A 288,358-nucleotide genomic window follows, 5' to 3' on the forward strand; every position below is an offset into this window, starting at 1 on the left:
TTTATTTGGACAAAGAAGAATCTTTAGTAGCGGGTATAGAAAGGCAAGACACATAAGTGAATCAGCCAAGTACAACATTAGGAAATCTTTAAAGATTTAAAAATATTAGGAAATCTCTAAAGTAAAGAACTTTAAAGAAGGACATTCATTTGAATTGGTTTAGAAAACAATTTTAAAATATTGTCTTCTATCCAAGATCTAGTATTCAGACAAAAATGGAGAGTGGTTGGAATCCGTTATAAAAAGAAAAGTAAAAAGAACATGATGAGCATGTCCAATATTGGCAGTTTGTTAATGCACTAAAAGGGACAGTAAATGTTATTGTATGAAGTGCTTACTTTGTCGTAGTAGAACTTTGTCCTAGGTCAGTTGATAATATGAGTCTTTTAAACATATCTCCAGCTGTAACTCACAGTCATGGTGTTTAAACAGAAGAGAATGGTCTTAAGTCACTTTCTTTAGTATCAAATAACTGTTTTAAAAATGAAAGCCATAGTATAGGAATGTAATCCTAACATCAGTAGTGTTAACAGCTCATTACTATTAGCAAGTTATTGGGTGTTTGCTTATATAGCAAAACTTAGAAAAGAGTCTAGTATGAAATGGGAAAAAAATCCTTACATTTTATTAAGCAATGCACTTCAGTTAACTTCAGTTGCATGTGGAAATTCAAGTCAAGCTGCCAACATGATTCCTAGGGGCATATACTTTAGTAAGATACGTAAAAGATTGGTAATTAGTGTACCAAATAAATTATGCTTTAAAGATTGCCAGATCTCCATTAGTACCAATTACGTACGCTGAAACATTCTATAGGTCTATTTTATCCCTTGAAATGTAGTTATTACTCATAAATGTAGCAACATTTTAAAGCAGGTATTAGCCTTATCTTTCCAACATTGATATTTCAGAGAGGTTAACTCTTAAAGTGTTATTGATGCCACTCATTTTTATAAACATTTCTTTATTTCAAAGACAAATTTCAGCCTAGTCCCTGTCTAGATGGTCACCATTTTCAAATTAGTAGAGAATCCGAAATCATAAGGTTTACTGCACCACATGATGGAATTAAAATACTATTTATTAATAAGTGAAGGTAAAATGAACCTACCTCCAACCTTCTTTGAATATGCTAGGTCCAATTTGGAATTTTAACAATGCTGTCCATACCATATATGAGCCCAATGAGTCTAAACGTCAGTAACTTGAGTCCATGCTTGGCAATAGCCTGAGGCTGGTTTATAAAACAGAGCCCCTGGTGGACTCCATTTACAATTTCCATGAACTCCTTAAAGCCACAGCAGGTTGTTGGCTTAAGGCTACTAATGGGCTCTGCCATGCAGTTTCTGTCATCAATAAATTAGTACATTCCTTTTAAAACATATTGGGTAAGCTTATTTAAACTCCTCACAATAGCATCTTAGCTCATTCATCATGTCACTGGCACCAGCATTATGCCCTTAGGGGACCCCCTTTGACAGAACCCACTTAATCCATGGGGCAGTCAGGGAATATTGTCATTGATGACAGTATAGCATCACAATGAGCGAAATGCCTCCCTGTCCTTCCATCAAAGTCAAGAGAGGCTTATGTACTCCTGGGCCTTTGTATTTCCTTTCTTTCTATCCAATTTGAAATTATTTAAACAGCGTTATCTGTGTTGACTGTCTAGAGTGACATTAGCAGTAGTGATGTTGTCATTTTCTCTGGAGAAGAGTGCTTCAGATTATTTTGGGCCATTTTAATTTTCACCCTCTTGTCCCTCTTTCTCTCCTCATCACTACATAAATGAGGATGGTGTGGTAGTCAATTTGGTAATAAAATTTGCCTCCTTGAGAAACCAGTAAGAGGTAATATTAAGAATTTTTGTGTAAGGCAAAGGTCTGCTATTGTATTTCCCCTCAACCTCTGGACTTATATTACCGAGCCAAGATGTGAAAGGTAAATTCCATACTCCTTCCCTTAAGGTCAATGAAGTATGACAACTTTGTGGTCAGTTGCTAAAATGTCTTGGCCAGGTGTTGGGTACAAAATCTTTTATTAGGACCTGGGGGTAGTGGACAAGAACGACATCTCAAAACTAAGTAGTATTCACCTTTGTATTGTATGGTGGATGAGGCGGGCCTTCCAGTAGTCTCTCCTAAAAGAAGAAATGAGTTTGGCTCAAGGACGATAGGTCTGAGTCAGGGAATAGTATCCTGAGCACAGCTCTATGTTTGTCACTCAGAACGTTCTTCTGTCTGAGTCTTGGGAGGAGATGAAGCAACAATGAATAACCTAGTTAAAATAAAAAGGACTATTACTCTAAAATTTTCCTTGGTGTCTGGTTATACACTGCTGTTGGGGTGATTGTTATAAAGCACCCCAAAAGTTAGTGGCAGATATCACTAATAATCATTTCATTATGACTCACAGTTTCTGAGTGTAACAAATGTGGGAAGGACATGACTAGTGGTCTATAATGATTGCAGTAAGATAGTGGTTGGAGCTGGGAAGGGGTGCTGAAGCAGCTGTTGGCTGGCAAGATTTCTCTCTGCTTCTGTCAATCCATGTAGTCTTAGGTTCTCTCCATGTGGTCTTTCTGTGTGGGCTAGTTTGGGTTCCTCATAGCATGGTGGCTTCAGTGACATTGGACTTTAAGTGGTGACTGAAGGTTTCAAATGAGGGTATTCCAGCAGACAAGGTGGAAGAGGTACTATCTTTTATGATTTATCCTTGGAGGGCACATAGTATCACTTCTGCCATGTTCTACTGGTTACAAACAAGTCGTAAGCTACTCAGATTCAAGAGTAGAGGATTTTGATGCTAGGGCATGATGAGGGAGGTGGACATGAAAGACTATAAGGGCGTATAGGAAACATTTTTACTGTCTTCTTTGGAAAATACAATCTGCTCTGAGAGTGAACAGTGCCAGCCACTTTGGAGCCAGTGGCATCAGCAAACACAGAAGCTGGGTGGGGTCTGTGTAAGGACATCAACATCCTTAACAGGACAATACTGCCTCAAGGAGGTGTCACTTTCCACAGTCCTCCACCAATGCTGCTGTCTAGGCTTTTTGCAGCTCCATTTTTGTAGAAGAGGAAACTAAAATTCAGACAGGGTAAGCAACTAGCCTTGATTCAAAAACTCAGGAAATGGTTGAGCTGGAATTCCAACTCAGATTACTATGATTACAAAGACCAGGAGTTTTCTCTATAGCATAAAGCCTAATTAAACAACTAAAAGTCTACTACAAAATATAATTGAAAAACTAACTTTTGCTGATAGACCAATCATCACTCTGTTAATTGAACAACTTTACTTTGGGATACAGAATGGGAAATGGCATATTGTTCATATACCAGCTTCATTAAATGTACTCTGATAGAGCTTCCTTCTCTACTCCTTGATGGCAGACCCCATTCATTCCCATCACTTTTAGGCATGAAAACATCCCATCTAGTCTTAACCAAACTTCAATTTAACATCCAGTTCAGATTCTTCTTCTTTCCTGACTCAGGCCATGCCTTGGGAAGAAGGCATGACCAGTTTTAGTCCTTGTTCTTTCACTTTCTCTCCAATCAGGTACCTCTAGTTCCTATGGGGTAGGGGCAGAAGGTTGGGAATAGAGGAAAGGGGCTTGAGTTTTTTTACTTAACTGGAGTTGTTTGCAGTTCTCCCTTGGTGTAATTTGTGGCAGACTTCTAATGCTGGGTCTCTCATTGGGTACATATGTGATTTCTTCCAGGGGCTGCTTAGGGTAGTATTCTCTGGCTGATTTTTGTTGTCTCTCCTGTTTCCCACCCCAAGTCCTGCATGAGGCAGCCTATGGCTCAGCTTCTTATTACTGGGGTTCATTTGCACAGCAGGCAGACTATTTCTTCCAGTGAGACTGAACAATCTAGGTGACTTCTGTGGTAATCATTCAGCCACCGGGAAATTCAAGCATCCTTTCTGTGTCAGATGGTGGGGGCTGCAGATTGACCCACCTCTGCCTTTTCCAAATGCCCTGACACTTGGGTTAACTTCAGCCAGACACCTGCCTTCAGGGTTATCCAGGCAAAAAAACAGACACTAGTCTTTGTATCGTGTATTATTCCAAACCCTCAGGGAAAATGTCAGGCTTCTAAGAACTTTCTTACCACAATTTGTTCCATTCAGAGGGTAGATGCCTGAGTGATTCCACAGGAGAGATGCAAGTATACCCTTCCTCTAGGCATTCTCCTCACTCTTTCTGAGTGGAAATTTTGGCTTTGGTCCAGGAGAGTTACTCCCTTAGGGGAAGTGTAAAACTATGGCATTCTTCCCCAGGGATCAAAGTTCATCACCTAATTCCTGAAAAACTCTTAGAATTTGAGGTTTTTAAAAATAGACTGTATATCAGTGAAGAGATGCATGTTGCAAGACAGGTTCTACTGTTCTAGAGTGAACCCTTTATGGAGTCTAGGAATTCTTGGGGACTTTACACCTATTATTTCATCTTTCAGATTTAGCCTCATTCAACATTCTCTTATAGAAGTATAAAAGAAAAAGAAAAATTCTACCACTTTAAAAAGTTCAATGGAAAAGATAACATAAAGGAAAAATGACACCCAAAATTGAATGCTAGAAAAAAAAAAAGCATTAAAATATTCAAATAAAATATAACCATTCCCTGTGTGTCTTAGTTTGCCAGGCTACTATGACAAATACCATACATTGGTTGACCTAAACAACAAGAATTTATTGGCTCATAATTTGGAGGCTAGAATCAAGATGTCAACAAGGCCACACTTTCTACCAGCATTGGCAGTGTTCTGGTGATGGCTGTCCTCCATCACATTGCAATATCTCTCCTCTCTGGTTTCTTCTGGCTTCTGCTCCTGACTGATTATGTCCAAATTTACTCTCTTTATAAGAACTCCAGTCATATGGAGTAAGATCCACTCTGGTTCAATTTGACCTCTCTTTAACTAGTCATAACATCTTTGAAAGTCTGTTTACAAATGGTTTTATACCCATAAGAATGTGGAGTAAGAATTGCACATTTCTTTTGCTAGGTATACAATTCAATCCCCAACACTGGGGGGTGGGGGAATGATAAAGAACCAGAATCTAGAGTAATAACATAAAAATTGGTTTGAATTGACCCAATTTTTTAAATCTGATATTTAAAGCTGGATTTCTTACAGATTATGGTTGAGTAAGGGTAGGGAGAGCTGGCCTCAGTAGGAGGGTCAATCAGAAGCACAGTGCCTTAGTTGATGTCAAGGTCTCTGGCTTCACTTTTGAAACCTTGTGTAGAGAAGAGACAAAGCAAGAGTGCAGTAACCATGGGAATTGCTGCTGTCCCAGCACTGATCTGGGACTTCCCCAATATTAAACTTGCCCTTAAATCTCTAAGATAGCACAGACCCATGTTGGGATGCTTTTCCCTCTTCCTGCTCTATACTTCCTATTTGATCTTCATAGATCTTCTTAGACAAACTTACAGTATGTCTTGGAAAGGCCCAGGAAATAATTGACTCCGACTGACCAATAACTAAGTGCTACTTCTCATGAGAGACAACTTTTCAGATGGGGATGGGAATAGAGGAATGTGAAAGAGGAAGCTATATGAAAGGTGTGGGGGGAAAGAGAGAAGAGTAGTGCAAAAGGCATTGAGTCATGAAGAAACTTGTCAATTGTAAGACCTAAGTGAAAACTAGTGTAGCTAGATCCAAGAATTCTAGTTTGCTAAGCTTCTGAAAGCAGATAAAATGCATTGACTTTATCTATGAATATTTATTACCTTACACACATACAGTTTCAATGCTGAGAAAATTGTCCAAATCAAGGCATCATTAGGCAATGCTTTTGTCCAAAAGACCAACTGCTGGTGATTCTGGACTTCCTTCTGTCACTTGGCAGAGCACATGGTATTGTCTGTTGGTCTCTCCCTTCTCTTCTGGGTTTCGATGCTTTCAGCTTTTTCTATATTTTTCTCTCTCTTTGATTGAATCTCATTCTCTGATAAAGGACTCCAGTAAGAGGATTAAGAGCTACCCTGTATGAGGTGGGTCACATCTTAAGATCCTTCTCACCAGAAGATCCTACTTACAATGGGTTCACACCCACAGGAATGGATTAACTTTAAGAACATACTTTTCTGGGGTGCATACAGCTATAAACCATCACACCAGATAAGTGTAGGGCAAAGGGGCATCAGGTGGGGTTGTGGAGACAGGCAGGACCAGCTCATGTTTTGTAGAACACTGTAGGGAGTTTAGAAATAACTCCAAGTGCAATGAGAAGCCATTGAAGTGATTTAAATAGAATACAGATGTAAGATGACTTACATTCTAGGAAGATGCATGAATAAAGAATAGATTACAAGGGGAAGAGACTGTTTTCTCAGGTGATATGGGATGCGTTGGACCACAGTGGTTTTAATGGAGCTGAGAAATGGGAGGATTCCAGATATCTTTTGCAGGTAGAATTGATAGGATTTGTGGTATCGAGGATTAATCTGACATGTCTGGCTTGGTTGAATAGTAGTGCCATTTAGCACAACAGAGACAGATTTGAGAAGGAGAAATCAGAACTTCAGTTGGGAGACATGAACGTTTGAGATGTTTCTGAGGCATTCAGATGGATACATCAGATAGTTGGGTAGTTCTGAAGCTTGGAGGAGAGGTCTGGGTGGAGATAAAAAGTTGGAATTCATCAACATTGAGAGGGTATTTTAAAACCATCATATTGTATAAGATCACATAAGGAATGATTGTAAGGAGAGAGGAGGTCTGGGGACTTAGTGCTAGGATACTCCAACATTTAGAGCTTAAGTCGCAAGAGAGGTCAGTGAAAGAGATATAGGCAGAAAATCAGGAGAACACATATCATAACAGCCAAGAGAGGTATTTGAAGGGGAAAGAATCATGAGCTATTTAGAACCTGATATTTGGGTTCACATTGAGGAAACTGATCCTTCATCCCTCCTGCTGTTAACACTTCCCAGGAAAGCAAGGCCTAAAATGAAAGAAAAGTATCTCTAACAGCAAAGTTTTAGGTTGGTTGAAGAGAGATTTTTCTTTACTGCATCTCTCAAGACTGCTAAGGCAGCTGCTACTCAAACTGCCTGTGCTGTCCAGAGATATATTTGTACTTTAGAGGTCAGCATAAGAAAGGTTCTAATTGAACTAAATTTATATCTTGCATTTGACGTAATTTTTAGAGGATTTTTTCTAATGAAGATATGGGTCCCTTCGCACATATCACCCACATAAGTGATTTATCAGCGTGTTGTTTTCTCCATACTCCAAATCCGCTTAATGCTTGATTCAGGAACTGCTAATCTTCTGGATTTTCATGAGTTTATGTTTGTGAGTTATTATAACCTCTCGCTGGGGATAAAAGATGGAGGGATATGGTTGTTAAACTCTCTCCTTTATTGCAAAGCCAATATTTAAAAGAAAAAAAACGAAGAACACTTTGTTTTTCCAGGCCACCCACAGTTTGAGGATGGAGTTGAACATAGAAAAGTCACATTCCTCCTGATGGGATTTCTGGAGTGAACATTTGGAGGTTAACATGGAGGCTACTGGTCTGCCCTTAAAGGGCCCTTGCTGTCCCCATGAGTTCCCACCACATCTATCCCTCATCCAGATAATTCAATCATAGCTACTGGTGTCTATAGCTCTCAACTCCTTGAGTTTTGTGTTTCATGAAGGGTTGTGGGTTAGAATTTATCATTTCTACATATTTCTAAATGGGCTAAAAGTGTCCCTGTTCTAAAACAAGAAAATCAACTAGAACAAGGGTGGATAGAGAGTGAGCAAGAAGGACAGGGAAGTGGAATCATAACCTAGGTAATCAGATTTCCCTGTCCTGAATTGTTCTGATAAATGTGTAAGTAGGATAGTTACAATTTTTTCCAATCAGAGAAAAATAAGGTGAGATGTATTAGGACAGGCTGAATTTCTTGGATTGGCTACATAAAACATTAGTACATCTCATTGAACTCATTCAGCAATTTCATTTTAATTAATTTACTCAAACTTCATTATTAAGAGAGTGAATTAAAAGCAAAAATGCAAATGAGGGAATCTTTCTAGTTTTCAGGTGACCACATGTGCTGGTCTGAATCTGTGGTGGACCTCAGAAAAGCCATGCCCTCTGATCCTCATTCAATATTGCTGGGTAGGAGCATTTTGATTGTTTCCATGAAGATGTGACCCACCCAATTGTGGGTGGTAACTTTTGATTAGATGATTTCCATGGAGGTGTGTCTCCACCCACTAAAGGTGGAGTTGCTTGCTGGAATCCTTTAAAAGAAGAAACATTTTGGAGAGAGACCCCTTTTGGTAGAGCCATATGAAAGCCAGCAGACGCCACCATGTTTGCCATGTGCCCTTCTAGCTGAAAGAGAAACATTGAACATTGTCGTCCTTCTTGAACCAAGGTATCTTTCCCTGGATACCTTAAATTGGACATTTCTATAGACTTGTTTTAATTGGGACATTTTCTCGGCCTTAGAACTGTAAACTAGCAACTTATTAAATTCCCCTTGTTAAAAGCCATTATGTTTCTGGTATATTGCATTCCAGCAGCTAGCAGACTAGAACAGATTTTGGTACCAGAGAGTGGGGTGCTGCTGTTGTGGTGTGCAAATACCAAACATGTTGGAATGGCTTTTTAAATGGATAAGGGGAAGATTCTGGAAGAGTTGTGAGAAGCGTGATAGAGAAGGCCTAGAATGTTTTGAAGAGACTGTTGGTAGAAATGTAGAGTCTGAAGATACCTCTGATGAGGCCTTAGACAGAAATGAGGCACGTGTTTTTGCGAACTGGAAGGAAGACGATCCTTGTTTTAAAATGGCAGATAATCTGGCAAAGTTGACTAATGGCTTTGGCTGGAAGGCAGAGTTTAAAAGCCATGAACTTGGATATTTAGCAGAAGAGATCTCCAAATTAAATGTCGAAAGGGCAGCCTGGTTTCTCCTCACAGCTTATAGTGAAATGTGACAGGAAAGAGATAAGCTGAAAAGTGAACTCTGGGTACAAAGAAACCAGAAATTGATGTCCTGGAAAATTCTGGGCTTCCAGGAAGGGAGACCCCAGAGAATAGTGCCCTGTGTGAGGATTTAACCAAATGTGAAACCAGTCAGCCATTTCAGAGAAAGTCAGGATTGGACATGGAGTTATCCCGGAAGGATTTGTGGAAACTCCTTATGTCTGATGGGCATGATCTGAGGCTACTCATAGAAAGCCAACTAGAGTGCTGTGGGACCTGTATAAACAGACCCGCTGCCAGTCTGGACTGGGGGGTTCAGAGAAGGGACACATTGGAGGAAAAATAACTTCAGAGGCAAAACCATGGAGGCTGAGGTCTGAAGTCAAGAAGCCTTGGGCCAGGAGAGTGGACCCACCCAAGCCCGTGATTCGGAGAGAGGTAGGCCTCTGTGTAGGCCCTTGGAAAGGGCGGGACTGCTGCTTTCAGAAGCCCCGAGGATAAATGACTCTCAGACTTTGAAATCTAATGGATTTTGCCCTGTGGGTTTTCAAAACTGTATGGGTCCTGTAACCTGTGTCCCTTCCTCCCTGTGGAAATGTGTATATGTATCCTATGAATGTTCCTCCTTTGTATGTTGACAACAAATAACTTGTATGAGTTTTCAAAGGTCCAGAGCAAATGGAGAGAATTTTGCCTTAGGACAGACCATGCCTGTAATTGACTTGATGAGATTTTATGCTGTCATTAAATCCCCCTTGTTGAAAGCCATTCTGTTTCTGGTATATTGCATTCCAGCAGCTAGCAAACTAGAACACCACAATATGTCCTTTCTGATACCATACAGTTGGTAAGGGTGAACTCAGGTAAATAACTAACATCTCATGACATATATCACTGAGATGAGGGAGAATGTCTCTGTAGTGTTAAGATATGAAGACATAGCAACTCTCTCTCTTTCTACTCCCCTTTCTCTCTCTGTCCCTCATTTCAGCAATCCTAGAAAAACCAATCAAGTCAATCCTCCTTTTTCAAGATTTTTATCCAGATCATTGCTATTGTTATGACAATATCATGTTGCAAAGCTTTGACTGTAACTACCTTTCTGGGTTTTCCAAGCAATTTTGAAAGATCCTATGCCGTCACTCCTGACTGAGATAGTCTCAGTCTGTCTTACTATGGTCTGCTTCCCTAGAGGGCTACTCTCATCTCTTCCCGTTTATTTAGAGTCCTCCTAGTTTGTTTCAAAAGGGCCATTTTCTGAATTTATCCTTGAATTTTGGACGCTTGACGTAGGCCTGTGTGGCCTTGCATGGATTGCGGGTGATGTTGCTTTAGTGTGGCTTCTATTTGATGTTCTGTTCACTCCAATAAGTTAAGATGGTTTCAGGACCCACAGAAAAATTCTGAGATGCATCCAATCTCATCTTGGGGATGCAATCTGATATTATGTCCTCTGACAGTGATTGATATCATCCATATTATATCTGGGATGAGCAGAGCCCAGATAGGAGTACTCACCTGCATTTTGTGGGAAGAATCTTCATCCCATTCACTTGGGGAACAGAGGATTAGACCAGATGCCCTCAAATACTGATCAGCAGAATTTTTTTTTCCACCAGATAGTCTTTTTTAAAATTATTTTTTTAAAGAGTTTTTATTGTGGTAACATACATGCAACAAAAATTTCTGCTTTAACCACTTATATGTGTACAATTCAGTGATGTCAACTACATTCACAATATTGTGCCACTATTGACACCATCCATTACCAAAACCTTCTCATCACCCTAAAGGAAACTCTGCACCTGTAAACAATAACCCACCAGCTCCTCATTCCCTCCTGTTATGCTCCACACATCAGCCCCTGTCCTTTTGAAATTTTAATAATAAAAGATGGCTGTTTTTAATGCAATTTTATTGAGATATTTTCACATACCATATAATCATCCAAAGTGTGCACTCATTGCTCACAGTATCATCATATAGTTGTGCATCACCACAATCAATTTTTGAATATTTTCATTACTCCAAAAAATAAGAATAAGAATAAAAATAAAAACCAAAAAGACACCCAGAACATCCTATACCCCTTATCCACCCCCTATTATTTATTTATTTATTGTCTTTATTTTCTTATTCATCTGTCCATACACTGAATAAAGGGAGTATTAGTCAGAAGGTTTTCACAACCACATGGTCATGTAAAAGTTATTTATAGTCATCTTCAAAAATCAAGGCTACTGGATTACAGTTCAACAGTTTCAGGTATTTGAAATCTCTCAGCTACTGAAACTTTATTTTGTTTCATTTCTCTTCCCCCTTTTGATCAAGAAGGCTTTCTCAACCCCACAATGCCAGATCCCGGCTCATCCCTGTCATATTCCATGTTGCCAGGGAGATTTGTACCTCTGGGAGTAATGTCTTACTTAGCCGGGAGGGCAGTGAGTTCACCTGCCGAGTTGGCTTAGAGAGAGAGGCCACATCTGAGTAACAAAACAGTTCTCTGTGGGATAACTCTTAGGCATAATTATAAGTAGGCTTAGCTTCTCCTTTGCAGGATTAAGTTTCATAAAGGCAAGCAGCTTTGTCTATTAAACTGGTAGTCCCCAATGCTTGTGAGAATATCAGAAATCCCCCAGGTGGGGATGTTTAATATTTCCCCATTTTCCCCTAGTAACTCAAGAGTACTTTGCAATTTTTTTTTTTTTTAATTTTCTGCCCAGATTACTCTGGGATGCAAGATGGTCATTTTTATTTTGAGCCCTTACTTGCCAAACACACACACAAACACACACGCGTACACACACACAGTTGGCATCATTTGATGGTCCTCAAGGCTTCCATACCATATTTTACTTGTCTATGCAATCGAGACATCTGGGAACTAACTGCCAAAGGAAAGCCTCCATGAATTTTCCCAAACTTTGTCCTTTTTTCTGAAATGCATATGGGTAATATCTGTGTTGTAAGTTATGCATCTGCATTAGTAAGTAACTTCTTAAACATTTTATACCTCAGTAAATGATTATATTGCAGAATATGTAATATACATCCTCTGAAATGCCATTTTGCTTATTTTAAAAATGGAGGAGGAGTGTCAGAACTTTTTCTTTTCAAGCAGCCCAAGTGAGCTGACTAAGCTATGCTTAAATAATGCAATTGGTCTGTCTGAACCATCATAAATCAAACTTTCTGACTAACAATACAGTGGATGAGGTTGTGAGCAGTCGTCCATGAAGATTTTCTTATAATATCTAGCTCTTTGAAAGCAGTAACTAGTAAAAACAGAGCAGAGGAACATGTGCACTAACTTAGGCAATGATGCAAGGTCATTTAAACATCTAAAGGCCTCAGAAAGGGTCTCCTTGGCAACTGAAATCTTGCTAATCCTGGAGAGGGGAGAGGAAGCCAGCCCTCTGATATTTGCAAAAAAGTGCATGGCCCTTTAAATTTTGTTGGTATTTTTTGGTACTACCAGGATATAAATATATAGTTACTTAGGGACTTAAAACTACCATGCCTAACTGACCATAGTAGATCTGATTTAAATGTTGTCTTTGTTTGCCAGGGTTGCTAGGAGACAAGTATCACAGACTGGTTGCCTTAAGCCTTAAGCAATAGCAATTCAGCAATTTATTGTCTCACGGCTTTGGAGAATAGAAGCCAAAAATCAAGGTATTGGTAGGCTTTGGTTTCTCTGAGGTCTGTAGTGTTCAGGTCCTGGTTTAATCTCTGCCTCCAGCACATGGTAACCTGTCTCCTTTGGTCTCTTCCTGTGGCTTCTACTACTTGGTTGTCTGTGTCTCTGTCCAGGTTTCCTCTCCTTATAAGGACTACAGTCCTATTGGATTAAGACCCACCTTTACTCAACATGACTTCATCTCAATAAGATCTTCAAAGATCTCATTTAGATCTGGAAATGGCTACAGATGAGTTTCCATCCATAATACTGGGGGTTTAAGTCTTGAACATGTACTTGTGAAGAACATGATTCAATCTACCACAAATATTAAGTCAGTTCAGGATATTAAATTTGTTTTCTTAAAAATAAATAATCGTTCTTGAACATTCTCCATTTCATATTTCTTAATCCAAAGAATATCTTCAGGGCTAATAATACTACAAACACTGCCCAGGGAGTGGGGCCGTAGGTGAGTAATCTCAGGTGAAGAGGAACAGGGACCTGAATGAGTTGGTGTTTTCTAGAGGAACAGGACCAACAGGATGTACACACACACACACACACACACACACACATTAAGAGTTTTATTACGAGGACTTGGCTTACATGATTGTGGAGTCTGGCAAGTTCAAATTCATAGGGCAGGCTGAAGGCTTGAAATTCCCAAGAGTGTGATATTGAATCCCTGAGTTTGAATTCCTTTGACTGGAAAGTCAGAAAGGAAGGTGTAATCATGAGGCAGAATTCCTTCTGACCTCTGGAACCCTTGGTTCTTGCTGTGAAGGTCTTTAACTGATTAGATGAGGCCTACCCACATTTTGTAGAGTAATCTTTACTTAAGGTCAATTGACTATAGAAGCTAATCCCATCTGCAGAAATACCTCCACAGTGTTTGACCTAACAACTGGATACCATACACTTGCCAAGTTGAGTCATAAGTTCTAAACCACAGAACTTAACTGGTTCCCAAATGGACCTGGCCCAATTTGGACACATCAACAAGCTCACAGATCATGGCAATGAATGTGGATATTAAAAGTTCATGGTTCATGAATGTGAGTCATTGCTTCAAACGGATCAGACATTGCCATAACCAATAGTCCCTTTAAGTACTCAAGGGGTTGTTTTTAAGTGCAAGGCCAATATGATTTTTTTTTTTTTTGAGTTGACTGTGGTTAAAAAAGTCCTCATTAGACAGAAGACTACTGACAAAGCAACAACTTTCCTTGGAACATCATTCCCTTCTGCTCCTGTCCTTGGCAGGCCCAAAGTCTAAGATTCCAGCTCTCTTGGATTTGCATAGGGCCATTATTGGCTTGAGCGTGTGTGTCTTGCTGTCTCTTGCTGGGCCTACTGTTGACTCTGAAGTTCTTTCTTCCAGTTTCACCCAGCTCGCATGAATAGGCTGATGAATATGCTACCACCTGTTAAAATCAGTCTAATCACCTTTATTGTGTTCCAGCTCATACTTTTTGTACAGTGCAAATTGAAAAAGAAAAAAAGAATGACTTCTGTATCTCAAAGTTTGATAAACTAGGTAGGGAAGTTGGTAGTGTTCCCATTTAATAGATTGGGAAACCAAGACAAGTTTAGATGATCTGTTTAGGGTCTGGACAATGGCTATAGTACACTTTTCCAAACCAATAATGGGACCTCATGGTCTTAAAGAAAACTGATGTCTCTAAATTGATTGTTTATTATTGCAAAACTCAGTGAATATTTAGAAATTAAATTTAAACTAGTCATTTGTTTTATGAAATACCTATGTTATAGATTACATCATATCTTTCACAAAGACATGATCAAATCCTAAGTCCCCATCCTGTGGATGTGAACTCATATATAAATAGACCTTTGAAGATGTTATTAGTTACAGTGTGCTCAAAATGAATGAGGGTGGGCCTTTATCCACTATGCCTTTATAAGCAAAGGAAATTTGGACAAAGGAGTAGGAGACAGAAAGGATAAGATGGTAATGAGATGGAGGCAGAGGTTGAGTTAGGGATTGCCAGCCACCACCAGAATGTTACAGACTTCAGAGAAAACCTGATTCTGCCAACACCCTGATTTTGGACTTCTAATTCTCCAAACCGTGTGACAATAAATTCCTGTTGTTTAAGCCAAGCAGTCTGTGGTATTTATTATAGCAGCTTTGGAAAACCAAGACAGCTTTAACAAAATAGTATTGGGAACAAAGCTCAAGACATCTGACTTTTAGTCCAGTATTCTTTCTGCCCATCCTATACTATGCAAAGCTTAGGAATTTGCAAAATGCAAAATTTTTTCCGTTATTCTACAGCTTGAGTTTGGAATGAATGAGAACGACAGCGATCACTGTGGGAATCTTGGAATCAAAATGTTCCGTGAGAGGCAACAGTCCTCAAACATATCATTAAAAGAATCTTTCTTTCTGAAAAGATAGCATATTGAACCTTAGGAGTTTCTGTTTTTTCCTCCGTTCGCTTAGAAAGTTTGGTTTTTGAAACTGGCAGAATGAAGAGTTTGTATCCATCACTTTTCTTTCTCCTACTCCATTTGTTTATAAGATTTGTACAATAGCTGTTTGTTTTTGCAGCTTCCTACTGGCCACCTCTCTTCCAAACATGGATTGTCAATTGCACATATGTCAAGTTATTGAGTCTACTAACTCTTTAGCAGAGTTTTTTTTTTCTTTCACTTTTGCACTTTTATTTTCTCTGGGTTTTGTTTGTTTGTTCTTTGCATGGGCAGGCACCAGGAATTGAACCCAGGTCTCTGGCATGGCAGGCAAGAATTCTGCCATTGAGCACTATTGCACCACATCTCTGGGGAGACAGAGAGAAATAAACAAAAATTTTTTTTTACAGCATTTGTACTCAGCAAGCATCTGGGAAAACCAAAAATCTCTATCTGGTTTTATTTTTATTTTTATTTTTTTTTCGCATGGGCAGGCACCGGATATTGAATCGGGTCTCCAGCATGGCAGGCAAGAACTCTGTTTGCTGAGCCACCAAGGCCCACCCTCTGGAGTGTTTTTGATAAGCTTAATTCTTCTCCCAGATCTGTTCTGCTTATCCTTTGTTTCACTCCTTTTAGAAACTCTGCCATACAAAAGTTATCTTTAAAGTTGCTCATGACATTGAATCTCCAAACTTTGCTGATATATGGTGAAAACTTCCGTTTTTTTTTCTCCAGAAGGCAAGTGTGACCTGATTGCTCAGCTTGCCAAGAGGCCTTTGGAAATGGATGTGGGAGAAATGTCATTCAGTTTAACTAATCTTCCTGCATTCCAATATAGGCTCCTTTTCACATGGAAAATGCCATAACACCGCATAAGACCAACAAAAAGTATAGTTATGACAGCAAATTTGCAAAGCTGTCTGCAGAAATCTCTCAGTTTAGACTCTTCCCATTTTCTTTCTTCACCCCTCGCAGCAGCTGAAATATCTTGGGAATGGCTTTTAGGTTTTATTTGAAATAATTTTGTGGTTGTACATTAAAGGCCCACAATTTCTAACATTCACTTGTGCTGAGTGAAGAATTGCCATTTTGATTTAATCATGGATGGCTTCCTTCTTTGAAAATTAAGGGGACCATTCTTTCTAAATTCCTACCCTACTGGAATTGATAAGGCCAGCTTATGTCTGCAGTAAATCTGTCAGGCCCTGTCTAACTAAGTAAACTGGGCAAAATGCCATCAGTACCACCTTTCACCAGAGACAAGCTTGAGGATGTGGAAGGAACAGACAGAGAAGGGAATCTGGGAAAACCAAAAATCTCTGTCTGGTTTAAAGTCCTCATCACACACTCAAGGGAAAGTAGCATTTGCTGAGAGTACAAATGCTGTAAAAAAAATATTTTGTATATTTCTCTCTGCCTTTATGAGAAGATTCAGAACAAGTTTCCAGTTACTTTCCTTTAAATTTGGCTCTCTGTCCACAATGTCTGAGGGACTGAGTGTCTGACTGTGCATTGGGCTATCAATGGAAATGACACTACTGGAAAGAGTCAACACTGGGAAGCCCTTGTCAAAATAGGTGGAAGGTATGACATTGAAGTTCTGAGAAAGGCAAGATAGGGTGTTCACTCTAAGGCATTCTTCAAAAGGGTAACTTGTTGGGGAGCAAGGTCTGAAACAAAGTTAGAGCCCATTGGGCTTGCTACTCAATTATTTACCAAGACTAGATGGAAATATCACATAACCTCTCTAGTGTTGAATTATTGTAAGGGAAAGATTCATGAGCTCAATAACTATAGAGTTGTCATAAAATGAAAGCTGTTCTGTGAATGGCCTGTTGATGTCTAGTTGGCTATAGCATTTGAAATAATTAGACAGTTCTTCCTGAACAAAGATCTTTTTTCCTCCACCTACGAGCCTTTGAATGAGATGACTTCCCATGATCATTATCAATATCAATATCAATAGGATCTAACATCTATTAAGCATATGATTTGCCTCCAAAACTATACAGTGCTCTTAGAGAATTTGATTCTTGCCCTCAAGAAAGTTTTAAACTAGTTGGGAAGGCTAAAGATAGATGCATCAAAATCTGGCAGCTTGTGGAACTCACAAAAAAATAATGATACATTAGGAATTCAAAAGAATGACAGGTGATTGGCTATACATATATATATTTGTGAAAGAGATGGAACTGAATTATTATTTGAAGTCTGATCTTCATAGAGAGAAGGGGACAAGTGGGGTAAGCAAAGGCAGGATGGTGTGCCTATTCCAGGGGCTACTGGGAGAGCAGTTGGTGGGAGCCTGGGGTTTATATTATGTGATGTTATACTGGGCCGAGATTGTGGAAATTAGTTCTTAAATAACACAGCCCTTCTCAGTCTTTGTGGAGCAGCTTGAGCAGTTATGAAGAGCTAAAGTATGAACATCCTGCCCAAACACTGACCTATAAAGGCCTTCACCAGTGGAATAAATTGGTGAAATGGAAATTGGTCCCACTTCTGCCAATGTGGACAAAACCCTGGAGTGGAAATACTAGAAACATTTCTGGCTAACTCCTTGCTGAGTGTTTTTGGCCATATATACGTAGTTGCAATCATCTGAAAAGTCACCCATTCTGTGGAAACTGAATGACATATGGCATAAAGTGGTTTACTGGGAACTAAGACGGTTTTATGATTTAAATTTTAATTGCATTATTATACTTAAAAACTTCTCTAATTTGCAAAAGATGACTGAAAAAGAACAAAATTATAGAAAATAGAAAAAGTCATTAGATTTTTTTAGAATGTTGACTTTTTCTTAATGATTCAAAGGGAACGAATAAGTAGATTTTTTTCTGCATGTAAACTTTGTGAATATAGAATATACTTATTTCTGATCTCTCCCTAATAAATGCAGAACAGATATTTGAAGAGTAGTGATTTTAAGATGGCCTCCTTTATTGGCCTCCCTGAGGTGTCCACATGTCAGTTTGCTTTGGGACAACAGAAGACCTGTTAGAGATGCTTTATGACCACCACTGAGGATATAATGGGGATGAAGAACTCTTTTTTAAAGGAAGATGTTTGATTTTTGTGGTGAAGAAAGAAAGAAGGGGATACAATGGACTTGCATCCTAGCCTGGTAACCAGACATGCTAGAAGCCACTTCTGATGAAGCCTGAGGCTAAGTCCAGATTTGAGATGGTGGAGGGAGAGATTTGGATGATGGGAAAGGAAGTAAAAGAGGTAAAGACGCCAAGGGCCAGCCTCAGCTTTCTGGCACTCCATGACAGGAAAGGACTAGAACTTTCGCTGGGAGGAAAAACTCAATTTGTCCACATGTTACACATGTAAGATATTTTGGGAACCCAAGCTTCATGACTCCTTGAGTCTATGCATGACCACTCCCAGACAGGAAGCTCAAATCGGTGGTTTGAGATCATGGCTCTGCTTATTGGGTGTATGAGCTTCAGTGAATTAGTTCATCTTTCTAATCCTGTTTCCTCATCTGTACCCAGACCATGTAGTTTCTTTGAGGATCAAACATATGACTGTGAAGTACTTAATTTAATGCTGGTGTGAAGTAAACATTCAATAAACAAAATCAAACTCAAATTCCCTTGTGGTTAAATGACTTGTCCAGAGTCACACAGACGTTTAATGTCAGAGCCAGTTCTAAAATTCGGCTCTAAATCTAAATCTAAAATCTAAAATCAGATTTTCTGATTTTTAATTTAGTATCATTTCCACTGCAGTTATACCTAGCTAGAATGGCTGGACATTGTGTGAAACACTGTGCTTTGTTTTGGCTGAAACCTATGCTTCTTGGGAGCACCTTGCCAGATTTTTATCATAACAATGGATTATTGTCATATATTTAGCCAAGAGGACCTGTACTGTTAAGATGAGATCATACTGAGAGCCATCTGAGTACTAAAAAGAATAACTAATAGGAATATTTCGAGGCAATTTGTCATCTTAATATACCTAATATGCCAGGGGATTGTATGATTAAAGAAATCATTGACATACCAGTTAGAAATCTAACAAAGTATCTGCTCTTTCTTTAACCTGTGGAAGAGTCTGGGGAATTCAACGTGAAGAAACTGTCCACAGGCAATGTGTGTGCTGTTATGGATAAACAGCCTCCAAGAAGTGCCAGAGTAATCCAGGCGTGACAGGAAGGAATTGGGTTGGATAAATTTGGGTTTGGTAGAGTTTGCCAAGTATCAGAGAAAGTAGAACATTGTGGGGTGGGGAGAGTGGGGTGAGCTCTCTCCTGAGTGCTTAGCAGCCAGAGAACAGGCTCTTCATGCTGGGAAAGCTTTAAGTTTCCAGATGACTGGTTTGTCTGATGTTCTAAAATGGTATTTCTGCTAAGACCCTAAATAAGGGCAGATGACACTAATGGGATGGCTCCAGGCAGTGTCTCTGAAAGTCAATTAAAACCAACTTTCTATGACTCCTGGGATGGGATGTGGGCGGTAGGGTATGAGGGATCACTAAGTGTGACTGGAGTGGAGGCAGTCCAGGCAAATATAACCCAAATCTTTCTTGTCCCAGATTCTGTTTATCACTGTTCCTCAGTTGGGGGTACCGCAGTGTTTCAGGTGGTCTTGGCTTGTGCTCTTTCTTGTAGCACCCTCCCCTGCCACCCCTCTTTCCCCTACATTGTTCTCTGTGGCTCTGAAATTCATTTTTACATTCTACTTTTTTAAGCCAGATGAACTCTGCCCTTTATCTTTATCTCTGGGTGGGTGGAAGCGGTGATGCATGCTGCCTGAACTCTGAACTCTCAAGGGGTTACAACTATTCCTTAGTAGTGCTGAGGAGTGAGGTGGCAGGGGAACATAACATACCCACCTTCTCCCCAGAAGCAAAGTCAGCAGTCTCTGACTGGGGTTCCCGTTTTGCTACTAGGGCACTCTAGTGGATTGCACAGTGATTATAAGTTGAGTTGGATCTCTGGACTCACAGCACTGAAGTATGGAACAAAGGGATATAGTAGGGGCAGAAGACTTAAACATGAGCATATGCAGGTTACTAAGGTGTTAGAAGGAGATTCTAAAGTAAAGGTTGAAGATATATAGATGGGCAAATATGCAATGCAATTCTGTAGTTTAATATTTATGGACTGTGACTATTTTTAAAATGAGAAATTTTAAATAATGAAAGCACAAAAGAAACAGATGGGTACTTGAGTGCAAGTCTATAATGTATATAAGACGTGGATTTATTTCAGTGGTTTACTCATTTGAATTTGAAGAAAAAATATGGAAATGGATGAAGATACACTATTGTCCTGCTCAATGCAACGTCTGCCGCAGCAATATCTTGGAAGAGGTTTCATCAGACCTTTCCTTTCTGACAGTTAAATTCTAATATCAGAAGCAAGTCCTGAACTCTTTGGGGCTGGAATCATGCTATAATAATCTGAATGGTGTCTAGGAAGAATGGCAATAGTTTTAATAGCAAAGATAGTGTATTTCAATTCATTATGGATACATAAAGTTGAATTTATTATTTATTTATTTAGTGCTTTTTTTGGAGTTGTATAGGTGCTTATTTATCAATTATTGTGTGGTTTTCCCAGCCACCTAGAATTATCAAGCCAATCCAAATTCCTTTGTCACAAACACAAGAAGAGGCACATTTGCACAGTTTCTAGTGTTGACTGAGGAACAAAGTATGATGGTTCCCCCATATGTTAAGTATTCCCCCAAAATTTTGAGCATTTTATGTGCTTTGACTGTCTGGTGCTGTCATGGCATGAGAGAGAAGGAAAGAATTTCAGAAGGGATAACCCATATGTGTGAAGGTACAGCAAAGAACCACTAGGATCAGAATGAACATAAGGGGTGAGGCGTGGGGGACAGGGTAGAGACTAGCATGACGACACTGTCAGAATAGGAAGTATGTGGCTTAGCTAGAATGGATCCTTCAACGTTAAGTAGAATGGTCTAAAGCAAAATCCATAAGAAATATGGAGGCATTAAGGCACAGATGTCACCACGCACAGTATAGTAGAAAGACCATTCAGAGTAAGAGGAGTTTCTCTTGGGTCTACTTAGACCAGGCCAGGCAGCTAACTTGCTATGTGACTGTAGAAAGGTCACCTCCCCACTTTGGGCTTTTTCTCTTATGTATAAAGTGAAAGGAGTGGCTGAATAAGCTCTATACTTCCTTCCAGATCAAAAATCAAGTTATGAAGGGCTTAAAATAAGCTCACTACCCCAAAATTGTGAAAGGTTATCTTTTTTCCAAAACTTCCTGTTCACTTTCTCATTCAAAGAGAATACTTTTCTTTCAAGGTGAGGAGTGGGTTGCAAAGATGTGAATTCATTGTAGCTTTGTATAAAATAATTTGGACTCTGGCTGCTTTTCCGCAAAGCCCCTACAACATTCAATGTTAAGTGTCTACCTTCCATCAGGAGAGCTGAGGTTTCTCCTCCAGAGAAAATAAAGGTCCGGAAGGAGATGTTTATACACTGAGAATGGTAGGCGAGTATTTGAAGAAAGTCTTTGAAAAAGAAGACTGAACTAAACTAATTTAAAAATTGGTCCTAGAGATAAAGAACAGACATATCTTTCCAAAGATCTGCAAGGAATGCATTGATAAAATAAGAACATGGTGCCACAAAAAAAGAGCAGATAATAAAAAAAGAACTCTTTGAAATTAAAAATGTTATTTACAAATGAAAATGTAATAGAAAGGCTGGGCAATGAAGTAAAGAAGTACCCCTGAAAGGAGAACAACATAAGAAGAAACTTAAAAACAAGCAATTTTTGGATTCTAATATCTGACTAATAGAAAATATAGAGAATGAACAGGAAATGGTGGGAGAATAACTATTAAAGAAACATAAGAAAGTTTCCCAAAGTTAAAGGACACAAGTCTCTAGACTAATGGGCCCAGCAAATGCCCAGAAAAATAAATGAAAAAAAACTTAGACAAAGATATATCATAATTAAATTTTAGAACATCTAGAACAAAAAGAAGATCCTAAGAATTCTAGGGGGTGAAGAATGGGGGATGGGGTAGATGACATACGAGGAAATGAGAGTTAAACTGTCATCAGTTGCTAAAATACATTGGAACAGTGCTTTGCTAGTTCTACAAAGGAATGATTTTCAACCTAGAGCAGTGACAAATTATCAATCAAATAAACAGTGAAGCTATTTTTATGTATTTATAACCTCAGTTAATTTATTTCTGATGTACCCCTTTTTAGAAACTACTTGAGGATATATCTGAAGAAAATAAGGTAATAAGTCATTAAAAAAGACACTGGTTCTAGGAAATACCCTAACCCAGCAAAGCACTGAAGAAAAATCTCTGATGACAGTTGAGCAGTATACTAGAGAGCAAACAACGGATATTGGGAAATGAAGTAGTAGGCCAAAATTCCCAGGAAAGGAGAATCTGAGCAAGGGGAAAGAGGAGAAGAGATTCATGAGATTATCTGAAGGCTTGATTGTATAGAAACGTTCAGAATGTGTAGATGATAGAATGAGAGATAAAAGCAAAGGTAATTTGGAAACTCTAGGAAAGATAATAAGCTATAAGAAAATGGAGAATGGAATCATAATATGCTAACCACCTTTGTAGCAAATTTCACTTTAATATAATAATGTAAATACTGATTCTCTTAGTTAAAACCATGACTTAATTATTAATAGGAGAAAGAGAGGAAGGGGTATTGGAAAGCTAAATATTTCATTAGAACTGGAAAGCACTATAAAACATATACAAACGATAAATCAAGAAGTAGTGTTTTAAGAATACTATTTAGAAATGTGGTAGTAGATATTGATTGGGCAGAGGAGGTACCTTTTATGCTTGGTTCTTAGCACTAGATATTTTTAATCATGTGCATGCTTTGCATTGGTTAAAGCTTTTTAAAAAGCTATATTGCTTTTTAAATTGGTCTTTAGGGTAATTTTGTCGTGGTTGTTCACCACAAGACTTTTAGTTGTAAGAAAAGTTCAGATTTGCAGCACAATACGAAATGAAAAACCACTGAAGCCATCGTGAGAAAAATGTGCTACTTTGACAAAACTCTTCCTCTCCGCTGATGGTGAGGCCTGGACAGCACTGAGTCTGCAGCTTCTGTGTTGTGAGGCAGAAATAACTTGGATCTTCCTGACAAGAACCTAGAGTGGATGGAGAGAACGAGCGATGAAGTATTTGTAGGGTTAAGCAGAGTCAAGGTATTCCTGTCTCAGGCTTACACTCAAAGCAAAGCCACTTGACTCTAGTCCTTCATTTAGCAGTATCTCCTTCTCAATTGAAGACAAACTTTAACCCATATGCTGTTTCAGATGACAACATTCCTATTCTCTATTGCCTTTATTCTCTTATTTATAGGGAGACAGCTAAGACAACAGCCTGTGGATTCAGATTCCTGAATTCAGCTCCCCGCTGTTCCATGTCCTGGGCTGGGTGGCCTTGGGCAATTTGCTTAACCTCACTGAGCTTTAGTTTCTGCATCTGTAAAATGGGGATACTAGATACTAATAGTACTTACCTCTCTCTCACGGTGATTCAAGGAGATAATGCATTAGCACATTTCCTGGTATATAGAAAGTCTTCTATCAATGTTAGCGATTATTATTTGTTAGCATTGTTACTCTTAAAGTTTTAACAAATCCTTATTATATACAACACACTGTGTACATATGGATGACACGCACAATTAGAATACATGGTCCCTGTCCTCAAGGAGCTTCCAACCCATCTGGGGATATAATATTGCACATGAAACAATAAAAGAGCAATTATCAATGCTAAGGGTATGGCATTAATTCATTCAATTATCCACTTAACAAATCTGGATTTAGGCTTTTTGTTTATAAGACACTGCACTAGGTGTTAAGAACCAGGGAGCAAGTGAGCAAGGAAAGCTGGAGGTTTAGCTCAAGGGTTTGCCTTGAGAAAGCAGTGGGAGCTAGAACAGCATGGCCTGGGGTGGAGAGGCTCATGGCAGTGTTGGGTCATGTGGCTGATGATACTTACAAATAAGATTTATCCTTATTAGACCAAAGAGCGATGGTTCCAATGGGGCTCATCTAAATCCCAGAATTAAGAGAAAACAAATGCATTTTGGGGGCCAGTGCTAAATTTCTCTGTGCAATATTCAATTTCTCACCAGAGAATATTTCAGGCATTTACTTTAGATAATCATACCTCTCGAGTCTCTCTGCATGGATCTCACTACAAGGATGATTCCTTCTATAAAGTTTACATTTTTCAATCTTCCCTAAACATCTGGTACTGGGCCTGTACTCCAGGATCCTGCTGCATGTGACAAATAAGCTCCCTTTCAGTTTACAAGCCCTCTGGCTTTATATTTGTATAAATAAATTTGCAAAGTCTATCAATACTTATAAGCAGAGGAGTTTCTCATCTTGTACATACTTAGAGGCTTGAATGCTTGGGCAGGCAGTTATTTTTCTCAGTCGTTGGATCCTGAGTCATATCTGTGGGATGTGCCATCAGGAAAGCATATTTGACATTTTGCCAACAAAAGAAATGGTCCAGGAATAGATGGGTCTAGTGAGTAGTGAGATGTGTTCTCATGAGTGGCATGTGGAATTTGGTCTCATAATTTATTTATCACTATGATCAGTAAGATTTTTGACCGGGGCCATAGTATATCAGCCATACCCAAGGACGCTGCTAGAAGCTTAGAGTTAAGCAAAAAATAAAGAGAAAAAAGGAGTAGAGGGAAGATAGAGAAGAAATATTAGGTAATAAGAAAACCAAGGGAAGGCACATTTTAAGTGGCAAAAGAATGCCACAAGGCTTGCAAATGATCAAGTTAGAAGGAATTTGAATGCATACTATACTGTGATAAATCTCCTGGATTTAGGATTAGAAAACATGACTTCAGGTCTGAGTCTTACAGCTCAGCAATTGTGTGAAGAAATATATAATTTTATTTTTTTAAAAACTGAATGTAATTTAGTTTTCTAGCCTTCAGGTTTCCTCTGAAGGCTGGAAACATAATCTTAGTCAATTCAAAGTAAATTCGGCTACTCCCAGCTTATTTTCCTCTTTTACTAATTTTAAGTCTAATTCAAAGCATGCCTCTTTTCCCCAATGCTCACTTTCTCCCAGAGGGTTAAGGACCAAAGAGCATCTGGTATATTCCATTGTTGGTGGGAGGACTATCTGCTCTGTCCTACATCTCCAGGTTGATGCTTGTCTCATCTGTTTCTTGTCCTTTGGCCCCTGCCCATGCTGCATTCTGCCGTGCCTCACCCCTTCCCCACCCCCAGTCTCCCATCTCAATCTCAATCTTTTTTGAGGGTTTTCAACCACTTCTAAGACTCTCCTAGGTACATGGGAAACTCACAAGCTTTCAGACCCTGTCCCAAATGACTTTGGAGTCATGAGACATTGTTGGGGAGGATACATCTGACCCTTTATGCATAAACATATCACACCAATGCTTCGTTGATTATTTACTGAGGTTGGGCCACATTGCTAGAGGGAGGAGGGCAGTGGGGGGAGACTTCCTCATAAAGCCTGCTACATTCTCTGCTTTGCTTCTGCTCTGGGAGCTCCCTAAATTCCTCTGGAATTCCTAATGTCTTCTCCTGGGTTTTAGCCTGGAGGCTGGCTGTATTGAGGATCCCCTTTCAAGTTCCCATCAACGTTTTAACCCTTTGCCCACCAGATGATCAAACTTTTATCTTATTTTGAGTTGGAAAATTGTTTTTATATCATCATATAGTCTTTTTTTAAGGTCTTTAAAATAACATTTATTTTTTAAAAAACGTTTAATAGTACAAATATAGAAAACTGAAAACTCAAGAAGCAAAGAGCACAAGGGTCATCCAGACTCACAAGCAGTTTCCAGTATGACATATCCTTCCAGGTCCTTTATGTGTATACACACAACTGAGCACACTGTTTTATGTGGTTGAGATCACACAGAATTTATCATGCTTTCTCTATTCAAAGTCCCAAAGTTTGGTGATAACCAAGAATACATGACACCTACTCTATCAGGGGAAAAATGTATTTCTGCCTTTATTAGGAACAAACATTTCATAAAAGACAAAAATGGCAACAGGCCTCTATCGCTGGATAACGGCAGAGTTACAAATATTGCATTCCCTTAACGCTCAATTTAAAATTGAGAGTACAAAAAGTATAATGCATCTAAGAGAATTCATTGTCAGATTTATATCAAAATAACAGCAAGGTATGTTTACATTGAGTTATTGTTAAACATTGTCCTACGGTAAAGCCAAGGGATGTGCACACACCATGGTTACATCGAAATGGAAAGATGGACTCATCTGCATACATCCCCTCCCCCTGCATTTTCTTCTGCCTCTCTGTAGCCAACCTAATGAATAAATCTTGATGCATATTGCTCAGGGGTGGTTTAACAATTTCAATTCAAATATGCTTCTATTCTATTAACAAAAAGATATTTATAATTTCATTAATTCACTGGCTCTACTTTTTATCATACATTGTCACTTCAAGATATTCAAAAAGCTTAGATGTTGTGAAACAAAGAATCTTATCCACAATAACACAGGTATTTTTAAAAAATTGCACACAGAAATAAGATTATAATCTAAAACTGTCTTCTAGGTATAGTGATACTAGCAAAGAGCCTTTCCTTTTGCCCTTTCTCTTTGTCCTCTTCCACCATTTCAGTGACTAAGTACAGAAGTATATCTAGCTCCAAAAGATGGATTAGCAAAGGTCGCTCCCAGAAGTCCTTCCTATAAACTAACGGAAGGGCATGTTTACAGGAATTATCATTTTACCTTCATTGTTAATTTATTTTATCAATTAAGACTTATCATTTTGTCATGACCCATATTTTCAAACTTCAACTTCTGTGTGAGACCAAGGGAAGAGATGTTTATTTGGTGCAAAATTTATATTTGGGTAGCACATTATCTAACTGGTATAATCAGTTTACTTGAACACCAAAATTACATGGAATCTTGAATAGGGAGTGAGATCTTGTTGGTTTGTACAGGTTGTAGTGGTGTCCTGAAATATCCCAGAGTAATTTGTACAGAGAATAAAATAGTGCTTGCAAGGTCCCCATAGGGGGCTGGGGAGAAAGGAAGAAATATTAAGCTTGGAATTCCTGATATTCTTGCAGGCAGTGGAGGCAACCAATTTAATAGGCTGAGCCCTCAATGTTGGGGCTCACCCAAGTTTATTCCTGCAAAGGAGAGACTGAGCCTACTTATAATTATGAGAGTCATCCCCAGAGAACCTCTTTTGTTGCTCAGATGTGGCCTCTCTCTCTAAGCCAACTCAGCAGATAAACCCACTGCCCTCTCCCCTACATGGCACATGAATCTCAGGGGTGAAAATCTCCCTGGCAACTTGGGACGGGATTCCTGGGGATGAGCTGGGACCCAGCATCACTGGATTGAGAAAGACTTCTTGACCAAAAGGTGGAAGAAAGAAATGAGACAAGGTAAAGTTTCTGTGGCTGAGAGATTTCAAAGGGAGTTGAGAGGAATATACTGGAGGTTATTCTTATACATTATATAGATATCCCTTTTTGTTTATGGTCTATTGGAGTAGTTAGAGGGAAGTACCTGAAACTGTTGAACTGTGTTCCAGAAGCCTTGATTCTTGAAGACAACTGTATAACTATATAGCTTTTACAGTGTGACTGTGTGATTGTGAAAACCTTGTGTCTGTTGCTCCTTTTATCCAGGGTATGGACAGATAAGTGAAAACATAAGATAAAAAATAAATAAATAATGGGGGGGATAAAGGGTAAAAAATTGGGTAGATTGAAATCTGGTGGTCAATGGGGGGGGTAAGGGGTATGGGATTTATGAGTTTTTTCTTTTTATTTCTTTCTCTGGAGTGATGCAAATGTTTTAAAAATGATCGTGGTGATGAATACAAAACTATGTGATAATATTGTGAGCCACTGATTTTATAATATGATTGGATTCTGTATTAGCTAGGGTTCTCTAGAGAAACAGAATCAGCAGGAGATATCTGCAAATATAAAATTTATAAAAGTATCTCACGTATATACAACTATGTGATGAAAAAAGAATGTTCATATTGTATGTTGATTGATTTTATTAATGAAAATTAAAAAAAAAAGTATCTCACATAACTATGGGGATGTAGAGTCCAAGTCTGTAGGGCAGGCTGCAAGCTGGCAGCTCCAATGAAGGTCCTCAACGAACTCTCCGGAGAGGTTGTCTGGCTGAAGCAGGAAGAGTGATTGTTACTTCTGAGTCCTCCTTAAAAGCCTTCCGGTGATTAGATTAAACATCACTCTTTGCAGAAGACACTCCCCTTAGCTGCTGTGGATGCCACCAACATGGTCATAATTTAGTCCATGAAATGTCCTCATAGCAACAGACAGGCCAACGCTTGCCTGACCAGACAACCGGGCGCCAACATCTGGCCAAGTTGACACATGAACCTGACCATGACAGACTATATATGTAAATATTTCTCAATAAAAATATTAAAAAGACTTGTCCTTTAATACACAGCAATAACTAAAATGCCTGTGTAGAACAATGGCGTTTGTCTAACGACTCATGTGCAAAGAACCCTTCCTCTGCACTTCCTTCCCTATTCCCACTGCCACCTCCTCAGCATGCTGCTCCAAGATGTAAAGTTTAACAATGCCATTCCTGTGTATTAACAGAGAAAATAATTAAAGTATTGTTTTACTCTCTTTACTTTTTTTTTTTTTCCATGGGTAGACACTGGGAATTGAACCCTGGCTTCTGGCACGGTAGGCAAGAATTCTGCCCCTGAGCCACTACACTCTTTGCTTTCAACATAGGTTGTATACATCTAAGCATCTAGAAAGACTGGATGTTTCAAATAAAGATTTAAATTTGTCCATGATACACACAGTGGCACTGAATAAACCATACACCTGTAACAAAGGATATACTCTGAAAGAGTCTTCTAAGTAGGAACATTCTGGCCTAGAACTCTTCCTCTTCTCACCTCTGTCAAACCAGTGGTCATATCTGCAATGCTTATAGGGTACTTTAACAATCTTGCTTCCACAAGTAAAATTCTGTCATTTTAATAGTTTTGCGTCTACAAGTCAAATTCTGTCATTTTCAGAACAAAGTCTTTCCTAAAATTTTAACACAAAATGTATAGACTGTTTTAGTTTGCTAATTCCACTTCTGTCATACACTGGCAACTTTTTTAACATCTAGAAAGATTAAATGATAAAAAATTAGGACTCATTTGTCCTACCATATACACAATAAAGTAAAGCAAAATGCACAGAACATATAGGATGATGATTTATCTTGCCCAACTATAGACTTACTGGCATAGAGCCGTTGGCACTTCCTTCTCCCTCCTTCATGAAACAGCACAAACAGAATGGGTACTGCTCTGGAGGTGATTTGACCATTCCATTTACAAAGGATATTTCAAATGAATTTTTAACAAAATAGTATCTGCAGAATGTGTTCTTTTACTACCCCTACTTTTCACATACTTTGTGTATTTCCAGAAATCTACAAAAGCTAGATGTTTCAAACAAGGACTTAAATTTGTCCACTATATATACAGTAGTGCTGGATAAACTACACCCATGTAACAATGGTTTTATTTGAAAGTGTATTCTAAATGGAAGCATGCTGGTCTAGATCCCTTCACTTCTCCTAATTCCTTCTCCCCACCACAAACCCAGCGGATGAGTTACAGGCACATGTGTTACTTAGATGTAGCTTTACAAGTTCATTTCCAAATTCATGTTCAGAAGATGGCCTTTCTATGAATTTTAACACAAAGTGTACCAAAAGTATAGCTTACTGACTCTACTTTTGTCATACATTGGCAACCTCTTTAATATCTAGAGACTAGATACAGGATTAGGACTCATTTGTCCAGTATGTACACAATATATACAGTACAGCAAAATTAAATGATTTCACATTCCATACAGGAAATAATGGTCAGAAATTTTCTAACATACACTAGCAAAACAGGAGGAGTACAATGTTCTGACAATTCCATTCCCTAAGACAATATTTTCCATCAGTGTTTAAAAGCTATTTGCAGTGTTATCCTACTATCTCTACTTTTAAACACATCAAACACTTCTAAACATTTAGGAAAACTAGATATTTCAAATAAGAACTTTCCTGTTCATGGTATACACAGTATTGCTAAACAACAACAACAAAAACAAAACCCCCCGCATACCCATAACAATCGTTATAATCTGAGGTATCTCCTAAACATATCATCTTGGCCTCCAACCATTCCCTCCTCAGTTCCCTTCCAGTTCAGTGGGTAAGTACATGCGAGTGCAATGTAATGCTTAGAGGTGGTTGAATACATTCATACCCAAAAGTCATTTACAGAAGACAAGCTTTCCAATGAATTTCAACACAAAGTATACAAAACACGCTAGTTTTACCAAATCTACTTTGTCATACACTGGCAACCTCTTCAACATCTACAGACTAAATGTTGCAAAATTAGGACTCATTTGTCCATTATATACACTACATATATAGCCAAACAAGATGCACACAATGTACAGAAAAAGTTTCTGAACACACTACCATATTGTCTTTTGTAATTGCTTTCCTCCCACTTCCTCCAAACCACTGAACGAATATATGGACAGTAGTATGCTACTCATAGAAATGGTTTAACAATCCCATTTCTAAAAGATACTATTTCTTATGAATTTGAGCAAAAAGATATTTACAAAGTAATATTTTACAACTTCTATTTTTAACATTCATCAGGCACTTCTAAATATCTAAACAAATTAGATGTTTCAAATTCAGACTTGGGTTATCCACTATATACAGGGCTGTCTTGAATAAACTGCACATATGTAACAATGGTTAATCGGAAAGTGACTTCTAAACATGAACATTTTGGTCTAGACCCCTTCTCTTTTATCCCTATCCCACCAACCTGGAAGCTATAATGCTCAAAATTTCAGAAAACAATATTTCTTAGGATTTTAACACAAAATGTACAAAATGTATTAGTTTATTACGTTAATTTGCTAGCTGCTATAAGGCGATATACCAAAACTAGAATGGCTTTTAATAAGGGGAATTTAATAATTTACAAGTTTACAGTTCTAAGCCTATGGAAATATCCAAAGTAAGGCATCCAGGGACCTTAATTCAAGAAAGATTGATGCATCTGGAACACTTCTGTCAGCTGGAAAGACATGCTGGTCCCTTGCTTCTGAGCTCCACTGCTTTCAGCTTCTGTTCCTGTGGGGGTTCCTCACTTTGCTTCTTTGGAACTGGCTTTCATCTCTTGTCTTACCTTGGATCTCTCCAAGTTCTGGCTTGCTTAACATCTCATGGCAACATATATTGGGCTCCAAGCATCTCCACACATCTCTGTCTTTGTTCTCCATGGGTTGGCATCTGAAGCTTGTCATTTCTGTCATTTCTCCAAAATGTTTCCTCTTTTAAAGGATTCCAGTAAACGAATCAAGACCTACCTGGAATGGGTGGAGTCACATCTCCTTCTAATCAAAGGTTCACACCCACAATTGGGCATGTCACATCTCCAAGGAGATAATCTAATCGAGCTTCCAATTTACACTGCTGAATAGGGATTAAGAGAAGAGGCTGCTCCCACAAGATTGGATCAGGATTAAAACATGGCTTTTCTAGGGTACATAATACTTTCAAACAGGCACATCTACTAACTCTACTTTTGTCATACAATGGCAACCTTTTTAATATCTAGAAGATTAGATTCAATTTAGGACATGTTTGCCCATTATATACACTATATATGCAGCAATGTAAAACAGGGACAATAGCTAACCTTGCCTTTTTGTAAACAGCATGGAGCCTGTTATAATTTGGGTCTATGTGTCAATTTTCATGTGTCAATTTGCCCAGGTAATGGTGCTCAGTTGTGTGGTCAAGTGAGCACTGGCCTAACTGCTACTGCAAGGACATTTTGTGGCTGGTTAATAAATCAGAAGGCTGGTTTATTAAATCCTCAGCATGTTGATTGCATCCATGGCTGGTTACGTCTGCAGTCAGCCATAAATCATAGAGCAAAGAAAAAAATATGACGAGAGTGTGGTGAAAAGCAGATGGAGGCCTGCATTCTCTGGCCCCTCTGGACTATATTCCATGTGAATTTTTTATAAAATACCTGTGTTTATTGCAGATGTTTCTTTATTTCATAACATCTAAGCTTCTTAGATATCTTAAAGTAACAATGTATGATAAAAAGTAGAGCTAGTGATTAAAAAATTTATAAATATGATTTATGGCATAAGTTCAATGCTTTGGATCTCCTAGGCTTTTCATTTTGTAAAGCTCAAAAAAGCTAATATCTTTTAAGAAGCCTGACTTGCTGTAGGAAGCCTCAAATTTCAAGACTATAATCCTTTGAGAGCGAATAAGGAAAAAAAAAACAATTAGAAACTCAGTTGACTTCTGTTCTCAGCTTTATTTAAGTACTCCTTTCCCCAAACCCTGGGTAGCAAATTCTATGACTTGTCTGGTAGTTGTGGGAAAACAAGCAATTTTCATGGAAAAATAAATCCTCCTGGTTATTTTGCCACATTCCTCCTTGCTAAACCTTTGCACTATTGCAAAGAACCTTTATTTCCTCCTAGGTGTTTCCCAGTTAAGAAGATGAGAGCCATTTTTCCTGTTCTCAAGATTTCCCTCTCCCTGAAATATTCTCCTAGGCAGGCCAGGCTTTGGCTCTTATGCCATGTTACTGCGTGAAGTTCAAACCTTCCTGTTAGTCACCAGCCTATGACCTAGCTTGTATGAGGCAGCAGTATTGTAGAAGCAAGAATTCTCAAATTTAGTGCATACGAAAGACCCTAACCTGTATGTGAAGAATTCAGATTCCTATCTGAGCCCCTCTATTATATTACAATCAATCTGGGATAGGTTCCAGGAATCCATAGTTGTTCAAATACTCCAGGTGATTCTGATCTTTGAGAAATACTAGTACATGAGGTGATGATTGGCCAAACCAAACACCTTCTTTTTTAAGGAGTTTGAATAGAAGGCACACAGAGGGCCATAGACAGCAGAGAATCTCAGAAGCTGAGAACTAGAATCAGATGGTAGCAAACAGAACATATAAAGTGGGACATTCAGACAAGAAGTAGAAGAGGAAAAACAAATTGGTAGATAGATGATAGAATTGACTTTTTGGGAGTGTTCTAGAGATGCTCGTGAGTTATCAGAACTGCTATGGAATTACTAGAGCCCCTCTGATAACCCGGTTCTTCACTATTAAACACTTACACTCCTTAATTTCCCTATCCTTTTAGTAACTCCCTTAATTAAGATAACCTGAGCATGTCTCTATTCTTTGCCAACAAGTAGCATCTAGCACAAAAATGGAATGAATCGTCTCCATAATGTGAACTGTTTCAATTAGGAATGGTTTTGGCTGTCAGTAACAGAATATTCAACTTTTAATAGTTAAATGAGTAGAGATATATTTAGTTCACATAAAAACAAGTCCAGAGAAAGTTGATTGCTGATATTAGTTCACTGACATGATGATATCCGGCCAAATTCTTTGAGAGTTTCCTAAGCTCTTCTTCATTCATTTTTTTTTTTTTTTTTTTAATCTCATGATCACAAGATGACTGCTCCAGGCTCCATATTCATATTCTAGGCAAGAAGGAATAAAGTACAAAAGAGTAGCCACACCTTCTTCATTATATGAAAAAGTAAATGCATTCCTGGAGGCTTCTCTCAGCAAACTTCTTGAGTCATGCGGTTACTCCATTGATAGACCAACAATTGAGCAAGGTGTCATGACATGCTGGAGCCAGGCTGGACTGGCTCATGACAGCCAATGGTAAATGGAAAATTTTCAGGAATTTTGTAAGGCATTGTTAAATACGTTGTTAAAAAAATTAAATTATAACTTAAAACTTAAAATAATTATCATACTTATAATGATTATAGTACTTACATTACACATATATTGTAATTATACATATAAATGTATTGAAAAAGAAACAGTTAAAACTCATCACTTTTATTTTGCTGTATTTTACTACTATCTATGCTGTTAAAGTAATTTACACTGTTGTTTCTTGTATGGTGGAAATCTTTATGGTGTGAGTATTTTATCCTGGAAATTGGCAAACAATACAAACCAGGGCTTGATTTATCATTTTATTGAGTTTTTAGATTTGAGTAAGGGATGAAGAATGCTAATAATGCAGATTTAACTCAAATATATGTCATGTCTATAGCTGTTACATTGTGAATAGTCCAAAAAGTTGACATAATATACCAGTAATTATAATGCTAATTATAAAATTAGCATCTAATTCAGCAAAGAAGTTGCTCACATCACAGATGAATGAGTGTTAAATTTCAACATATTTTTTTTTATTAATTAAAAAAAAATTAACTAACACAACATTTAGAAATCATTCCATTCTACATATGCAATCAGTAATTCTTAATATCATCACATAGATGTATGATCATCATTTCTTAGTACATTTGCATTGATTTAGAAAAAGAAATAGCAAGACAACAGAAAAAGAAATAAAATGATAATATAGAGAAAAAATAAAAATAAAGAATACAAAAATATATATAAAAAACAAACAAAAAAACCTATAGCTCAGATGCAGCTTCATTCAGTGTTTTAACATAATTACATTACAATTAGGTAGTATTGTGCTGTCCATTTTTGAGTTTTTGTATCTAGTCCTGTTGTACAGTCTGTATCCCTTCAGCTCCAATTACCCATTATCTTACCCTGTTTCTAACTCCTGATGGTCTCTGTTACCAATGACATATTCCAAGTTTATTCTCAAATGTCGGTTCACATCAGTGTGACCATACAGTATTTGTCCTTTAGTTTTTGGCTAGTCTCACTCAGCATAATGTTCTCTAGGTCCATCCATGTTATTACATGCTTCATAAGTTTATTCTATCTTAAAGCTGCATAATATTCCATCGTATGTATATACCACAGTTTGTTTAGCCACTTGTCTGTTGATGGACATTTTGGCTGTTTCCATCTCTTTGCAATTGTAAATAATGCTGCTATAAACATTGGTGTGCAAATGTCCATTTGTGTCTTTGCCCTTAAGTCCTTTGAGTAGATACCTAGCAATGGTATTGCTGGGTTGTATGGCAGTTCTATATTCAGTTTTTTTGAGGAACCGCCAAACTGCCTTCCACAGTGGTTGCACCATTTGACATTCCCACCAACAGTGGATAAGTGTGCCTCTTTCTCCGCATACTCTCCAGCACTTGTCATTTTCTGTTTTGTTGATAATGGCCATTCTGGTGGGTGTGAGATGATATCTCATTGTGGTTTTGATTTGCATTTCTCTAATGCAAATCAAGGGACATTGAGCATCTCTTCATGTGCCTTTTGGCCATTTGTATTTCCTCTTCTGAGAAGTATCTGTTCAAGTCTTTTTCCCATTTTGTAATTGGGTTGGCTGTCTTTTTGTTGTTGAGTTGAACAATCTCTTTATAAATTCTGGATACTAGACCTTTATCTGATATGTTGTTTCCAAATATTGTCTCCCATTGTGTAGGGTGTCTTTCTACTTTCTTGATGAAGTTCTTTGATGCACAAAAGTGTTTAATTTTGAGGAGCTCCCATTTCTTTCTTTCTTTCTTCAGTGCTCTTGCTTTAGGTTTAAGGTCCATAAAACCACCTCCAATTGTAAGTTTCATAAAATATCTCCCTACATTTTCCTCTAACTGTTTTATGGTCTTAGACTTAATGTTTAGATCTTTGATCCATTTTGAGTTAGCTTTTGTTAGGGTGTGAGATACGGGTCCTCTTTCATTCTTTTGCATATGGATATCCAGTTCTCTAGGCACCATTTATTGAAGAGACTGTTCTGTCCCAAGTAACAGAACAGTTACTTTGTTTGATAAGGCAGTTGACTGCCTTATCAAAGATCAAATGTCCATAGATGAGAGGGTCTATATCTGAGCACTCTATTCGATTCCATTGATCGATATATCTATCTTTATGCCAATACCATGCTGTTTTGACCACTGTGGCTTCATAATATGCCTTAAAGTCAGGCAGCTTGAGACCTCCAGCTTCATTTTTTTTCCTCAAGATACTTTTAGCAATTCAGGGCACCGTGCCTTTCCAGATAAATTTGCTTATTGGTTTTTCTATTTCCGAAAAATAAGTTGTTGGAATTTTGATTGGTATTGCATTGAATCTGTAAATCAATTTAGGTAGGATTGACATCTTAACTATATTTAGTCTTCCAATCCATGAACACGGTATGCCCTTTCATCTATTTAGGTCTTCTGTGATTTCTTTTAACAGTTTTTTGTAGTTTTCTTTGTATAGGTCTTTTGTCTCTTTAGTTAAATTTATTCCTAAGTACTTTATTCTTTTAGTTGCAATTGTAAATGGAATTTCTTTCTTGATTTCCCCCTCAGCTTGCTCATTGCTAGTGTATAGAAACGCTACAGATTTTTGAATGTTGATCTTGTAACCTGCTACTTTGCTGAACACATTTATTAGCTCTAGTAGTTTTGTGGTGGATTTTTCTGTGTTTTCGACGTATAGTATCATATCGTCTGCAAACAGTGATAGTTTTACTTCTTCCTTTCCAATTTTGATGTCTTGTATTTCTTTTTCTTGTCTAATTGCTCTGGCTAGAACCTCCAACACGATTTTGAATAATAGTGGTGATAATGAACATCCTTGTCTTGTTCCTGATCTTAGGGGGAAAGTTTTCAATTTTTGAGGATGGTATTAGCTGTGGGTTTTTCATATATTCCCTCTATCATTTTAAGGAAGTTCCCTTGTATTCCTATCCCTTGAAGTGTTTTCAACAGGAAAGGATGTTGAATCTTGTCAAATGCCTTCTCTGCATCAATTGAGATGATATGTGATTTTTCTGCTTTGATTTGTTGATATGGTGTATTACATTAATTGATTTTCTTATGTTGAACCATCCTTGCATACCTGGGATGAATCCTACATGGTCATGATGTATAATTCTTTTAATGTGTTGCTGGATTCGATCTGCTAGAATTTTGTTGAGGATTTTTGCATCTATATTCATTAGAGAGATTGGTCTGTTCAACATATTTTTCACTTTCATCTTGTGCATTGACACAAATGAAACTAGCAATAAATATCCATAATTATCAGATCTATGCTTGTTCTTCAATGGCAACCATAAGCTGATTCTGATGATAAGAATTTGGCAAAAATCAAAGAGAGCCATCTGTGAGGATCAATTGGTCATATGAATTTACAAGAAAGAGTACTGTACATTTTATTATTTTCTTTGTAAATCATGTGCTACATGGCCTTTATATTAGTAAAACTTCAGAGAGATGGTTGTTAAGCATATATCAATGCAACACTGGTCAAAGGCAAATAATTGGTCATATCTGGTTTAGATCAATCATGATTTATTTTGTAGCGCTGAGATAGGAGACTACCTTCTCGAAGATCAAAGCATTTCCCCTGTAATTTGAATAGACTGAGGCTCTTTTCTATAAGGGAAGGAGGTAGAAAGAGTAGATCTGGATATTGTTTGTTAGAATCATAAAATTTGACCAAATATGTCGTGTTTTATGTCTTCATCTCAGATTTTACTACTTGTACTCTGCTTTCTGTAATGAGAAATATGAACTTGAGAAATACAATCAGGGAGGGAACTGTCACATAGTGTGAAATGAATAATATACCCGATATCAGAAGAAAATAGGCAACGCCACTGAACAACCAGGATACCTTATGTAAGCAATGCAAGCTTTTGGAGATCAGCTTTTTCATCTGTAAAAGGAAATGTTTGCAATTGTCCCTCCCTGTTCCAAAATTGTGGGCTCATGAGGGTAGGAATACAAAAAGAGACTAATTCCTGTCCTGTCCTTGCAATGGTGTAATTATGAAATGAAGGAACATGTGAAAAATTCTGTAAATAGCGGATAAGTAAACTGGATGGATTATATTTATTTGTATTCTGTGTGTATAACCAAAGGATTGTCAATGAATCTGTTGATTGTTTTGGTTTGTTCAAGCAGCCAAAAGCCAGATTTTCTCTGTAGTGTATTTAAAAAGAGGCGACTGGAATAGAGAAATGACCACTGTATCAGTCCCCTAGAGCTGCTTTAAAAAAGATACTCCAGAATAGATGCCTTAAAATGACAGAAATTTATTCTCTTACAGTTCTAGAGGCCTGATATCCAAATTCAAGGTGTTGATAGGGCCATGCACCTCCGGCTCTAGAGAAGACTCTCTCCTTATCTCTTCCAGCCTCTGGTGGTCTCTGGCAATCCCTGATGTATCTTGGCTTGTGGCAGGCTAATTCCAGTCTCGGCCCTGTCTTCACTGACTTCTTTCCTGTTTGTCTCTGTTTGTATCTCTTCTCTTTCTATAAGGGCACCAGTCATATTGAATTAACGGCCCACCCTATTCCAGGGTGACCTCTTAACTAATTACATCTGCAACGACCCTACTTTCAAATTAGATCACATTTTGAGGCACTGGGGGTTAGGACTTCAACATATGTCTTTGGGGGACACAGTTCAACAAATAACAACCTTTTACTTGGAAATCAGAAAACTGAGAAACAAGACTGGGAAAGATTCTTGCTCAATGCATGACCTGGAGCCAATCTTCCATTTTTAAAAATTTAGCCTCATTGATTAAAGTGCCATTGCTCTAGATATTGAATGAAATCATATATGTGAAAGTGCTTTAGTAACAGCAACTACTGTGCAGATATAAGACACTATCATTATTTCTATTAAATGTATCCTCTGGAGACCCAGAGTAGTCAGATCTGTGAGAGAAGGAACAACATTTCTTCTGAGTTAAGTATCTGAAGTATGTTTTTTGAAATGGAGTATCCCAGCAAGGGTTCTGCAGTGTCTTTGTTGAGTGACTTCATAGCCACACATGGATGATAAATCTAGCAAATTATTTCACAAGTAATTATTCTTGTATAATTAAAAATGATTTGTAATCCTTAGAATAGGGCATATGGATCTGAAAATCAATACCACAAAATTCTGGTAAAGTATTCAAATAATGTTTGAACAGAATAGAAATTCCTTATTTCTAGGACGAGGGTTTCCTGAAACAGAAGAAGAAATAAGTGGGCTTGAATGAGGTTCCAGTTGATTATGAGAGGGTTGGACAGATCACCCGTCTGCTCCTCCCCCAAATCCAGAGCAGTAGAATGATTTGCCTACTTTTTTAAACTTGGATTTTGTGTGATTCCCAGATCATTTATTTAAATCGACATCCAGATGCCATCTGAGGTGAACATCTGTGTGTTAGAGGTGAGGTGTAAACAGGACGAATGAAAAAAACTGCCCAGGTGGTTCTATTATATGACAAGTTTAGACAACCACCATTGCTGCCCTAGTTCTCAATCTCAAATGCACGTTGGAATTACCTGGAGGGCTTTTTAAACATTGGAGGCCCATATATGGGAGGACCCTGGCATCACATTTGTAAAGCCACACAGTTGAATCCAGCGTGCCCCCAGGATTGAGTGCTGTTCCACATGGGCTATCCATCACTGTACAACACAGATGATAGGCTAAGTTTGGGTCAAGTGCTCACTCCTGTATCCTGGAAAGCTGGGGTGGCCAGAAACAGCACAGGGGGAGGAGCAGTTTCCCAAAGAAAGGGACGCTAAGAAGACAACCAAATTATGTTAACTATACTCACCCACCAGCATCTATTTACACACACTCATCTTCCCATACATAAATATCCCCTCCTAAAATATCATACAAGATAAACTCCAAGTCCAGATAAAAGGGGATTGTGTGTAATCAGCACTTATAGTTGCTCCCCAGGCTCCAGAATCCAAATCAATATGAAGTAGACTGATTAGCCAGAAACTAAAGGACAAATACTATATGGTCTCACTGATATGAACTGACATCAGTGAATAAACTTGGAATATTTCCTTGGTAACAGAGACCATCAGGAGATAGAAATAGGGTGAGATATTGGGTAATTGGAGCTGAAGGGATACAGACTGTGCAACAGGACTGGATACAAAAACTCAGAAATGGACAGCACAATACTACCTAACTGTAATGTAATTATGTTAAAACACTGAATGAAGCTGCATGTGAGAATGATAGAGGGAGGAGGGCTGGGGACATAAATGAAATCAGAAAGAAAGATAGATGGTAAAGATCGAGATGGTATAATCTAGGAATGCCTAGAGTATATAATAATAGTGAAATGTACAATGTACAAATTTTAAAAATGTTTTTGCATGAGGAAGAATAAAGAAATGTCATTATTGCAGGGTGCTGAAAATAGATGATAATTAATACTTAAAAATGTCACCTTATGTGTGAGACTAAAGCAAAAAATGTTTATTTGTTACAAAATTTATATTTTGACTAGAGCATTTCCTAATATAACTCATGCAGATAGTTTGATTGAATGTCATAAGTACTTGGAATCTCAGGTAGGACATGAGATTTTGTTGATTTGTCCAGAGTGATACCCTGATGAATCCCAGAGTGATTTGATCAGTGACTGGAAAAGTATTCGCAAGCCCCCTTCGGGGAATGGTGAGAGTGGGGAGAAATTCAACTTCCCCAAGTTGAATTCTTGATATTCTCACAAGCAGTGTGGACAACCAAAGCTATAGGCTTAGCCCCCAGTCTTGGGGTTTGTTCATATGAAACTTAACCCCACAAAGGATAGGTCAAGTCTACTTAAAATTTAGGCCTAAGAGTCACCCCCAAGAGAGCCTCTTTTGTTGCTCAGATGTGGCCCCTCTCTCCAGCCAACATGATGAGCAGTCTCACCACCCTCCCCCTCTCTGTGTGGGACATGACTCCCAGGGGTGTGGACCTTCCTGGCAACATGGGACAGAGATCCTGGAATGAGCTGAGACTCAGCATCAAGGGATTGAGAAAAACCCTAGAATGAGCTGAGAATTAACATCAAGGGATTGAGAGAACCTTCTCCACCAAAGGGGGAAGAGTGAAATGAGACAAAGTGTCAATGGCTGAGAGATTCCAAACAGTGTTGAGAGGTTATCCTGGAGGTTATTCTTATGCATTAAGTAGATATCACCTTGTTGTTCAAGATGTAGTGGAGAGGCTGGAGGGAATTGCCTGAAAATGTAGTGCTGTGTTCCAGTAGCCATATTTCTTGATGATGATTGAACAATGATACAGCTTTCACAATGAGACTCTGTGAATGTGAAAACCTTATGTCTGATGCTCCTTTTAGCTACTATATCAACAGAAGAGTAGAACATATGGAATAAAAATAAATAATAGGGGGAACAAATGTTAAAATGAATTTAGTTTGAAATGCTAGTGGTAAATGAAAGTGAGGGGTAAGGGGTATGGTATGTATAATCTTTTTTTTTTCTCTGTTATCATTTTATTTCTTTTTCTGTTGTCTTTTTATTTTTTTTCTAAATCGAAGCAAATGTTCTAAGAAATGATGAATATGCAACTATGTGATGATATTAAGAATTACTGATTATATATGTAGAATGGAATGATATCTTAATGTTTTGTTTCTTAATTTTTTTAATTAATAAAAAAAGTTTAAAAAAATGGCAGCATTAAAAAAAAAATGAAGTAGACTGATAAAATGCTATAGCTTCCTAAATGGAAGGTCCCTGCAACACCTTTCCCCAACAATATCAGAGGGAATCTATTTCCAGGGGGCAGAACTGGAGGTGTCCAGATTAGGACCAACACCCTTCACTGCCAGGGTGAACAGTCTTTATTTTCCCTACCTGGCAGAGCGTAGTAAGTGTTATGGGCCACTGTATCTTATTTTCCATTCCCCCTTTTCCAAGTGCAAATTTTCATTGTGGTTACCATGTTTTCCCTCCACTACTCTATCTTGGGTATACCAGTAAGCTGAACTTGCCAGTCTATGCGGTATCACACTCAGAGCTGACCGAGGAATTAAGATGTCTTGATTTAGGTACCCTAGAAAAACATCTTCTTAATCTTAATCCATTCCTGTAGGTGTGAACCCATCGTGAAAAAGACCTTTTGAAGATGTTATTTTTAGTTAAGATATTGCAACTGAATCCGGATTGTCTTAGTCCTATCACACAGGCCCTCTAAAGAAGGCCGAGAGAGGAAGCCCTGGGGAACAGGCAGAAGCCAGAAGTCAATGGAACCCGGAAGAGAAAGACATTGCCACCATGTGCATGAACAGAAAACTCAAGGAATCCCAAGATTGCTGGCCAGCCAGAAGATACTGAACCCAGAGGAAGTAAGTCTTCTAGTCTCTGAAACTGTGAGCCAATAAATTCCTGCTGTTAAGCCAACCCATTATTTGGTATTTGTTTTAGCAGCTAGGAAACTAATACGGGAATGCACAGCGCTGGCCTTTGGAGGAGCATTTTGTTTGTGGCCATGATCTTGAGTTGTTTTTTCTTATGGAGAGGAGGTAAGTACATATTTTCTTATTGTAATAGGAATATGGACATTCTTAAAAATTTATCTGTAACCATAGGTTAGGTTATGGGGTTCTATTTTGTCTAGATGTAATTTTTAGATGATTAAATAGAATAGAGGAGAGATGTGTTCTCCTCTGATTCTGCCTTTGAAAAGTGAGGAGTCCTTAGGCTAGTCAACAATCCCTTCAATATCTGAATTTCCCCCATGGTAATTTGGGAGGTTGAATTAGATGATCCCTAAGGATACTCCCATAAATAGAATCAATAGAAATTCCATTTGGTTTCTACCATCAATCTCTTGAAAGAAAGGTTTCTTGCTATTACCTCCCTAATGATGCCATTATGAGCTTATGGGTGCATCAAAATTTATAGTGAAAAGTTGATAAATTGCTATTGGAATGTGAACGAAATGACTGAAAATCAAAAACTAATTTAGGGAAGGTTATTTGCTTTTAGAATCAGTGTTCCTCAATCTGTCCTCAGAAATATTTCATTTAAATTCTACTTGGAAAATCATGTTGTATGGTAATAAGTGCAGTTTAAGACAGGCTATTGGTTCTCCAGGGTGGAAGCCAAATCCATGTGGGAGTCCGAGTGTGATTGATGTCTCTTCCTGCCCTGGGTTTAGGGCAGGGAGAAAGGTGGAGGAGGGAGAGAGATGGAGAAGCAAATGCCTAAGTAAGATGAAAAGGAATTTCAGAAAAATCATCTTCCTTCTTCCTCAGGATTTAAATGTTTTCTTTTTTTTTTTTTCCCTTTGTGTTTCAGATCTTTAAATATACAATTAATTTAACAAATATTAATTGCTTCTTGTGTGTTAGATACTCTTAAACGTGCTGGATTAGAAAAAAGTTCCTACTCTCATGGAGATCATATTTTGGTGGGGTTTACCAACGAAACAATTATTCTATGAGTAAGCCAAACAATTAATAGTAGGGTTTTTTTTTTTAAATGAAGATGTCAGTCCTTGTTTCTTATCTTTTGCTAGCCCACCCTGCCTCTCTTCCTTCCTTCCTTTCTTCCTTCCCTTTTTTCTCTCTTTTCTTCTCTCATAAATTGGCTTTAAACCTATAAATTGATCTCTGGGAATTAATCTTCCTTTTAATCTATAAAGGAAGTCTAAAAATGCATCGCCTAGCTTTTTGTCCCTCCCCCCAACAAATAGGTGGAAATTTTATATCCCCTCAGAAACTTTTACAGGCGCTCACTCCTGACTTCAGTGACACAGATTCTCTGTCCTGGGAGGGGCAGCAGCGTGTCATCTGGAGGAGAAGGAAGAAGCAGGGGAGAAGTGCACAACTCCATCTGGAGAATTATTGCTGATCTTCTGGCTCCAAGCCACTCCCATGCAATACTCATTTCCGGGAAGATCCTTAGGGAGCTGCTTCTTGAAGATATGCCCCTTGTTTTGTTGTGTTGAGGCTTTAAGGGAAACACACAAAAGTAGTAGTTAAACGCAAGCCAAAGAAGATGGACCCTGCAGAGTAAGAGCAATAGGGCTCTGCTTCCATGAGACCAGTTTATTTTGTAATTGACAAACATGTAGAGACTCTTGCTGCATTTATTTTTTCCGGGACACAAGAATTTAAACCTCACTCCATGCGTTGATTTATTCATTCATTAGCAGCTTTTCTACCATGTTGTACTATTTCAAACTCTCATGTTGTTTATAGCTATTACAGCACCAAATACCTACATTTGAACTGAATATTTATCTCCTTCCTTTCTCACATTCTTCTTTAAATTCCTATAAGCAAGATTTCTTACTTTTCTTAGTAGCACCTCAGAGAAACTCTTGACTATAGCAGTTAACATTAGAGTATTTATCCTTCTTGTCAAAGCCTTCAAATTCCTCTAACACTTTATTACTTTTCTCTTACTCTGAGACTGTTCTTTGCTATTTTGGTAATGAGACAGAGCTAAAATTGTCATTTCTCATGCTCTCTTAAAGCAGATATCTGAGAAGATGGAATTTATATTTGTTCCAACAAAAATTAATAATCATTACATGCTTAAATGGAAAAATAAAGCAGCAATTAATTTTGACTGTACTCAAGAAATGCTTTTCCAGCCTTTCCCCATCAGGTGGGAAACTGGCTGCATTCTAATACTGTGAGATGATTAAATAGGTCAGGCACTATATGAAATCAACCCGAAGCTTTGACACTGCTCCTGTCTCATTTTCCCAATCATTATCCACAGCCCTTAGGTCTAACTGCATTAGTGTTGCAAGCTGGGATTAGTTTTAAAAGGGATAAAGAACAAAGGAAGGGTGGCGCAATGGTGGCTCAGTGGCAGAGTTCTCACCTGCCATGCTGGAGACCTGGGTTCGATTCCCAGTGCCTGCCCATGCCAAAAAAAAAAAATAGTAGGAAACCTGCTCAGTGAAGATAAAGATCCACACGCTGGTTCTGGACAGGAGGAGGGAGAGGTGTTCTCAGGAACATTTCCTTGGGAAAAGCCCTTTGGGATGCCAGAATAGAAGACTTCAGAGATGATCTCCTTGAAGACCCCCAGCTGCACATGTCGAACGTATGTAACATGAAAATTGCCACGCGGAGGTGTAGTGACAGAGATGAGGTCCAAACTCAGACCCTTAACTCAGTGTCCAGTGCTCCTTCAGATGTGTGTATACTGCCTATGACTCACTGGCTTCCCACAACAGACCCACCTCCAAATATCCCACCCCTCTGGTAGACGATATCTCAACCCTGAAATCCTGTGTTGCAGTTACAATGTTTGAGAATGCGACACAGATGATATTGGCGATGAGTGGTGGCAGTGGTGTTGGTAGTGGGGCTCATAAGAAGGCTAGCATGCTGTTCCCAAGAGGCTTCCCAAGAGAGCGTTTACTGTGGTGAGTTCACTACATTCAAGCCCTTGTCTCTTGCAGATTATACACATGGAGTATTGGTCTCTGCCCCCAAAAAGAGATTCAGGTTAACTAAGCTTCCTGGGTGAATGTGTAAATTTATAACGAGAAATAGAATTGGACAGTACAGGGGTCCACAAAGTATGCCCACTGCCTGTTTTCATAAATAAAGTTTTATTGGAACACAATTATGACTTTTGATTTGTGTATGTTTTTGACTGCTTTCATGCTACAGTGGTAAAGTTGAACAGCTGTGGCAGAAATTGTATGGGTCCTCAAACCTCAATACTATCTGGCTCTCTTCAGAAAAAGTTTAGCCATAAGGCCAATTTGTAAATTTTAATGATAAATACAACTGCCTAGTGAATGAAGTTGCCCACATTGTGTAATTCTGCTCTATCTATAAGCCAAAAGTTTCCCTCCATGAGGAGTGTCACAGTCACAGTTAAGCACACAAAAACAATAAAAAGAAAATTTTCTTTATCTTGTATCTCAAAGGACTTATTGTGTTTTCAAGTCATACCTTCCCCAACAATGATTCTGTGTCTTTTGACCCCCAGTTTTTCTCATCTAACATTCTGAGACCCTCTCGATCCCCTTCTCCTAAATATCCTCTACCGCCAGCCCCTGGAGCTGTTACTCTTTTCTTCCTTCCTTTCGCTCTCAAATTTTTATTATGTGCATTTACTTACTTTCTCTTACTTAGTCCTTTGATTTCTTCTCCATTCTCTGACCACTCTTTAATTCTGGATTGCTAAAGGATTGGAACTGACCTCGTGGGATTATCTCAGCTCAGCATTGAGAGGGAAAACTCTATGATAAATGCAGGATTCTCACTGCTGGGCTGGGTTTGGTGATGGTGGTGATAAGGAGCGTTTGACTACTCCAATATTAATCATTTTTGTCTTGTCACAAATGTATTCTCCTCAATCAAACTGCTGGAAGAAACCAAATGTTATTCAGAAAGTTGCCTGATAAAAATGAATAATGCAAGATGGTTAAATTAGACAGCAACACACCTGCATCAAGGACTTTTGTGGCTAAACCTCCAGCCAGGGTAGCTTCATTCTTGGGTTGTTTGGGGCATGTTGCCAAATTCTGGCTTAGTGGATTTTGCTCTTCTCTTCTTTGGGCTGATCATCTCTTCTGTTCATTGGCTTCTTGATATCAGCTCTAAATAAACTTCTTGCACCCACATCTTCATCTCAGGGTGTGTTTTTAGGGGAACAAACTAAGACAAATTTCCATTTCAAACTTATTTCTGCAATGTGAGGGAAAAAGCATCTACAGTTACACAGCTATTTTAACTTGACTTTACAGTTCCAAGAAACTCTTGTCTAAGAAGATGAAGTTGCAAATCACTTTATTATTTGTTTCAAGAACTTCCTGAAAATCATTTATCTGAACAATTGTTCACACACCTAATCCTTATTAGAGTAAATACACACCTCTCAGAATGATAATCGGCTAACAAAGTGACTTTACTCTTCAAGGGCCCTTAGCAACAACCCTAAACTCTCCTGCTGAGAATTTTGTCTAATCCAAATCATCCCCCTTCACTGCACATTGAAGTACCCACCTTAAACCAAACCTCATAAATATTCCACTTTTGCCCACCCCTCTCTGAGATGTGTTAATTCTCTGTCATAGTAGTGCTCTTCTTTACTGCAGTATCAGTCAACTTAGATTTATCTTATTATTGGATTATTTTGGTGGTATTTTCAGGGAGCTAGCATTTGGCAAGTGTTCTAGTTTGCAAGCATCCAGAATGCAATATGCCAGAAATGAAATGGCCTTAAAATGGGGAATTTATTAAGTTGCAAGTTTACAGTTCTAGGCTGTGAAAATGTCCAAATTAAAGCAAGTCTATAGACATGTCCAAATTAAGACACCAACAAGAAGTTACCTTCACTCAAGAAAGGCCAATAAAGTTCAGGATTTCTCTCTCAACTGGAAAGGCACATGATGAACATCGCAACATTTGCTAGCTTTCTCTCCAGGCTCCTTGTTTCATGAAGCTCCCCCAGGGGCATTTTCCTTCTTCATTTCCAAAGGTCTCTGCGTGGCTCTCTTGGTTCTCGTTACCCTCTTTTGCGCTCTCCAAAAATGCTTCCTCTTTTAAAGGATTCCAGTAAACTAATCAAACCCACTTTGAATGGGTGGAGTCACAACTCCATGGAAGCCATTTAATCAAAAGTTACCACCCACAATTGGATGGGTACATCTCCTTGGGAACAATCAAAAAGCTCCCAGTCAGCAATACTGAATAAGGATTAAAGGACAAGGCTCTTCTGGGGCCCACTACAGATTCAAACTGACACAAGTTTTCCCTTCCATTGTTCCTCCCTATCTCCTCTCTAGGTCTCTTCTTTTTTTGCATGGGCAGGCACTGGGAAACAAACACAGGTCTCCAGCATGGCAGGTGGGAGCTCTACCTGCTGAGCCACCGTGGCTCACCCTATAGGTCTCTTCTTAGTTGGGTTGAGGCAAATTAAAAACCCATAACCCTGCTGGGGGGAGAGCAGTGCCCACTCTAGAGCATATGGTTTCCTGTCGACAAGAAATGGCTAGTAGAAGAGCAGAGCTGCTCCTGGGACCAAGCAAATGGAGGCATTGTTATTTGAGCTCAAAGAAAAATATCCCCTTTGGGTCTATGAAAGTCAAGGGTACCTTGATTTTTCTTGTCAACTGATCACATCCTGTAATTCCTGCTTCTGCCATGGCTCTCAGTGTGTAGATGATGATCTATAGATCTATCCAGGGGACCAGGTGAAGGGGCATCAGGACTGCAGTCCTGCCTGTGCTCCAGTAACTGCCATGCCCTCCGCTGTGGGGATGGCCTCACCTAGAGGAAGGAGCCATTTTCTTATTTACTCATAATAGCTGGCTGACTAGGAGCAGTCCTGGTTCTTTCTTTACAAAATTATTTATCTCCTCACTTATTTTTATTGCTTCAGTTTTATTTGCAAAGGAAACTTTCTAACTGGCCCAATCAATTGCATAACTTATTCATTCCTTCTACTACTGTTTCCAGGTTTTGGTGTGAAGTGTGTCCTAATATTTGCCTAAAGCTGGAATTATTTGCTTAGGATAGATTTCTAAAGGGGGAAATTATCAGTTCAAAGTCCCTGAACATTTAAAAAAATTCTTGCTGTATTTTATCAAATAATTTCTTAAAATGTTGGACCAATTTAACTCTTATCAGTAACATTCTCTCTCTTACCACACATTGCTAGAATTGAATAACACTTTTTTTAAAAAAGTATTTTTTTTTTAAGTTTTATTTACTTGTGAAGGTCACATACTCGCTAGGCATTTTTATTTATATTTTTGAAGATCGGCTTTTTATGCAATTTGTCTACTTGTCTATTGGAGTCATGATTTTCCTTATTGATTGAAACTTAGGGATACATACTACTTTTCGTATTTCTTACAGATATTTTTCCATATTATTGTTTGCTTTTAATTTGGTTTGTGGTTTTTCTTTGTGTATAGAACTTTGAAATATCTATGTGTCAAGATGTAGTGTCTTTCTTTGAGCTTAGAAAGAGCTTAAAGAAAAATATTGATCTATGTATTCTTTCAGTCTTTATGGTTTTAAAATTTTAACATATTACTATTTTTGAGAGGCCCATGTAAGGAAAGAATGTTTGATTGGTTCTGGTCAGCACAGAGCTCTAACCAATGAGATGACATCCAAGAATCGTGGCTGTCAAGGGCAGCATTCTTGACTGATGGAGAATAGTACATGCCTGTTCTTAGCAACTGAGGGTCTGGGTGGGTGTGGGGAAATGCCATGGGTCACATAATGCAGCTGGGAAATATTTGTTTCATTTGACAATTGGCTCCAAACCAGATACGTCTGCTATTTGAGAAAAGAATGATCTTAAAAAAATCCCATATAAACAATGCCAGAAAATTTTTCTCTGAGGAAGAACTCTGAAATTTCTGAGCTGATTATTTCTCATTCCATACTGGTTGCTATAGCAATGAGTATCTTGTTGTGCTAAGGCTAATAGAAGCAGCCCAAGTGATCTGTTTGAAAAAATGTTCATCTTATTTTCAATTAAGTTTTCTTTTTGTCTCATAGAATTAAATATTTTCAACTGCATTATTTCCTAGAAAATAATGCCAAAGCCTATATAATATTTGCCTGTTCAAACAGGGAATGCCCACAATCTTTAGCCCAGACTTATGCCAGATTATGAAGTTCATTTATTATAATGTCCTTCTTACCGCCTCAGACCCCCCTAGCATCTCCACACCCTCATTGTTATGGAATATTTTAATGAAAATCTTGAATCTCACAGAGTTCCTAATTTTTTCTTCTTAAGAGTATAAGTGAGTGTTAATAAATTTGTCACCATTATTCCTAAGCAATACATGTCAGGGTCACCATGCTCTTTTTCGGCAACATATTTGCTTGTTTGCATGGAGAAAGGATGAATAATTTATGCAAATCCCCCAGTTTGAGGTATTTTGTGCAGGGACACCTGCTGGCCTTATACTCTCCTTAATCTCTGTAGATGGAGGCTTGTCCTTTTATTTAAGGCAAGGCTGCTCAATTTGTGCAGGGAGGGGCATACTTATTTAAAGTGCAGGGATGCTGAGACATTGATTCCACAGCCTTCGGGGCACCTGAACCACTTGCCTTCTGGTACTTGCCTCTCATTATTTTCCACAGTGAGTAGAACAAATACTATCTATGTGTGCCATGATTTGAAAAATTTGTAAATAATTGGTTTACAGAATAACTTGGCTCTTTTTATTCTGGGTAGATCTAATGGGAAGAGTCTCTAGGAAGTCTGTGGCTAAATTAAAGTTTCTACATTTGATCAGAGGTGAAAGCAATGAGGATAATGTCTAAATATCTTTGGACATTGCAGTTAATCAAAAATAAAAGAGGGCATAACTCCTTTGATTAGTTTGTTCCTTTATATCCTGAAGTATCCATCTCATGAGTTTAAAAGTCCTAGTGAAGTTTGTGAGAGAAGGGATGACTATTAATTTGGGCCACATTTCTACTTGTTTTTGTAGGTAACATGAACTATGAATCTACTCTCTGCAAGCTATTTTTCCCAGTGCTAAGGATATAAAGGTGAGGAACACATTTTCATTGTCTCAGGTAATTTATAGTCTTGTGGAAAGATAGACTTGAAAATATGGCATTAAAGCTTATCACCAATTATAAAGGAGGTACATTTTAGGAGGAAGAATGCCCTAAATATCAACAAACAGTAAATGTGAGGGAAGATTGCTTAGAATATATGATTTTTGAGTTAAAGACTAAATAGAAGGGGAGGGTGGGGCAATATGACAGGAGTTGCTAGGGAAAGAGGCTTATTGGTATCCACAGAATGGGTCATATTATCCACTTAATTATTAAAACCTCCCTCTGCTGAAGTTACCTTCTGGTGCACATTCACATCGGACACAAATATATTCATGTTTTTAGCACACTCAGAAATGTCTATCCACATACCTCTTCCCCAGACCTCTTTGTCACCAATTTTCCAATCATGCTTTATCAAAGTCTCTGATCTTCCAGCCAAATCATTAGCAACAGCCCATAAGTCAGTATACAAACACACCTCTGGCCAGTTCTCCTTCCAAGCAAAATGAACAACTAGGTGCATTGCTTGAAGTTCTGGCCATTGGGAGGATTTTCCCTCACCGCTGTCTTTCAGGGACATCCTAGAAATGGGTTGTAGTACTATGGCTGTCCACTTTTGGGTGGTACCTGCATATTGTGGAGAACCATCTGTAAACCAGACCCGAGTTTTCTCTTCCTCAGTCAATTCACTGTAAGGAACTCCCCAAGAGGCCATAGCTCTGGTCTGGGAAAGAAATGGTAATGTGGCAGGAGTGTAGGCCATGGGCATTTGGGTCTCTTCCTCATGTTACTTACTTGTGCCTTCAGGACCTGCTCTGGCCCTATCTCATATATACCGTTTACATTTTATGATAGTGTGCTGCTGTGCACACCCAATTTTATGGCTTGGTGGGTCAGACAACACTTAACTCATGATAGGCAACTCAGGTCTCACAGTAACTTGGTGGCCTATGGTTAAGCATTCAGTCTCTACTAAGGCCCAATAGCAGGCCAAAAGCTGTTTCTTAAAAGGAGAGTAGTTATCTGCAGCAGATGGTAAGGCTTTGCTCCAAAATCCTAAGGATCTGTGTTGTGATTCTCCTCTAGGGGCCTGCCAAAGGCTCCAGATGCAAATAGCATCTCTCTTTGCCACTGACATTTCCAGCACCATTGGATCTGATGAATCATATGGTTCAAGTGGCAGAGAGGCTTGTACAGCAGCCTGGATCTGTGGCAGAGCCTCCTCTTGTCCAGGTCCCCACACGAAATTAGCTGCTTTTCTGGTCACTCAATAAATGGTTTGGAGGAGCACACCCAAATGAGGAATATGTTGTCACTAAAATCCAAAGAGACCAACTATGCATTGTGCCTCTATTTTTGCTGTAGGAACAGCCAGACACAGCAACTTATCCTTCACCTCAGAAGAGATATATTGACATGCTCTACACCACTGAACACTAGAAATTTCACTGAGGTGGAAGACCCCTGTATTTTTGTTATATTTATCTCCCATTCTCTGACATGCAAATGCCTTACCAATAAGTCTAGTGTAGTTGCTACTTCTTGCTTACTAGGTCCAATCAACATATCATCAATATAATGGATCAGTGTGATGTCTTGTGGGTGGGAGAAATGATCAAGGTCCCTGCGGACAAGATTATGACATAGGGCTGGAGAGTTGATACGCCCCTGAAGTAGACAGTGAAAGTATATTGCTGACCTTACCAACTGAAAGCAAACTGTTTCTGGTGGTTCTTGCTAACAGCTATTGAGAAAAAAGTGTTTGCCAGATCAATAGCTGCATACCAGGTACCAGGGATGTATTGATTTGGTCAAGCAATGATACCACATCTGAAACAGCAGCTGCAATTGAGGTTACCATCTGGTTGAGCTTACCATAATCCACTGTCATCCTCCAAGATCCATCTGCTTTCTGCACAGGCCAAATAGGAGAGTTGAATGGGGATGTGGTGGGAGTCATCACCCCTGCATCCTTCAAGTCCTTAAGAGTGGCAGTTATCACTGCAGGCTCTCCAGGAATCCAGTATTGCCTCTGATTTACTATTTTGCTGAGTAGGGGAAGTTCTAGTGGTTTCCACTTGGCCTTTCCTACCATAATAGCCCTCACTCCACAAGTTAGAGAGCCAATGTGGGGATTCTGCCAGTTGCTCTTTATGTCTATTCCAATTATGCATTCTGGAACTGGGAAAATTACTACAGAATGGGTCCGGGGGCCCACTGGACCCACGGTGTGATGGATCTGAGTTAAAATTCCATTGATCACCTGGCCTCCATAAGCCCCCACTCTCACTGGTGGATCACAGTGACATTTTGGATCCCCTGGAATTAATGTCAGTTCTGAACTAGTGTCTAATAATCCCCCAAATATCTGATCATTTCCTTTTCCCCAGTGCAGAGTTACCCTGGTAAAAGGCTGTTGGTTTCCTTGGGGAAGGCTTGGAGGAAGATTAACAGTATAAATTTGTGGCTGTGTAACAGGGTGCTACCCCAAAGGGACCTGGCCTCCCCCTGATTCAAGGGGCTCTGGGTCTGTAAACTGTCTCAAGTCTGGAAATTGATTAAGGGACTGTGATTCAGGTTAGACTTCTGTTCACTTGACCTATAACTGTTTTGCTTATACAGTTCAAACAAGAATTTAGTAGACTGTCCATCTATTGTATTTCTAGGTGCACCATGATCTACTGGCCAATGCCAGAAGTCTCTACAGGTCAGATTATTTTGACTCCTGATTTGAATCTGCTGTTCATTATGACAGCCTTATCCACCTTGTCTTTGGCAATTTAATGCTGCCACCTGGTTTCTGCCAACTTGGGATCAACCCCATTGTGTTTAAGGATTCTAGCTCAGTGACAGCAGTTCCAGTCTGACCGACAGAGAAAGGCAACTACAGACCTCCTCAGGGATGGCGGCATTAGTCTTACAAATTTATTTCTCACAGTTCTGGTAAATGGTACATCCTCCAGACATTTCTGGGGTGTATAAGCAGGCTTTTCATGATAAATCCACTCTAACATTCCAATCTCTCTAAGTCATTGAACCCCTCATCTACAGTATACCAGGGCAATTCTTGATTTCAACCTCAGGTAATGTCAGCTACCTTTTGATGCATGTTTCAGCCAACCATCCAAATAAACAGTTAACACATTTTCTAACCCCTTGAGCTGTAACATTGAAAGCAGACTCTCTGCTTACTGGGCCCATATCAATAAATTCAGCCTGATCCAGCTTTATATTCCTTTCACCATTATCCCACACCCTTAAAATCCATTGTTACACATATTCCCCTGATTTCTGTCTATATAGATTGGAAAACTCATGCAGTTCTTTTGCAGTATAACGTACCTCCTCATCGGTGACTCTTTGTACCTCACCTTTTGGGCCCTGTTGGGACTAGTCTAGTTATAGGTCTGGAAGAACTGAGGGGTGGTGGGGGTGGGTCATGAAAAGAATTAGAAGTATCTTCCAAGCCATTTGTTTCAGGGCGTTCATTTGCGGTTTCATCTGATGAAGCATGATTAATCACTCTAGGGTTAATCCCTTCAGGTGGAGGTTGGGTGGCCAACTCCTCAGGGCAAGCTGGAGATGGGGTGGCTATGTCTTCAGGGTAGACTATTACAAAGTTATCTAGTAAAGACTTAGCATGATGTAGGGTTTCAGCCTCTGCACTGACATCATTATCAATCCATATGTTGCCATCCCATTTTTCAGGGTCCTTTCCAATCAATGCCCTCACTTTGATGGCAGACACCATGCATGATTGAGATTTCAGTTTATGTTTTAAAGTTGCTATTCTAACAATAAGATTCTGAGTCTGATTTTCAGAGATCTCAAATCTGTGGCTATAGGAAATAAGATTTTCCTTCAGAACACTCATAGAAACATTTATATCTGTCATGAGGCACATAAGTTTTTCACTTGAAGCCTTCAGCTCATCCCTTTCCCTCATTAATGTGTACAGCATATCTAACAACAACCAGCCAACATCTCTATACCTCTTATTTCCATAAAACTCTGTAAAGGTGTCAAAAACATTATCCTCCAGAGCTTGGCTTTGTACAAGCAAAACATTAGAAGAATCAAATGGTGATATTTTGACTATTTCTTTTTCCATCTCAACCAATGGATTGGCAGTGTCATTCTGATTATGGGAAACAGAGTCCTTAGTGCCTTTGAGTCCAGTCAGAGTAGAAAACTAATTGTAAAGACCCATTTTTAAGATTCTGTTTCTTGAGAACCACTCGTGGTACCAAGCTGTATTAGTTAGGGTTCTCTAGACAAACAGAATCAGTAGAAGATATCTGTAGATATAAAATGTATAAAAGTGTCTCACATAACCATGGGAATGTACAGTCCAAGGTCCGCAGGGCAGGCCACAAGCTGGTAACTCTGATGAAGGTCCTCAGTGAACTTTCAGGAGAAGTTGGCTGGGCAACCATGGGGATGTAAGGGTCCAAGGCCTGTAGGGCAGGGTGCAAGCTGGCGACTCCAATGAGGTCACTCAACAAACTCTCAGGAGAGGCTGGCAGAACAACCATGGAAATGGAAGAGTCCAAAATCCATAGGGCAGGCTGTGAAACTGGCGACTCTGATGAAAGTCTGGATGAATTCCACAGGAGAGGCTTACCAGCTGAAGCAGGAAGAGGGACTGTCTCCTCTGAATCTTCCTTAAAAGCCTTCCGGTGTTCACTTCCCAGACCATGTACCCTCCCAAAAAAAAGGCCATCCAGTGATTAGATTAAGCATCACTCGTTGCAGAATACACTTCCCTTACCTGATTACAAACACAATCAGCTGTGGATGCAGCTGACATATCATGATTTAAGTCCATGAAATGTTGTCATAGCAACAGACAGGGCAGCGCCTGCCTGGCTAGATGACTGGGCACCACCACGTGGCCAAGTTGACACATGAATCTGACCATGACAAGGGGGACAAAAGGAAGAGGAATGGAATTTGTGGTGTTGTTCCTGTCGTATCTCCTTTTTATTTTATTTCACTTGGAAATTTTTTATTCCTAATTTTTTCCTTCTTCTTTCTTTGTTGAAGAAATGGAAATGTTCTCATGGAGATTGTGGTGGTGAATGCATAACTATGTGATTATACTGGGAACCATTGATTATTTATTTAGGATGGATAGTATTAGTATCGTGTTTGAATAAAATTGTTAAAAAAAATAAACAGAAATAAACAAGTGCTAGAGAAAATGTGGAGCAAGAGAGACACCTATTCGCTGTTCATAAAAAAGTAGAATGTTGCAGCTTCTCCAGAGGGTGGTGTGGTGGTTCCACCAGAGGCTAAGTATAGAGTTGCCATATGATCCTGCTACCCCGTTATTAGGTATATACTTGGACGAACCAAAAGCAGGGACAGGAATAGACATTGCACACTGGTGTTTATGGCAACATTATTCATGATTTGCAATGGATGGAGATGATCTAAGGTCCACCGGCTAAAGAACAGAAGGGTGGACTGTGGTGTATGCATACAACGGAAGGAATATAGCATACTATGGAAGGCATACAAAGGAATAAAGTTGGGAGGCATGCAACTAGGTAGATGAAACTTGAGGACAGTATGTTGAGAGCAATAAGCCAGAAATGGAAAGACAAATATCATAAGGCCTCACTAATATGGACTAATTATAATGTGCGAACTCTCAGAAATGAATTTGACAGCATAGGTTATCAAGGGAAGGCTTATTGTAAGTTTCTTGGATTGTAAGCTCTTGCAGAAGTCACATCTATTCCTGAGTTGTAATGGTTATTTCTGAATTCTGATATGCTGAGCTGTTTGTGTGTACCCTGGTCATCCCCTGGTCCTTCAGGTGTCTGTGTGACACCTGAGAGTCAGAGCTAGAGCTCTGCAGCTATGAAAGTCAGCATTACCCAATACAGTAACTGTTAAAAAAGCTGAAAAGGAGATCAGACTCCAATTAGAGATATGAATGAAGCTGATCTACTTAGGACTAAGGAAAATGAGACTAAAGGGTAAGGATGATATTGACTTTATTTTTATTTTTTGCCTTTTTAATTATCATTATTATTTTAATATTTTTTTGTTGCAAAAAATAACATATATGCAAAAAAGCAATGAATTTCAAAGCACACTGCAACAATTAGTTACAGAACAGATTCCAGAGTTTGGTAGGGGTAACAGTTCCACAATTTTAGTTTTTTCCTTCTGGCTGCTCCAAGACACTAGAAACTAAAAGAAATATCAATATAATGATTCAGCAGTCATACTCATTTGTTAAATTTTATCTTCTCTGTTACAACTCCACCTACTCCTTTGATCTTTCTCCCAATCTCTAGAAGTATTTATTTGGGTTATGCTCATTCTAATTTTTCATGTTGGAAAGGGCTGCCAATAATTTGGGATATAGGGGAATGGAATTAGTTGATGTTCTGGAGAGGCTGTTCCCTCTGGGTTTCAGGACTTATCTGGCCTAGGAACCCATCTGGAGGTTGTAGATTTCTGGAAAGTAATCACAGTGCATGGAACATTTGTCAAACTTCAGATAAAGCCCTAGGTGTTCTTTAGTGTTGGCAGGAATGGTTTTGATTGGGGTTTGGCAAACTATGATAAATAGCATTATCTAGCTGAAGCTTACATAAGAGTAGCCTCCAGAGTAGCCTCCTGACTTGATTTGAACTCTCTCAGCCACTGATAACTTATTTGCTACAATTCTTTTCCCCCTTTTGATCAGGAAGGCATTGCATTAACTGTGTTTTAAAACTTCAACTTGTGTGTGAGACCAAAGGAAGAGATGTTTATTTGGCGTAAAATTCATATTTTCTTTAGCACACTATCTAACTTAAGATGTATGATCAGTTATTCAAACACCATAATTACATGGAACCTTGAATAGGAAGTGAAATCTTGTTGGTTTGTGCATGTTAGTGTATGCCCTGATACATCTCGGGGTAATTTGGGCAGAGAATAAAAAAGTATTTGCAAAGTCCCCTTGAGGGACTGGAGAAAAAAGAAATATTAAACTTCCCCACCTGGGGAACGCCTAATATTCTCACAAGCTTTGAGGACTACCAATTTAAAAGGCCAAGCCCTCGATCTTGGGGTTCACCCTTATGAAAATTTTCCTGCAAAGGAGAAGCCAAATCTACTTATGATTATGCCTAGGAGTCACCCCAAGAGACCTTCTTTAATTTTTCAGATGTGGTGTCTCTCTCTAAGCCACCTCTGCAGGTGAACTCACTGACCTCTCCCTCATGTGGGGCATGACTCCCAGGAGCGTAAATCTCCCTGGCAATGTGGAACATGACTTCTGGGGATGAGCCTGGACCTGGTATTGTGAGATCAAGAAAGCTTTCTTGATCAAAAGGGGAAAGAGAAATGAAACAAGTTTCAGTAGCTGAGTGATTTCAAATAGAGAGTTGAAAGGTCATTCTGAAGGTTATTCTTATGCATTATATAGGTATTCCCTTTTAGTTTTTAGTGTATTAGTATAGTTAGAAGGAAATACCTGAAACTGTTGAACTGTAATCCAGTAGCCTTGATTCTTGAAGATGACTGTATAACTATATAGCTTTTACAGTGTGACCATATGAGTATGAAATCCTTGTGACTGACACTCCCTTTATCCAGTGCATAGAAAGATGAGTAAGAAAATAAAGATAATAAGTAAATAAATAATGGGGGTGGGGATGAGGGCTATAGGATGCTTTGGGTATTCTTTTTTATTTTTATTCTTTTTCTTTCTGTAGTAATGAACATGTTCAAAAATTGATTGTGGTGATGAATACATAAGTATATGATGATAATGTGAACTATTGATTGTACATTTTGGATGATTATATGATATATGAATATATCTTAATAAAATTGCAAACAAAAAAAAGTAGTAAATAGGAGTTGCACTCATGGAAAAGGAGGACATTCCTGGAAGAGGAAATAATAGGTATGTGAGCGTGGAGGCTTGGAGAGCATGGACAAGTTTGGAGACCTGTAAATCAACTGGCATAGCTGGAGCAGAGGATGTGCATAAGGAGTTAGCAAAAGAAGAAGATTGAGAGGTAGGCATTGGCAAGAGTATGAAAAACCTTCTTTATGATGGTATAGAGTTCGATTTTATATTTACCTAAGGTGATAAAGAGCTCTTGATTATTTTTAGGTAGAGTTCTAGCATAACATAACTTGCATTTTAGAACAGTCACTCTGGTGGCTGAAATATAGAGAGGAGTCAACAGATAGGAGACTATGAGGTAGGATTGATAAGATGCTGAAAAATAGGCCATAAGGAATTGGATGAGGAAGAAAAGGAATTTCTGGATACCTTCAAGGCTTCTGTAACTATGAAGGAAAACAGATTGAGAAAGATGTTGATTTATTTGTCATTTTTTTTCCTAATTTTCTTCTTTTCTAATATATGCATTTTAAGCTAAAAAATTTCCCCTAGGGATTGCCTTAGTTGCATCCTACAAATTTTGATATGCTGTGTTTTCATGATCATTCAGTTATAAAATATTTTATAGTTTCCTTTGTGATTTATTTGTGCATCCATGGGTTGTTTAGATATATGTTGTTTAATTTAAAAATATTTGGTATTTTTTTAGTTATCTTTTTGTCCTTGATTTATGGTTTCATTCTATTTTGATTAGAGAACATACTCTATATGATTTTATTCCTTTAAAATTTACTGAGACTTGCTTTAGGGTCCAACATATGTTCTATTTTGATGACTGTTCCATGTGCATTTGGAAAACAATACATGTTCTAGAGTTGTTAGGTGAAATCTTCTATTTATGTTTATTTGACTAAGATTGGTTGGTGTTATTCTTATTCTACATCCTTATGGTTATATACCTATACATCTCATTCTGTATCGTTATTGCTTTTTTTTTTTTTTTTGGCCTCCTTGTTCGACCAATTACATAAAGAGAGGTGTGTTAGATCTCCAGCTATGATTATGGGTTTATGTATTTCTACTTTTAGTTCTGTTAGTTTTGTTTCATGTATCTTGAAGTTTTGCTATTATGTGCATATACATTTAGGATTGTTATGGTAAGTTAATCTTTTATCATTATGTAAGGGGAAGAAGATGTTGAATTTGGAATGAAATATTCAAATGAAGATGTCATATTTGCAAGCAAAATAAGGTTTAGTTTGAGCCTTAGGAAGAGGTGCTAAGCTAGAAATCAAGATGCTCAAGCCATTTGCATTATAATTGAAACTGCCTACGTTAGATGATCTGGATTTTCCCTTCCCCCAAGCATTTGATAAAAAAATGGCTGTCCTAAATTTCATTACTTAATATCCTTGCTACTTGAGTAATTGGATAACATAATTTGTACTGCATTATTAATGGTTTGCTTGTCAGAGTTAATTACTACACAAAATGCATAATGGTGGAAATTTCAGGTTGCATGATCCAAGAAAGGTATTTTGAGGCAAGAAAGCTATTAAATGCCTCTCAGATTACACAAGGTAATTGACTGTTCCTTTTCCTTATAGTTATCTATTTTCCATAATTTTAACTTTATTCAAGAATGCTGAGATCTATATATAGCAGACAGCATATTTTGCGAAATGTGAAATGGCTCGTGGATACTCGAAATAACTTCTCTGCCCAACTTTCCGATACAGTTAATCAATACTAACATTGCCTCATTGGCTACCCTTATAAATTGCCTTTGGTCCTCCATTCACCAGTCAATAGCTTCTTTTTCATGCAGTCCCACAAAAGGCGGTTCCATACGGAAACCTGAATTAAATTAGCCTATACAAAGGTTATCTGTATCCTCAGGGTTCTGACAACCCACACCCCATAAAATGACAAGTATAAGAAAACTTAAACAATTGCATCCCACTGCAAGAAAGCCCCTATACCAGCAGACAACTCCGAGATCAACCACCTTCATTTTAAAAAAAAATTTTACTGTGATAACACACTTACAACATAAAATTTCTCATTTAACCACTTTCATGTGTACAATTCAGTAGTATTAATTACATTCACAAAGTTACACTAGCATCACTAATACCTATTACCAAAATTTTTCATCACCCCTAATGGACATTCTATACCCATTAAGCAATAACTACCCATTCTCCTCCCCCATTGCCACTAGTAACCCGCATTCTACTTTCTTTCACTAGGAATTTGCATATTGTAGGTATGTCATATAAGTGTAATTGTACAATATTTGTCCTTTTGTATCTGGCTTATTTCATGCAACATAGTATCTTCAAGTTTCATCCATGTCATAGTGTATATCAGAAACTTCATTCCTTCTTATGGCTTAACAATATTATATTGTATATACTACATGTTGTTTATCCATTTATCTGTTCATGGACACTTGGATTGCTTCCACCTTCTGGCTATTGTGAATAGTGCTGCTATGATCAACCACCTTCTTTTGAACATTATGTTACAACAACACCAACAAAATAGAATGCACACTGTGCCCCTACACAGTTCACTACTAGTAGAAACTGGTAAAGAAATTAATTTGTCAAGCAGAGAACCCCATTTTTTTCTAGGGAACTAGTGTAAGATGTTTTGAGAAGTAATGATGAGTAACAAAGTTTTCAAGGTTGAGCTGGTCCTTTGGTGCTGCAACAAATTTTACGACCAAGTGAAGAACAGGTAATGCCAGACTTAATGAACTACCTAGCAGTGCAAACCAAGCACACATTGTGTTTGGCAAGAAATGAGAGATGGCTGAGTTTGTTTCATGTCTGGTTTTGTCTTTTTTTAAGTCCCTTGACTATATTCATCAGCGTTATTCTATATTGGTTTATAACATGGCATTTCCTGGCATTTCTATTCTATTTCTTCATGTCCTAGAAAGCCTCTCAGATTCCCCTCCCCAAGTGGCATTTGCTCTCAACATCCCTGGTTTCCAAAACTAGATTGCCACCACTTGGTGGAATGAATAATTCCAGAGCAAATATTGCTGCTTATGACATGTTTTCAGAGCTCATTAATTACCAGAGTGCTATTTTACATTATCTATCATTGCAAATTGATTCTGGTTTATAACTAGCCATTTTAGTAAGACCCTCCCAAACTTTATTTTTTCTTTAGTTGCTTGTGCTTTAGGTATAAAGTTTAGGAAGCTACCTCCTATTACTAGGTCTTGCAGATGTTTCCCTACATTTTCTTCCAGAAGCTTTATGGTGCTAGTTCTTATATTTAGGTGTTTGATCCACTTTGAGTTAATTTTTGTTTAGGGTATAAGATAGGGGTCCTCTTTCATTCTTTTGGCTATTGATATCCAATTCTTCCTTGCCCAATTATCGAAAAGACTATTTTGTCCCAGTTCAGAGGACTTGGGGGCCTTGTCAAAAATCATTTGACAATAGATTTTGTGGTCCATTTCTGCACTCTTGATTCAATTCTATTGGTCAATGCTACTATCTTTGTGCCAGTACCATGCTGTTTTGACCACTGTGGCTTTATAATAGGTTTTAAAGTCAGGGAGTGTTAATCCTCCTACTTCATTCTTCTTTTTTAGGATGTTTTTAGCTATTTGGGGTCTCTTTCCCTTCCAGATGAATTTGGTAATTAGCTTTTCCAAATCTTCAAAGTAGGTTGTTGGAATTTTCATTGGTACTGTGTTGAATCTGTAGATCAATTTGGGGAGAATTGACATCTTAACTATATTTAACCTTCCTATCCATGAGCAGGGAATGCCTTTCCACCTATTTAGAGCTCCTTTCATTTCTTTTAGCAATGTTATGCAGTTTTCTGTGTACAAGTCCTTTACGTCCCTAGTTAAGTTCATTCCTAAGTACTTGATTCCTTTAGTTGCTATTTTGAATGGATTTTTTTCTTCAACTGACTCCTCAGCTAGGTCATTGCTTATATATAGAAATGTTACTGATTTTTGCCCATTAATTTTATATCCCTGATACCTTGAGGAATTTGTTTATTAGTTCAAGTAACTTTGCTGTAGATTTCTTAGGATCTTCCAAGCATAGTATCATATCATCTGCAAATAATGAGAGTTTTACTTCTTCCTTTCCAGTTTGGATGCCTTTTATTTCTTTGTCCTGTGTGATTGCTTTAGTTAGAACTTCTAGCACAATGTTGAATAATAGTGGTGACAGTGGGCATCCTTGTCTTGTACCTGATCTTAGGGGGAAGGCTTTCAGTCTCTCTCTCCATTGAGTGTGATGCTGGATATCAGTTTTTGATATATTCCCTTTATCATATTGAGGTAGTTACCTTTGATTCCTATCTTTTGGATTATTTTTATCAAAAAAAAGGATGCTGAATTTAGTCGAATGCTTTTTCAGCATCAATCGAGATGATCATGTGATTTTTTTCCTTTTGATTTGTTAATCTTCTGTATTACATTAATTGATTTTCTTGTGTTGAACCATCCTTGCATTCCTGGTATAAACCCCATTTGGCCATGGTGTATAAGTCTTTTAATGTGTTGTTGGATTCAATTTGCTAACATTTTATTGAGAATTTTTGCATCTATGTTCATTAGGGAGATTGGCCTGTAGTTTTCCTTTCTTGTAGTATCTTTACCTGGTTTTGGTATTAAAATGATATTAGCTTCACAAAATGAGTTAGGTAAGTTCCTTTTTCCTCAATGTCTTGGAAGAGTTTGAGCAGGATTGGTGTTAGTTCTTTTTGGAATGTTTGTTATAATTCCCCTGTGAAGCCATCTGGTCCTGGGCTTTTCTTTGTGGGAAGATTTTTGATGACTGATTGAATCTCTTTACTTGTGATTGGTTTGTTGAGATCTTCTATTTCTTCCTGAGTCAGTGTAGCTTGTTTGTGCGTCTCCAGGAATTTGTCCATTTCATCTAAGTTGTCTAGTTTGTTGGCATATAGATGTTATTAGTATCCTCTTATGATTTCTTTTATTTCTTCAGGGTGTGTGGTGACACACGCCTTCTCATTTTTTATTTTGTTTATTTGCATCCTCTCTCTTTTTTTTCTTTGTCAGTCTTCTAGTGGCCTATCAATTTTATTGATTTTCTCAAATAACCAACTTTGGTTTTATTGATTCTGTCTATTCTTCTTTTGTTCTCCCATTCATTTATCTCTGTTTTAGTCTTTGTTATTTCTCTTCTTTTATATGTTTTGGGGTTAGTTTGCTGTTCTTTCTCAAGTTCCTCCAGGTATGCTGTTAAATCCTTGATTTTTGCTCTTTCTTGTTTTTTAATATAGGTAGTTAGGGCAATAAATTTCCCTCTCAGCACAGACTTTGCCACGTCCCATAAGTTCTGATAAATTGTATTCTCATTTTCATTCATCTCCAGATAGCTACTAATTTCTCTAACAATTTCTTCTTTGACCCACTTGTTGTTTAAGACTGTGCTATTTAATCTCCATATATTTGTGAATGTTCTCATTCTTTGGTGGTTATTGAGATCCAGCTTCCTCCCACTGTAATCAGAGAAAGCATTTTGAATAATTTCAATGCTTTTAAACTTATAAAAGCCTGTTTTGTGCTCCAGCATATGATCTATCCTGAATGTAAATCTTTTTGCTTTGGGGTGCAATGACTGATAAATGTCTATTAGGTCTAATTCATTTATCAAGTTTTTTAACTTCTCTATTTCCTTGTTGATTTTCTGTCTGGTTGTTCTATCTATAGAGGAGGGTGGTGTATTGAAGTCTCCTACTATTATTGTTGAAACATCTATTGTTCCTTCAGTTTTTGCCAATGTCTGTCTCATGTACTTTGGAGTTCCTTGACTGGGAGTATAAACATTTATGATGATTAAATCTTCTTGGTAAATTGACCCTTTAATTAGTATATAGTGTCCTTCTTTGTCTCTTATGATGTCTTTACATTTAAAGTCTATTTTGTCTGATATTATTATAGTCATTCCTGCTTTCTTCTGATAGCAACTTACATGGGGAATCTTTTCCCATCATTTCAGTTTCAATCTATTTGTATTCTTGTGTCTAAAATGAGTCTCTTGTAAGCAGCATATAGTTGGGTTATGTTTCTTAATCCATTCTGCCAATCTGTATCTTTTAATTGGTAAGTTTAGTCCATTAACATTCAAAGTTATTACTGAAAAGGCATTTCTTGAATCCACCATCTTATCTTTTTAAATTTTATTTGTCAGATCTATATATCTTTTTTTCCTCTTTCTCTGTGTATTCTTTAAATTACTGCTAGTTGTACTCTTCAATTCTTTACCCTCCTCCAGACCTCCCTCTCCTGTATTTTTTTTTTTTCAGCCAGCAGAACTTCTTTTAGTGTTTCTTGTAGGACTGGTCTCTTTTTGACAAATTCTCTCAGGACTTTCTTATCTGTGGAAACTTTAATCTATCCCTCAGTTTTGAAGGACAGTTTGGCTGAGTACAGAATCCTTGGCTGGAAATCTTTCTCTTTCAGGATCTTGAATGTATCATACCACTGCCTTCTCCTCTCCAGGGTGCTAGCTGAGTAGTCTGAACTCAGTCTTATTTGGTTTCCCTTGTATGTAGTAGATTGTTTTTCTCTTGCCACTTTCAGGATTTTCTGCTTCTCTTCAACATTTGACAGATAGATTAGTATGTGTTCTGGGAAAGGCCTATTTGGATGTATTCTGTTTGGAGTTCGTTGGGCTTCTTTGACTTATATATTTATGTCCTCTATGAGGTTTGGGAAGTTTCCTCCTATTTTATCCTCAACTCTCTTCCTAGCCCTTTACTCCTCCCTTCTCCTTCTGGGACACCAGTGATTCTTATATTTGTGTGCTTTGTTTTTTCTATCATTTTCCTGAGATCCAATTCAATTTTTTCCATCTTTTTTGCTATTTGCTGTTTTGAGTCTTTGAAGTCAGTTATCCTGCCCTCTATATCACTTATTCTTTCTTCTGTCTTTTCAAATCTGGTGTTGTGTGCCTGTAGCACATTCTTTATTTGGTCAACAGAATCTTTAATCTCTGTTGAGATAAATAAATCTTTATTTTTTCAAATTCCTCTTTATACTCTTCTACTGTCTTTTTGCTCTCCTTTACATCATTTGCTATCCCACTTATTTTATTTAGTAGAGTTGTATGAACATCTTTGATTAGTTGTTCCAACGTCTGTGTCTCCTCTGGTGTTTTAATGTAGTAATTAGGCAGGGCTATATCTGTTTGCATTGTGATATGCTTAATGATCTTCTGCTGTCTTTGTGGCATGTAAATATCTTGACTGATTTGCTTTGGGAGTTGATTTCTTTCAGGAATATAAGGCCTCCAACCTCACCTATACTTGCCCTGAAACAAATCACTGCAATGAGTGACCCACCCCATACCCTGCTCTCTGCTGTACAACCATCCCACAAACACAAGAGCAAGGTCCACAGCTTCTGTGGATGTGTCTTTGTCTCTCAGCCTCTCTGGGGCTTCTCTGAGCTCTCTGGCTTCTCTTAATTTCATTTCTGTGTCCTTTATCCTCTTATAAAGGACTCCAGTAGAGGATCAAGACCCACCTTGACTGGGGTGGGTCACATCTCAATTGAAGTAACTTAATCAAAGGGTCTCACCTATAATAGGTCTATACTCACAGGAATGGATTAAAAGAACATGGCCTTTTCTGGGGTACCAAGGGCTTAAAACTGCTATAGGCAATGACTATTAATATTTTAAAAAATGCAAATGCTCTTTAATCCAATTCCTTTAGAAATAGAAGTAATAGTATGTAGAGGCTATAGTTATCCACCTAATATTCATTGTGTGCTTTTTGCTTACTAACGGAACCTGAGATATGTGCACACTTGATGGACTACATTTCACAGACTCCCTTATTTATAATGGTAGTTCATGAGATGCCAGCTGGCAGGACTATAGAAAAATACCTACATATTTAACATACCCTGTTGAAATGTTGAACTTCAAGAACAGAGGGAAAAAAATCCTTCACATAGGTGCGAATAATGTAAGAAAAAATAATTTTGAATGATTAATAAAACAAAGTATTGACTTTCTAAAAAACAGATCTCTGGCAGGCTTAAGCAAAAAAAAAAAAAAAAAAAAGAAAAAATATACAACATTAGAAGTGAGAAATGGTGTCTAACAGACATAAAGATAAGCTATTAAAATTTCAAAATGATCACTATATAGGTTTTGTTAATAATTTGAAAATCTAAAGTAAATGGATAATATTTCAAGAAAACATAAAAATTTACTTGAAAAAGAAGTAGAAAACATGAATAGAAAGTTAAATATATGTATAAGAAATTGAAACAGTTATTAAACAATGATTTCCTGAAAAAATTTTCAGGTAAGTTGTAGCTAAGTAAAATAAAATGGCTGGGATTGGGCATTGCTGGAAGGGAACCCCTTTCTGAGAAGAGTTTTTCTGGAAGACACAAAACCTTCAGGGGTTTCCTGAGAAAATGGAACACACCTACAGAACTGCAGATAAACAACATCTGGCAATAAACTGGTTTCGGTCTGGTAGAGGCAGTTTGGACAAACGTAGCATAATAATCAATGTACCTCTGCTCCCCACATTGTAAGAGACACCACCCAGCACCGCCCCATGTAAAAAGAAAACTTAACATCAGCAAATTGGAACATTTCCTCAGTTGCTTCCAAGCTCACCCCATATAATCTTTCCCTTTCCATTTCCTTGGTGGAACTTCCCTGTATTTTCTGAATGGGATGCTGCCCAGATTAGGAAGCACTCAATGAAGCTGTGAGATTCTATATTTAATGTTGTGGACCAAATATCAAGAAACTGGTTATTTAATTGTCTAAATTTAAGATAAAGTTCTATATAATCCTGAAACCAAACCCAGGTAAGCTAGCATTGGAAAACAAAGACAAAAGTAGAAAAATACATAGAGTATTGTAACTCATCACTCTAAGCCAAAAAATCCAAATAAAATAGTAGTTCATCAAATGATAGTGGTTTTATTATCAAAATATGACACCATAACCAAGGCGATTTAATTTCATGAATGAATGATTCAACATTAAAAAAATCTATTAGAGTCATTAAATTATTACTGAAAGAGAAAAGTCATGTAATTATCTAAACAGCTACTAAAAGGCTTATGTAGCCCCACATCCATCAGTTACTAGGTGCTGATTTGCCTCTAGAAATCTATGAAATCTTGGATGAGGCAGTTTTCTTCAGAGGAGTCAATCTTCGGGAGACCTGACACCCCAGGGCTGGTGTTGGCGGCTCTCCCAACAGTGGGGAGAAGAATAAGGGGGATCCTGAAGGGGGAGCAGCCAGTGCATCATAGCGCAACACCACATCTGTTACATTCCTGGTGAATAAAGGGCCAAAAGTAGTGCCTGGAGCCTGGGTGACATAATGAAGGAACTCAAGGTCAAAACTAATTTTCTTTCCAGCTTTTGGATGACCAATTTTTCCTTTGGAGTATGTACTGGGGGTTTTTGGTTGAAAGAGACTCCAGCCAACTTAGGCTAAAGGAAATTTTTGGAAGGATATTGTGATGATATGAGATGAGTTGGAAATGGGCAGGAATGGAGTAGCTTGGGAGGCAGGGATAGAACTGCAGAAATCCAGGGCACCCCCCACCAGACACTGTGGTCTCCTGGTATTTTCCTCTTTTTTTGTCAGAGTGCTAATAATTGTTCCAGGACAGAGCGTCCAGTCAGTCTAGCTGGGATCTAGCTAAGGAGAGGGTGATTTCACTGAACGAGTGCTGGGGAAGGGGACATGTGTCAACAGAAGTCGTGTACAGTTCATGACTCCATCACAACCTTGTACCCTTATCCTAGTAAAAGGTGAATATAGAGGAGAAACCTTGGCAGAAATTTTCAGCCCATCCAGATCTTTGTTTAGATAAATAAGCAATTGTGATCATGATGTCATTTAGTTGACAAGTTTATTTTGCAAACACTCCTACAATTCAATCCTGTGTGTTATTTTGGAAGAGTGTCTCTCTATATTCTCAAATGCTAGAGTGGGCAGTTATGGGGCCGTTGGAGATGATTTCCATTACTCACATCCCCCTCTCCCTATATCCAAAGCCCCCATCCCTGTGGAAAGTCTTGTCCACACTCAGTCCTCTGTTCTGTGAATGGAATGGTATTTCCTCTCATGCATGTTTTAGTTTTCAGTTTCCTATGACTAAAAGGAAGTATTTCTTGTTAAAGAGATTTCAGAATCAGGAACTGTTTGTGCACAGGTTTTGGAGTTGAAGGTGCTGCTTCTTAATCCCCTTTGCCAAGTGACCTATATCCCATTCCTCCAGTCAAGTTCTTTCAGGTTTAGCAACTGCCCATCCTTTCTAGATAAAGTGTTTTTTAAAAGCATGTAGTTATGCACACACAGCTCCTCCCCCAGCCCTCCTTTGCCCCCACTACACACATACACACACACACACACACACACACACACACACACACGAGACCAATTCAGTGGCATTACTGCTGACCCAGTTTCACACTCTCAGCCTGCATTAGGTTTTGAATTCCCTATAGCCATAGGGTCGGGAGGAGCCAAGGAATAACAATATGCGACAATATTTTTTGCTGGCGTCTAGGCATTTAATTACCTTAATTATTTTATTCTGGAGATTGCTTTCACTTCCTTTACCTAGGGTTTTCTTGCTGGATGAATTTGTTGTCTGTTCTTTGACATTCAGTTCAGCTTTATCTGGACCTCTAGCTTAGGTTTAACAGAGGAGAATTTTTCAGTTCTTGTTTTCTTGTTTCTTGCCCTGCTTGTATGGTACCTTCCTCCCCCCCCTCCACAATACTTTTAGGTATTATATACCCCAGCCGGATTTTCCCAGACCAAACTAGCCTCCTATCAGGAGGAAAGAGTCACCTGCATCGGTTTTCCCTGAGGGTGAGACCCAGCAGGTTGAAAGACCTTCCTGTGAAGCTCTGGACACTGTTTTTCCTATCCTGCCCAGTATGTGGTGTTTGTCTGCCTGCGGGTCCCACCAGCATAAGATGATGTGGCACCTTTAACTTTGGCAGACTCTCCCTGCTGGGGATGTGGTGGAGACAGAGGAGAGGTTATAGGCTGGTTTTAATGGCTTCACATTACCAAGCCCTGGTGTCTGAATTCCTTGAGGGGGGGGATTCCACCTGAGTTAGCTTCACCCCTCCCCTAGGGAAGGCACAGGCTCCAAACAAGCTCTCAAACAACCTTATTTCTGCCTATGTCTGAGGCAGTTGCAGCCTGAGAAGTCCTGCCGCTGAATCCAAAGGTAGGGTAGTCAAGCCTTTGTGGAAGAAACACAGCCACAAAAACCTCTGTTTCCTTTTTATTTTCTTCTTCCGTCAGCCCTGCCCCCTCGGCTCCAGGGCAAAAATCAGTGACCTCCGCTTTGACTAGGTTCACCTGAGCTGGGGGCCTATTTTTAGTAGTCAGAACTTGTTAATTAATTCCACAATTAGCATTGAGTTGGGCTCAGCCCCTGCTGCTGGTAAATTCCCTTTCCTTTCCCCTCTGGGAAGCAGCCTGTGGGGGAGGGGCACCGGCCGCCACGGCTTGGGGAACTCACGGTTCTGGGGGGGCTCACAGCCGGTCCAGCTGGTCCAGACTGGGGTACGCTGTGTTGTCCGGTCACTGACATGGCCTCAGGAGCTGTTCTGTACTGTTTCTGGTTATTTAGTAATTTTTCTGGAGGATGAACTAAAATGTGCACATTATTAAGTTGCCATCTTGACCCAGAAGTCTTTATATGTGACAATATTTTCTCAGTCTTTCTCTCACTGCATTTGGTAAACAAGTTTGTTTACTTGTCTTCACAGGGAATTTCATCAATTTGAGGAAAAGCGGTTATGACCCCAAGTAAGAGAGTGAGGGTGAGGGTCCTTGAAGCATGTGGGAGAACTGGTAAAGGAGGAGGTGGACTAAGCATTATAAAACCAGGATGGAGAAATGACACACCAGAAATTGGGTCTAGAGGCGACTGTAGAGATAACTTACGATAGCTCCCCTTCCCTGCTCCCCCACCTCCCCACCCTACAGATTTACAGAGAAGAATTGCTAAGGCCTGAACGGTGTAAGAAATTTGGCCAAAAGCCCTGGGAGGAAGATGACATCATGCCTCCTGAACCTGGTATTTTACCAAAGCAGCTGAGGTGCCCTTGGAGCAGGAAGTCCACGGGACAGGCAGATAACAGGAATTTCAGCTGTACACAAAAGATGCCTGTAGCAGCTACTCTGAGGAAGACGAAGTTTCCCTAAAAAGATTCCTTTTTTAATTCCCTTTGCTAAATTTTCATGTCCAACTCCAGAGAAATGATTGTCTCAAGAGAATTAATTCTGGCCAAGGCCAGGTATTGTTTCTAGAATGGCAGGGACATGGGAGGAAATGGGAGTGAGATCCCCAGGTCAACCCTTACAAGGATTAGTCCATGTGAAATGGGGCCACTGGAGAGCTGGTGTATTTTGTTGATTTCTTTATTTATAAGCCATTTCTCTGATCATCTCCACTGGAGATATAAACGGATAATCTCCTGGACCAAAATATGCCAAATACACTTACAAGCTACGGAAGTGCATTGTGCAAATATAGCTCCAAGATAAGTTTTCCAACTTGCCCTACTCACTGGGTTGATAGAAATTCCCAAACCACTGCTGCTGGGCCCGTGTAAGGTCACCGCACCCTTCTGTGTCCACAATAGTTATCACTGATCACAGAATTCTCCTATGTTGTGCCCGGACTGGAACTAGTGATTTTTCTCAGCAGGAAGTGACTAGTAAACAAGCAGGATTGGCATACCAGATGTAGCCACTTAGCGTTTATCTACATGGACTTCTGTTAGAGGCCCTGGGCACAACGTGCTTTGCTGCTTGAGATAATGTCTCACTCCACTCTTCTGTTTCTTCTTTCTTGGAACCTCGATATCTATATTGGGTTTTGTTGCCTAACTTTGATCCTTCCTTTACTGCCTTTATCCTGTAATCTTCTTTTTCCTGACTTCTGCACATAATCTGATCTTAACTTTATTTATTGGTTTAGTTTAGTGTCTCAGATTCCAATTAAGCATGCCTGATCTTTTAGGGTAATTCTAACTGACAGGCCATTAAGGACCAATATAGGATTGTGGGGAAAATTTAGGGTTTTATTCATATAAAAGGGAAACTTGACTGCATAATTTGTGGTAGTGGGGGACTGCATTTGCGCTCTCCCGTTTTAAAAAAAAAAGAAAAAAGAAAAAGAAAAAAAGTATATTGTAGGCATGGCTTTCTGGAACTTGTTGTTTAAACGAAAAAATGCAATGTATGTTGAAATGTAAGTGGTGTGGTGAGGGAAGGTTGGTTACATCAAGTGTCCCCAGCATTTTCCTGGGTGTTTTACATGTTATTTCAGAGTGGACGGTAAGTGGTAATTGCTTAATTATAGCAACTCTTTGAGACCAACAACTAAAATATAGGTTTGACTTAGATTCATTTTGGATACTATTTGGATATTTTGGCTTGGATCTAATTTAATAGTTTTTATGCATATCCTATCTCCTTTTTTTTTTAATGGATTCATTAAGAAAAGAAACTAGTTTATTTCATAGGTCAGTAAAAAACGTATTTGGAATCAGTTCATTTGGGGGTTCTACAATTTCAAGTGATCTGTTATGGTGTTTGACTCACAGTCTTTTTCCAATCTCTCTCCTGGGCTCTTATCCGCATAACTGTGGGGTCAGAATGCAATTATGCCTCAATGGCAAAATGGAGAACTAGTCAAGCCTTTGGATGTCCCCTTAGCACAGGAGGATTTCTACAGAATGTTAAATATCATAGGTTCTTGAAAAAATTCCATATGCTGGATTTAGGAATGGAATGTTACTTGCAGTCTAATATTTTAAAAGGCAACATATTAATTTTATTGGAAAAGTGTCTAAGCAAATGACAAAGTCATTTTAAAGAATATTTTGGCATCAATCAGGCATATAGGCAATTGATATGAATGTAGGAGTCTTGCACAAACAGGGTAATATCAGTATTTTAAGGCATTAGGCAACCTCAGAGTCCCCGGGATATCACTTCTTTTATAGACTGTCTTATCAAGTTGTGGAAATTTTTCCTTCATATAGATCTGTCCTGATCATTGCTGCTAGCCATTCTTTTCATTTCTACTTCTGTGACACGAACCCCGGTCTCTTCATTTTGCATCTGGAATGACATCATAGTCAAATCACTGAATTACCATCCACGCTTCTTCCTTCTCTTTCTATCTACCAACAAGTTGCCTAATTAATCTTTCTAAAATGCTGCCTTGACCATGTCCTTCCCAAGTTTAAAAGCCTTGACAAGTTCACATTTTCAATATGTCCGCCCTTTGAACCCTTGCCCATCTGAGCTCACCTCCATTTCCGTACACATCTCCTATCAATCTACTACAGGAACTTAGTTTGGCTTGCTCAAGAAACTGTGCCATCTATGTACATTCTTACACTTAAATTTATTTTGAAGGCTCCCTTTTCATAAACTTCAGTCATCCTTTAAAAACTACTTCTAGGACTACCTTTTCCTTGAAGCCTTTCTTTCCCTCAGCTGAGAGAAATTGCTTCCTCCCTGAACTCTTGGCATTTGTCTCCTGCAGTGCTCATTTGAAGTCCTACCTTCAGATACACAGATAGATATATAGATAAGAACACATGGTATAGACTAGATGTGGTTGCTGTCATATATGCCTATAAATCTATAATCCATGATTTTATTCACAAGGTAGTGTTATGATCAAAAGAACAAAGTCTATGCATTGATAGAAATTGTATGTAACTCAAGTGCTTTACCTGTACTTTCTCTACCAGATAGACATAACTCACAGGTTTCGGTAACCTGTGGTCCCCCTTTCCCTCTTTTATCCTCTGCCCTCCCATGCTGAGCTGCTCCTATACTTTTCTGCTTAAATTTGTCTCCCATCGGTACTGCCAAAAAAAAAAAACAAAAAACAAAAACTGTTGCAGTCCTTTATCCTCTCATCTCTTGTTTTCCTTCTTATCTCTTCCTTTCCTTTAGATTCTTCATCACAAAAGCCCCAGAATCAGCCTTACAAGATAGAGATTTTTTGGGAAGGTGAGGAAAGACAGACAGCCAAAGTGAGCCAGACCAAAATTCAAAAGGCAAAGGATGGCTTACTTGGAGCACTTGTATATCAGTAATTTTTATCCAAGTATTCTCTATCTGTGCGTTTTATACAAACACACATATGCACACATGTTTTATGCATAAAAAACACAGGATGGGACTGTCATACGCACATCTGTAGCTTCTATAGAGTTTATAAAATTGATAAATACTCCGGTTTTGATTGAACATTGATAGATTTAGGAAGACATAATCTATCCATGCTGTGTAAAAATCTGCATAATTATGTCATATTATGATGGGCTTTACTGTATCATATTTTTGAATCTGAGAAGGACTGTAATCATTTTATGATTGAAAATGGAAAGATTTTGCATTGTCTAGATTCATAATTGTAATTTTTAAAACAGTGATGGCTTGGGTTATTAAGGTTTACTGAATAGATATACTGCTTTCTTAGACATTATCATATGCAACCTTAAATCACACAGGGGCCATGCAAAATCCTAAATCTCATACAGAGAGATTGATTTTACTCATTCTCATTAGTTTATAATTATATTCGAATGGTTTATTTTTTCCCTTATTATTTCTTCAGTTCCAAGTGTTGAATAAAAGCAGGTTTACAAAAGATCCCAATAATAGGTCTGGGGATTAGAATGTGTGCTAAAAACTTGCTGAATGCTGAATGGGCCTTTGTCTACATCACTGTACAGGCTAAGGTGGGACTGTTTTTCTTAAGCAAGGAGACCACCTGCCTACAATCTCTTATTCACTCCACCGTCATTATTGAACCTTTAGAGAGTATAAAAGATGCAAAAGTCTCTTTTATTTCCTTGAAAGTTATCTTTCAAAGAAAACTTTTCTGTATAAAAAGATGCCCTAAATCCTTTGTAACGTCTCCAAGCTAGGCAGTGCCCTCTAAAACTGCACGATGTCTGACAAAGGCAGAATGGACAACAACAATGCAGATAATGCCTGCTCTCTGTTGAGCAGTCAATTCTTTTTCTCCTCGCTGTTTCTGAAGAATAAAAACATTAATTTATAAAATGGCAAGCAGGATGTGCCATTTAGATGAGGGGCTGTCTTGAAAAACTGCCAGGCTGGTTATCTGTCCAATGATGTTTGTGAATCAGGCTGAGGCTCAGATTTATATTAGAATTAAAGGGAAAAAATTCTATTAAAAAAAGGATGCAAATAGATAAAAATCATGAAGAGTCACTCACTGTCATAATTAAAGAAAGGCAGGTTAAAATGGATGGCTTTTTACCTATCAGACTGGAAGAGGTTAGTAACATTGCTGAAGTATTTTGAGAGAGCGAGGAAGCAAGCACTGTCAAAATGTTGGTGAGTGTGAACTGATCACCTTTTCATAGGGCAAATACCTATTAAAAATGAAATGTTTATGCCCTTTAACCCAACATTCCCACTTTTAGGAAATTATTCCATGGAAGTACTTACATAGATGCACACACTGGTGAAAAGTAACTCAGATATTCCTCTTTAGGGACTTGATTTAATAAACTAGGTTACGTCCATCCTGTGGAATATTATGCAGCTATTAAAATTATCTATATGTATATACAGATATGAAAGATTTCCACCATCTATCTTAAATGGAAAAAGAAGGTGCAGACTCCTCTATACAACATGACAATTTATTATTCTATATAATAATTTTTGTGGAGGAACAAAGAAAGAAAGAGAAGGAATGATAGGTTTGCCTGGACTTAGGGGAAATTATTGAGGGACAATATCAATCACTAAAAACTACATGTTTACCTCTAGAGGGGAAAAGGAGGTGATAGGAGGAGGAGGATGGAATTTAGAGAGGTTGATCACTTTCTAGGTAATATTTGTCTATAAAATTTTAACCCATAACTCTCCTGTATTATTTATACCTGAAAAAATAGCCATTTAAAAATATTTTTCCTAAGAACTTACAAGCTATTTTCTTGGTATAGAGCAGAGGGTATTCAGATCTGCACCAGAGCCCTTTACACAATGTCAAGCACTGATTTCCCTCCAACCTATCTGGAATATTTTCCTACCTTAAACAAGTCTGTACCCAATACCCTTCTTCAATCAAACAGCCCTCGTACACCTAGCTACCTGAAGGGCTGGGAAAGAGGTGGTTGTGTGTCCAGGCCTTGTCTCCTTCCTTTCTGCCAACTTTGCTCACGTTACATTTGCCATAGTTGGGTCCTTCTAGCTCATTCCTAAGTTCTGTCTCCTGAGAATCTGATTTTTAGCAGTGTGCTATATTATTCCTGACAATGAAGCAGTTTGGTTAAGCATGGGAGTTTATTAGAAATGGATTTTATCATCCCGTAGCATATATGTGGTTAAGGGTCAGCAGTGCACACACACACACACACACACACACACACTCAACCCTGCTCTGAGTTTCTGAAAAACTGAGAGGTTTTCAGATTCTGCAGAGCTGAGGGCTCTGGGGAGAGGCAATAAAGGCCCGGTTATTCCTCTCTTCAACACACTTGCACCCCCAACCACAGAAAGCTCTGTTTGCTGGTCAGAGTGGATTCTTACTCAGCTTACAGATATGAAATTAGGTTTTATTGAAATATTTACACAGTTCATTGTTCATTACATGAAGGAATATACTAGAGCTGGCATTCTGTACATATTTACATACATTTTAAAGCCACGATTGTTGAGTGTTTGATCACCCACTCCTCTATTATCTAACCAATTCTATTGGCAAATACTCTTTTTACCACCTTCTCTTTTCTCTTAGCAGGCACGGCAAAATCGTTCCTGGCTCTGTTTAGCCTTGGTCCATGTTTAATCGAGGAGAAGTTTGCTGGCTCCTGGCTCCCTGTTTTCATCTGCAGGCATATTCTAAAGTGTGAGGGAATGAATATTTGTTCTGTACTGGGCGCTTCTGTCATCCTTCTCTTTGATACCAGAGTAGCACCTTAAAGTTTACAAAACACTTTCAGTTATAAATATGAAAAAATGCTGAGTGGGCAGGGAAAACACGTCTATCCTCCTTTTAAAGATAGGAAGGCTGAAGTTCAGGGACGGTCAGTGGTTTGCCCAAGATTACATAGAAAAGAAAGTGGCCAAAAGGTAGGACTGATACCTAAGTTTTCTGACTTCAAATCCATGGTCTTCTGTCCCATCACCGTCACTGCCAGTCACCCCTTTGTGAGAGGATGTGGCGGTCCCTGGACCTGGGTTATTTGATCTGCTCCCCACCCCCCAATATTTCTCGGCCAGGCTGCTGAAGTGTTATCAGTTTACTCAACAAGCCTCAACAGCCCCAGGAAAATGGTGAATTCAAGAGTTTTGGAACTCCTTCGAGAACCCGCCCACTCCACCAATGACTTCAAAAAAACCTGGAAACCCATTCTCCAGTGAGTTCAGGTGAAAATGCCAGGTGACTCCATATTAGGTCAGGGCCACAGGCAGCACATGACACCATCTGCTCCCGGGAGCCCGGCTGGGCTGGGACTGCTCTGGGGCTGACGTGTGTGGAGCAGATTTCATTACACGGGAAGCCCTGGATCTTGGTGGCTTCAGTTAATCTCTGAAGACGCTACTGTTCTGCTATCATAGCATCCCCTTTCGCCTGGTGCTATTTTACTGGGGAGGTGAGTTCCACAAACCAAAGGAATACTGCCAGGATGACCAGAAGCCTCTGGGATTTGCAGACTCCCTGGCCTGGAGGACCTGGAGGTCCCCAGGGCCACCCTCTCCCTGCCAGCTCCTGCCCCCCTCCCACGGCTAAACTGACAATCAGCATCTGTAGATTGGCCAGTGTGTAAAAAAAAGACTCGTTAGCCCTCACTCTAAAGAACTGAGATCGATGTTGGAGGCACTTTGACGAGGTTTTGGGCAGAGGGTCTTCAAGAGGCCTGTTGGATGCTGTTAGGAGGGCCTGACTGGAAGAGGATCCAGGCATGGAAAATGGAGATTGTGGTTCCCAGCCATCTGGACACCTTTCTAATATTTTCCTTCTCTCTCCTCCTACCCTCCCGATTTCCCTTCAGCTGCCATTCCAGCGACTTCTCCCAGACATACCTCTCCAAATCTGTAAGTAATCAAAGAAACTAAAAGCGAGGACTGCTATTTGCCAACATAGGAGATGAATGCGTGAGACAGTTTTTTCTTTGTATTTTGTTAAAATAATTCTCCATTTAGACTGAAATGATTTTAAGATTATTTTCCTTAAAAAGAGAATACTTTTCCCCCTGGAACCAAAAGACACGAGTCCTTCTGTGTTCTATGCTGCCTTGAATTCACATAATGGTGATCTTCAGTGAATAACAGGTGAGTGTCCGGGCCAGGGGACTCTCCCACAGGAGGAGCCGAGGACTTCCCATGTGGCTGAGTTTGAGTGGTGTATAAAGACCTTACACAAAAATATTCTTGCTAACTGCTTGGTGACTGAAAATTTCCCCAGAAGACATTTGTTCATTGGTTGAAAGGCCCTAGGTAAAATGTAAATGCCCCTGAGAGGGGGGCTAACATGTTACTATGATGATTATCCTGCTGCTATTACCTGCTTATCTTTTCAGTCCACTTTCTTTGCTGAGGCCAAAAAAGCCCTGTGGGAATGGGTCAAGGCTGGGCTAATTCTGGTTGGATGAAGAAGGCAGAGGAAAGTCTAGGGACTGGGCAATGCTGGGACAGGGGCAGGGGAGGGGCACCCAAGCAGAGCATGGAAGGGGTGCTGGGGTATCTGCTTTCTTTCTGATTTTGCTTGGTCCAACTTGGCTTGCAGTTTGTTTGGATGGTCGGATATAATGTCATGGAATTCCTAATCCAGTTTATATAGACATATCCTGCAGATACATGGGATGCTTCTTGTAGGAAGAGAGTTACTGATGTGGGTCTGATTCCAATCAGGGTGACTATACAGAAGGGAAGGCTTCCTCTCCCCATCTGTGACCTCAGGGCCCAGTGCCCTGGATTATGGTGTTTTGCTTCTTACTGAAACTAGCGGGCATTTTATGAGAGGAGACTGAGAAGAGAAAATCATCTCGTTTCCCCTCCAGTGGTTGTTGGGTCACCAATCGTAGGCCATTGCATCTTGTTTTGATATTTCAGTGATCACCTCATTCTCCCTTATTCTCTTTGAAAATGGATCCAGCTACATGGCTGAAAACATTCCATGTCCTTAATGTCTTATGAACAAAATTACTTAAATGCTCGAGTTGAACAATAGTTAGGATTTAAATCCAAGCAAATTTAAATCAGCTCTATTAAGTCAGCACAGCACTGACTTACCGAACCAGGTCATTCCTAACACATAAAACGGGAAGAAAACCAAGATGCCTCGCACGCTTTAAAAAAACCCATCACAGTTTGCAAATAACCCTATACAGTCTTTTGTTGAGATTGTTCACAAAAGTGGGCAGGTGGACATTAGCTAGATGACCGAGGTTTCAGTCTGCAAGAATGACTGGGCTCTGGAATTCCGGTGGAACTGCAGTGCACTTTCTGAGCCATTTCTAGAGATTGAAGAGCTATGGAGTCTATAATCCCGGCTCATTGACTGATTGGGACAAAAGCTTCGCCATTTTCTTTTCAGCTCACACTGTACCTGGGGGAAATGAAGAGGGCACGATCAAAGCAATGCTGAAGTGGGGAAAAGCAGAGAAGTATGTACTTAAAAATGTGGACTCAAGGTGCCTCCCAGAAAAAAGCACCACCACTGAATAAACCATTGGTTTTCCCTTCTGACCTGTTTGTGGGGCTAGTTGTGGTGTTGACACCTCTCTGCAGTCCTACCAGGAGGATAGAAATAAAGATACACTTGGAAAAGAGAGGCTAATAGGAATGGGGACTGGAAAGATTTGAGTTGAGGAGCAAAGAGAAGTGTGCTAAGGCTCTATAATAAAAAACTTTGGGTTCTTCACTTAAAGAGATCTTCAATGTCATATGAGTTATATCCCAAGAATCTGAGATAGTTAATTTATATTTTCAGAGAAGATTTTCCATAGAAGCTGGAGGAGTATGGTAATGCTTTGGACAAAAGGACATGGTTCCAGTTATTTTTTTATTAGGGGGCAAATATATTTGCCATAATGAGGACTGTTTCACATGAGTCAGAATGAAGGAGGACAGGGAGGTGTAGGAGTTGCTCCTACAATATTGAGAAAGGAGAAGAACAGCACGAGGAATAGCAGATTGGGTCGGCTTTACCAAAGAGCTGCAAGTAGATGTGATATATTGAAGAAAGGAAAAGGTAAAAGAATGGAGGCTGGGGAGGAAGCAGGGCAGGGGGAGTGTAAAAGCCAGCACTAGGAGAAAAATACACTCAGGTTCACTTGCTGTTAATGACAGCACAGTAGCTGAGGTGGGATGGGTATCTGGGAGGTAGGGGGGCATCTGGGTGTGTGAACGTCAGGGTGTCCATCCTTAGCCCATACTCATAGCCCCCATCCAATGCTCAGAACAGGACTGCACACTTCCCTGGGCCCATGTTCAGGGAACTTCAGGCTGACCTCTCCTCTATTATTGAGGAATATGGGAACAAAGAAGGTGGCAGCAGTGGCCCAAGCATTAGGAGAGGTGATTATTAAATAGCACCCAGCTGGTGATTTTCCTGGGCTTGAAATTTCCTGTTTCTACACTTCTTGATGTTGGGCTGGGAATTTGGCCTTTGAGATTCTGCTGAAAGAGGCAAAGGAAAGATGACTTTGATAAAAGCATTTCATATTGTTGGAAATGGAGAGATAACTGATTACTACATAGAAGTGCATAAAAGGGAAGAGTTAAAATTTTGGAATTGCTATCTTGGAAAAGGTGACCAAAACTGGGACAAGCTGATGGCTGTATGGACAATGAATGAAATTTCACAACATTCAGAGTATAGAATTTAGAGCAGGAGTACAAAACTTTACCTTGAAGAACTCTATTTCCTAAAAGTCCTTGAGCATTATGAATCTGAGGAGAAGCATTTACCACCAGTGATTTCTCACCCCTTTCTGTCTTCCCATGCTCAGTCCACACTGCATCCCAAATGTCTACAAATCACAAGTCATAGTACAAGGAGCAAGACAACAAAGGGCTTGTTTTCAGTTATCTGGTTGGGTAACTTTCTTGAAAAGAATTTGCAGAAAGAATGGGCAATTGATATTGCCATTTCTCTCCACAGCAGTATGGAGAGAAAAGAGATTAAAGCTTTGAAAATGGATACTGGAGGTGAGGGCAAGAAGTTGGACGAAGATGGCTGAAAGAAAAGTGACTTTTTTCTTCAAAACATCTTATGGCTGAAGATAGCCATAAGATTCCCAGTCAGTGAAGTTAGGAGACAGTAATTTTTATGCTCAGGAGTATGACCTGATAGAAGACTTGGGCTCTCTCATACCAATGATGCCAGCTTATAGGGGTAGGCATTTTAGTAAGTATCTCACCAACTGAAATAATTGTACTTAGTTCTTGAGGAATGACAAGGACTTACTTCACTGTTCAGAAAGCAGTAGAGAACTGCTACAACCAGGCCCTGTGAAAAAGAAAGAGTCATCAGAGAACAAAGCCAAACTGGGGTAACAGAAACACGGGACCGCCATTTTGCAAGTGTACCTGAAATGATCCGATGCACAATTCAAATAGTATTTGATACTTAGAGGAGATGCCGATAGGAAATACAGCAAACACCATATAGTGTACTCCAAACAATGGGATAAGCAGCAGTGTTGACTTGGCAAGTCTCCTACACCAAAAGAGAAAGGAAACTGAGCTGAGTGAATAATGGCAGATTCTATATGTGAATTATTGCTATCATTTGTTTTGAAAATCTACTTAATTGTCTGTCCATCATCTACCAACCTCCCAATCCATCATCTATATTCTGAACATATGAGAGCAGGTTGCACACATCATATCCTTGAACACATAATACTTCCATGTATATTTTCTTATGAACAAGGATATTTATCTACGCAAAAAGTTTAAGCAGAGTTAACAAAGATTGCATTTAATTGTCTTTATCTCTTTAGTTTCTCTCTCTTTTTATAAATTGTGGAAACTTATAGACAACATAAATCTTTCCATTCCACCCCTGCCCAAGCATATTATTCAGTGTGATAAATCACATTCACAGTGTTGCAGTACCCTTACCACCATCCATTACTGGAATCTTCCCTTCCCTCTAAGCAGAAACTACATTTGCATTTTGCATTCATTCCCTACTGCCCCTGGCCCCCACCCTCATTTATAACCTGTACTCTCTGTCTCTATGAGTGTGCATATTCTCTGCTATTTCCTACAGGGCTTAAATTTAACATCCAAAATCTATAACAATCTTGTTTGCTTTGATACCAGCTAATCTTCAATAGCATAAATAAACTATATTCCTACAACCCTCTGTCCCTAACTTAATGTTTTTCTTGTCACAAATTATATATTTATACATTATGTGTCCTTCTTGCCGCCATGATTTTCAATGAGCAATCACCACTTTATCTTATTAAGACTCCCTTGTTGCTTTTCTCTTGTGGTTTTCAGAATTCTCTTTATCTTCGGCATTTGACAATTTGATTATAACATGGCACAGGGTGAATCTATTTGGGTGTATATTATTTGGAGTTTGTTGAGCATCTTGGATATGTATATTTATGTCTTTCATTAAATTTGGGAATTTTTCAGCCATTATTTCTTTTAATATTCTCTCTGCTCCTTTATCTTTTTGCCTTCTTGAATTCTCACAACAGGTATACTGGCACTTTTGATGGTATCCCACAGGCTCTGTTCACTTTTCTTCATTCTTTCTTCTTCCTCCTCCTCAGACTGCATGATTTCAACGGTCTTATCTTCAAGTTCATAGATTTGTCTGCCCAGCTCCAATCTGCTGTTGAACTCCTCCAGGGAGTTTTAAATTTCTGTTACTGTCATCTTCAACTCTATTTGATTCCTTTTCATAATTTCCATCTCTCTATTGATATTCTCTTTGTGTTCATCTATTGTTTTTCTGATTTCTTTTAGTTCTTTGTCCATGTTTTCCTTTGGATCTTTGAGCATATTTAAGACCATTTTTAAAAATCTTTTTCTGGAATGTCCAAAGTCTGGTCCTCCTCATTGATAGTGTCTCATATTTAATCTTCTCTTTTGTCTGGGCCATCAGTTCCTATTTCCTTATATGCTTTGTAATCTTTTATTGAAACCTGGACATTCTGATATTCTAACATGTTAGTGCTGGTATTTAGCCTCTGTGACACCTATTCCTGAAGTTTATATCCAGCTAGTGTTATGATAGAACTTTCCTTGAATGCTAGTAATTAAACAACCAAAATGACCTCCCCCCAAAAAAAGAAAAAAAGGAAAAAGACTTTCCTAGTGTTTGCAGAGCACCCGTGGGTGTGCTCTTCTTCGGAGTTTATTCATACAAAGAGTTTAGAGAATAGCTCCAAGCAAAAGTGCAGGTGCATTCCTGATCCTTTCTGTGCATGCCTCTTGTCTTGGGCATGTGTGTGGTCCTAGGAATCCCCGTTTAAATGGTCACACATGTCCCCTTATCCCCATACACCTGGTCTCAGCTGTACCGCTCATGTTACAGCCAGCAGTCCCTTGCTCCAGGCAATAAGACTTACCTCTCTACCGTATTCCACAGGACAGCTAACTTCTACATGCAGGGCAAGTTCTAAGTCCCTCAGGCCATGACCAGACAGACTGGGCCAAACATATATGCTCCCAGTATGCACACAAGGGTTACTCTGTTCTCTCTGGAACAAAGACCTGGGGTCTGCACCAGGAGCATGGAACAGCTCGGTGCTGAGCCAGTGAGGTGTGCCGGGAGGGTCATATTTTCTTGATATGGTGCACAGTTCCTGCAATCTTTTAACTGTTTTTTTTTTTGGCGCTCTGAGAAAGATGTTTCTGCCAGTTCTTACTAATTGTTCAAAGCTTTTATGGAGAGATGGAACTTTGAAGTTTCTTGCGCCACTATTTTTTCCCCCTCTCCATTATGGTTAGAATGTACAAATGTGATGATATAAATGATTTTCCCTTATAAAGTGGTAAAAGTCTTACAAGAAACCTTGGAGAGTACATTAAGGCTTGCATTGTTATTACTGGGCCTTACTGTTCCACTTGTAATTGGTTTTATTAATCAGGATTATCACCACCATTTAAAGGTCAGTGGCAAATTTTAGTTTCAGATCAAAAGAGCAGGTTCACAGCACAGGTGAAATCTCAGTAAAACAAACATTATAAAGAAGTGAGTGTTCTTTAAAGCTGCGCTATTTATAGATCCTGGCAGATAAGCCATGAGAACACTCCTTTGTTGATCTAGTTAGAATGAGTTCTCAGAATAAGGTACACTGTTCGGGATGTAATTTCTCTGTCCATCAAAGAGTTATGTGTCCTCCCAAACAAAAATGTAGAATTTCTGCTCATTGCATTGTATGCTGGAAGAAAAAATAGCTGAATTTTAACTTCACCATCAATGCAATTATCATCCTTCTTTTATTCTCCCTTACCCCCTCTACATCAAGCCAAAACACCTCAATTTTTATGACCTCCATTGTTCCACCAACATAACCTAAGCCAGTGGCTCTCAAATGTTAGCATGTATCAGAATCACCTGAAGTGCTTGTAAAATCACATACTGCTAGGCCTGACCTATAGGGTTTTTGACTTGAGTAGTCCTGGGAATGGCCTTGGAATCTGCATTTCTACCAAGTTTGAGGAGCTGAGCTGCTGCTGTGAACCGGGGACAATGCTTTGGGAACCCCTGGTCTAGGTCAATGGTTCTCAAACTTTGCTGCACATAAGAATCATCTGAAGAGCTTTGAAAAATCCATCATATCCAGCCTGCTCCTCATTCCAATTAAATCAGAGCTCTGGCAGTGGAACCTGAGTGTCAGTATGTTTAAAAGCGTCTTGGTTTCTTCTTTGATCCCAACGTGTGGCTAAATGTGAGCCCACATGTGAGGGTCATTATCCAATCCATGCTCCACAACCACGGTCTGCTGCCCAGGGGCCCTGGGAACACTGGGAAGCTTGTGCAGGGTACAGTCAGAGGGACCACCTCGGGGCTTCTGAGTGTGAACCTGCTATTTAGCATGATCCCAGGTGAGGGTGCACACATCGGGAAGGTTTGAGAAGCGCTGTCCTTGCCGCAGAAAGAAAAATCCTGTCTTAATCTACACAATCACATGGTCCGGGAAAAAAAAAATGTGAGTTTAGGCCCCATTTTCGCTCCATCCCTCCCACCTTATTTTGTTAGTTGTTTCCCTCATCACCTTAAAGGAAAAATACAATCATTTCTTTTATTTTTGAGGCACCTGTCTCAAATCTAGCACTCACAGCCAGAACTGTGAGTTCTAGAAATGTGTTCATTTCTCCCAGATTCTCTCATGAGAAAGCATAGGCTGTCCCGTGGAGTTTATAATGGGGAGAATTTCCCCTGAAATTAATCATCTACACAGACCTCAGGACGCTTGACCCGTTCTCCAGCCCGATGAGAGCACAAAGCCTGCAGTCGGCCTTCACCAAGGGAGACTTTGTCACTGACAAACTGCACGGTTGCCCATTTGCAAGCCTGCACCTCTAACTTTATAAGGCCCCACGGTCCTTGTTGTAGTTGCCACCTCTGTTCAGTGTCAGCCTGGTGAATGAGAGATGGGATTCTGTAGGGAGCTATGCCCTTTCGTTAAATGTTAGAGAACCTGCTTCAACTTCCATCATTAATACTCTGCCATTACACGAGATCTCTAGAAAAGAGATCTTAATAAGGATGATTCCTCTTGAACCCCATCCACGGAGGCTTTGTTACTTCTGTCACAAGGTAGTTACATATAAAAGGCATAACCCAGAGGGCAGCAGTATGGAGAGATGCTCTGCCTGTTTGTTATCCTGAATTAAGAATAGATTCTATTATATTATCCCTACTTAATTTTGTTTCCAAAATAAAAACATCCATCTTTAAGACTTACTTATACTAACACATCTAAGAAAAGGTCTGTAGAGAAGCTAAACAAGATTTATAGAAAATCAAAAGTTCAATTTGGAGGCAACCAAGACCTTCTCCGCTCTGTCCTTACAGCTGCAAAGGCCCGGGGCAAGCCCCAGGAACTGGCCTGGCTTCTCACGCTCAACCTGCTCCACGGTAAAGACAAGTGCTGCATTATCATTTCTGGGTTGGACACGCAGCCCGATCTTTAGGTCTTGCTTTTTGTACAGCTTTTAATGGTGGGCTGGGCAGAGTAACCAGTTCTTCTGATTTGATACACTGCAGTGGAACAATCAGATTTATCTGTTCACCAAACTCTTTCATGATGTTTACTGGTACCAGGCACCATTGTCTTTCAACTTTTGATTCAATTTCCCTACTGACAATTATTTTTATTATTCCCATTTGACAGCTGAAGAAACTGAGGCATAAAGAAGTTAAATCACTTATCCCAGGCTACTACCTGATATGTAAACCTGAGCATCTGAGCTCCACAAACCACACTCTTGACCACTGTGTTATGCTGCTTGTCTAAAACCACCTGTCCAAACCATGCTCTGCATTTTCCATAGGAGGGCAGGAAAGGAAGCAAGTGAGTCAGACCCTGTGCTGGACCTTCCAACCTACGTTCACACTAAATCCTCAATGTAGTGCTGAAAAGCTGCATCAATCCTATTCTCCAAATAAGGAAGCAAAAGCACAGGGAAGTCAAGTAACTTACCCGAGGTCACACAGCTTGTAGCATGGCTATGATTCTAACCCTGGTCTGTTCAACTCCAAGGATCATCTTGGGCTGGACTGTTTAGTTTAGTCAACAATAAACTATTTTATATTTTATATAAATTTTATACTTGAGTTGTGGATTTCAGGGTTTTTTTAATAAATTATTTACAAAAAATTACAGAATCTTTAAATTTCTTTATCACTGATTAGCTGGATGATCTTCAGTAATTTATTTAACCATTTGTGCTTCTCTTTTCTCATCTATTGAGCAGAGACGATAATAACCATCTTCATTTAATCAATCAGTCAATAAACATTAGTTGCAAATCTGGTATTAGGTGTTGGTTGTTAAAAGGTATGCAAGAAAGACACACAGCCATGACCATATGGTCTCAAGGGGAGGACAGAATTAAACTTGAAATGAAAATAATGTGTAGCCAAGGAGAAAACGACAGATTATACAATAGAAAAGTGGGCAAAACACTTAAATAAGCATTTTCACTAAAGAAGAGATCCAAATGGCCAGTCAATAAAAGAGAAGGTGTTTAATAATAATGAAATAAATGCTGTATGACTTTGCACAAGATACTTTTTTTCCCTCTGAACTTCAGATACATGTAGATCATATATAAAATTAGCCATGAGTATACTCCTGTGACTAAGTGAGAAAAAAGTGGGCCATTTACTGGTTGCCTACTTATCAGTACCATTAGCTCCTTGTCCTCCCCATCACCCCCCAATAACCCTGTAACTCTGAATATCGTTCCTGGCAAACAAAAGCTGGCATTCTTTTTACTCTTCATATATCCATTTAGTTCTTCCTTAAAATCAGGTGCTTTCCATATCTAGGCCATTCAAAGGCTGGTGAGGGGGCCTTCAGTGGCATAGTTTTAGTATTACAGCTGGTTTCTATACATATACTCACTTATACTGTGACTGATCATTGCCGCCGACATCTGGTGACGTTAACTTCTGCAGTAAAATTCTTATAATACTAATGAAAAGGACAAAATTGACCTGCACAAAAAGAGACAATAAAATTAAGCATGATTTTCTGCTGCAAAGTCCAAAGAAACCTGCCAGGTGGGTAGATATGGCAGGGATTTTCTCCCGGCCCACCCCAACATGTTCTGGTTTCTGTCCCATCTGACCGAGTGTGTCTTCTCCTGGCCTTGGGGTAGCTCCAGGCACCACCCATCACACAACGGCCTGAGCATTGCCAAGCACTTGGCCTGCTCTGTTAAGTCAGAGCTGGACATCATTCTCTTGGCTGAAGTCACATATTTTATGACTCAGGTTGTAGCAGCACAAATAAGTTAATTTTGAAATGTGGAATGTGTACACGTGGAAATCCAATTTAGACCTTACATGAAGCATACTTGGTCAACTTGATTTTCACCCCCCTTGCTAGGAGAACACACATTCTCCTCCTCTTTGCTTAGTGGGCTTCTGCTCCCTCCACTCCCCCCTTCTTCAATGAAGATGTAACCAAGGTGAACTGAATTTATATAGGGAATGCGTGCCAACTGTCTGGGCAGCAGTCAAGCTTCTGTGAGGTTCTTCTCTCAGGAGACTGAGTGGAACAGGGTCATTTATCTTTAATAAAGAATAATGGGCTCATTCTCTGCCCAAGTGTACAACTCAATGGATAATTCACGCTTCAATGCAGAAATTACTTACTATAATAGAAATTAAAATGGGTATTCGTATAACCCACCAGGGAACACTGTGTTCATTTGTATCCCAGCAACTATTGAAAGAGAGAGAAGAAAATCACATTACCACTGATTTTATCTAGCAAATGTAGTCGATGACTATAAGTATGCTGTTTGTGGATTTACCAATTACACTTGCTTGCAAAACAAAACGTGTTCTCACCTACCACTGCATGTGCCATCTCATTTGGTTTTGTTGTATTCTTTCTGACCTGCCTAATTATTTGACCCTAAAAGCACAATTATATTGCATTTAGAGATCTTGAAATGATTAGTCCCTAGGGAGTGATTTTGTTTAGTTTTATTCTTGTCAACATGATAGTCTGCTAATGGAGAGCTTGAAATCAAAGTGTAGCCCCAGAAGCCAGGGAGAAGGAGCAAGTTAAGTTTCATGATACAACATGCCTTCACTTAGCTACTGATAGAGCCTAAGTTCATTCTGGCTTCAGGTGCCCTTATAAACAAATGGAACTCTTTTCTCAAAATAAAGTTTCCCCCTCATCTCATAAATAGTTTGTATCTGTAACTCAAATGAAGGTTAAGAAACCCATTTTTAGAATAACTGAGACAGGTACATGTAGGAATGTTTGGTATAGCAATATAATTTCATTTTTTGATTTTCAGCTTTAAGGGTTGTCTCCAATTTGAAGCCATGGTAGATTGTCAAAAACTACAATTATTCCGCTCCCTGTAGCCACACACCTTTGCAATGTGACTCTGCAGCTCCTCCCATCAGGAGGTGGAGTCTGTCCTCTCAGTCCCTGAATTTTAGCTGGTTTAAGGATGTGCTTTGGCAATAGAATGTTTGAGAAAGTGTCTAGACCCAAGAGGTCTTTCACACTTTCAATTACTTTCTCGAACTCCCTCAGGTACCCTGTGAAACAAGCCCAGGATAGCCTGCTGGAGAACGGGAGGCCATGTGGAGCACAGAGAAGCCTTCCTAGTTGGAGCTGTCTTAGATCAGCCAGCAGCCAAGTGACCTTGCAGCTGACCAGAAGTGCGTGGGTGAGCCCGGTTGAGACCAAAAAATCCATCCATGTATGTCAGCCCAAATTGCCAATCTACAGAATTGCATGCTAAATAAATTGTGATTATTTTAAGCCAATGGTGGTTTGTTACTCAACAATAGAAAACTGACTCCTAAGACTCCTTCATGAAGCTTGGGCCATGACACAAGATTCATTCTGGCAACTGTATGTGGTTGTGTTTGGGAATAAAGACAGAACTCATTGTATACAAAGACCAGAAGACTTCTGAACCCTGCTCTTACAGAAGTCTATGCTTAAGATGTAATCATTGAGAACAACTCTCTCAAGGCATTGCCACACATACCCAAGCTGGCCATTTTAATCTGAGATTCCACTGCTCACTTCTGGAACACTCTGATCCAAGTGAACACATCCATTTGCTTTCAATTTTCTTCTGTGAACAAAGCTCCTTCTACTTAAGATGCTGCCTTCCTGTCTCTGCCTGGCCCATCCAATCATACCCACTCATCAAGACTTAGAACCTTTCTGATCTCATAGGAATTTTCCTCCAAATATCAAACCCCAAATGACAATCCCCCATGAATTTTAATGTTTTTTCATCTTATTTATTGATCATTGAAATGCTGTGTGTGTAACTCTTCTATTGGCTTGAACTCTTCTTGTCTTTCCAACTAGATAATAAGCTTTTATTTTCCAAAGGACTTACTATTGCCAGGTACTTAATCAATATTGCTAATTTTATTTTATAGGGAAAGGTATGGGCATGGCACTTACCCTGTGTCTTCTAGAGAGAGCCTCGTCATCGTCCATGCAACTATGCACAGAGTGGGGATGCCTGCAGAAAGACCCCTTGTCATACACAGACCCTGGGCTAAACGGGAATGGGTCCAATCAACTTGGGCACAAATATGTACCTTTATTAACCAGAATTATCAAGAGAAATGGCTTTCTGATTAAAAGACTAAGTGCAAACTCTTGTTTAAAGACTTCATAAATATATACCAGTGTACATTCATGCCTTATTAAGCCATGAAGATAAATTAAATATGTGTTTGAGAGTTGAGAATATTAATAGGGCCTAAAGAGCATCATTCCATATACGGTTATCATTGAAGACCAAGTGGTAAAATGTGTAGAAGAGAAGAAAGAATGTCTTTATTGACTTTGTGACACCCTGAAGAAGCTGTTTTGTTATGTTTGCCTCTTCACTTCTGATGTGGAATGTCCCACAACCTTATAACCCTTCCTAATTCTGGTTAATAAAAAGTTCCTATTTATTAGTATATTATCAAAGTTTCACTATGGAATAGTTCTTTGTTCCTTTACTTCCTTTGGCCCCTTCTTTCTGATTTTCCTTCCATCAGTATATGCTGGACTGAGGAAGAGGGAAGAGGCATGACTTGCTTTGTTACTTATCAGTAGCTCAGCACCCAGTTGGAGTTTGGGGTAAAAGAGGCCCAGAACCGGAGTTTAAAACAGTTTTAAATCAGGTTCCTGGTTACTAGAAATATGAAAGGATTGGCTCTAGGAAGAACCTCAGGTCCTCTTCTTAACATGACTCTAAAATGCACCCTACATTGGCAATAAAGTAGTTTTCTGATCTGGAAAAGTCTGCATTAATTCAGAATTGTAGGATGGGAATTAGGAATCTGGAAGGTTTGCATGGCGATGGTAGGATGGAAGGGAGGGTGAAGAGGGAAGCCAGCACATCAGGGTTACGAGGCAGGAGGGCTTGGAGCATTAACACGAGTGTGTATGGGGCAGAGTGGGGGTGGGAGGCTCTAACATCTCAGCCTCAGGAAAAGGGGAGAGAGGCATGCACTTGTAGTCCTTACCCCATCCGATCAGAAGGTAGACCATGAAGTATCTGTTTGGGGAGAATATCGCCACAAGGAGGGTGTGGAGATACAGTCCTTCTACTAAAAGCCAATAAAAGTTTGCCATGATACAGTACTGGAAGAACACCAAACTCAACTTGCAGCCAACCTGGAATATTACAAACAGAACAAGAGAATGTGGTCACATTAGGATAAAAATAGTTTATGGCAGATGCAGCTGCTCCAGTACATAACACACTCTCATGTTTGTATAAGGAATAAAGGACAAATCAGGGTACTGTGTCTAGGGAAGGGAAGTGAGACAGTGGTGAGGGCGTTTTCCAAAAAAAAAAAAAAAATGTGTGTTATGTTAGAGTGAGGCCCTTTGTATATACACGATGCCCCAGAAGACTGTTTACATGAGTACTTTGAACTTACTGTAACATAAACATAGGGGGAAAGGCAAATGGAAATAACCATCCCTAAGAATAGTCAACTCATAACTTTCAGAGTGAACTGTTGGAAGGTTTTACTAAACCTCTAGCTTTTTAGCACGCTTGCCTGACCTCTTTTCTCGCCTTCTCTACCTCATATCCATTTTCTTGCTTCTTCACCCTCTCTGCTCCTCTTCAATTTTTCTTTGTATCTTCCACCATCCAAGCATGAATGCATTAATACAAATGGAAGAGAGTTCTTGCCCATTAGTGAAAAAGATATTTCACTTATCTTAGCATCTGGGTAGATTTCAAATGGTTGGAGAGGAGGCATTGTGCACCCAGAGAGACATGGTGCCTCGGACAACAAACCATTGTTCGACATCCAGCTGTGCTTGGTTGTGACCAGGTACAACCACGGGACCCAACAAGTATGCTGCTCCTTCTAGGGGAGGGGATGTGTTGAGAAAAGGGGTGGACTATATCAGCCCATGTTCCTTCTTAGCAGCTCAGTAAGAAAAGTTTTTGGAAGGGAAAAACTATGGACCAAACTAGGTTTCCAGACTTTTTCTTTAAAATATTTTACAAATTTGTAAGTGCCCCCAATTGTAAATTTTGTGAGGCTAAGAAAGGTGGTTTCAATTTTGGGAAACTCTTAATGAGGGATGAAAAAACAAAGCAAGAACAAGAGAAATATGGCCAATAAAATATTTTTCCTCCAGGATTTTTGAAAGGGTTTTCATTGGAGCAAAGTGATAAATTAAATAAAATAAATATACTTTAATCCCTCAGACCTTTAAATAACTAAACATACCAGGCATTTCAATTTCCTGAGCAAACATAAAATTGCTGTGTTAGTCACTAAGCTTATACAAAGTATGCTTAAAAGGAATAGCACTTTTATTTAAGTTCTTCTTATTTCTATATCTGAGCAACCCTCAAATAATATTTATTTGTGTCTATGTATAAGTATAGCCACTCCCACATATACCACATATATGTACACACATACATATATAGGCACACATGTATGTGTATGGGGTGGATATACTTATAAGAAACTCATGGCAGGCATTTCAACTTGACCTTTAGGATGGTGATGAGATTTACCTTCACAGCCTATTTAATCCATAACCTGCCTCTTCATGGCACTGCCATGCTCCCTTATCTCATTTTTTCTTTTTCCTAAGTAGAGGAAGGTACAAAATAATTTATCTTTCTTAAGTACAGTATAACATTTTTAATAGTTACTATTTATTGTCTGTCTTCATTGCCAGAATATAAGCCAAGGCCCTGGAACAGTGCCTGGCACATGAAAAGCCCTCTCTAAGTGTTTGCTGAATGGATACTCAAATCCTAGCAAATTCTAATGCTGGAGTACTGGTACAACACATCTTAACTGGAGAGACACATACGTTAACCCAACTGTGGAAGCAGGAAAACGAAAACTTACAAATTTGTGACTTATAACCACGTATTGAATAAGAAAGTGAAATACATCAAATTTTAGAACTTTTGGAGCAGATGAGATTCTGGAGAGGATGGCAACCTAATCTGAATATATCTTGCTTTCTCTCCAGTCTCAATAAAAGAGACCCCTATGTTAAAAATACAAGTGTAAGTAAATTAAAGATGAATTAAAGACATAAATGAAAAAAAATAAAAAATAAAAATCTCTTAATTAAGACAAAAAATCCAAAACCAAAAGAGGAGCTGAAGAAGCTAAAAGAAGGCAATGTTTGATTATATAAACATTAAACACCTTTATGTGGCAAAAGATACTTTCAGATAATTAACAAATGATGGATTTGGAAACATGCTTATAATACAAAAGACAAATGGTTAATTTCTCTAATAGATAGACATTCCATTAAAAACAGAAAAAGATAACACAATTTTAAAAAGGGCCAAAAGAACTTGTGGAAAGATGATCATTCTGACCAGCAACCAAGGAAATGAATGCTAGGTGTCGAAGAAGCAGCACTCTGCACCCACCAGACAGACAGAACTTCAAAAGCAATTTTAAGTATTTTTGGCACTGATATAGAAAAAAGTATGCCTCCATATTACTGGTACAACTATCAATTGTTATAGTAATATTATCATTTCAATTTAAAAATCTCTTTATATTGTTTGATACAATAATTTTACACCTGAGTTCTATCCAGCAGAAATAAGAACCTTAATGATGTTTATTGTAGTACTGTTTGTGGTGGAAAAAATATAAAATAAAGGTTATACTGGCGGGTGGGTAAATATACTATGCTACATCTAGAAGACAGAATATTATGCAATAGGTAAAAGAGGAAACAGAGATGGACCAGGTGACATGGAGTGACTTCTATGATGCGCCATTCAATGAGAAAAAAGATGCACAAGAAGTGTGTTTAGCATGATCCCATTTTCTTGGTAAAATGGTGATGAATCATCCTTGTATTATTTCCATTGATTCATTCACTGAGCACATTCATTCCATGCGGGGACAGGAGACATGGAGGAGGACAAATCCTATGACTCCATCTTCTACAGAAGTGGCATCAAACCTTGTTCCACAAGGGCAAGAGCACACAGGAGTGGCCACAGGTGGGTGAGATGGGGAGGAAGGGGTGGGGTGGACAGGGGTCCTTCAGAGCCCCCCGCCACCCCAGGCAGGTGGCTGCGTTGGTATGATGATATGGGTGAATAAAACTGCCCAAGGTCAGTCACCATTAACCAGCAGATCCCTCATTGGAACTCGGGGATCGTTCCATTACCCTGCCCTGTCACTCACACTTGTCCTTTAAGGAGTACTGAGAGAGAAAGCAAGAGCTGTCTTTAGTTATGGGACACCTGCTAAAAGTTACAATTCCAGGTGGTCATCTAGTTATATATTTTCTCTAGACTAAAATATGACTTTCTGTAAGAGTTAGAGTAAAAAGAAAACAAAACAAAACCAGTCCTGAAAAAGAAGGGCATCCCAAACATATGTCAGGGAGCAGGTGACGAAATCTCCATTTTCAGGGAGCTGTGTCTGTGGATCATAAACGGAACTCAGCAGCTGTACTCAGAAGGCCTCAAAAAGAGTCTTGACTTTGTTGCTTGTTTTGGCTTTGTAATCTTTACACAAGACACTCAGCTTCTTTGAAGCTCAGTTCCTCATGAGCAGAATGGGAAAAATAACACCCACCTCCAGGGTGGTTCCGAGGATAAAATTAGATAACACACTTGAAAATGCCTGGTAAACTTCAGGCACTGCAGAGATGTGAGGCAGTTTCATTAGTGCATTTAGAAGATTTAAGGGAGCTGCAGCTTTTGATTAAGAGGAAGGAAACACAGGATATTTTATTTAAAATGTATGAAAATACTGCAAGCCAAATGACAGTGGGATGGGGGATGGCATGGAAAGCTGAGTGTGGGGAGAGGCTGTGGCTGGTGGGATCAGTCTCAGTGGAAGTAGGAATTCCGGGTCTGGCCAGGAACCTCAGCACCTGTATGCATTACTGACTCCTGTGTGCATTACTGACCCCTGGTTTGATGTCCCGGGGACCGTCACTATGCACTGTGGCCGATTTGCACCTATATGACAATAATCCATTTGTTGGGTTTTCATATGTGCTTTGTATCCAATGCTACTTTGAGCTCCTTGAGAACAGGGACATGCCACTCCTTTGGAATCCCCCAGCACGTATGCAAAGCCCACTGCCAGCAGACCCTTTTAAGGATCTGAGTCATTAATACAGCATAGAACTGGGTCTGAAAAGGGGTAGTGTGTGTGAGCTTGACTGAGCCTCTCACTGATGGGCCAGGGCCCCTCTAAATGGGAGCTGCTGCTATGCTGCCTGCACAGATTCCCAGGCCCGGCCTCCAGACTGAATCTTTGGCTTGGATCCTTTCCTCCACAAACCTGAGGCAGCTTGTATTGGCCAAGTCAGCATTTTGCTTTTAATCAGGTACCTCTCTGTTTCAAGTTTTGGCCTGGATGGAGAATGCTAGGCTGCTAGGCACATGCGTCTCAATCCCCCACCCCACACAGGCTCTCCCAAGAGTACAGGGAGCACTTTTAGTAAGCTTTAGGCTGGGACTTTTGAAAATTTCCATAGGCCCTACATGAAATCTGTTCTGGTCTATGGTGAGAATAAACTGCTTGTTTACTTCTCGTGAGGTAGCCTATACATAACCTATTCCACTCCAAAATATCCATCTTGAACACTTTCCCACTGCATCTGAAAAACACAAACAAAACAAGTACACACACCCAAAAAACCAAAACCAAAATATGCCTCATACTGCCCAATAACCAAGTGTCAAGACATAGTCGTTTGCAAGACTGCCCTTTCTATTGGCCAGACCCAGTTCTAGGTACATTTATCTCTTCTGCTGGGAACCCCGGAATTACTGACAATGCTATAGAGAATCCCCTGGAGCCCACTCAGGGCAGCCCCAGGCCCCATGCAAAGCACTGTGGCTGGAGCAAACACACTGCCCAGAAGAAACAGCCTCCCAACCCGGCCATTTGGGAAGAGCGGACAGCCAGATTTAGTTGTTCCATCAGCCTGTCAGTCAGCAGGGCATATTTGGCAGGAGTGTGGCGTCTTCAACTTGAAAGGAATAGACCTTTTCATATTCTTAGATCCTGCTAAAAACTTGAGAAAAAGGCTCATGCTACCTATTTTGGGAGAGCTGTCCCATATGCTCTGCTTTGGGAAATGCTGGTTTGGATAAATCCAGCTGGGAGCAAAAGGGTTCAAAAACGCAATCCAGCACCTTTCCAAAATTTAGTTCTTACAATTCGACCAGGAAATGCAACACTCAAAGCCCACTCTTCTGAGCACATGGACATTTAACATTTGAATGTGCTCACAAACCTTTGAGTTTGAATCCTGACTTGTCTCTTTCAAGCTGTGTGACTTTGGGCTTGGCTTATCTCAGCCCCAGTTTCCTCGTCTGTAAAATGGGTTAATTGCTATTCTGAAGGTAGCTGAGGATTAACCAATACTGTCCAACTAAACACCTGTCACCGAGAAGCTACGAAGGGGGGAGAGGTCAGTGATTCCCAATTTAGGCACTGGGTTGGGTTGTTCTGTGTCTTAACTTGTCAGGGCTTCTATGACAAATTCCATATAATGGGTTGGCTTAAACAAAACACATTTGGTGTTTTGAAGGCGAGAAGTCCAAAATCAAGGTGTTGGCAAGGCTATGCTTTTTCCCTGAAGTCTGCAGCATCAGCGTTCCTTAAGTGCATCTCTGTCTCCCACCACATGGTTCTCTCTTTCTTCTTGTGGCTGTTCTTGTAGCTTCCACCAACTTCCAGCTTCCTCCTTTGGCCTTCTTGGAGTGTCAGATCCCTTCCGCTTATAAAGGGCTCCAGTACTATGGATTGAGGTTCACCCCAATTCAATTCAGCCACACCTAAAGAGAAGATCCTACACCCAAATGAGTCTATACCTTAACTGATAATACATCTTCAAAGGGTTCTATTTATAAATGGGTTCACACACACAGGCACACAGAATAAGACGAAGACAATGGCTTTTGCTGGGGTCCGTGATTCAATCTAGCACACTGTGGCTTAGCAGAATCACATGAAGCATTTGCTCAAACACTTGCTCTACTCCTTGGAGGTTCTAGTCACTCATTTCCCTTGGTTCCTCTGAGTGAGGAGTGGGCCAGATCCTTTGGGCCTACGGTGCAAGAGAAAGTTGGGTGCTGATGCTCTAAGGCAAACAGTATTCGTGGGTCTCTCAAGGCTCAATATTCCCTAGGCAACTCTTTGTTCCTTTGATAAACAGCTAAGGAAAGAGGAATCATTAGAACAAAACTTTGAGACCCATTCAGAGAAGAAAGCCCCAAATAGAAAAGTTACCTAGGTAGAGGAGAATATGATTTGTTTCCTTGCTTTTTTCTTTCATACTTACACTTGTCTGCTTATATGGGGAGACTCATCTTAGATCAGGCGTATTGGTGGTTCTGATCTCTGCTTGGGTAGTGGTGATTTGCCAGGAGAAGTGTTTTGGTTTAAATTCTATTATTATGATAGGCTCATTTTATTAACTTGATCTACATGCATCATGAGCCAGATCATCCCCAGAAATACATTTACCAGTAGCCATGGCACAGTCTGCCTATGAAACGGCTGATTTTCTATAGAATTATAAAAGGTCTTTGCTATCTTAAAACTAAATTAATTCAAATCTGTTCAGTCCACAGCAAGAGTGCCAGCAGATGAATCATCCTTTTGGAACTGGAGAGGAGAGTCCAGCATTCCAGGCTTCTTATAGAAGATAAATTATAGCCAATCTCAATAGCTAACATCTCAAAGAGTGATGTACCAGCAGCTCAAATGCTTCCCAAAGACCCCAAGGATACTGTAGCATTATGTTGTAGGGCATAAAAGTTTAGTGGAATGATTTGCATATAGGAGGTGCTCAATAAATATTTGTTGTATTAAATTCAATTAATTAGCCATCACAAATATATCTAAGAGTGAAGACCAGCATGTGTAGTGCGAAATAGAACCTATATTGCATTTGTAGAAACCAAATCATTAAGATTATTTGTTCTTTTACCAAAAAGTTGGATCCAAGCACATTAATAGGCATTCACAACTGGGTTCATTATAGGTTACTGCCTGTTATCACCTATACCATGCAATTTTTTTACTGCACAAATTGATTTCTTTAGTGAAATTTCAGTGTAATTTGGATCAAAGACATTTACTACCCAGAATCTAGATTTAGATGGAAAATAATGGTGCTGTGTGTGTTCAGCTCTGTCAGGATTTTCCAAACCTGGAGCTGCTGCTGATTGCTCCTTGCGGTCCCCTCAGCCAGGGTCCAGCTTTACTGCCAGCTTTACACAGACAGAAGGCTGACTGTGGGTCTGCGCTCACTTCCAGCCCCTGAGTAGCAGCCTTGGACTCCATGAGACCCGTGGGACGTGGCATCTCACCCTCTCTGCCTCAGTACTGGGTCTGGCCTCCCAGCCTCTACTGCTTCCTGAATATTTTTCTCACTGTCTTAACCAGGACTTCCAGGGCCCCCAGTGCACCAGTGCTGAGACATAATCATGAGCAGTGGGAATGAAGACGAAGCTGCACAGAGGGTGTGGGTGGTGACCGGTGGGTGCTGGAGTTCCCAAAGGATACCCCATCTCTCAAGGGGTTTGTGAGGAAGCGCAGGTTCATCAGGAATGCCTGCAGGGCTAGGAGCCTGACTGCGGGGCCAGCCTTACCCAGGAGGACAGCTGGTCAGGGCAGTGCAGCGTGCCAGAGCTGGAGTAGAGGATATCATCCTTGACCAACACCGAGATGGCCCTCAGGATGAAAGACAGGAAGAGATTCAGGTGGATGTAGTTTCGGGTGCAGTGCAGTTTCCTGTGAAAAGAGAGGGCAGGAGGGTAGGAGCGGGGGAAGGACATTAAAATAATGATTTAGTGGTCATTTTAATATCCGCCTATGTAGTCTTTAACTTAAGGTGTTTTCTTTCTGGGAGTTAATAATTTAACAATTCCTTTATCATTGTATATTCGTTTCCAGTTTTGTATAGTGACAAATAGATTTGTACATAAATGTTTCCCCTTATTTCTGGCTATTTCCTTAGATTGGATTCTTAGGAACAGAATTTCAGCATTAAAGTCTAAGGCAAAACATACTAACAGTCAAGAACCTGAAGCTCTTTTATATGAGGGACATGTGTCCCTCATGAGAGATGTGAGGACTGAGCCAGTTTTGCAGCACATTGATTGAAGACTGGAGCTCCTGGGGTTTTTTATTCACTACTCATGGCTCCCACCTCACCATCAGTATCAGGTATTCAGGTTGCTGTGCTTTGTGCTTTTGAATTCTTCAAAAATGGACATTTTGCTTCTTCCCTTCCCTTTCTCCCCACCTTTGTTTTTAGTCCTTGGTTTTTTTTTGTTGTTGTTGTTTTGTCTCCTGGAGCTTCCTTCATTCTCTCCAAACTTCCCCTTGAGATAGAGATCAAAACAGCTTCATCCTTTCTCTCAGCTAATTAACTAATACCAGGCTCTCAGAGGCTTTGACTTTAATGAAATGTTTAACTTCTTCTATTAGGTGGGAAAAAGTTAACTTTCATAAATTGATTTTCTCCAGTCATCCACTAAACAATGCCCTGATTCTTGAATCACACAGGAGAAACTTACACCAAGTCTGCTGTGATCCACCTCCTGAGAAATTCTGTCTGAGGGCTGGGGACCTTCCTTTTAGGCCAGGAGAAAGAACTTCTCCTTCTATTGCAGGGGATTTTTTTTTCCTTTGCTTTACTGGTTTTTGCCAAGGATGCTCTCCCAGTAAAACTCTATCTCTTGGAACTCTATCCTCCTGAAAGATCCATGTTAAATGTCACTATGAACCTGTCTTTGAACTTAACTTTATGTGATATCTTGCTTCTCTAAGAACTGCTCAGAACGTTTTGTTTAAATCTTTCTTATCACCCTTAAATTCTGCTTTGGAGAATACTTTATTGGATATTTAATTTAACTTCGAGGACAGAGACTGCGCCTAATTTATGTTTGTATTCCTTTTACCCACTCCTCCATGCCTTTTTCAGTGACCTAAACAGAGTAGATGCTTATTATACAAATTTGCTGAAATTCTTCTCAGGAATAAAAAAGGTTTTGGTGATTTTCACATGCTTTTTATATCTTAGAGTTAATACTTGCACATAATAAGTATTCCATAAATGTCTTGATGTGAACTGCTCTGATAGCTATAATCCCAACATGCCTAAATATAATAACTTTATTTGTTTGGAGTCATTAGAAAAGGACCTGTGCCACACAAATGCACTGCTAAGATCATGACACATTAACCCTTTAAGGTGAAATGAAGTTAAAAATTTTGAAGAATATTAAAAACATATATACTAGAGGTTTTCCACTTGTAGCGATGGAGAGCTTAGCCATTTAGTTCTCTCTAAGGGGTCAAACATGATTTATAAAAGGCTTTGGAGAGCAGCCAAAATAACTAGAACTTCATGGGACAAGATCCTGGAGGAAAGGAAATACACTTAGATGAGCTTTATATTCACCCCCTACCCTCTTTTGTCTTCTCAGAGTATTTGCTAATCCATGTCTCAGGGTTTAGAGGCTGTTTAGAAAGCAGAAGCCTAGAGCTTAAAAGACTTGCAAAAGGCTGAGAGAGTAAAAATGAGAGCTAAGGACTTTCAAGATAACAGATGTGAAGAGCAACAATTTTGGAGAAAAGAACACAGACAAGGGAGTCCAAAATTCAGCAGGCAATTACCTTCTGCGACATTTTGATCCCTAAGGTGTACATGTGCTGGGTGAGGGACTGAGAAATGAAGCAAAGAGCAGTGGCTAAGAAGGTAAAATATGCTAGGCAGAAACTTTTAGCCACCTCATGGTATCAGGGTGTTAAAAATAGGAATTTAGGGCCTGCCAAAGTAGAGGGGCTCCCAAGCTTTCATTTGAGACCCCTGAAAAATGATGACCTAGGTTCAAATAGTAAATCAGAAATATACCAGCTTTCACAAAGCCTGAAATACAGCCTCAAATTAATGCAATCCCTGATTGGCTCAAGGAATCTGCCCATCTGGTATCTGCTTGCTAGGGGAAAATTGAATCCTCTCTGTAGTAAGGTAACATTATCCAAAATGTTATTTATTTATTTGTCCACCATGTCTGGTGATCAATAAAAAAGTGTTAGGCATACCAAACATAGGACAAAATGATCAAAAGCCAAGATATATTTAAAAAAAAAGACAATAGTGAGAGATCCATATATTGGCATTATTAGACATGGGCAGCAAAATTATCTTGATTAGTATATTTAAGAAAGCAGATAAAGTGATGGAGAATGTAATCAGAGAACAGAAATTGATTAAAGGATTAAATGGAAAATTTAAAACTTAAGAAATAGATGTGTTTAACTCAGATGAGCAAAGCAAAATAGTCTTATGCACTGGAAAACAAATAAGTAGAATATATCTAGATTAAAGTACAGAGAAGCATAGTCATAAAAATATAGAACAGTGAGAAATATGGGGGAAATGGTAAAAACACTAAACATAAGGAAAAGGAGAGTTTCAGAAAGAGCAGAAAGAAGGAGGTAGGAAGAAACAATATTTGAAGAGATACTAGCCATAAATTTTTTGAAACTGATGAAAGGCAGTAACAGATTAAAGAAACTCCATAACCTCTTGAAAGATAAAGACAAGGAAAACCTCATGAAACCACATGATAGTATAACTGCTGAGAGACAAAGAAAAAAATGTTCAAAGCAGCTAGAGGTAAAAAAAAAGATACGTTCCTTCAAAAGAACAACTGTAAGACTGGCAGCTAACTTTTCAAAAAAAACAGAGCATACACATACATCTTTAAAGTGAAGAAAGAATGTAACTGCCAACAAAGAATTCGATACTCACAAAAATATCCCTCAAAAATAAAGACAAAATTAAAATGGCTTCAGACAATCGGATATCATGAGAATTCCTTGCCAGTAGGCCTGCATTAAAAGAAATAGTAAAGGGAATCTTCGGGGAAAAGGAGAATTATCCCTGATGGAAGTATGAAAGTACAGAAAGGAAAGAAGAACACCAGAGAAGATAAATATGTGAATTAGTTTAAATAAATCCTGATTGTTTAAAACAATAATGATGATGATATGTGGTAGGATTTAAAGTATATATTGAATTAACAATGACACAAAAGGCATGAGGGGGTAAATGGAGTTGAAATGTTGTAAAGCCTTTGACGGGAAAGTGGTTTAAAAATAGTAATTGGAGGTAAACTCCTATAAGAACAAGAGGCATGTTGTAAATTAAGTTGACAACTAGAAAACAATAGAATTTAAAACTAATAAGCTAATAAAGGGGAAAATTATAATAATATAATGAACTTGATTATTTAAAGAACAAAGACATGAGAACAAAAGGAACAAAGGAACAATGAACAGATAAGGCAAATAACAGAAAATAAAGAAATGGAAAGTAAATAAAAATTCAAAGTTGCCGTGAATGAGTATAAAAATGCTGCATTTTAAAAATAAAGATTGTCAAGCTGGAAATAAAATAAGTAAATATCTATTAAGTGCAGCTTATAAGACACCTCAATTAAATATTAAACATAGGGAGGTTAAAAGGAAAAGCACAGAAAACAATATACCATGTGTGATGGTTTGAAAGGAAGTATGCTCCCTAAGAAAAGCCATGTTTTAATAAAAATCCCATTTCATAAAGGTAGAATAATCCCTATTCAATACTGTATATTTGAAACTGTAATGAGATCATCTTCCTGGTTAATGTGATTTAGTCAAGAGTGGTTGTTAAACTGGATTAAGGGACGACATGTCTCCACCCATTTGGGTGGGTCTTGATTGGTTTATTGGAGTCCTATAAAAGAGGAAATATTTTGGAGAAAGAGAGATTCAGAGAGAGCAGAGAATGCTGCCGCACCACGAAGCAGAGAGTCCACCAGCCAGCGACCTTTGGAGATGAAGAAGGAAAACGCCTCCCGGGGAGCTTCATGAAACCAGAAGCCAGGAGAGAAAACTAGCAGATGATGCCATATTTGCCATGTGCCCTTCCAGCCTAGAGAGAAACCCTGACCGTGTTCACCATGTGCCTTTCCAAATGAGAGAGAAACCCTGAACTTCATCGGCCTTCTTGAACCAAGGTATCTTTCCCTGGATGCCTTTGATTGGACATTTCTATAGACTTGTTTAAATTAGGACATTTTCTTGGCCTTAGAACTGGAAACTAGCAACTTATTAAATTCCCCTTTTAAAAAGCCATTCTGTTTCTGGTATATTGCATTCTGGCAGCTAGCAAACTAGAAAACCATGCCAACTCCAAATGTATGGAAGTGAATATAACTATAAATAGAATTATACTAATAGATAAAAAATAGATTTTTAAAGCAAGAGGCATTGTCATGGTTAGGGACATGTGTCAACTTGGCCAAGTTGTGGTACCTGTTTATCTAATTGGGCAAGTGCTGGCCTATCTATTCCAACGAGGACATTTCATAGGATTAGGTCATGAGCACATGAGCTGCATCCACAGCTGATTCCATTTGTAATCAACCAAAGGGGAGTGTCTTCTACAATTAGTGATGCTAAATCCAATCACGGGAAGCCTTTTAAGGAGGATTCAGAGGAGACAGGTCCCATTCCTGCTTCGGCTGGTGAGCCTCTCCTGTGGAGTTCATCCAGACCATCCATCGGAGTCATCGGCTTCACAGCCTGCCCTGTGGATTTTGGACTCTGTGTTCCTGCGGTCACGTGAGACACTTTTATAAATTTTATATTTTTGCAAGTGTTCCCTGTTGATTCTGTTTCTCTAGAGAACCCTAACTAATACAGGCATCATTAAACATGGTCAGTTTAACAGGAAGATAAAATACTGAAGTGCTATGCTGCTAATAACAACCTATGAATATATAAAGCAAACAATGAAAAAATAAAAGGACAAGTAGACAAGTCCAAAATTATTGTTGTAGATTTTAATGTGCATCTCTTAGTAACTGACAGAGTTAAAACAATAATTAAGGGTTTTGGATATTTCAATAACATAATTGAAAAACTTGATGTAAACGACATGTAGCATATAAACAGAAACTACAGAATTAACATTGTCTTCAAGTGAAAACGAAACTTTTACCGAAATACATATGCTGGGTCAAATCTCAACAAATTTCAGAGGATTGAAATCATGTAGTATGCTATCTGACCACTACGGAATTAAACTAGAAATTATTAGCAAAAAGCTGAATAGAAAATTAATAATTATGGATATTAAGTTGTAGACTTACATAGTCCATGTCAAGATGGGTTCTTAAGACAGTTTACAAAAATTTGAACTAAATGATAATAGAAACACATACATCTTAAAACTTGAACGAGCCAAAGCAGTGTTGAGAGAGAATCTGTAGATATAAATAATACATTTTTTAAAAGAAAAGGCAAAAAATAAATGTTTGAGGCATCTACTTTCAGAAGCTATAAAAAAGAAATCCAAATTAAAACCAGAGAAAGCAAAAGGAAAGACATAATAAAGGAAAGAGGAGAAATAGGTAAATTAATAAACAAAACTACAAAAAATAAAATTAACAAAGCTAAAAGTTGGTTCCAGGAAAATGCTAGTAAAATTTCAAAAGCTTTCTTCAGGAAGACTCATTAAGATAAAAAGAGAGAAAACACAAATTGCCAATATCAGGAATGAAGCAGGGGATATCAGTATAGCTCCTACACACATTAAAATGATAAGAAAATATTGAACAATATAAATAAAATGGAAAAAGTCCTTGAAAAGCATGTTGCCGTAACTGACATGAGAAGAAACAGAGAGTCTGAAAAGTCATAAACTTGTTTTAAAAAACTTGAACCCATAATTAAGAACCATTCCACAACAAAAACCCTTTGTATGGATGGTTTCATTGGAGGAGCCTTTCTAAAATTTAAGGAAGATAAGACACCTTATGTAATCCATATTATTCCCCAAAATAGAAACGTGGGAATACTTTCCTATTCAATTTATGGCCAGCATAACTGTCACATCAAAATGAAAGCAGAATTTACAAGAAGGGAAAATTATAGGTAAAAAAATTTCAAGACTTAGATGCAAAAATCCTCACAAAAATGCAAAAAAATAAATGCTTCAACAAATATGAGCGAATGGATTCCAGCTATACATTAAATTGTAACATATTATAGTCAAGTAGTATTAATTTCAGGAATGAAATTTAGATTTAATAGTAGAAAATTTATCCATGTAACTTAGTACATTAAATGAATTAATATAAAAACCATTTGCTCATCTCAATATATGCAAAAAAATCAGTTGATAAAATTCAATATCTATTTGCAACATAAAAACTTTCAGAAATCTGGATATTGAAAAAATCTTTCTAATTTGATAAAGGGTATTTTCAAAATATCTACAGCAAACACCACACTGTTAGTGAAATATCAAAAGCTTTAACCCTGAGTTCAAAAATAAGGAAAAGTTGCCTGCTATTACCACTGATATTAGACACTGTATCTCACAAATAACATGAGTTGCACATAGCAGAATCCAAATAAATGTACAGATTATAGAATTTATAAATTAATTCAGCAAGGTTAATGAAATAAGATTAATATATAGATATCAATTCTTTTTCTATAAACAATTAAAAATAGAATTTCAGAAAAAATAGCATAAATACATACCTAGGAATGACAATCAAAAGATGTGCAAGATCTCTACTCAGAAAACTAGAGACCATTACTGAGAAATTAAAGACAACCTAAACAAATGGAAGGATGGGTATTTCACTGTTGCAAAGATGCCCATTCTATACAAGCTCCTTTATAGAGTCAAGGGAGTCAAAACCAGCAGAACTTTTTAATGGAAAATGACAAGCTGATTTAAAAGTCATCTGTAAATGCAAATGGCCAAGCTCTTAATGAAAAAACAGTTGAAGGACGTACACTCCTGGAAATCAAGACTTATAAAACTACTAAAATTACATCAAAGTAAAAAAAAAATGGCAACTAGTGAAAGACAGAGGCAAATGGAACAGAACACAGAATTTAGAAATAGTCCCACACATAAATAATCACCAGATTTATGACAAGGATACCACTGACAGTGGAAAAGCATGGTCTTTTCAATAAATAGTCAAGGATAAATTGGATACACATTTTGAAAAACAAACTTACCTTATATCACATACAAAAATAAATGACAGATGGATCATAAAACTTGACATGAAAAATTAAAATAAAATTTCTAGAAAAAGAAGAATTTGGAAAATATTTCCTAGGACTCGAGAAGTGCTGGCTAAACTAGACAAATGATAAATTGAACGTCATTAAAACTAAGAACTTTTGCTGGTCAAAAGACTCATTAAGGAGTCTAAAGTCAAACTACAGTTTGGAGACAGAATATGCAATACCCATATCTACTAAAAGCCTCTACCACATGGCTCCTACAAATTAAAAAATAAAAGAGAGAGAAAAGACAGCCAAATAGAAAAATGGATAAAACATGTGAATTAGCACATCAAAAAAGATTTCTAAACATATGCTCTCATTAGCCACCAGGCAAATACAAATTAAAACACAATCCATCTGCCAGGACTAAATGACAATACAAGAGGGTAGCAAAGATATGGAGCAAATATAAATCTCCCACATCTCTGGGGGTATGTAATTGGCACAATTCTTTGAAAAATTATTTGGCAATACCTAGAAAGGCTAAACATATGTAAAGCCTATGATCAACAAATATAAATAAAAACTAAATATAAATGTATATATATACACAAATATATTATATATTAGTGTGTATTTATATATTCCAAAAGGAATATATATATCTGTGCAACAGATATAAATATTCAAGGCAGCATTATTTGTAATAGCCCCAATGTCACCCACAAGTCCACAAATAGTTGAATGGATAAATAAATTGCATTACATTCATTGAATGGAATACTATACAACACTGAAAGGGACCATGAAAACTACTTGCAACAATATGGATGAACCCTATTGCAGAATGTTAAATGAAAGAACCCCGAGATAGAGGAATCCCTTTTGTATGATTCTAGGATAGAACTTTCAAAAAAGAGGCAAAAGCAATCTATGGTGATGGAAATCTGAATAATGATTACCTTTTTATGGAGGGGAGGGAGTGTTATTGACTCAGTTGTCATGAGAAGGGCTTCTTATGCTAATATTACCCTATATTTTGTTAGGGGTATGGTGCTCATCTTGCAAATATTCATCAAGCTGACCATTTAAGACCTATCCATTTTACTGAATACATACCTCATTATTAGAAGTTTATTTTACTGTCTTTAACTCTACTGTAGAACCTTAGTTAATGAAGATTATTAAGTTTAATATACACTTTTCTTGGTGTCTAGGAACAATTTTAAAGCTGCATGACTATACCACACCGTAGTGTAAAACTTTTGACATGGCTAAAGTGTAAGTGGCTGCTTTCCCTACCTATCTGGGTAGCTCCTTTATACTCACTTCTTTTAGAATGCTGCCTTTTTTCCCCACTCTTGCTTGAGCTGGCTGCATTCATCTCTCCAAATTACTTTTTCTTTTCTCTCTTATTTTCTTTTCCGTCCTTTCCTCTCTCTTTCATCCTATGACCTCCCACTGGGTGGTGTTTGGGATATATAGCCATGTCTCAGAGATCATTCCAGTTAGTGAACCATCCAATCAAACCATATCTGCTGGGTTTCTTATTCATATTCGTCATCACTCATGGCTCATGTCTTTTTACTTCCAAGTATGGATCTGCTAATGGTGTGACAGACATAGGTGGCCATGTGGCTTCTAGATAAACAAAGCTGCACTCCATTCACTAATGATGTCTGAAAATGGAGAACTTGCTAACTTTGGATGGTGAAGGGGAGGTATGAAGCTCTAATAATTAAAAACTTAGATTTGTAATATGGCTCTGCACTCAGGAGATCAATAACCTTGGAGAATTTACAACCTCTCTTGGCCTCAATTTTCTAATTGTAATACTGGAAGAGAAATACTATCTACTGGTTGAAGATTGTGTCAGGATTACACTAAATGCCTGCAGAATGCTTGGCACCATATATATTAGCAATTATTGTTGCTGTTGGATTGTGTCATCATCTTGTCAAGCCCCAGGACAAAGGAGGTGCTCAAGAATGACAGCTTTTATTATTACTACTGTGACTATTATATAACTAGGTAGTTAGTATATTTGTTTTAGGAGTCTGCACTGCACTTTGGAATTTGGGGGAAGGGGTAAGGCAGTCCATTTTCTCCAAGTGTAAAAAAAATAACCTTCTTACGGAATGCTTTCTTAGCTAATAGAGCTATCATGGAGAGTAAATATTCAATGACTGCAAAGGGAGGAAATTCTATATATCCTGGATATAATTACCAGGAGAATGAAGCATGTTATCGTTACAATATGGGTTTTTGGGATTGAGTCACTCTCACATCACTCCAGGGAAGTGGCATTAGATAACTTTTTTGACAGGTGGAGAAGGAAAAGAGAAGACAGGTTCTATGGTTTGAAGTGAAAGGCAGTGCTTAGAACTTTATGCTGGCTTTGGGTACTTTTTCTAGCCATCATTACATATTTAACCAGCAGCAGAATGACTTTCAATACAGAGATGTACTGTTTTTTAACTAAAAAATGTCACAGACAAGTGATTAATGATATCCAAATAAAGAAGATTGTGTTTGATCCTTACAAAACCATTTTAGAGTTTCTTGGAGGATTGAATGTTTCTATGAAAAATAGTTCCAAAATGTTATTAGGTTGGCTAATTGACAGAATGAAATTAATGTATATCAAGAATATGGCTTATTCAGTATACATGTTCTTTAAAAATAAGCTGACATTTTGCTAGTTTAAATTGTCCAGTACCAACTTATGTACCTAAATTTTCTTTCCTTTTTTATCAACAATATGAACATTAAAATATATATAGTAAAATACAGGGGCTAAAAGAACAGATGTTAATACTGAACTAGATTTTTTATATAGGAACTAGGATACGATAGCTTTTCGCCACATTTTCCAAAATAAAGTTCTGGATTAAAGGCACTGACTTAGAAATTCTTTCTGAGAATTACCAACCACCTGATAAAATTGAGATGCCTGAAAGGTGAAATATATGATAATTACATTTGCTGGGATTTCTGAGCTATATTCTTCAATGGTCCTTTCTCATTTATTTTATTTCCAAGTAGGCGTCTCCTAATGGGTGGTTTATTAGGTTCTAAAAGTATTCCATTTGTTATATTATTTATTTTATTTGACAACCTAACGAGCATTTGAAGGATATTTAGCAGGAGAAATAAAATATATGGCGATCGAAACACTGCTAACATATTCTGGAAATTATCCATTTGATATTGTGCTCATGATGCAAATGACATGGATTTAATCCTAATTACTTGTTGGCTTCCCCTAGAGAGAAACTTCTGTTCTGACACTAAAGCCTCTGCCCTCTGACCCTGATCAACGACATGTAAAATAGCTTCCAAGAAGATCTACTGAGATTCAAGTGGGGCAGGGGAAAAATCTAACCCTACCATCAGAGAAAAAAAAGGTAGCATTTAAAAAGTGCTTACTGCATGCATGCACCATATATTCTAAGCATTTTACATCTACTAACATTGAATCCTCACAATAACCATTTGTAGTGGGTTCTTTTAGAATTCCTATTTTACACATGCACAAAAGAGGTGAAGTAATTTGCCAAAGATCACTCAGCTACTATGAGACTGATCCAGGATTGTGAACCCAAACAGCCTGACTCCAGCCTTCATGGTTTTTAACCACATTATAGTGCCTCTCGATAGAACACAGATTGTTAAAACGTAGGTGCTTCTTAATGGCAAAGAACAATATATCCTGTTGCTTCTTTAAAGCATTTGCATAATGGCTAAGTATTTAATGTAAAAGCCGAAGTGAATTCTTATCTAAGATCAATATTATCTCTTTATATAAGACATGCACAGTATTTAAATAAAATCATATTTCACACTAGCATTCTCCAAGGGAGTTTATCGGTCTAAGTACATAGGCAATGCTCTCACCAGGGAGGTGGCTGGGAAGTAAGCTTGGAAGCAGTGATTTCCTGCTTTCCTCTGAAATGCCCAGATGACTTAAACTGAAAGTCTACACATCTCATTCTCTTTACAGACTTGCTCATTTCCCCTCCTTACCTGAAGAGGCAAAGAATTATACTTCCGGTTGTAAGTGAAATCAGAGAGACACTGTACCCCAGGGTGTAAATGGCCTTCACCAGAATATAAAACGTGATCTACAAAAAAAAAGAAAAGAAAAATGGATTTGTAAGTTATTGGTGATCAGCATCAAATAATAGGATCGATTTCCCAGATCTGACTGTGCTTTTCCCTCTATAGAGGAATCTCCACTTTGAGACTGCCTGGAATTGCACGAGACAGTCAATATTATTTTATAATCCCACCTTTTTTGAACCCCCCCCCAATTATATTAGCCACTTTATACATCCACCTTTTTTCACATAATTGGTTACAAATGGCATTGGATGTTTTTCCTAAAGCAAATATCCTGGAAAGAATATAATTTGTCACCATCAAGGAAAGTCAAAGAAAGGCAGAAAGAGCTGAAATAAATTTCAAAAGGAGAGTTCAGAAATTGTGGTCAGCAACAGTGTGACCGACCGAGTGAGTTTAACCTTCTAAGGGGACATATTTGCAGGTCAACACTCATCTGAATGCACAAGTTTACTATTTTAAAATAAAACCACATTATTTTACAGGCCCATGGTTGAATACTTAGATAAATACAGAACCAGTAGCTGAACTGCGATATATTATACATTTTATTTTCTTAACATTTCTTGGCTTAGCAGGCTTCATGGCTTGCCACTTTCAATCCCCATGAAATTATCATCAGGAACAGAAGGGGATTAGTGATAATCATTGTTACAGAAGCACTGAGAGTGTTATTCTAATATGAAATCCTACAGAAAACAAACCAGGCTCTTTAGAAATAATACCACTGTTGATCAAGATAAAACTACCACTACGTACAATGGAATAATTATTCATGATTCCTAGAGTCCTAGAGGTGATTTCCTAGTTTGGATTTTTCTTGATGAAACTTATTTCTAAAAAGTAGAGTAACGAGAAAAATAATCCACGTGCTCTTACACAATGCATTTTATTTTTGCAAAAGAGTCCTAAAAATATCTGTATAAATAGTACTGAACCCGATGGACAAATGCAAGCTATGCTTACATTTATTAGTTTGGGTTTTAATGATAACTTTATGGTTTCGTCATTATTTGGACAATATTGCTAAATTTACATTTGAATTGTAATGAACTCGCCCAGCGGGCTCCTGGGGACTGCTGGGGACTGCTCAGTTAGGACAGTTCACAAAAGAGCAGAGATGGGGAGTCCTGCCAGGCTCCCTCCGTCCAGCTCTTCGCTTCCTTCTTCTCCTCTTCCTGATGAGACTGCGTGACAGTGGGACAAGAGGAATGTGACCCTTTATCCCCACATTGCCTTCAATTCTGGTCCTGTTCCAGGTATAGTGGAGCAGGGAGAGAAGGGAGGGACCTGGCGTCCCAATTTCTCTGTCTGAGCTTACGTTGAAAATCCGAGAGAGCTCAGAAGAGGCACTTCCCATAAGAATCCCCTAGAAACATAGGAATTTATTCATTTTGCAAGATATACACTGAGTTTAACTGGGTTTTCATCATTGCACTGGGCACTGAAGAGAAGTGGGGGGATACAAATAAGATTTTCATGACTATTCCTGTGTCCTAGATGTTCACAGCCCGGTTAATCCAAACCCCTGTCTCTGATGAGGAGGGGCTTGTGCGTCTTAAATCATGAGCTGCCAGAGCTAGTGCCTGACTGTAACACCCAGTGGCCGGAGGCCCACAAACCCAGGAGGGAAGAGTGACTGCACAAAACACCTCATCAAAAAGTATGGGGCGGGAGAGGCAGCCCCAGAAGAGGCGGCAGGGACGTGCCAGATATTAAACTGCAGGTAGGATTCTTTTAGGACAAGGTTACCATTCAGTTGGCTGAGGGGCCAATTTTGCTGAGCCTCCATGGAGAACAGGTGTGCTGACATGGAACCTGTACTGCCATGTGTTCAGGATTTTTAATTAACGAGAGAACACAGATTCCACTAATGAAAGAGATTAAAGAGTTACTGAATTGAGCTCTTCATCTGTGCTCTGAGGATTGTCTGTCCCCTCCTTTAATAAGTCACAAGACCTTCCTCCTTCCTTCCCAAGCTGAACAACAAACACCCCCATTCTCTTTGGCCTCATCAGGCCTGTGACCGCACCCAGCTGCTCAGCAAGTTTATCTGGATTCCCGAGCCCGCAAACACCTTCCCCTTCTCTGAATCTTTTCACTGCTCATGTACATCATAAATCTACCCTTGATTATACTTGACCTTAATTCACTAAGTTTTTATGCATGCAACTTTTATCTTTCTAACTAGATCACAAGTTCACCCCTGGCAGGGGCCAGGATCTTACCATCTTTGTCTACTTTTATATCCCTATTGCCCACAGCATGGTCTTTGGCATATTATGGGTACTTAATAGGTGCTTCTTGACTTTACCTCGTGACATGGTCTGCTTAAAACCATGGCTGGGCTCTGAAGGATTTCACCCAGCAGTCATTCACCCTTCTGCTCTCTATTTTTAAATCAGCCTCACAGATGTCCCCACTACCACCTTTTCTTTACTCCTTTATCCATCTTCCTCCTCACTGGGCCCTTGCATGTGGTATACATGCAAAAGAGCCTGCTAGTTCCTGCCTCCATGCCACACACCCTGCCACCCAGGTGGGATGTGTGACTCCCTTTTTTCAGGAATACATGAGCCTCCTCCCTCCAGAATGGAATTCAGGGGTCACTGCTCTAAGGCACCTTCTATGGATGAATCCAAACCAATTTTACTCATTCATTCTCAATTACGTCAATTACCACATCTGTATTCAGTTGTTATTATATCATATTTATACTTTGTTAATTAACTGATTAATCAAGGAACATTTATTGAACATTTATTAGGAGGTGTAGCACTTGGCACACAGCTGGCGCTCACTGCATGTGGTTGCAGGAGTGACCGCTCCATTTTCCCTTCCAGACCACCTGCCTATAAAATGCAGGTATAATCTTGTTTTTGAATTTCGCCTTAGGCCATAGCACCTGGTGGGGCTCTACGCACGGGTTAGCACAGACGTGTTCTTACCTGACTTAATCTTACTTCATTTCACACACAGGTTGCTTATGAGGAGAGCTTATTCTCCCTTAGCAAATGCTAAAAGTTCTTAGCCTCTTGGGAAGATCATCTAACCTTTCTAAATTCAGGGGCCTGTTTATGCAAGGAAGTGGGGGGTGAGGGGTTAGAAGATGAGCTGTGTCAGGCCTCCTGAGAGAACTTGTTAAGAGGTGGTTCCCCACTCCCAGAGACTCTGACACAGGGGGTCTGGAATGGGGCCCAGGGTGTATTTCTCAAGGCCCTCTGGGCAATCCTGATGCACAGGCAGCTTTAGGGCCCAAAGGAACAACCTGAGCTCCCAGGGCTGTCTTTGTAGTAGTAAGGGAGCCAATGAAAGTAGCAGTGAGGAGCCTGCAAAAGGAAGCTAAAGCTGTGGAAATTTATAATCAATCTGGCCCAAGGTTGATGTGGGAACACAGATTTCATGCACAACAAAAAATGACAATGGCCCTGCTATAAAAGGAAGCAAAAAAAGATTGGGTGTCATGTGTGTGTGCTTACACCAAGTTACACAGCCAGAGATCCTTAGTTAAGGATGGGGTGGAGACTGGGAGAGGTCTCACAGTAAGGAAAACTGGGATCTCCACAAAGAAACATGGGGACATATGGGGAAACAAAAGAAACCTTGATCTGATTTGGCCTATATCAAATGTCCAGAAGAAGATGAACCCTAACCTAAGGAAATAATATCAAATTTGGACAAAGATTTTTGTAAAAGGACATGCTATTTATTATATGAAAATGGAAATGATCTAAAATGTCTTGGCAAAAGAGAGACTATTAATTAATTAGAGTGTAAATCTGCAGCCACTAAAACCCATTCTTTCTTTCATTCAACACATTTATTGTGTGCTTATTATATCTAGAATCCATCAGTAAACCAAACAAAAATCCCTGCCTTGGTGAGTCTTAAATTTTAGCAGGGGAAAACTTAAAATAAATAATATACATAATAATTATATAAACCTTATAGCATATTAAAAGGTTCTATGGGGAAAGCAAAAAGTAGAACAGGTTAAAGGTGGTCAGGACTTTGGCTGGGTGGTTGGCAAAAGATGAGTTATAATTTTAAAAAGTATGGTCAGGGTAGGTCTCTCACACCGAAGGAGGTGAGGGAAGTAGCCATGCAGATATGCAGTGAGAGTGTGTTCTAGGCAGAAAGAACAGTTGTGCAAAGGCCCTGAGGCAGGAGTGTTCCTACAGTATTTGAGAAATAGCCAGAGACCAATGTAGCTAGAATAGAGTAAGCAAGGCAGAGAAAGACTGGTGCGGGAGGAGAAACAGTCCATGCAGGGCTGTGTAGGCTATTTTAAGAACCACTGCCTTTACTCAGTGTGAGAAGGAGCCACTTAAGAGGTTTGAGCGGAAAATTATGTGATCTGATGGTGTCTTTGGCTACCGGGTGGAGAATGATGTATGAGGGAAAGGGTGGAAACATGAGAAGTTTTCAGGTGCCTAGGGAGACCTCATGGTTGGAGTGAATCAAGGTGATGAGAAGTGGTCGGATCCTAATGGACTGTAATTTGAACGTAGGGCCAACAGGATTTCCTGACAGATAGGCTTTAGGATGAGAGAGAGAAAATGGAGCCAAGCACAACTCCAAAGGTTCTGGTTTGAGCATCTGGAAGATGCAGTCATCATCTACTGCTAGAGGAAAAGCTGCGAGAGGAAGAGGATCTGGGGGGAAGATTAACAGTTCACTTTGGAGCATATGAAGTTTGGGGAGCCTGGAGAATACTGAATTTCAGTAGCCCATATGAAATTGGAGTTCTGAAGAAAAGTCTGGACCAGAGGTTTTTATAGAGGGATTATCAACAAACAGATGGTATTTAAAGCCATGAGACTGAGTATTTACCAAGAAATTTAATGATGGAGAAAAACGTTTCTAATGTGATGTTAGAATGGAAAAACAGCATACCAAATAACAATCAGTGAAATATCAAATATAAGTAACAGATACACAAATTAACAAATAAGCATGGAAAGAGGACAGAAAGGAAATGCATAAGACTGCTACTAGGGTTTGTCCCCGTGTGTTGGGATTATAGTGGTTTTCATTTTTTATACCGCTCTGAGTTTCCATATTTTGTAGGGCGTATGCATTAGCTTTACAATCAGAATAAAACATGAAGACTATTACTTTGGTCCCCTGGCTGAACTAACCCTTCTTCACCCTTCTGTTCCCTCTGCCCTTGAACAGTGACTCTATCCTAGAATACTTTATTCCATTTCTTGACATCTACATCTCTCACCAGTATTGTGTAGATGCTTTCAGGATAGGGATGAAGGCTAATGAATGAATGAAGGAACAGGAGGAAAAACAAAAGAAAAATGAATGGAAAACAAGTGACACCTGCATGAGCACAATTTAGATTCCTCATTAGTAGGGATTTTGGCATGAATGGAATGAATGCTAAAAGGATGAGAGTATCTTGCAGAGGCAGCAAAATGTGTACATTCAAGCTGGAAAGCCTGGACAATGAATGACTTGGGGGCAGGAGCCAGGCCTTAAGTGAATTAGCAGCAGGATGAGGAACTTGCCCGTCCTGCAGTGTCCTCAGGTCATCTCTGAGATGTACGTATTGGCACAAATGCCTGGGTAAGACTGTTTTCTCCCCAGTCCTCTATGAGCTGTCAGTGCAGCCCAAGCCTGACCATGAGGATCTGAGTCTGGTGGTCAAAACAAGTCCTGAAGCATCTTCTGGCTCACGGGTGCACCCCAGCTCTGAGAACCACTGACAGGCCACTGCCACTCTACATCCTGGAGCCCGCGCTTTCTCGTTGGGGCTTCCCTTCCCTGCCTGGAGGTCGGGGCACTGGAGCGGATGATTTGAGTGGTGAACTCTGGATGGCAGGAAGGGCTTTTTATTTTATTTAAAAAAACAAAAAAAACAAAAAAACAAAAACCTGTTCTCTTTTTCTCATAACTCTATAGATCTGACCTGACATCCCGATGTGAGGACCTGATGATTTTAAACAACACAGACCCTGTTATCACCATTTGTGCCAAGAATCTGGCTGACCTCAGAGAAAGCAGTGGTGGCAGTGGAAACCATTTGTCGGCCTCAGAATAATTTCTGACCTGTGGCATTCATTTCATGACTGCTTTACTGTGGAAGATAAGCCAGGAAAACTCAGAAAATTGCACATTGGGGATGTGGGAAATTCCCAAACTGGAGATGTTTCTCTGTTGTCCTAAATACCTAATTTCCAACAAGGGAAAGATTTGAGCACAGGGAGAGAATTCTATTCACTTCAACTTGTCTTAGAGCTTCCATCACTAGATATTTAAAAAATACAGAACAGGTGTTCATGCTGGCTGTTCTTTCTTACCCTGCTCCTTGCCCCCCATCCATTCTGCATCTATCTTGGCCCAGCTGTGACTGCACATCAAGGCTCCCTTGCCCTCTAACTGTAGGTGTTTTCAGGCCAATAAGAGGCTCCAGCCAGAGATGAGGAGGAAAGAGACAGCAGGGTGTTTCTTCCCTCTGCGTCCCTCCTGGGTCTGGCAGTGGCTGCCTCTCTCTGCTGGTGGTGGTTTCTCAGCCACAGCTGCAGCTCTTGCTGGCTCCAGTATCAGGGGTCCCTACCCTTCCTGCTTCTAGCCAACTAGAAGCAGCTGCTGGATGGTGGTGGTTTCCCATTTCCTACTGGTTCTCTTAATTCTGCCCAAACCTCTGCAAAGATTCCCTGCATTAAATAATTTTTGGTTTTATCCTTTGCATGTGCCATTAGGATCCTATTGAGACCCTGAGCGGATATGGTGTTCTACGTATTTTCACAATACCATTTTGTGTGTGTGTGTTTTGCAGGCACCAGGAATCAAACCCAGGTCTCCGGCACGGCAAGAACTCTGCCTGCTGAGCCATGGTGGCCCGCCCCACAATACCATTTTTGATAAGTCCAAATACAAATAAAAACATCAGATTAACCAGAAATTTTGAACATTAAGCTTTTGGAAGAAATGGGTTATCTTACAAGAACAAGAGAATAACAAGGTCTTGGTAGTTCCTTGAATATGTTATGCTCTTCCCGGTCTCAGAACCTGTTTCTTCTGCCTAAATGCCTCAACCTTTTTATATCCTCCCATCCCCATCCCTACTACCCCACAGTCCTTTAGGTCTTGTTTTAAACACCACTCCTTCCAGGATAGCTTTCCTCAACCTTCTATAGTTAGATGCTTTGGGTTCCAGGAGCACCCTGATTTCTCTGTGCTAAGCCTCCAGATACCTGCAATTGCATGCTTAGAGCCTGGCTTCTTTAGAGAAGGAGGTCCAGAAAGACCAAGAACATCATGATTATATCATTCACTGCAGAATAATCAGCGTCTGGCGTAGTGTCAGGGGCACGGTTGATATATAGCATACTTATTAAATAAGCAAAAGAAGATACACACATATTATAGAGCTATGAATTTTGAACTTCTTTAAAATAACAGAACAAAATCTTAGATTCAACTCAATATGATTTAAGATTAAAACATAACTGAACAGGGAGTAAGGAATCCTTTGAGTCCTTTGCTCCTATAATCACATCTAGGGATTTTAGGATTCCATATAGCATAATTTGGCAACCTCTGTTCTAAATGTATCTGCATTGCATCCATTCCCTACATCTTTCCTTATAGCTCTAGCTAATGAGAAATGGAGTTCTAAATAATGCTATTTCATTTCAAGGAAAACCTTCCCTATATTCATTACAGTCTGCTTATTAAAAGACTGGACTGTGGCTTAATATACTTTATTAAGATCACAAGTTATAAAGTTTGTAATAAACATGAGTTTATGGTTAATACTTATTCAACAAGAAAATTAAATTAATTTATACAACCCCTTCCTCAAATAGTTCAGATAATCAGAATTTTGACTTGGCAAACTTTAAGATATTAGTATAATTTAAGAGTTCTTATCCTCCTTAAACCTTAACAGGCAAACCAAGAGTCCCAGTATAAACTTCAAGAAGTCTAGACCTGTGCTATCGAATACAGGAGCTACTAGCCACATGTGGCTATTTTAATTTAAATTAATTAAAGAAATAAAATTTAAAGTATGGCTACTCAATTACACAATCCATACTTCAAGTGCTCAATTGCCATATGTGGTTAGTGGAGACCACACTGGACAGAGCAGTTACAGAACATTTCCATCACTGAAGACACTGTTAGACAACAGTGGAGACCAATTAGTAACAATCCATCTATGGAATAATCTTCACATTGTTAATTAATATTATGCACATGCATTTTCATGACATGCTCTCACTTAAAGGAAGACAAAGTAGATGTTTTGAACTCTTTGGAAGTAGTTACCTTTGTTCTATTTTATAACTCTAAGATTTATCCTTAACATGGAGCTTTGGGATACAGGGATGAAGTTATGTGGAAAGAGCCACACAGATATACAATGATTAGCAACATTCAGAACTGTTATGGTCTATAGTTGATATTTGGTAGAGTCTGCTTCCTCGGATACAAAGGAGAACCTATTACTAAGAACATCACACTACTCACTGATGGCCTAGATATCATTTTGAGAATCTGAGTTATCATTCTGATACTAGGAAGTTACTCTCATCTCAAAATCCATAATGCCCAGTGCTAAGGTTGTATGTCCATTGGATAAGAATCATCAGTGTTCAAAAGTCAAAAATGTATGCACAGCAACTCAAACTGATATCTAAAAAGATGATTTCAGTAGGAACCAGAAGGGCCACTAAGTTATCTGTTCTTAAGCTGATAATACTGCTAATTTTTTAATGCGTAGATTTCTTACCATCACCCAGAAATAAGTATGGAAGCATTTCAAGCAACAATAAAAAAGTAATTGCATTCAATATTTGGAAATTTGGATAGAAAGCCAGGGACTATTACTAATGTTATCAAGTATTATGTACCAAGCACTATCCTCACACTTAATCCTTTCAACAATCTGCCTAAGGTTGGTAACATTCTCTTGAATTTTCCATGAGAAAACTAAGGTTCAGAGAGGTTTAATGACTTCCCAGGGTAATAGGATAATCTATTCTTGCCATCCTTTAATGTGTCAATTAACAGAGTTCATTAATCTGAAAAAATTGGGGCCTGGTCATATAGTTATGTGAGAAGAGCCGGCATATACAAAAGGTTTGCATATTTAGAATCAAAATATCAGCATTCAAATCTCAATTCTACTGTACATTTGCTGCTTGACTTGAAGCATAGCATTTATTCTTTCCAATTTCCTCCTTATCTGGAAAAGTGGGAAGGAAATACTTCAAATATTTCTATACATGTGGAAATACTTCCCAAAATGAAAAGACCATGCAAAATTGTGGCTCATCAAATTCAGAGATTTTAATTAGTAAGCACAGTCATTATTGCTTAGTATGATAGTGCAAGATTATAAATATGAGTGAACAATCTGAAACTATGCAAAGCAATCTTAGTAATCACTGGGAAAAATTATGACTTTTCTCATGGTCATTAAATATTTTTGTCAAAACATTAAAAACTTCATCAATTATAAATGAATAGGGAATTGAAAAAGAATAGTAAGACTAATATTTTTTAGGACCCATTTTAAAACGTTAAGAATATTGAGAAATGAAGTTGAAGTTTGTTGTTCAAAAAGTTAGCAGTAGTTTGAACAGTGCCTGCCTTCTTATCATATAATTTACAAGAATAAGTGAGCACCTTTTTTTTTTCTGGCTTGGCAAATTTTCATATTCTCTCTTAAATTAGAATCAGCTTCCAAATTTTTACCTTTTAAACTTTCAATGTCATGAAATATCTCCAAAATTCCTTTAATGTGAATTTTTTGCTGGTGTTACTTCTTTGAGACATCTTCATCCTTTCCATCATAACCACTTTCCATATTTACATTAAGTTAGCCTTCATTAAGTTCTCTACTCATATACCTAAAATCTCTTCAGTGGTAAACCTAGTAACATTCCCATGCTGTCAGGTATTTCTTCTATAACTCCATTTACATTCAATTCAGATTTCATCTTTAGCATCACCACTTTTTGATTCTTCACTGCTCCTTCATCTTTTTAGCCAATTATTCTTCTGATTATCCAGTTTCTAAAAATGGGTTTATCACTAGGAGCCAAGGATGCACACAACTGCACACTCTGCTGTCTGTGTGTAAACTGAGTAATAGATTTATAACAACCAATCACCTACAGACTCTGAAGGAAGTTATGTGATGGGTCACTTATCATGATACACATCTGTTAATTATGTCATGATTTGTGGACTGGAGAGCTAAGAGTAAAGCTGATACTTCATGCAGTTGATCATGGTAAATGAAATTTGGGCTGTCATTGGGAAAGCTGTTATTTAACTAAACTGTGGTAACTGAAATCAATGCATATCAAAATTGTGTAAAGTGAGGTTTGCCTATATTTGGTTAACTGTTTAAAATGTACACAATATTTACAAATGTATGCCATTCTGCCATTCATGATCCCCATGACTAATGAGTCTACATTATTTGTGCAAAAAAGATATTCTGTACATTTTAGATATTGATAAACAATGCCATAGGTAAGGTTATGGAAATCAGCTAAACACGTATACCATCTGTATCATACAACTATAACTGCAATGCTAAGTCTTCAGCCAAAGAATGTGCTATTCTAGCAGGACTATGACCTACTCAAAAGTCTCTGCGAACTCTGTGGTCACTCTAAGGGGCAGCAACTTCCCACCAGAAGATTCTCTGGGACTTTATCCTCTTCTGATGTAATTCCTTTGAAGCCCATGGATCTGAATCCTTATTTCTTAGATGGCAATCAGTAAAGACCATTTTCTTTATGTCAGTTATGTGTGAACTCTTAACATTCATTGTTTTTCATCTTAATAAATAATTCTGCAAGGTAAGAAAAAAAAATCCATAATGCTTGCATATTTTCTTTCAAGAAGGAAAGTGTTCAATATAGATATTTTAAATCCCAAGAATGTACAATGGCTCTCATCATGACAGGATCCTAAAAAAGCCATGATTTCATACTAGAAAAAAAGAAAGAATAATTCAGCAGGAAATGTACAAATTTGGTAAGATAGGCCATGATCTATGCAGCTGTGGCTTCAAGGGAAATCTCAGTTATAGCAGAAGTTAATTCCAGTTCTGATTTTGGAAAGAGACTTTTGCAAGACCTTGAAGTTCTTCCCATAGATCCAAGATTGCTGGATCCGAGATCCAGGATTCAGAGCCAAAGAGAAGGGCAAAAAAATTTCATAAATTTGATGCTATCACTTCCACTTGCCCAAAAAAAGCACATGCTTTACGAATGTCACTAAGTAATGGTTTATGGCCAAGCATAACTGTCAAACTGTGAGATGAGCAGATTCTTCAGGTGTTAGCCAAATCTTGATACAGAATTTCCATTTGTAACAGGCTCAGTTTGAAAAATCTTCAATGCTAATCTTAAGGGAGCTGACCCAAGCCTCCCAGAAGTAAACAGCCACTGGCTCACAAATTAAAAAAAAAAAAAAACAAAACAGTGAAATCACACAGTATGTTTACTGAAACTTTTGAGTACATCCTAGCATCTGACAATTAGATATAAGTATTAACAACACCCCCCCCAACTGTAAATTAATGCTCAGGGACATTACCAGCTTGACTCAATCTCCAATAGCTTGCATGTAGCTAAATTGAATGTTGAACACAATTCTTGTGTTCTTATCCCCATAACAAGGAGCTCCTTAAAAATGTTACTCAATATTTTTAAATTTAGAAGTACCAGAATTAACTAAAACCCGTCAGAGACAAAAATCTGAATGTTTAGCATTAATAGCACAGCCCTGTGATCCCAAACCCAGTGCTCTTTTCACCTAGCCCACCTTGTCAACAAATATGAGGAATTCTAACTAGAAACAGACATGATACTTCAATATTGGAAGAAAATCTTCCAATACAAGACATCTGTATTCCACTGTGTGTGTGTGTAATAGCTGCTACTTCTCTCATTCCTTTCCTCCTTTCCTCTTGATTAATTCTTGAACATTCTCTTCGTTACTTCTTGGACTGATTTGGGTCTTTAGTCAGTGAAGATAGCAATGATGCCCGTAACAGCTCTCACTGAGCTACAACAGACCTAAATGTGATAGAAACAACAAATTCCACCATTAAGGATGACTTCCTTCTAAGGCTGAATCCAGCCAGATACGAGTGGAATTTAGTCTTCTTTTTCCGTTCCAACTGCAGGTTCCACAAATTAGTTTCAAGAACAAAGTACATGACCTACTACTAGGGTTCCAAAAACATCCTTAGAGCTCTAAGGTTTTTTGGTCCATTTTCTATTTTCTTTTATGACTGAGATATTATAAATAGAATTTAGGGAGATTTAGCAGTTTTCCATCATTTCATTTCATGAATAGAATCCAGTAAACAGAAAATGATATATTTCAAGTCTATCAAAAGCATAAAGAACAATGTAATGAAAACACATCCTTACCAACGAAAAGCAGAAATAAAGCTACAATAGAATAAAATTAAAGGTGAAGTTTACTCATTTCACATTTCCCTTCTTCTCTTTCTCTCCCCACCCCAGAGTAACCACTTCCCTAAATTTGGTATTTATCATTCTCATGTGTGCCCTTTGTATTTTTACTACATATGTACATGCTGCTATATAATATTTGGCATTATTCGATTATTATATTTTAATTAGTTTTATACTGTGTACATAATTTTAAATAATTTTATCACCCTCCGTCAACTGTGTCCAGTATTTGCTTCATCATGCTTTTCAGTCCCTAATATACAATTACAATAAATATCTAGCCTTTAATAAAATGAGGCTACTAACTATTTGTCGTAGTTAGATTCAGGTGTCAACTTGGTCAGTAGTGATACCCAGTTGTTCTGTTGCTGTGGACTTAAATCATTACCATGTGAAATTCATCTCTGCTGAGTCTACCGATAGTCGGCTAAGGGGCATATCCTCCACAATGAGGGACTTTTTAATTTTATCAGCTGGGGGCTTCAAAGGAGAATCAAAAAAGAGAAACAAGTAGCTGAGCATAGCTCAGCTCAGTGCTCAAAGCTGACACAGATCCAGATGCTTGGAGATGCAATAATGAAATGCCCCAGGGAAAGCCACTTGAACCCAGAAACTGGGAGGGGAGGCTAGTAGGCATAGCTTTATGCCTTCCCATGTGACAGAGAAACCCAGAGTTTCGCCAGCTGTCTTTTCTCCTATGAACTGTAAATTTGTAACTAAATAAATCCCCTTTATAAAAGCCAGCCTATCTCTGGTGTATTGCATTCCAGCAGCCTTAGCAAAGGAAAACACTATTCTATGCAAAGAACGTTATGAAAATGTGAATTGAATTTTTATAAGAGATAATTAAGTTAAAATTCACTTAGGAAGAACACTACTGAAAGGAGTCTAGCCTTTGCAGATGCTTTTGAAAAGTTAGGATCCTCCTGTTACCCCTAAAGTACTTTGGAGACAGTTATACTATCATAGGGTTAAAAAAAAAAAAAAGGTGGGACTATTATGGGATGCGTGTTTGTCTTTTCTCTGCAGTCCAAATAAGCTTTTCACTATCATCTAAGAGAAAACCTCCAGTTACATTCTTTACTTATATTGGGCTTGAGTTTATATAATTGTGTTTGAAATTTGATCAGCCTGTGTGAGGGAGCAGGGAAAAAACGTTACAAAGTGTATTATTTGCTGTGGAGCCATGATATCTATTTTGGACATAAATAAAAATATATAATGAAACAACTTTAGTTTAACTAATGTAAATGAAAACAGTGCATATTGCTTTTTGGATGTCTGTACCCTTTAAAACATGTTTTATGAGAGAGAAAATCATTCTGAATTTATCTTTAATTACCTAATTTGTTCACCCATTTCCTTTGGAATTCTAATGCAATAGAACAGGTTTTTAAAAAGAAAGAAAGTGTGGTATTGGGGATTGTGAAAGAGGTCATTCCCTTGTGGGTACAAATATAGGTCCTTAAATGCATGATGGAGTTGATTAAAACTGCCTTTAGAGCTATCTGCTCCTAGCAGTTTTTTTAATGCAATTTTATTGAGATATATTCACATACCATATAATCAACCAAAATGTACAATGAATGTTTCAGTTTCATCATATAGTTGTACATTCATCCCCACAATCAAATTCTGAATATTTTCATTACTCCAAAAAAATAAAAATAAGAATAAAAATAAAACAACAGAAAACCCAAACCATCCTATACTCCTTATCCCCCCCATTTATTTATTTATTTATTTATTTATTTATTTCTTTGTTTGTATTTATTTCGTTACTCTTCTGTCCATACACTGGATAAAGGGAGTATTAGTCACAAGGTTTTCATATTCACATAGTCATATCATGAAAGCTATATAGTTATACAGTCTTCAAGAATCAAGGCTACTGGATTACAGTTCAACAGTTTCAGGTATTTCTTTCTAACTATTAGAATACACTAAAAACTAAAAAGGGATATCCATACAATGCATAAGAATAACTTCCAGAATGACCTCTCAACTCTATCTGAAATCTCTCAGTCACTAAGACTTTATTTTATTTCATTTCTCTTCTTTTGGTCAAAAAGGCTCTCTCATCCCCATGATACCAGGGCCAGGTTCATCCCTGGGAGTCATGTTCCACATTGTCAGGGAGATTTACACCCCTGGGAGTCATGTCCCACATAGTAGGGTGGGCCTCGATGAGCAAATTAGAATTGTCTGGTGCCCAGAGTCCACCTGCAGAGTCCTATTTATCCAGTCTTGGTTGGGGCCCAGCCATTGGCGCTTTATAAAAGGGACTGAGGCAATACTACTATGCATCTAGGTGTGCAAGGCATAAAGATTCTATAGTCTATACCAATAGGTCTCAAAACTGCAGGGGCGGCATCACCTGAGAACTTGTTTGAAATGCAAATTCTCAGACCCAATACAAACTTACCTAATCAATAAGCCCTGGGGGTGGGGCCCAGCAACCTGTGCTTTAACAAGGCCTCCAGGTGATTCTGATGCAGGTGAAGCTTCAGAACCACTGGTCTCTCTACAGGAGATAGTTTTGAAAGGTAAAGGCACCTCTTTCATTCTCCTTCTTAAACCTTCAGTAACTTCCCCTCACGGAATAAAGCCTTTAATAAGGAACATAAGACCATTCAGGATTCAAACCCACCTAATTCTCTAGCTTTATGTCCTGTTACTCCCCTTCTTAAATTCCATAGTCTAAAGACAACCTGTTTGCATTTCCTTGCTTGAACATTGCTACTTTAAGCTCTGGAGTCTTTGATAATGCTTTTTTTCTAGAATGCTCTTCCTATCTTCATTTCCTTGCCTATCCTTCAGCATTCATTATGTTCTAGGAAACCACACCCTCTCCTAGGATTGACCCAGGTCCCTCTCTTCTGAGCGACCTGTAGTTCTGTCTTATCACTTACTATGTTAAATTGAAGTGACTGCCCTTCCCATACCCCACTGGACTGGAAGCTTCTTGAGAGCATGGAATGTCTTTTCACCTTTGTGACTGATCCCAATTCCAAAGCACAGTACGGGGCACACAGGAGGCCATTCTGAACTCGACCACTGCCAGCTTTACCGTTACTCTCATGTGCTCATCTCATGCAATCTTCAGAACAGAAGATGAAATAAGGAAAGCTGGTAGTAAGCAAAGAGACCTTCATTTAGCAGAAAGGGAAACAAAGGTGAAAGATATTAAATAAGTGGAAAAACATAACCATGGGGTCAGGAAGATAGGTGCTGTGATCTTGAGCAAGAGTCTGGCAAATTCTCTGAGTCTCAGTTCCTTTATCTGTAAAATGGGAATACTACAACAACAAATCATCCTTTTTCTTAATGATATATTTTTCTTAATACTTGACAAGGGAATCTTGACAGTAGAAGGGCCCTGCCTGACCTTTGTGGCTTTCCTTGATATTTCTCAGAGTGCCTGGGAGATTGATAGGGGTGTTAGAGAAAACTCATTAAAAAAAATACCCAGAAATGTAGATAAATGTGAAATGAAGAAAATGTGCAGTGCTTCAAAATGTGTAAGAACTAAGATCCTCCTCATTTTCTTTTTGATGTGGCTGTGGTTCTCCATAAGCAGAGGCACAGAATCCTTCCAGAATATATTTAAAATGTTGATCATTCTCTCAGGCCTTTTCTGCATCTCTCAGATTCTGAATCATATATACCTTTCAGATTTTTCTATGAATAATTAGGGTGATGGAGCTAACACCACCAGCAGGGTGACTCTCTAAGACATCCATTTCACTTATCACCAACTGAGAAAAGTGAAGAAAGTACAATTAAATGTCAGCATGTTTATAAAATGCTATTGTTCCAAGTTGTAAACAACCTCTAAATTATGAAAGCTCTGTCCACCAAAATAAGGGATTAAAACATGACAACCTAGTCAGACAGCTGTTTAAGATACTGGATCAATTAAATTGATTTTTTTTCCTCCAGTGAACTAATTTCATGCATTTCCTATCCTTAAACTATGTGAGTACAACCTAAGGCATGAATTTTGGCTGCAAATGTCATCCTGGAACAAAATTGCTTACTGTGATGGTACAGAAAAAGGGCACTGTTCCAGAAGCCAGGTGATGTGTTTGGCACTAATCATCAAACTGCCACCTGTGCAGCCCTCAGAATTTTCTCATTAGCAGAATGAGTGCAGAGATGGATTTGCCATGAAGTTTCTGAAAGTTAAGATTTCAAGTAGGACTGAGGCAGGATAAGAAAGGGCATCAAGGCTGTGGTCCCTGGTTTACTGCCCAGCTCCAAGAGAGTTAATCAAACGCACAACTGCGAACTCCTTGGTACAAGTATTTTCCTAACTTCCTGAAACCCCCAAAGCCATGAAGCTTGTAAAATCATGCACCTGAAATGAACTCTTGGTTAATAACAGAATGTCTAGGGTCATAAAGATTGTTAACCTTTATGCCCAAAACAAACTTATGAGTACATGACAGTGCTCCACAAGCACTGATAGTTATCTCCTCCTGAAACAAAGGAGACACCTGGTGTTCAAAGGTCAAAATGGAAAATCACTACTAGCAAAAATCTCCCTATAAATCAGGCTAAATCCACCCCACTTGGGGCATAAGAAGTTATGTCCCAGCTAATTTCTTTAGCATGTACCAAACTTTCAATAAACTTTACTATGCACTGCCACCTATCTTCTTGTCCCTGAATTCTTTCTTGTGGTGAGACTCTGAACCTGGAGTGGAGCTCAGCTCTGGTGTCAGCAGACCTACAGTTACAGGACCTCACTTGCGCAGCCCCACTGAGAGTTGGAAGCTGCAGACTGGAGAGTCTGGATGGCCAGGAGGTTTGCAATCAACAAGTATTTCTATGTGAATTTCTGGCAAACTGTTGAAAGGGCTCTCAATGAAAGGACTTTAATTCCCCATGGTCCAGTAACTTGTGATTCCATTTTTCATTCTAAACAAATATTCACTTTCATATGTAATTTGCATTTTTAATGTTTTATTCTTTTTCTTAAAGTTGCTCCAGTTGAGACCCTATGAACCTTGTTCTACCCCTAGTCTGAGGCAGAAGAGAATGATTCTAGGCTGCAGTATCATCAAGGTGTAGAGAAGGCATGAAACTGATAGAGAGGGGGGAAAACCTGGAGTAGAGGAATTCATGATCAAATGGCCTTGAGTTGAGAAGACAACTAAATGATCTGTGACTTCTTTATTTTATTTTATTTTATTTTTGCATGGGCAGGCTCCGGGAAACGAACCCGGGTCAATGGCTCAGTGGCAAGAATTCTTGCCTTCTGAGCCACTGTTGCACTGTTCGATCTGTGAGTTTTTACACCGAAAGGGTTGAAAATATAAATTGGATGCCAAAAAGTCAATTTAAGGACTGGCCAGAAGCAATTCTCTTTGCTTGTATGCCCAGCTCAGTGGTGTGCAGATCATCTCTAGGAACTCAGATCTGGAAACATCATATCTGATGGGGTGGGCTTCTTCAGACACTGTGACAAAATGACTATGTTCTCACTGTCTTCTGAGTAAGCCCAATACAAGATGGGATCCACTAAAATTGCAAGATTAGCAGGATTCTTGTCATTGTAATTTTACTGGTTTGAAAAGCACTGGCTAGGTGAGATGCTCTCAAATGGAACCACAGTGTTTCACCACAAGTTTGAGATTTTCACTTACCTGTAAATGGACTTTGAAATATATTATTACTATTACAAAATCAGGTAGGAAGGGAAAATAATCATGCCCAAGAAAAGCTTCCCTTTTTCTCAGTACTACTGTTGAAAGCCAGAAAGGTGCCTGTCCCGCTGGCAGGAAGTGCCATTTGGCTCTGGTGCAGTTGGGGCTAGGGGTGGGGACGGGAACCTTCCATTCTGCCTTCATTGCTTAGGTCTCAGAAACTTGACAAACAAACCTCACTCCCACCCTTAAATTGCAAAGTCCTGCCTGGAGAGGCAACAGGAATCCTAGAAAAGGGTCAAGAGGACTGGATCTACCCTGACCGACTGTGTGAACCTGGGCAAGTTAGTTCACCTTTCTGAGCTCAGTTCCTAATCTCCAAAATAAGTGGGTTGGGCAAGAGGATGTCTAAATTCTCTTTCAACTCTAACTTCGATGAATAGGTCTGCCCTGGAGCTACACTGGTAAAGAGAGTTCTTCCCCATTAATGCCGTGTGGAACCTTGGGCTAGACCAGTCTTTTCCAAACAATGAGTCATGACTAGAGTGACCAAACATTCCGATTTGCCCAGGACTGTGCTGGTTTATGTCTGCAGTCCTGGAGTAATCAGGGATCGTGGGTTATGCAATAGACTTAGTGGGTAACAACATTTTTTTGTTTTAAAGGAGAGTCCAAGAAATGCAGCGTTGTGAAATGTTTGTTTGTATTGGGTCACAGTATAAAATGTACTACTAACTGTGGGTCTTAATCAAAAAAGTTAAAAGCCACTTTGCTCACTAACCAGTTCCCCAACTCAGTTCTCATTTGGCCTGCCTAAAGCCCTTCTGGGTGTAGAAAATGGTAGGGGTCACATGCTTTCTGGGAATATCTTCATGATCCTTTCTGATAAAAGACTAGCTCCACATTCTTACCCCAGCTTTAAGCTGATTTGTAACCTCATAAAATAGACTCTCCAGTGCATCCTGATTTTCTGAGCCTATTTTACATACCCTTTATCGCACGTATCACTGCCCTGGAAATGACTTATTTCTTCCAGAACTCTTAGTAATGATTAACCTATCACTCAACCAATACCACTTTGTACTGGGTGCTGTGGGGATACAGATGAAAAGACTAACACAATAGAGAGATAGTGCTTATTATGTGTTCCACTTGAATTAAAGCCATGGTCCTTGTCCCTGGGATGTTTAAAGCCTTGTAGGATCAACAAGAACAATATACACCAGAAAAAATGAACAAAATGCTAAACTGTGTTTACACCTCTGAATTATCGAGCAGGTCAAAGGTAGAAAAAAAGACTGAACTGACTGGTCAAGGAATAAGAAAGGGCGGGAAGAGAACATAACCAAGTAGGAGAAACAGCAAGAACAATTAATTAGATAAAGGAAAAATAACTGGGGAGGAGTAGCTGGGAGGGGATGCAGCCAGAAAAGCAGCATGTTTAGAGCATTGGAAGGGACTGCTGGAGTAGTCTGAGAAATAAAATTGGTAAGGTGGGACAGGAACAACTCTAGGGATATCAAAAGATAAGCCGGGATGTTTGGGTACTATGCCAGAGACAACCATTTATTATTGAGTAAGAGCACTCTCATTTTGCTTCAGTTTCTTTCTTCCCTTTATTTTCCCAAAGACCATACAATAGTTCTCATGTTCCCTCTGCCAGGTATTCAGACTCCTGCAGGAGGCAACCAGGCTAAGTAGATTGGGAAATTTCATTATGCTTTTGGCAACAGCAAGTAGCAGGGTCAGAAGACTGGGTCAGAGTTTTGACCAGGACTCTAATGGGATGGCTTCACACTGCACAAAAAGTTTACAGTCTTGGATGGGAACCCTGGAATATGTACAGGCCTAGTCCAGCTGGTCTCCTATGTGTCGGGCTTTGGAAGCAGGATTACAGGAAAGATTTCCACAGCCGTTGGGACTAGTAGCCCTCACTGGAGGCCACCCAATGGCTTCTTGGTCTCAGAGGCAAAGGGTGCCTGTTCTTGCCTTTAAAAAGTAGACAGTTGAAACTTGGCAAGAAAAATCATTTTACCCTTCCGTATTATGGGACATGACATCAAGGGGTGAATGTCTCTCTGGCAACATGGGACATGATTCCCAGGGATGAGCCTGGCCCTGGCACCATGGCATCAACAATGCCTTCCTAACCAAAAGGGGGTAAGTAAATGTAACAAAATAAGGTATGATGGCTAAGAGAGTTCAGATGGAGTCAGGAGGCTATTCTGGAGGCTAATCTTATGCAAGCTTCTGCTAGATATTGCTAATTACTGTGGTTTTCCAACCCCCAACCAAAACCATTCCTGTTAACCCAAAGAATATCTAGGGCTATATCTGAGATTCTGCAAAAGTTTCACTCACTAAGATTACTTTCCAGAAACCTACAATCTCCAGTGGGTTCCTAGGTCAGGTAAGTCCTGACAACCAGAGGGGCCTGCCTTTCCAGAGCATCAGCTAGATTCAGCTCCTTGTCCCATACTATCTACACCTCTTTCCTACATGAAAAAGTTAGAATGGGCATAGCCCAAATACCCTTGAAAACTGGGAGAAGGTAAAAAAAAGGAGTTATAATAGAGAAGATAGGATTTAACAAATGAGTATAACTGTATATTTCTTTTAGTCTCCTGTGCCTTGGAGCAGCCAGAAGGAAAAATCTAAAATTTTGGAATGGTAACCGGTAAATACCAAACTCTGAAATCTGTTCTATAACTACTTGTTACAATGTACTTTGAAAGTTATTGCTTTTTTGCATATATAAATAAAAATTAAACAATAAAAATTGTTTAAAAAGTAAAAGATTGAAGCTTTCTTTGGCTTTTCATATATATTAAATGCCATCAGAAACCACTACCTATTTTCCTGGGAAATGTCTTCCAAGATTCCATTTATTTTCCAAGTGCATGTTCCTAAGTACATGATAGACCATTAATAGCATCCTCTCCCAACATTTACATGTCTTTTCAAGATTCAGGATGAAACTCATGATTATATATTCTATATTCTATTACATATTCATTAATGGCAGAATATCTTTTAAGATCAACGTACTCTACCACAATTTATTTTGCTTGGGAGACTATAACAAAAATTGTAATAATGGCAGAGTATTTTGCAGTTTATGAAACATACACATAAGTCAATTCATTCACTTCTCTCAACTGTCTGATGAAGGAAGTAGATCTAGTATTATTGCTATATTCCCATTATACAGATTAGGAACCTGAGCCTCAAAGGTTAGTGACAAGTTCAAGGACACACAGTTATTAAGTTGTAGAGTTGGGACTAGAGCCTAAAACCCATGATATCCTCTCATATTATGAGGCTTCCCCTAATGAGAAAGCAGTTACTATTTTGTTTCAATTGCTTTTTTTCTTTAAAAGAACTGGCCAAATCTACTGGAGAATTTAGGAAAGCCTGCTATCTTGAAAATGTGTACATATGTGTGTGCCTATCAGGCAGCAGGGCTAAGTAGAATTGTTTTCCAACGATAAAGCTACAGATATAACCTTGGCTTGTGTTACCTACAAAGCCCTGTGAAAATCAAGCCCTGTCTGTGTAAGGTGGCTCTCTGTTCTAACTAATGTGACATGAATTAGACCAAGCAGCATCCCAAAGTGGAGCACCAGGGGGGTCTTTCCTAATGCAAAAGCTTGGATACAACCTTAGCCTACAGAGCTGAGCTGCAACAACTTAGGTTCTGCAAACAAGAACAACTGTGGAAAATTATAAAGCAGTGCCTACACGATCATAGTACAAGCTTCTGATAGATTTTCTGTAAAACTGAAAAAAAATGCATACTCATGGTGGGATGTAAGTACAAAATACATTTTTAAGGGATACTATTCCTCTTTAAATTGGCCATTTGGGAGTGGCACAAACACTAATCCTCCATGAGCTGGTGTACTAAATTGTCCAGGACCTCATGTTTTGTTCATGCTCTCTACTATATATCTTGCCCTTTCAGTGAGATTGCAAGTCTTTTGAATAGGATTTCTCCTTGAATGATTCTTTTGTGCCCTCTACAAACTGGTACAGTGCTAAGCAGAAATAATGGACACTACTATTATTGATTATCATATCATATAAAAAGATATCATATCATAGAAAAGCCATGTTTTAATCATAATCAACCTTGTGGGAGCAATAGTTTCTTCGGATCCCTATTAAGTACTATAGGTTGGAAACTTGATCAAGTTATCTCCATGGAGATGTGACTCAATCAAGTATGGGTATTAAACTTCATTAGGTGGAGACGTGTCTCCACCCATTCTATGTGGGTCTTGATAAGTTTATTGGAATCCTATAAAAGAAGAAGTATTTGGGAGAAAGCTTCAGAATGCTGCAGAACCACAAAGTAGAGAGTTCCTTCTGAGAACGATGGGAGAACAAGGAGATTCTGAGAGAGCAGAACACTGCAGAACCACGAAGCAGAGTCCACCAGCCAGCAACCATTGGAGAGTCTGAGAGAGCAGAGAAGGACGACAGAATGACGAGAGCCATGGAGCAGAGTCTACCAGCCAGTGACCTTTGGAGATGAGGAGAAGCCTGGAGGAACTTCATGAAGCCTGGAGAGGAAGCTAGCAGATGATGCCGCGTTTGCCATGTGCCTTTCCAGATGAGAGAGAAACCTTGAACTTCATCAGCTTTTTTGAACCTAGGTATCTTTACCTGGATGCCTTAGATTGGACATTTCTATAGACTTGTTTTAATTGGAACATTTTCTCAGCCTTAGAACTGTAAACTAGCAACTTATTAAATTCCCCTATTTTTAAAAACCATTCCTTTTCTGGTATATTGCATTCCGGCAACTAGCAAACTAGAACAATGAGGAAGCTACTAGATAAAAATCTCTGCAAGGGACTGATAGATATAGACAAGTTTTAAGCACAGCTGCAGCTGTTGCCACAAGTCTGACTTAGCCCTGTGAGTTACCACCTCTTTTTGTTTAGCAATGTCTCAAGGCAGAGGAATAAGCAAAAAGATTGGTAATCAAGCAATCCATGTGTGGGGTGGCAGCTCTGTGTGCCCCTGGAAGAAACATATAAACACTAAGCTTTCTCCTCTGTAAAAAGGCAACATCAGAAAGTTGATCTCTATGGTTCCTTCCATTTTAAGCAATGATTTCCTTTAACTCCAGGATTTAGGGAAACAGAAGAAAGAGAGGGCTTCAAAGAAAGGTTTTTGGGTTAGAAAGGACTTCTCTATGGTTTCCAAGTAGAAAGCTCTTAAATTCTTTTGTCTTTGTCTTTTTCTATCTTACTGAAGTGCACAGACTATCGTATAAACAGCTTTTTTGTTTTCGTAGCTACTAGGTGAGGTATCTATAATTTCATTACCAGACAATGAGGATCATCCACAAATGCCTCCAGGTAGGGTTGCCATTTCCTTATTTAATTTTAAGTCGACAAGAAAAAGAGAAGTCAGGCAATTTTTTCAGTGCAGGCCATCAGGATTTAGCTACTACATTTTTAGTTCCCTCTAATAGGGGTCATAGGATGAAGTCCTTTTCTCTGAGCAGGAAAGGAAATTATTTACATGAAACAGGAGTACACCACGGCCATGGCATTGTTTAGCAATGAATCTCTTCTCAGGTTCCTCAGCCTGATATGATGTCCCATGACAGATTATCGAATTTTTGTGGCAAAAGGCAATATAATATGGGACAGACGCCTGATAATGGGTCAGATTCCACTTGCATTGTTATTTCTTTTCCCATTCAAGCAATTGAGACCAGGCATCCAAATTAATAAATCCTTTGTTTCCTTGAGAACCATATTTCTTTTACTCCATGAGCAAACACCATAGCATAGAATAATCATTATGTCATAGAGGTGGTATTACACAACTAAAATAAATATGGTATTTTACAGAGGACAAGACAATTCTGGCATCAAGCTTAAGATGGTGGTTAATATCTCAGACTTCTGAGTTCAAATCATTTTCTTATGAACTAACAAGACTGTGGGTTATTTACACCAAGTCTGTTTCCCCCTATTGTAAAATGATAATAATAGTGGGTTTAGCCCCATGGAATTATTGGGGGATTAAATGAGATAATCCAAGTAAAGAGTTTAGCATGTGCCTGACACTTGATCAATGCTCCATAAATGATTTATCTTATTTGGTTTGATTTTATAATGAAAAGGATTTCTTTGTGATCAAAGGGATTTTAAAGAGTATTTAATCCAACATTCAAAGTCCTACTTACAGTAAAAAATACTTAAACTTCCTTTCTACGTGTCTGCTTCACAGAGGACTGCAGAACAAACCCAGCTCAACCTCTACATGCCAGCTCTGTTTATTTGAGGATGATTTCCCAGGGGGCCCATCTCGGCCCCAGAGCCAGCATCAGCAGTCAAAGGGCCTTGGGACCAGAAACTGTCAGGGGCCATGACAACAGGGTGTCTGAGAACTTCTGTGACTCCTCCTTTAGTTCAAGGCCAGGCAGTCATTCTAGGGACAAGAATAATGGTTTGTCCACGAGTGGCCAAGAGTGTTACAGAAAGCTAAATGGGAAGAAACTGAAACACTCCTGAGTGGTGAATAAGCAGCCTTCCTGGCTCACTGCAGACTTCTTTTCCCATCACCCTAGCATGAGCTCTCATCTTCAGCTCCACAGACTGAAAATGTAATGCCTTGGAGGTGGAGAGCAAAGCTAGGAGTGCCACCAGGTCATTGAACAACCCTGGGTAGGAAAGTCACCTAAAATACAGGCTGCAGTTAACACTCTGGAAAAAGGAGATAACAATTGCCTAATCCCTTCTATAAGAAGTCCTAGGGAGATATTGATGTGAAGTTTCCTTGAGGAACAGGCTCACCTGTACCTGCAAAAGCCAGCTCATTTGAGCACACTAACTCTACAGGCTGAACCCCTTTTTAAGCAAAAGGATACAGTGATAGACTCGCTGGTTCCAATCTCATGTTCATAAAACTGACAGCTGAGTACATCAGGTGCAAAGAAAACAAGTCCTACCCTACTCTTTAGCCCATTCTTTGCAGAAGTTACAAGGAAGAAATGATTTCTTATTGATTTGCTTTATTACACCATGCTACACTTTCCTCCTGGGATTTTCATTTGAAAATTAAAGGGTGAAAGGAGAGTTTCTGGATTCTGATCTCTCACTGCCTGATGAAATAATTGTTTATCTTCAAAATGTTCATTCCCATCCACCTCTTCCTTCTTAACTAAAGTGTCTTAACTCATTCAGGTTATAGTTCGTAGTGTCAACATGACTTGAACCCAAACCACTCAAAATATCATCCTTCCATTAGCAATCCCTGAATGCTTCTGAGCAAGAGACTGTTTTAATTGAGGTTTTGAGTGTTTGTAAGCGGGTGATGACTAGGTCTGGAAATATGGCTTTCTGATTAATGCCAGGAGGTACTGTGGTTCAATGCTGCTGTGTCTTTAGCTTTTGGAAATTCTCGTGATAGCACTGACTGCAGCACTCAGGGATGCAGTGCTTCTCACAGGCTATTTATCCTGTCTAAGTTTATTATGACCAACAATAACCCTTCTTTTCCATTCAAGTTTTAGATTCTTGCTCAAGAAGGACCAAGAAATTGCTGAAGTCCCAACACATGACTGCTATTACCTCCCAACAACTATGTCAGTACATTATATCCTTCTCTAGGTGTGTTGGCCAAGTGATTGAGATGAAACTGGTGGAGACTCTGAACTTTAACTTGATGCCTAAACTTCCTTCTGGATAAAACCACATTTTAAAAGGTACTTCTTTGGTATAATAATCACAGCAATCAGTCATGGATTTGAATATATTTTTTGAGGACTCTGGTAGATGAGAAAAAGAGGGGTCACTTTCCTTTCAATACATGGTCGGCACTACTGCAGATGATGGAGCTGCTAAAATTCTCCACCCCAAACAAGGCTAAGGAGATAAAAAGCAATTATCTGGGTGACAGCAGCCAAACTGAGTTTAAATTACCCTGATAAATTTCCACTTTCTCTTACCTGTAGTGGAATCATTGCAGAATGTTTCCACTGAAGACATCAGGGTTTGCTTTTTAAATATAAAATATCTAATCCCCAGACTGACTTGGTCTTAATAAAAGGAAAGTGTCTCTCACAAGGAAGATTTAGAGAACAGCCTTGCTTTAGACCACTAGAAAATGGTCTCTTCCTTCTGCTGGCAGCTCAAACCCATAGGACACCTGGCTACACAGAGGCACCACGGGCCCATATCCAGAAGGAAGACTGACATGTTTCTTCATGCATCCCAGACTCAACCTTCCCCTTTAAGGTTCTCCGTGAATCTACCCAAAACTAGTTACATTTTCACTCTATTGCGCTGGAGAAAGTAATAAAATCTGTACCATTCTAGTAGAGAACATTTACATGATCGTATTACCTTGTGTGTTAGAAGTTGGGAATGCAAAGTAGGGAAAGCTCTACTTGGGAAGAATGTTTTTTACCCACTGCATCGTTTTCTTCCTGCTTCTTCTGTACTAAATATTATGTAAATAAGTATATTTTAAAAGCACAAGACTGAAAATAAAATCAAGAACTGTTCCTCCCACAATGAAAAGAACATGTGTCTTTCATGTTTGACTGCTTTGTCCCTCTCCCTGGGAAAGGCCTCCTCTGGGCTTCTCAGGTCAAATAACCTTCAGGCAGCCTTCTCCTGAAAGGTCTGTGAACCGTTTTCAAAGGTCTGATAGATTTCCTCGGAGAGTAACAAGTCTTTCTAATTCTGAGAACTGCTGTTTGCTATTTCTAACATCCTTTTTTTAGGATGTGGTTATTAAACCTGTTTGGATGGGAAGCATGCTAGGGGTGTCTAATGGCTTTGGAGGTTCTGAATGGGACCAAGAGGTTATCCTCTACCTTGGATTTCCTGACAGTGGCTTTAGGGATGGAAGAGACTACCTCAAGCTCTAAAAGGGAGCCATGAATTTTAAATCCCAGCAAATGCTTTTTAGATCATTCAAGAAGTCAGAGGAGAGGTGCAGACTAACGGAACAGTTGATCTCAATTGTTATGTCAATATCATTCCTTATAGAAGCACCTCTTTGTGCTGAAATGCTCCCCCCCCCCCCCCCAAACAAGGCTAAGGAGATAAAAGGCAATTATCTGGATGACAGCAGCCAAACTGAGTTTAAATTACCCTATTAAGTTTCCATTCTCTCTAGCCTTTTGTGGCTCTGCTTGTAACAGTAAAACCAACACAGGAACCAACATGCTTCACTTTCTGAAGAAAGTGAAGAGGAAGTGAGGAGGAAGACAGGGCTTCTAGCATTCAGTCATTAATGGTATGGGAGGGAGTCTCATTATTTTATGCAACCAGAAACCCTGGTTCCAACTGCGACATTCACCCTTCCAATCTTGTACCTATTGCAAATATCTAAGAACTGAGAGTGGTTGCTCAATGTAGGTGGGAAATTGTGCCCCGGAAAAAATATATTTAGATACAGATAACAGAACACTTAGAGGCACACATGGGAAAGCTGTGTTGGCCATCAGCAGATTTCCAGGTACCCCGGGGTGACTCCTTCTCTCAAGCTTGAGTTTCAGACTGCACTAATGAGTCCCAAGGCTAAATGTGATACCTGTCACAGGAAGTCCCAAAGTAAGGCATCCCTATGGTCTGTGATGCCACTGATTCTGCTCCAGAGTAATAAAAAGAGACATTCAGAAGTTCATGGCTTCTTGAGTTCCTTGATGCTTCACAACTGCCATTTACCAAGTAAAGGATGACCTGGCGCCATCACCAAGGTGAATGCTGCTGGCATCGGGGGACTCAGTGCTCAACTGTTCCTATTTTGAATGAAGGCTGGTTTCCCATGGAAAAGTTGACATTGTTATTAACCAAAGTAAGGATACTTTAGGACTAAGCCCGCAGTGATAACTGCAATGCGATTTCACAGTTTCTTTGTAATGCAGCTCTCCAGTGGTGACATTTTAAAGATGACATGGCTCTTGGAAGAGTGTGTGTGCATGTAATAAGGTGTTGTTATACCGTGCAAGCACATAATTACCATTACTTCACGACTTGCTTGTGATGGCACATCTTATTTTAAGAAGCTACGTTGAACATTCCGTTTCTGGTGTTGAGGGGTTGAAGGGAGAATTGATAGTCCTTTAAAATCAAATATGACATTTCTGAGGTAAAGAAACAGCTATAGCTATTTTGAAGCATTTAACCTTGTTTATGATAAAAGAAAGGTAACTGACCTAGGGGTTAGAAATGCCGGCTTTGTTACCAAATATTCTCAGCTTTGTAAGAATATTTCTTAAACTTTAAGAAATCTGGCTGGCAGATAACCTAACCAGGAGGAGATCCCAACTGAGAAGCATTCTATAAAATAACAGGCTTGTGTTCTTCAAAAACATCAGTGTCACGAAAGGCTCGGGAACTGTCCGAGACTAAAGGAGACTGAAGAGTCATGACAACTAAATGGAAAATCTTGGACTGAGAAAAAAACAAAAAGATACTATGAAGAACATTACTGGGAGAACTGATGGATTTGGAATATAGAGAGCAAGTTAGTTAGTAGTGTTGGAAAAATGCTAAATTTCCTAAATTTGCTAACCGTAGTGGAGTTATATAAGAGACTGTTTTAGGAAGTATCCCTAACATTTTAAGAGGTAAAAAGGCATGAAGTATGCGACCCACTCTCAAATGATTATATACCCACATACACACACCTGTGAGAGGGGAAAGAGAGAAGAGGAGGGGAGGGAAGGAGGAAGAGAGAGAGAGAGAGGACAAAGAAAATGTGACAAAATGTTAACAGCTAGTGAATCTGGTTCAAGAGTATATGGAGTTCCTTGCACTATTCTTGGAACTTGAAGTTTCAGATTACTTCAAAATAAGATTTTAAAAAATATATGACAGAGAGAGAACGCTGTAATTGAGTTTCCTCATTGGGCAAAGTTCAGGGTTAAAGTGACAAACCTAAAAGATGTATAACTGGGAGATGATTTGACAAGCGTGGCTTGAATTGGGGCTTTTTTTTTTAGGACTTAAAATCTGGTTTTATTTGAATACACAGATAATAAATGCTTATTATTTGAGAAAGCAGAAAATGTAATAAAAGGGCCTTTCAAAGGGGGAGAACACTGCTATTAGTAGGAACTGCCACAATATAAGGCCCTACAACATTTCTCCCCTTTTCCTGGCTCCCTCCCACCTTACCCCTTTTCACAACTTGCTGACCACTCATTGCCCACCTATTCCCCACTCCCCACCATCCCCTCAAATTCCCTACTTGTCACCTTGGCCCAAAAACAAACTGATATAATAGATGGTGCTAATTTGACAATCTGTAGGCAAACCTTCTCAACCTCCTCCTTTTTCTAGATCTCTTACAGAACTCATGAGTACCCTATAAAACAAATTTTGCTGGTTGCTCTATTTTCTTCAATCATTTCTGAGGATCATAAATGTTTAGATCTCAAACTTAAACTACGTATCACGCAGAGCTAGCAGAGTCATCCAACAAATGTCTGGGGTCCCAGAGCGCCTCGGAGTTGCCTAGCAACAAGCTAGCTGGGACCAGGGAGTCTGAGCCCAGAAAGTTTTGTTTCCTCCATGCATGTCTGCTTACACACAAGCTCAATAAAAAGGAGGTGCAGCTGGGAGACTGGGAACCTCCCCTTGAGCACAGTCCCACGTTGGGTACAACTGCACTTCAGCTTGAGCTTACCTCTCTGCAAGACTGTGTCCAGCTTACTGGCTTAACCTTCTTCCCAAGAATTCCAGCCTATACCAAGTGACTCTTGCATAGGTTTGCCCAAGTCCTCTGTTTGAAATCATCTGACTCATCATCTTTTTAGTAGAGAAAAAACTGAAGCAAAGAGTGCTATAATCTTCCCAAGGTAAGTTTTTTTTTTTTAAATTAGAGTGTGGTTTACAGAACAATAATGCATAAAATACAGGATCACTGTACACCTCTCCCCTACCCCCAACACCTTGCATTGGTGTAGAACATTTGTTACAACTGATAGCACTTTTAAAAATAATTGTGCTTTTTCAAAATAGTAGTTACCTTTGTTAAAATTGATGAAAGCTTATTAAAATAAAATGTCTTGTTTATCTATGATCTTTTATCTACATTAGGTGTATTTTTCCCATATACCACCTTATTATCATTACCCTGTATTAGTATTGTACATTTGTTATAACTCATGAAAGAACCTTCTTATACTTTTACTATTAAGAATAGTCCATCCTAACAATAGGGTTCACTGTTGTACAGTCCTATACTTTATCTTGTAATTTTTATTCTAGTAAAATATTCAACCCCAAATTTCCCCCTTTAACCACATTCACCTGTATATTTCAGTGCTGTTGGCTGCATTCACAATAATTTGCTACCATCATCATCATCCATTCCAAACCTTTACCATCAACCTTAATAGAGATTTTGTACATGTTAAGCATGCACTCCCTAACTCTTGCTAAACTATATTCTCAAGTCTGTCTCTTGCTAAACTATATTCAAAATTCCAACTCTATGAGTTTGCTTATTTTAATTAGTTCAAAACAGTGGATCATGTGGTATTTGTCCTTTTATGTCTGCCTTACTTCACTCAACATAATGTCCTCAAGGTTCATCCATGTTGTCACATGCAATTCAGGATTTCATTTCTTTTTATAGCTGAATAATATTCCACCATATATATATATATATACCACGTTTTGTTTATCCATTCATTGGTTGATGGGTACTTGCACTGCTTCCATCTTTTGGCAATTGTGAATAACACCCCTATGAACATTGGTGTGCAAGTGTCTGTTTGCGTCCCTGCTTTCAGCTGTTCTGGGATATACCTAATAGTGGGATTTCCAGGCCATAAGGTAATTCTATACTTAGCTTCCTGAGGAACTGAAAAACAGATTTCCATAGCGGCTGCCCCACTTTACAGGGCCATCAGCAATGAATGAGCGTTCCTCTTTCTCTACATCCTCTCCAAAACTTGTAGTTTTTTTTTTCATTTTAAATGGTGGCCATTCTAGTGGGTGTGAAATGATATCTCATTGTGGTTTTGATTGGCATTCCCTGATGGCTAGTGATACTGAGCATCTTTTCATATGCTCTTTAGTCATTTGTATTTCCTCTTTGGAGAAACGTCTATTCAAGTCTTTTGGCCATTTTTAATTGGGTTGTTTGTCTTTTAATTGTTGAGTTGTAGGATTTCTTTATATATTCTGGATATTAAACACTTATCAGATATGTGGTTTCAAAATATTTTCTTCCATTGTATAGAAAGCGTTTTCACTTTCTTGACAAACTCCTTTAAAGCACAGAAGTTTTTAATTTTGAGGAGGGCCCATTTATCTATTTTTTTTCTTTCTTTGCTTGTTCTTTGGATGTCAAGTCTAAGAAACCATTGTCTACCAAAAGATTTTGAAGATGCTTCCCTACATTTTTTTCTAGGATTTTTATAGTCCTGGTTCTTATATTTAGGCCTCTGAGCCTTTTTGAGTTAGCTTTTGTATATTGTATAAGATAGAGGCCCTCTTTCATTCTTTTGCATTATCGACATCCAGTTCTTTTGGTACCATTTATTGAAGAGATTTTACTTTTCCAATTGACTGGACTTGGCAATGGTGTCAAAAATTAACAGGCCATAGATATGAGGGTTTACTTCTGAGCTCTCAATTCAATTCAATTAGTCAATATGTCTATCCGTATTCAAGCACTCTGCTGTTTTGACCACAGTAGTTTTGTAATATGATTTAAAGTCAAACGTGTGAGACTTCCAACTTCATTCTTCTTTTTCAAGACATTTTCAGTTATTCAGGGCCTCTTATCCTTTCAAATAAAATTTGAGAATTAATGTTTCCATTTCTGAAAAGTAGACCATTGAATTTTGATTTGGATTGTAATGAATCTGTAAATCACTTAGGTAGAGTTGACACTTAACAATATTTAGTCTTCCAATCCATGAATATGGAAAGTCCTTCTATTTATTTAGGTCTTCTTTAATTTCTTTTAGCGATGTTTCATAGTTTTCTGTGTATATGTTCTTTACATCCTTGGTTAAATTTATTCCTAAATATTTTGATTCTTTTAGTTGCTATTGTAAATGTTCTTTTTTCTTAATTTCCTCTTCCAATCATTCATTGCTAGTATATAGGAACCCTATTGATTTTTGGGTGCTGATCTTGTACCCCTCCATTTTGCTAAGTTCTCAGAGCTTTGTTGTGGATTTTTCAGGGTTTTCTGTATATAGGATCATTTCATCTGCAGATAGGGAAAGTTTTACTTCTTCCTTTCCAATGTGGATGCCTTATATTTCCTTTTCTTACCTAATTGCTCTGGCAAGAACTTCCAATACAATATTGAATAAGAGTGTTGACAGTGGACATTCTTGTCTTGTTCCAGATCTTACAAGGGAAGCTTTCAGTCTTTCACTGTTGAGTACAATATTAGCTGTGGGTCTTTCCTTTATGCCCTTTGTGCTGGTTTGAAGCTACTATGTACCTCAGTAAAACCATGTCTTTTAATTCTGACCCAATTTTGTCAGATCTACTGTTTAGGGTGAAAACTTTAATTGGAGTTTTTCATGGAGATGTGGCTCTACCCATTCAAGATAGGTTTTGATTGGTTTACTAGAGTCCTTTAAAAGGGGAGACATTTTGGAGAAACCTCAGATACAGACGCTTGGAGAACATTTGCTTAAGAGCTGACAGAGACATGGATATTTGGAGATGCTTGGAGTGCCAACAGAGAGAGCAAGCACCTAGCCACAGGCAGAGCCACATGCTTTCCCATGAGATGTGTCTTCCCATGCGATGCTAAACAAGCCAGAACCCAGAGTTGTGTCTTGGAGAAGCTAAGTGAAGACCCACAGATTCTGGCATCAGAAGCTGGATGCAACAGAACCAGGAACAAGGGCCAGTTCACATGCCTTCCCATGTGAAAGATATCAGTCTTTCTTGAGTCAAGGTATCTTTCTTTGGATGCCTTGGTTTGGCTGTTTTTATAGCCTTAGAACTGTAAACCTGCAACTTAATAAATTCCCCTTTTAAAAGCTGTTCCATTTCTGATATATTGTATTCTGGTGGCTTTAGCAAACCAATATACTCTTAATCATGTTGAGGAAGATTCCTTCTACTCCCATCTTTTGAAGTGCTTTTTTTCTTTATCAAGAAAGAATATTATATTTTGTCAAATGCCTTACTTGCATCAATTGACATGATCATAAGTTTTCCCCCTTCAATTTTGTTAATATGGTGTATTATATTAATTGATTCTCTTATGTTGACTCACCCTGCATATCTGGGATAACCCACTTGATTACTTCATATAATTTTTTTTGTTTTGTTTTGCAGGGGTGAGGAACCGAGAATTGAACCCAGGTCTCTGGCATGGCAAGTGAGAACTCTGCCTGCTGAGCCACTGTGGCCCACCCATATAATTCTTTTAATGTGCTGTTTCATTCAAATTGCAAGTATTTTGTTGAGGATTTTTGTATCTATATTCATAAGATAAAGTGGTCTGGAATGTTCTTTTCTGGTAATATCTTTATCTGGCTTTGGTATGAGGGTGATGTTGGCCTCATAGAATGCGTAATGTAGGGTTCCATGTTCTTCAATTTTTTGGAAGAGTCTTAACAGGAATGATATTAATTCTTCTTGGTAGAATTCACCTGTGAATCCATTTTGTTCTGGGCTTTTCTTTATTGGGAGGCTTTTGATGACTCATTCACTCTCTTATAACTGGTATGTTGAGGTCTTCTAATCTATAGCCAGTGTAGGTTGTTTATGTGGTTCTAGGAATTTGTCCATTTCATCTATTTTGTCTAATTTGTTGGCATACAGTTGTTCACAACATCCTCTTACAATCCTTTTTATTTTTGTGGGGTCAGGGGTAATATCCCTTCTCATTTATGATTGTATTTATTTGTATCGTCTCTACTTTTTTTTCTTTGTCAGTCTAGCTGAGGGTTTGTCAATTTTATTGATCTCAAAGAAACTACAATTTTGGATTTTTTGCTTCTATTGTTTTTTTTTTAATTCTTAGTTCCATTTATTTATACTTTAATCTTTATTTCTTTCCTTCTGCATCCTTTGGGATTAATTTGCTGTTCTTTATGTAGTTGTTCCAAATGTGCAGTTAGGTCTCTGATTTTACTTCTTTCTTCTTGTTTTTTCACATGGGCAGGCACCAGGAATTGAACCCAGGTCTCTGGCATGGCAGGCAAGAACTCTGCCTGCTGAGCCATCATGGCTCTCTTTTTTCTTTTATAATGTAAGCTTTTAGGGTTATAAATTTCCCTCTCGGCACTGCTTTGCTGCAACACATAAGTTTCAGTATGCTGTGTTCTCATTTTTATTTAACTCAAGATACTTACTGATGATTTCCTTTGCAATTTCTTCTTTGGTCCACTGCTTATTTAAGAATATTGTTCACCATTTATTTATGGATTTTCAAGTTCCCTGATTGTTACTGATTTTCAGCCCTATTCCATTATGGGCAGAGAAAGTGCTTTGTATACTTTCACTCTTTTTAAATTTATTAAGATTTGCTTTGTTACCTAACATGTAGTCTATCCTGGAGAATGATCCATGTGCCCATGAGAAGAATGTATATCCTGATATTTTGGGTTGCAATGTTCACTATATGTTTGATATAGTTCATTTATCAAAAAATTCAAGTTCTCTGCTTCCATACTGATCCTCTGTCTAGATGTTGTACTGTAGACATTATTGTGGCATACTGTAGACCTTATTATAGAGATATCTGTTTCTCCCTTCAGTTTTGCCAGGGTTTGCTTCATGTATTTTTTTTTTTTTTTACATGGGCAGGCACCAGGAATCGAACCCGGGTCCTCTGGCATGGCAGGCGAGCATTCTTGCCTGCTGAGCCACCGTGGCCCACCCTGCTTCATGTATTTTGAGGTACCCTGGAGAGAAGAATAAATATTTATGATTGTTATTTCTTCTTGGTGAAATGCTCCTTTTATAAATATATAGGGTCTTCTTTGTCCCTTTTAACAGTTGCATTTAAAGTCTATTTTGTCTAATATTAACATAGCTACTTTTGTTCTTTTTGCTTACTATTTCCATAGAATATCTTTCTCCAGCTTGTCGCCTTCAACCTATTTGTGTCTCAGGTATAAGGTGAATTTCTTGTAAACAGTATATAGTTGTTTTATGCTTTTTTACCATTCTACCAATCTGTGTCTTTTGATTCTGGAGTTTAATACATTAACATTCAATGTTATTCCTGTAAAGGTAGTACTTCCTTTAGCCTTTTTTTTTTTTTTTTTTTAGCATGGGCAAGCTCTGGAAATCAAACCCAGGTCTCTGGCATGGCAGGTGAGAATTCTGCCACTGAGCCACTGTTGCACTGCCCTATCCTTCGGTTTTTATATGCCATATCTTTTCCTGTCTCTAGTTTTACCCTTTTAGTTACCCTTACTAATAATCTTCATTTCTTTACACTCCTCCAATTCACTCTTTCAGCCTGCAGAAGTCCCTTTAGTATTTCTTGTAGGGCAAATCTCTCATTGATTAACTCTCTCAGTCTCTGCTTATCTGTTAATATTATAAACTCTCCCTTATTTTTGAAGGACAGTTTTGCTAGACAAGGAATTTTGGGCTGGCAATTTTTCTCTTTCAGTAACTTAAATATATCATATCACTGCTTTCTCACTGTCATGGTTTCTGATGAGATATTGGAACTTAGTCTTATTGTGGAGCCCCTCTATGTGATGAATCAATTTTCTCTTGCTGCTTTCAGAATTTCCTATGTTATCTTTGGCATGTGACATTCTGTTTTGTATGTGTCTTGAAGTAGGTCTATTAGGATTTATTTACTCTGTTTGGAGTAGATTGTGCTTCTTAGACGTGTATATTTATGTTTTTCATAAGAGCTGGGAAATTTTTTGACCATTATTTCCTCAAATATTCTTTTCGCCCCTTTTCTCTTCTCTTTTTTCCTTGTGGAACACTCATGATATGTATGCTGGTGTACTTCATGCTGCCATTCAAATCCCTGAGACCCTGTTGATCTGTTTTTTTTTCTTTTAAGAGCTTATTTTTCATGTTGATTTTTTCCCATTTTTTTCTATCAGTTCTGAAATCAGAGGAGATGTCAATTCTTTTGTCTTTTAGTTCTCTGACTCTTTCTTCTTCCTGCTCAAACCTGCTGTTGTTTGCCTCTATCTTATTTTTAATCTGTTCCATTTTGCCTTTCAGTCCCATAATTTCTCACATTTCTTGTTATACCTTCGAATTCTTCTTTCGCATGCATATTTTCTTTTTAATATTTTTTATCTCTTCAGCCATATTCTGCTTCATGTCCTTGAATTGATTTCGGATATTTGTTTGAACATCTTCGATTAGTTGTTCTAAACTCTGTTCCCTCTGAAGTTTTAGTTTGTTCCCCTGACTGGGCCATATCTTCATGTTTTTTAGTATGGTTTGTAAATTTTTTCGCTTATGTATAGGCATCTGATTATCTTGATGAGTTTACTTTGAAAGTTAGTTTCTCACTTGATGAGGGTTTTATTGTTGATTGGCTTTCTGTTAAGACTCTTCATTCATGCTTGTTCAACTTACTCTAGACCTTTAGAATAACCATGTTTAACTGATCAGATTCTTTCAGCTCTTCTCCATCTGCTCCTTGCCTTGGATATGAGGTATAATCGTTAAGATTATACTTTTTGTGCAATTGATTCACCTTAAGAAGAAAGATTCCCTTCCTCTGTTTCTTCTCTAGAAATCTTGATCTGTTCTGCTCTTTTTTTTTTTTTTTTTTTTTTTGCCTCTGTGTTTTTTTTTTACATTCCTTTTATTGTCTCTAGCTTCTTTTGCCAGGAGGGAAAATTCTCAAAGTAGGGTCACCCAAAAGAGGTACTTTCCCAAGTCAATATTTCCCAGCCAAAACAGGGCTAGGGACCAAAAAGGAGGTGCAGACTGGTTACGAACTTCCCTGAGGAGATCAGGAAGGATCCCAAAAGCCTTCTTGACTGCTTTCCAAAGCTGTTTGTCTAGACTGCCCTTCTGCTAACTCTTCCCCACAATTCTGAGGGAAGGACTGCATCTTTAAATCTCCACTGCCTCTGCCCCTGTCCGGGGGTGGGAATGAAATAATAGCTGCCACTGCCTTTGTCTGGGGCAGGTAGAAACAGTAACTCAGAATTGGGACCTAGCACTCCATCTTCACTAATCAAATGCTATAATCAGTGATCAGCTGTGTCCACTCCTGTTCTTGGGGTAAAGGATTTTTATATCCCTTTCTGTCTCCAGTGAGCTAGCCAGGGCTAGTACCCCAAAGCAGCCCACTGCAAGAATGGGGGATGGCCTGCCCCTGTAGAGATGTGGTCATCTGTCCCTCAAGCCCCTGAAGTTCCCAGCTCAGAAATACAGGTTAGGCTGAGGCTGCAGGTAGCAAGGACTTTGTTGATACCTCTCCTGAGGTGTGTATTTTCCTATATCTCACCTTCAGGAACAATATCTTGCCTTTTCCACTTGGGGAGTGGACTTCATCTACCCAGCCCTCCACTTTGTGCTCTTGAACAGTGTGAATGAGGGCAAGTTTTAATATTTCTGACCACCCCTTTCTCCCAATAGTAACCCATAGCCCTCACTTGGAGTCTAGGGCACAAATACTTTGGGAAAGGATGGGGAAAATACGCTGAGACTGACCCAAAGAGAGCCTTTCTACACATGGCAATGATAGCTGCTTCCAGCAGGCCCCCAGGGCCTACTTTCTCTTCCTGTACCTGTCATGCCTGGGGTGGGGTGGGGAAAAAGGCACTCCAATCTCTGATGCCTAAACCAAATTTTTCTCCTAATGCTGGCAATAACCCTCTCCACACCATTCTTGCCTTTTTAAACCTCTTAATAATTTCATGGTGTATTTGTTGTTGGTTTTAATGCGATTATCACCAAGGCTGTGTGGGGAAATACTTTTAAATGCTTGCTCATCTTTCTTGCTGTTTTCTTTTTTTCTTACTTTGCTCTTGTGCATGTATGACGCTCATCTCCTGTATTTTAGTTTCTTCCTGTTCTCTTTTGTATTTTCCTTTCTTGTCACCTTCCCTATCTTTCCTCTCTGGTGTAAGGGGGCTCTTTCTTTTTTCCTTTTCTTTTTTTGCCTTTTTATACAAAGATGAGTTTCAATGTAGTCTGTAGCACCTTTGTAAACCAATTAAAAATGTTTTCTATGAGTGGGGGATGGGTGTTGGCAGCTGCTGCGTGGAGAGAGCAACTCACTGTTCTCCACTGTATCAGCCTCTTCCTTTCTCTCTTCCCTGGATGTTCTGCAATGTTAGTGAGTCTAGAATCCCTGAACAATTGTCTCAGTTCCTACCTGTTCAACAGCCCTTTCAGTAGAAGGATTGAGTCCTGGAGCTCCCTATTCCACTATCTTCCCCTGAAGTCTCCTCCAGCCACACTCTTAATGGCAGAGTTCTGTTTAAGGACTAAAGCTCCTGACTCCATGCCTCTTTCTTTGACTGTCCAGAGTTTAGTATACACATCATTACTTCCATCCAATATATACATCTTGTCTACCCTTGGTATCTGGTAGATTTGTGCTAAGAAGTATCTACTGAAACCACTGCCTCCTCCTGGAGCATTGCCTTGGGATTTTTTATTTCCCTTTTTTTTCATATGCTGTATGGTGGGGACACATTTCATTATTTTTCCATGAGTATTCTGTTATTACAGCACCATTTGTTGAAGTTTTTTGTTTGTTTTGCTTGTGTTTTTGTTTTTTGGAAAGTGCATGGACCGGGAATTGAACCTGGGTCCCCCACACGGGAGGCAAGAATTTTACCACTCAACTATTCTTGCATCCATTTCCTATTTTTTGCCTGGATAGGATAGTCTCACTTGCTGGCTTATCCTAATGGGGTCTCTTTTTTTAAAAAAAAAAATGATTATATTGACTTCTAATTTCTATACATTCGTTTCCCTTCAAAGAATCTTTTTAAACCAAATCTATCCCTGGGATATGAGCATTAGCTATAGGATTTCTTCTTAACCTTCTCTTCTTGGTTACCCTTCTCCATTGCTCTTGAAAACATGTGCTCATTTATTAGGAAGTATTAAGTATCATGTGCAAATGAGCAGTAAAAATAGCTACTAATTGTGTCTGCTCTTGTATCAACTTCTAAATCATAATTCCACTACAGGTCAGGTCTGCTAGAATCCCAAGGTATTATGTTTGACGTTCCACTCAAGCTCACCACACATTGCCTTGGTGTCTGGCTCCCTGGCAACTAAAGGGCTGCCCAATCCATCCATTTGTTCTGATTCCTTATCATCCTATCCAGATTTCTGAGCCCAAGACATTTCTTCAGCCTGTCTCATCCATGATTGATTGCCTCCCATCTGCTTGCCAAACTATTCCTGTTCCAAGTGTCTTCCACTCTCATTGTGTGATGAACCTGTCCAGTGCAGCTGGAAGGCTTTCTTCTGCAGTTTGATGTGAAATGAAATAAAGATACTGCAGATGAAACATGTTCAGGAGTTGAATAAAGTCATAGCAGAAACCATAACATAAACAAGCACAGTGTATATTTGTACCACAGTTCTTCTATTAATTTGGACCCTCAAATCTGGTCCCTAAAGGACTATTCCCCACCATCTTTAGGAGAAAAAAATCATGGTCTTCTATAGGCAAAATAAGACTACAGGCTAGAGATGTTTACCTAGCCAACACGAATAGAAGATGTCTTTGCATTTCCACATGTTATAGCAACTTAAGTTTTAAAGCCAAGGCTGGGTGCAAACTATGTTTGTGGAACTGAAGCAAAGTTGTTCCTCATGGAAAATTTAAGGTTCAAACAGACATCAATCCTCCAACTCTGCCCCTCTACCCCAAGAAAAAAATGGCTCAGTATCTTGGCTTCCCTAAAAATGAAAATAAAAACAAAGACAAAAACAGTAGCAGCATGGTTTTAAACAATACAGGGTATAAATAGATAAAACTCAGAAAAAGGGCAAAGTGCCTTGGTTTGGAAAAATACATCAGATTGCAGAACTGATAGTTCTTCACTTTACACACCTCCTAAATAGACTAGCTTTAGAAATCCAGCCCCATCTGGTTCAAACCCTCCTACTTCATGACACTCATTTAAGATGAAATCAAGTTACTTGGATATTTAGCCAGGAGGAAAGAACATACTGGTTAAGAAGATGAGCTCTGAAGACTGACTGATGGGTTCTCCAGCTCCTCATAGCCAAATGACCTTGGGCAAGTTATTCAACATCTGCAAAATTTGGATAATAAGTCATACTTTTTTGGATTGTTATAAGAATTAACTGAGATAAACAAACAGTGCCTAGCACATAAACACCCAATAATGTTAGTAGTTATTATGGTTATTGTTGTTAAGGATAGAGAATGTTAGGGAAGTGAAATTAGCAGTCAGTAGTTTGAATGCTGATAGAAGAGTACATACATATTTTTAGGAATATGGCATAATAAGGAAGAAATGTGTCCTCTTGATGCATGGGAAATTTAAAATGTCAAACAGTTCTCTTGGCTAAATTTAGCAGAAGTGCTCTTTACTTAAGAAATATGCTAGAAAATACATAATATAGAAGACATACTAAAGAATAGAAGCCTTGAGAGTAAAACCAAGCATAACGCCACTTATTTGTTACTGGAGCTGTTGCTCTATAACACAGCTGGCCTGACCACATAAACCAAGATGGGCAGGGCAGTGAGTACAAGGTGGCTGGAAGAGGCAGAGAACCGAGCCATATGTGGTTATGAAACTTAGCCAAGAGGATGGGTTCTGTGCTACATAACATTCTGGGTTCATTCTAGATTTATCTGGGAAGCACTTCTGATACTCAGGAGAAAGAAGGCTACTCTGGTGCCTACAGAAACTCACAGTGGTTGACAAATTTCTAGGTGCTTTCATGTTTCATTAGTTCATGACAGACTAACGAACCTAATGAATTTAGTGGTAAACAAAGGCACAGAGCCAGGCCTGTGCAATTGAGACAGATCTAGAATTTCAAGATAGGCTTTAGTACAGGAAGGAAAATTTGATTCTGGCAAAGGCGAGTATGAGTCTCCTGCTTATGCAGTATGATGAGTGTGCTGGCCTTGGAAGCTTCTAGGCCTAGGCTTCCTTGGATGACCCCACCAAGGTTCAGAGAAGTCTCAGGTGCTGAGGAGGACAGGGCCCAGGGGAGGGACAGACAGATGCTGTAAAAGGAAACTGAGCAGATTCCATTAGGAACCACTCCAAGTGGAAAGTGGAATTACTGCACCAGGGTGGTACTGGAGAATAAGACACTCCTTTGCCTCTGAGGCTAAAAACATCATGCCCAGGACAACTTCTTATTTAAATCAAACCCTTAGTACCCTCAAAGATAAACTCCAAATACCTAGTGGGTAGGGAAATGCACATGCTTCCATAATAAGGATGGAGAGGGAAGGAGATGGGGAGCCAAGATGAAAGGCATCACTACAGTACGAGTCTGACCTACTTTTTCTCTAGCAGCATTCAGCAGGCTCAAGTGTCTTGCCCGCTGTCCTCTTTCAAGCACCTGGGCCTCCTCTCCAACCTCACCCCCAACTGTGTGAGGAGCTGATTAAGAAAACAATGAAACCCTGGGCTGAACTCCAAGGAGAGCCTGGACTTCAGGCAGATAAGTAACCTGGGCTGACACTGGGCCTGAAGGGATGGTATACGGGTTGCAGATTCCATTCAGGCACAGAGGCTGGCAGAGCCTTCACCTTTGATGTGTACACATCCTTCAAAACTTGCAAACTCCTTCCACCCGAGTCATCTCTCCCAGTAAGTTTGCTGTGATGGTCACTTTTCCATCCAGTGTAGTCATCACAATTAACCCTGATGGACATTCACAGAAATAGGGACATATGTCTGGCTACTCACTTTGGAAAGATTTACAGAATGACCTACAACAAGTCTTTGGCAATCATTCTAAAGTAACCCCCTTCACACCCATTTCCATTATTGACAATGTAATTGCTCTGCAATGGTAGAGCGTCAAAAGTCAGAAGTCTTAGGGGATCAATTAGTTTATACCCCTGACTGACTCTGACCTCAAAGAGGGAAACTAAAACACAGCATACGATTTTAGCCATGCCTAAGACAAAATGTGCAAATTGCCAAAAGAAGTTTCTCTTTCTTTATTTTTCCTGGGGGTGGGGGGAGCTTGGAATTTGCTCATTGTAGGCTTACCATCCTAGAACTTGCCCCTACCTTCTCTAGGAGGTTACAGGGTACCTAATATGCTGTAGGAAAGTAATAAATTGTAGGTGCCTGAGTTAAAGTACTGCCAGCTTTAAGACAAACAATATAGCATTCAGGATGAGGTGAAAAGACTGTTACTCAGGGGCAGAAGGAACATCTGAATCTGTGCAGTCAAGGGAATTTCTAAGGCTAAATATGCATACCCATGACTGGGAGATCCCTATCCTCTTACCTTGGGCTGCTTTTTAGACCTATTGTTAGGACAGCTAAGCTCCAAAGGACAGCACTTGTACAGACCAATCTGCAAAGATTGGGGAAATTGTCTTATTTTTGCTAATTTTTGTTGTTGTTGTTGCTAGTGTCCGGTATTTAAAAATATATAACACTAGCTGAATAAAAGCTTAAAGAACAGAGACCTCAGTAACTAAATTCCAGAAATAAATCACTAAAATAGTAAAATATCGAGTGAGCAAAAGAAAACAATACATGCAAAGAAAGAGGAAACAAAAGTCAGGCAAAGGAGGATAAAGATTAGAAACCATCAGTAAGGAAGGCCAGACAAAGGCTATTAAAAAAAATTGCTTTACCAAAGTCCCTTGAGGGATGGGAGAAAAATATAGAACTATTAAATCTTACCATCAGGGAATCCCCTGATACTGTGTCAAATTTTAGGGTCACCCAAATCAATAGGCAATACCCTTGATCCTGAGGCTTACTCTTGTGAAGCTTATGAAGGTAGCAGAAAAGTTTAGACTACCTATAGGTATGCCTAAGAGTTACTTCTGGAGGACCTCTTTTGTTGCTCAGATGTGGCCTCATTCTCTCTAAGCCCAACTCTGCAAGTGAAATCATTGCCCTCCCCACTATGTGGGACATGACATCCAGGGATGAAAGTCCCCCTGGCAACATGGGCAATGACTCCCAGGGATGCATCTGGCCCTGGTACCATGGGATCAACAATTCCATCCTAACCAAAAGGGGGAAAAGAAGTGTAACTAATAAAGTATCAGTGGCAGAGAGAGTTCAAATAGAGTTGAGAGGCTCTATTTGGTTGCTCTTATGCAAGCTTCAGTTAGACACTGCTACCTATCATAACCTGCCAAACCCCAACCAGAACCATTCCAACCAATCCTAAAGAACATCTAGAGCAATACATAAGATTCTACAGGGGTTCCATGCACTAGAGTAACTTTCCAGAAACCTACAACCTCCAGACGTGTCCCTGGTCCAGACAAATCCTGAAACCTTGAGGGCCCAGCCTCTCCAGAACATCAGATAGTTCCATCTCCCTACCTCATATTAGTGGCAGACCCTTCCAACATGAAAAGTTAGAATGGCAATAGTCCAAACACTTCTAAAGAGAGAGATGGAAAGATCAAAGGTGATGGCAAAGTTATACAGAGAAGACAGGATTAACCAATGAATATGAATGCTGAATCATTAAATTGATATCTCTTTTAGCCTCCAGTATCTTACAGCAACTAGAAGTAAAAACCTAAAATTGTGAAATTATAACCCATGTCAAACTCTGAAATATGTTTTACAACTAATTGTGGTGCTGTGCTTTGAAATTTATTGCTTTTTTGTATATATGTTATTTTTCACAAAAATAAAGGAAAAAAGTCAATTGTCAATTGACTAAAAGTCAATTAAATAAAAAATATTTAAGCTTTCTAGCCTCCTATATCCTGGAGTAGCTAGAAGGAAAAATGTGAGAGGATCATACGGTAGCCCATGACAAACTCTAGGATCTGTTCTGTAACTACTTGTTGAAGAGTGCTTTGAAAACTATTGCTTTTTTATTTTTTTGCTTTGCATATATGTTATATTATACAATAAAAAGGTTAAAATTCCATTACCTATGCTCAAGTAACTAAATTAAAACACAAAGAACTAAAGGAAATCAAGAAAATGACTGATGAACAAAAAAGGGAATTAAAACAAAAAGAGATAAATCATTAAAAGGAACCAAATAGAGCTAAAGACCACAGAAACAGAAACAAAAATTCCCTAGAGGTATTCAATAGCAGACTGGAGCTGGCAAAAGAAAGAAACAGTGAGTGCAAAGATAAAACAATTTAAATTATACAGCCATAAGAGCAGAAAGGAAAAAGAATGAAGAAAAGTGAACAGAGCCTAAGACGTCATCAAGCATACCAATATATGCATTGTGGGAATCCTAGAAGAGAGAAAAGAGCAGATAGACAAATTTCCCCAATTTAATGAAAATACACAAACAAGAAGTTAAGGAACAACAAATAGGATGGTTTTGTTTCCTTGGCTGTTCAAGCAAATACCATACAATGGGTTGGCATAAACAATGGGAATTTATCGGCTCACAGCTTTGAGGCTAGGAAAAGTACAAATCAAGGCATTATTAAGGCAATGCTTTTTCCCTGAAGACTGTGGTGTTCTGGGGCTGGATTCCAGTGACCTTTGATCCTGGGCTCCTCTGTCACATGGCAATGCACATGGTAACCTCTCCCAGACTTCCCCTTTTCTCTGGGTTTAGTTGACCTTCAATTTCTTGCTTCCCATGGCTTTCTCCCTTTCTATCTGGATTTCATTCTGCTTATAAAGGACTCCAGTAATAGGATTTAGACCAATTCTGACTGAGTTGGACCACACCATAACTGAAGTAACCACATCAAAAGGTCCTACTTACAATGGATTCACATTCACAGGAACAGATTCAGTTCAAGAACATGCTTTTTTGGGGGTGCATATCTCCAAACCACCACACAGGATAAACCAGAGACCCATACTGAGACACTTGACAATTAAAATGTTGAATGCCAAAGATAAAGAAAGAATCCTGAAAATACAAAAGAGAAGCAAAGCATCATGTACAAAGAAGCCTCAATGAAATTAAGTGTTGATTCTCATCAGAAACCACAGAGGCAATAAACAGTGAGAGGGCATATTTAAAGTGTTAAAAGACAAACCTGTCAACCAAAAATTCTATAGTTGACAAAACAGTCTTTCAAAAATGAGGAAGATATTAAATCGTTTTCAGATAAACAGAAGCTAAGGGAATTCATCGTGACTAGACCGTCCCTATAAGAAATGCTGAAAGGAATACTTCAGGCTGAAAGGAAAGGACACTAGTCAGTAGACTGAAGGTGAATAAGAATAAAGATCTTTGGTAAAGATAATTCCATGGGTAGCAATAAATACCATTACTATTGTATTTTTGGTTTGTATTTCCACTTTTACTTCTTATAGGACCTAAAATATAAATGTATAAAAGTAATGATAAATATATGAGACACAATACATAAACATGTAATTTGTAATCTGTAAAGCAAAAACAACATAAAAGTGGTGGTTAATAGTGGTTTAGGAACATATTTTCTGTATGCAAATGAAATTAAGTCAGTGTCAAATGAAACAAAATTGTTACTGATTTAGGATAAATTTAAGCCCTATGGTAAACACAACAAAACAGGTGAAATAGGAAATGAGAAGGGATTATCAAGGGTCACTGCAAAAGATCAACCAAATAGTAAAGAAGGCAGTAATGGAAGAACTGAGGGACATAAAGGGTATAAGACTTGGAAAAAACCAAAGTGCAAAATGGCAGAAGTCCTGTGTTATCAGCAGTTACTTTATATGTGAATGGGTTAAACCTTCTTGTCAAAAGGCAAAAATTGGTAGAATGGATAAAAAGTATGACCCAACTATACACTGTTTATAAGAGACTCATCTTAAATTCAAAGACACAAGTGGGATGGAAGTGAAAGGGTGGGAAAAATATTCCATAAAAGACTAATCAAAAGCAAGTATGGGTAGCTACATTAATATAAGACAAAATAGTCTTTAAGTCAAAAAGTATTCTGACAAAGAGGACTTTACATATTGACAAAAGAGTCAATTCATTAAGAATATGTAACAAGTATAAACATATATGCCCTTACAACAAAGCCTTAAAATATATGAAGCTAACCTTGACATATCTGAAGGCAGAAAAAGATAATTACACACTGTTCTAGTTTGCTAGCTGTCGGAATGCAATATACCAGAAACAAATGGCTTTTAAAAAGGGGAATTTAATAAGTTGCAAGTTTACAGTTCTAAGGCTGAGATAATGTCCCAATTACAAGTCTATAGAAATGTCCAGTCAAAGGTATCCAGGGAAAGATACCTTGGTTCAAGAAGGCCGATGAAGTTCAGGGTCTCTTTCTCATCCGAGAAGGCACATGGTGAACACAGTCATGGTTTCTCTCTCAGCTGGAAGGGCACATGGCGAGCAAGGCATCATCTGCCAGCTTTCTCTCCTGGCTTCCTGTTTTATGAAGCTCCCCGGGAGGCATTTTCCTTCTTCATCTCCAAAGGTCACTGGCTTGTGGGCTCTCATGACTATGTCGTCCTTCGTTCTTCCTTGACTCTCTCTGAATCACCCATTCTCCAAAATATTTCCTCTTTTATAGGACTCCAATAAACCAATCAAGACCCACCCAAATGGGTGAAGACACATTATCACCTAATCCAGTTTAACAACCACTCTTGACTAAATCACATCATCCAGGGTGATGATCTGATTACAGTTTCAAACATACAGTATTGAATAGGGATTATTCTGCCTTAATGAAGTGAGATTTTGATTAAAACATGACTTTTCGAAGGGGCATACATCCTTTCAAACCAGCACACACACTTATATAGGAAACATCAAAACACCACTTTTAATAATGGATAGAACACCTAGACAGAAGGTCAATAAGGAAATAATAGACTTAAATTATACTATAAACTAATTAGACCATATATGTATATGTATTACTTCATCCAACAATGGAATACAAATTCTTCATATTCTTCTTAAGTACTCTAGGATAGATCATGTATTAGGTCACAAAAAAAGACTCAATATATTTTAAATAAATTTTAAAGGATTGATGTCTTACAAATCAAACATCTTATCTGATCAGAGTGGAGTGAAGCTAGAAATCAGTAACACAACACAGGGAAAACCAGAAAATTCACAAATACATGGTAATTAAACAATATACTCTTACACAAACAATTGGTCAAAGAAGAAATCACATATTAATTAGGAAATATCATGGACAAATGAAATGAAAACACAGCATATCAAAACTTACAGAATGCAGCAAAGACAGGGCTGAGAAGGAAATTTATAGCTCTAAATGCTTATATTAAAAAGAAAGATCTAAAATTAGGAACCTAGCATCACACATGGAGGATCTAGGAAAAAAAGAGCAAAGAAACCCAAAGTGAGCGGAATGAAGGAAAGAAATAATAAAGATTAGAACAGAGATAAATAAAATACAGAACAGTAAAACAACAGAGACAATCAACAACAGAAAACATTGGTTTTTTTGTAAAGAACAATAAAATTTTACCAACCTTTAGCTAGACTAACAAAGGAAAAAGAAAGTGCAAATAATAAAAATCAAAAATGAAAGGACTGCATTACTATGAACCTCACAAAAATTAAAAGGCTTATAAGATGATACTGTGAACAACTGTAAACCAACAAACTAAGTAACCTAGATGAAATGGACAAATTCCTGGAAACACACAAATTGCCTAAACTGAATCTACATGATCTCAACAGACCAACAAGAGTAAATCAGTTATCAAAAACCTCTCAACAAAGGAAAGCACAGGACCAGATGTCTTAACTGGTGATTTTATCATTCAAAGAAAAATTAACACCAATCCTCCTCAAACTCTCTCTCTCTCTCTTTCTCTTTGTTTCTCTCTCTCTCTCACACACACACAGATACACACAAAACTGAACAGGAGGGAACATTTTGAAACCCATCTCATGAGGTCAACATCACCCTAATACCAAAGCCTGATAAAGACATCACAAAAAGAAAATTACAGACCCATATACCTTATGAACACAGATGTAAAAAATACTAGGCGATCAAATCCAACAACATGGATTCAGTATAATCCAAGAATTATACACCAATGGTCAAGTAGGATTTATCCCATGCATGCAAGAATGATTCAACATAAGAAAATCAATCAATCAATATACCACATTAATAAAATGAAGGAGGAAAAAAACCCAGGTGAATATTTCAACTGATGTAGAAAGGCATTTGACAAAATCTAGCACCTTTTCCTAATAAAAACTCTCAGGAGGCTACGAATAGAATGGAACTTCCTCAACACAATAAAAGGCATATTTGAATAACACACAGCTAACATCATATTCAACAGTGAATGACTGAAAGCTTTTCCTTTAAGATCAGCAGAAAACAAGGATGTCCACTTTCACTGCCACTATTCAAAATTGTACTGAATGTTTTCTAGCCAGAGCAATTAGGCAAGAAAATGACAGAGATAGCATCCAAATTGGAAAAGAAAAAGTAAAGCTTCCAAATTGCAGATGACATTATCCTATATACAGAATATCCAGAAGAATCAATAAGAAAGCTACTAGAGCTAATAAACAAATTCAGTAAAGTGGAAGAATACAGGAACAACATGCAAAAATCACTGTAAAGAAATACACCAGTGATGAATACACAACTATGAGATGAAATTGTGAGCCACTAATTGTACATCATGTATGCAATGTTTGAGTGTTAAGATTTATCAATAAAAATATTAAAAAAAATAAATACACCAGCAATGAATAATTCAAAAAGGCTATCAAGAAAGCAATTCAATTTATAGTAGCAACTAAAAGAGTCAAATATCTAGGAATAAATTTAATAAAGGACGACATTAAGGACTTGTACACAGAAAACTACAAATCATTGCTGAAAGAAATTAAAGAAGACCTAAACAAATAGCAAGATATTCCGTACCTTCGGAATGGAAGATTTAATATCTTTTACATGTCAATGCTACACAAAGTGATAAACATATTCAGTGCAATAGCAATCAAAAAAACCTCTGTCTTTTTTGCATAAATGGAAAAATCAAATTCATATGGAAGGGCAAGAAGCCCCAAACAGACAAAACCATCTTGAAAAAGAACAAAGTCAGAGGATTCAAACGTCCCAACTTCAAAATCCATTATACAAAGCAGCAGTGATTAAAAAAAAAAAAAAAGTGTGCTACTGGGACAAAGACAGATACACAAGCTAAAGAAATAGAATGAGAGTTCAGAAATAAGCCAACCCATCTATGGTCAATTGATTTTTCACAAGCGTGCCAAGTTCACTCAATAGTGAGAGAACAATCTCCTACAGCGTATTTGAAAAACTAGATATCCACATGCAGAAGGATGAAAATGGACCCTACCTCATATCATATATAAAAAATAACTCATAATTGATCAAAGGCTTAACAGTCAAAGCTAAAATTACAAAACTCTTAGAAGAAAACATAGGGAAACATCTTCAGGACCCTGTATTAAACAATGGATTCTCAACCTTTCACCAGAAGTATGAGGCATAAAAGAAAATTTAAAACTTTTGTGTATCAATGGACTTTATCAAGAAAGTAAAAAGACAACTAACAGAAAGGGACAAAATATTTGGGAACCATATATCTGATAAGGATTAATATCAAGAATATATAAAGAACTCTTACATCTCAACAACAAAAAGAAACTTAAAATGGGCAAAGGACTTGAATAGGCATTTCTCTAAAGTAGAAATATAAATGGCCAATAAGCACATGAAAAGATGCTCAACATCACTGGCCATTAGGGAAGTTCAAATCAAAACCACAATGAGATGCTATTTCACACCCACCAGAATGGCTATTATTTACAAAAACAAAAAAACAAAACCCTAGAAAATACGTGCTGATAAAGACATGGAGAAATAGGAAGTTTTGTATATTGTTGATGAGAATTTAAAATCTTGTAACAGCTGGGAAAACAATTTCATGGTTTCTTGTTAAGTGCAACAGAATTATAATATGACCACGTAGGGATCTGAACAGGTATGTTATACCAGTGTTCACAGTTTCATATTCACAATTGACAAAAGATGTCCATCTTTTGTCCATCAACAGATAAATGCATAGACAAAATGTGATACCTACATACAATAGAATATTACTTTGTTGTACAAAGGAATGAACTTCTGATACATGCTACAAGATGGATGAACCTTGAAGAGATCAGATTGAGTGAAATAAGCCAGACACAAAAGGACAAATATTATACGAAGCCACTTATATAAAATAAATTGAATATTCAAGTTCATAGAGAAAAGAGACAGAAATTAGAGTAGAGGTTACTGGGGGTTAGGGTGAGGGGAAATGGGGAGTTTATGCATAATAGGTGTAGGGTCTTTGTTTGGGGTAATGGAAAACTTTTAGTTACAGATAGTGGTGATGGTAGCACAACATTGCAAATGTGGTTAATGTCACTGAATCGTATAACTGGGAGTGACTGAAATAGGAATTTTTTTTGTATATATTTCACACAAATTTGAGAGAGAGAGAGAGAAACTAAAGAGATATTGACAATTAAAAATGTAATACATGATCCTGAACTGTTTTTTTTTTAAATATTTTTATTGACAAATCTTCACACATAAATTCTATACATGGTGCATATTAAATGGTTCATAGTATCATCACATAATTGTGTTTTCATCACTGTGATCATTTTTAGAACTTCAGCATCACTCCAGAAAAATAAATAAAAAGAACAAGAAAAAACTCATATATCTCATACCCCTTACCCCTCCCTCTCATTGACCACTAGCATTTCAACCTACACAATTTAATTTACCCCTTATCCCCTTATTATTTATTTATTTTTTATCCATGTTTCTTAAATCATGTGTCCATACCCTGGATAAAAGGAGCATCAGGATACAAGATTTTCACAATCATAGTCACATTGTAAAAATTATATCATTACACAGTTGTCTTCAAGAACCTAGGCTACTGGAACATAGCTCAACAGTTTCAGATACTTCCCTCAAACCATTCCAGTACACCATAAACTAAAAAAAGATATCTGTATAGTGCATAAAAATAACCTGCTCAGGATAAATTGATAACAATTCTGTTTGAAATCTCTCAGCCGCTGAAACTCTTGTCTCATCTCTCTCTTCCCCCTCCTGGTCAAGAAGACCCTCTCAATCCCATGAGGCTGGGTCCCAGTGAATTCCAGAAGTTCTGTGCCACATTGCCAGGAAGCTTTACAATGATCATGGTGATGAATACACAGCTATGTTATGATATTGTGACCACTGATTGTACACCATGTATGGAATGCAACGTGTGTGAAGATTTCTCAAATAAAAATATTTTTAAAAATTAAAAAAAAGATCCCCCTTTCTAATACTTGGGTCTTCCTTAGTTCAAAAAGAGAAGGTACTACGTAAATAATGGTTCCAGCTGTAATCGGAGAGATTCTCTGGGATCTTAAGATCCTGTTTTCCTTTCCAGAGGATTTTCCCATTACTGATTGTACTTTCTCTCCTAATTCTCTCACCATTTGCTGCCAAGCCTGTGGCTTTCGTGTAGGCTAATTTTTTTCCCCTTGAACTTAATTAATTTTGAAACCAGTAAAGACTGGACACACAACACCCAGAGCAGAACTTAGTTGTGTGTAAGCTGGGAATCCAATTAAAAACATAAAACTGGAAAGAAAGAGAGATTTTGATGAAATGAAGTGTGACACTGAAATCCTGAACCCCTTGAGGGGAAGAAGAAAATCCTGATTTAATCCAACCAGGGATGTTCCACCTTCACTAATCCTGCAAAGGCTGGGAGTGCAAGTCCGGGATTTGGCTCTGATCTGGGGCACAGACCAGGTCCTCTTGCTCAGAACCACAGTGAGACCCTTTCCTGGTGCTCAAGATGGTACTGCGTCTCGAGCCCCAGGCTTGATGCAGCATTTTTTTTTTATCTTTGAAATGATTCCCTAAAACAGCCAAGTGTTCAAAGTATTCAAACATAGAGGGAACAGCAATCAGGAAGAATAATTATTCATTTTGGTTTTGTGCCATCATTTTCTTCACTTTCTCACCTTAAAATGTTTTGACTTTCCAATCCATTAGCAGGGAATATGCATTTATGATATTTGTAGAATGTCTGAAATGTTTAATGAAGAAGATAAATGGCTTTTCAAACTAGATGAAAAGGCATCAGGGATTTACAGAATGCTCTGTGTTCACACAAGCAGGAAAAAGTGACAGGCCTTTCCGAAGAATCAAATGGACTAAGGAGAGTTTTCCACGTGGTTTCACTGGGAACATCACCTACTGTGTGAAAGGGGAAAGCCCAGGATATAAGGAGAAGCAGTAGTGTTTGATCTCTAAAGTGTGCTTACATAGTCAAGAATGGCATTTAGCTCACACTACTCTCCCATATTCAATATTGTTCATTATTACTATAGGACAGAGCTTCAGGACACAGAGGTTTTCAAGAAATGCTTATACACTGAATGAATGAATGAATGAATGGATAACTATTGGCCTGGCACTTTTTACAGGGACTTGCAAACTTAAGGTTCTGAATAAATGTAGCTGATGAGGTCTCAAGGATATCTGTTCTTCTTTTGACTGGAGTCTAATGACATTTTCAATGAGTTCTTTCTATTTATAGAAGTTAAAGATTTTTACAAACAACATAAAAGACATTCTGCTGTTTTACTCAATGAGTATTTCCTGATGCCTTGTAAGTACACATCACTGTGCTAACTGCTAGAAGCAATGACTGAAGAGTCTGGCTGTCGCCACACATGTGATATATGTACGTAAACTTCCGCACCACCACCACCACATTGCCAACAGAAGCCTTCAAGACTCTGAATCACATCCTCTCCACCTTTCCCAGCTCCTTGGTACCTGTCTGCACTGCCTCTAACATGGTCTGACCAAGCCCCAGCAGGCTGAGACCCTGGGAGGCTGTTACAGGCATGAGGGAGATGTGACGGGGTTTGCTATCAAAACCACTCTTGGATCCCTGGCCATCGCGCTGGGGTAGGGGGTCTGGGAGAGTAACCCCTTCCTTGGGTCTAAGAACTCTTCTTTCTATAGAAACAATCCTTTAACTGGGGATAAATTCTATACAATTTAAAGTCTTATTCTTGGAAAACCAAAGTAATTCAACAGGATAGTTTCCTGGTTTGGAGATACTAAATCGCTAAGACACAGTTTAGAGCTAGTTCTTCTGGGAACCTGACAAGTGCTTCATACAGCTTGAATGGAAAAAATGTGTTCTGAACATAGACTAAGCAGGAATAGATTAGTGACTCTGGGCTAGGCACTGGATTATCAACAACCAAGTGGAGTAAGTGCTATTTATCCTTATTTTCTAATGAAGTTAAATGGCTGCCCAAAGCTATAGGGCACAGTTAGGATCCAAACCCAGATCTAGGGTTTTTCCCACCATTTTGTACTTCTAGCCAAACGAGAGACTCAAAGACTGAACCCCCACGACCTGCTTCAGTTGGGAATTAGCTGGGTTTTATCTGTGGGGATCCAACAAACACAAGAAAGTCCTGCACACCAAGATATACATGATTTGGCATACAGGATGAACTTGGAGATACCCCTAAGTAATGTGATGAAACAGGATGTGATTAAGTTTCAAAATGAGTAGGATAAAAATAACTAGTTTAAGAATTTAGGGATGAGCAAAAAGGGGCAGGAAAGTCAATGGAAAATGTAAGCAACCAGATAAACCTTGAAGCATGTAGGAGACTTGAAAGCAAAGGAGGAGGAGAAGGGAATTTATAGGACATTTCTGCTGCATAAAATTCTAAATACAGTTAAAATTTTAATGAAGTCATGGAATCTATTCCACTGTGTCTAAGTTTCTCTGGTTTATAAGGCTGGCTGAGGTTGGGAAATTAATTCCTACAAGTTGGCTGGGGTGTGCAGAGTAGAATTTAACAGCACTACATGCCAAGTGCTTTTCCTATAATCACAGTGTCCCAGATGCACGAAATGGCCCCCTGACACGGAGGCTAGAGCGTCTCTTCTGATGACCTGAAAGAATGAAGGTGCCCCCCCGCCCCAAGCCCTTCACTCTTAACCAAAGGGTGACTGAGCCTCTGAGGAGAATGTTAAATACATTTGACACGGAAAAGCTAATACTGGTGATTATGTACAACAGAAATAGAACAGAGAATAGAACAAAGAGGAAGCTGGGTCCCAGAAATATTTAATAAGGCCTTTCCTTTGCTTACGCCACCACAACTCAAAAGGAAACTCCCTCTTCTGACAAAAGTCTAGCGTAGCTGACAGTTGTCATTGCTGTGGCACTACACGTGACAGAAGCAAGGTACCAGCAGTACACAATTTATTTGATGAGGGAGGTTTCAAAAATTGTACCATGTCTCCATAGCTGAGAGTCTAATCATTATTCTCTCACTGAGAGCCTCTGCTGAAAAGTATCTGCAATTAGTGCTCGTCATCGCTTCCTCAAGTGTCTTACACAAGTATGCAATGAGCTGATCTTGTGTGCCTGGAACCCAGGTCTCCTGTCGCACAATGTGGCTTTCTCTCAGCTACCCTAGAAGGGCTATCACAGTTTGATCTCTTTATTTCTGGAGAAGAGTTAGCACAGTTGTGCAGCGCGGTGGGCTGACGTCTGACTGAGGTCCCCAGCCCGGATGGCTTGTGTGGACACGTTCGATGCCCATGGCTAGTGCTTTCAACCTGAGCCGGCACAAAGGGAGAGACAGTGAGGCCAGGCGGCTGCCTCGGTGAAGACTCCCCTGTCCCGTGGAGAGAGGTGACAAGTTGATACAAATGCCTGGTAATGGGTCCGACTAGCTTGGCAATTTAGAACCCAAACTTTAGAGCCTTAACAGGTCAGGGTTCCAGGCATGGCTCTCTACTTAGGAGCTGGAGGGCTTTGAATAAGTCATTTAGTTTCTCTAAAACTCAGCTTCTCCACGTGTACACAGGGTTACAATAAGGATGAAATGAGATAATATTGATAACAGCGTCTGGGACATACTGAGCATTGAACAATGCCAGCTTCCCTTTGCGACCATCATCATCATTCGTCTTCGTTGGCCATAGGTCAGGAGTTTAATCTTCCAAGTAGAAGGATATTGCCTAAAAATACAGGGCCCCTCCTTTCCTAGGGCTTAATAAACTAGTGGGTGAAAAAAAATTGGCTTTAAATTGTAAATCTCAGTAATTAGAGTTAAAGAAAGCCCTTCTGTAATAAAGAAGTATGCAAGAGTTGTTAATTCCCCTGGAAAAATAATCTGACAGAAACACTGCTGAAGGTTTCATTAAGTGGCAGGAAAGGCAGATGGAAGCAGGAATAGTGAGAAGCCAGGGACCAAAGTAAGGAGGGGGGAAAAGCATCTAAAGGGGTAGGTGTGAAGAGACATGGGGAAATGGCAGCTGTGTGGAACAGACCATCTTACCAAACATTTTGTGGGCCTGTAGAAAAATATTTGTGCATGTATAGCTAGTTATTTCCTAAAGCTCTCTTTAAAACGGTCTTGAGACTACACCATATAACTGATACCTTGCCTGTGCTGAATGTGTGCAGGAAATTGTGTATTTAAATGCACCCCTTTGACTTTGGGTTTATAAGGTGTTCGCCCATCCATGACAGGGCTGTGAGGGAAATGAAAACAGCACAGACTGCTCTGAACAAGGGTTGACAGGGACCTGCTGAGAAGGAAGACAGTTAATCTGTTTTTCTGGTGATAGACAAAATAAACCATGATCTTACAACATTTAAGGATGAGAGTGCAGGAACAAACAGTAATCTGATCGTGAGTGCTGAGAAAGTTTACACAGCCAGAATTCCTAAGCAGAGAGTTTTACCAGAGTTGAAGGCTGACATACTCAGAGTTTAGCAAAAATGTCCTCAGTTGCTTAATAATCACATTAGTGGAGAAAGGGTTCACCAAGAATCTGACACCTCTGAGATCTCTTTGAAAACCCTGCTTGCAAATTAATGCAGTCCTGACTAGGAGGGAAGCTAGTCACTGGCTGAATCACCAGAGGGTTTGAGATAAATTGCTAGCAGATAACCGGCTCTCTAGACACCTCTCAACTAAGGACAGCCTGGGTCTCTTAGTTTGCAAAAGAATGCTTTAATTTGGGTTATATCACCTGCTACTGGCTCCGGGCTAAGAAAAAAAATACCATGAGGGCTTCTCAACAGCTCATATTGTGGCAAAATACTAAATGAGACAAAGAAATATAAACGGCTGCAGGGGTACATACACCTCTCAGGATGCAATCACAAAAGCTAAGATCATTTCACGCAGGCAGACACTAAAAGTGTCTCTACAAAGAAGACACTAAAAGCGTCTTCAGCAGCATGCTGATAATAGGCAAAGAAAATCAGTCTTTCCCCCTCTTGACAACTAGGAAACAACCAAATAATTCCAGGTATTGGGCAACAGAACTGAATGAGGGACTCTGCTTAATTTGGTGGATAAGAAGTAGCATTGTTGCTCAGAGAAAAGTAAATCAAAATCATTCTTTGAGGTCAGGAAACAGACTCTGTTTTACATGAATTTTTAGAAAACTGAAAAAAGATGAAATATCGAGTAAAATGTGAGAAACCACCTAGGGGACGCTCTTACCTTGTTTTCATCCTCAAGGTCATTATAGCCACATGCATTTATGAAATCTGGAAACATCTCGGACCATCCATCACTTGTACAGTTTTTGCTTATGTTTCCTGTAATGCAAAGTTCAGACATTTGATCTGCAGATTCATGCAAACTGGCCATAGTAGCAACAGTTTAGTCAGTGCTTAAACCTTAAAATGTTTCCAACTTCTTAAGGGTCGGCCATGATACAGTCAAAAGAGACTTGATGTTAAGTTCAGAAGCCCTGGGTCTGAATTTCAGTCCAACCATTTAACAGCTGTGGGCACTTAATCTCTAAAGTTGCAGTTTTCTTATCCACATAGCCTGGCCAGTAAATTTCACTTTATGGAAACACTTCTAAGAGGTGGGAATATAAACACTTTGTATGTCATAAAATACAACTGTAATAATAATTATTATTACTTGTATTATTTTTGGAGCAGAATGAAATTTCTTAACTGCTATGGACTGTTCTGTCACCATAAGAGATAGTAGCCAAATCCTATCATTCTGGAGCCAATTATCCAGTCTTATCCCAACTCTTGACTGTTCTCTGCTTGGGGCCAGTCTCCTCACCCCTTCACTGCTCCATAAAACAGTGGCCAGAGTCTTTAGGGAGGGTATCCCTTGGTCACTGGTTTTGGAGGAAAAAAAGCTGCAGGACACAGGCTCAAACTGCAATGAAATAAATGCAATTTTGGTTTTAAGATCCCCTTTTTGCTCTAAAGTAATTCAAACTTGTATGATAAGCCATATCCTCGGTAGATGACTATACAAAGCAGTAAGCAATCAAGCTCTCAATGGGAGTTGGGGTGGGCATGAATAAAATAAGGGAACAGGGAAGGCAGGCATTAATTACCTGTGTCCTGCTGGATGGGCATTTGGGACAGCTCACAGAAGAGAAAAAGGGGGTACAGAGATGTCTAAGGGACTTCCTGCAGTTAGCCCACGACACTGCCAGGGCCTCAGTTTCTCCTAAAGTGGCTGCTCTTCCCACAATTCTGCAGACCCACACTGTCTAGGGCTTTCAGATTTAGCAAATGCTTGTATTTGCATCATCTCTTTATTTTCAGGGCTAGCTTGTGAGGAAGTTTTGGTAGGTATGACTGTTCCCATTTTACAGATGGGAAAAGAAGGCTCAGTTACAGGCCTGAGCTCCTGTAAGCAATGAGTGGCAGAGAGAAGTTTCTGACTCAAAAATCATGTCCTTCTATCCCATGGCAGCCTACCTGCTCATCCTCCTTGATTAACCAGAGGAAATCAAGAGCAGAGGCAGTTATTCTGATGCTGTGTGGGGAGAGGCAGGGGAGAGCCCCAGGGCCCAGACCCTGGTTCTACTAGAAGAGGGAGTAGGAGTGGAGTGTAAGGCTCAGCAAAGCCACTGGCAATGTGGCATGCCCTCCCCATTTGTACCCTACTACCCCCATTCCTTAGATTTATGATTCCCAAAGCCAACACCCTCCTCTTGCTTCCTCCCAGAGGAAGCTCCCAAGTCAGCGCAGCCAGCTGCCTCTGGGGATAGCACAGGTGCAGGGACCACAGTGAGAAGTGGAGGCAAGACAAAGCCCGAGACAAAGGTGGGTGGACTTAGAGCTATCTAAGTCCCCATTTTACAGACAAAAAAAACTGAAGCCCACAGAGGTAAAAGGGACCTGCTCATCACTATGTAGCTGGCAGAATCAGGAATACTTATACCTAATAATGGTAATAGTAATGACAGCTACTATTTACTGAGCACTGACTATGTGCCAGGCACTGTGCTAAGGCCCGCCCTATATGTATTAACTCATTTAATCCTGCCAGCCATATGAGGTAGGTCCTTTCATTATTCCCATTTTATTAATGAGAAAGCTGAGGCTTAAAGAAGTTAAGTTACTTGCCCAAAGTCACAGTTAATAAATGATGGGGCCAAGTTTCAAACCTAGGCAGTCTGGCTCTTAGCCTGTGCAAGACTCCCAACTTCCAACTCTGCGCTGTGTGGGTTTTGGTACTTGACAACCTGGTAAGAGTGACTGAGTGAGACCTAAGCTTGTGCATCCATCACTTTGTGACATGTGACTCTTTCCTCCTATAGGGCGAGAACTAGTCTAAAGAAGACATTTAAATACAAGTTCAAAACTTTAAGTCAACAATTCATTCTATGAAGTGGAGCTCAACAACGCACAGATTCCTCATCTTCATTGGCTTTCCATTTCTTTTTAAGACACCTGGCAGGTACAAGTGCCAGGTGAGCTTCAGAAGCAATGCCTGAGGCTTGCAATCTTCAGAGACAAGTGGGTAAGGGCAAGGAGAGGTGGGGGTGGGGGTGCTGTGGGCAGAGCCGGGTGAGCCAGGGAGCAAGAGGCAGCAGGAGTCTGCTACAAAAGGGCGCTTGAGGCCTCCCGCCCTGCAGTTCTAAGTTTAGCCCACATTCCACCGGGGGCTCAGCAGAGTGTGTCACAGGCGCCTCCCTCCACAGCTCCCCAAAGTTGATTACATACTCCCTTTCCGATGTTTTAGACTTTGCAGTATGAGCGCTCATGAAATGTAAGTTTATGACAGTGGCTTAATGCAATGAGCAATGTTAAGGCATCTGGCCTTGCATGCCTCTAATTAATCTCAGCACCCTGGGTTAGAAGGATCCTTAGGAGTCACAGACCTGGTCCCGCCCAGCAAAGGAATGATGGCCAGGTACCTCCATGTGGCACAAAGTAGGGATAATGGCTCTCTATGACAAACTAGTCCTTTGTGGCACAGCTCTAACCCTTTGAAGTCTGGCTGACCTAAGCCTACATAAAAGTGCCCAGCAGCTCCTGAGCTCTCATTGTATTACAGCATTCAGTCAAACCTGTCAGAGGCCACACATCAACCCTCTGGAGAAGGCCCTGTGTCACAGCTGGCTAAGTGACATGCTCAAGGTCCCTCCGAGAGAGGATGGCAGAGCCAGAACTCAGACCTGTCTGTCTGCCAAGCTCGTGCTCTGAACTTCTGGCCTAATAGGCACCTCCCACTTGTCCCAGCTTTCCCCACTGTGCATAGAACACATCCACTGCCCATATTGATGACATCCAGCATGTCCCCCCTAAGGTGTCAATTCTTCAAAACAAACATTCCAAGTTCTCTTCAAACCCTGCACCACACTCCATTCAAAGCACATTATTTGTTAACATCCCTTTTAAAGGCTATTCTTAGAACTGCACACAGCACCACAGCTTTTCTCTCTTACGGCTGGACATGGCCTATGCCTAGATGGTGGGGACTGTGAAGCCTGGGGGCAATTAAAAACATATAACATATGCTGAGAAAAATGAAAAAAAAAAAGAACAGAACCTGCTACAGCCAGGGTGTCTTTCGCTCTGTGATGTACTGGAGAGAGCGCTAAATAAGTGTTCTGTCACTTGCTGTCTGTGACCTCTGGGAAATGTGCAGGAGTACTGCAGCAGAGATAAGTAAACACTGTTTCTCCAGCCCTACCCTATAATTTCCCCCTTTTCCTTACCCTCCCCTTAGCTCATTGCCTGGAGGGAGGGAAAGGGTAGTTAGGAAATGCAAAGAGTCCCAAGTGGTCCCACAGCTTTCTCCACACCCTGGAACTAGATTCCCTGCCTGCACCCCAGGCCTGGAGCAGGTTTGCATCCCATAACCTAGCACTGCCCCAGGGGAGGCTGTAGCACCAAGAGAAAGAGGATGCAGTTGGCAGCCAGTTGGAGCCAGGCAGTCGGAGCCAGGCAGTACCAGACTCCCTGTTTTGGACAAAAAGAATATCAGGCATTTACGCCAAAACACACTGAGAACATTCATTTTTCAAATTAGAGCAGAACCAGATTCAAACCTGATTTGGACTCTGGGCTAACCCAGACTGTTCCTAGATGGAAGGGATTGGGCTGGGTGCAAAAGATGGCCCAGGGAATTGCTGTTCTACTGTTCACCAATTTGAAAATTATCAGGCTGCTTGTGTGTTTCTCTGGGAACCTTCAATCGTACTACCATATTAGGAAAAGCTTTAGGTATATGCCAATTCATCTGGAATTTCCAGGAGAATACGGATAACCCAAATCGTTCAGCAGTAAAATTATTAATTGGATAGGCACATTTTTTAAAGCTCAGATTTCCTAAAATTATTTAGGCTTTCCAACTTGGAGATGATCAATAATGCTAAGGCAAGCACCAACCCAGAACTTCATGCTGTCCCTTGGCCAATTAACTCAAGATAAGGAAAATTTATACTGCTAGTGCTAACTGCAAATCCTAGAGAAAACATGAGATGAAATCTTTCTTTTCGGAATTTCCTATTCTTTGCCCTAATCAATTCTTCAGAACTCTATTTAAAGTACTTCAATATTACTAGTTCTCAAAGTTTTTCCCCCATAGCATGCCCAAGATAAAAATAAGCTCTTTACTTATGCATTTCTGCTTTCCAGATGTATCTCCTATTTTTCCCAATAGATTTGTTCATGTTTTGAAAATCTGGATCACTTATAAAACAAAATAACCACCGTTTCAGTAATGAGCCAAGAGACATTTTTTTTTAGCACAACTGCATGTACACACACACACAGAGTAAGCCCTGGATATAAACAAGGAGGAAGCAGAGGCTCCCTCTCCAGCCTCAAATCAGCACTTTTGAGACTCTGTGGAAAACTCAGAGAAATTGTAGACAGTCAAGCAAATAGCAAATCTAGAGGTGGGAAGTTGAAAACTGAACAGTCCGTTCAATAGCTGCCAGTTGTTTCTAGGCAAATGAGAAACAACTTCGCTAGGCACTAACTGCTCTCTTCTGGAGTACAAAGGCTCCGGGAAAACAAATGTTCTTACTTCCCTCTATACTCGGAGAATATAGCTGTGAGGGTTTATGAGAATCCATAATCTGCATGGGTGGATACAATCTTACTTATATTCTCAACTGTGTCGAAGGTCAACTTGTCTGCATCGTACCCACACTCTGGGTGCTTGGTTTTTATCTGCTTATTTGGCTCCTTCGCCTGAAGGAAGGCACAAGTGCTTACTGCTGGTTTCTTTCCTGAGGGACTTCATTGCTCCTTTGTTTTGTTTGAGGTGGATGACCCCAGCAGGAAGCTTTACATTCTCCTGCTCCCTAAAACTAACATTTATCACATAATGGTTACAGCTGTTCCATGATTTTCCCTAATGGAAGGAAACAGCTAGAATTTACCAAAGTAAACTGATGCTCCCGGTTCTCGCTGCCTAAATGGAAAAAAAGCATGACACTTTTAGAAATGAGCACTCTGGAGGAACACGAGAATTCAATACAAATAGGCAGTACCTGGTTTACTGTAAAAATGGCTGAAAACTTTTGGACAGGGTACTGTGACAGTCTCTCCTATGTCAGCGGGGCGCCAGCATGTAATGTTGTCCCAGACACCACTGCAGGCTAGAAAATGAAGAAAAGACTGCTCACACATATGCCTAAGAAAGTACACATAAGTCACTGCTTGCTGGGAAGGAGACAAGTTGATATGATATTTGCTTAAAAGCTTTACAAATAGAAAATCCATCAATTAGATAATTACCCTGCAAGTTATTTTGGGGGGGAAACAAACTTGCGCCAACAATATCACTGAGAATACAGTTAGCCTATTCTATTCATGTTAATTCGATTTGGAGAAATAACCCAATCTGTGGTAGAAAGTATTTGAGCATTCCAGTGTGTACTGTGTAATTTTTTAATTTTAAGGGAATCATTTTTTTTCTTGCGGATCTACATTTTCCCAGCGTGCTAAATCGGGCACTGTTAGGTATTAGTGTAAGTCTTGAAGACTAAGGGTCCTTCTGGATGAAAGTATGCTTGTACTTTTAGAAACTCGTAAATGATACCTTGAAAATTAAAATATTTGACAAGATTGGACGGATTCTGGCCATTAAGAAACCAGATTAGTGACAAAATCTTAGGTTACTTTCCTGGAATTATCAAATAACTTAATTTGCAAATATTATAGTTTAAAGCATTTTTCAGACTTTCTATTTGATCTTAATAACCACATAGTGAGGGTAAGTCATATGGATATTACATTAATCATCCTACAGATGAAAAGCACTAGGTTCAAATAGTTTAATGACTGACTTGAAGTCATATAAGCAGTAAGTGACAGAGTCCACATATGAATCCAGGACTCTTTTGTACAAGTTCTAGAGTTTTTCTGTTAATACTTTATGACCTCTAAAATTTTATAATTTGTTTCAATTTAATAAAGGAGTAGCAGTGTGTTAACTTAGGTAAAAATAAATAATAGGTAGATAAATTGAATGTAGATGAATAGTTTTTACTCTGTAACATACTATACAAATATGTTCAATAATTTTAAATATACAGCAATACAGCATATACTTTTTTAGTTTGAATACAGGAATGTTTTACTTTTAAGAATACAGATACATCTTAAAAGTATATAGAAAAGGGGTGGGCCACGGTGGCTCAGCAGATTTCTCACCTGCCATGCCAGAGACCTGGGTTCTATTCCCGGTGCCTGCCCATGTAAAAAAAAAAAATGTATATAGAAGAGTACACTATAAACCAAGTTTTCCTGGTGAAAATACTTTCTAAAGGTCTGTTTTTGCAAAAAAAGAAAATATGTCCATGGAACCATATATCAATGACTAAATAGATGAGTATATAAATGCATACTATTTAATCACATATTTAAAGAAAACATATTTTCCCCCAAAAAATATTTTGAAAAGTTCATAAATGTAAATACTTTATTAGCAACTCCAAACATTCCTCTAGGGCTAAAGTGGCAAGGGCAGTAACTATGCCCTGTATGAAGTTATAATTAGATCCTAAGTAACTGTGCTATTTAAAGTACTAAGCTCACAAACTGAACATCCATGGTCTGACTCTGGGATACTGGTGAGACTGTAGATGAGATGAGCCATGATTAGGTTTTCAAGGAGAGCCAACAAGCATGATGAAGAATGTGAGATTTTCCCGGTTTCCCACGAAAAACATCCAGATCTCTACTTTTGAGAAAACAGCATGTTCTAACAATTTTATTGCTAATTATTCTGAAGGGTCAAGTCTCTTCCCAACAAGAATAACAAGGCTCTGCTTTAAAAATGAAACCTTTACAGAGGGAGATGAACTTCTTGGGTTCATTTCAAACAATTTTTGCATAACAGTAGGATGTGATTCAAGTAGATAGTTTTATATATTATCGTAATCCTTCGATCTTTAAGGAAGGCGTCCGCTTTGCAGGTTCATTTATTGAACCTCACCTAGAAGCCATGGAGGAGTTTTTCAATAAAATAACTGACATGGATACCTACAACACAGGCTACAGTCTGTAATGTCCAGAAGGCAGTGGATGGACTAGTGTAGCAAGCTGGTAGTGAGTGCATTTAGTTACGCTGGGAGTCTGAGGGCAAGAGACTTTCTATTAAACATGGCAGAATGAACATGTGGCTTTCTCCTTTGTGTTTCCCAAATCTCGTTAAAATGACAGCAAACATTTAAAAGGGTAGTACCAAGGGATGTCATTAAAGCTTTAAAGATAAAAAGCATCCAAGAGTGTGTCAAAAACTAGGCAGGGCAGAGGAAACTGCAGTCAGTGCCTGAAGGAGGGTAAGAGACAAAGCAGCAGGAGAGTCTCTCTCACCCTTTGGAAAGGTTACATCAGACAGGTATGAGAGGAGGACTTCATCCGAAATAGTTAAGACAGAGTTGGAATCCTGAATTTTGAGACCTCCAGCTTTCCTTCCCCTACTAGGTTTTCAGAACTCTGGAAGCACGTTTTTGCTCCTAACTGAAACAGAACTCCTGGGAAGCCCAGGGACCAACTAGCCCAAGCAGAGGAGGACAGAGGATCTAAGTGGGATGGCTCTAGGACAAAAAGTTAGAACTTTGAGATTAGCTTATTTATTTGGTTGTATTGAGAGTATTTTGCTGTTTTATTCCAGCATGAAGTTTGATACTTAATAACTGACAGGTGTGTAGAAAAGTAATCAATAGAAAAGTGAGGCAATTACTATTCCAGGAAAAGCAACACATTCTATAAGGAAGGAAATGTTGTTTGTCATGTGGTTCATCTATGATCTTAACAATGTAAATCAACAACTGCGCTATAACTATATGAGGAGGGTGGGGGAATGCTGTATGTGTATATAGGTAGTAAGAATGGTGTAAGAGAGATAAGTCTTTCTACAATAGCAGGATTTTAATGGACAATGACTCACATTGGAAAAAAAAGAAAAGACATAGCAGTAAAAGCATGTTGTTTAGAGATATGAAAATAATATTTCATTTTCTAGGAAACACCTAGAAGAGCTGAAAGTGTTTGCCATAGGGAAATGAGAATCGGGGATTAGGAGAGTCAGTTCAGAGACTATCACCCTTACTAAACACCTCGTAACATCATTTGCCTTTTAAAACTTTATAAATGTACTGCTCAGTTGAAAATTAAAATTTAAGATGTTTCATAATACTATTAAAATACTCACTTTAAAATTTTATCTCACATTTAAAAAAATACATCATGCAGGCGGTGCAATGATGGTTCAGTGGCAGAATTTTTGCCTGCCATGCTGGAGACCCGGGTTTGATTCCCAGTGCCTGCCCATGTGAAAAACAAACAAACAAACAAAAAAATCCACTGTGCTTGCCAAAGCAAAATAGTGAACAAATAGGCCAACATTTTACAAACCAATGTTAGTGATACAAATTAGGTGCTATAATATTTCATATTAGGGAGAAGTTATTTCTGGCTGGGAAACCATCAAAGGTTCCAGAGAAGATAACATTTGAGATAAACTGGGAAGATAAATAGAAATTTCATAGGTAGGGGCTTTCCAAAATAGAACACTGCTTGACTGAGGACTTTAAATTTAGGAGAAAGGGTTTGTTTGGAAAGTAATAAATAGTTTGGCTGAAAAAAAGTGTTCAAGTATGAGGTAGCCATAAATAAATAAGAACAGTGATAAGACAAAGAGGGTCTTGTGTAAGGTACAGTGTAAAGAATTAAGCATCAGTTACAACCTGGGTTTTTAAGATATGATAAAATCAAAGGTCAGTCTGAAAAGAGAAAAATTCTGTTGCTATCAATAGGCTCTGAAAAGTCATTTGACAAAATTCATCAGCAATTCCAATTGTTAAAAACTTTAAATAAAAATGTGAGACTACCTTAAACCAAAGACCACTTGTTAAAAATATTATTAGAAATGGTAATACACAAAGGGTACAACCAAAATCAGGAACCAGATTGGATACTTGCTATGACCATTATTAGTCAACGATGGATTAGAAATTTTAACTAAACAATAGATTAATAAAAATGAACTGTAAGTTCTATAAGTTAGTATAAAGAAGAGGAAAAAAAATCCCAGAAATGCATCTCAGTATGGTAACCACTAGGCACATGCAGCTATTTAAATTTAAATCTGTAAAATCACTACACCCTATTAGAATGTCTAAAATCCAAAAAAACAGTCAATACTAAGTGCTGGAGACGTTGCAGAGTAGCAGGAATGCTAATTCGCTCCTGATGGAATTACAAAAGGGTACAGCCACTTTAGGAGATGGCTTGGAAGGGTTGTTTTACAAAAATAAATAGGCTCAATACATGATTCAGAAATTTTACCAAACATTTAAAGAAAGCTTAATACTAGTCCTTTTTAAACTCCTCCAAAGAATCCAAGAGAAGGGAATACTTCCTAATTCATTCTATGAGGCCAGCATTACTCTGATACCAAAACCTGGTGAAGTCATCATGAGAAACTAAATTACAGACCAATTTCCCTTAGGAATATAGACACAAAAATCCTTAACAAAATACTAGCAAACCAAATTCAATGGAATGTTAAAAAGATTAAACAACAGGCCAAGTGGAATTCATTCCAAGAATGCAAGGGTAGTTCAACACACAAACAAAGAAATACTATACAAATATAATGAAGGGGAAAAAAACATGTGATTTTCTCAATAGATGCAGAAAAGGCATTAAACAAAATCCAGTACCCTTTCTTGATAAAAACACTCAGAAAAGTAGGACTACAGGGAAATTGTGGTGGTTTAAAGCTGTATGTACCCCAGAAAAACATGTTCTTAAATTTAACCCATTCCTATGAGTGTGAACCCTTGTAATTAGGGTCTCTGATCAGTCTAGTCCAGTTAAAGTGTGACCCACCTCAGTTAATGGGTCCTAATCCCATTACTATAATCCTTATTAGCAGAGTGGAATTCAGACAGAGGGAGAGAAAGTCACAGGGAATAAGAAGCAGAAATGGAATGTGGAAGAGAAGGAAGACAACAGGAGAAACTGCCATGTGTCTTGCCAGGTGACAGAAGAATCAAGGATCACCAGCAGCCAGTCTATAAACCCCGGGCATTGGGTAGAAAGCATCGTCTTGATGATGTCTTGATTTCGACATTTTCCTGGCCTCAAAGCCATGAATAAATTCCCACTGTTTAAGCCGAACCATCTCATGGTATTTGTTTGAGCAGCCTAGAAAACTAAAACAGGAACTTTCTCAGCATGACAAAGGCCATTTACAAAAAAGCCCACTAACAGCATACTCAAGGAGGCTCATTTTCACCACTGCTCAATACTGTACTAGAAGTTCTTGCCAGAGGAATGTGGCAGGAAAAACAAATAAAAGGTATCCACATTGGAAAGTAAGAAATAAAGCTGTCTCTATTTGGAGACAACATGATCTTATACATAAAAAGTACACAGGAATCCAGAGGAAAACTATTAAAGTTAATAAATAAATTCAGCAAAGTGTTGGGAAAAAGATCAACACCCAAACAACAATTGTGTGCCTACACACTTGGGATGAACCACCCAAAGAGGTAATTAAGAATACCATTTAAAATAGCATCTAAAATAATAAAATATCTAGGAATAAATTTAACTAAGTATACAAAAGACTTGTATACTGAAAATTATAAAACACTGCTGAAAAAAATTAAGACCTAAATAAATGGCAAGACAGGCCATGTTCATGGATTGGAAGAGTTAACATTGTTAACGTGTCAACATTACCCAAAGAAATATACAAATTCAGTGCAAAGCCTAATAAAACTTTAGCATTCTATTTAGCAGAATGGAAAAACTAATCATCAAATTTATATGGAACTGCCCCAAATAGGCAAAACAATCTTGAAAAAGAACAGAGTTGGAGAACTCACACTTTTCAGTTTCAAGCTGTATTACAAAGTATCAGTAATCAGAACAGTGTGGTACTGGCACAGCATTGGACAAACGGAAAATTTTAGAATTTAATTTTAGAATAAAAGTTCAGAAATAGACCCACGCAACTAAGACCAACTGAGTTTGACAAAGGTGCTAAGTATATACATTGGGGAAAGAACAGACTCTTCAACAACTAGTGTTGGAAAACTGGATATTCACGTGGAGAAGGATCAGATTAGACCCCTATCTCACACCATATACAAAAATCAACTCAAAATGGATTCAGGACCTGAATAGAAGAATAAAAATTATAAAACTTTGAGAATATAAAAGGGGCAAATCTTGATTTGGCAATGGATTCTTAGATATGCCACCAAAGCACAAGAAACAACAACAACAACAACAACAAAAAACAGATAAATTTGATTTCATTAAAATAAAAAACTTTTGTGCATCAAAAGACATTGTCAAGAAAGTAAAAAGAAAATCTACACTATGTAATGGGTGAAAAACTTTCAAATCATGTATAGGATAAGGGATTAATATCTAGAATATATAAAGAACTTGTGCAATGCAACAACAAAAAGACAAACAATTAAAAATGGGCAAGGGACTTGAATAGACATTTCTCTGAAGACATAAAAATGGCCAGAAACATGAAAAGATGCTCAACATCATTAGTTAGGGAAATGCAAATTAAAAACCACAATGTGATACCATTTCACACTCACAAAAATGGCTATTATTTCAAAAACAGAATATAACAACTATTGGAGAGGATGTGGAAAAATTGGAACTCTAGCTTACTTACATTGTTACTCAACAAGTAAGATGGAATATACCTCCCCAAAATGGAAAGTGTCATAAACAGATACTTTTAAGCTAATGTTTATAGCACCATTATGCACACTAGCCAGAAGCTATAACCACTCAAATGTTCATCAACAAAAATGAATGGATAAACAAAATGTGGTATATACCCACAATGGAATATTAGTAAACACATAAGAGAATACTAAGTTATAAGACGTGCTGCAACATGGAAGAACCTTGAAAACATGCTCAGTGAAAGAAGTAATACACGCAAAGGCAATTTGCATGACATCACTTATAAGAAATGACTAGAAATAGAAAATTCAGAGACATAGAAAGCAGATTAGAGGTTACTGGGGGAAGGGGATGTTTTAGTCTCCTTGGCTGCCAAAGCAAATAACATGCAATGAGTTGGCTTAAACAATGGGGATTTATTAGCTCACAGTTTTGAGGCTAAGAAAAAGTCTAAATCAAGCATCATCAAGGTAATGCTTTCTTCCTGAAGGCTATAGTGTTCTGGGGCTGCCCACAGCAAATTTTGGCCCTTAGCTTACCACAGGACAAGGCATATGGCGGCATCTCCTGGTGTTTTCCTTCTCTTCCAGGTTTTATTAATGTTCAGTTTCTGGGTGCTCCCTCTGTGGCTGTCTTTCTCTGAATTACATTCTGCTTATAAAGGACCCTAGTCCAGTCTGATTGAGATGGGCCACACCTTAACTGAAATAACCTCATCAAAAGGTCCTACCTACAACAGGTTCACACCCACAGGAATGGATTAGGTTTAAAAACATGTTTTTTTCTGAAAAGAAAAAAAAAACCATGTTCTTCTGGGGTACATATAGCTTCAAACCACCACACGCCACCCTCTTCACCCCAAAAAGACATGGTCCTTCTACATGCAAAATGCATTCATTCCATCACAACATCCCAAAAGCCTTAAGTCATTTTAGTAACAGTACCATATACAAATTTCATCAAAATTGATTATGGGCATGGTTTGTCCAGGGACATAATTCCCCTCCATCTGTGGGCCTGCAAAACCTAGAAAGCAAGTTATCTGCTTCCAATATACAATGGAGGTACAGGCATAGGATAAAATCCGAAGGGATAAACTGTAAAGAAAGCGGGGGTCATGGGTCCCAAACAATTCTGAAACCCAGCAGGGCAAATTCCATAGATATCTGAGGATTGATGTTTTTGTACTCCCAGCCTGATGGAGCAGCAGCCCCAACCCCTTCCCAGGGCCTGCACAGCAGCCTTGCCCCCCAAACACTGGAGTGAAGTCTCCATCCTCTTTAAGCATTGAGATGGCAACCAGATTCTCTGCAAACCTGGGGGTCCTGGCCCCACTCTAAGTACTTGAGTCATGGTTAGACTCTCCATGAAAGCCGGGGATTAGCCCCACCATCTGTGAGCATTAGGATGTCAGCATGCTTTCTGAACAATGGGATGGAAGGCCTTCCCCCTCCAAGTATAGGGATGGACCACCCTTCCCAGACACATGGGTGAGTTCCTTCTCTTGGCCCAAGGAGATGTATTTGGTCAAGACCTAGTTTTCATGATTTTACCCTTGAAGCCATTCTTCCTTCAATTTGTCCCTTCTCTGTTCCCCTTTCAGTCCATGCTGTCAGTGGTTCCACTCAACCAAATTTTGCAAAAAAAAAACTTGTCACGTTTGCATATAGTTCATATGGGTCCAAACAATCAGACAAAAAAGACTTTCCACAGATCCTTCCTGGATAGCATTCTGATCCTAACTTCCACAGAAATTGCTATCAAGTTCCATGTTCAGTTAAACCCTCTCATAGAACACTATTCTCCAGGGACTCATTTTCTGGTCACGCAGGGAGGTTCCTGAGAGAGTCACTTCTGACCCTAGTCTAAGAGCACACTATCTGGATAGGTTCAAATTTTTTGAACCATCAGTTTCTGGTTTCTTTTTTCCTAGGAGTTCAGTTCTCTGCTTCTCCCTTTCCTCTCTCATTTCACTATAAGCTGCAAGGAGAAACCAGGCTGTATCTTGCACACTTAGTTTGGAAATCGTCTCAGCTAAATACCCGAATTCATCACTTTCAAGTTCTGCATTCATGTGTCATCAAAACTCAAAACAAAGTTTTCTGCCACTTAAAAATTAAGGATCACCTGTCCTCCCATTTCCAATAACACATTCGTCATTTCCTTCTAAGGATTTTTGCATATTTAGTGCCCGTATTTCTACCAACAGTCTCTTCAAAGAAAAATAAGCTTTTTCTATCAAGCATCTCACAATTCTTCCAGCCTCTACCCATTATTCAATTCCAAAGCCATTTCCACATCATTGGTATTTGCAACATCCCCTCTCTTGGTACCAAAGTAAGTTTTAGTTTCTTCGGCAGCTTAAGCAAAAAAAATGCTTAAACAGTGGAAATTTATTAATTCACAGTTTTGAGGCCCAGAGAATCAAGGCATCACCAAGGCAATGCTTTCTTCCCAAAGACTATGGCACTCTGGGGCTGGCTGCTGGTGATACTTAGTCCTTAGCTAGTCACATGGCAAGGCATATGGTGGCATCTCCTGGATTTACCCGTCACTTCCAGGTTTCATTGATGATCAGCTTCTGTTTGCTCTGCCTGTGGCTTTCTCTTTGTCTGAATTTCATTCTGCTTTTAACAGACCCCAGTAATAGGATTGAGACCCATCCTGATTGGGGTGGGCCACCTCTTAAATGAAGTAACCTTATCAAAGTTTCGCCTTACAATAGGTTCACATCCATAGGAATGGATTAGGTTTAAGAACATGTTTTTCTGGGCTACATAAAGCTCCAAACCACCACAGGAGGGTTGGGAAGAGAACAGGAAGGAGGGATGTTTGTAAAAATGAAAAATTTTTTTTAATGTACATTTGCTACTTAATTTTAGAATATATAGCAAAACCTTTCCTTTGAGTATGAGCCTAATGATTGGGTTTTTAAATGTAATTCTTGTGGAAGTTATACTGTAATATCCTATCTATGATTTCAAATTTTAATTTATTTAAACTGGAGTGGACTTAAATTCTTGCTAAGCTAAATTTTTATAATCCATCCCCCCTAAACTTTTATAGTTGTTTTACATGCATCTAATTCTACAGCTGCTTAGCAACTTACTTTTTCTAATCTTTCCAGAACATCCCATTATTTTTTCTAGAGACTAATGTTTCTTTTCATATTATATCAATTTACCTGCTATTTAATTAAGTACTCAACAGTAACACATCTAATAGACATTAACTGCAAACCTAGTAGAGAATCTGCAAAGATAGCTACAATCAATTCCTTCCCTTCCTTTATACACTTGTAACTCCATCAAGACCTGGGATGTATGTCCTCTCTCCTTGAATCTGGGCTGACCTTGTGACTTTTTTTGACCAACAGAAGGAATACTAGTCCCGGGCCTAGTCGTTAATGCCTGACAGCGTCTGCTTTCCCTCTGGATGGTAGCCATCTGTAATAAGCCCGAGTACCGAGACACCTTTGGTGGGAGGTAGCCATGAGGAGAGGCCATGCAGAGAAGCACCAAACTGCCATACATGTGAGTGGAGACTGCTTATACCCTCCAGTCTTGCCTGGCAAAAGAACGGAGTTAAAGAAGATTTAATGCAGCTGAAGAACCATCAACTGACCTAGTCAGACCACAAAATCATGGGAAAAATAGTAAATTGCTGGGAATTTTTTTGAAGCTACTAAGTTTTGGCATAGTTTTTTATACAGCCATAAATGACTAAAATAAGAACAAACCTTACTCATCCTTGGGAAACAGAGAGCCAACTGTGTGGAGCAGAAGTACAGCAGCATTCCAGAGAGGCCTATTAGCTGCTCGGCATGATGGGAGAGTCACAGAGGTTCAAGGAGGAAATGATGCTGTAGGTGGAGTAACACGTGAGTCAGGAAAAGGGACCTGGCTAAGAGCGTATCTAGTGAACTAGCAAAGGTTCAAAGAAAAAGAAAAAAGCAAAGTCCAACTGATATTGGTGGCTTTCTAACTTTTTGCTTGAAAGGTAGCTTCATCTACTGAAAAAGACATTTTAGACTAAGTGATTCAGAACTGATCTTCAGTACCATGTAGCCTACAAGGTAAAGTTTCTTAAACTTCACAGAACCTTCAATGGAAAATACACAGGAAATTGGTGAATAGTGTTTAGAAAAAGCTGCTATTAGAACATGTTCTTTTCTTATCAGTATATTGGAAAATATAGGGCAAAGAGGAAAGATTGGCTACAAGTAGAAATTCTGAGGAAGACAGTGGCAATTCAGCTTAAAGTGAAGCCACTTAGCTAAGGGAGAAAACTCATACTGAGTGGGGAGGAATCTATTTAATTAAAAGGAAACCATAATCTTGTTGTACCCAAGGAAGCAATTTTCTCCTTAAAGTACCCCTAGCCAAGTCATAACTTTTACAGATGATGGTACATGTGCTATTTTGACTCTTAGATTTTCTTTCACATTTTTTCAATGATATAAACGTCAATTAATTTTTTTTTTTTTTTTTTTTTTTGCATGGGCAGGCACCGGGAATCGAACCCGGGTCTCCGGCATGGCTGGTGAGAACTCTGCCTGCTGAGCCACCGTGACTCGCCCTAAACATCAATTAATTTTCAAGAAAAATGCAACATGAATCTACTACCTATGTGTTATACCTGCATAGCACTTTATCTAGTAAAGAACTTTTGCAAATATTTCATTTGATGCTCTTAGTTTAAATCCTTGAAGGAGGCAGTAACCCCCATTCTTATACTCAATGGAGAAGAAGCAAGGTCCACAGACATTATGAAAATTGTTCAAAGTTGCAGGATAACCCAGGTCTTTTGACTTCGTAGTCACTGCTTTTTTCCTTTGACAATCACTGTTCTATGTTAGGTGGCATCAATATGTACCTTCCTTGACCTCACTGGACTTGTTACCAATACCATAAAACTGGGACATATGGGAAGTTTCCTGTGATTGAAGTATTCCATGTTTAAGATGATATAATAATAAAAGCACTAGACATGGAGCTGAAAGATATAAATTTGAGTCTAGGTTTTTCATCAAACCCGTTGTGTAAAATGGAAATAAATCCCTTCCAATTCGTACATGTGAACAAATGGGATAGTAGAACATGTATTTTATATAGTGAAGTGCAATGCAAATGCAAAGTTTATTATTTTAAAGATAAGACTGTAAAGACTTACCTCATAAGAATATCAATGCAAGTGTCATGCATGTCCTATACTCTCTGCACACACCGTGGTTCCTAGTCACACATTACTTCACAAATTCTTGTATTGCACTGAACTGTGCAACACATATTTTGCTTGGAGAATTGGTACTTCCGTGTACCAAGCAAAAAAAATTAGGGACTGGATACCCTAATTTTTCTACTTTTCCCCTCCCTCCTCTCCCTGTTTCTATCTTGAAAGAAGTCTAGTCTCTTACACTATACTCAACTCCACAGTACAGAAGGGGTAAAACAGTTTAGGAAAACTTGGCTGGCCTGGCTCATGAAGAGAAAACTGCACTGTTCTCATTTGTACAATGGTAATAAAGTATTTCCCCAACACATATTGAGAGAAGGTGAGCAATTACAGAGAGTGGGTGATACTGTTATCATCCATAAGGGAGAGAAGGAAGCTTCAGCTACATAACCCAAGACTGGGGAAGGAGAGAAGAGTTCACCTGCAGAGTGGGACTGCGTGCCCTAAAGATGAACACTAGGAAACTTTATCATCCTGGATTACCTTTCTTTAGAAATAGTGTGAGGAATGAGTTGCAGGATCAGGTGGGTGGAGAAAGGACACACTGAGAAATAAACCTGTTTCTGATACTAAGGTCTCAGGTAAGGTAACAGTTGGTAATGTGCTCTCCTCTACATTTAAGAACAAATATTACCAATAATATTCTTCATTCAAGAAAGCTTATTTTAAACTTAGTCGTATGCAGCAAATCTTCTGCCAAAAGTCAGACTGCAGAAGAGCCTAGAAGTTTTTGAGCATGAGCTGAATGAGGGCCAGAAGCCTGTTGAAGTCAACTTATCCCCATTGTACAGAACTACAGGTACTCAATGAATGACCCTTTCTGCTTTTCCTAGGACTGGCCAATGAAGGCCTTATGAATATTCATTCAACCAGGAGAAGAGTTAGAAATCTCACCAGGACAAACTTCCCAACCACAGTGTTGGTGAGGGGCAGAGTTCTCTAGGGTCCCCACTGCTTCTCCTCCAGATGATAATGCCCAAAATTCTTCCTAAAGAGAGCTTAGTGAGTAAAAACCCTTTATAACAATCTATATCAGGAATTTCAATTGCTTTGCTGTAATGGAATACTCCACTAAATACCATTTTACTTGTTACACGGAGCTATATATGAAACTGAGCAGCTAGCCAAATCCATCAAAAAAAAGTTAGGAATGCAGCAAGATAAAGATAGAAGAATAATGTATACTTCATTTCATCCTTTCCTTCTTCCTGGATTTCTGTCTCTTCTGTTGTGCAGGAGTTTGAGAGTTCAGGGGAGTGTTTAAATGTGAATAAGATGTTTGAAGAGGAAAAGGATGAGAGAAACTAAGACATAATTGCTATTTAAGAGAAGGAAGAAAAAAACTGTAAAGGTCTCAGTTTGGGATCAGCATAGCTCAACTTGCCTCTCTCCCTCCCTGTCCACAATGAAAACATACAATCAAGTCCAAGTTCCTTTAGTATGGAAAGAGGGATTATTTTGGTGGTTGCTTTTTTTTTTTTTAAAGTTATTTCACCTCAAGAGAAATCAGGAAAAAAAGCAGTTCTTGTACCTTGATCACTCCTTGTACAAAATTTGCTGTGGCCAGAACAAAATCATTTCCAAGGCTTATTTGGCAGCACACAGAAGCAGCTTTATTATACAGAACTCTCCTTGATGCTATTAGTTGCAATGGACTTTTACCTGTACATAGTAATATTCCTGAACAGATTAGCTAAGAAGAGACCAGGGATTTGCTATACAGTATTTATGTTTTCTTCTTGGGTGTTCCTACAGACTTCCAAGTTTACAGGGAAAATTTAGCAACAATAACCCATACTCAGAAGTGGATATTGACGTCTATGGTTATGGGGCTAGATGGCAACAAAGCAGTAAGTAGGATATAGATCTTGTGAAATACAGTCCTTTGGTCCCTCCAAATTTAACCACCTTGGCTTCCTAATGAAGGTGAGTAGTGGGTCATCAGTCCCAGCTGTATAATATTCACCTGGGGCACACTATCAGTGGCTATGGCTGGGCCCCACATCCTAGGGGCTCTGATTTAACTTGCCTGGGCATAGTTTTTAATTAATTAATTACTTTTGTTTATTTTTAACTTATGTATTTTTTAAAAGATTACCAGGTGTTGCCAGAGTTGAGCACCAAAAACCTAGAAACCCACAGCCATAAAATACAGATGCTAAAAAGGCCCTGCGAGGTCAATTATGGAGTGGTTCTCTCAAAGTGTGGTCCCCAGATCAACAGCAGACCACTTGGGAATTTGTTAGAAATATTCTTCTGCATGACCCCCCTCCAGACCAACTGACCCTGAGAGGGGGCCCAGTCATCTGGGTTTTCTTTTAACAAGTCCTCCCAGTGATTCTCATGCACTTGTTTGAGAAACTCTGGTAGCAGGTATTCCTCCTCCTAATACACAAACCAGGAGAAAGAGGCACGTGGGGGGTAAAGAGCACTGGCTGGGTTTCAGCTCCCACCCTGCAGTTTATGAGCTCTGACCCTGAGCAAATTGCTTAGCCTCAGTTTCATTTGTAAAATGGAGATAATCCCTTTGTTAGAGCAGACTTACAAAAACCACTTGGCATAGAGCTTGGTATTAAGTGAGCTCCCAACAAGGAATCTACTGACACTTATTATTAGTATTACAATTTCAAAGTGACTGGGAGTCTTGGAGCCCAGTGGGTGGTGTCGCTCCACTTGCTTCTCCTCCTTTTATATCTTCAGGATGACAGGATGCAAATGTTAAAGCAACTGGCCAGATTTCAGGTGATTTTTTTTTAAAGGAAGACAGATGGTACTAGTTCTTTTCAGGTTTTGTTCTGTGTCCAGGTATGATATTAACAACAAAAAGGACAGCAGTAGCCAACATATAATACCTACCATGGGCAGGCACTGTTCTGAGCACGTTATGTATATCAACTCATTTAATCATGGAAAATCCAAAAGGTAGGTAGTAGTATTTGTTCCATTTGACATATGAGGACACAGGTGTAATTAATTAAACCACCAACGGTAAGGTGGCTAGTAAATAGTTAAGCCCCTTTTCTTAAGCACTAGCCTATCCTGTGTCTGTCATTATTTACTCTGAGAGCCAAAAGTGTCCAGCCTTGGAAGGTACATTACAGTAAGTTGGCTTGCATTCTCCACCTGTCCCTCCAGAGTTCTTAGGTTGACTGAGGCCACTTCTGCATATGCACTGCAGGTGGAGTCTTCTGGAAACTTCTGCCACTCATTGGGGGTGGGGCCAAATTTAATGAAAACACTGCACCCAGCTGATGTATGTCTCCCACTGGTGGTATATAGCTCCCCAAGGACCTCTGAACTACATGACTATAAGGTTATACCATCTTTAAGCATGGCTACTTGGGACTCCTCTGCAATCAGGCAGCTCCTCCAAGGAGACAGGAACGGGCTCTCCCTGCAGCAGTACTGGGGAGGCTCCTCAAAGGCAGCCACGTCGGGGGAGTGGATGGAAGGACAGGGGATCCCACAGAAGAAGCAGGGCTGGCTTTTCCAGAGCCTGGAGAAGGGATTTTGTTATTATGGTTGTTTTTGATTCCCATATTTTGGTTTGAGACCACTGAGTGGGGAAAAAGCACTTTTTTAAAAAGCAAATTTCAGGTGTTTCTCACTCTATTTGTAAATAGAGTTTAAAGCAGCAGTGTGCTGCCAGGAGAGGACAGGAAATAGATTACTCTGGATTAGTGTGTCAGCTAAAAGACTGTCATTTTAAAAGAGGAAAGGATTTGAGAATTGTAAAGAACCTTTTTAGCCTACTTAATTAAACATGTTGTTTTATGGAGGAGGGAGTCTGTGCCCTAAAGAGACTGTGACTCAATCGAGGTCATAAAACCCATTAGAAACAGACGAAAACCTATCACCAAATTCTCATTTCAAAAGTCTCTCTCCACCATACCACTGTTATTGTTTCCTAAAGGAAACAGTTTAGCACTTTTATTATTTAAGGTGATAATGAAAATACCTCACTTAAACATGTCTTTGAAATTCTGTTTATATTCCAGGCTTGCATCTTTCAATTGTGAAAGTATTATATGGCCCCTGGAACCAAACCCAGATATTCCCTAAATCCATGTAAGAAGAAAAGGAAAGCACAGCCTTTAATCCCAATCCCTGGTAATAACCACTGTCAATGACTTAGTTAACAGCCTTTTGTATGTGCATTATAAATGTTTATGTTTATTATAGTATATAATAATATGTTTACACTATAATGATGTATGTAATTTATAAAGTTAAAAAGTTGAAAAGTTAAAACAGCTTCAGCCCTTTGAACCTTCTTCCTGGGCAGTTTCCTTCTCTGTTGCTGGAAGAAACCATTGGCAGGGCCCAGAGAATTCCTGATCATTCTTAGAAAACGAGTTATCTGAACACGTCTAGTTTAATGAACAGTTTGAGTTCCTTATTTGATGTGTCTGGCTTCATGCTTTAGATACAAAGCTTTGTTACTTCCCCAGCTTGGGCTTCTTTTAGGTTGGTAGCCTGCAATGAGGAAAAGGGTGTGGGTGTGCTCTCTCTTTACTCCCTTGCAGGGTTGGGGGTGAGGAGGAGGGAGGAGAGATGAGGGCAAAAAAAGTCTCACTGACAGCTACTTGCTGGTACCCTTGTGCTGGCTATAGGGTCAGAGTTGACCCTCTCATGGGGCACCTGGGTGATTTTCTCGGAGATTCTCCCACTAGAAGCCACCACCTACCCTCCCAATTCCTCCAGCTGGCTACCTCGGATTCATTTCTTAGCTCCCACTCTGGGAGTGTTTCTGGGGAAAACCTAGCACAAGCCCAGGCTGGCTCCCCCAAACATGCCTTTTCAACTCACTGCTGGAGGAAGGGCTGCTGTTCCCCAGGGCAGCCCTCTCTATCCAGCCCCACTGAGATGCTGGCAGCCACAATCTCTAATTCTGATATTTCTCCAAGTGGAAGTTTCTCTTAACACTCCTCTCACTTATTTATCTTGAAGGAATCTCCCTCCTCCATAGAGTAGGGTGTGAAATGACACAGCATCCCAACAGTTCTCTCCAAAGAAATCTCCCAAACAGCTCTTCCATCCAGGCTCTGGCTCAGCTTAGATACACTGTAAGTAGGTGTTGAGTTCACTATTAAAAAACCAATCTAGCCACCTCGTTCATAAATCCTGCACATGGAATCCAGTTCCTTGCTTTGGGAAGGTATCTGTCACCTTTAGGGTCTTAATGATAACTGAGACACAGTCTCATTTTGATATTCCATTACTCATGTGTATACATGTATATATATATTCACTTAGACATTACATGTAATATCGTTTTACGAAAATGGGATATTAAGTACACTATCTTCCTTGCTTTTCCCATTTAAAAATAGATCATTCATTTTTTTCATGCTATTCATACAAAGTAGAATCATTTTAATAGCTACATAATAGTCTATCTTATGAATATAACACCATTAAGTCCCCCACTGTACGTATTTTTTAATGTCATCTGTAAACCAGCAACATCAACTCTATTTATTATATAAACAAAGACTAATGAAACAATTGTGTGACAGGAAATCTAGTTAAGTACTTTGTGAGTGTCCAAACAATACTTGGACTCTTAGCTTGTCTTTTCAGAAGGAAATATAATTCTTTTCAAGTTGATGAGAAAAAAATCTTCTTTATGAAGAATGATAATATATGGGTAAACAATTATTAGCATCGGCACAGTAAATGTTTTGTGATACCCTAATACATACCTGATTTAAGTAAGAATCATTAATAGATACAAAAAACATCAGGTGAAAGTTTATAATTACAAGGAACTAGGACTGGCATGGGACCAGTAATCCCACAGATTACCTGACAATTGCAAAGGGAAAAATAACTTTGTTTTTGAATGATCAGGCAAGCATTTCCCCAAACAAGTGATCAAATAGCATGAATTGGAAGTCTCATGTGAGGCAATAGAAGTACACAGCATACTCTAAGATGACCATCTGAATACGCAGTCTGACAGCAGAAAGACTGGCTTCCAGTATCCGCCACTCCCCATCCCCCATCTTTTCTACAAGTTTGGAAATGTTTAAAGAGAGGTACAAGGAGCTCTCAGATGCTCAATGTCAATAATAATAATAATAATAATAACAATAATAATAATAATAATAATGTTTGACCTAAATTTAATCAAGCCTTTAGGCCCAAGTTTCAATTTGAAGGAAATACAGGGGATAGAGGAACAATTCAATGACACCATAAGGAAACACTCAGGCAGATCCAGAATGTGTGATACTCTACAAGATAATTGACCTGTCTGTTAAAAAAGAGTCAATGTCACAAAGGCAGGAAAAAAACATGGAGAAACTGTACTGGATTAAGAAATTAAAGAGATATAACAATAAATGCAAATGAACCCTGATTAGCTCCCTGCTCAAAACAAAAAACAGCAATACAGAAATTATTGACAAAATTGGAAATATAAGAATATGGACTAGATATTAGATACCTAGGGATAAATTGGGATAGTTATCTAGATAGCAGGGACTTACTGTTATTTTCTTAGGTGTGATAATGGAATTACGGTTATATAGGGAAATGTCCTTATTTTTCATGGACAGAGGCTGAAATGCTTCTGCTTGAAACTTCATGCAGCTCCACCAGGCATGTACTATACAATCTAGTAACAAATAGAGCTAAAGCAAATATGCAAGATGTTAGCAGTTCTAGAATTGTGGGCCTCTCTCAACATTTTACATTTAACATTTTTTATTGTGAAACATAACATATATACAAAAAAGCAATATTTTTTTAAACATTTTAATTATATAAATTTTCATACATACAAAAAAGGGGAGGGAAAAATGCTGGGAGCCAGCCTTTCTGTTGGAAAACTTGTTAAACTGAGAATGGAAAGCAACAAATTCCTTTACCCACAGCACCGTTTTTGGCACGAGAATAGTGGGGAACTACCTGATCCATGCACCCTTGTTTGGAAGTGCAGTGCCAGGCCTATTTCAGTGCTCCAGCCAAAAGGAGCTCCAGGTGAGCTCTTTCAGTCTCTGGAGGGCCCTGTGAAGGGGAAAGTGAGGAAGGGAAGCCTGTTCCTGGCTCAGGTCTGAGTGAGTTGGCACAGCCGCCTTCTGAGAAGGGAGACTCCTTACTCACTGCAGTCATGAGACAAAGTGACAGAAAATAAAACAAAGGCAGGGTGCCTGGCTGGCTACAAGGCATGGAGTTGTCAAGGGAGAAAATGTGCTCTGATTGGGACCTATTTTTAGAAGTCTTAACATCTCCAAAGTAGTTAGCTCTCTTTTGCTTCCACATATCTCATTTATTTTTATTTCTTTAACAAGAGGATGTATGCTTTGCTCTAATTGCCCCTGTGTTCTCTAATGAAAAAGACCGAACCTGGATAAAAGCTGACAGGGTCAGCAAAACACAGTGGAAGTTCTTAACATGCTTTTTGCCACTGGATGGGCCTGGGTGATATTAACTGAATTTCTGAATTCCTTCCATTAACCTACAGTTCCTGAGCTGTATCACTGCAGTTTTCCATTATTTCTTCTGTAAAAGTATACTGAAAAGGGAGTTTTAAAAGATTCCTTGGAGTTATAACATTCTGATATAAAATTTTAAAGAAAATGAATTATCTTCATTTTGGCTATCAAAGCTATTGATCTATTTCCTATTTCCAGCCTCCCTCTAGGCATATTATCAACTTAAAGGACTAAAAGCTCAACGAAATGACTCACCAATTGAGCTGAAAAAAAAATACATTTTTTGAAAAGCATTTTGTCCTTCTTTGTGAACTACAGCCATTTATTCTGACCTGAATCATCACAGACAATAAGGCTGTTACTCACTGGCATCACAAAGCCAGCTCTGAAGAAGAAATGATGGGCTTCCAATAGTTCATATTTAAAGCCAGATTTACAGAGGGGAGGAGAACTATCTTCACCACCTTAAATCCTTTTCTGCAATGTGTTCACCAACAAGTAAATGCATAAGTCATTCCGTGATTATAGAAAGGTAGATGTGACCCTTTCCTTTCCTCACTTGCAGAGCAGAATCCCGGACAAGTGGACATCCAGCATTCAAACGGACCACAGAGGTGATCTAAAGTAACCCTCATTGATCCTTTAATCTCTTCCAGTGCCAAGGAAGTCAGTACCTCCTGAAGCAATTCATTCTACCTCAGATATCTGATTCACTATAAAACTCATCTTGATATCCTAGAGCCAAAATATGACTTTATAATTTCTACCCAAAAGTCCTAATTCTGCTTTCTTGAACCTTCAAAGAGCAGTTACAGTTAGAATTTGCAGCAATTTAGCAATATTTCTATCACTACCTTACTTTGAATGATTTTCTGCTCAAAGACCACCCCACCAAAGACCAAGAATAAAACCATTCTTGAACACTTGGTGTCAGACTGGACATTTGCTGCTATCACCTCTCAGCAACTTGAGTTGGCCACATTAGAAGTGTCTTTATTTCCTGAGCTCAGGGTGCATGCAATTGGGATGTGGAAGTTACCATCTGAGCAGATGTCAGCCGTCGGTGCCCATCCTACCAAGGAGTCATGGTGCAAGAGAACTTTGTTACTCTAATATTGGCTTTTCATGACTTTCATGTCTTAGTGTTTAAAGAAAACAAGGTTCCAAATTGAAGCTGACAAAACCATTCAAGAAGTTGAGAATAACAGCAAGTGGGATCAGATTTCACAGGCCGAAGAAAGTTGAATGTGATTATTCTGGTAAGCCTTTAAATGGATCTTAAGATTGCTGAGATACTGGCTCCTATTCCAGTCTGCTGAATTTTCCACATCAGTTTCTTCCTTCTGATTTGGATTCTCCTTCAGACATCTCTGAATGCTGCCTGTTTAAGTGCTCAATTACTAGAATATCCTCTCTTATTCGTAAGCCCTCTAGAATCCCAGTTATTCTGAACATTAGCATTGATGACACAAGTTCTACTAAATGAAGGATTCCTTCTATCTTTTTATTCTAGGATGCATGTTTCTATCATTTCTTAATATATTTGCCAATGATATAAAGAAACCTACATTTATGCATTAGCTAAGCTGGGTACAGTGCCAAATGTCGTTTTAGAAATGTTGTAATTACAAATGATGACAATAATTGCTTTTGGCAGAAGCAGAGTGGAAAGAAGCCTTTTGAGGGAAATACCCAAAGCAATAACCTGTCAAAACAAATAAAACGAATCTGCTCCAGAATGCATGGAGTATAAAAATGAGAATGTTCTCTTCCAGGAGACAGTCAGTTTAGGTGAAAGATGTCCAAAGCCTGGGAAGGGTCATCAGCTACAATGACAAGCTAAAGGAATGACTCAAAACACAATTTAATAGAACACACTCAGGGTGTGATGATAATCTAATTGTCCATGGAGACAGAAACTGTGCTAATTTGAAACTATTATGTACCCCAGAAAAAGCCATGCTTTTAAATCCTTATCCAATCTTGTGGGGTGGATCTATTATAGGGTGGGACCTTTTGATTAGATTATTTCCAAAGAGTTGTGAACCTGCCCATTCAAGGTGGGTCTTAATTAGTTTACTGGAGTCCGTAAAGGGGCTCACAGAGGGAGAAAGCTCAGAGCCGACAGAGAGAGCAGATGCCCAGACACAGACGTTTGAAGATGCAAAAGGAAACTGCCCCAGGAGATGTCAAATGGCCCTCAGATGCTGAGAGGGCCATTCGAAACCAGAAGCCAGGAGAGAAGAACAGTAGACATTGCCATGTGCTTTCCCATGCGACAGAGAATCCCAGGACACAACTGGCCTTTCTTGAGCAAAGTATCCTCTTGTTGATGCCTTAATTTGGACATATTCGTGGACTTAGAACTGTAAACTTGTAATTTAATAAATCTCCTTTATAAAAGCCAATTCATTTCTGGTATATTGCATTCCAGCATCTTGAACAAACTGGAACGAAACTAGACAGTACTTTGTCCAATCAATCAATTGCACTTCCTAAATGATTCGACATAGTTTTTAGGTAAGCTGGATCCATGCCTTCTTATAATTTTCAGGCACAAGTATTCATTTTGTCAACAAATATTTATTGAGCCTCCACTACATCCTAAGCAATGATAAAGTACCAGTTGTGACCATGACAAAGAGCTTATTCTGCCAGAAAGAATTACATAAAATTAACTATTCTACCAAAGCCAACGACTTTGGGATTTGCACCTCAACATTTCACTGGTGCATCAACAATGAGTTTACATTCAGTCCCTGAGAGAAATAGCTAATGGGACTGGAAACCAGGCCATGGACCAAAGCACTTCCTTAGATGACTTGTGTAAGACATCCTGGGATTTTACACTGAGGGAAATTGAGGCCTTGCAACAGAGCTAGGACTACGAATGTGTTTAGAATTCTACAGAGAATATTTTACAGTGAACAAAATGTTTTTCAATCCATCTCAGATTATACCAATATTCTGTTTAAATAAGGTATGGCAAATATCCCACTCTCAATATTCTAGGGCTATATATACAAATAAATTTTGGGACTATCATTTGCTGGGACACCACCACTAGATGGCACTTTGAAATTGGATCACATCCAAATTTTATATCTGAGAAATATGATTTTACTTATAGGGGAGGCGGTCCAATGGATTTTATAGGCTGAAGTCATGTTCTGTAATGTCAACTAACATTAAACCAAGGCTTAAAACTCTACAATTACCTAAAGCTGCTGACTGAACAAAAGGATTTTAGAAAGTGACTACTTAAAGAGTAAGACTTGATTGCAAATACCCCCAAAACAGGAACAGCATTTTCATGTCTCTCTTGCATCTTCAGTGTCCTTTGGGGTGCTTCAAACAGTGTCACCCAGACAATGGACAGACAATGGACATTTGGTAAATATTATGTAATCCTGAAAGGTTCATAAGACGACATACATTTAAGGAAAACTGATGAGTTGTGCTACGTTGCCCACAATACAAAACCGCCAATGCAGGATTTTGCCATGATTGTCTTTCATAGACACTGTTTCTTTACACATTAAAAATTCTCATACACACAAAAAATTTTGCTCCCATTTTTGCCACAATGTGGGACATTCTTAGTTCTGCATGAACTTCAAGGCTAGAAGAGACTTGCATGATGCGTTGTAGGAAAAGTCCTGCCTAGGAAGTTAATCCAATTTGGAGATGAACATTCAAGGAAGCTGGAGTAAGCTGGGGCTCAAAGTATCAGGAATCATGCCATGTTATTCCAAAGATAATCTTCCATAGATTTATGATAGGGTTTGGGTGACTTCCCAGGATGGTTCCAAAACATATATCCAAGATTGTTATGATAAGTTCAACAAATCACTCTCTCACACAGAACAAAAGGGACAGAAACTGCTCTGGATTATTCTCTGTCTGGCCTGATCCTACGTGTAAATAAGAGACTAACTAACCTACCTGGAGAAAACACTTGTCACTGACCTGCTAGGTCATGGGCAATCTTACCCTGTAAAGATGGCCTCATCGTTGGGAAGGATGCAGCCCCACCCACAGGATAGTCAGGGGAGAATAGCTGCAGTCCACGGATTGTAAAATACGAGGACTGTGGTCTAGACCAGGAGCCCCGGACCTCTTAGAATGTTCTCACCAACCAGCACCCTGGCTCACAGCTCCCTGTCCCATGTCCAGGGGTGTGCCAAGTCTCTGGTCTCCTCATGTCCCAAATCCTCCCTCAGCTGCCCTCAATCTCAATTTAAGACATCGTCTCCTATTTCCTGAGAAGATTGAGGCCACACAGTAAGAATGCCCTTAATTTCCCTCCTCTTTTCTTAAAAACCTCTCTACAATAGTCTCAGTCTTTCTCCCTTCCTTTCCTCCTCTGTCAGAGGCAAAAATCCCCCAAATCTGCCCTTGGTGACTCTTCCTCTTGCCTCCAGGACCCCTTCTATCATAAATTATCCCATTTATTCAGATGCCTTCAATCTCGGCCTCTTCAACAGTCCTTCCCTTCTGCTTAGAAACATGGTGAAAGAGTCTCTACCCGGAGGTACTTTATTCTGCTCTGGGATATTCCTGTGCTTTCTTCTGCTTCACATTCCTGTAGAGTAGCTTACACACACCGCTCAGCTACTTCTCACACACACGGTTCAGCTTACACACACCACTCAGCCACTTCTTACACACACCGCTCAGCCACTTCTCACACACACGGTTCAGCTTACACACACCGCTCAGCTTACACACACTACTCAACCACTTCTCACACACACTGCTCGACCACTTCTCACACACACCGCTCAGCCACTTCTCACACACACCGCTCAGTCACTTCTTACACACACCGCTCAGCCACTTCTCACACACACCGCTCAGTCACTTCTCACATGCACCGTTCAGTCACTTCTTACACACACCGCTCAGTCACTTCTCACACACACCGCTCAGCCACTTCTCACACGCACTGCTCTTCTTACACGCACCGTTCAGTCACTTCTTACACGCACCGTTCAGTCACTTCTCACACACACCGCTCAGCCACTTCTCACACACACCGCTCAGTCACTTCTTACACACACCGCTCAGCCACTTCTCACACACACCGCTCAGTCACTTCTCACACGCACTGCTCAACCACTTCTTACACGCACCAGTCACTTCTCACACACACCGCTCAGTCACTTCTCACACGCACCGCTCAGCCACTTCTTACATGCACCGCTCAGTCACTTCTTACACGCACCGCTCAGCCACTTCTTACGCGAACTGCTCAGCCACTTCTTACACGCACTGCTCAGCCACTTCTCACACACACTGCTCAGCCACTTCTCACACACACTGCGCAACTTACACACACTGCTCAACTTACACACACTGCTCAGCCACTTCTCACACACACCGCTCAGCCACTTCTCACACACTGCTCAGCCACTTCTCACACACACCGCTCAACCACTTCTCACACACACTGCTCAACTTACACACACTGCTCAGCCACTTCTCACACACACCGCTCAGCCACTTCTTACACACACTGCTCAGCCACTTCTCACACACACTGCTCAACCACTTCTCACACACACCGCTCAGCCACTTCTCACACACACCGCTCAGCCACTTCTCACACACTGCTCAGCCACTTCTCATACACACCGCTCAACCACTTCTCACACACACTGCTCAGCCACTTCTCACACACACTGCTCAGCCACTTCACACACACACCGCTCAGTCACTTCTTACACACACTGCTCAACTTACACACACTGCTCAGCCACTTCTCACACACACCGCTCAGCCACTTCTCACACACTGCTCAGCCACTTCTCACACACACCGCTCAGTCACTTCTTACACACACTGCTCAACTTACACACACTGCTCAACCACTTCTCACACACACTGCTCAGCCACTTCTCACACACACTGCTCAGTCACTTCTTACACACACCGCTCAGCCACTTCTTACACACACTGCTCAACCACTTCTTCCACACACTGCTCAACCACTTCTCACATACACTGCTCAACTTACACACACTGCTCAGCCACTTCTCACACACACCGCTCAGCCACTTCTTACACACACTGCTCAGCCACTTCTCACACACACTGCTCAACTTACACACACTGCTCAGCCACTTCTCACACACACCGCTCAGCCACTTCTCACACACACCGCTCAGTCACTTCTTACACACACCGCTCAGCCACTTCTTACACACACCACTCAGCCACTTCTCACACACACCGCTCAGCCACTTCTTACATGCACCGCTCAGCCACTTCTTACACGCACCGCTCAGCCACTCCTTACACGCACCGCTCAGCCACTTCTTACACGCACTGCTCAACCACTTCAGTCATCACTTCCCTGCAGCACAGCTCCTGGTTCAGTCATCACTTCCCTGCAGCACAGCTCCTGGTTCAGTCATCACTTCCCTGCAGCATAGCTCCTGGTTCAGTCATCACTTCCCTGCAGCACAGCTCCTGGTTCAGTTATCACTTCCCTGCAGCATAGCTCCTGGTTCAGTTATCACTTCCCTGCAGCATAGCTCCTGGTTCAGTTATCACTTCCCTGCAGTATAGCTCCTGGTTCAGTCATCACTTCCCTGCAGCATAGCTTCTGGTTCAGTCATCACTTCCCTGCAGCACAGCTCCTGGTTCAGTCATCACTTCCCTGCAGTACAGCTCCTGGTTCAGTCATCACTTCCCTGCAGCATAGCGTCTGGTTCAGTTATCACTTCCCTACAGCATAGCTTCTGGTTCCTCAATCCATTGAAATAGCTCTTCAAAGTGGCTCTTCTCCATGACTTTTGACAACAAACCATCTTCCTCATCTCCCACCTGGACTGTTACTCACTTAATGAGTTTCTTCATTTCCGGGGTCATTCTTCCTAACCTATCACAGAAATGACTACCATACGGATTTTTCTGACATACAGATCTTATCATAACACCCTACTTTTCAAGAGTCTGCAATGAAGCCACCTTACAAAAGGCTCCGCTCTTCAGGCTTTGAATATCAGCTCTGCTTGCTTTCCTCAAACTGCTCATTCCATGTTTCTCTTGTCACCAGGCTGGACACCACATGTTTCTCAGTCCTGTTTCATAATTGCAAAGCTTCCTCCCTTGTGGTCTTGCTCAGGTCACTCTGTCTGTTTACAGATTCTCCCATTTCTGCACATCCAAATTCTACAATTTTTTCACACTCCCCCAAAAAAGCTAGCACCTAAGAGCCCCTCCTTGGAGATATTTTTCTTCCTAGTCAGAATCCCCATAGAACTTTTCTTGCATGCAAGGAGACCATCTTGGTAGCATATTTTTTTACTATCCTAGAGCACCCAGCACAGGGTCTTGCTGGTGCAGGAGTGTGATAAATACTTGCTGGATTAACAGCCAGAATCTGTACGGAGCTGCCTCAAGAAGTCACTTTCCTTCTCATCATCCACATCACTGGGGACCAGATGGGTGGTACCATGCTAGGTGACCCAGGCTCAAACTGCATCCAGTCAAACAATCTTGTCACACTGCCCTCTTTCCTCCCTTCTCTAAAGGAAGGAGCCACAAGTAAGGAATACGCTGTTGGAAAAAAATACATGAATAAAATTTCCTAGAATGGGAGAAATTAACCATTAATTCTAGAGCTGCCAACTGCAGTTCATTGTGTCTACAATGTTTAAAGTCGTTGCACAAACCTAAAATGCTTCGGGTTATGACATTTTAAGGTTATACAGATTTCCATGGCTTACTCTCTGCTTCTCAGATCAACCGCTGCCACCTCCGGGATGAAGCCCTGTTTATATAAACAGTAGCCAAAAATGGAGTAGTCTCTGTCAAGAGACATAATGAGTAAGGACCTGGACAGGGTGAGCATGGAGGACTACCAAATTCTAGAATAAAGGAACGTGAGGCCCTGCCATTCGACTTGAAAGAGATCAATTTAAGCTAGAAGAAAGAAAACACTAAGTTCATAAAATGTGCAATAAAGTAATAGAAACCCTTATCCCAAGAGGTTGCTCAAGCTGAACATGCCAGCAATTAAACTGAATGCACAAAACTGGTTTCGCTAAGATCTTAGCCAATAGATATTGCAGTGTTCAAAGGCATGTCCCTTACCTTTGAAGCAGAAATTGAGGAGGAAGAAAACTCTCTTTTAAAGCACGCTTCTCTGCCTCTTTAAAATACTAAAGATGATTTCGTAAAAACACTATTTTATTAGGAATCTAGGGTTCTGAGCTCTGCCACCAACTGGGTGGAGAATCTTGAACCATCCTCTCAAGTTTCTCTTCTCCCATTTCCTCACTTAGATAGGGGAGATAGATGGTTACCTTTACATCCTTCCACGCATCAATACTGGGGACCCCCCCCAAACTCTGATGACGCAAAGGGAATCTAGGGTAATCTCAGTTGTGGTTAACACTTCCTCCCTTTGTTCTGAGTCTGGACCATGTCACAGCCCTCTTGTCATCCTGCACTGCCACTTGGTGACAGACCCTCCCCTCTGCCTTCCCTTTACCCTGATCGCCAGGTGGGGTAGCATAGTTTGGTATCCCTCTGTTCAACAAGTGCCAGATAGAAAGTATCCTGTAAATAAAAGCTGTGGGGCCAAGATGTTGAATATCCCCAATACAGGACCCCTGACCACAAGAAACTGAAAATCTTTTAGGAAAGATGATAATTTACATGGCTAAGATACAAGAGAACATGTGTTATCCATGCAATCAAGGTTAAATGGAGTATGGAATAAGCTCAACAAGAGAGAGTATTCTAGCTGGGAAAGCTGTAGCCTGGTAGTGAGCTGTGCCATCTACATGGGAGCATCCAGGAAGAGGTGGGAATGTGGAAGATGCCTTTGCTGGGACAGAAGGCTTGATTGCCAATTCCAGAACAGAAGGTGGACTTGCTGTAGTAAATAAAATCAGGAGCCATTCTAGGTTCCTGGGCACAGGCCCTAAGTGGCAAAAATTAAATAAGGTCACCTAAGCATTAATAGTATGTATAAAAAGGTTTATAGGAAATTAATGATATACTTATTTACCAGTTAATTTATGGAAACAAGTTCCCATTTTTCCTCATTATTTTTACGCCTACCTTTTTACTATGCTATCTCTTAAAGATCAAATGAGTCCTCAATCACTACTCCATCAATTTTTTACTCCACATACACTGATGCTACTGCATGTTCATACTCTCTAGTTTCCCCTCAGAAATCCTGCAAATTGTTGTCCTTTGACTCAAAGGACAAATTAAAGTGTCACTGCTACCACTAGCCCTGCTCACTGAAATGCAATGGCAACATGTTGCCATCAGGGACATGGTTACAAAAACACTAGGGTCAAGGTTCCTTGAAAGAAATGATCATGCCCTGCTCAAGAAGAAAATGACTAGATGTAAAACGGGATGTGATTAATTATATTCCAGGTGATATAATCATTTTATAAATGAGAAAGTTGCTCAAAATGATGGTGCTTATTCATGTAAGAAAATTCTAAGGCTTGAAGACAGTTCTTAGTTCAGTTCTCAACTGCTGGTAAAATATTTTATGAAGGAATATAGTCACTATAGCATTGTTGATGGTAACAAAATACTGTAAACTTCCTAATATCAGTATCCTGGAAGAAGTTAAAGAGATAGAATATTACACAGCTTTTAAATAGAATACATGAACCAGTATAGAACAGTTTCCAAATACATCATTAAAATTAAAAAAGAAAAAGAAAACAATGTACAGAACAGAGTATATGGACATAATATGCTAGCTACCATTTTTCCATGAGGAAAATAGGACGCGTATACATACATGCATATTTAAACACAGACTCTCTAGAAGGATAAATAAAAGACAACAGTGGTTGCCTCTTGGAGGGGATAGAGGGGTGTGAAGTGGGAAACACTTTCCACTACATATATTTTTAAATAGTTTTCCCTATGTGCATATATCAATGTTTAATGTGAAAATTGCCATGTATTTTTCAGAAAATGCTTATTTAATATATTTAAATATGAAGTACTATTGGGGATTCAACAGGAAATAAGATGAAGACTCTGCCCTCAAGGACGATGTTGTAGAAGGATCAACAAAACGTGTGTCTGCATGCAATGGGATAATAAAAGAGGACATTAAAACCAGATTGAGAAATCATTAATCCCAGTAGTGGGAGACAAATTCTCCATAGGTCTTTCAGCTTTCTGCATGTCTTGTGAAAAGGCATTAACACTTACATTCCAAACTCTCTCTTCCAGGAAGATTGTAGCAAAAAGTCTTAGAACATAGAGATAGTAGCTCCCTCTGGACAAAAAGAAGATTTATTTCCTGACCATAATAATAAAGGCATCATCTTTCTCTGGGGCAAAGGATGAATGGGTTTGCCAACAGACTCCTTATAACATTTGGGGGGGGGGTTCCTCAGCTGTACCACAAACCCACTGTATGTGCTACACCTGTCTAAGCTGCTCCATATTGTTCCTGTGAAACTCGGGGAGCAAAGGCAATCTTTGGGGATAAGAAGCTCATGTTACCTGTGATGAGCAATAAAATCGTTGTGTCTCTGACCCAGGAGGTTTGTGTTTTCTGCCAGCATCTATGAAACTATGGCAACTAGCTTGTTGTCAGCCCCCTCACAGTTCTTGACACTTAGATTAAAATTAGTCTGGTACCTTATATGTAAAAAAAATTAAAGAAAAGTAAGCTTTTCAGTTTAGCATCTCCTATGGCTCTGGTCCTGAATTAACATTTGCCGTCAAACCTATTTCAGTCATGCACCTTACCAGTATGGCTCAAGGTACTATCAAGGAAACACAGGAACCACCTTTGCTCCTCTCAACTAATGGGCACATTCACTCCAGATCTAGGCATTAAATGATATAAAATCTCATGAAAATCCCTGTCTAATCTGACACAGGTGGGAAATCAGGACAAAGCCTAGTGTGGCTGGTTCTTCCCCTCCTACTTATACGTTAGTACGGGCCACAGCTGGGCGACAAGGGCGGACTTGAGCTACATCTTTAGGCTTCTGTGGCCTCTGAATGCTTTACACGCATATTGGCAAGATTAAGTTCATCTTAGTGATGAAGCAATATTAAATCACGAAGCTCTTAATATCTCCTAAGCTTTACTGTCTTACAAAGTGAATCCTCTAAAAGGGTTCAAAATTAAGATTGGTTTTTGCCTGGATTTTTTGTATGTTGGTTTTTTTTTCCCCAACATGCAATAAAGAGAAAGCTTTTCGTGTCGGACTTCAACAAATAACCTCATTAGAACTGAGAACTAGTTTTTTCTAGTTCTAAGCAAATGCATCCTTATTGAAGTATGCAATCTCTCTTCTCTCTCTCTCTCTAATTAGAATGCCTTCACTCAGCTTTGGTAGCTTGTAGGTTGTGGTTTGCATCATCTATAGTATCTTTACTGTGGTAACATAATTATTTATATCTCTGGTATTTGAGCCATGCCTATTCCAAATTAAAAAAATAAAAAGTGTTTAGAATACAAGTTGTGTCCCTTTACAGACAGCTAAAGAGTAGCTACTATTGTTGCTTTCCTCCTGAAGGGAAGCTGGCTTGTTACTGGCATTTCTTGCACGTCAAAAAGGTGAAGTGAATCAGATACAGGTATTTTTGCTATAGAGCTGATATTGAAAATAAGAGTCTTTAAGAAAATGTCCAAGTACCGATATTAACCATTGCAAGAAAACTAAAGGTCATCTTTCCCCTCAGCTCGAAACAAGGGAGGTTCTTAGAGCCCATTTTATGGCAATCTACTGTATTTTTTCTGCTCAAGTTGATACTAAGTTAAACAATGATTTTAAAATTCCTTCAAAAGAATTACCGGGAGGCTTTAAAAGAATATTCATGGACTCGACCTTCATATATTGAGATTCAGTATGTCTGATGTAGATCACACACATCACACTTTGTTTGAGAAAAGTTGAACTTCGAGCTTCATCTGGCAAGGGAGAAGGAATGCTGTGAAGAAGGCTCTAATGAAAATTTTAAAACGCGCTGTACTTCAAAACGTCCTGCCCTATCTTTAGAAGAGTCTAGGCTATGAGGTGTTTTTCCAACAATAGGGTTAAAATTGAGTTCAGCCACCCACACAGAGTGCAGGCTGGCAGCTCTTGGGCTGTATTCGGCCACAGAAGAGTTCTGCCAGCTCCCTCAGGGCTTTTTCATTGTTGATTTTTTTCCTTCCTTCTTTTTTAAAATGAATTACTGTCAAACTTTTAAGAAATTGTGATCTTCTACATTAAGCTTGCTTTTCTAACATCTTCTGAAAAATTGAAAGCTGGAAAATTCTGAGTCTGCATTTTCTCATGGAATCAGGCTGGAGTCGAGGTGCAGTCACTCCCTTCTCCCCAGTTCCCCCACAGTCCACATGGCCAGCGGTCACCACCTGCCTGGCCCAAGAAGGCACCTGAGTTTTCAGTCTCCGATCCATACTCTGTCATCAGGCCTCCGTGGGGATCAGCAGCTTACATTTATGAAAGGTTGACCAGAGATTAGGGGTACAACTTTGTCTTTGGCATAGAGTAAAACAGAAAGGACATAATTTTGGAGTAATTTATATCACATTCCATCTAGGTAAGCCTATCTTTAATACAGAATAATTTCTATTAAAAAAAAAAAAACCTGATTGTAGATCAAAACATATTTCATAATGGCAGAGAAATTAACTTCCCTGAACTTGGTCCTATTCCTCCTCATAAAGCACCTATTCAAGGTGAGTCACTGGCACAAACTTAACAGTCGCACCTTCCTTCCTGCACCACTGCACTGTCCACTCAGGCCCTGACTCACCGGGAGAGAATCTTCCCTTAAAGGAAAGTCACAGGCCAGTACTCTATTTTTTCAAAGTTCAAAGTTCAATATTCCCTGTTACCCACTGGAACAAAACTAGTTTTCTACTTTTTTTTTTTTTTAATGAATGAATGACTATAAGCCACAAGATTGGCAAGACAATACTTTAAGAGCATTTTCCTAAAACACTGGTAATGTGAGAGACAAGGCACTGGGAGCAGTCCACCCCAGGTACATGTATCAAATGGATGCACTGGCTGTAGAGTATTTTTAAATAATAATAATAACTGGCTATATTTAGACCTGCTTTCTATGGTGACCATGTGCCAGCAATGTCAAAGATAAAATACCCTCCCTCCCGTCAGGGCTGTCCCTGTCCCCATCTCCCACACCCCAGGTAAGATGTTAGACAATTAAAAGAGAAAAAGCTCTATAGCCTGAAATTCAAGTTAACAAAGTTTATTTAGGCCTTCCTCAAGCCTTTTAAGTGTTGTAATTCTAAAACTCTTCAAAAGGGTCATGTACAGTGTAGTTTTCAAGTGTCCATAATTAAAGACTTCTCTCCCTCTCCTTTTAGCATTTTATAAAGGTAAGCTCCTAGGAACAGCCTCTGGCAAATGCTATACAAGGGAACTTGGGATAAGTTATGTCAAGTTTTTGCTGTCTTGTTTACATGAAAAAGTAAAAAAGAGTCAATCTTCAAATATGCTAATTTTCTCAGTATCTCATTATGATTCCATCTCACATGATTTTTATCTAAACAGCTTTAGAATATATTAATATTTTCAGGCTGAACCATACTTTAGGGTTGGCAATTTCAAAAATTAAGTACTTAATGGTTAAGACCTTAAAATGGGTGTTTGGTAACAGTTGTTAAGTAGATTCATAGGTCGATGAAAACTCATACCCAAACGGTGGGGAGTAATGGATCTGTGCCGCCTATTGGATATTCTCCAATGAAGCTTCCTGGATCCTATCCCGTTCCCTGGTTTATCCAAGGACTTGACAGGTGCATATCCACCAAAAGTGCAAAGAGAACAATGGGTGGACTCCTCAAGTACTTGGTGATAGAATTAAAATTAAAAATTGCCTCCACAAGCTAGAGCATGGAGCTGGGACCAAAAAGGTGCATTTTAACAGGGATCGATTCAAATGTGCAGTTAAGCTAAAAGAAATCAACTGTATGAAACTGGAGAGTTATGGAAATACTTCATTTGAAAAAGATTTGGTGGATTAGCAGGGCAAAAGCACAACAGAGGGCAGAAAAGCCCTACAATATTACTGCTAAGGATATCCAACTCAACCTTCATCTGTAATAAATAACACCCATCCCCTGTCCGGTCAGACCATGTATAGATGCACTATTCACTTCTCGACTCTTCATTTTCACATTTCAGAAGGCGTTTCTGTGTCCAGAGTTTGTGGCAGAGGGCCCAGGAAATGAGTCATGAAGAAAGGTAAGAATTGAAAATGTTCAGTTTAGAGATGAAATGGTAACGTGTATACACACACACACACGTGTGTGTGTGTGTGTGTGTATATGTGAAATATCTGCGTATGAAAGTTCTTTAAATGTTTGATGGTTCCCTTTAAATGTTTTGATGATAAGAAAGAGGGAGTTCTATTCACTGCTGCCCCAATGAGTGAAAGCTGAAAGTGGGCAAACTTATATCAATCTCAGAACCTTTCAACAACCTGGACCTTCCCATGGTGCCAGCCCGATGCTGGCAAACTTGAAGCTGAGGGCAGTAGACAGCATTCCCACCCATCCTTCTCGGGGTAAAGGGCCTCCCATGTGATGACTCTTCTAGGACGTGGTTTCAGGACCTGAATTCACATATCACTACCTTTATGATTTTGAAGGCCCGAGGTCTCCATTTCCTCAGCATTCACTTGCCCTCAATCTCTTAATTTCCACTGAAAAGAATAGATGATTCCTTTGTCACAAGTCCCTGGAAGGCCAGAACTAGGTCCTAGTTACCTGTGTAACAGTATAATGTTCGGTGTACGGCTTGTCACACAATGCACATTCAGTAAATGTGTGTTGTGGAACTGACTCACTTGATTTGTCTTTATCTGGATAGAGTTCAACCAGACAGTTTTGAAGATGTGGCCATCAAACTGTACACTACAGAGTCTCAGATTTGTGAGTCTGCAAAGAACCTTCAAGTCCAGAGACCTCACTTTTTTCGATGAGGAAATGGAAGTTTAAGAGGGACCAGGAAAGGTCAAAAGACACCTATTTTAGTAACAGTCTATAGCTGCACTGCCCACTATGGTAGCCACGGGCCACTTGTGTTTTGAGCACTGGAAATGGGTTAGTCTCAGTGACGATGTGCTTTAAGAATTAAATACACAGTGGGTTTCTAAGACTGAGTACGAAAAAAAGAAAGTAAAAATTCTCACGAAATGATTATATGTTGACATGATAATGATTCAGATATATTTGGGCAAAAACATATTATTCAATTAATCTCACATATTTCTTTTTACTATTTTTAATGGCTACCTAGAAAACATTCAAAATTACATATCTGGCACATATTATTTTCCATTGGACAGAGCTGGTCTGGAATAAAATCCAATCTTATGATTCCTGATTTGAGACTTTGTGCAAGACATGAGATTGTTTTAACAGAGAGCCTTACTTTGATTTTAATTGCTTTCTTGAAGAGTATAAAATAATGACAGAGCAGTAAAAGGAAAGCTAAAGGACAAAAGGATTTTGCTACTATTTAAAAACTGGGTCTTATCCCAGAACTATTCTGAGTTTACAAATATGTTGTGAATATGTCCCAGCAGTCCTTCTCCGACCTGAAGAAAATGAAACTGGCATGTTCACTGTATTCACAACAGATCTGTCTTCAGGAAAACAAAAGTCCCATTTTCCTGTTTGTGTTCTGATAAGCTTGCACCATTCTTAGCTGGACCAAATCATGTGTGTTCTAATTCAGAATTTAAAATGCAAGAAATCAGACAAATACTTACTGATTGTAAAACTGGAGCTACTTTTGCAAAGCTTAACATTTTCCACGAAATTATTTTAGTAACTGTTGCTATCATCTGGAACCAGGGAAACAGTTACTGTTAAGGAAGACCCCACAAATACTCACAGTGTTATATGAGTTTGACCAACAATGTGTTTAAAATAAAAGTGGAAAGTGGATTGCTTTTTTTCTTTTAAATTGCAGGTGACCTTGAAACACCAGTGTATCAAAATCAAATGCGTGCTATCATGTGTCAGATTTATCCAACTGCAGGTACAGTCTTACTCACCAAGCCCTCAAACTTACCTTTGTATTTTTCTGTTTGGGCACTTAGAAGTTCTGCACATTTTGTTTCTTCCTCTTGTATTTCTAAATGAAATCGACATTCTGGGTGAATGCCATTCACCTGTTAATAGTTAAAAGAAATAGGAATAACTAAAAATTTCATAATAAAAGGAAAATCAAGCAAAACTTCAATTGAAACAACCACACAACTCGCAGTTATAAACTACTTCTAAACTAACACTCATTTTAAAGTATTTTCATATTTCTGGCATGGCTTTAAAAAAAGCTTCACTGTTTCCTCTATAATGGTATTATAAAACAAATACAAGATAGATTTTTTTATTAGGTGGAAAATAAACTTACTAACATAATACACTGTATGTTGTTGGTACTAATTTGGAGGCAATAGAGCACTTTAATCCAACAGTCTCTTATTATTCAAGACTCTTCCGATTTGTAGTTCTTGATTTGATTAAATAAAATGCATTGTTTACTCATAAGGCCATTTTTTAATGCCTAAAAACTATTTGTAGACTCTGGCATGCTTCATCTGAAGACAATCTCTGCATTCACTGGAAAGAGCTATTATAGGCTAACTTTATTTTTAAAGGCTACAGTACACATTTGAAACTCAACCCTATGAATACAGATAAAACAGTAATCATTTTGACTTCTGAATTTGGTGTGAAGGAGATTTTTGGAAAGAATGGAGAGAAAGAGGTAAGGAGGGAGTGGGAAGAGATGTGGGCCAGGGTCAGTGATATTACTTTGGCTTCCAATAAACAAGAGGTGGGTGACTCCATTTCAGGATCTATCATAGGAATTAAAGATGTTACCTGAAGAGAGGTTAAAATTGTCCATTCATTTGTATAAATGACAAACAAATGATTTTTTTTAATCTTAGAAGATAATATTCTCTTATCTTCATTTTTACAAAGGTCAAACTGCCCACCTGCTCCTTTTTTGTTAATGATATCCCCTCTTCAACAAGTATATGTACCTTGCAGTGTAACTGCCCTTTAACGGCTTAAGGAGTTTTCACTTTCTGTGTGTATGTCTGAGTATGTTTCTGATCAAATTTTTCTCTTACTAAAATAGTCACTAAAGAGAATCATACTCTTGGGTATATGATGGCTGTCTATGTTTAGATATCCTACTATTGAGATAGGTCAATAAGAATTCTTCCTAGGAATAAAATTTTCTGACGGACTTAAGAGAAAAAAACTTAATGCTGGGTATTTTTGCCACATTTGCCCCTGTTTTAAAAAGACCCAAGGCTTGTTTTTTTTTCTAGCTCATTACTGACCCACTACCAAAAAAAACCCCTAAGCTTAAGCAGCTTATTTTTTTTTTTTTTACATATGAGCAAATAAATGGTTTAAACTTCTGAATCAGGGAAATTATGTTGACTTAGGGCAACACATTTTTATTAAGGTAATAAAAGACACTACAATACCTGCGATTCCTGGAATATGCAGAGCAATGATTTATTTGGGGAGATCTTATAAAATTGTTATTAACCGTAACAATTCCGGGTAGTTATATTCCGATTATTACAAAATAACTTATCCTAACAGCATCCCTGTGAGGGCGAGAAGAGCTGGTACGTCTTCATACAAGACAGGGGGTTTGGCCATGGTGAGGGGGCAAGGGTGAGTTCGTGTATTCCCCCAAACTGAATCATCATGAGCAATTACAAATTTCCCTAGACAGTTTAATCCTTCCCTTCACACTGGTAATAAGTATTGACTGTGATACACACATATAAAATATATATGTAGGGGTACACGGGTGGTTCGGTGGTAGAATGCTCGCCTTCCATGCGGGAGAACCGGTTCGATTCCTGGACCATGCACCCCCCCCCCCACACACACACACACAAAAGAGTTAAAATACATGAGTATACATACATGCTCTCAGTTTTCAGTGTAGAAATAAAGTAAGAAATAAAGTTCTAACACCTTTTTTAAAAAGCTCTTCAAATACACGAAAGAATTATTAAGAATTAAAAAATGTATTGATGCTCTCATATAACAAACTTCTGTTCACTTTATCATTTCCTACCATGCTTTTAAATAGAAAAAAAAAGATTAAAGCAGAGTATTTCTAACTTCCAACTAAGACATTCTTTAGCGTCCCACATCCCCGTCTGACACATACTAAACAAATAAAAACCAATAATAAATACCAGGAGGTAGGAAGAAGTATTTAATGACAAAGCAAACTCCAATTTCCCTCTGAAACGTGAAGCCTGGCAGGTGACCGCAGCCCTCTCCCCCCCGCTCAGGGAAGTCCAAGGCGATGGGTTTTACAGTCCGGGCACTGAGGGCCTGCCCCGCCATACACATCCGAGAATAAATGGCCGGGAACTATTTGCGTTTTTTTTAAAAAGAAAGTCGAAAGGGGAAACGGACCCTGTCTCTAACAAATCACAGGCGACAGGAAGAGGGCTATGCATCTTCTCATCCCCAGAGTCTTAAAATATCGCCGGACCTGGGGAGCTCGGTTCTTCAGGACCTGCTTGAGAAGGTTTCGAACTCCATATGGCAACAATTTTAACTCTCCCAGATCCCCGGGGTGGCGCGCGAAGCGGGCGGGTAGGCGCGCGGGTGACCCTCCCGCCAGCTCGCGCGGCCCCGCCGAAGCGCTCCCGCCGGTGCGCGGCCCCCACCCGAGTCCGCCTCGCGTTCTCTACTTTCTCCCGGACTCAGCTGGGCACCGCTCCTTCGCCAGACCGCGGGATGGAAAAAAAGCAACGACCTGGCCGGTGAGGAACGCGCTCCTCTTTGGAGAGGGAGGAGAAGCTGGGGGCCGGGGTGGAATTCCGGGGGAATTGGGAGCGAAAGGGCTCGCAGGCAGGACCCCCAAAAGCGTGCACTCACGGAGGCGAGCAGCAAGCCGCAGCAGGTCAGCAGCGCCGGGGCTCGCAGCGCCGACTCCCTCATCCCGCGGGCGGGTAGGCGGCGGGGATCAGCCTGACGCGGGCCACCCGGTGCCCGCCGCCTTCTTCCGGAGCGCCTGGGACGCGGCGGGCAGACACATGGGTCGGGCCGGGCAGGTGCGGAGGGGACCCTAACACCCCTGGCCCGTGCCCTCGGGTGGTTCCGCACCCCGCGGCCGGTGTGGCGCCGGGCCGCTTCCAAGCGCCGTGGGCGCCGCGGCAGTTGCCGCCGGAGCAGCCGCAACCACGTGGGTCCTCGGGAGCCGCCGCCCGCGCTCGCTGCCCCTTCTGGGCAGCCGCGGGTCCGCCTCGGTCCCGGGGCGGGGGTGGGTCTGTGCGGGGCACCTCAGAGCACCTTCGCCGCCCGCCTCTCCCGTCCGGGTCTGCCTTCGGAGCCGTGCAGCTCGGCCGCCCGCCCCCAGTCCTGCGCGCTTTCCCCTCCTCCCGGTGCCCCTAGCCTGGCGTCCTTTCTCCTCCCCCGTTCCCCCCCCCCCCCCTTTTCCTTTAACTGCGGGTATAAAGGCGGCGGGAGGAGCGAGGCGAGAGATGCGCACAGGTGGGCGAGGGACACCCAGTGCCTGACCCAACCTTAAGTGGAGAAAAACCCGGGAAACGCAAACGGGGAGCAACTCGGGTTTGGAAAGAGGGCGCCAGGCGCGCGCGCTTTGCAGTAAATGGCATTCGCTTTCCGTCTACCTGTGCCCTCCTTATGAAATAATGACAGCTAAAGACGGCTAAGAAAGAAGCAAGACACCCAAAGTGGGGTACGGTGATTGCTTTGGGGCAACTAAAACTTAAAGAGAAAATTATATCTCATTTTTGTGTGGGGGGTGGAGTGGGTACGGGGGTGGGTTACGGGCAGGCTCGTGGGCAGCCTCAGAAGAGGAAATCAGATTAAACAGAAAGCTCGAGAGAAGATTGGACGGAGGGTCGCTACAGCTCCCAGTCAGCTCTGCTGCCTATCTTGAGCTCTGCGTTTGTGAAATGGGGAAAGTCATGTTCTTTCCCACAACTCGCACTGCCAGGAGGTGAGCAGATGGATGCGGATATGCTGCGGAGCGTGGACCCGCACAGGGTGTAGTTTCAGGGTCTTCGGACAAGCTTCCTCCGTTCCTCCCACACAGCACGCTTTGCGGTGATACCCATATGTCGAACAGCGCTGCCTCCAGAGGCTCTGAAGGGGGGAAAAAAAGGTGTTTCCTGAAGCTTAGAAATTGCATCATGCCACCTTTTAACATCTGGAAGGACTCGTTTAGCATAATAGCTAGTTGTCACCCATTAAATGACAAAGCACTGAGAAATAAGAAACAAAACAGGTAATTTAAAAGAACTTTTGAAGATAATTTCAAACTTACACAAAAGTTAGAATGAGAAAAGTGCTTTATCTAGATTCACCGATTATCATTTCACATTATTGGTTTTATCACTCGCTTTACACCTCTCCCTGGCTCTCTGTCTCTGTCTCTTTCGACACACACACACACATGCACACACACACACACCATGCCACACCTTCCATAAATTTTTTTTTTTAACCTTCCATAAATTTAACAACGATTCGGTGTTTTCATCTCATCTTCCGTCCTTATACCAGTTTGGTCAATTGACCCAATAATGTCCTTCATCCAACACAAGGAAGGTCTGGTCTAGGATCAGATGTTACCTTTAGCTGTCCTGGCTCTTTAGCCTCCTTTAATCTGGAACATTTCCACATTCTTGTGTTTCCTTTTATGACATTGACATTTTTGAAGAATACATCCTCTCCCTCCGCCACTGAATGAGAATGTACCTCATTTTGGACTTGTCTGATATGGCTCGTGATTTGACTATGCAGGTTTTTGCATCCTAGAAGTCTGCATAAATGATACTTCTCTGGGCATCACAGCTATAGGCACAAAGTGTTCATTTGCTCAGTGACTCCTAATTTTGATCACCTGGTCGAAGTGTGGTCAGATTTCTGTGCTGTTATGGTTACTGTTTTCCCCTTTATATCTAATAAAAAATCTGTGGGGAGGCACTTAAAGATTATGCAAATAGCTTGCCTCATCTAAATTTTCCCTTAGATTTAGTACCCACTGATCACTCTTGTCTGAACCAATCTTTACTATGATGGTTGCAAATCAATGATTTTCTGACTCTATCACTTCCTCCACATTTACCAGTTACCCTTACCATTTTACTGTAGACAAGAAGCCTCCCTTCTTTCTCCTCTATCATCTATCTATCTACCCATTCATCCATCTGTAATTTCTATCTATCCATTATCCATCATCATCTATATCTATCTACATATCATCATCATCATCATCAACTATTTATCTACTCATCTGTCTATTTTCTATCTATCCACCTATTGTAGATACTCATGAATTCTTGTTTTTTCAATGGTTCATTACTTATTACTGTGCTTAAATCCTTATATGCCAGATCCTGTTTCTTGTGAAATGCCTCCATTGTTATTATACATTATATTTCGTTTTAAACACTTTCTTACTTTCTAGCATGAAATGATATTCCAGGTTCCTGTGGCACCTGCTCTGCACCCGCCCTGGACTCAGCCCTGGTTCCATTTAGTGGAGAGCAGTTCAAGACCAAGATCTGGAGGCCAGGTGTGCAACTTGGGACCTAGAGGCTTATTGACTCTGGGTCCAGTTTGACAAACATTTCTTTTATTCATTGTATGAGCCTGGGCAAACCGTTTACTTCTTTGAGCTATTTGCCCATTTATGAAATGGGAGTAATGATGCCTGTCCTCCCTCCAAGGGTCTCTATAAGAATCAGGAAAATTAACGCATACAGACATGCTTTATTGAGAGCTTACACTCTAAAAAGTACTGTAAAGGTGCAGTAAGAGATCAGGTTATGGGGAAAACGCAAGGCCTCTTCCCCCATAGGGGTTCCAGTCCAGTGGTGGGGGTATAAGATATCAATAAATAATTGTGACATGTGTGATAATAAAAAGATACAGACAAATGAGAGAAGGAGTGTGGTGATTTGAAGCTGCATGTGCCCCCCAAAACAAGTTCTTGAAGTAAACCCATTCCTGTAGGTGGGGACCCATTATAAGTAGGACTCTTTCGATGAGGTTACTTTAGTTAAGAAGGTGTGATCCACCTCAATCAAGATAGGTCTTAATCCTATTTCTGGAGTGCTTTATAAGCAGAATGAAATTCGGACAGAGAGTGAGCAATCCACAGTAAGTAAGAAGCTGAAATCAACAGAGCTCTGAAGACAATGGAGAGGCCACCACTTGCCTAGCCATGTGACAAGCTAAGGACCAAGAATCACTAGCAGCCAGCTCCAGAATGCCAGTCTTTGGGGAGAAAGCATCACCTTAATGATGCCTTGATTTGGATTTTCTTTTAGCCTCATAGCCATAAGCAAACAAATTCCCATTGTTTAATGTGACCCATTTCGTGGTATTTGCTTGGAATTAGTTTTTCTTGAAAGAGTGAAAAATCTATTTGACTGGAATAATTGTTATGACTGACAGGTCAAGGATAGAAGGTGGGAGAGCATTTCAATTAGATGGACTACCTTGAACAGAGGTTCTGAAGAACAATGAATGTGCTGTATCAGAGTAAGAAATATGGTCACTTTGGGAGGTCTGAAGAAGCTAAAAGATAATCTAGTTCTAATGGAGAGCAAAATCAGTATTGTACGAGTCAAAATTTAACACATGACCAAACAGAATGCACAATAAATGGGCTCTTGATATTCTGACTCTTCTTACCTTGTCCTGAACCCCTCCTTCCCACTGATGTCAGAGATGGGAGTGATACTTGTATTTGCCAATTAAAGGTAACTTGGTCTCTTTTGGGTAAATGCCCAGTCTTCCAGGATTTTTTTCCATTTCCCCTTCCCATAGCCAAGATGATGTCTGGGTGTAGAAGGAAGCTTATTTGCCCTCAAGGCTGGGCATAGAGGGACTTACTTTTCTATGCCAACCTCTGCTGGTGTCTGATATAGTGGGACTGAGCCAGCCTTTGTTCTGGAACTCTGGCACTGGTCCCACTCAGCTGTGACCAGCCCTCTGACTGCATGCTGTGCTGACAGGCCCCGCCATGTCTTCTGCCCCACCTCAGCCCCCTTGTTTCCATCCGGGTGTCTTCTGTCCATACTCCTCCCTTAGCACCTCTACCTACCTATATTCTTAAGTGCTCTGGAGGGGCAGGGTATGGTGAGGCACCCTTCAGCTGTCCTTCATCCAACCAGACATCTCCTTCCATCACTCTCTGTTGCCTGGATAGCACCATGTTTCTCTGGCACTTGCCACACCTGTGGTTTCCCCACTTTTCCCACACTGAGCTCTGAGAGGGAGAATCAAATCTCCAACAATGGAAACTAAGTAGCCCCTTGTTTGTTGTCCCCACAAAACACAGAAACCTATTGATTCAGTGAGGGGGAAGACTTGGGGCTTCATGATTGGCGGAAAGTGAAAGATACACCTGTATAATCATTTCCAAAATAGATACTATATTGTATTAGATACTTTTCCAAAAGAGAAATTAAACTTCATGGAAACATGACTCTCTGAGGTTTGTCTGGTTTCTTTGCTCCATCCAGATGAGTTAATTTGGGTCCTGGGGGCCATATCTGCTTGGGTGTAAGGAAGGAACATCCAGCACAGGACTGCAGTGGCCTTAGAGGGGTGTCCACACTCCTCATTTTTGTTCCTAGATGACCAGAAAGTAGTTGATTGGTGGGCTCAAGTCAGGCAAGGGCAGTGCTTGCAAAGTCCTCACGAGTACTAGGCTTGCCTGGTGTCCAAGGGCGACAATTAGAACTGTATTTGACCCACAGCCATTCAGGATAAGGTGTTTTTCAGCCTCCATGTCTTTGAATTTGTCAGTATTAAACTTGATCAAGCCCCACATCTTGGAGATACGGATCTTCTGGTGGACAGGGTACTTGAGTGTGGCCCTGCCTAGCACCTCAATCACATGCCCCTTCTTTTGAAGCTTGGTGTGGATGGACATGATGGCTTGGCCCATGGGGACCCTGGCCACCATAAGCTGGGGCTTTCCAGGGGCATACCTGTCTTGAGCCTAGATCAGGGACAGCTGTGGTGAGATCATCAGTAGGAAAGGGCTATCTCTAAGGTCCCTTAGGGCAACCCATCCTCTACCAAGGAGGCTGCTGTCTGCAGCCATTGCTCCCTGGGGCCCTGTGGGGAAAGAAGGGTGATTGGCCCGATTGGCCCAAGGAGGGGCAGAGCGAAGCCCCTCGTTTTAGACTTGTACTTTTGAAGAAACTCACTTTTTGCCTGTGTCCCTCTTCTTTATGTCTTTTAAAAGCCTGGATGCTACATTCCAATAAATAACTTACTTCTTCCCACCTCCTCAAAATGGGAGGTTGGAGAACTTTCCAAATTTAAGCTCTTTTCCCATTCACAGCTGTGTAATTTTGGGGAGAAAAATAGCAGCTGGTCAAAGGAGCTATTCTTCATGATGAGAAACCATTTCTGAGCCTTGATTTTGGTTTTTTGGCCTTTGGGTTCTTAGAAACAAACTTAAGAGCATGGTCTTCCACGATTATATTCTTTAGTTCCTGAAGGCAGTGGTAGCATCCTGTTGATCTTGGCATCCCCAACACCCAGAATACACTTAACAGTACAGAGCTGGTGCCCAGTGCATGCTTGTCAAAAAAAAAAAAAAAAAAAAAAAAAAAAAAAAAAAACTTGCGTTAGTTTCCCAGGATATAGAGTAGAATTCGAAATATGTGCTTGGCCCACTTCTCAAGATTATTACAAAGATAAAATCAAATGCTGGATTTGGAAACTTTTTTTAAAGTGTAAAATTGGGAAGTGTTTTGAAGATGCACCCCTCCCAATCCCCACCGACCCACCCCAGCCTAGTCACAGCACCAGGCCCTGTGCTGCCCAGATAGATCAGACACACCTCCAATGGAGCCCCTAATCCTCAGGATGGGTCATCTACATTTTAGGCTCTGCATCTGCCCTGTGTGATTTCCAACCCCTCCTATTTTTCAACCATAGCTGATGTAGTGAAGGGGATGGTTCATTAGAGAGAAAACAGCAAATCCACATATACACTTTGCTCTTCCCAACCTTGGAGGAAGCACTTGGCATTTTTTCTGAATATCTCTTTTTCCGAATATTAGAAAGCTCAGTCCAATGGGATAACAAAGTTCTCAACCTCTTTTAATTTAAAATGCTTCTTCACTTCAGCTCAAGTCCTGTATCTGGCCAGCAAATCTGCGGTGAGGAACGGTGTGTGGAGGTAGAAGAGAATTGTTGTCTCTTCTCTTTTTCTACTGCTGTCTCAGGCTCCTCCAGGGCCAGAGGATGGAATGGCAAGAGTATAAGTGCCTGTATTTGTCCTCTGGTTGTGGCAGATTCCAAATAGTGTTTTTGGGAGTTCCTCAGAGACACTGTTACTGGCCTAGCATTGCTGGAGCTCCCTCAACTTTAGTTCCTTCAGTGCAGAAGATGCCTCCATAAGTTGTCCACTCATGATGGCTGCCACCGGTGGCTTTCAGTGGCCTTCCCTTTTCTTGGGATCACCTTCCCTCTCTAGGTGGTCCTCTTGGGAGAAGTACTTTCATGATGATCCACCTTGAATCCCTTCCATGGTGCCCACATCTGGCTAATAAAACTATGAATCCATCCTTTCCTTTGCCAAATGTGGGATGCAGGCTGTCACCAGCACAGACGCCTCTTGGGGCTCTGCAGTCCAGGGCAGCCAGCCAGCCAGCCGCAGCCTCTCACCTTCAGACTTTTCAGTCGTGAGTCAGATACTATTCCTGCATCCATAAAATATGTGCCAAGTTCCCTGAATGGATCTTGAGGCTTCGTTACTTGGTTTGAGGGAGGGGGAAGCATCCTCATCCTCCCTTATGAAGAAAGGAAAATGCATAGCACACTAGTGACACTCCCCAAAGAAGTCCTCAGCGCTAGTCTCCCCCATCCCTAGAGGACTCTTAACTCACCATCACACAGTCTGGAGGTGGGTTGTGAACTAGCCTTCACTAGACCTCTGCATGCTCTAGCACCTCACTTTGAAATGGGGGGATTTTGACTGTGACTGTGTAGACCTTTGGGGCCTCACCTAAACTCTGACCCAACTATCGCCTTGCCTTTGACGTTCACTTACAAAACTCCCAGCTGAGCCTGGCTGCAGAACATCTGGGAGAGAGACTAATTCTTCAGGGGCTCTCTAAATAAAAAGAACCAAAGTGATGGCGAGTAAGATGCCATCTGATAGGATTTTTTTTCCCAAAGAAAAGCCAGGGGCGGGGGTGGAATGTAACAGGGATATTTTAGTAAACGTATGATTACTTTCCAAAGTATTTTCCAGAGCATAAATCAAATGGACTCCAACATTTACTCAATACATAGTTACACTTGGGAAGACTAAATCAACTGATTAACTGATCAGCAGATTAACTAACAGGTCAAAGGTGACACTCTCTGTACCTTGTTAAAGCCACAAAAGCCTTGGTAGTTAAAACTTTGATATTTTAGATGGCAGGATAGGTTTACAGAGCCTTTAAATCCAAACTAGAAGAGTGAAGATTAATGACTTCGAAAGCCTAGTGACCTCAGCTGAATGATGCCTTTTACATCTGGGTTCACCCCCACCGCTCCATTTGGTCTAAAATCTCGGGGATTAGTGCAGAGTGTGTACTATTTCCAGCAAGAGAGAAAGCAAAAAGCAGAGCAGACCTTCCAACATACCTTCCAACTCCATTTGGCTTCGGCAGCCCACACTCTGCAATCTTGCGCAGCGTTCTTTTTGTCTCTTGATATAAATCATCCCTAAATGGCGCAGTCAGGGCTCCAAGGCAGCTGTTTCCCTCATACTCTTGGGTGCCGTTAATGTGACTGCTTTCTTTTCCAGTGGTGGGCGCTAAAGTGGCAGAGACCAAAGAGCTCCTCAGCAGCTCCTCCCTGTCGCTCTCCTTTCTGCACCTCCTTCACCCCAGGTCACTTCCAACCAAACCAGTTTTCTTCCAGAAATCTCCCAGTGCTTCACCTCCTCCCAGATTTTCTTTGCCAAAAAAAAAAAAAAAAAAAAAAACCTTAGAGGTGGAATTTAGTGCTTTTGACTCCTAAATCACACCCATTTCTGTCCTGAGGGACCAAGTAACCTGCAAGGATTTAATGCTTGAGTTCTGCCCAAGTTATCAGTCAATGAGGTGGATGGGATGGGGGAGGGGAGGGGCAGGGGTGCTAGGGGTGCGGATGGAGGGGCAAGGGGGTAAACATTTACCTCTTCCCCAACACTCGTTTCCTCCCCCTCCGCCCTCCACCTCCACTTCAGGGTTTATCCTGTGTGAAACAAGGCTTTGTTTCCCCCTAGCTGCTGCAGTCACCTACGGATATTTTCCCTGAACTAATTGGATGCTATTAGAAGATGCAAAATACGCCTCAGACAGTAGTCCTCTCTCCCCAAAGGAACTGCCCCTCTCAGGGGCTGCATGGGACCGTGAGAAGGTTCTGATTGGAGGATGCTGCAGGCATTTAGTGTCCACGGGGCCATCCTGCAATGCCTGGGACAGTCCTGCAGCTGAAAGAATTACTCTGCCAAAAATCGTGATAAAATCGCTTGAGAAACGCTGCTTAGATCAAAACCCCGTCATCTGGTTGGAGCGATGAAATCTAGTCCTGTGAAAATTTTATCCTCACTTCTATGAGGCGGTAAATTAGCACGAATTTAGAGCAAAGGCAGTGAGAGCCACTCAAGGCATCATAGGCAAGAGGAGCGTTTGATGGGGCACGTGCGAATGCTTGAGGGATGTTGTGGATGAGTCGGGTTAGGTCAAGGGCAGATCCCTCCTGATGGGCTGCCTTGCAGTGGCAGGGAGTGGGGTTGGGGGGAGATGCTTATAGTCACAAGCTTTGCTCCACCATCCACTAAACCCACCTTTTTAAATGCAGATCTGGGCACACCACTCCATGTGCCTAAAATCCTTCTATGGTTTCACTTCTCTCTTAGGATAAGGGTCAAAATCCTTAATATATCTTTTGGATAATATGACCACATATCAGGGTTTATCTGAGTCAGTCCCCTTCTTATGCCTCGTGTCCCAACATTATTATAAGTATTGGCCCCTTTCTTTCTCAGAAGTGTCCTGGTTTGGAAATATTATATGATCACCCTACTTTTAAGTTCATATACCATCTGATTCCTACTTAACTCTTAAATTCCCCTTTATTCTGCACCCAAGTTCTTAGCCATACTTTCCCCTGTGAATGGAATCCCACATCCTCCTCACCATATACATACCTAACCCTCTAGTTAAACACTCTCACACTCTTCCCCTCTTAGTTCAGCTGTGGTTGCCTTGGGACGGCCTGCCTGACAACCCCAGTCTCTGGAAAGCAGTCTTATTTTTCTTTGTTGAAAAAATAAGCTCTTAGATGTAGCGAGTGTCAAGCAGAGTTTACTGCTAGGCAAGGCGGGGAAAACCAAACCCAGTACAGAGGCTGTAGACTTTGTGGGATGGAGCCAGGATAAATATCAAAGAATATAGCTCAGAGATGATTAGTTTCAAAGTGCTGAGGATTGACTTGTTAGCTATTATAAAGAGGGAGAGCAGTCCCTGGCTGTACCATATCCCCCAACGAAGGCAAGGATGCCACCAGCTTGTTTGGTTCAGCATGGGTTGTTTCCAGTGGAGCTCAGAATGGGCCCATGGCTGAACCCAGAGTCTGTCTGATTTTTAGGAACTGTGAGGACCCATCAAGTCTGTTATGTTGAGTCCAGATGGTGCCGTTGAGTTTTATAAGTACTGGCCATTTCTTTCTCAGAAATACAAACACAGGTTCACCATCAGGCTATTTTACTGCTGATTCTAACCAGTTTTTCCAGAAGTTGCTCTGTTCCCTTTGTTTGGGACCCTGACTGCTTGCCATCATGCAATGTCTCATACCCACCAGACTCAGACTTCTTTAATTTTTCATTTACTAAAAGGTTTCATCACTCTATTGTGGAACTGTGGAGCTTTTTTTTTATGACACTTTTCTTAATTTGTAGTAAGTATATTTAAAGATATTATTTGATTAATTTCTATCTCCCCTACTAAAATATCTTCCTCACAATTGTATTCTTGAAGCACAGCAATATATCTAGCATCTAGTAGGTATTTGCTAAATATTTGTTGAATGAGCAAATGAGTGAATGAATGAAATTATCTTTGATTCTACTTCTTTGAAACCTGACTCTGCCTAGGAGACTTTAGTCTGTCAAGCTCTGTAGCGAATACTGCTAGTTGCCTACCCAATACCCATCTTTCCCTTCTTCCACAGTACAGAACTCCCATTTCATTTGAGGCAGCAATGTCCCAGCTACAGATTTGTTTTTGCCCACCCCTGTTGTAGCTAGCAATGGCCATGTGGTAGTTCTGGCCAATGACACTTCAGTTTAATGCTGCCTGCCAGCAAGTTCTGGGAAGGTTTTGCTTTCCTGATTTAAAGGCTGTTCTTTCCTCCTTGTTACCTCTTCTTCCAACTTGGGGTTAAGAGTGGAATGACCGTCTTGCTGCCATGAGGGTGAAAGCTACACTCAATATGGAGAGCATGCAACTGCAGGGAGTCTGGTCCAATGGTGGTGTTGAATTTCTGAACCTGCTCGGGACTGCCTACCTCTTGTCTTCTTTATTTCCTGAGACAAATAGAATCCTAATTGCTTGAATCACTAATGTTGAGTTTCTGTTTCCCAGCAGCCAAACTCAATCATGACTGATACAAGTGAACTGAAAACCAGGTAGTAAAATTTAGGAAGAAATAGTCAGTTTCACTATGGAAACTTATTTCCCTTCCTTTTTTTTGTTCATACTTTGTCTTTCCAACTTTGCAAAAGACAGCTAATACCTCGTGTTTTTGGTTGAGAAGGTGGACCATACTCAATAAGAAGTAAATGGAAAATAAAATCAAATGGGGGCACTTTGTAAATCAGATAAGCATTATTATCCCCTCCCACACACACAACAAGATGGCACAGCAATTTCTGAAATGGTTTGTGATTATGCAGCCTAATGGAAATGCACTCCTCTGTCATAATCATCTACTTCCATCACATGGAACAACTTCAGTTTATCTGTTTTACCCAAATTGGTTCCCATGCTATAGAGTTGTGTTAGTAAGAAGCACCGAGGAGAAATAGGTTTTTAAAAATCAACAACATACAGAGAATAAAGAATCAATTACCCTCTTTTCTTCTAGTTGAAGATTTTATGATAAGCATAAAATACTAGCAATAAAAAAAGAAAACCAACAGTTCTTTCTTTTGATTTTTCAATCAAAAGCACTAGCTGGGTATTATCTATCATTTCATGAAAGTCTCACTTCTTTCTGTGTATTCACACCAATTTATAATGTTTTTGATAAGTTTCATTGCATAGAAATTTCAGAATAGAAATATCATACCCACCAGACTCAGATTTCTTTAATTTCTCATTTACTAAAAGGTTTCATCACCCTATTGTGGAACTGTGGGGGGTTTTTTATGACACTTTTCTTAATTTGTAGTATTAAAACAAAGAAATGTTTGGAAAGAATGTTGGTCAAAGAATGAGAAAATCTGCATTCTCTTCTGTCTCATAATTTGGGCAAACCCCTTAACTTAACTGACGCTCACTTTCCTTATAGAAAGAAAAGGAAAATAAAAATGATTGGTGGCTACTACATACGGTGACCAGGAAAATTAAGTGAGGTGACTTATGAAAAAATACTTCCTAACCAGCCTGCATTAAAGACATAAAATGTCATTGCTATTAGTAAGGAAATGGAAACCCATTATTTCCTCAGGGGAAAGACATCATCTTCATCATGGGATAGTAACACACTTGCAGTGAGCAACAATCATTTAGGCCTTATGCCAAAAGCAAGCATACCTGTTCTTCACAGAAGTTTCCACCATAAACAAGAACCAGGTGGACATATATTTAGGGGCTACCAGGAAGGCCCCCTCCTCCCCAAATATCTTCCCCTCTGCTAGGATGGAATCCCTTTTCTGGATTACACTATCTTTTCTGATTCCCTCCCAAACAGGTTATGTTTGCAGAAAAAGCAAGGGGTTTTAAATTGCTACTATTAGTATGAATGGGTAAATCAGGACTTTCCTTTTCGACAGGAGAAACCTTTGCAGAAGCCCTGGTGTAGGGAAGAGTTGTGAGTGGGTATAGTTAAGGGAACAGTATGCGGTGATGTAGAATGCTACTTCTCATCTTTGTCCATGGCCAGCTGTGTCACTCATTCTCTTATTCTCTATTCAGCAGGCGTTTGTCAAGCCTTTATCAAGGCCCACTCTGACCACAGCCCTGTGAGAAGTATTGAGGGTGTGGGAAACCTAAACAGAATTAAGAAGTTGTTTTTTCCTTCAAAGATCTAAAGTCTAGTGAGGGAGACAGATGCCCATGAAAGCAGTGCTGATAGAGGAGAAGGATGAGCAAAGACTTCTGAAGGTGCAGAGAAAGGGAGTTTATTTCATGCCAGAGCTCTGGAACAGGCCATCTTTGTTGTGGGTTTTGATGGGCAAGCGAGGTTTTTTCTCCAGAGGAGGGTATTCTGGGAGCAAGACTGCCTGAGTGCCAGGAAATGTTTAGGAAGTTGGGTAGTCCAGTATGGTGGAAAAAATGGGAAGTGCAGGGGAGTGGGTAAGCATCTAGGTGGGGGTTCAGATTGGGAAAGTAGATTTAGAGTTTAAGATGAACTTTAAATACCACACTAACCACCTTGAGCGAGAGGGCATCATCAGATGTTTTGTGAAGGATCAGATCTGATCTCTCTTTTACAAAGACAAACCTGACTGACAGCAGTAGGGAAATAATCCCAGGAATAAAGCACTTTGAATCTTTAGAAAGGAAGTCAATGTCTGAAAGACTGTGTTGTCTTTCAAAATGATTTTATTTATTTATTAGGGAGAAGAGAAGAAAATGAATGTTAAAGAAAAGCAAAATAAAGGGCTCCTGTTTTTAACTGCAGATTCAGCACAATTGAAAATCGAGGAGTAAATTGATTAATGAGAGTAAGTGTAAAAGTTTGCTTCCAAAGTGAACAGTGAAGGATAATCAATTACTCAAGTGGCCCTTTAAATAATTAATAATGTTCTCCTGAGCATAAAGTACCACATTAAAGTGAGGGATTTTCTATGCTTAATTGTTCTCAATCACTAACTCCTTTGACACATAAAATCAGAAGGTTTTAAAATATTTTTAAAAGGTTTTGTCATAAGATTTAAGTCTTTCATTAAAAATGGTTGCATTTTCCCTATTCTTTAATCTTTTTTCCTACTCACTAACCCTATTTTATTTGGCCCTCTCTGTAATTCCAAGTATACTTTGAAAAGTGAAGGGGAGGGCGCTACGATGGTGGCTCAATGGCAGAATTTCTGCCTGCTATGCCAGAGACCCAGGTTCGATTACTGGCGTCTGTCCATGCAAAAAAAAAGAAAGAAAGAAAAAAGTGAAGGGGAGAAGAGGACAAGGGTAAAGGGAGAAGAGAGAGTTCTAAATGCAACCTAATGAGTATTCCAAAGTGTTATTTACTATCAATTGCTAAATAATGCTTTCCCAGGCTGTAATACTAATAGTGGCTAATTAAAGTTTTCCTCTCTTATCTAGGTTCCCTCATCTTCCTAGGGGTGCACAGTTAAGGAACTCAGCCTTCTCTTTTATTTTTTATTTTTTTTTACATGGGCAGGCACCGGGAATCAAACCCGGGTCCTCTGGCATGGCAGGCAAGCATTCTTGCCTGCTGAGCCACTGTGGCCCACCCTTCTCTTTTATTTTTAATGCTGTTGTAAACTGAGTAAAACAGTCTTAGGAATGCAGATCTCAGCTGTAATCACAGCTCTGCCATATCGAACTTTGGCATTATCATTTCCCTTCTTAGGACACATATTCCTCATTTATAAAGTTAAAAGATTGGATAATAATTGGTGATCCTGTCTATATCTAACACTATAAATCACAATAAACTGATACTTTAAAATTAGATTTAGGGGCATTTTCATATTTATTTGGAGTCTTTAAAAGACAAAATGAACTTTCATTATAAGGGGATTTTTATCTAGTTTGTTGTCAAAACTGAGGAGGAGAAAAAGCCCATATCATTCCTTTTATCATGCATCTTTAGGAGACAATAGCTTGGGACTATTTTTGTATCTGGAATCAGAGAATACATCCTATTATAATAGCTGTATGTTCACCCTCACTGTGTAATGTGGACTCATCTATAATCCAGAGTGTCAGTTTTTCATCTGAAAGAAAAAGAAATCACAGTGACAACTTCCCTATCCAAAGGTTACTTTTCATGGAAAGTCACCATCTAGAAAACTCCCCAAACAGGAAAGCTGGTAAATGACCCTGAGCAGCATAATTAGGAAAGCATTTTGGGACCTCTCTTAAGAGTCTTATCAATTTATCAGGTGGCCCAATTCAAAGCAGTGTAGAAACATTGAGTCAGGTTCACGGCAATTTTTTTAAAAAGTGGGAAGGGGGAAAGACATTAATTAATAACACAGAAAGTAAAAAATAATGCCATTGAAGTATTATTGCATCTAAGTACACTATATTAAGTAGTGTTCATGGGGTTATCTCTTAAGGATTGAGAAAATGAAAAATAATAAAGCCAAGAAATGAGGATGTTTTCTGCAAAAAAAAAAAAAAAAAAAGGTGTCAACTTGTATTCTGGGCTGCCAGAGCTGCAGAAATACACTGTTTTTAAGCCTGGGCGTTCCATGACCAGTCATCTAATAGAAAGACTTACTAAGCTGGCTATTTTGTCAGCGTTGATTGGCCAACTTAAGCACCCTATATTACCAAATGATAAAGCAGTTGTTCACTTCTGTGTACAAGGGTTTACATATTTTTTCATTATTCACCATACCCTTAGGGTTTAAAGGTAGAGGATTTGTACAAATTATTCAAGAAATTAAGCCACCTTTCTGCTACTTTTTATTTGATGGGCAGATATGGTTTCTGGGTTGGCAATACAAAGGCTGCCATTTAGGAAAACATAAAAATATAAACCCTCCAGGGTGAGAAAAACCTTCAATGCTGCCCATACCAACAGAAGTATGTCGCCTCCCGTACCACTATCCTAACTTCCACACCTAGCCTTTAAGCTTCAACAGATAGGAGCTGCCAGATTCCGGGGGAAACAGTTTTTTTTTTTTGGTTTTTTTTTGTTTTGTTTTTTGTTTTGCCTTAATCATAAGAAGACAGGGCAGGTGGGCAGCCTAGACTCTCATTGGTAAAGACATTTCCAATCCACCTACCCATCAGGACAAGGCATACTTTGGTTGGCATTCTGTTGTATCCTTCTGTTAAGAAAAGCAGTAGTGATTGTTTTCATTTTCTGGGGTTAAAAACAAAAACAAAAAACCTCACACAGCCCAGAGGCAGTAGAATCCTTAAATTGTTCATTTTAGTGTACTAAATTCATTGCCTATCAATTGTACAGTACAATTCAATGAATTGTACTAATTCATTGCCTATCCTTAAATCTCACTTCATTGCCTATCCTTAAATCTCACTTCTAGGCAGAAACAGTTTAATACAAATTCTAGATCTGAGCAAGCTCCTGTCCCCTTGGTGACTGGCAGTTTATATGTGCACAGTGGCTAGACAGAGTCCAAAGTGCATTTGATAGCTATCTAGCCCTTAAACTAGAGATCCAAGTATTTGAGTAATTTTAACAACTTAATTAGACTTAGATGATTGTTGCACCGGTACTCAGAAAGGTAATCAAATAGGCCATTTCTTAGTCACACAATGAGTGCAAAAGTTGCTGGAATGCAATATACCAGAAATGGAATGGCTTTTTAAAAGGAGGAATTTATTAAGTTGCAGGTTCTAAGGCCGTGAAAATGTCCAAATTAAAGCAAGACTATAAACATGTGCAATCTAAGGCATCAGGGGAAGATATCTTGGCTCAAGAAGGCTGGTGAAGTTTATGGTTTTTCTCTCAGCGAGAAAAGCACATGGCGACATCTACTAGCTTTCTCTCCAGGCTTCTTCAATGGCTTGCCCGGGGCTCTGTCCATTCTGCTGGTTCCACTGGTTCTGGTGGCTCTATCGGTTCTGGTCGCTCTTGTGGCTTTTTCAAAATGGTTTCCTCTTAAAGGGCTCTAATAAGCAGCACTAACTTCAATGGGTGGGCTCATATCTCCATGAAAACCATCTAATCCAAAGGTACCACCTATAATTGGGTGGATAACATCTCCATGGAAACAATAAAAAAGATACCACCCAGCAATATTGAATGAGGATTAAAGGGAATGGCTTTTCTGGGGTACATGACCAGTTCAAACCAGCACATACCACTACTCAGGCAGGTAACCAGATAGGCCACTTCTTAATCATACAATGAGTAGGTGACACGAAATGGGAAGACCCCAGTATCTCATTCCCTTACCCCTCTATCCTATCAAGCTCCTTAAATTCTAACACTAAAGTTTGAAAGTTCTAGTCTAAGTCATAAACAGAGATGAATCTTATTAGAGATTAATCTTAAATAGAGGTACCTCTGGAGAGGGCAACCCTTTGTGTTTTAGAGAATGAAGATTTTGGAAATTGGGGGAGGAGAATGTGGAGAGGGAACTAGAAAACCAGGGGTGGGGGGTGGGGAATGAGTCATAAAAATGAAGGGAAAGGTTTAGGTGGTCAGGAGGTGAGAAGTTCCAGAAATAAATTTGTCAACTTTAGAATTTTGCAGTGATACCAGTCTCAGTCAGTTGAGCTCAATTTTGTGATAGCCGGTTTTGCACACTCAGATATGAAGAGCTCTAATCTGGCTCTTCAAAATTTTTCTTCCATTTCTCTGTATTTGCTAAGGATGTTAAAACTATTTATTACTTTATACACAAAAATAAAGGTTATTTTTGAAGTTTTTATTGGAACCATATATGCCTATAGTAATATGTTTTCTATTGGTTTAATTTTTTCATGTCATTTCTATTTCTATTATATTCAATATATACTTATGCCTAGTGCCTGGATGAACAGGCATTTATCCAGGCACTAGGAAGTATGGATAGCAGGAGGTCTTCTCCTACTTCTAGGGACTGACACTTCAGCGATTAGCAGTATCTTTTAGGAAAAGACAAGTATGCATGTATGCATATGCACGTAATACATCTCATTAAGATGATGGCCAATTTCATTCCCCTTTTTATTTGCGGAGCGCTTTATGAGACTCTAGCACATCTCATTTCTGATCTGACACAATGCTCTTAAGCCTGCTCAAACTATATGAAACAGCAGAGACTTGAATGCTTTAATTGGACGATGATTAAAAGAACAGTGCATAAAAATACTGGAAGGCAAACTAATTTTTCAAATATTTGATCACTCTACTAGTGAAATGCTTGGAATTTAAAATTATCAGATGGAAAATTCTTTCCCAAATAGATGGGTAGGAGAAAATGAATATAGGTTTTTCAGGTAAGAAGAAAACGGTGGCATATTTTCAAAGCAAGAATTATATCTGTCTAGTCATCTTTCTCCAGTTCGTGATGACACTACCATGTGCCAGCTGATACTTTTGTGTGCCAGATATATACAGTTTCCAGATTCAACTAAATGATATATATATCTGTACTTAAAAGAAAATAAATCTTTTCCTCTTACTTTTTTAAATGAGGCACAAGTTACACCCAGTAAAGTGCACATATCTTAAATGTACAGCTTGATGAGTTTTAACATCTTATACACCCATGATCTGTTTACATCTATGGAAATACTGTCCAAATTGAAATATAGAATATCTCCAGAAATCTAGGGGCCTCCCTTGTTCTAGTTTGCCAGCTGCTGGAATGTGATATACCAGAGACAGAATGACATCTTTTTTTTTTTGCATGGGCAGACATCAGAATGACTTCTAAAAGAGGAATTTATTAAGTTACAAATTTACAGTTCTAAAGCCATGAAAATGTTCCACTTAAAGTGAGGACATAGACATGTCCAATCTAAAGCATCCAGGGAAAGATACCTTGGTTCAAGAAGGCCAGTGACGTTCAGGGTTTCTCTCTTAACTGGAAAGGCACATAGTGAACATGGCAGCATCTGGTAGCTTTCTCTCCAGGTTTTTTGTTTCATGAAGCTCCCCCAGGGGCATTTTCCTTCATCTCCAAAGGACTCTGTGTGGGCTCTCCTGTCTCTCATGGTTCTGCTGCTCTGTCCAAAATGTTTCCTCTTTTAAAGGATTCCAGTAAATTAATCAAGACCACCTGGAGTGGGTGGAGTCCTATCTCCCTCTAATCAAAGGTTAATACTCATAGTTGGGTGTGTCACATCTCCGTGGAGATAATCTAATCATTTTTTCAGCCTGCTGTGCTGAATAGAGATTAAAAGAAATGGCTGCCCCCACAAGATGGATCAGGATTACAACCCGGCTTTTCTAGGGCACATAATCCTTTCAAAGCAGCACACCCATCCTCATGATTATCCCCTGGTTCACCACCTCAATATAACTGTTTTATACTTTAAAACAAAAACAAAGCAATAAAGAGAACATTATTAGAACTTAGTCTGGAAATTGATTATCCAGAACAGTGACAATGATTGATGTCTATGCTATTCATTTTGGAAATTATTTATTCATTTATTTAGTTGGGTGCATGATCTGAGAATCAAACCCGAGTCTCCTGCATGGAGGGTGAGCTTCTGCCACTGAACCACCCATGCCCCTCATTTTGGAATTTAATCATATATAGTTTGCATAGCTGTTTGTTTTATGTTTGAATGTTTCAACTAGACTGTGAAGCCTTCGGGTATAGAACCCATGGCATTCGTTTCCTTTATCCCCTATGGTGTTTAGCACTGAGTTTTCAATGTGATAAACATTTGCTGACATGTTAATTTGCAACATTCCATGCACTCTACCTCCCCCACCTCATTTTCAAGTTGTCATCCAAAATAGAAAACCTAAAGGTCAATTGTTTAGCTGATCAAACAGCAAGTATCTCATTAGCACCCAGTATGTAGGAGGCACTTTGCTATAGATTTGAAAAAGCAGCATTGAATAAAAGCAACATTGAGTAAAATGGTCCCTGCCCTCATGGAGCTTATAGTCTGGTGTGGAAGACAGATGTTCAAGAAAATGATTATAGGAATAACCCATATTGTCATTGGTACTTTGTTCTAATAACCTCAACTAAGTGATTAGGTGTAATTTGACAAATAGATCATTAATAAATGAAATAAATATTGAGCCTTAACTTAAATGCCTTTATGAGTCAATGTAACTTTTAAACATCAACTTGATTGGTGTTTTAAACATCAACTTGGGTACATCATAACTGCAGAAAATGAAGATCTGCTAAATATACAGTTCAATCCACATTTCCCCTGACAAATTTTTCTTATTATAATTGAAAGCATTCTACTTGATTGCTTTAAAATGTTTCAATTCTCAAAATGGTCATATCCTGTCTTGCTGTCCTCTACCCATACTATACTGCCCTTCCAGCTTAAAAAATATGTTTCCATGAAAATGCTAAAAATAGAATGTGGGAAACATGGAAGAATAAAGTAAAAATCAAAGCACAGATATGATTGAATTATCACTGAGCTGATTTTTTTTTCCCACTTCATTCAAATGAGGTGGGCAGTTTTTAGGAAAGATCATCATGGCATCCTCCTAGTAGCATTAAGTGGGGAGGATGGCTGTAATTGAGCCATTTGAGGTAGATCATGTTGTCATCTGTCCCGGGTTTACCCTCGGGAATTCAGTGGCAGCCAGTGTTTTTATAAGCACCACCATTAAATTCATAGACTCCTAGCATTTAGAGCTCACAGGAACATTAGAGATGATCTAACACCCTCATTTTGTAGATAAGGACCCTGAGGGCAGAGGGTCTAAAAACTCTTGGTGAAAGTCACACAATGAGTTAGAAACAGGACTGAAGCTCCAGCTTCTAACTGGCTGGTCCAGTGCTTTTCCCTTGATACCACATTCACTGCTCATCGTAAATGACTTTTTCTGCTTCTCTGTCCCAATGCAAGGTAAAATCATCCAAACAGGTGATATATGTTATGTCTCAGCAACTGTCTTAATTTTCCAGGGTTTCTATAATGAAGTACCATAGATTAGTTGGTTTAAACAACAGACATTTATTCTATAGTTCTACAGGCTAATAGAACAAAATCAAGGTGTAGGCAGGGCCCCGCTTCCTCAGAAATCAGCAGGGTTCTGGCAGTGGTTTGCCAGAAGTTGATATCCATAATTCAGTCTCTGACTTCATCAAATGCATTCCACCACCTTCCACCCACCACTTCTCACTCTCTCTGCTTGTCATCTGAGTCTCTGTCCAAATTTCCTCTCCTTAAAAGTACTCTTGTCATATTGGATTGGGGCCAACTCTAATCCAATTTGGCCTTATCTTAATTCATAACATCCTCAAAGATACTATTTGCAAATGAGATCATATTCACAGGACTGGGGATTAGGAATAGAACATGTCTTTGGGGGTGGGTGTCATGATTCAATCCATAACTACAAGGGAAACTTGCGGGATGGCAAGTAAATTTAATACCTTTTGGCCCATGATTGGCTGGCGTGGCTTCTTTGGAATGATGTGTTGCAAAGGATTCAGAGACCATGTCCAGTACAATGCTTAATTATCAAATTCTGTTGCTAGCAAGAGAGGGGAATGGCAACAAGTTTGTTAAAATACCTTTCAAGTTCAGTTCTAGTGGTAGAGTCCTAGGATCAGTGAAATTGAGAACAGCATGCCTTCAGAGAGAATCAGTCTGTCCTACTCATTTCCCTTGCATCTTTACTCAGGCACTATTCCTGTCTCCTTTCATCCAGCATCAGACCCTATCTCATCCTGATAACAACAATAGCTAATATTTATTGAACACTTAAAATATGCAAAGCATTCTACATAGACTATCTTGTTCAATTCCACTAATTCTACAGGGTATTTTATACTATTACTATTTCACAGAATAAGACACTGACAATGAGAATAAATAAGCTATTTGGTCATAGAGCCCAGTTTTGGATTCAAGTAGTCTAATTGTAGGGTCTACAATTTTAACCTCTATTTTCATATCCCTCTCAGTATAGAGAGCTTATCATTCCAGGGCACTTGCTTTTCTGGGGTTTAAAAAAAGGCAGGATGTACTCCCAGGGATGAGTCTGGCTCTGTGTGGGATCAGCAATGCCATCCTGACCAAAAGGGGGAAAAGAAGTGTAACAAATAAGGTATCAGTGGCTGAGAGAGTTCAAATAAAGTCAAGAGGCTACTCTGGAGGTCAGCCTTACACAAGCTTCAGTTAGACATTTCTACCTACCAGAACCTGCCAAACCCCAACCAAAACCATTCTAACCAATCCTAAAGAACGCCTAGGGCAATATATAAGATTCTACAAAGGTTCCATGCACTAAGGTAACCTTCCAGAAACCTACGACCTCCAGAATGGTCCCTAGACCAGATAAGTCCTGAAACCTAGAGAGCTCAGCCTCTCCAGAACATTAGCTAGTTCCATCACCCTACCCCATATTACTGACAGCCCCTTCCAAAATGAAAATGTTAGAATGAGTGGGAGAAAGATCAAAGGTGATGGTGGAGTTATACAGAGGAGGTAGGGTTTAACTAGGGAGTATGATTGCTGAATCATTATATTGATATTCCTTTTAGTCTCCAATATCTAAGAGCAGCTAGAAGTAAAAACCTAAAATTATGGAATTGTAACCCATACCAAACTCTGAAATCTGTTCTACAACTAATTGTTGCACTGTGCTTTGAACTTGATCGCTTTTTTGTATGTTATTTTTCACAAAAAAGAAGTTGATTGTAATGATAATGAATCTTTATTATTTCTAGCCTCCAATGGTCTGGACTAGCTAGAAGAAAAAATATGAGAGGATGGTATGGTAGCCCATGACAAACTCTGTGATCTGTCCTGTAAATACTTGTTGAAGAGAGCTTTGAAAGCTATTGCTTTTTTCTTCCATTGCTTTGTATACAATAAAAAAGTTTTTTAAAAAGGATACAATGGTTAAAGAAAGAAAAAAAAAGGCAAGATGTGGTAATCTGTTGACCTGCCAGCTGAGTCTCTGCCCTTTAGCTGATCAAAGTGAAGAGCAGAGCCATCCAAGAGGAGCTGACTGTTGCAACCAATGTACTTTATCTCACTTTGCCTCAGAAGACAGAAAATGCAAAGTTAGAAGGAACTGCCCCAAAGAGTGCTAAACTTGGGCATCTCTACCACACCAGGCCTTAGTTTTCTCATCTATAACAGAGAAGAGAGGACCTCAGGATCTCTAGAATTCTATGGTTCCAAATTCATATCCTTGTCTCTTCATTGAAGAAGAAAACATGAATTATTTGGACATAATCATTATGCTTTAAAAATTTTTCATTTATTCATTTGGAGTCAAGGCCCAGCCCTTACCACAAATATTATAAACTCGTGTTTGTTTGTTTGTTACACATAAAAGAAAAGAACTAATTTTTTTTATAAATCATTGATTTCATTTCCGAAGTGCATAAGAACTCGAAAGGATGAACTGGTTTATAGCAAAGCCCTTAATTTCAAGATAGAGTACCAGAGAACGTTAAGGTTAGATTAAGGAGATTGAAGAAGTCCATTAAAAACTGGTCAGTATGACCTTTATTAATGCAATTTTGTTGCTTCAGATCGTCTTTTCTTTGAATAAGAAATTGTTTATTTTAATATTTTTATATCCTTGCAGTTTTTATGAAATGTTCCTTTAAATTACCATTTTAATAAGATTTTCTTGGAATTTAATTCCTAAGAAGATGGGAAAATAAAGTGCTTCCCAGAGGCTGAAGGACTTCTAAGGCCATTGAAATTGGCGATGACGAAGGACAATGGAAAGGACATGCATCCCAGACTACAGGGAGAAATGCAAATTTCTGGGATGCTTTCTTTAAGCTGTATCTCTTAGTGGCATGAATAATCCTCTTCTTCACAATGTAAATTCTTCTTGACTTCTTCACTCAACTACTCCTTTTTTGGTTACTTCCCAACCTAGTCATTCTGCTCAAATTAAGCAATAATAGGACTTATTTTCCACCTGCAATAATGTGTTCCTCCTCAGGCTTCTCTGGAGTCAGTTCCCACACCAGCATTCCTTCTTTGCTCTTCCTTTCCAGGGCCCTCCCCTTCTTTGTAAAAATACCAAAAATCACCTCTTCCATGACCAAACCCACCTAAATCCAATTGCTTTTGTTCTCTTCCCCATCCTATAAATGTTTATGAGATTATAATTCAAGTGAAACAACCCATCTAACTGAGGTCTGGATGATGTCTTTAGAGATTAGTAGAAAAAAACTTTTTATGGTAAATGTAAAAAAAAAAATGAAATTTTTATTTTTGAAGTTAAAGTTCATGAAATAATTTTGATATAGAAACTCATTTTCATTTTATTTTTAACTAGTCTCTTAATTCATCCTTGAAAATCAACTCTATGAAATTTTCATTTATTAAATAAGAGGCCATCATGGAGCTTTCACTTGGTTCTCTTGGGACACTCACTGGAAGGGAAGCCAACAGCCATGTAGGAAATCTAACTACCCTGAGGCCGCCATGTTGGAGAGGTCAGATTTGAATGCTCTGCTCAGCATCACCAGCTGAGCTCCCAGACATCAACTGCCAGCCACTGGACTGAGCCATCTTGCATGTCTAGCCTGGGGGATCTTTAGTTTACTGCACTCCCAGTTTATATCTGATCACAACCACATGAAAGCAGTAAATTACATGGGTATCACTTGCTTTGTGCTACTGGGTACTCATCATTATTCTAAATACTTTACTGTAGCTGTATTTGAATACTTTAAATCCTCATATGAGGTAAAAGCTATTATTATCTTCACTTTGTAGATGAGGAAAGTTACACATAGGGGAATTATGTGACTTGTGTTAAGCCTCACAGCTAGTAAGTAGGGTACCAGGATTTAAACTAGGCAATCTGATTCCAAAGACCACACTCTAAACTTCTACAGTGCACGTACCTCTGAAGCTTACAACATTTAAAGTAATTTAAGATGAAAATTCAGACAATATAAATACAATTGGGCCCTAAGCTAGAAATCCTAATTAATTTTCTAGAATATAAGCTCTACAAAATCAAGAACTTTGTCTGTTTAGCTCATTCAGAGCTTAGAAAAGCAGATAGATAGTCTCCCTCCCTCATTCCCCTCACCCCCAAATATGACTATTTGGTTCTCTATTGCTGTTTGTTTTGTACATGATTCTGCGGGTCATAACTTCAGGAAGGACTCAATTGATTGTTCCCTGACTTTCATAACATTAGCTGTGGCAGCTAGGGCTGAAAGATCCACTTCCAAGATGACTTTTTCATTCATGGGTGTGGTGCCTCAAAGCTTTCTCTCTTTGTGGCCTTTCCTCTTCCTGGTCCTCTCAGTGTCCCTGAGCTTTCATAGCCTGATGGTGTCAGGGTGACCATACATCTTACAGGATGGTTGGCTTCCAAAAAATAGGCCAGTTGAGGGCTATGCCTGGAATAGACATATTACTTCTACCTCAGACAATTGGTCAGAGAGCTCACAACTCCTGCCTAGAGAAATAGACACTCCTAATGGGGTATCGGATAAATAAAACATTATAACCATGATCTATAAAATTTTGAAGGTGGGGGCGGGCCACGGTGGCTCAGCAGGCAAGAATGCTCGCCTGCCATGCCAGAGGACCCGGGTTTGATTCCCGGTGCCTGCCCATGTAAAAAAAAAAATTTTTGAAGATGGACAATTTGGCTTTCAGGAAGCTCAGGTGACTTGGTCAAAAATCACAGAGCAATCTGATGACAAAAAGCAGGGCTAGAACCAAAGATTCTATAACTCTCAAACCAGGGCTGCATCCATTATGCATCATTTTCACTCTAACTCTCACTGATATGGAGCTCAGTAACTAGCATTTATAATCATTTAGATACAAGACAGGACTTTTATTACAAAATCTAGGTCAACTTATTATCTCAAGAATTTTCAGGGGAACATTTTTGGATAAGGAACTTCACTTTGAAATATTTTAGCTAAGGGATTTTAAAAATGAGATGCGCTTCAACATGCTTTCAACTTAAAAAATTGCATTTCGTGGGGGCCATCTTTGCTTGTGATATAATACTATACAATAATATTTTATTTAAAAATTTAAAAGTTACTTTCAAAAGAGGATGTCCAAGTGGCCAGCAACCATATAAAATATGCTAAATGTAATTATTCATCATTATTTACTGGTGAAACTCCCTATACACTCAAGGGAATGGCTAAAATTAAAAAGATTGACAGTACCAAGTCTTAGCAAGGATATGGAACAATTAGAACTCAGACTATTTGCTGGTAGCTATTTACCAAAAGTTGTACATGTATCTACCTGATGATCCAATGTTTCCACTCTTAGGTATATATGCCTAATATAAATGAGTACATATGTCCACCATAGTACATACACAAAAATACTTATTTTATTTATAATAGCTCAAAATTAACATCTGCAAAAATATTCAACAATAGAATGGATAAATAATTGTACTATACTTATATGCTGGTGTGGTAGTTTAGAGGTTCTCTGTACCCCAGAAAAGGTCATGTTCCTTTAATCCATTCCTGTGGGTGTAGAACTGTTGTCAGTGGAACATTCTGATTGGGTTATTTCAATTGAGATGTGTCCCACCTCATTCAAAGTGAGTCTTAATCCTCTTTCTGGAGTTTTTTATAAGAGGATAAAACACATACAGAAGCTATGAGAAACACCCAGAAAAGTTTACAGTAAAAGCTCTAGAGAAGCTAAGAAAGGACCCACAGAAAACAGAGAGGAAGCCACTGACACCAGAAACGGAAAAACAATGAAACCTGGGAGAGAAGGACTAGCAGGCCACCAGCCGTTTGCCTTCCCATGTGACAGAGTTGTCCTGGATCTGCAGCCTGTCTTCAGAGTCCAGTTATTGTCCTGTTGTTGCCTTGAGTTGAACATCTCACAGCCTAATAGCTGTAAATTTTAAGTTAATAAATCCCCATTGTACAATCCAACCCATTTCTGATATCTTGCATTCTGGCAACTTTAGCAAACCAAAGCAGGTGGAATACTATATAGCAATAAAAATAGAATAAACTACTGACACACACAACAGCATGATGAATGTCATATACATAACAATGAGGGAAGAAAACCAGACACAGAAGACTACAAAGGAATGAAAGTTTGAGAACTAATCTCTGGTGATAGAAATCAGAATACTGATTACCTCTGGGATGGAAATATTGTCTGGGAAAAGCATTTAGGTAATCTCTTGGCATGTTAAAAATGGTCTGTATCTTGATCTAGGTGTTGGTTACATGGTGTGTGTGTGTGTGTGTGTGTGTGTGTGTGTAAAACTCAGTGAGTTATATACTTAAGATTTTTTCACTTTATATACATGATATCTTGACAAAAATTTTACAATTCTGAGGAATTTTTTCAGTAGTATTAGGCATCCATTTTTTGCTCTCACAGGAAAATAGCTGCATCACATAGAAGCAGAAAATGGTGTACACCAAGGTCCATTTGAAGAAAGGCTGATAACTCCAACAATTTGCTTTTTGGATCCTTTTCTGCCAGTTGGTGGATTTTCCTTTATGTTTTAAGCAGTTCACCTGGCTTCAAGGGACAGCAAAAATGCTGCAAAACTGAAAGCCAATGAACAAAACAGCAGACACTACTTCTCAACAATACCATTCTTGGTTCCATCAGTAGGAAATTGCAGCTCTTTTTTCTATATTGATCTCAATTTGCTATGACTTCCATCTACTTATTTCTTTTTTCATGGAATTAGTCAACAAAATAAATGCAGTGGTATTAGCTACTCAAGATACCTTTCATTAAAAAGATACCTTTCATTCCTTCATTAGTTCATTCATTTGAAAACTATATATATAAACATGCCTAAGACCCGCTGTTTGCATACCGTATGAGTACTCAATAAGAAAGTATGCTAGTGAATGAGAACTAGTGCTAGTGAATGAGAACCTTGACTAGACTAGCACTAGTGAATGAGAACCTTGTCTGGTTGGGATCTCCCCAGAGCAGATTCTGAGCAAAAATTTCAGTGGAAATGGTTTATTTGGGATATGATCCCAGGAAGCACTAGTAGGGTGTAGGGGAGTGAGACGGTGAAGAGAAGGGTGCATTAATAAGCACATTATGGCTGTGAGCACTGGGGTTCAATTCTGCTGGGGAACTTGGGGAGATAATATGGCATGTTCCTCAGAATTGTCCCATATAGGAGATATGAAAGCCTAGGCACAAATCCTCCAATTCCCATTTGTTATTGGCTGCTTCTGGGAAAATATCTCCCCACCAAAGACCTAGAGTTAGAATCAGAATTGCTTGCAGTAGTCATGTACTGGATTGGAGAATGTTGAGGGGATATGGGCCAAAGTTAATAGTGCCTCCTACACACCATCTGCTCAGAACGTCAGAATTGTTTCTATTATATTTGAAAATCAAAATAGATTCCCTTTTTTCCTCCAACACTTTCTCTTTGGTCACAAATCCAGTGTTTGAAACTGTGATGAAATTGAGATAATCACTCAGGTGTTCAAGCAAAATCTTCCTACTCTTGATTTTTTTTTTTTAAATTAAGAGATTTTAGCCTGAATGAAACCTTTTTTTCTGAAGACCTTATTTACTACTAATAGTTTGCCTTCCTACTTCTCTTTGTGGTCTTCCTTGAACTAAGAGTTTCTCCTATTTGCACAAGAAAATAAAATTAGGACATGATGAAGACCTTCCCACAAGCCCACATTTTATTTATTCCCAGTATAGGCAGAAATTTAAAAATTGTTTTAATATTTTCTGTTTGCTCTTACAGCCCAAATTCAGTACAGACTCTAAGTGCATGCTACATGTAGAGCAGGACCCTCTCGTGGTGTTCCTGGCAGGGAAAAGAGTCAAGGGCAAAAGACCAAAAACTACAAGAAATTTATATCTCTCAGGCCAGTATCCAGAAGAAGCTTGAATAGTAGGAATGCAAACTTGGAAACTATGCAGGCAGTGGATGTGGTGGTTGGTCTTCGAAAATTTAATGTTCCCTAGTTCCAAATTGGCTTTATCACTTTCTGTGATAAACTCTGAGGGTGACATATAAAGTTCCATCATCTATTAAATGAAACTAATGAGCTGATGTATAAATACATGTTGCTAGTAATAGAGGTGGATTTACAGTATGTCAATATACTTCTTTACCCTGCCCTCTCTATGGCATTGGCTGTAATTTGGAATGCCATCAGAGCATTTAAGGTGGTTTTTCTCTGGAAGACAATAATTTGCAGAGTTGGCAATAAGAAGAAAAATAATTGAGCTTGAGTTACCATTACCTCTTTTCCAATCTTCTTTCTCCACTCCTCCCTTTCTTTTGGCAGTACAAAGCCATTAAGAGCATAAACCTGGGCTTCAGTCTCTATACTAGTTTGTCCTTTGGTGTACCCTTGCACAAATTATTTAACCTTTAGAAGGCAGTTTCTCAGCTGCAAAATAAAGATAATAGGCTATTGACATAGTCTATCTCATTGACATAGACTATTGTGAAAATTATATGAGATGAAACACCAAGATAATATAGAACAGTTCCAGGCATGGCGTAAGACTCAATAAATGTTAGCTATTACTAATGGTGGTGTTGCTACTGTTAATGATTCGGCTCTAGATCCCCTAAAAGCTGCTCTTCATCCTCAGCTTTCTCACCACTTGCTCAAGGTCTTTCACTGTGGCTCCACCTGGCCTGCCTTTTCCTACACTGGACTTCCTGTCTTCTTCCTTCCTTCCTTCCTTCCTTCCTCCCTCCCTTCCTTCCTTCTTCCCTCCCTCCCTCCCTCCCTCCCTCCCTCCTTCCTTACCTTCCTTTATTTTGTCTTTCTCGCTCACTCCCCTATCCCTTCCTCCCTCTCCCCTCTCCCTCACCCCTCTTCTCTCTCCCCTCTTCTCTCTTCTCTTCTTTCTCTCTCTCTCCCTCCCTCTCTCTCTCTCTCAGGAAAAGTTAACCATTCTCTGTCCTCTCACCAAATATTCCTATACTGCACAAGCCTTAACCCAACAAAGTACTAAACATTAAGTGATTACTGAGTGATCATGGTTTAATGTGGAAACCCATCTAGGTGATCTTTTCCTTTTGGCTTTTTCTGGCAGTTTCCAAGCTTTTAACACAAGGGAGAAGGTAAAGAAAACACTTTAAAGCCAACAGAGGAAAGTTGTTAGGGAGAGAAGAGGCTCTGGATAATCTTTAGAAAACAGCCTATTCTGCCTATCATAAATAAGGCTAACCTTGCTGACATGTTACACTCTAAACTTTTCACCTTGATCCTGGTAGTGCTGAGTTTAATTAGTCTCCCTTACTAATTAACCCAGCCATATCCTACACAGCCTTTACTGAAAAGCTCAACTTTTAAGCTTAAAAACCACACGATAATTTCTAAGTGGGTAAAATCCCTATCTCCCTCATCTTACAAATGAAAGGGACCAGCCAGCAAAGTGAAAGAACATAGGATCAGGAGCTAAGAAACTGGCCACTTACTGGTAGTGCCAGTTTATTCATCAATCAAACAAGAGGTTTAGACCTTGTTATTTTTCCCTCCTCTTGAATAACCTGGAGTCCTTGAAAAGCAATCTCTTCCTGGAACGCTCATCTAAGCCAGAAGCTCCTATCAACTAAGCCAAAAGAAAATGCTTCTGAATTTCCTGTGGGTCAATTAATGTGTATAATCTGGATTTATTATTTTATTTTCCAGACAGAAGAAATTCCACTTTCTTAACGTTTGCAGATTTTTAGTCCAAAAATGCAGGAGAACTTGATTTATTCCAGAGTTAATCACAGGCACAGTTTTGAAGTAAGTCATCGTGATTTCTAGTTCTTCTTTCTTGGTGTTTTCTTTTCTGAGCTGTCCAGGTTCCTCATTAAATATCAGCTGCCCAAGGGACATCAGTACAAGGAATGTTGCCCATGGAAGGACAACTGTATTCCCCCCACCTTCTCAGGGAGACCTATCAAAACTTACCTGCCCTGCATTAGGAATTTTGTCTACCTTCTAAATCTCTGCAAAAACATCATTGCTAAGGTACAAATGTTTGGTAATGACTTAATATCATAATTTACTATTGTGTCCCAATCACCATTGTTCATAAGGATTTAAAATCTCTGCCTTCATCTTCCCTACCATGCTTTCAGTTTGCTAAAGCTGCCAAAATGCAATATACCAGAAATAAGTTGAATTTTACAATGGGGATTTAATTTACAGTGCTTAGACCATGAAAATGTACAACTCAAGGTATCAGCAGGATGATACCTGGACTCTGAAGACAGACTGCCAACATCTGAAGTTCTTCTGTCTCATGGCAAGGCACATGGTGACATCTGCCGGTCCTTCTCTCCTGGGTTTCAGCTTCTGGCTTTAGTGACTTCTTCTCTCAGCATCTCTGGTGCTCTTCTCTGTGAACTTCTCTTAATTTCATTTCTCAGCTTCTCTGAGCTCTTTGGGATTTTTCTGTGTGTCCTTTATCCTCTAATTAAGGACTCCAGTAAGAGGATTAAGACCCTCACCTTGAATGGGGTGGGTCAAATCTCAATTGAAATAACCTAATCAAAACGTCCCACCCACAATAGGTCTATTACCCACAGGAATGGATTAAAAGAACATGGCCTTTTCTGGGGGTACATAGCTTCAAACTACCACATGTGCTAATGTAAAGGAGATAGATACAAAATCTAATATTCTTAGAGAATTTAATATTAAACAAGCTGTGGCTGTTTTTAAAATATGACCACAAATCCTTTAACAGTCCTCCCATTAAGAGTTGCAGTTTATGTCCTCCTCTCCCTTTAAATCTGAGCAGGCTTGTAACTGCTCTGACCATTAGAATCTAATGGAAATGACACTATGTGAACTGGAAGGGTAAGTCATAAAATGCCATGCAACTTCTTCCTGATTCTGTTGGAATGATTCATCTTAGGAAGCTCCCTTTTGAGGTACTGCCTCTTAGAACCCAGTTACCAGGCCATGAGAAAAGGGCCCCCTCTTGAAAAACTAAGAGTATCAGTTCGATCCAGCCTTTGTCGCATCCCAGCCCAGGTGGGAGATACATGAATGGTGTAAGCTCTAATGATTCCATTCCCCATTCTTTCTAAACAACCTAACTGATACTCTAACTGATATTTGTATCTTCCCAACTGATATTCCAGGCAGGAAGGAACAGAAAACAAATCATGCCTGCTATGCCATGTCCAAATTCCAGAGTCACAGAAGTACTGAGCAAAATAAAGTACTTTTTCTTTCTTTCTTTCCTTTCCTTCCTTCCTTCCTTCCTTCCTTTCTTCCTTCCTTCCTTCCTTCCTCCCTCCCTCCCTCCCTCCCTCCCTTCCTTCCTTCCATTCTTTTGCATGGGCATGCACTGGGAAACAAACCCAGGTCTCTGGCATGGCAGGCAAGAACTCTGCCTGCTGAGCCACCATAGCCTGCCCAAAGTGTTTATTCTTTATGGCGCTAAATTTGGGGGTAGTTATTATTCAGCAAAGATAACTGAAACATAAGCCCAAACTTAAATCTTGGGTAAAGAAAAATTTCTCTTAAAGCAAAAGTCATCCTCAAACATAATCATTTGATAAAGTTTTGCATTTCCTTAAAGGAATTCCATCTAACTTTTCTCATAGAATTATTCATTCCTAGAATCTAAGAGGACGTTGCATCTAAAATGAAACCCAGGCATAATCATAAGGCAAATGTTCTAAAGCTTTTAGAAAATTATCAATAGAGATATACCCACTATCTCTAAAAATAAATTCCTTTTTACTCACCACAAATTCCTTAATATGTATGCTAAATTATCATGGTTCTGTCAAGAAATATGAAAGAGATGAGATTTTAGCCTACTTGCAAGGTAACAAGATCAGCTGTCATGATTTCATGGATATTGTCAGAAGATGTGAGACTCCTAGGTAAGGGAGAGTTTACTTCTCACAACAATAGCAGTCGCCAGAGTGTGGGTTAGTGGTTCCTTGACCTCCAATTCCCACATATTGTTGTGAAGAGGACATCTGCTCATGCAGTGGGGTATATTAGAGGAGAGGAATCCTGAGCTTAGAGAATCCAAATGTTCACCCTAGAGGGAGATATTATCTTTATGTTGCTGGATAGTAAATGAAACTTCTCTTTTCTCCAGAGGAAGACACTATAGTTTCTAAAGCTGTTTATTATACAAACATACTTGAAAAGATAATCTGGAAGAAAGGTGGTCAGTGCTTCTGTTCACAAGATGTACAGAAATGTGAGAGACCCAGAAAGAACTGATTCCCAATAGTTTTAATTTCAACTATTCCCTATCTTATGTTAACCACTGTACAGTTAAATTGTGAACTTCTTTATGCACGTTGTGATGGTTAGGTACTGGTGTCAGTTTTTCCAAGTGATGATGCCCAGTTGTCTGGTCAGGGAAGCACTGGCCTGACCATTGCTGCAAGGACATTTCATGGCTGGTTGATAAACCTAATGGTTGGTGTGAAATAATCTGTCAGTTGATTGCATCTGTGGTCAACTAAGCCCCCCGCAACCCACACCCCACCCCCCCGCCGCAGTGATATAATCCAATCAGTTGAAGTTTTGTAAGGGAGAAGAGAGACTTTTGCCTGCTTCTTTAGTCAGTGAGCCGCTCCTTTGGAGTTCACCCATGCTTCATCAGAGCTGCCAGCTTCATGCCTGCTGTGTGAAGATTTTGGACTCTTCCAATTCCACAGTTGTGTGAGACACCTTTATATATCTCATATGCATTGATATCTCCTGTTGGTTGTGTTTCTCTAAAGAACCCTGACCAATACAGCTTAGTACCTGGAGTGGCTCTTGAGAAACAGAATATTAAAAATGGGTTTACAATTGATTTTCTACTCTGATTAGACTCAGAGGCACTAATGACTCTATTTTCAATAATCAATATGGCACTCAGAGTCCATGGGGTGATTTGGCAAGAGAAATACTCAAAATGTTATCATTGGATTTTGCTAATTGTATGCTTACACAAGGCAAACCTTTGGGTAAGGGTATTTTGGGCACATTTATCGAGTTTTGTGGAATTAAGAGTTATAATAATGTTGGCTGATTGTTGTTAGATATGCTGGATACAGTGATGAGAGAAAGGGATGAGCTGAAGGCTTCAAATTTGCACCTTAAGCACCATATGAATGATATAAAAGTTTCTATGTGCATCCTGAAAGAAAATATTATTTCCTGTGGTCACAAATTTGAGATCTCTGAAAACCAGATACAAAGCCTCATTGTGTGAGTAGCAGATTTGCCACATAAACTAAAATCTCGACCTTGTAGCATGTCTGTTATTAAAAGAAGGGCTTTGATTGGGAAAGAATGGGATCCTGAAACACGGATACTGATATATGGCACTATAATGATGGCAGTGGGGAGGTGGGATACGTGGAATCTGTTGAACCTTTGCTAGATAGACTTCTAATGGACTGCCCTGAGGAAAGAGCTCTCCAACCTCCAGCCTGCCTTAAGGAGACAGCTTCCTGGCCTCTGGTCTCCCCAGAGGATTCTGCTATCCAACCTCCACCTAAAGAGATTAACCTTTCAGTGCCTGCTAATCCTGTAACCACCTCCCCCGGGGAAACAACCTTCATTCCTCTGTCTGGAGTGACTAATTCACTTTCACCAGATGAAACTACAATGGAATGCCTTGAGGTAATTGGCTTGAAAGACACTTCCGTTTCTTTTCATGACCCATCCCCACCACCCTGCTTTTCTTCAAGACCTATAACTAGACTAAGGTCCTAACAGGCCTCAAAAGGTGAGGGACAAAATGTGACCCATGATGAGGTAGGCTATATTCCAAAAGAACTGCATGAATTTTCCAATCTGTACAGACAGAAATCAAGAGAATATGTATGGTAAAGGATAGTAGGGGTGTGGAATAATGGCGGAAGGAACATAAAGTTGGATCAAGCTGAGTTTATTGATAGGGCTCCATTAAGCATAGATTCTGCATCCAATGTTGTAGCTCAAGGGGTTAGAAAGGGCATTAGCAGTTTGTTTGAATGGTGGCTGAAACATGGATCAAAAAGTGGCTGACATTACCTGAGGTAGAAATGCCAGAACTGCCCTGGTATAATGTAGATGAGGGGATCTAGAGGCTTACAGAGCTTGGAAAGTTAGAGTGGATTTATCATGGAAAGCCTGCTCACCCACCCCAGGAATGTCCAGAGGACACATCTTTCACCAGAACCTTGAAAAATTTGTCAGACTAGCTCCATCATCCCTGAAGAGCTCTGTAGTCACCCTTCTCTGTAGGCACGAATGACTCTATTTTCAATAATTAATATGGCACTCAGAGTCCATGGGGTGATTTGGCAAGAGAGATACTCAAAATATTACCATTGGATTTTGCTAATTGTATGCTTACACAAGGCAAACCTTTGGGTAAGGGTGTTTTGGGCACCTTTATCGAGTTTTGTGGAATTAAGATTAATAATGTTGGCTGGTTGTTAGATATGCTGGATACAGTGATGAGAAAAAGGGATGAGCTGAAGGCTTCAAATTTGCACCTTAAGCACCATATGAATGATATAAAAGTTTCTTTCCCACAGATATTACTGTGGGAACTGCTGTCATTGAGCTGGAATCCTCAGACACAATGGGGATGATCTGATTCTGAGTTTGCAGAAGCACTGTGACCACAGTTAATCACCCTAGATAAGGTGGGTCTGGCCACCATAATGGACAGCTGACTCGAAGCAGCAGTCAAAATAATCTGACTCCCAGTCACTTGTGGTGTTGGCTAGTAGATCATGGGGTACCTAGAAGTAAAATAGATAGGCAGTCTACTAAATTCTTGTTTGAGCTGTATAAGCAGAAGAACTTTCAGTCAAGTGAACAGAAGTCTAAGTTGAATTACAAAAACAGAAAGTGATGGCCCCATAATCAATTCCCAGCCTTGAGACAGTTCACAGAGCCAGAGCCAGAATGAGCGGAGGGCCAGGTACCTTTTGGGAAGGACACTTTTATACTGCCCAAAATTTACACTGTTAACCTTCCTCCCAGACTTCCTCAAGGAGACCTACAGCCTTTTACCAGGGTGACTGCATTGGGGAAAAGGAAATGGTCAGATATTTCAGAGATTATTAGACACTGGCTCAGAAGTGACACTAATTCCAGGAGACCCAAAACGTCACTCTGGTCCACCAATCTGAATAAGGGCTTAATGCAGGTCATGTAATCGATAGAGTTTTAGCTCAGGTCTGTCTCACAGTGGTCATTTCCCTAGTTCCTGAATGCATAATTAGACTTGACATACTTAGAAAGAGGCAGAATCCCTGCATTGATTCTCTGATTCATGGAGTGAGGACTATTATGGTAGGAATGGCCAAGCGGAAGTCACTAGAACTTCCCCTACCTAGCAAAATAGTGACTCAGAAGCAATACCATATTCTTGGAGGGATTGCAGATATTAGTGCCACTCTTAAGGACTTGAAGGATGCAGGGGTGATGATTCCCGCCGTATCCCCCATTCAACTCTCTTATTTGGCCTGAGCAGAAAACAGATGGAACTTGAAGAATGACAGTGGATTACTGTAAACTTAACCAGATGGTGACTCCAATTGCAGTTGCTGTTCCAGATGCGGTATCATTACTTGTGCAAATCAACACATCACCGAGTACCTGTTATGCGGCTCTTGATCTGGCAAATGCTTTTTTCTCAAAGGCTGTCAGTGAGGTCCAACAGAAACAGTTTACATTCAGCCAGCAAGGCCAGCAGTATAACTTCACTGTTCTGTCTTAGGTGTATATCAACTCACCAGCCCTTTGCCACAATCTTGTCTGCAGCAACCATGATCGTTTCTTCTTCCCACAAAATATCACATTGGTCCATTATATTGATGATATCATGCTGATTGAACCTAGTGAGCAAGCAGTAGCAACTACTCTAGACTTATTGGTAAGGCATTTGCGTGTCAGAGGATGGGAGATAAATCCAGCAAAACTGCAGGGAACTTCCACTTCAGTGAAATTTCTAGGTGTCCAGTGGTGGTAAGTATATCAAGATATCCCTTCTAAGGTGAAGAATAAGCCATTGCATCAGGCCCCTCCTATGACCTAAAAAGAGGCACAATGCCTATTTGGGCTCTTTGGATTTTGGAGACAAGATATTCCTCATTTAGGTGTGCTACTCTAGCCTATTTACTTAGTGACCAGAAAAGCTGCTAGTTTTGAGTGAGGACTAGAACAAGAGGAGGCTCTTTGACATGTCCAGGCTGCTGTGCAAGCTGCTCTGCCAGTTGGGCTAGATGATCCAATGGTGCTGGTAGTGTCAGTGTCAAATAGGGACGCTGTCTAGATCCATTAGTAAGCCCCTATAGGAGAATCACAATGCAGAACCTTAGCATTTTGGATGAAAGCCTTACCATCCACTGCAGATAACTACTCTTCTTTTGAGAGTCAGCTTTTAGCTTGCTACCGGGCCTTAGTAGAGACTGAACACTTAACCATGGACCACCATATTAACATGAGACCTGAGTTGCCTATCATGAAGTGGGTGTTGTCTGACTCACCAAGTCATAAAGTTGGGTGTGCACAGCAGCACTCCCTCATAAAATGGAAATGGTATATTAGACAGAGGGCTTGAGTAGGTCCTGAAGGTGCAAGTAAGTTACATGAGGAAGTGGCCCAAATGCTTATGGCCCCCACTCCTGCCACATTACCTTCTCTTTCCCAGACCACAGCCTTGGGGAGTTCCTTACAGTCAGTTGACTAAGGAAGAGAAAACTAGGGCCTGGTTTACAGATGGTTATGCACAATATACAGGGACCACTCGGAAGTGGACAGTTGCAGCACTACAACCTCATTCTAGAATGTTCTTAAAGGACAGTGGTGAGGGGAAATCCTCCCAGTGGGCAGAACTTTGAGCACTGCACCTCGTTGTTCATTTTGCTTGGAAGAAGAACTGGCCAGAGGTGTGTTTGTATACTGACTCAAGGGCTTTTGCTAATGGTTTGGCTGGATGGTCAGGGACTTGGAAGGAACATGATGGGAAAATTGGTGAAAAAGAGGTCTGGGAAGAGGAATGTGGATAGACTTTTCTGAGTAGACAAACAACATGAAGATATTTGTGTCCCATGTGAGTGCTCACTAGATAGTGACTTCAGCAGAGGAAGGTTTTAATAATCAAGTTGACAAGATGACCAGTCCTATGGATACAAGTCATCCTCTTTCCTCAGCCACTCCTGCCATTGCCCAGTGGGGCTCATGAACAAAGTGGGCATGGTGGTAGGGATGGAGGTGATGCATGGGCTCAGCAACATGGACTTCCACTCACCAAGGCTGACCTGGCTATGGCCACTCTGAGTGCCCAATCTGCCAGCAGCAAAGCCCCACACTCAGTTCTTGAAATGGCACCATGCCCCGAGGTGATCAGCCTGCTACCTAGTAGCAGCTTTATTATATTGGGACAACTTCCATCATGGAAGGGGTAATGATTTGTTCTAACTGGAATAGATACATACTCTGGATCTGGGTTTGCATTCCCTGTATGCGATGCTTCTGCAAAAAAATGCCATATATGGACTTATGGAATGCCTTATCCACTGTCATGGTATTCTGATCAAGGAATGCATTTCACAACAAATGAAGTGCAGGAATGGACATATTCTCTGGAATATGGAATTCTCTGGTCTTATCATGTTCCCATCATCCAGAGACAGCTGGTTTGATAGAATGGTGAAATGGCCTTTTGAAGACCCAATTATGGTGCCAACTAGGTGGCAATAACTTGCAGGACTGGGGCAATGTTCTCTAGGAAGCTATCTGTGCTCTGAATCAGTGTCTACTCCATGGTGCTGTTTCTCCCATAGTCAGGATTCATGGTTCCTGGAATCAAGGGATGGAAATGGGTGTGGCACCACTCACTATCACCCCTAGTGATCCACTAGGAACATTTTTGCTTCCTGCCCCCAAAACTTTAACCTCTGCTGGTCTACAGGTCTTAGTTCCAAAAGGAAGAGTGTTCCTACCAGGAGACACAACAATGATTCCATTGAACTGGAAATTAAAATTGCCACCTGGTCACTTTGGGCTTCTCATGCCACTGAATCAACAGGCACACAAGGGAATTACTATTCTGTCTAGGGTGATTCATCCTGACTATCAAGGGGAAATAGGACTGCAACTACATAATGGAGGTAAAGAAGAGTTTTCTTGGAATAGAGGCAATCCCCCAGCGTGTCTCTTAGTGCTACGATGCCATGATTAAAATCAGTGGAAAACTGCAACAACCTAAGCTAGGCAGGACTATTAATGGCCCACAAATTTCATGTATGAAGATCTGGTCCACCCCACCTGGCAAAGAACCATGGCCAGCTGAAGTGCTTGTTGAGGGTAAAGGGAACATGGAATGGGTGGTAGAAGAAGGTAGTGATAAATATGAACCATGACCTCATTTCAGTTACAGAAATGAGGATTGTGATTGTATGAATATTTCCTCCCTGTTTTGTTATGGGTATATTTGCATTTGTATATAAGTAAATATCTTGTTTTCCTCTCATCATATGACATAAGTTGTATTGTTCATGTTATAGTAGTTAAGTCATTGGATATGAAGTTTATAAGTGAATGTTACCTAATGTCTTACACCTTGTCTGGAGAGATGTAGTGCATTTCCAGTTGTACGCAGAACAGTTGAGTATTGTTAGGTGAAACATATGTCTGTTATTCTGTTCTATTTGGAAATTAAGTGTGCTTCAAGATAATGTGTATAGCTGCCAAATTGACACAAGGTGGGGGATTGTGATGGTAGGTTCTGGTCTCAACTTGGCCACGTGATTTTGCCCAGTTGTCTGGTCAGGCAATCACTAGCCTGACTATTGCTGCAAGGATATTTTGTGGCTGGTTGATAAACTAGAAGGCTGGTGTATTAAATCACCAGTCAGTTGTTTGCATCTGTGGCTGACTACATCTACAATCAGCTAAGTGTGTCTCCCACAACGAGACAATCCAATCCATTGAAGGCTTTTAAGGAATAAGAGACTATTTCACTGCTTCTTCAGCCAGTGAGCCCCTTCTGTGGAGTTCATCCAGGCTCTTTATTGGAGCCTCCAGCTTTACAGCCTACCCTATGGATTTTGGATTCTTCCATTCCCACAATTGTATGATCACATTTATAAATCTCATATTTACAGAACTCTCCTGTTGGTCCTATTTCTCTAGAGAACCTGATTAACACATTATCCTTCCTAATTCTTTGGGATTCAGAAGATTTGTAATCAGTCATAGTCCTCTTAGTTTATTCTGAATTCCCAAAGTCAGAAGCTGCACTATGCTACACTATGCAGCATTATGCTATCATTTGAAATTTGTTTTTAATGACAAGTTTTCCTGCACTTCTCTTCCACACTAAAATTTTCACCTTCCATTATCACCCAGGTAACTAGAGTTTTATACTCTTTCTGGCTCTTCCCATCAAAACTTGCTCTCAAAAAGACAACTGATGGATGTATTTGCTTTATCACATGATTGACTAATCATGGGAAAATGTTATCCCCATTAATGAACAATAAAGTTGAAACTAAAAGGAGGAATCTCTAGTTGTAGAATTATGGCAATTAGTAAAAAATAAATTAGTGTCTTTTAATTTGTGTGTGGTATGCATGGGGAGGAGTTTCTGTTTTGCCGTTTGGTAAAACATCATTTTGCCATATTTTCCAGATAGCTATAATGCAGAAAAAAGCAAAGTTGTCAGATATGAACATTTGAAGAGAGAGCTTTGTTTTTTATTTTCTCTATAGTGATATCTCATAGCTTCTTCTGATGGCTATAGAATTCAACCCTGATTAGGTTACTGAAAAAATTATATGCTTGGAATCACAGGCTCTGGGATTCCTAAATTCATAGAATTAATTTATAGCTATAAGTGTCATTGGAGATCTTCTAGGCCAAAATGTGTCTATGAAATGTAATTTTTTTTTTTTTTTTTTTTGGTATCATTAGACTGTCAGCTAATGGAGAAAGAAGTCCTGGCAAGTCTCTCTGAGGTAAACATCACATGTGAAAGTACAAAATGACCAAACATAAACTGGGGAGTATAGAAATTAAAAAGAAAGAAGAACCACATTACTTTATAGATGTGCTTTATTAGGATTACTTTAAAGAGTGAGCCATTAATACTAATTTAATTATTATATATTACAAGATATGACATTTCTATACTTTTAGAAGACTGCTTGTCATGAGAAGTGGGGCACAGCCTGAGCAAGATTATAAATTATGTGACATCTGAGCTTTGTGCATTTTCCCTTAAGGGACTGACTTAGTCATTCCAGACCTCTATCTTCACAACTCTTAAAGGCTAGTTTCTATCTTTAAGATGATAGCTCACTAATTTACTCACTAAATCTATATATTTATGGAGTCAAAAAGTTTAATTTGAATTACAACTCAGATATGCTGAGAAATGAATGCTGATTTGTCTATAATTTTTTTGGCTTTGTTCTGAGGCTCTATCCTCTGAATAACAAGATAAAAAAATGTTAAATCCAATACTTATTGTTAATTTTTTTATTAGAGAAGTTGTGGGTTTAGAGAACAATCATGTATAAAGTGAAGGATTCCCATATACCACCCTACCACCAATATCTTGCATTGGTATGGAACATTTCTTACAATGATAGCACATTTTTAGAAGTGTACTATTAATTGAAGCCCATGGTTTAATTTAGGGTTCACTGTTTGGGTAGTGTAGTTCCATTGGATTTCTACAAAAAATTTAATTCTGTTACCATATACAATCTAACTTTCCCCTTTTAATTACATTCAGATTTTTTTCAGTGCTTTTAATTGCATTCACAATATTGTGCTACCATCTCCACCAACCATTACCAAAACATTTCCATCATTCCAAATAAGAACTGTGTACACTTAAGCCTTAACTTCCCATTCCCTATCCCCACCCTGTCCCCTGGTAACATATATTCTAAATTCTGACTATGAGTTTGCTTATTCTAATTTTTTCAAAACAGTGAGATCACAAAATATTTGTTCTAATGTGTTTGGCTTATTTCAACAACATGATGTCTTCAAGATTCGCCCATGTTTTCACATGTATCAGAACATCATTCCTTATTTCAACTGAATAATATTCTGTTGCATGTATATACCACATTTTGTTTATCCATTTATTGGTTGATGGACACTTGAGTTGCTTCCCTTTTTGGGTAATTGTGGCTAATGCAGCTATGAACAATGGTTTGCAAGTATCTTTCTGGGTCCCTGGTTTCGATTTTTGGGGGTATATACCTAGTAGTGACCTAATAGTGGGATTGCCAGGTCATATTTATTTTCTACATATAGCATTCTGAGGAACCACCAATCTATCTTCCAGAGAGGCTGCACCATTTTTCATTGTCACCAGCAATGAGTAAGTGTTCCTATTTCTCCACATCCCCCAATGCTTGCTGTATTCTGTTTGTTTTTTTTTAATAGCAGCCACTCTAATGGTTGTGAAATGGTGTCTTACTGTAGTTTGATTTACATTGCATTTGACTGATGGCTAATGAAATTGAGCATCTTTTCTTGTTCTTATTGGTGACTTGTATATCTTCTTTTGCCCATTTCCTAATTGGATTGTTTGTCTTTTTTGTTGTAAAGTTGTCATGGTCAGATTCATGTGTCAGCTTGACCGGGTGGTGGTGCCCGGTTGTCTGGTTGGGCAAGTGCTGGCCTGGGCTGTTGCTAGGAGGATGTTTCATGGACTTAAATCATGATCACATTGACTGCATCCACAGCTGATTGCATTTGTAATCAGCTAAGGGAAGTGTCTTCTGCAATGAGTGATGCTTTCTAATCACTGGAAAGCTTTTAAGTGGTTCAGAAGAGACTGTCACTCTTCCTGATTCAGCCAGTGAGCCTCTCCTGTGGAATTTAACCAGACCCTTCATTGGAGCTGCCTGCTCTACCAATTTTGGGCTCTTCCATTCCCATGATTGCCCTGCCAGCCTCTCCTGACAGTCCATCAAGGACCTTCATCAGAGCTGCCAGTTTGCAGCTGGCCCTACAGACCTTGAACTCTACATTCCCACGGTAACATGAGACACTTTTATAAATTGTATATCTATGGATATCTCCTGCTAATTCTGTTTCTCTAGAGTACCCTAGCTAATACAAAATTTAAAGGATTTCTTTTTATATTCTAAATATTAATCCTGTATTGGATATGTGATTTCCAAATATTTTCTTTCATTGTATAGGTTGATGTTTTATTTTCATGATAAAGTCTTTTGAGACACAAAGGTTTTTAATTTTAAAGAGGTCCCATTTATCTATTTTTTCTTTTGTTGCTTGCGCTTTAGGTGTAATATCTAAGAAACGATTGCCTACCACAACATCCTGAAGATGCTTCCCTAAAGTTTCTTCTAGCAGTTTGATAGTTCTGGCTTTTTATATTTATGTTTTTGACCATTTTGAGCAGATTTTTTGTATATGGTATGAGGTAGGATGCCTCTTTTTTTTTTCGCAAATGGAGATTCAATTTTCCCAGGATCATTTGTCAAAGAAACTATTCTTTCCCATTTGAGTGGTCTTTGCCACCTTGTCAAAAATCAGTTTGCCATATATATGAGGGTTGATTTCTGAGCTCTCAATTCTGTGGCATGGGTCTATGCGTCTTATCCTTCTGCTAGTACTATGCTGTTTTGATTACTATGGCTTTGTAATAAGTTTTAAGATCAGGAAGTATGAGTCCCCCAACTTCATTCTTCTTTTTTAAGATGGCTTTAGCTAGTTGAGGCCCCTAAACCTTCCATATAAATTTAGTGATTAGCTTTTCCATTTCTGTAAAGAAGGTTGTTGGAATTTTGATTGGAATTGCATTGAATCTATAAATCGGTTTGGGTAGTACTGACATCTTAACAATACGTAGTCTTCCAATCCATGTATATGGAATATTCATCCACTTATTTAGGTCTTCTTTGATTTATTTTAGCAATGTTTTGTACCTTTTTATGTGAAGTCTTACATCTTTGGATTTATTCCTAGATATTTGATTCTTTTAGTTGCTTTTGTCAATGGATTTTTTTTTTCTTGATTTCTTCTTCTGATGTTCTTAGCTCGTCTATAAAAACACTGCTGATTTTTGGGTGTTGATATTGTCCGTCATTTTGTTGAATACTTTTATTAGTTCTGGGAACTTTTTTTCTGGATGTTTTCAGGGTTTCCTGTGTATAAGATCATACAGTCTGCAAAAAGGGAAAGTTTTTCTTCTTCCTTTCCAATTTGGATGCCTTCTATTTCCTTTCTATGCTTAATTGCTGTGACAAGAATTTTCAGTACAGTGTTGAATAATAGTGGTAACACTGGGCATCCTCGTCTTGTTCCTGATCTCAGAGGGAAAGGTTTCAGTTTTTCACCATTAAGTAAGATGTTAGCTGTGGGCTTCTCATATATGCCATTATCATGTTGAGTACATTTCCTTCTGTTCTTAGTGTTTTACATTTTTGTTTTTTAATCAAGAAAGGTGTATTTTGTCAAATGCCTTTTCTGCATCAATTGATATGATCATGCCATTTTTTCTTCATTCTGTTAATGAGGTGTATTACAGTATTACGTTAATTAATTTTCTTTTCCTTGAACCAACCTTGCATAACATGGATAAATCCCACTTGACATAGTGCATTATTCTTTTAACGTGCTATTGGATTTCATTTGCTGATATTTTGTTCAGGGCTTTTGCATTTATAAGAGAAACTCGTCTGAAGTTTTCTTCTCTTGTTGTATCTTTATCTGGTTCTGATAAAGGGTTGATTTTGTCCTTGCAAAATGAGTAAGGGACTGCTCCCTTGTCTTCATTTTCTCGGAAGAGTTTGACCAGAACCAGAGTCAATCTTCTTGGAATGTTTGGTAGAATTCCCCTGTGAATCTGTCTGGTCCTGGGCTTTCTTTGTTGGCAAATTTTTCTATTACTGATTCAAGAATTTTACTAGTAATTTGTTGAGATCTTCTATTTCTTCTTGAGTCAAGATAGGTAGTTTTTGTGTTTCTAAGAATTTGTACATTTCACATAGATTATCTGATTTGTTGGCATATATTTGTTCATAGTATCCTCTTACAGTACTTTTTATTTCAGCAAGGTAGTAATGTCCCCCTTTTCATTTCTGATTTTCATCCTGTTTTTTTTTTCATTTTCACTCCAGCTAAAATGTTGTCAGTTTTATTGATCTTTTCAAAGAAACAACTTTTGGTTTTGTTGGTTCTCACTATTTTTTTTGTTTTGTTTTATTTCATTTCAATTTCATTTATCTCTGCTTCAATCTTTGTTATTTCTGTCCTTCTGCTCACTTTGGGCTTAGTTTACTTTGCTTTTCCTAGGTCTTCCAATTTGGAGATTAAATCTCTGATTTGAAGTCTTTTTCTTTTGTAATGTAAGCATTTAGAACTAAAAAAATTCTCTCTCAGAACTGTCTTCATTGCATCCTGTAAGTTTTGGTATGCTTTATTTTCATATTCATTTGCCACAAAATATTTCTTAATTTCACACTTCTGATTTCCTCTTTAATCCATTGGTTGTTTAAGAGTATGTTGTTTAATTTCCATATATTTGTGAATTTTCCATTTCTTCCACTTATTCATTTCATTCCATTATGGTCAGAGAATATGCATTGTATGGTTTAAATATTTTTTAAATTTATGGAGACTTTTTTGTGACCCAACCCATGGTCTACCCTGGAAAATGATCTTTATGCACTCAAGAAGAATGTGTATTCTGTTTTCATTGGGTGCAGTGGTCTATATATGTTTGTCAAGTTTAGTTGGTTTAGTGTATCATTCAAATCCTATATTTTGTCTTTTGCTACTGTTTTTGACCTAAAGTCTATTTTATCAGATATTAGTATAGCCACCCCAGCTTTCTTTTCTCTACTACATGCATAGTATTTATTTTTTCCATCATTTCACCCTCAAGCTACCTGTATCTTTGAAATTAAAGTGGGTCTTTTGCAGACAGCATACGGTTGGGTCATGCTTTTCTTTAATCCATTCTGCCAATCTCTCCCTTTTGTCCAAACAGCTTAATCGTTTTACATTTAAAGTCACCACTGATACTATAGGACTGTTTTCTGCCATTTTGTCATTTAGCCTTTGTAAGTCTTATACCTTTTTTCCATCACTTACGTTATCTAAAGCCTACTTTTATATTTACTCGCTTTTGTAAATATTGTAAACCAAATTGATTGCCTTCTCACTTCTGTCTGAAATATTTTTCATCTATTTTCCTTGTGATTACCACTGCATTAAAATTTAACAGCCTAAATATATAGTAATCATATTTAGTTTGATTCCAACTTAACATCAATAACATGCTCATATACTTTTCCTATATCCCTCTGTCTCCCATCATATTTTTGTACTTGTTACCATTCATATTAGTCTGCTAATGCTAGAATGCAATATACCAGAAATGGAATGATTTTTTAACACAGAATTTAATAGGTTACAAGTTTACATTTCTAAGGCCATGAAAATGCCCAAACTAAGGCACCAACAGGAGGTTACCTTTACTCGAGAAAGGCTGATGCCATCTGGAACACCTCTGTCAGCTGGGAAGGCATGTGGCCGGCATCTGCTGGTCCCTTGCTCCTGGGCTCCATTGCTTTCCACCTCTATTTCCTGCAAGGGTTCCTCACTTGACATCGGTGGACCTTCACTTAGCTCCTCCAGGAAAGAACTCTAGGTTCTGGCTTGCTTAGCATCTCATGGAAGGCACATGGCAAAGTCTGCTGGGCCCTGCATCTCCAAACATCTGGGTCTCATGCTGGCTCTGCCAGTTCTGAAGCAACTGCTCTCCAAGCGTCTGCATCAGCTCTGTGTTTTATCCAAAATGATTCCTCTTTTAAAAGATTCCAGTAAACTAATTAAGACCCTCCCCAAATAGGCAGAGTCACATCTCTATCTAACCAAAATGCCACACCCACAGTAGGGTGGGCCACATATTCCTGGAGATAATCTCAGCAAAAGGTCATAATCACAGCTGGAAGTGTCACATCTCTGTGGAATAATATAATCAAAAGCACATGACTTTTCTGGGGTACACAGCATTTTCAAAGCAGCACAGCATTTCTATCTTTGTACATTGTATAGCCAAAAGCCTAGACTTATCGTTACTTTATATGCATTTTCAGTTAGTACCTATAAAAAGTAAAAAATGTAGTTACATACCAAACAATACAGTACAATAACACTGGCATTTATAATGATCCCACTTCAGGTACTTCCCTCTTGCAACTCCAATACACCATAAATTAAAAAGGGTTATCTATATAATGCATAAGAATAACCTCCAGGCAAACCTCTCAACTCAATTTGAAATTGCTCAGCCACTGAAACTTTATTTTGCTCATTTCTTTCTCCTCTCTTTTGGTCAAGAAAGCTTTATCAATGCCATAATGCTGGGTCCTGGCTTATTCCTGGGAGTGATGTCCCACATTACCAGGGAGATTTACACCCCTGAAAGTCATGTCATGTCTCATGTAGGGGAGAGGACAGTGAGTTTACCTACCAAGTTAGCTTGGAGAGAGAGACCACATTTGAGTAACAAAAGATGTTCTCTGGGGGGTGACTCATAAATAGGCCTAGATTCTTTGCAGGAATAAGTTTCATAGGGGTGAACCCCAAGATCGAGGTCTCAGCCTATTGCTTTGATTGTCTCCACTGCTTGTGAGAATATCAGGAATACCCCAGATGGGGATATTTAATATTTTTTCCTTCTTCCCTAGTCCCCCAGGGATACCTTGCAAATACTTTTTCATTCTCTGCTGAAATAAAGTTCTCTGTTCATTTTTAAACAGTTTTATTGCACATCATACAGTCCAATATAAGTAAAAAAAAAAAAAATCAGTGGTTCCTTGTATAATCACATAGCCATGCCTTTGCTACCACAATCTATATAAGCACATTTCCTTTTCTTCCACAAAGAATCCCACAGCCCTCCATGATATCCTGTTTACTGACATTTAGTTTTAGCATATTGCCTTTGTTGCATTCAGTGGAAGTATATTACAATGTTACAGTTAACCATAGACCCTAGCTTGCATTGATGCAGTTTTTCCTGTATAACATCCCATCTTCAACACCATGCAATATTGACATTCATTTGTTCTCCCTCAGGCAAAAAAATTCCCATATTTATATATTTAGTCACCATCATTGCCTACTCTATACATTCCTAAAGTATACCCTTGCAGACTTTATCCTCTATCTTTCCTTCTGGTGTCATACATGCCTCTGGCCTCTGGCCTTTCTCTCTCAACCATACATACTCACATTCAGCATACTTATATTATTATTGTACCATCAGAGGGTATTGTGCTACCCATTTCTGAATCTTTGTAGTCAGACCTGTTGCATGTTCTGTACTCCTTTGTTGCCTAATACCCAATATCTACCCTCTTTCTATCTCCTGAAAACCTGTGGTCTTACCTTTAACTCTGAAATTTCACTCAATGTTAACTCAAATTAGTGTGACCACACAGTATTTGTCTTTTTGCTTCTGGCTAAGTTCATTCGCATTGTTACCCATTTCAATACTTTATTCTGTTTTACAGCTGTGTAATGATCCATTGTATGTATATACCATAGCTTCTTTAGCCACTTGTCCATTGATGGACATTTGGGCTGTTTCCATCTCTTGGCAATCATGAATGTTGCTGCTATAAACATAAGTGTGAAAATGTCTGTTTGTGTCCTTGCCTTCAGTTTCTCTGAAAATATACCTAGTAATGGGATGGCTAGATAATATGGCAATTCTATACTTAGTTTACTGAGGAACTGCAAATCCACCTTCCAGAGTGTTTGCACTGTATTCCCACCAACAGTGAATAAGTGTGCCTCTTTCTTCACATTCTCTCCAGCACTTGTCATTTTCTGTTTTTTCTTTTTCTTTTTTTTTTTTTGACAATGGCCATTCCAGTGAGTGTGACATGATGTCTCATTAGGGTTTTGATTTGCATTTCTCTAATAGGCAGTGAAGTTGACCATCTTTTCATATGCCTTTTTGCCATTTGTATTTCCTCATTGAAAAAAATGACTGTTCATGTCTTTTGCCCATCTTCTAACTGTTTTATGGTCTTAGCTCTAATGGTTAATTTTTTGATCCATTTTGAGTTGCTTTTTATATAGGGTGTGAGATATGAGTCCTTTCTTGCTCTTTTGCATGTGGATATCCAGTTCTCCAAATACCATTTATTGAAAGGCTTGACTTGACTGTGTCTTATCAAAGATCAGTTGTCCAAAGATGAGAAGGTCTATTTCTGAACACTCAATTCAATTCCATTCGTTAGTATATCTATCTCTATGCCAGTACCATGTTATTTTGACCACTTTAGCTTCATAATATGCCTTAATTAGGTAGTGTGAGACCTCCCACTTCATTTTTCTTGCACAAGATATTTTAGCTATTTGGGGCACCTTGCCTTTCCAAATAAATTTGGTAATTGTTTTTTCTATTTCTGCAAAGTAAGTTGTTGGAATTTTAATTGGTATTGCATTGGATCTATAAATCAATTTGGGTAAAAGTGACATCTTGACTATATTTAGTCTTCCAATCCATGAACACAGTATGTTCTTCCACTTATTTAGGACTTTCTATGATTTATCTTAGCAATTGTAATTTTCTGTGTATAAATCTTTTGTGTCCTTAGTTAAATTTATTCCTAAATATTTTATTCTTTTGGTTGCTATTATAAATGGAATTTTTTTCTTGATTTCCTCCTCAGATTGCTCATTACTAGCATATAGAAACACTACTGATTTTTGGGTGTTGATCTTGTATTGTCACTTCATTGTAATCATTTATTAGCTCTAGTAGCTTTGCCGTAGATTTTTGGAGATTTTTGACAAATAGTATCATGTCATTTGGAAACAGTAAGAGCATTACTTCTTCTTTTCCATTTTGGATGCTTTTTATTTCTTTTTCTTGTCTAATTGCTCTGGCTAGAACTTCCAGCACAAAGTTGAATAACAATAGTGACAATGGGCATCCTTGTCTTCTTCCTAACTGTACAGGGAAAACTTTCAGTCTTTCCCCCTTGAGTTTGATAGTAGCTGTGGGGTTTTCATATATCCCCTTTATCATGCTGAGGAAGTTCCCTTCTATTCCTACCCTTTGAAGTGTTTTCATCAAGAAAGGATGTTGAATTTTGTCACTTTCCTTTTCAGCATCAATCAAGATGATTATGTTGTTTTCCACTTTGATGTACTGATGTGGTGTATTACATTAACTGATTTTCCTGTGTTGAACCATACATGGAACAAATTCCTCTTAGTCATGGTGTATAACTCTTTTGATGTGCTATTAGATTCTATTTGCGAGTATTTTTTTTTGAGGATTTTGCTTCTATATTCATTAAAGAGACTGTCTGTAATTTTCTTTTCTTGTATTTTTGTCTAGCTTTGGTTTTCACGTGATGTTGCCTTCAGAGAATGAGTTATTTAGCCTTCCCTCCTCTTCAATTGTTTTGAAGACTTTGAACAGGAAAAAAGTTTTCCCTGCACAGTCAGGAAGAAGACAAGGATGCCCATTGTCACTGTTGTTATTTAACTTTGTGCTGGAAGTTTTAGCCAGAGCAATTAGATAAGAAAAATAAATAAAAATTCTTTCTTGAATGCTTGGTAGAATTCACATGTGAAGCCATCTGGTCTTGGACTTTTCTTTTTTGAGAGCTTCTTGATGACTGATTCAATCTCTTTACTTATGATTGGTTTGTTGAGGTTGTCTATTTCTTCTGAAGTCAATGTTCATGCTTTTGTAGGAAGTTGTGCATTTCATCCACATAGTATAGTTTATTAGCATATAATTGTCCATAGTATCCTCTCATTACCTCCTTTATTTCTACAGCATCAGTGGTTAGTCCCCTCTCCCATTACTGATTTTATTTATTTGTATACTCTTTTTTTTTGTCAGCCTAGCTAAGGGTCCATTGATTTTATGGATTTTCTCAAAGGACCAACTTTGGGTTTTGTTGATTTTCTCCATTGTTTTCTATTTCATTTACTTCTGCTCTAATCTTCATTATTTCTTTCCTTTTTTCTGCTTTAGGGTTAGTTTGCTGTTCTCTCTGTACTTCTTCCAGGTGAGCAGCTGATTCCTCTTTCTTCTTTTTTGATATAGGCATTTAGGGCAATAAATTTCCTTCCTAGCAAAACCCCATTGCTGCGTCCCATAAGTTTTGATATGTCATGTTTTCATTTTCTTTTACTTCAATATATTTACTGATTTCTCTGGTAATTTCTTCTTTAACCACTGATTGTTAAAGAATTTGTTGCTTAGCCTCCATATATTTGTGAATTTTCTGGCCCTCTGCCTGTTATTGATCTCCAACTTCATTTCATTAGGATCCAAGAGACTGTTTTGTATAATTCCACTCTTTTTTAATTTATTGAGACTTGCTTTGTGAAACAGCATATGGTCTGTCTTTGAGATTGATATGAGCACTTGAGAAAAATGTGTATCCTGCTTTTGTGGAGTGTAATGCTCTGTAAATGTCTGTTACATCTAGCTCATTTACCATATTATTCAAAATATCTGTTTCCTTACTGATCCTCTGTCTAGATGTTCTATCTATTTATGCGAGCAATGAATGGAAGCCACCAACTATTATTGTAGAGGTGTCTACTTCTCCCTTCACTGTTGTCAGTGTTTGCCTCATGTATTTGGGGGCACTCTGGTTCAGTGCATTAATATTTATAATTGTTATGTCTTCTTGATGAACTGCTCATTTTATTAATATGTAGTGTACTTCTCTGTCTCTTTTAATTATTTTACATTTGAAGTCCAATTTGTCAGGTATTAGTTTAGCTACCCCTAGTCTTTCTTGGGTGTCATTTGCATGAAAAGTCTTTTTCCAACCTTTAATTTTCACTCTGTTTTTGTCTTTGAATCTGAAGTGAGTTTATTGTAAACAGCATATAGATGGGTCCTGTTTTTTAATCCATTCTGTCAGTCTTTTCTTTTGATGGGAGAGTTTAATCCATTGACATTCAATGCTATTAAAGGCAGTCCTTTCTTCTACAATTTTGTTGTTTGGATTTTATATGACATATCTTCTTTTTGTTCTCTTTTTACCTTTACAGATATTCTTCTCCAGTTCTCTCTTTCCTACCTTTTCCTATCTGCTTGTAGTGCTCACTTTAGTATTTCTTGTAGAACTGGTTCTTGGTCACAAATTCTCTCAGTGATTGTTTGTCTGAAAATATTTTAATCTCCCCCTCATTTTTGAAGGACAGTTTTATTGGGTATAAAATTCCAGGTGAGCAGTTTTTTCTTTCAGTGTCTTAAATATATCATCCCATTGCCTTCTCACCTCCATGGTTGCTGCTGAAAAATCTGCACAGTATTATTGAGCTTTTCTTGTATATGATGGATTGCTTTTCTCTTGTTGCTTTCAGAATTCTCTCTTTGTTGTTGACATTTGATAATCTCATGAGTAAGTGTCTTGGAGTATGTCTATTTGGATCTATGGTGTTTGGGGTATGCTGCACTTTTTCAATCTGTAATTTTCTGTCTTTCATAAGAAATGGGAAATTTTCAGTGATTATTTCCTCCATTAGTCTTTCTGTCTCTTTTCACTTCTCTTCTCCTTCTGGGACACCCATAATATATATATTCATGTGCTTCATGTTGTCATTTAATTCCCTGAGTCCCTGCTCATATTTTTCCATCTTTTCCCTAACTGTTCTTTTGTGTGTCAGATTTCAGATATCCTGATGTCTAGCTCACTAATAATTTCTTCTGCCTCTTCAAATCTGCTGTTGTAGGTCTCCATTGTTTTTTTTCATCTCTCCTATTGCATCTTTCATTCCCATAAGTTCTGCCGTTTGTTTTTTCAAGCTTTAAAGTTCTTCTTTATGTTTGCCTAATGTCTTCTCATATCCTTCATCTTTCTTACATATCTTCCCTCAACTTGATTTGCTTTTTGATGTGATTTTGCATGTCTGTTCGAACATCCTGAATTAGTTGTTTCAACTTCCGTATCTTATTTGAAATGTTGGTTTGTTCATTTGACAAGGCCATATCTTTGATTTTTCCAGTATGACTCATTATTTTTTGCTAGTGTCTAGGCATTTGATTTCTTTAATTAGTATATTCTGGAGGTCATTTCCACTGTTTTACCTAGGGATTTCTTGTTGATTGGCTTTGATCTCTATCTGTTCTTTTGCATTCAGTTCAAATTATTTTGGACTTATATCATGATTCTTAACTGATCAGAATTTTGCAGCTCTTGTTTTTCTGGTTCTTGCACTGCCTATCTGGAACCTCTTTTTTGATCAGGGTTTCCTCAGATATGATCAACCTAATTTAACATTCCCCAGACCACACAGGCTCACATCTCAGGAGGAAGGTGTAACTAGTATCAAACTTCTGTGAAAGTGCGACCCAGCAGGTTATCAGACTTTCCAATGAAGCTTCTAGACTTTGCTTTTCCTATCCTGCCCAGCCTGAATTAGTTCCTTTAATTCTTTGCAGCCTCTCCCTGCCAGTGGCGTGGTTGAACAGAGGCTAAAGTAGAAGGTGGGCTTAGGTTGCTTCTGTTTTCCAGCCTGTGGCCTGAATTCCCTGAAGGAGGGCAGCCTTTTGAGCTGGGCCTTGCCCCCTTTTTCAGGGCAAAGAAGCAATCTTTAGGGAATTATGCCCATCCTCTAACTAGTTACTTTGTCTCTCAGACATGCTTTAATTCCATCTTTGCTTGGGGCTGTGCTGAAGGCTGAGAGTGTTCACAGTAGAAAGAAAGAGATAAGCTTTTCAGAACTGGACCTCAACTCCCCAGTTTGCCAATCAAAAGCTGGAGTTGGTATACAGCTTTATGTTTCCCCAAGCTCCAGATGCCCCCTTTTCTTGGGGCCTAGCCTTTTTTCAGTATTGTACTGTACAACTCAAATCTGTTGTTTTCTTAGTTTCCATCAGCCCTGCCCCCTCTCTGCCAGGGCAAAAACTCCTGGTTCCATTAGTGCTTATTCCAGGCTCTTTTGAGCTCAGGGTCTGTTTTCAGCAGTCTGAATTTGTTCATTAATTCTGCAGTTGGAGCTTGGTTGACCTACCTTCCTTGCTCCTAGTATTATCTGTTTCTTTTTCCCTCAGGAACCAGCCTGCTATGCCTGTGGGGGAGGGGTGCCTGCCTCTGTGCCTTGGGAGACTTACAGTTCTGTGTGAAATCTGAGTCATTCCTCCTGTTCCAGACTGATGTACAATGTATGTCCTGTCATTAATGCCCCCCTAACTGTTGTTCCAGATAGTTTCTGGTTATTTATTAGCTGCTCTGGAGGACAAATTAAATTCCACAACTCACTATGCCACCATTTTACCCCCTTAAGATAATTTTTAAAAGGCTTTGTTTGGTATGGTCACATTCTCCTCTTCTTCATTGGCGTTTTCTGTGTTTCCATCTTCTTCCCTGGGATGTACTATAATTTCTTGTTTGTTTGTTTGTTTTGTACTTTTTCATTGCATTATACTGTATTGTAAATAACTACTCTGTGTATTTTAATATTTTAATATGTTAACTCTGAGATTTACTCCCTTGGATGCCTATTTCCAAACCAGCTGGTGATAAGACAGAGACTTTCTTGAACTTCAGCTTATTATGAGGAAGTTGTGCCCAAGGCTAATGCAGGGTATGGGGTTTTCCCTGTGTTTCTGTGTCTGTGTTATCTCCTGGGCTTTTGCTTATTAGTTGTTTTGGTGTTCCCTGTTTACAGAAGTTTGGTTGTCACCTCTGTTTCCAAGGAGACAGATCTCCCTCTCCTAGGCATTTGATGTCAGCAGACCTTTGTCCCAGACTGTCCATCTCTATACTCTTTTTATACTCTTTTTAAATACTCTTTTCAATGTCTCATGCTGTTTTTGCCTGGAGGGCAAATTCTGGGAGGCGGGGAAGTCACCCTGGAAAGGAAAGGATCTTCCAAATTCAGTCTCTCTCAGCCAAAAAAGGTCTAGGATTTCACGATGGAGGCAAAGTGTCCTGGCTCCAAAGTGTCCTGGAGTGGGAATCAGGAAGGCTGTCAAAAGCCTCTGATGGCTTCCCAAAGCTATGCTTTCTTGGCTTACTCAGCAAATGCATCCCTTCAGCTAACTATCCTCTGCAGCCTTGAGGATGTGCTGCTTCTTTAAATCTCTACTGCCTCTGCCCCTGTCTAGTGAGGGCTGAAGCAATGGCTGCAGTACCTTTGTCCAGATGAGTTGAAACAATAGCTGCCCTCAGAGACAGGAACCAGTGATCTGAATTCTCTAATTAAATGCCTTGATCAGTAATGGGCTGACCCATCCCTGTTCTTATGGAAGAGGATTTTTCAGTGCCTTCTGTCACCAATAGCTAACTAGGGACTGGACCATGTGGCAGCCTGGAGAGAGAGTGGGAATTGGCATTGGTAGTCCCCACCCTGGAGACAGCAACTTGCAGTTCTTTACTGTAATGTATTTCTCTTTTTCCTCTTGCTCTTCCCTGGATGCTGTACAGTGTTATTTTGGCCCCTCAAGTTTCAAAATATTTGTTTCAGGATAGTTCCTGCCTGTTTAATTCTTATTTTGGTGGGAGGACTGAGTCCTGACACTATTTCAACATATTCCCCAGAAGTCCTAAAATTCAATAATTTAAGCAGAGTCATGGGTAGTATTCACTCTCTCTTGGATAAAAATACTCTGTCTCTCAGATATTTCACAGGCCTCTCTTGCTTCCTTTCTAAGATGATGACTGGATATGGAAGGGAAGGTATGAATGGTTTCTTGGCAGCCAGAAAGCATGTATGAGCACTTATATATGAGTTCTTCAGATATCCAAGACAATGTTTGCTACAGTCCAACTGGTTCCTGTCTTCCCTCTGGCTTTGGCCAGTGAAATCACATGCCTTGATCTCAGTGGCATGGTCTTGGCTTGGCAGGACACTTTAGTTGACTTGGACTCACCCAAGATCCTTCCTTTAGGCATTATGGTTCCCTCTGTGATCTAGCCATGATTCTCTTTTGGTCCTGAATTGGGCAGTACCATCTAAAATCTTCAACACAGCTACCACTCCATTCTATAGCCACCCAGAAGGCTTGTGGTGACTTTTAGAAAGGAAGAAACATGGTTTGGGAAACCTAAACATAAGAGTTTCCTTGGCTAACCACTTGTATGTTGGAATTGGGCAGCCTGTGAAACAGCCTCCAGCCAGAGTTCTAAATAAGGAGTGGAGACAAAGCACCCTCTTTGGTCTTGGGATTATTTTCACTTATCTCATTACCCCCCCCCCCCCCCCCCAGAGCCTAAGTCTAAATTGAAGAAGTTCTAGGCATGCATATCAGTTTATCTGGCTCTTTTGCTCTTCACTCCTTTTTTTTTTTTTCCATTCTATAAATCTCTGCAGCATAATGGAAATAAGACTTTCTAATCTTTCTCTGCTTGGTTGAAATTTAATGATCTAGCACAGGAGTCTTCAGACTATTCAAACCTCAAACTCGTGTCTCTTTAAAAACATGAATCCTAAATATATATATACAGGCAGTGGCTACTTCGCACAGTAGTGCAAACTGAAACTATGCAAAGCAATCTTAATTATCTTAATACCTTTTTTCACATTGGTTCCATGACCTTTAACAGTTATGCAAAAATATTTTTTAAAAAACTCTCTTTCTGAGGGTTATGAAAATAAAAGGAACTGAAAAAATAACAAAATGAATACTAACTTAAAACATAAGAAACATTGAAAATCAAAGTGTTTTATTTCTCTTTGTAAAAACACTTATCAAAATCATTTTTAATCATGCTTGCATTATCATTGTAAAATTTATGTCCTAGTTTGCCAGGTCTGCTATGTCAAATACCACAAACTGTTTGGCTTAAACAACAGTGATTTATTGTCTCATACTCTTGGAGGCTGTAAGTCTAAAAACAAGGTGCTGGCATGAGCAGGGATGTCTGTAACATATTGTCAGTGGTTGCCGTAATCCACAACTTAATCTCTGTCTCTGTCATATGGCTACTGTCTTCTGTTTTATTCTCTGGCTTCTGCTGACTGACTGCATCCAAATTTACTCTGTCTAGAAGGGCTTCAGTCATATTGGATTATGGCCCACCCTGATTCAATTTGGCTTCATCTTAATAGTATCTTCAAAGATCCATTTATAAATGGGTCCACATCCACAGGATCGGGGGTTAAAACTTGAAAAACCCATTTACAAATGAGTTCACACCCATAGATCCAGGGCTTAGGACTCAAATATGTCTAGTGGGTGACATGATTCAATCCCCAACAGCTTATGTTATGATGTGATCATCTTTTCTATGCCATGGTAAATTGTCATATTCCTTTATAAGTTCAGATTGGCTTCCAACATTTTATCCTTTGCATTTTCAATGTCATGAAACATCTCTGAGTGTTCCTTTAATATGAATATTTTTGGCAGTGTCACTTCATCTGAGAACTGTTCATCCTTTTCATCACAACTATTTTTCTCATTTATTTCGATAAGCTTGCATTCATCTCATTCCAATGGCCACATATCTAGTGTCCCTCAATCTGTGGCAAGTGTCAGCTTTCCCACATTCAGCTACTTCATTTATAATTCCATTTACATTCAATTCAAATTTCACTTCAAGTGTTACCACGTTTCATTTATTTTTTGCACTTTCATCGTTTTTGGCCAACTCCCTCTTTCCAGTATCCGTTTTTGTATATCACTAGCAGACAAGAAGGCAGCATAACTCTCTGTTTTGCTGTTTATGTGTAAGCTGAAAAATAGATGCAGAGTAACCACAGACTTTGAAACAAGTGGTGTGATTGGTCACTGATCATGATATGCATGTTATTTACATGGACTGAGGAGCAAGCAGTGTAGTTTGTACTTTATGCATTTACTCACACCTAAATACTGTGGTAACTAAAATTGGAAAAGTATAGTTGGGATATTGGTCTTATTTTACAAAAATGTAACTGAATTTGGTACATTTTGGAACTATACAAAGTGACGACTCCCTGAATTTATGTATTTACTAGTTCTTATATATTATTGTACTAATATATATGTTATTTTAAGACACAAAATGCATTTTAAATAGTCACAATATGGTACACCATACAGTAATTCAAATCCATATGAGAAACAAATATGCCAGAAAAGATAATCATATATAGTATTATAAAATACAGTACCATTGAATATTTCTTCCCCTTTCTTCTTTTAATTAATTAGAAAAACAATTTCATAAAACAGTGTGTATATACTTGAATTATTGGGACAGTAAGATGCTGAAATATAATATTTTGTATAATTTTTACAAAAAAAGCTGGGGGCAGAGAGTAGAACAAAGTTATATTGGAATAAGATAGTAACTCAGAACCCAGTAAGAACTTAAGAAAACCAAAAATGGTAAAGAAGTATATTATGACACCTTCTACACATATGTACTTGTTCTCCTTTACTTCATCAGCTTCTTCAGAAAATATAGATTATATAAAGTGATAATTTTAAAACTGTACTTTTGGGTTTATACTATATATAGATATAATATGTATAATAGCAAGAGCACAAAAAGGAGGGGAGAGAATGTGGCCACATAGGAATAAAGTTTCTGTATTTGGACTTAATCTAGTATAAATCTGAGATAGAGAGGTGTGCTGGTTAGATAGGTGTGCTGTTTGAAAGGATTATGTACCCTAGAAAAACCATGTTTTAATCCTGATCCATCTTGTGGAGGCAGCCATTTCTTTTAAACCCTATTCAGCACTGTAGGTTGGAAACTTGATTAGATTATCTCCATGGAGATGTGATCTACTCAATTGTGGGTATTAACCTTTAATTAGAGGGAGATATGACTCCACCAATTTTAGATGGGTCTTGATTGGTTTACTGGAATCCTTTAAAAGAGGAGACATTTAGGAAAAAGCTTCAGAGTCATAAGAGCCATGAGAGAGCCCATGCAGCCAGATACCTTTGTTGATGAAGAAGGAAAATGCCCCCGGGGTAGCTTCATGAAACAAGAAGCCAGGAGAGAAAGTTAGCAGACATTGCCATGTTTACCATGTGCTTTCCAGTTGAGAGAGAAACCCTGAATGTCATTGGCCTTTGTGAACCCAAGTATCTTACCCTGAATGCCTTTGATTGGACATTTCTATAGGCTTGCTTTAATTTGGACATTTCCATGGCTTTAGAAATGTAAACCTGCAGCTTGACAAATTTCCCCTTTGAAAAGTCCTTATGTTTCTGGTATATTGCATCCTGACAGCTAGCAAACAAGAACAATAGGTTAAGATGATAAGTTAGAATGTATGTTGTAGGTTCTAGAGCAACCATTAAGAAAGTAATGCAAAAATATATTTAAAAAAATTCTTAAAGGGTTGAAAATGTTACACTAGAGAATATTTACTTACTGTAAAATAATGCAATGAAGAGGAATACAAGAACAACAACAACAAAAAGATGTGATATATAAAAACAAAAATCAAAATGGTAGCTGTATATCCAACCTTATCAACAATGGTATTAAAGTGAATGGATTACAGTGTATGGGTAGATGAGTAATAAAATAAAGACATGAATAAAAAATAGTAATAAGGAATACAGGGAAAAATATCCCCTTATAAACTATGGATAATAGTAATTTTACTACTGTAATAACCTTTCACAAATTGAAACAAATATAACAACTGTTAAAAATAGTAGAATTACAAAAAAAAGTGTTATCAATTGTAACAAATTTTCCACACCAATGCAAGTGCTGGTGTTGGGACAGTGTGTGGGAATCCTATATTTTATGCGTGATTGCTCTGTATAAACCCACAACTTCTCTAATGAAACTTAAAGTGAATGGATTAAACAATCCAACAGAAAAATAGAGTTTGTAAGATTGTATAAAAAAATAAGTGCCCTCTCTGTACCATCTATAATTAGATTAAAAAATAAAAGTAGAATGAAAGTGAAAGGATGGAAAAGGCTATAGCAAACAAAGAACAACTACAAAAGAGCTGGACTGGCTACACTATTAGACAAACTAGAGTTTAAAATGGAAACTTGACCATTAAAGAGGTACACTGCATAACATAAGTATCAATCCACCAGAAAGATATAACAATTATAATATATTTGCACCTAACAAAACACTGAATTACAAAATGCAAGAAACAGAACACAATAGAAAGAATTGAAGAAAGAAATAGTTAAATAATACTAGTTGGGGAACTGCAATACTCCATTTTCAGTAATGGATAGAACATCTAAGCAGAAGATTAGCAAGGATATAAAACACTTTGACAACATTATAAATTAAGTAGACCTAGCAGACTTCTATAGAAAACTCTACCCACCATCATCTAAATACATATTATTCTCAAGCACACATGGAATATTCTCCAGGATAGACTGTAAGCTTCCATAAATTTTAAAGGATTGCAATTATACAAAGTACATTTTCTAACCAAATAGAATGAAATGAGAAATCAATAACAGAAAAAAATTGGAAGAATTAAAAAATATGTGGAAATTAAACAGCACAGTCCTAAACAGTAAATAGTAAACGGGTCAGAAAAGAAGTCTAAGGAAAATTAGAATGTACTATGAGATGAATAAAATTAAAGCACAGCATACCAAAATTTATGGGATGCTGCAAAAGCAATACTCACAGGGAAATTTATAGCTGTGCCTAGTTATAAAAGAAGAGAAATCTCACATAAAAAATCTGATCTTTCACCTTAAGAAATTAGAAAAAGAAGAGCAAACTAAACCAAAAGCAAGAAGGAAGGAAATGATAAAGATTGGAGCAGAAATAAATGAAACAGAGAACAGAACAACAAAAGAGAAAATTTTATAGAACCAAAAATGAACTTATTGAAAAGATCAACAAAATTGACAAATCTTTTTCAAGGCTGACCAAGTAAAAAAGGAAAAAGATTCAAATTGCTAAAATGAAGAATAAAAAGGAAGATATCACTATAGCACTATAGACCTTGGAAAGATTATAAGGGACTACCATGAAAACTACATGCCAATGAATGAAATAACCTAAATAAAATGAATATATTCCTAGAAAAGATGTAAAGAATCAAAATTGACTCAAAAAGAATGAAAAATCGGGATAGACCTATAAAAAGTAATGAGACCAAATTAGTAATAAAAAACATACCCAAAGAGAAAAGAAAACATACTTCTATGCAAAAGCTTGTGCATGAATATTCAAAGCAGCATTATTCATAATAGCAAGGAGTGGAAACAATCCAACAGCCTACCAAACTGATGAATGTGGTATAACCATACAATGGAATGTTATTCAGCAATAAAAAGAACTGCAATGCCACACTACACGTTATAATATAGATGAACCTTAAAGAGGGGCCATTGGACTTGAGCTTTGGAGTGGTCTTTCTGGGGCTGGGTGCCCAGGTTATCATTTCAGAAGGGCGGCCTGGTAAGCAGATGGCTCCAGTTAGCCAGTTGAGCTTTTCTTTGGCTGGATATGTTTTCTTCCATGATAGTCTTACAAAATCATATTATAGCCCCATGTTGACTCAGCTTCCATACCCCAAATATGCCATTAAACACATGATCAAAATATCTGCTAGCTTGTTGTTAAAAAAATGAAACTGGGCTTAGAGAACCTACCTATGTACTCAACTTATCTACAAGGGCAATGTGAAAATTTGAAGCTACTTCCAGAGAGCAAGCAGCACAAGTGCAGCCGGTACTTCGAGTTGAGTATTATGGGTTACAATTCTATTATCAAATTATCATTTTACTTAATATTTATTTTTCAATAATAACAGAAACCATTTCATTTCATTAAAGTCAGTTTCCCTGGTGATGAATGACTTCGAAAATTATTTCCAATCAGATACTGCCTAGCATTCTCAGTATACAAGTGCCACAGGTTGAGTTTCAACCCGTTTATCTCCCCAGTCTTCTTCCTTATTCCCACTTGCATAGTGACACCAAATATTATTTGAGACGGCCAGTAAGGATGGACATGTATTGTCTACAGCCCAAGTACCACAGTCAATCTACCTGATTTGAATCTTGGCTCTACCATTTAATACTAGTGTGACCTTCAGCAAGTCACGTATCCTCCCTAGGCTCAGTTTTCTTATGGGAAAGTAGAGATAATAATGTGCCTACCAATGAGATTGCTGTGGGGATTGAGTGAGATAATGTTCATAAAGCCTATGCCACAGAACCTGACTCAACACACAACCGTGCATTTTCACAGTGAATATTGAAGACATCGTACACATTGGCAATATGCTAGATACTTCAAGTATTTATTTTTTGCCCTAGTACTGATCTGGTAAAGCAATTTCTTTTTATGTATAAGTAAATAAAGTTTAAAGCAAAGCAAGTTATTTCTTTACTATGCATCTAGAAAGCAGAGTATCTAGAATGAAACTCAGATGCCCTCGTTCTTTCCAAAGGCTAAGGATAAAATGCAAATATCCCTGAGATAGGTAAAAACCTTACTGAACAATCATTGCAATAAAAAACTCCTGAGCCTTTAGCAGAGTGTTGTCCAACACAAATATAAGACAAGTTATAGATGTATTTTTAAATTTTCTAATAGCTACATTAAAAAAGTAAAATGAAACAAGTGAAATTAAATTTAAAAACATATTTTGTTTAATCCAATATTTCTTAAATGTTATATTTCAACATGCAATCAATATAATAAGATACTTTACATTCCTTTTTTCTCTTTGAAATCTGGTGTGTATTTCACACAGCACATCTCAATTTGGGTAAGCCACACCTCAAGGGTTCAATAGTCACACGTAGCTTATAACTATCACATTGCAGCAAAACTCTAGCAAAAAAGGAAATGAATACCTGAAAAAAGAGCAGATATTACCTGCTTCTTTTTTTTTTTTTATAGCTCAGATGCAGCTTCATTCAGTGTTTTAACATAATTGCATTACAATTAGGTAGTATTGTGCTGTCCATTTCTGAGTTTTTGTATCCAGTCCTGTTGCACAGTCTGTACCCCTTCAGCTCCAATTACCCATTATCTTACCCTATTTCTAACTCCTGATGGTCTCTGTTACCAATGACATATTCCAAGTTTATTCTCTAATGTCAGTTCACATCAGTGGGACCATACAGTATTTGTCCTTTAGTTTTTGGCTAGTCTCACTCAGCATAATGTTCTCTAGGTCCATCCATGTTATTACATGCTTCATAAGTTTATTCTGTCTTAAAGCTGCATAATATTCTATCGTATGTATATACCACAGTTTGTTTAGCCACTCATCTGTTGATGGACATTTTGGCTGTTTTCATCTCTTTGCAATTGTAAATAATGCTGCTATAAACATTGGTGTGCAAATGTCCATTTGTGTCTTTGCCCTTAAGCCCTCTGAGTAGATACCTAGCAATGGTATTGCTGGGTCGTATGGCAATTCTATATTCAGCTTTTTGAGGAACTGCCAAACTGCCTTCCACAGTGGTTGCACCCTTTGACATTCCCACCAACAGTGAATAAGTGTGCCTCTTTCTCCACATCCTCTCCAGCACTTGTCATTTTCTGTTTTGTTGATAATGGCCATTCTGGTGGGTGTGAGATATCTCATTGTGGTTTTTTTTTTTTTTAGGTTTTTTTTTTTTATTAATCAAAAAAAGAAAAGAAATTAACACAACATTTAGAAATCATTCCATTCTACACATGCACTCAGTAATTCTTAGTATCATCACATAGATGTATGATCATCATTTCTTAGTACATTTGCATCGATTCAGGAAAAGAACTAGCAAAACAGCAGAAAAAGATATAGAATGTTAATATAGAGAAGAGAATTAAAATAATAATACTAATAAAAAAATATATATATATAAAAAAAGGAAAAAGAAAAAAACAAAAACAAAAGATACAAACAAACAAACAAACAAAAAACTATATTTCAGGTGCAGCTACATTCAGTGTTCCAACATAGTTACATTACACTTAGGTATTATTGTGCTGTCCATTTTTGAGTTTTTGTATCTAGTCCTGTTGCACAGTCTGTATCCCTTCAGCTCCAATTACCCATTATCTTACCCTGTTTCTAACTCCTGCTGGTCTCTGTTACCAATGATATAGTCCAAGCTGATTCTCGAATGTCGGTTCACATCAGTGGGACCATACAGTATTTGTCCTTTAGTTTTTGGACATTCCTCACTCAGCATAATGTTCTCTAGGTCCATCCATGTTATTACATGCTTCATAAGTTTAGTCTGTCTTAAAGCTGCATAATATTCCATCGTAGGTATACGCCACAGTTTGTTTAGCCACTCGTCTGTTGATGGACATTTTGGCTGTTTCCATCCCTTTGCAATTGTAGATAATGCTGCTATAAACACTGGTGTGCAAATGTCCATCTGTGTCTTCGCCCTTAAGTCCTTTGAGTAGACACCTAGCAGTGGTATTGCTGGGTTGTAATCCATTCTGTCAGTCTATGTCTTTTGATTGGGAAATTCAGTCCATTAAATTTTAGCGTTATTACTGTTTGGATAATATTTTCCTCTACCATTTTGGCTTTTGTATTATATATATCATATCTGATTTTCCTTCTTTCTACACTTTACTCCATACCTCTCTCTTCTGTCTTTTCGTATCTGACTCTAGTGCTCCCTTTAGTATTTCTTGCAGAGCTGGTCTCTTGGTCACAAATTCTCTCAGTGACTTTTTGTCTATAAATGTTTTAATTTCTCCTTCATTTTTGAAGGACAATTTTGCTGGATACAGAATTCTTGGTTGGCAGTTTTTCTCTTTTAGTAATTTAAATATACCATCCCACTGTCTTCTAGCTTCCATGGTTTCTGCTGAGAAATCTACACATAGTCTTACTGGGTTTCCCTTGTATGTGACAGATTGTTTTTCTCTTGCTGCTTTCAAGATCCTCTCTTTCTCTTTGACCTCTGACATTCTAACTAGTAAGTGTCTTGGAGAACGCCTATTTGGGTCTATTCTCTTTGGGGTGGGCTGCGCTTCTTGGATCTGTAAATTTAGGTCTTTCATAAGAGTTGGGAAATTTTTAATGATAATTTCTTCCATTAGTTTTTCTCCTCCTTTTCCCTTCTCTTCTCCTTCTGGGACACCCACAACACGTATATTTGTGCGCTTCATATTGTCATTCAGTTCCCTGATCCCCTGCTCAAGTTTTTCCATTCTTTTCCCTATAGTTTCTGTTTCTTTTTGGAATTCAGATGTTCCATCCTCCAGTTCACTAATTGTAGCTTCTGTCTCTTTAGATCTACCATTGTAGGTATCCATTGTTTTTTCCATTTTTTCTTCTTTGTCCTTCACTCCCATAAGTTCTGTGATTTGTTTTTTCAGATTTTCTATTTCTTCTTTTTGTTCAGCCCATGTCTTCTTCATGTCCTCCCTCAATTTATTGATTTGGTTTTTGAAGAGTTTTTCCATTTCTGTTCGTATATTCAGCATTAGTTGTCTCAGCTCCTGTATCTCATTTGAACTATTGGTTTGTTCCTTTGACTGGGCCATATCTTCGATTTTCCGAGCGTCATCCATTATTTTCTGCTGGTGTCTGGGCATTTGATCAGATTTCCCTGGGTGTGGGACCCGGCTGGTTGAAAGGTTTTTCTGTGAAATCTCTGGGCTCTGTTTTTCTTTTCCTGCCCAGTAGGTGGCGCTCGTGGCGCTCGTCTGTCTGCAGGTCGCACCAGTAAAAGATGCTGTGGCTCCTTTAACTTGCCAATCCGAATCTCGCAGTCGGCCCGGGAAGCCGCGCGTGGAGGGGGTGTCGCCGGCCGCCGCGGCTTGGGGGAGTGCCAGTCCAAATTGCCCAGCTGGCCCGAGACGCCAAGCATGGCGGGAGGGCCCCGCTATCCAACGTTCCCAGTCAGACAGGGGAGCCACGTGCGTGGAGGGGACCCCAGTCGCCAGCCGCCCCGGCTGGGAAAACGTGCGCCCCTCGGGTATCTCACCGCAGCGGATTCTCCCTGCCAGTTCAGCCGTTCCAGAATGGGGTACGCTGTTTTTTTGGTCTCTGTCGTGTCTCCGGGAGCTGTTTCATATTGTTTCTGTTTCTTTAGTTGCTGTTCTGGAGGAGGAACTAAGACCCGCGTGTCTTACTAAGCCGCCATCTTCTCCAGAAGTCTCATTGTGGTTTTGATTTGCATTTCTCTAATGGCCAGGGACGTTGAGCATCTCTTCATGTGCCTTTGGCCATTTGTATTTCCTCTTCTCAAAGGTGTCTGTTCAAGTCTTTTTCCCATTTTGTAATTGGGTTGGCTGTCTTTTTTTTGTTGAGTTGAACAATCTCTTTATAAATTCTGGATACTAGACCTTTATCTGATATGTCGTTTCCAAATATTGTCTCCCATTGTGTAGGCTTTTTTACTTTCTTGATGAAGTTCTTTGATGCACAAAAGTGTTTAATTTTGAGGAGCTCCCATTTATTTATTTCTCTCTTCAGTGCTCTTGCTTTAGGTTTAAGGTCCATAAAACCGCCTCCAATTGTAAGATTCATAAGATATCTCCCTACATTTTCCTCTAACTGTTTTATGGTCTTAGACCTAATGTTTAGATCTTTGATCCATTTTGAGTTAACTTTTGTATAGGGTGTGAGATACAGGTCCTCTTTCATTTTTTTGCATATGGATATCCAGTTCTCCAGGCACCATTTATTGAAGAGACTGTTCTGTCTCAGTGAGTTGGCTTGACTGCCTTATCAAAGATCAAATGTCCATAGATGAGAGGGTCTATATCTGAGCACTCTATTCGATTCCATTGGTTGATATATCTATCTTTATGCCAATACCATGCTGTTTTGACCACTGTGGCTTCATAATATGCCTTAAAGTTTGGCAGCATGAGACCTCCAGCTTCGTTTTTTTTCCTCAAGATACTTTTAGCAATTCGGGGCACCCTGCCCTTCCAGATAAATTTGCTTATTGGTTTTTCTATTCCCAAAAAATAAGTTGTTGGTATTTTGATTGGTATTGCGTTGAATCTGTAAATCAATTTAGGTAGGATTGACATCTTAACTATATTTAGTCTTCCAATCCATGAACACGGTATGCCCTTCCATCTATTTAGGTCTTCTGTGATTTCTTTTAACAGTTTTTTGTAGTTTTCTTTGTATAGGTCTTTTGTCTCTTAGTTAAATTTATTCCTAAGTATTTTATTCTTTTAGTTGCAATTGTAAATGGAATTCGTTTCTTGATTCCCCCTCAGCTTGTTCATTGCTAGTGTATAGAAACACTACCGATTTTTGAATGTTGATCTTGTAACCTGCTACTTTGCTGTACTCATTTATTAGCTCTAGTAGTTTTGTTGTGGATTTTTCCGGGTTTTCGACGTATAGTATCATATCGTCTGCAAACAGTGATAGTTTTACTTCTTCCTTTCCAATTTTGATGCCTTGTATTTCTTTTTCTTGTCTAATTGCTCTGGCTAGAACCTCCAACATGATGTTGAATAATGTTGGTGATAATGGGCATCCTTGTCTTGTTCCTGATCTTAGGGTGAAAGTTTTCAATTTTTCCCCATTGAGGATGATATTAGCTGTGGGTTTTTCATATATTCCCTCTATCATTTTAAGGAAGTTCCCTTGTATTCCTATCCTTTGAAGTGTTTTCAACAGGAAAGGATGTTGAATCTTGTCAAATGCCTTCTCTGCATCAATTGAGATGATCATGTGATTTTTCTGCTTTGATTTGTTGATACGGTGTATTACATTAATTGATTTTCTTATGTTGAACCATCTTTGCACACCTGGGATGAATCCTACTATTACCTGCTTCTTCTCCAATGGGAAGGACGATGTGCCATTTCAATAATATGCATTTCAGTTTGCTTCAAGGAGCAGCTGCTAGAATCCTTTAGATCTCTAACTGGCTTCAAGTGCAGTGTACCACTTGGTACCTCCAGATGACTATTCACAACTCTAGATATCTATTAAGACCAGTGATTCTCTAACTTGAGTGTGCAGAAGATTCCAGGCTGAGCCTACTCAACATAGAAATGTAGACACTAGGGCTTACTCTAGACTTTTTGATTTAGTAGCTTTGGAATGGCACCTGGGAATCTGCATTTTAACTTTCCTCTCCTCGCCCCTCTGCCCACCCCCATCTAACTGATTCTAAAGCAGTAGTTCCAAAGATCACAGCAAAAGAAAATACTGCTTGAGGATAAATAAGAGGCATCTGGAGTTGATGTCTTCACAGGGAGACCACTATAGCATTGTTGTGAGTGTTGTGGTTTTCTCTGTCTGCTACATGTGCTGGGTATCTCCATGAAAGTAACCACCTGCCTTTGAATACTTAATCGTTGAGTGCCTGGCCCATCTCTAGAGAATGTCCATGAAACATTATTTTCTGAAAATGAAGTAAGTGTTCTGTTTGTGAAACATCTCTTCCCTAATTATGCCATTAGTCTGGTTTATTCAGTTATTTCATTTGGGCTTTTATTCCTAACCTAAAGACAATTTAATTTATGAAATTATTCTGTACAAAATATTATATGTATTATATAAAATGTGTGTGTATATATATATACATATAAACACTCATTATTAGTGGAGTAGACATTTCTTTTTTTCCTTGCATGGGCAGGCACCAGGAAATGAACCAGGGTCTCCAGCATGGCAGGTGAGAACTCTGCCTGCTAAGCCACTGTGGCCCACCAACATTTCTTTTTAAAGGCTAGTCATTAACTGACTGACCAGTTTCACTTCTGATGAAAGACAATTTGGTTTTATTACTTTATCACTGATTAGTTCCTTGTGCCAAAAGAAAAATGGATCTAAATCACACATTTAGACACAATGATTTCTAGAATGCATGGCTTTAGATTTCTTATATATGGTGAGTCCATAGGAAAGAGGCACCCAGCTATTACCATTAAGGTAAACAGAAATCTATAGAAAATCATTATTTGCTATAATAATGTAGATTAAAGTCCAAAAATAAAACAATAAAAACCTCATTGATAATTCTAGTAGTGGGATTGTTGGGTCATATGCAGTTCCATTCTTAACCTTCTGAGGAACAATCAGACCATCTTCCACAGTGGCTGCACCATTCTATACTGCCACCAGCAATGAATGAGTGTTCCTACTTCTCCACATCCTCTCCAACACTTATTATATTCTGTTTTTTAAATAACAGCCATTCCATTGGGTGGGAAATGGTATCTCATTGTGGTTTTGATTACCATTTCTCTAATTGCTAATTATATTGAGAATTTTTTAAATCTTTTTTTGGCCATTTTTATAGCTTCTTTGGAGAAATGTCTAGTCAAGACTTTTACACATTTTTAATTGGTTTGTCTTTTTGAGTTGAAGGATTTCTTTATATATTCTGGATATTAAATCTTTATTGGATATGTGATTTCCAAATATTTTTTCCCATTTTGTAGGTTTTCATTTTATTTTCACACTGATGGTCATGGTGGCACCATTCATAATTGCCAAAAGATGGAAGCAACCCAAGTGTCCATCATCCAATGAATGATTAAATAAAATGTGGTATATACATACAATAGAACATTATTTAGCCATGAAAAGAAACAAAGCCCTGATACATGCAAGAAATATGGATGAGCCTCACAACATTTCTGCTTGCACTTATTTCAACTGTTTAAGAGTTTCAAAAGCTAAAAAAAAGACAGGAATTTACAATTGATCTAGGAACATATAATCCAGGAATCCCAGATCTATAATTGGTTCCTATATTAGTAGGAATCTCAGCTGTAAAAAGAACTGGGTGAAGAATGAGGAATGAAAAGACCCAAGGATGACCTAAAAGACTCTGAATTATATGTGAAACTAGAGGGGTGAAATATTTTAAAGCTTATCCTCAAAGTCTTTCCTGTGAAAATATACTGGACAATGTAATATCCCCAGAAAAGAAAAGATGAGTCTACTTGAAACTTCTGGATAGGTTCCTTAATAAACTTATATAGCATTTAGGAGTAGATCCTGATGCAGATATGACCACAGCTCTCTCCTTACCTTTTATGAATAACCTTAAGCCCAAAAGAGGGAATTTAATAAATAAGCCAAAACCAGAGTGGGAATTAACCCCATTGCCAGATCTCCAACTCCTCACTGAATATTTTGAAAGAGCTTTTGAATAAAAGCAGGAAAGGACCCAGAATAAATTGGTGGACTTGAAGATAAAATAGTAGATGATTTCACTCTAATTATTGAACACTGAAGTCTTTTGATACATATACCTGAAGATATTGTAGGTAGAAAGGATGTTGGAGAACAATGACCCTGATTTTTCTAATGAACTGAAGGAATAAAATAAAATGTAAACAGTGAGAGCACTTTCCACACATACTGGCAATAAGTATGGTAATATGTATATTTTTAGTAGCACATACTTTTAAAATGTTTAGAAACAATGATAATTCTTGTCCTCAACAAGGATCCCAGGTTTTAAATAGTCATCAGATTAAAAAATATTTAAGTGCCCTAATTCTTCCAAAGGATGTGAGTACATCAAAGCAAAAATCCTTATGCCAGACCAGTAGCCCCTACTAAAATCTCAGCCTCCATCGCATCCTAAGAGCTCAAATCTTTGGAGAGGTTCAAAGAGGCTATTATAGAATAACAGTAATCTTCTTCAGTTAGAATAACACGTATTGGGAAATACATATTGGGAAATGTGTAGCTGCAAATTACATGAGAATAATCTCTGGCTCTTTATTGACAACTCCTTGGTGGTAGCAGAACTCAATATGCACTTTGAAAAAATTTGCATGAAATAACCCAACACAGCAAAAACAAATTGGCCATTGTACTCAATCAACATTTGAGAGGAAACTTTATGAGGGTTTCTTTGGTTTATGTCTCAGCATTTACTAGCACATCCCAGGTAAAACTATTAAGAAAGGAAATGGACAAAGCCCCAAGCCTCAGGGATCCTTTGGACATCTACAAATGGATGTCACACAACTATCCCGCAGAATGGGTTTTGAATACCTCCTGATTTTATGTCCTGATTACAATGGATTAAAGCCTTTCCTTGACAGTCCCAAACACTTGTTTGATCTTGTTCCCAATTTGGGGAATTCCCACTTTCTCTCTAGTGATAAGGGCACTAATTTTACTAGGATTTTCATTAAAGAACTTTGCAGAGCCTACCACTTACTCAAAAATGTTGTTTTTTTCTGTTAACCCTCAAACTTTAAGAAAAGTGAATGGAGTTGAAAGCATTTTTTAAACACAAACTGGCCCAACTATCTGATACTTAAACTCTAGATTTTTTTTTTAACCTCATGATCATGAGGTGCACACTTTCCAGCACTCAAAAAGATCATTCCATAAAGCATATTGATTTTACAGACAGCTGGTAAAAAGTCCCATAGGAACTTTGAGCTTTTCCTCAAAGTTTCTCTTGGAACTGCCACTGGCAGGGTTCCCCTCTTCATCCTTCACTTTTCCATTTAGACTCTAATCTCCCTCAGATCCCATCTCAACTCTCACTTTTAATGCACAGCAACTTAGCTCTGATTGACATCGCTATATTCCTCACCCCACTTAATACACTTTAGGACTCTTTAGTACCCACGATTTACCACTCTTTAGAATTAAAGTAAGAAACGGACTTAAACGTGTCTGACATATAGTAAGTCGAATTAAATGTAAGTTTTTTGTTGCTGTTGGTGTTATTGGTGATAGGTTTTGTGTCATTAACAAAGAAAAAATTACTTAATAAATAATATTGGGGATGAGTTGGTCATGAAAGATTTTTCTCCCAATATTTGAACATTTCACGTGGTCTATTGAGGAGGGGAGTATCCTTTCTGTGTATACGTTACTATGCAATACTCTTTGTGTATCCTTGGGGTAGGGAGTGGCAGAGCTTGTGAAGGAAAATGAAAATATGCCTACATGAATAACATTGTCCTTATGCCCAGCACGCATCAACCCATCTCAATCAGTGCCACCAACTTTCATTTCTAGATCGTTGCATAGAATTTGTAAAATAGAAAGCTGTACTGCAGGAAAAATGGGGCCAAATGGCATGTTTAATATTTTAAGCAACTTTTCTTACTCATCAGTTTGGTAAAATATGTCAGTTGCTTGCCCTTCAAGTTGGCAAATCCTAAAAATTTCCTAATGCACTCATTATTGAATCCCTAAGGAAATGGGTGTTTCTTGAAGATAAGTGAACTTAATGAGTCTTTAAAACTTGAAGACGATAATAAGGTCCTCTTTCGTACCTAAAGAAATTTCCCTGTTGAAATATTCTACAACAGTTCACTGTGATAGGATAGAGTTGAAATTTTAGATTTGAGAATGACAAAAATAAAGGTAAAATTAATTTATATGTCACTTTTGAATTTATTCTGAAAAACTTTAAAGGCAGAGAATGGGGTAATTTATACTGAGTTGAGAAATACAGCATAATTTTGTAGAAGGGAAAACTGTATGACTGAACTAGAAAATAGAGACATTTTTTAAATAATTCATTGAAACAAGTGGTTCCAATATAATGTTTTGTTTTGTTAACCCACAACCTCTTGTTATCCAATTGTTTAAAAGAAATAACCCATAATATCTGACTCCAAAATAATATAAAATAATCTGACTCAAGCTCAGAGTCTCAACATTTTCATATTGACATGCAATGAAGACATTACTTAAAAGGCAAGACTACCCCAGGAAGTTCTCTGGCAATGAGCTCCATCTTTAGAGCAGATATTCTTTGATCATCAGTAAACGTTCACTCGAATAACAATATAACCTCATTTAGATTAAAGGGCAGAAGAAAAGCAGAACTCTGTCTCTATTTAAACCATATGGTCTGAAATGAAATGAGAATCACGGGAAGGGTATGAAGAAAGATCTCCTGACAGATTTATGTTAGGAAAATTGAATGAAAGACAAAGACTCTTCAGCTAATGAAATTCAGAAGGAGGTTGACCTGGGTTATAATATCGATTTGTATTTTCTTTTCAGCTTTGCTTTTCCCTATTTCTTCTAATAATACCCCCTCCTTCTACGTTGGCATCCTGGGGATAGAGGCGATCCATGTTGCCTTCCTCTAAAATGGGGTTCTGAGAATATATTGAGCAAGTACTGATTTGATTTTAAAATAGGAATATTTTCATGGAGGACTTATGTGTTTTGCTTTGTTTTTTGCCTTTTTCCAGGCATAACTGTTTTAAACTTGAATTGTGATTCATTTCCTTTGCTAACTCATTCCATCTCATTAGCAGTGGAAGCCAGTAAAGAGGCCAATAGATGTCAAACTTGAAAGAGCAGCTATTTTTTACAGTTATTTTCACACAATTCTCTTAAGGGCTATAAGCTCATGGGATTTATAGGTGGCTGATTAGTTGTGTTCCTCAAGGAACTACATGGAGAATCCTCAGAGTTCATTAGGGAATCTCACCTTATCCCATCACCTATTTCTATTAGGAGCCTTTTCATCTATTTTTCCCTTCTCTCTTGAGACTTCAACATCTTTCTCTGTGTTGGCTCTTTCCCTGGGGCTATTAATGTACTCAAATCTTTTACATCCCAGGAGGAAAAATGAAGAAATCAGAAGAATATGTAACATCCTCAAATCTATTCTCTACCTAGTTGCTTCCCAACCTCATGCTCCTTAAAAGTTTTTAAAAGAGTAACACAAGCTCTGTTTTCTCTTCCTCATCACAGATTTAATTCCTTACCCAGTGCAGTCAGGCTGTCCTCTAACATGCCATGAAAACTGTGCTAGCACTTTCACTGTGACCTCTGAATTGTTCACTCACAAATGAGCACTTGGTCAATCTGGCTTCTTTGTGGTGAATAGCCCGGGTGGTCAGCACTGCTTGAGACTCTTCTATATTGGCCTCTTTTGCCACTTACTCCTAATTTTCCCTTTTCATCTTGGGCCAATTTTTTTAAAACTTTTGATTTTGAAATAATTTCAAACTTACAGAAAAGTTGCAAAAATTATGCAGAAACACTACATAGAACAATTTATAGAGCTCCAACATGCCCTCCCCACCCAGATACTCCAATAAGTATTTTGTCATATTTGTTCTATAGCTGTCTATATGTTTTCTAAATATTTGAGAGTAAGATGCATACATTGTGGTTGAACCAATTCTTTTTCATCACCTTTGTTGCCTCCTTTCCCACTGATATCCCCCCTAAAGTGTCAGTGTTTCTAAGGTTCTCTCTTCTACTCTTCTTATTCTAATCTAGTTCTCTAGTTCCTTCTCCTGGTTTGAACCACATGCATAATTTATATAGCATATAATACTACGATGTGATTGTTTCCCCACAAATTAAGCCTTTTGATTTTAATTAATTTTTATTAGGGATTATTAGATATCATACAGTATTAGGGAAGATACTGTATCATATCTCTGGATCTTCAGTGGTAGCTCAGTACCCCTCCTGATACATTGGAGGGTGTGTGCTGACAATTGTTTGATTTGCCTGAGAATGAATTTTACGTTCTACCATGATTTCAGTGACAATTTATAACTCAACAACTTTGATATCTGCATCTGGACTCTTCTCTTGGACTTCATCTTCAGCTGATTCCCCACTTCACACTTTGCAGTACAGGAATGACTGTTTTGCTCTTATCTCCCAAGCAAACACCTATATCCTCCAAAATCCAAAACTCAGGGATTATCATTTGTGAAGGAGTCCATTAGCTCACTCCACACGAACACTTAATTCTTGAACTATTTCTACACTTAGTGCATTCTTCGTTTCTTGAATTTGTAACACTGTCTGCATAATGATCTGTCCTCCTACTATTTTGAGTTCCCCTGAAGTAGGCTCCATACATAAATCATCTTTTTTATCTCCAGTATTCATTGTAGTACCTAGAAAACATACAAGATGCTCATTCTGGCTTTCTAGATTTTTAAAATCAACAAATAGATATAGCTCACAAAAATAAGCCATTTTCTATTGTGTTTCTGCACTTTTATGAATAGGTTAGGATTGATTTAATCTTCCTCTCTATTTTAGTCTCCTGTATTTCCCCTGATGATAAGAGAAATATTGTTATAAGGATGGATACTCAGGTATATCAATGGAAAAGATTAATGCATCTGATATCTTTAAAAAGTGGTCTCTTTGGAGCCTTTTTCAACATCTCTCTTTCTCCAGGTGGAGGGTGTAATTAGGGGAACCTGTAACTTTTGCACATTTGGGAAGAAGTCTTCCTCTCTTTCTATAACCAGCCTCCCACTGGTTCTCTAGATCTCAGAAGGCCAAGTGGAAATTAGTGAGAAGCTCAAGCAAAAGGAAGCATGGAGGTTGATACCTTACATCAGCAGTCAGATATGAACTTAAGAACACTTTTTCTTTCTATTGGCAATCTTTTCCTTGAACTCATCTTTCCATGCTTCCTTTCTCCATGACAATGACAGGAAAAAACACAGCCACATATTTTTCTAATTAACAAGTTTAGAGATCAACCAGGTTGTGCAGCACTGGCCTGGTAAATATTATAATGGAGAAATGTTTGTAGAGAAAGATTCTTGAAGAGAGCCATTTGCGTGTTATTCTTGATTCACAAGGAGGGTTTCAGCTTGCCAAGGTTTACCAGCAACTTAATTAGTTGTATTCTGTTTAAGGAACTACAAAAAGAATGTCTTTCATAGTTTCTCAGAGAAATATAACAAATAGGAAGGAAAACTAACATTTGATTGACTCCTTTGGGCCAGTCCAATTGCTAGGCACTTTCACAAAGGTGTCGTTTAGTCTTCTCAAGTATTCTGTGAAATAGACATTATTAGCTTAGTGAAAATAAGTAATTTGCCTAAAATCATATGTAGCAGAGGAAGGATTTAAACTCAAACGCTTTTTAGCACAGGTATTGACCAATAATCAGATAGCTCTGTTACAAAGATCTGCTTGTGTGGATTTGTAAAATCTGATCTTAAAGTGTAAACCTAATCAACTTGTACAATGATGCACAGATCAATGATATCAGCATGTGTTGCTAAACTGTCAATTTATGCTGAGGATATACATATCTATGATTTCAACATACTGCTGTAGCCATAAACAGAACCCAGCTCAAATGTACAACCTCCATTGTTTCTTCTCAAGTTCCCTTCATTATCCTAAGCTGTTTGAGGTAGCCTTAATTGCTCTAATGTTCACAATCTAAAAAGATTGGTCTATTGTTTGCTCAATGGCAATTGTTTTGCTGAAATGAGTTAACCATGACTTTTCAGAGAAACCTATAGTACCCTCTTCATGGCTCAAATAATGACAATTAATCATGACAACATGTTTTTCTCTCTTCATCCTTAAACTCTGAGATTCTGAAAGTATTTTCTCTCTTTTTATTTACAAATCATCCAGTTGGTCCTAAACATTAGTTTTAGATATTCAATTACTGTTTGTTAATGAATATTGAAAACAGACTGGAAATGGTAGCCCAATGGGAATGACAGCAATTGAAATTATTTCCTTTTACCAGTGTAAAGGCAATGCCTTCTAAATACTCTACCAAATGTTATATGCTGTCCTGCTATAAATGAGACTCGTACTATTTTAGTTTGGGTAAAGTCTAAGTTTCTATAATAAAAAGACCCTGTGTAATGGCTTAAAGAATATAAAGTTTATTTTTCAATAACAGTTCCAAGTTGAGTAGTCTGTGGTGGGAGGTGGGGGGTGGCAAGCCTCCAAATAATCATTCAGTGACCTATATTCCTTCTATCCTATTGCTCTCAGATCCTCTAGGGACTTGTCACTGTCAACAAGGTTGAACCTGGGGTCAACACCATGTCCAAGTTTTAGCAGGATTAGATGGGAAACAAGAGGAGACATTAAGAATCAGAAGCAAAAGTGGTACACATCCTTCTGCTCATGTTCCATTGACAAGCACTTTATCAAGTGGCCTGACCTAACTGTAAGGGAATCCAAAAATTGCAGTTTACTGGGTAAACATACATTTGGCCAAGTTCTATTAGAATGTAAAAAAGGTAGACTTTTGATGAACATGGACTGTCCTTCAACTTTTGCCTTCATTGGATTTGCTGAGAGTGTTGGTACTAGGTTTAAGATAGGTGTCTCAAAAAGTAGTATTCTTTGTGATAGTAGTGTTCGTCATGAAAAAGTTGAAAAGTTAGATTTATTTCATAACCTAAGTGAATTTTTTCACATATTATACACTTTTCAAGAACTCCATTAAAATAACTATTGTCTATGTTATATTCTTTCATATACGTATAGAAGACAACACACAAACTCCCACAGGGCTATGTGTGTGACTGTCATGTAAAAGGAAAAGTAAATGCTAACTAATTGAAATGATACTATTTTCCTTATGCTGAAGTGATGATTTCTAAATAGGCCTTTTCAGGCATAGCAGCCTCCTCTCATATTTTTATGAGTGCAAACATCCCACTTCTACTTAATGGATTTTAAAAGTTATTATTTTTTAATGCCTGCAAGCTATTAATCCATGGAATCTCTTTGCCGTAATCTGCATGGAGAGTTGTCTCCCATCTGGTCCTATTTGGCAGAGTTATCTCTAGTAATTCGAGATTATAATTCAAAATAAAAATTATAAGCAAATTTTATCTTCCTGCTTCTCTCATTCCAACTTTCCCCTCACCAAATTCCTTTTTTTTTAAGAGAAAGAAGTTTTGTAGTAAAGACTCTTACCATCTGACAATGTAAAGATAAAACCTGTTGAAAAGATAGAAAATATAAAACATACTAGGATAACAGAATCAGGTGACATGCTATAATTCATGGCTTGAGTCAATATTTAAGATAGTTTCAATTCTTTGAATAATTAAATATTTATAAGATTCATTCCTTGCCTACAGGTTTTCAACCAACAAAATCTAGTCATTTTGGTTTATTTTCAAGGACTTTCCCAATCGTATATGAACTGAGTCTTCTACTATTATTTCCCACTATCCCCCAATTAGAATTCTTTTGCTTGTTCTGCCAGTTTAGGGACTACTTTATCATAAATATTTCTTCAATATTTTAAACCTGTTTATATGTTCATTCATTCCTTTGTATAATTATAAATTTTACCCAAGTAGACATAAAATCAGCAAGGATATAAATATCTGATCAACTATCAAATAACTTGATCTAACACAGAAAATACATCTCTTTCAAGTGCAGACAAAACATTCACCAATATAGACCACATCCTTAGTCATATAAATATCCTTAATGAATTTCAAATAATTGAAATCATATATAATTTGTTCTGTGACCATAAAGGAATTTAATTATAAATCAGTAATGGAGAGATATCTTTGAAATCTTAAATATTTGGGAATTAAACAACACATCTCTGAATTACCCACAGATTAATAAGAGAATGTCAAGAGAAATTACAAAATACTTGTAACTAAATAAAAGTAAAAATTTAACAAGTAAATTTTGTAGGTTGTAGGTAAAGCAATGATTAGAGGGAAAATATCTAGCAGTAAGTACTTGTGTTGGAAAAGAAGAAAAGATTCAACACAGAGAAAAAAGAAAAAATTAAACACAAAGGAGAGAAGGAAGGAACCTATAAAGTAGCAGCAACCATATTGAAAAGAAAAACAATAGAGAAAAATCCAAGAAATCAAAAGCTTATACTTTGAAAAACACTAAAATTGAGAAACCTCTAGCAAAATTGGCCCATAAAGAGAGAAGACATACATTACCATTATGAGAACTGAATAAAGGAATATCACTACAGGCCCTATGGTATTAAATGAAGGTAAGGGAATACTATGAACTACTCTATGCCAAGAAATTTGGCAACTTAGATGAAATAGACCACTTTTTGGAAAGATACAAATAACTACAACTCATTTAAAAGGAAATGGATAAGATGAATAGCTCTCTATCATTAAAGAAAGTAAAGTAGTTAACCATTCAACAAAGAAAACTCAGGTTATACTGGAAAATTCTATCAAACATTCAAAGGAAAAAAATAATACCAATTCTACAAATCCCTTCCTGAAAATAGAAGAGGAGGAAAAACTTTCCAACTCATTTTTTAAGACCAACATTATCCTGATACCAAAACCAGAGGAAGTAGTTACAAGATAATACAACTATGATCCAATATTCCTCATGAATATAGGTTCAAAAGTCCTCAGAAAAATATTAGTAAATTGAATCATGTAAAAAAGAGAATACATAATGATCAAGTTGGGTTTATCTTGGAAGTGCAAGGCTTGTCCAATAGTTTAAAAAAAAATCAAGCAACATAATTCACAATATTAACAGATCAAAAGGAAAAGCTAAATAAATAGATGCTGAAAATTCAGTTAATAAAATTCAACACCCATT

At 39.0% G+C, this 288,358-nt stretch overlaps 1 protein-coding gene, 1 long non-coding RNA gene and 1 pseudogene across 3 annotated transcripts; 1 reads left to right on the forward strand and 2 right to left on the reverse strand.

The window, feature by feature from the left end:
- Window positions 1-75,947: 75,947 nt before the first annotated feature.
- On the reverse strand, window positions 75,948-210,592 carry VIPR2 (vasoactive intestinal peptide receptor 2). Of its 2 annotated transcripts, XM_077151664.1 has the most exons (13): window positions 210,094-210,590; window positions 207,233-207,332; window positions 171,795-171,902; window positions 166,523-166,620; window positions 109,676-109,773; window positions 98,206-98,347; window positions 90,581-90,731; window positions 89,520-89,580; window positions 87,722-87,791; window positions 86,967-87,058; window positions 80,950-81,079; window positions 80,828-80,869; window positions 75,948-78,964 (listed from the first exon to the last, which is right to left on the reverse strand). In XM_077151664.1, exons 1-13 carry the CDS (start codon window positions 210,154-210,156, stop codon window positions 78,791-78,793), a joined length of 1,329 nt encoding a protein of 442 aa, XP_077007779.1. In that variant the 5' UTR covers window positions 210,157-210,590; the 3' UTR covers window positions 75,948-78,790. The 2 variants fall into 2 exon arrangements, with proteins under 2 accessions (XP_077007779.1, XP_077007780.1); XM_077151665.1 differs by lacking the exon at window positions 171,795-171,902 and having other exon boundaries at window positions 210,094-210,592.
- On the forward strand, window positions 185,528-192,319 carry LOC143687910 (uncharacterized). The gene is made up of 4 exons (XR_013177728.1): window positions 185,528-185,643; window positions 187,716-187,827; window positions 191,725-191,783; window positions 192,303-192,319. It is a non-coding gene; the product is annotated as an uncharacterized LOC143687910 (long non-coding RNA).
- A 4,649-nt stretch (window positions 210,593-215,241) lies between the features above and the next one.
- On the reverse strand, window positions 215,242-215,357 carry LOC143653662 (small nucleolar RNA SNORA70; annotated as a pseudogene).
- Between the last annotated feature and the right edge of the window lie 73,001 nt (window positions 215,358-288,358).

Source organism: Tamandua tetradactyla, chromosome 1, assembly GCF_023851605.1.
Source record: "Tamandua tetradactyla isolate mTamTet1 chromosome 1, mTamTet1.pri, whole genome shotgun sequence".
Classification (NCBI taxonomy): domain Eukaryota; kingdom Metazoa; phylum Chordata; class Mammalia; order Pilosa; family Myrmecophagidae; genus Tamandua; species Tamandua tetradactyla.

Excerpts from the sequence above, each read along its gene's own strand:
- VIPR2 (XM_077151664.1), bottom strand. The coding sequence starts at position 210,156 with ATGAGGGAGTCGGCGCTGCGAGCCCCGGCGCTGCTGACCTGCTGCGGC. Across the intron at positions 207,333-210,093 it reads GCGGCTTGCTGCTCGCCTCC|GTGAATGGCATTCACCCAGA; the intron begins GTGAGTGCACGC and ends AACTATTAACAG. Across the intron at positions 109,774-166,522 it reads ACCTTGAGGATGAAAACAAG|ATCACGTTTTATATTCTGGT; the intron begins GTAAGAGCGTCC and ends TTTTTTTTGTAG.